This window comes from Brachyistius frenatus, unplaced genomic scaffold, assembly GCF_029030835.1.
Source record: "Brachyistius frenatus isolate BFR_SWC_R1_liver_20210118 unplaced genomic scaffold, ASM2903083v1 Contig_41, whole genome shotgun sequence".
NCBI classification, from domain to species: Eukaryota; Metazoa; Chordata; class Actinopteri; family Embiotocidae; genus Brachyistius; species Brachyistius frenatus.
In genome coordinates this window covers 6,477-294,834 of record NW_027210640.1, presented here as the reverse complement: position 1 = coordinate 294,834, position 288,358 = coordinate 6,477, and the positions used below count along the sequence as shown (strand labels likewise).

The 288,358-nt window shown below is 40.9% G+C and overlaps 14 protein-coding genes and 1 long non-coding RNA gene across 23 annotated transcripts in view; 10 read left to right on the top strand and 5 right to left on the bottom strand.

Moving 5' to 3' along the window:
* The window catches only part of nmur1a (neuromedin U receptor 1a), a 12,089-nt gene extending 105 nt beyond the window's left edge, over window positions 1-11,984 (top strand). Inside the window, exons 2-3 of the mRNA XM_069702199.1 lie at window positions 8,757-9,699; window positions 11,560-11,984. Coding sequence (XP_069558300.1) covers window positions 8,781-9,699; window positions 11,560-11,930 — 1,290 coding nt within the window. The 5' untranslated portion in view covers window positions 8,757-8,780 and the 3' untranslated portion in view covers window positions 11,931-11,984. The remainder of the gene's footprint in view (window positions 1-8,756; window positions 9,700-11,559) is intronic.
* Window positions 11,985-27,735: 15,751 nt separating this feature from the next.
* dynlt2b (dynein light chain Tctex-type 2B) lies at window positions 27,736-31,141 on the bottom strand. Its single transcript, XM_069702198.1, has 5 exons — window positions 31,012-31,141; window positions 30,616-30,749; window positions 30,034-30,103; window positions 29,518-29,581; window positions 27,736-29,436 (listed from the first exon to the last, which is right to left on the bottom strand). Exons 1-5 carry the CDS (start codon window positions 31,056-31,058, stop codon window positions 29,389-29,391), a joined length of 363 nt encoding a protein of 120 aa, XP_069558299.1. The 5' UTR covers window positions 31,059-31,141; the 3' UTR covers window positions 27,736-29,388.
* Window positions 31,142-33,997: 2,856 nt separating this feature from the next.
* Window positions 33,998-35,225, top strand: LOC138623021 (receptor-transporting protein 3-like). Its single transcript, XM_069702244.1, has 2 exons — window positions 33,998-34,233; window positions 34,856-35,225. Exons 1-2 carry the CDS (start codon window positions 34,085-34,087, stop codon window positions 35,184-35,186), a joined length of 480 nt encoding a protein of 159 aa, XP_069558345.1. The 5' UTR covers window positions 33,998-34,084; the 3' UTR covers window positions 35,187-35,225.
* A 641-nt stretch (window positions 35,226-35,866) lies between these two features.
* On the top strand, window positions 35,867-37,837 carry LOC138623022 (receptor-transporting protein 3-like). Its single transcript, XM_069702246.1, has 2 exons — window positions 35,867-36,129; window positions 37,289-37,837. Exons 1-2 carry the CDS (start codon window positions 35,987-35,989, stop codon window positions 37,620-37,622), a joined length of 477 nt encoding a protein of 158 aa, XP_069558347.1. The 5' UTR covers window positions 35,867-35,986; the 3' UTR covers window positions 37,623-37,837.
* A 1,887-nt stretch (window positions 37,838-39,724) lies between these two features.
* LOC138623002 (5-hydroxytryptamine receptor 3A-like) lies at window positions 39,725-45,814 on the top strand. Its single transcript, XM_069702217.1, has 10 exons — window positions 39,725-39,751; window positions 39,867-39,921; window positions 40,218-40,381; window positions 40,677-40,721; window positions 40,836-40,942; window positions 42,547-42,716; window positions 43,131-43,291; window positions 43,444-43,654; window positions 44,388-44,580; window positions 45,538-45,814. The coding sequence occupies exons 1-10, from the start codon at window positions 39,725-39,727 to the stop codon at window positions 45,812-45,814; spliced, it is 1,410 nt and encodes a 469-aa protein (XP_069558318.1).
* Window positions 45,815-49,319: 3,505 nt separating this feature from the next.
* LOC138623001 (5-hydroxytryptamine receptor 3E-like) lies at window positions 49,320-53,723 on the top strand. Its single transcript, XM_069702215.1, has 7 exons — window positions 49,320-49,346; window positions 49,964-50,070; window positions 51,211-51,380; window positions 51,534-51,697; window positions 52,267-52,477; window positions 53,097-53,255; window positions 53,392-53,723. Exons 1-7 carry the CDS (start codon window positions 49,320-49,322, stop codon window positions 53,721-53,723), a joined length of 1,170 nt encoding a protein of 389 aa, XP_069558316.1.
* Window positions 53,724-59,429: 5,706 nt separating this feature from the next.
* On the top strand, window positions 59,430-70,452 carry LOC138623000 (uncharacterized). The gene is made up of 17 exons (XM_069702214.1): window positions 59,430-59,531; window positions 59,627-59,671; window positions 59,825-59,934; window positions 60,708-60,877; window positions 61,134-61,294; window positions 62,052-62,262; window positions 62,970-63,260; window positions 64,253-64,460; window positions 64,579-64,583; window positions 66,106-66,266; window positions 66,353-66,397; window positions 66,796-66,902; window positions 67,380-67,549; window positions 67,660-67,820; window positions 67,953-68,163; window positions 68,964-69,173; window positions 69,934-70,452. The coding sequence occupies exons 1-17, from the start codon at window positions 59,430-59,432 to the stop codon at window positions 70,239-70,241; spliced, it is 2,676 nt and encodes an 891-aa protein (XP_069558315.1). The 3' UTR covers window positions 70,242-70,452.
* A 1,509-nt stretch (window positions 70,453-71,961) lies between these two features.
* Window positions 71,962-95,526, bottom strand: rubcn (rubicon autophagy regulator). Of its 4 annotated transcripts, none has more exons than XM_069702240.1 (22): window positions 95,348-95,526; window positions 92,762-92,915; window positions 92,063-92,146; window positions 90,938-91,097; window positions 90,714-90,820; window positions 90,172-90,397; window positions 88,558-88,998; window positions 87,878-87,925; window positions 87,055-87,150; window positions 85,881-85,996; window positions 85,532-85,730; window positions 85,203-85,310; window positions 84,373-84,447; window positions 81,563-81,623; window positions 81,095-81,227; window positions 80,764-80,909; window positions 80,104-80,168; window positions 79,544-79,782; window positions 78,677-78,738; window positions 78,426-78,579; window positions 78,201-78,294; window positions 71,962-75,107 (listed from the first exon to the last, which is right to left on the bottom strand). In XM_069702240.1, the coding sequence occupies exons 1-22, from the start codon at window positions 95,383-95,385 to the stop codon at window positions 74,971-74,973; spliced, it is 2,943 nt and encodes a 980-aa protein (XP_069558341.1). In that variant the 5' UTR covers window positions 95,386-95,526; the 3' UTR covers window positions 71,962-74,970. The 4 variants fall into 4 exon arrangements, with proteins under 4 accessions (XP_069558341.1, XP_069558344.1, XP_069558343.1 ...); XM_069702243.1 differs by lacking the exon at window positions 95,348-95,526 and adding an exon at window positions 93,060-93,247; XM_069702242.1 differs by lacking the exon at window positions 84,373-84,447.
* A 4,046-nt stretch (window positions 95,527-99,572) lies between these two features.
* tsc22d2 (TSC22 domain family 2) lies at window positions 99,573-133,383 on the bottom strand. The gene is given in 5 exon segments (XM_069702239.1): window positions 99,573-102,160; window positions 103,062-103,113; window positions 115,418-115,489; window positions 130,952-131,831; window positions 131,834-133,383. Coding segments are annotated over 5 exon segments (2,112 nt in total). The 5' UTR covers window positions 132,597-133,383; the 3' UTR covers window positions 99,573-101,815.
* A 17,372-nt stretch (window positions 133,384-150,755) lies between these two features.
* Window positions 150,756-158,042, top strand: pfn2b (profilin 2b). Of its 2 annotated transcripts, none has more exons than XM_069702238.1 (3): window positions 150,756-151,126; window positions 154,133-154,328; window positions 157,571-158,042. In XM_069702238.1, the coding sequence occupies exons 1-3, from the start codon at window positions 150,998-151,000 to the stop codon at window positions 157,666-157,668; spliced, it is 423 nt and encodes a 140-aa protein (XP_069558339.1). In that variant the 5' UTR covers window positions 150,756-150,997; the 3' UTR covers window positions 157,669-158,042. The 2 variants fall into 2 exon arrangements, with proteins under 2 accessions (XP_069558339.1, XP_069558338.1); XM_069702237.1 differs by lacking the exon at window positions 157,571-158,042 and adding an exon at window positions 157,054-157,208 and having other exon boundaries at window positions 150,760-151,126.
* Window positions 158,043-160,755: 2,713 nt separating this feature from the next.
* LOC138623017 (uncharacterized) lies at window positions 160,756-161,704 on the bottom strand. Its single transcript, XR_011311057.1, has 2 exons — window positions 161,539-161,704; window positions 160,756-161,500 (listed from the first exon to the last, which is right to left on the bottom strand). It is a non-coding gene; the product is annotated as an uncharacterized lncRNA (long non-coding RNA).
* Window positions 161,705-161,735: 31 nt separating this feature from the next.
* rnf13 (ring finger protein 13) lies at window positions 161,736-203,738 on the bottom strand. Its single transcript, XM_069702235.1, has 10 exons — window positions 203,514-203,738; window positions 199,467-199,741; window positions 199,100-199,180; window positions 187,026-187,148; window positions 171,220-171,307; window positions 170,488-170,578; window positions 168,969-169,074; window positions 168,567-168,660; window positions 162,380-162,460; window positions 161,736-162,165 (listed from the first exon to the last, which is right to left on the bottom strand). The coding sequence occupies exons 2-10, from the start codon at window positions 199,578-199,580 to the stop codon at window positions 161,795-161,797; spliced, it is 1,149 nt and encodes a 382-aa protein (XP_069558336.1). The 5' UTR covers window positions 199,581-199,741; window positions 203,514-203,738; the 3' UTR covers window positions 161,736-161,794.
* Window positions 203,739-206,016: 2,278 nt separating this feature from the next.
* On the top strand, window positions 206,017-210,803 carry LOC138623105 (protein ANKUB1-like). The gene is made up of 6 exons (XM_069702405.1): window positions 206,017-206,106; window positions 206,715-206,858; window positions 208,682-208,898; window positions 209,242-209,356; window positions 209,480-210,079; window positions 210,722-210,803. The coding sequence occupies exons 1-6, from the start codon at window positions 206,017-206,019 to the stop codon at window positions 210,801-210,803; spliced, it is 1,248 nt and encodes a 415-aa protein (XP_069558506.1).
* Window positions 210,804-211,729: 926 nt separating this feature from the next.
* ppp1r2 (protein phosphatase 1, regulatory (inhibitor) subunit 2) lies at window positions 211,730-230,655 on the top strand. Of its 2 annotated transcripts, none has more exons than XM_069702230.1 (6): window positions 211,730-212,079; window positions 221,539-221,646; window positions 222,801-222,884; window positions 225,192-225,295; window positions 226,515-226,649; window positions 227,538-230,655. In XM_069702230.1, exons 1-6 carry the CDS (start codon window positions 211,949-211,951, stop codon window positions 227,543-227,545), a joined length of 570 nt encoding a protein of 189 aa, XP_069558331.1. In that variant the 5' UTR covers window positions 211,730-211,948; the 3' UTR covers window positions 227,546-230,655. The 2 variants fall into 2 exon arrangements, with proteins under 2 accessions (XP_069558331.1, XP_069558330.1); XM_069702229.1 differs by having other exon boundaries at window positions 226,515-226,736.
* Window positions 230,656-233,624: 2,969 nt separating this feature from the next.
* Window positions 233,625-284,249, top strand: acap2a (ArfGAP with coiled-coil, ankyrin repeat and PH domains 2a). Of its 4 annotated transcripts, XM_069702231.1 has the most exons (26): window positions 233,625-234,246; window positions 245,846-245,903; window positions 249,975-250,094; window positions 251,288-251,341; window positions 253,552-253,610; window positions 255,462-255,645; window positions 259,246-259,290; window positions 259,372-259,467; window positions 263,723-263,797; window positions 265,302-265,313; window positions 267,731-267,793; window positions 270,969-271,081; window positions 271,698-271,749; window positions 272,380-272,480; window positions 272,787-272,892; window positions 273,307-273,515; window positions 274,476-274,545; window positions 274,767-274,861; window positions 275,119-275,321; window positions 276,070-276,171; window positions 276,800-276,892; window positions 277,435-277,667; window positions 278,047-278,156; window positions 278,281-278,391; window positions 278,779-278,840; window positions 282,648-284,249. In XM_069702231.1, the coding sequence occupies exons 1-26, from the start codon at window positions 234,194-234,196 to the stop codon at window positions 282,749-282,751; spliced, it is 2,583 nt and encodes an 860-aa protein (XP_069558332.1). In that variant the 5' UTR covers window positions 233,625-234,193; the 3' UTR covers window positions 282,752-284,249. The 4 variants fall into 4 exon arrangements, with proteins under 4 accessions (XP_069558332.1, XP_069558335.1, XP_069558333.1 ...); XM_069702234.1 differs by lacking the exon at window positions 276,070-276,171; XM_069702232.1 differs by lacking the exon at window positions 267,731-267,793 and having other exon boundaries at window positions 233,626-234,246.
* Window positions 284,250-288,358: the final 4,109 nt, after the last annotated feature.

Sequence of the window (288,358 nt, the reverse complement as noted above, 5' to 3'; positions counted from 1 at the left end):
GATATAAATTAAAGAAATCCCTCATCATTGAGTGCCTCAGAAATATAGAGGATCCTGGCGGGTGTCATCACGCAATCAACCTATTTTTGCAATTAACCTTTCAAACTCTTTCTTTTGCTGCAGTTGCTTTTTCAACAGTTTCCCCTTTTAAAATGACCAATATCACATTCAATATCTGCATGTTATCATATTATAAATTGAAAATTCAGCATTAATGTACAGTATGATTTTAAAAACATTCTACTACAACACCTAATAGTTACACAACTGAATACATTTTTCCTATAAGGAACACTGTACATAATTAGACATTTCTATTGCCTAAATATTTTTGCATGACATAGGCTACAACAGTGAGGCTCTAATTAAATTTGTGTTTCATCTTCCACCTTCATTCATCTCTGTTAAAGCCGATGGCAAACTGAGCATAAGTGGATTGCAAGGGAAAGTGTCACTGAAGGAAAACCACTGAAACTTAATTAAGGAATCTAAGAAAAGGAAAAAAATGTTTTTCAAAATCCAACAATTATGTTATAACTTCTTTTGTAACAGTAAGCACAAAAATTGAATTATGTAAATTGGTTATAAATGGTGTTTTGCTGTACATCATTTATCCTGGCTTCTCTTGTTCCTTTGTTTCTAACTTAAAAATACCAAATATAAATTTACAGCATGAATTTGAAAAAAAAAAAAAAAGCCTGATAGTGACCAGAAAACCTTTTCACTTCCTCTGTTTGTGAGAAAGGAAGAATAAATATAAAATAAAGTCATGAAAGGTGCAACATTTTCACACATAAAAACATGCACTTAATTCATGCACTTTCTATGAATTCAACCCCATTTTTAGCCCACAAAGAGGTGACATTTTTGACCCTCATCGGAGGCAGTGTTAACTTAGCTTTGCCAAAGCACAATGTCATTTTGGTCTGTTGAATTTGCTCAAGGCAGATGCACATGATTTGGACTTGTGATTTAGATTATTTATGACATACGAGAGAAAAGAGAAATGTATAGAGACCTGTGTACTCTGGAGACAAAAACTGTGTCACCTGTTACAGCCTGGGTAAGATGATGAATGTTTTCTTTGATTCTGATGTAAGAGGTGTTAACAGTTGCAAACTGGATTTGTATTTTTGTGTTGGAGGGAAAGCTGCCACATTGATTTCATCATTCACTGGCGATCAATGAGGAGATCAATGAAATATAACCTACAGAACCAACTTGATGGAGAAATTTCCATCAGTGGCCTACCAGTGGACAAATGATAGTTTAATAGACTTTCCAAGAAAGCAACAGCCTTTTTATTACTTTCAGGACAATGTGTGTCTTGACTTTGTTTCACTTATTTAAGGTGAAAACAAGTCATGATTCACAGGTGGGCATTGCAATTATTTAACTTCAGAAAAATATAAAACTTCAGGCATATGTAATCATCACTTAGCGTCTGCTGTATAGAAAACAAATCAATGTGTGAACATTAAAACAAAAATCAATAGTTGATTAAACTGTCATAAATCCACACAGAATTAGACTGCTTTTCTCAGAGCAGTGTGTGAACTAGAACATTAGAGATAGATAACTTGCAGACTGATGAAGATAGACCCAAGCTTGCCTCTGAGCTTTCAATCTGCAGAAGCTAATATAATACAACACTTAACCCTCGTGTTGTCCTTGGGTCAAAATGACCCGCAGCTGTGTTCAACCAAGTTCTATTTTATTTCTATATTTTTATATTTTTTTGGGATCATTTGGTCATCATTCTTAAAGAAACCCTCACAGCCTCCTTGTCACCAATGATCCCAAAAAATATGAAAATAAAATAGAACTTGGTTGAACACAGCTGCGGGGCATTTTGACCCAAGGACAACACGAGGGTTAAGCATTCTTCTGCGAGCCTCCTGTGTGTACTATTGTAAGGTATAATTGGCTTAATGGACATCAGGGGCTGTGGTACTCCTGACATAAGTAGTATATGGCACAGAAGTGGCTGCACTCTACAGTCACATGGGAACGGTTTATAATACACAAATCATTGTAATGCAGAACACTGACAAAAAGCATGTCACCACCATTTCACGCGCTTGAGGGCTTTAGTCGATGGGCACAAAACTCATCCTGGTAAAACACATAATACAGTAACTGCACAGGAGATAGAGAAAAGATAGAGAAAAACCTCTTTTGATGGAAAATTCATTATTGTTTTCCTGCATGTCAGCACCAGTTGTTTTCATTATCCAGCGCTCGTAGAAAAATAAATAATACATTTAACTCTGACTCAGAAGCGTGCATTCAGCTGATTGACCGCTTCTTTTTTCAACTATATCAACTCAAGTGTGAATGAAGGCAAAGACTTGGGGATACTTTTTCCTTTTTTTTAAATGAAATCTAACAGCATCCCTTTTTAAATCCTTCCCAGAGGGTTTCCTGTAAAGGATAATCAAATTCCCTTTATTTAATGAAAGTAGTCACAAGCTAATTGAATATCAAAAATCATTTTCAAGGAAACAGCTCATTTAAATAGGGAATTATCAACATAGTGCATCATTTCTTTTACTTTCATCTTGTCCAGGTTCTTTTAAAGTCCTTCAACTAGGAATGTATTTATTACCAAATTACTTTCCTTTGACTGGAACAAATCTCCCATAGATTTCATGGTATGCATCTATAAAAGGAGTCACTGGTTTATAATGTGTGTTCCTTTGAAGAGCAGGTACAGTACTTCTCAAGGAGATACTGACAGTTTGTCTCTGCACGTAAGATGAGCAAGCAGTGGTTCAAGGTTAGGGAAAGGTTGCCGGATTGTTGTCCCCAGACATGCAGGATAAATCTGGTCCAGTCAGTGAAAATGCTCAGCACTCCCTCATTAACACTGTTGAGGCACCTTAAGGTAGGTAGGTAGGTAGGTAGGTATATACTTTATTAATCCCCGAGGGGAAATTTTTTCGCCACAGCAGCATACATACAGGAGCAATAATAGAAACAATAGAATAAAATAATAATAGAATAGAATAATATAATAGAAAAGCAATAAAATAAAAAATATAAATATAAAATATAAAATGCACAGTACATACAGTATATATACAGTACATTAAATATCTATATATATTATATACAACAAACCAATAAACACAGTCAACATATATATATATATATATATATATATATACGGTACAGTATATATCTATATATATAATATACATACAATATACAAGCAACCAAGAAACACAGTCAACAGTGTTTTTGTACTGTGATGGATTTTGCCAGAGGTGAGTTATTGTAAAGTCTTATGGCAGTGGGCAGGAATGATCTCCTGTATCTGTCCTTGTGACAGCGGAGCTGGAGGAATCTGTTAGAGAAAGTGCTCCGCTGTCCCTGCAGCAGGTGGTTGAGAGGGTGGACAGGATTATCCAAGATGGACAATAGTTTGATCAGCGTCCTCCTCTCCACCACCTTTTCCAGACTATCAAGTTTGTAGCCGATGATGGAGCCGGCCTTCTTAACCAGTTTGTTGAGTTTGTTGGTGTCACCGGCTCCAATGCTGCTCCCCCAGCAGACCCCAGCGAAGTACAAAGCACTGGCCACAACAGACTGGTAGAACATCTCCAGCATCATGCTGCACACATTGAAGGATCAAAGTTTCCTCAGAAAAAAGAGTCGACTCATCACCTTCTTGTAGACAGCATTGATGTTGGTCTTCTTAAGAGGAACAGTTAAGACATTTTGGGAAATATGTCCATTCACTTTCTCACTGAAGACTTACATTTAAAGCAGTAAAAACAGTGGGCCTCATTCACTAATATGTGCGTAGAAATGTTCTTATTTTGCGCACAAAATGAGTGCGCACGCAAAATCCCTGTGGGATTCATGACACGTGCGTACCGGCCAATTTGGTTCTCACCACCTTGCTTATTTTAGTGAGTCAGAATCATTCTAAATTGACAGGCGCCTGTCCGTGCACTGTGATTAGCATACTGACACACCCCCGTTTCTCAGAAGGACATTTGTTTGTCTGCAGCTGCATCACGACGAAAGCAGTGAAGCGAAGAGAAGTTGACAGAGATGGCACCAAAAATGAAAAAGAACAAATTCAACAACAGCGGGAATTAAAACAATAGTCTCTGAGTTGGAAGACAGAAAAGGAACACTTTTCAAAATTGTTTCCTTACAAGTAATTATGGTTAAAAAAAAGAAAAGAAAAAAAAAAAAAAAAGAAGCGTAGGCTGCTGTTACTGAGGCTGCCGTGTCCCCTGAAGTGCGCACTGTGGCACAGGTTAATCCTCAGAACCTGGTGAACGCAATAGCGCAGCGAGTATTCATCAGAGATGTAGCGGATATATCCGGAAACTGCACAACTTTAACTTTCACAAAATGTTAGTGTTAGTAACGAAGCGTTACAGAAATAATCGAAGTTGAAGTTGTGTCGACGTTACACCCTGCATGAAGCGCTACATCCATCTCACTACTCTTAACTGAATAATTCCCAAAGTCCCAATCCTTCACAACGTGCTCTATATCCAAATAAACAGCAGAACTTATCCTTTCTGATAATACCCGGCGAAGTGATATATTCTTTAAACTGAAGAAATAGTTTGTATGTATGCTTCAAATAAGAAGACAAAACTATGAAACAACAATTATAAAATACAATATAAAATCAATTATAGAACGGGCAAAAAACCCACAGATAAATATTTGGAAGCAATCTTCTGTAATAAAATAAACTGAAGAATTATATTTCTACAGAATCTGCTAGCAGGATGACCTCAGAGGGACACGCTGGTCTCTACAGCCTCTCCTGCTGATGCCCTCTGAATCTGAAGTCCTGATGCTGAAGTGCCTTAAGAGCTGCTAGTTGTGTGCTGTTTATCAAGCAGCACTGACCCTGCAACAATTTTGAAATACAAGAGAATGAATTAGCATTTACATGCAGAGTTAATTATGCTTTTAAGACACTTAAGCTTGAAGGAAAAACTGGGCCTTAAGAAAGACGGCTTTCAGTTTAAATAAAAACAAAAACAAATTGTAGTATAAATACTTCAAATAATTAGTATTTTTCGAACCTCGTATGGTTAGCAAAACTTTATGTTTAAATTTACATTCATACAGTAAATTAAAACAAAGACAACTCAAGTTCAGTGTGTCGGATTCAGGAGGATACATTTTCAGGACTGCAATATAACCATATTCTTATCAGTGTAAAATCACCAAAATACAAAAGAATTACTGTATTTTTAACACAAAACAATTACTGTATTTTTGTTACCTAAGAATGAGACCCTTATATCTACATAGGGAGCAGTTCCTCTTCCACAGAGCCCACCATGTAACTCCGGCAAGTTTCTACAAACCGAACACTGACTATGGGCCTATCACGCTTTTGGCGTATTAATATTGAGTTTTACGTTAAAGTTGTAAAAAAAAATGAGGAGAAGCATGTAGATTCTCCTTCACTCTTAGAAAGGTGAGGGTGATGTGAGGTGTGTTCAGCTGATCGCAATCTACAGACATCAACGCTAAATGCCATCAAATCCTACACACTGCTTCTTTAACTCAAACATTACAATCTATGATAGATCAATTTAAAATGTATACAAACGATACATTTTTATGAATTTTTGAATTGTTGTCTATGTAACTACGCAATGGCCGTAATGCCATTTTCTGTAGTTTTAATGTAGGGCCTATATTTAATTTTCCTGTTCCTGTTGCTAAGGCTTGCTGGCTTAAGAGGTTCCCTACCATTAGTGTTATGCATACATAGGCTATCGGGTTTAAACAATTTCATTCTTAAAAAGTATTAAGAAATACACATTTTAAACATAAGCATTGCACAAGTATCATCCCAGTTTCTTCTCTTCTATGGCCTCGACTTCTTTCGCCTATTTGGAGTCATTCTTTCATTTTATTGCCATGATCCCTTGTGATGATGGTGGAGGGCATCACAATTCATTTTATAATTAGCAATAATGTATATATTGCCTGTCATGGTCTAATGGTGCCTATTGTAATTGTGTTTCATCTTAAATTCAAATAAGTCATCATTATGATTACTATGATTATCTTGCTGAAATGAAGCAAAACACAGTACAGGGGCAAACAAAAGCAGACTGTGGTTGTATTGGACAATTTCCAGGTTTGTCTTTTGTGTTAGTTTTATTTTTCCGACTTTTTACCGTTACCTTTAGGTGATTGATTGTTATGCACCACTACACCAAGACAAATTCCTTGTATGTGAAACCTTACTTGGAAATATACCCTACTCTGGTTCTGAAATGTGTGTAACTGTATGTGCTTAGTAACAAGAGACACACTTTGCCGAATGTGACACAAGGTAAATAATAATGTTACATCCAGCCACTTAAGTTTAGAGACAGTGATGCCAGTACATCGCGTTCAGTGGATCAAATAGATCACGCCATTGAGAAACAAACTGAGAACAGGAACAGCTATGTTCATTATGTACCATTATGTGCCACTCACACGGGGAAAGGAGCCGACACTACTTTCACTGCCATTTCCACGCTGTAGCCATTCATCTTCAAAAGGCAGAGGTAATGGAAATAATAAGAATACGGCAGAGGACCTTTTATCGCAGTCTTTATGACTGCTTTTATTCCTAAGCCTCCCCCTGCAGATTGACCTTATTTATCTTGCCACTCATAACACAGTACAAAGAAATGCTAAATAGATTAATTGATAGTGATAGCTGATAAATGATAGCTTGTGATATTCGATATTTTCTGAATATTCACAATTACCAAAACTAAAGATAAGTTAACACCACAAGTGTTGCTTACGGTGACTTGATTTCTCTGTTTAGTAGATCTCCATAGTCATCCAAAATGAATGTTAAGTCCAAAATACAACCCTTCCACCTTCTCTGGGCCAAAGCTCATTTTAAGATGGACTGAGGCAAATTAGAAAACTGTCCCTGTGGTCTGACAAATCAAAATTTTATTTGATCTTTCTCGAAATCATTGATGTTTCCTCCAGGCTAAAGAGGTGAGGGACCATCCAGCTAGTTGTGAGCACTCAGTTCTAAAGCTAGCATATATGAGGGTGCATTAGTGCACATGGTATGGTTAGGTTACAAATTCAGGTTCAGTCACAGTCTCAGGTCCCCTTCTGGCCCCCCTCTGTAGCTGCTCACTAAGCAGATTAGTGTGTCCGACTGTATTTTACAAAGCAGTGGCCGGGATCAACAAAACAATCTCTCTGGGGTTGTTTCTCGGGAAATTGGTTTACTGAAAAACAATTTGCATTTTTCAGTTCAGTGAAGCACCAACAGAAAGCTTTTACAGATTTTGTGCTCCTCAGCAATTGCAGGAAACAGATGGCCAATCCGTTTTCTGCTTGCTGTCAGAAGTGAACTCAAAGCCCCTTAGGAATAAGCACCAGTAAGAGCTCATCTCATTAACAGTTTTAGTAATTGGTAACATAATGGAGAAAGATGAATGTAGAAATGTAAAACAACTTCCTTCTTTTACTGATGACACATGCAAATGTATTGTTAAACTATAATTATAGATACATTTTTTTTTGTTATTAAACAGTTTTTATTTTTGTAGAGATATCACAGCAATTACTGAGATGAGTAATGAGTCATCCATTACTAATTAGTTAATAATTAGTGTTCCTGTTTGTGCACCACTAGGTGATCATACATCATACTGAGCTGTTACTAAATAGTCCCTTATTACTTCATGGTTTACGGTGAGCAGCTTCCGAGGTTTGTCACTGGGAAATTCACAATTAGATGACAAACCAGTACCAATGTAACTGAGCTGAAATATTTGACCATGAAACTGTGTGGAAAGGCAATAGCACCAAACGCAATCTGCTTCCAGAAAGCATATTTGAATATTATCAAATATCTTGCAAATGAACAGTCAAATATAAACTGGGAATTGTTTTGAAATTAAAAAAAATATATTGATTCAATTAAAGGGCAGTAAACTAATATTCGTTCATTGAACAGCCAGAGTAAGAAAACATTGTTACAGTAGTTCAACTAGGCCTAATGCGCGAAAACAACCAACTTACACCAAATTATTTATTAACGGCCAAAACACTGGTGACATCTAATGGATCCAGGCAGAAACAGTAGCGGTAACTTGGCATAGGATTCAAAATAGAAGCAGGCTAAATGCAAACATGGTTAGAATACACCTAGAGCATGCATACAAGTGAACAACAGAGATGGGTCATACCTGTGACATCACCTCGCTTCTTTAAAGATGGATGTTCTCTAATGATGAAAAGTTAAATATTGTCTAGCTTTTTAGTAAATTGAAGTTAATATCAAGTTTGATTGCAGAGCCATATCTTGCCCTGGGTAAAAATCAAACGAACCACAGTCATATTGTTCAGTATTTAATGCCTCGCAGCACAGGCTATGGGTAGACACTACAATTTACAGATATTTCCTAAACGCCTCATATGCAGTCTATTGGTAGACGGCGGCGAAGCGGCTGCACACAAAATGAGTTACTGCATCGTAAGCAACTCAGACAGGTTTGTGGCCAAAGTCTGTTTGAAAAGAGTGAAATAAGGCATTCTAATGTAACACTTACATTAACGCTGTATTATGAACTAACCATTACTTAATGATTCACTGATATGGTATCTCCATGTTTGTTCATTCCACATTAATTCTACTCACCACTCAAACCACTAAAAATGTTGTGTACTGATTTGTAAAGTGCTGTCAATAGCTTTTGTTGCTGATAACTGTATTCTCTGATATTTTCCAGAGCGAACCTGACTACTTCAGCAGGATGTCAGCTTACAACTGCTCTTTTGATATAATGGCCCAAAAAGGAGAGGGGTTTTGTCCTCCAGGAGAGAAGTGTGTCAATTTGACCTCTGGCATTAACAGCAGCCACACTGAGCTGGATGATGCGTGTCTGACTGAGGAAGGGTACCTAGAAAAATATCTGGGTCCTCGTCGATCACCCGTGTTCCTCCCGGTCTGCCTCATCTATCTGGTCATCTTCTTGATTGGTGTTGTGGGCAATGTGTTGACGTGCACTGTCATTACACGTAACAAAGTCATGTGGACGCCAACGAACTACTACTTGTTCAGCTTGGCAGTGTCAGACCTGTTGGTGCTGCTGCTCGGCATGCCATTAGAGTTGTACGAGCTGTGGCAAAATTACCCCTTTCTGCTGGGAAAGGGAGGCTGCTACTTTAAAACCTTCTTATTCGAGACGGTCTGCTTGGCATCCATACTCAACGTGACCGCTCTGAGCGTGGAGCGTTACATCGCTGTGGTGCACCCATTGCGAGCAAAGTATGTCGTGACACGTACCCATGCCAAGAGGGTGATCCTCACGGTGTGGGGTGTGTCGGTGTTGTGTGCCGTGCCCAACACAAGTCTGCATGGGATCATCACCCTTCAGAGTCGCTCCACCGGCCCCGCTGGGAGCAGAAATGCGGCGATTCCCGACTCAGCCATTTGTACGCTGGTGAAGCCGCGCTGGATGTACAATCTGACCATCCAAGTGACCACCTTGCTATTTTTCATTCTGCCCATGCTTACAATCACCGTTCTCTACATGCTCATCGGGCTGCAGCTGAAGCGTGAGAAGATGCGCCAGACGCTGGAGGCGAAGTCTGGTTTTGGACAGGACAGCTTCTGTAACATCCGTACACAGCAGCAGAAGGCACGTCGCCGGCAGGTCACAAAAATGTTGTGTAAGTATAATGAGCTGTTGAAACCATAACTTTTAATCTTTCCAACTGTCTTAACAATTATTCTTACCCAGGCCTGTGAGCCTAACTCAGCTGTAAACAAACCTGTTCACTTGACTTTTAGAACACAATGAATACTTGATTTTTAAGGCCAGAGTTTCTAAAGATCAGATGAAGAAGATGGTGAGAAAGGCAAGATGACCTACAATTCAACTAAACGCGTCCTGTGTAGACGGCATCTGGCAACCTCTGGGCGGAAAAAATGAAGCCCACATTAGACAACATAGAAACATTAGATAACATTCTCGGAAAAGCTGATTGCTGTTCAGCAAAAGTATCTAGACGTTAACAGCGGTGTCTGCTCACAGTGATTAACTACAGACTAACAAACAAAAGGCTTGCTTCAACTCATCAGAGTTTCAATAAGTTATAACTCTACAGAAACTGCCTGCCTCACTCCCCTGAGAAGTCATGTAAAATGTACTGTATCTAATTGCTATGTCATTGAAAGTACAATCCGTTTGGTATTACGTTCCTTAAACATGTTTTGCTCATGGTGTTCAATAAATATTGATGATATGATAATTAAAGGTGACACCAGCTGTGCAGATGATATGAGACAGTATCCTCTGTCAGAAAACAGACATGATTCAGATGTAACAGAGTTTGTGACAGTCTATCATGTCAGATTAGTGACACAGACCACATGCGCTTCAGTATAACTGAGTTGAAGATGAAAGCAAACGTAGAGGTGATTAGCCTTCATGATGCACAAGCATGAACTGGTTCAGCCTATGTTCTATATCTTATCTTTATATAATGCTGTGGAATAGATTCATATATTCTCTAATGAATGGCTGCACAGGCGTGGATATTGAGATTCTGTTGAATTGGTACCCTAAACATAAAACAAAATATATTAAAAAATAATAATAAATAATCTTGCTACACCTACATTACTCAAATGACACTTTGTATAAGTTATTAAATGAAGAATACTGTTTCAGCAAAGTGTTCAGTTGCATATTTTCAGTTTCATCAACCCTCTTTCTCAGACATCAACAATGAGACCTCCGGGGTTTTCTTTATCCTTATTTCAGGTAATATTTTGTCAAGAAATTCCCCGTTTCACAATCAGGTTTTCTCTCTTTTAAAAGGTCAGAACATTCATAGAGGATTTTCATCAGGGTGGTTAAATGGCTGCAGATCTAAAGGTCAGAGAAGCAACGAGAAAGTAGGCACTTAATGCTCCAACAGCCAGAACTAGTCACTGATGACCAGCTGGGAGTTTGTGTCAGCTCCTGTAAGAAAATCTGTAAAGCTGCATGAAATTGAGGAACATTGCTCGCCATGCTTGCTCAACCAAACGATGTTCTGGACAAATAAAGGTAAATACAAGAAATTAGATTTGTGAAATAAAAATCCATCAGAGAACTCCATGAGACAGAATAATGTCTCCCTTAAGCAGAATGCACTATTAACTTTCAGAACGCAAAAGGGAGGTTTAAATGTGGTCTGGCATTTAAAAACAAATCTCCTCCTACCATCTCTGTGGAAACATCACAAACCGTAAGCAGGGCGGCTTATTTGATGTTTTCAAATCGTGACTGCCGTTTCATTCAACCGTCAAACTCTCTAAAACCAGTGGGGAAAAATAAAAATGTTAAAGAATCACTTTTTTTTTTTTTACAGTAATGTACAAGACTTAAAGTCTGAGAGTCCAGGACAAATGTTGCATCATTGGCATACAGCCTGCAGAGGGACAATCAGAGAGCATGTTAGCAACATTAATATATTAATGTCCTATTTAGATCCTCTTTACATTTCTCTCATCATGTCTGTTTTTCTCTTGCTGTTTCTCAGTTGTTTTAGTGGTGGTTTTTGGGATCTGCTGGGCCCCGTTTCACATCGACCGCCTCATGTGGAGTTTCATCAGTCACTGGACTGACAACCACCTGGAAATCTTCGAGTATGTGCATATCATCTCTGGAGTGTTTTTCTACCTCAGCTCAGCAGTCAACCCAATCTTGTACAACCTCATGTCCACACGCTTTAGAGAAATGTTCAAGGAGGTGATGTGCCATCGGCCGCATCACATCACTCCAAGAAAACACTCGCTCAGTGTCACCCGGGTGACGCTTCGCAGCACGCTGAGTGATGCACCACTCAGCAATGAGGCCAAGGCAGAGGATGGAGAACGGAGAATGACAGATGAGACCATGTTTTCATGTTAAAAAAAAAAAAACAAGATGTAAAAGGTTTGTCAAGGGGAACATATTGTTGGCAGGATGGCAGTGTTAAAAAAAAAATAGCTCATTCTGAGCTAGCGCATCCATCAACATCCAGTTTGCACAGGTGTATCAGCAAATTATCTAAAATAGGCTGAGTAGAAGGGTTGCAGAAAAAAGGTACACTACTCTGCTGAAGGCGTCAGAGAGTGCTACTTTTTTCCTTTTGAAATCTTAACCCATTACTCAGCAAATCACACTCTTAAGATGAATTCTAAACACACCTGGGAGGGCTTCTATCCACCCATCAAGCCATATGATGCCATCCATGAATGTACACTGGAATGTCCACCTCAGTTTCCCCAGTGTGAATGACATCCAATGTGTGACGTACTACTGAAAACATGTTTTTTGTTTTTTTTGTAAATACTTTATCCCATCTAGGAAAAGACTGTATGTTTAAATAATGCAGGAAACCAAACAAATCCCGCCATTCACAAGTAGAGACAAAGTAGGTGGACTAATGAGGACAAACGTTGGGCCAAGCCAGAAGGAAGTGGACAACATAGTTTTTTTTATGTTGAGTAAAAATATGTGGAACACTCTGACAGGGTCTTAACAAAAGACTTTGTAATATTAATAAAAGATTGTTTTTTTTTATAAAAGTGACTGGCGAAGCCGTGCAAATGCATATTTAGAATTATTAAATGAGTAAAAAAAAAAAAATCTATTTACAATGACTTCTAAAACGGCTTATATGTGTGTTTTCAGGGCAGTCTGCAAGACCAACACATCCTCAGACCTAATTGACAGAATTGCCGACACGTTTACATTCCCTGGATGTCAAATACTAGCATTTTGTCAAAGCACACTGGCGTTTCACAGATGAACACATAGTGGCATTTGGCAAGGAGTCACAGTTTTGTACCAAAACTACTTTGTTAGGTTCAGGAAAAAATTGTAGTTAGGGGCGGAACTATGTTTCCTACGCAAGTAACGTTATATACGTCATACAAGTACATAATTTCTGTAAAACATGTTACTTAAGTTCACTTATATATGTTACTTAAAAAATATTCACATTGACCTTAGCTTTTACACGGTCATGAACAGCGGTCTCCCAGGCTAAAGTCCTGCATTTCAGTCATCCAACGCGGTTTCCTCCACAAGCGGATCTTCTCACTTTATTCGATCTCATCTGACTTCCTTTTTCAGCCCGCCAATAAACGTCACCAAGTGTGTATCTCTGAGACACCAGCAGCTTTTAGAAAATGGCAGTATTGTCAACATCTCTGGGAAAGACATGGATGGGTTTGTCAATGATCGGTGTTATTACGGTCACAATAAATATCAATAAGGGTCATATAAAGCTATTTGCACAGACCACCTACAGAGTACAGCCATGTTTCAGGGCAGGATGGTAGTGGATATAAGATGATGGAAAAATATGTTCTTTTAATCAAGATCCTTCATGTACATTTTTATTTTTATTTTTTATCTTCATGTAACAAAAATGGATATGTGTACTGTTTGCATTGATGTTTGTGTGTTAAAGGAATTTCTGTTCGGTGGCACAATGCTTTTTACTGTTCAACACTTTAGAAGTGTCCTGTACTTGGTGCTGGTATTCAAATCTATGAGTATGTGATAAGTTTAAATCAATAGCTTTTGAGTGTATTTTTGTTGTTGTTGTTGTTGTTGTTTTTTTGGTTGAACCATCTGTGTTGAGTAAAAAACAAATATGCTGTTGTTTTTCTGGCTGGTTTGTTGTTGTTTTTTCAAAAAGGAAAAATAAGGAAATGTTGCTTCCCAATTCCACTTTCATAAGGCACAAAACGCATCTAACAGGTAAGGAGGCAAAAACAAACCGTAGCAACTCAAAAAACATTTCATGTCAAACATTCTTTACACTCTAACAAGGCCAGAGGTCGAGTAGGCTACTGAAGCCCAATTTCCACCAATGGGATGAAAAAAAGATCCTGAAACTGGTCAGGAGAAGAAACTGACAATACTTTGATAATGATTTTAATATTTTTGAGAAAGTTTCTCATTATAATGATTTACGGGATGTATTTCTTTTTTTTCCCATCAATTCCATCGCAGAGAGCTCACAAACATGCCATTGAGTTGTTTATCAAAGAGGAACTGATGTGTCGCTTTAATCAGTTCATTAGATACTTCCTGCGGATTAGAAAGAAATTCATAATTATAATCCCAAATTATGTGCTACAAGGAATTTAGAAGTGCTGGGATTGTCAAATCTAGAGTTGTATGGAAAGTCATTGAAAATGACATAATTGACTGAAAACTGGAAGAATCATCTCACATGGATGCGAACAGAAAACAAAGTCACAGCCCCCTTGGGGTCACTAGAGGTATTGTCCCTGAAAAATTAACTATACTAATGTATCATTGTTAACAACTCAATTTTGCAGCAGTCGAGAGAGACATGGGTAAAAGCCCCAAAGTTGTTAAATCTCTCTCAATATGAGCAAAGATATCTGTTAATTTGGAGAAACGTATAAATTCGAACAGGGCAAAAAAGTATTATAGGAATCACAGTGATCTGTAAAATAATCAAATTCAATCCTTTCAAGAGCTTAAAGATGATTTTGGATTCAGAACAATGACTTTTGGAGGTATCTAGAGTACAACTAAGGAGTTGCCATAAAGAGTCTGGTTGTTCATATTAAGTCATAAGGAGAACATATTATTATCCCATTGCTTAGGAACACAGTCAGTATCTTTTAAAGTGATGGCTAGCACTTAGAAGAAAAATCTGGGATGGAGATATGAGATCAAAAATAGAAGCAGATTAATCACAAACTATGGTGGCAGACAGCGGGTGGTGAGAAACAGCGGGCAAATTTACACACCACAAAATCATCCATAGGTATTATTATATACCAGTTAAACTTAAAATTTAAAAAAATTGACATGTGAATGAGAATTACTTTCATTCGTGTGATGTGGTAATGTTCTGTTGTTTTTCTTGTTTGGGAACAAGTAATTAAAGTTATCTGAGAGGTGGCACGCTGTTGTCAGAATCTTCTCAGCTGTGCTCATTAGCAGGCCGGTCTCTCCTGCCACCGGCTGTATTCTAACAGAACTTCGAGAGTTGCACTGGCAGGATCTGTTCCTTCTTCACGGAGTGTTTTCTGCCACTGAAAAAGCCAGACCAGAGTTTGTAGAATGGTTAAAATTGATAAATGACACGGCCTCTTTTCAATCCCAAGGAGTTTTATGAAGTTTGGTCAAATATTTTGATGTATATAAAACGAAGGAACCTAACCTATTTATTTATTTATTTATTTGAAATGTGCAATGCCAATTATTGATACAGCGTGCCGCCTTATATTATTTTTGTTAATATTTCACTCGTCTCCAGTTGACAGTTTTTTTTCTTTCTGTTCTAGTGCCAAGATGTCCTTTCTTTTCTCCTGTTTGATGTTTTACCTATTTCTAATCAATTTACTGTAAGTGGTTTTGTAAATATATTTGAATTTAACGTTAATTAATAAACTTTAATTAAATAAAAAGAGAAATGAATTGGTGATGATGGATGGTACAAGCAACATATAGATAATTTTGCTGTTTTTATTGCAAAGTGTCTGACCCCCTGGTGTGGCACAAAGTAATGGAAATAAATGAAACCACAAGTCCAATCAGACACATAAACACAGTCATTTTCATGGCTATCCTGAACCAATGGCAACACTAAAAACATGAATACTGTATACCACAAAACATGCTTGTTTTGTAGCCTGTCAGATATCTTGCTCTGAACCAATTAGTTGAAGAGTAGGACAGACCATCGTAAAGACCTCTCAAATCATGTTGTTAGTCACACTGGATTTTAAGTGACATTTTCAAACCTCCACAAAAACTAGGCTGGCATTTCCCCCCAAGCGTTTGTCAAACCATCCAATGTAATTGGATGACATGACAACACAATTGGAAGCACCCTCCATATATGGCTGTACCGAAGCCATTTGTTCTCAGGGTCAACAGCACACTGAAGCTATTTCTCAGGTGTGACATACATTCATGCGCTGCTGCTTTAAAGCTGGAATGGGTCGTTGAGAGATTTAAAATTCATCAAATGTCTCAGAGCTGAGAGCCTCAGAAGACCTAGAGGTAGTTGCACTGCTGTTCATCAAGTATCTGGCCTTCAGGTAGAATATAACGGATGTATATTTCTTCTTCTCTCATGCTCTGCAAAGCCACAGGCATTACGACCATCATCATGACCATTATGTACTATTGATCACGAGATGCTTCAGTGCTTTATCATTCAGTTTTAGATATGATTCAGCTTCCAATTGTCACTTACGTCAATCATACAGTGAAGCGGGCTTTGTTGCAGATACAGTTTCGTGATAAAACTTCCTGTGACATATCTGAAGGGCTCAATCTCATTGCATCAACTGAAGGCTGGGCTGTAAGGCGATTAAATGTCAATGATGAAATGGACGACAAGATCTTTACCTTATAATCAATCACACCAATTGCTTTTTGAAAAAAGAAACTGCATTGGAAATTCCTTGAATAAGTGAGCCGAGTGCCACAGCCCCACGAAGTTTCATGAAACTTGGGCTGGTAGGTTTTTTTTTAATCCTGCTGACAAACCTTCTGAAAAGCTACTTATCAGGCTTAGGCTAAGTATGTAAGCACAAAATATCAAAACACAGAAGCAAAATGTTATAACTTTTATTCTGCTCATCTCAAGACTTCATGAATCCACTTTAACAGAGAGATCAGAACAAAAAGAGGGTTTGAGGGAAGACATGACGCCACAATTATACTTCTACAAAGGTACACATGAATATCTCTGTGAACTTCAACAAATAAAGCAAGGTGATTGATTTGATTCAACTGCTGTCAGGAGGCGGGTTCGAAATAAAAAATAAAAATAAATAAACACATACATGTATAGAAGGAACAGCTGTGAACTTAGCCCTGTGTGAGTTTGTCGATGTCCTGCCTGATAAAGCATAAGCTTTAGCCAGACGTTATACACAAGTGTATTTGAATCTTTTGTGAGTGGAGAATTAATTAATGAGTTCATTTCTGTACAATTTAGGCTCTCCTTTATATAGTGTGATGCTCCTTGAACTTCTCATACGGCTGAATATATTTTGTAAAGGGCATGCGGCCCTCAGAAAACAGTCTAAGTATTCATCCTTTTGCTGTTCAGTTTATGAACATGTTTCACATCTCAATAGAGAGTCCATAAATACCAATAATTAATGTCATTACTTTAAAACGTTATCAAATTAACATATTAAACTAAAGCGTTTCAGCCTTATTAGGGAAATGTATAAGTGAATTATACCATCAGTTTGAACAGTAATTACAGAATGAGCAATACCACTAATAAACTTGTAAATCTGATAAATCTGATGACCTCACATTCGAGCTGTACACTGCAGATTTATCTGCCTTTAGTGTAAGCTCATGAGACAAACCACATCCTTACTTACACTTATTGCAGTGTTTTCGTCTTGTAAATATTTAATTTAGGATAGTATTACACAAAAGAAACGGTATTAGATGCAAGACATTTGCATGGCACAAATATCCATCTTGGAGGTACCGTGCATTATCTTCTTGCCCCCGGTCAGATGAATAATGAGGGCACTTCACTGGATGCTGCAGCTTGTTGTGATTGCTTCAAAAGCTTGTTGAGGCTTCACATTAAACCTTTTAAGCAAAATGTAACTTATACCTTCCTCTCAATAAAAGTTTTGTATCTTGATTAGAAACGATTGGGGAGCGGTCGACATGAATCAGCCACTTAGAAGATACATGTTGGAGATCAAGGGAGATACTCCACTCCATACTCTCCTTGCAGAGTTCACTCGACATGACTGTTATCTGACTAAAGCGCTCAGCTTCACCACAGCTCATGTATCTTTCTTTAATATTTAGACTGAACTCTGAACTGGTTGAGGCAGCTGTGTCCTCAGAGTAAAAAAAAAAAACACTTATTCGTCAGTAAATTACTTTTTTGAACAAATGCAATCTTCACAGTTCAAGCATCAATGTTGTGACACTGTCTATTTCACGATATTTTATAACCTTACGATCTAAACATTTTACCCAACACAAAAATGTATCTAACTCTCTGAGACCTCTCCAGTCATGACTGACAAGCAAAGTGCAAGACGAAAATGAACACAACTATATCATTTTTCGAGTGTGTTGAGCAATGAATACACTGTCATAAATTAAAATTATGTTTACATTTTTGTGGCAGTACAGCCATAAATAACTGAGGTTGTGCTAAAAAATCATATCAGTTACTTGGCTGTATGTTACAATACTGAATTTATAACAAGTTTTTTTTAACAAAAATAAGATCTGAAGCACCTGTATAACAATAGGCGAGACTCAGAGGAGTGATGTATTGATATATTTAGCAAACGTCCGATCATTTAGAGGAATAGTTTGACATTTTAGGAGATACGGTTACTTGTTTTTTGTCAGAAAGGGTTTGGGTAACCAAAGAGACTGACACCATTTCCTATCTGACCAACAGGTATAAGGCTACAGACAGCAGCTTAGCTTAGCATGATAACGAGAGACAATTCATCCACCCACCATTCCCTCTAATGCTGACAAATTAACATGTTTAATATATATTTATATTCTTAAATATGGAAGGAAGAAATAAGTTTTTTGTTTTTTTTACATTATTAGTACATGGTGTATGTATAAACACATAAAAATACTCTCTGAAATGCCTATAAACTCTCAGACTAGTTGCTGAAATAGATTTGGAAGAAATATTGGGTACTGCTGGAATCTCCTCTTGTAAATAACAGTCAGTAATCATAGCCATCATTCTCCAGAGGGGGAGGTGAAGATAATAAAAAAAAAACAAGAGCTCAGACATACAACCTGCGCTTGGACCCATCTGGGAGAGCGCAAACAAAAGCTTAAACCTTAGGTGAAATTATTTTATAAAATGGGAGGAACATTAACCTCAAACTTCTGAAACATTTCCACATCTCCAGTGGGTCCGATCCTGTCACTTTATAGACAGCAATCAGGAACAAAAGACAGCAATAACAGAAAGGCAGACTGAGGTGCTTCAATTGTATGTCTGGCACATGGCGTGATAAAACAGCAGATCTTTTTAAGATTTTCCTTTCCTACTTTCAACATTTCACCATAAAAAAATACAAACGTAATCCACTAACACAGTCTGGTATTCCTGTCAAACTGTCCACTTTAAAGCCACTAAAACCTGGCCCAGTGTTACCAGACTTTTGTTCACAGTTGTCTTCGCTATACAATCTGGATTAACAAGTATTTAGCCACTGAAGGACAGACTAACAAACAACCAGAGGACGGGGCTCAGTGTGATTTTGTTTTGCTAAATGAAGGTGCTGGTACAGCAGTAAATGAGTTTAAGCGGATATGTTGGTCAATGTCGACTAGTTAAAAGCTGCGCCAATAGTTTGCAAATCAACTCGAGGTCTACGCGATGACTGGATTCTCGATGGAGAATGTATGCAATAAACTGAAACCTACCCGACTCAGAGTCTCAAACAAATGTTGCATTTACAAATTATCAACTAAAATAATCGGAATTATAATCACAACAGCTGTACTTATGATGAAGTAAAAGTAAAATAATATATCTTGATGGCACCAGCTTAACAACAAAAGCTTTCAACAAACATATTGCTTCCACTTTGCTGTCTTCAAGTAAGTAGTCTATTTTTGAGGGGATAAAATGTTAAGAGTGCTTTTAGATGGACAGACATTTTGGCTGCAAATAGTTATTTCCATTATCGTTTAGTCTGACGAGTATTTTCTCGATCAATTGATTAGCTGTTTGGCTAAAATGGGCTAAAGGAAACAGAAAATATCCACATTTAAGAAGTTGGAATTAAGAGTTTTAGCATTTCATCCAAAATAAAAAGAAGACACAAAATGATTATCAAAATAGTTGGCCATTCATTTTCTGTGAATCAACTGGTTAATTAATCAAGCCTTCAGCTCTATCAGAAATTTAAATACAAAATAGAGATGGGCAAAATGAGATAATGATAACACTGAAACAAAAATGTTGGCAGACTGACAAAAATATGAGGCTATGGCACAACTAGAGCATGATACTGTGGACATTACAGGTGAGAGTCTTGTGATATGGGAGCTCGAGCATCCAGGCACTAGTGCAATAATAAGCTTTCTTACCAGCTTCACACCAACAAACAAACAGAGACAATTGTGTGTGTGTGTTGGAAAACATGGCCAGTCGTCTGGCTACCAAGTATTCTGCTCCTATTCCACTTTTTAAATATATTCACTCAAACAATGTGTTTGGTACCATTTTGGTACCTATGATTATTAAGTGTCAGTGCAAAAAAAATCTATCTGTAAATGTATTGTTCATCTTGATTACTGTTTTCTTGTAGAAGTCTTTAAAACCCTGCAGAGCTTATTGATTCATTCATTGTTTCTTGTCTCCCAGTACCGACGGTCAATAGATGAGGTTGCTATAGAAACTGGACAATGTCTGAATTAACTCAAAGGGGAAGGCAAAACACACACTGTCCCCTGCATCCTTCACAGGTCCATCAATTACAACAGGGTGTAAATATGTTCCTTGCGATAATGCCTCCTCTGTACACTGTATTCTCAGTGAATGTTACAGTAATCAGCATCTCATCTTTCAATTCAAAGTCCATGAGTGGCATCCCAGACAGAAAATAAATAGGGAATAGCAAAAGATTAATGGTTTGCAATCTCCAAAAAGTAATAGCTTGAGTGGCAATTTATTTAATGCATTTTCTAAACTTAATTTTAACCTGTCAAAGTCCCATTCAAATGTGCCTAAGCTACCTTTTGTTTGGAGAGTTGTTTTAATAAAAGCTAATGTGCATTGGGAGATGCATTTAAATCAATGAAAAGTACACACTTTTTTATTCAACTTAGACTTGCATTGTATTGACCAATTGGGACTGCCAAAAGGCTTAATTCTACAAGTGGAGGAGAGCTTCAATAACAGCTCAGAGGTGGGATTTGACATTTATCAGAAAGCATAAATTGTGCTTTCTCATATTGTATTCATTCCTCATATGGTGACATATTAATCAACTAACATGCATTTACTGAAGCCTCCTGCGTACTCCCTCACAAATGTTTTCATGTCTACTACTACTGAGAACTAAATCTTCTAGAAAATAGAAAAGAATAATATGGAGTAAAAAGATGCAGGAAGGTTTCCTTAAAACTGGATATTACCATAACTATCTCATTCTGAACTAAATCAGCACAGCCTCCCTGCATACTAATGATCCCACCCAGTGTTTGCCATCATTGACAAAATCAACTCTTAATATATTCAGGCACATTTTTTCTTCTTTGTAGAAGCAGGCAATAATTCTCTCTTAAATTCATACACATGAAGCCAAAGTGCTTAACCTGAATCATCTCATTAATGCACGGTGTGCTTTAGATGACAAGAACATTTTAAAAGATTGCGTGTACAGGATGCAGAATGCACCTCAAACAGAGTCGTTGATAATCCTTACATGCTTTTTCTTGAGATGATATGTCACGATCACAATATCAATATCTCTGAGTACAGGTAGATTACAAAGCAGATTTATCAAATTATTAGAGATATGTTGAGCAATGCAGCAGCAACAGCAGTTTCCTAACATGAGAAAACTAGATTTACCATCTAGGGGTCGTATTCCTCCACTCACCACTAAATTTGTTGCTTACCTGCATTTCTTTCTAAACTCATATCAATGTTACTGCAAAGATGCTATAGATTCTGAAACGTGAATGCATCGCACACCACCTCGATCCTGAAAGCACATAAGAGCTATACAATTTTCTCGATGGTCACGCAGGGGTAATGTCGCAAATTCAAAATCTGTCATAAATATGACATATGGTCTGGACTGTCACCTGTGAGGAGACATAAAAATCTCAGCAATGTGTTTAAAAAAAAATAGCTAAAATGGTGAATAAGAACAATAAAAAGGGACAAATATGGAAACCACCTTAGTCCCATTGGCAGAAGCAAAACAAAGTTTGACTGATTTATCAGCTGTCAGTCAAAAGTGAGGCATGTCACAGGTGTTAAGAACGTGACAGAAGAAGATTGGAGAAATGGGCAGGCGTGTTGATGACTGATGTATTTTTGCCAAGCTGAATCTCAAATTATCTGTGAACACTGTTCCTGAAGGCCCCAGAAATTACTGCTGGAAGTGGAACTAAAGCAGCTGTGTGCACCAAAGGAATCACACATCAGCAATCAGTGTCATATGGTCCTGACATTGCAAAAAACAAAACAAAACAAAAAAAGGACAAAAATACTTGTCCATTAAGGACTTGTGGTCTCTACACATTGCCAGTGGCAAAACAGTACATGTATATAAAGACTGCAAAAGCTCTGATTTGGTTTGTATTTTCAGTTTGTTGGGATTGTTGAAAGTGAAAACAATAAAACCCAAAGAAAAACTATTTCCATTGCGAACCTTATCAACTTAATTTATTATTTAAGACTAGGTGAAAGAAAGTAAACACATTTACTTCAGCCATGGGGGATTGCACACAATCTTTTCCAATTCAGCAGTGTGACAAACCTTTTCGTGGTCACTCTTTATCAAAAAGTGAATAACAGGATGTAAACACAATCACTCTGTGGAAGTGAATTCAAGCAGCATACAGCCTGATGATGTATATACCATGTTGAAGTGGTGCTGTCAAAGGGTGAAATGTGACACTGAGGTACAAATGAATTCCTGCCAGAAGCACCTTTGAGTGAACTGTCACACACCGTGATGCTTTCAGCAATTAATGAGTGCTAATAGTAAGAATATATTTTATCCATTCACACACACACAAGAAAAGGAAAAAGGTCAGCAAGCTTGAAAATTATGAAAATGATCTTGAATTGCTGAAGAAGAAGAGTGCTTAATAAGAACAAAGACTAAAAGAAGAAAACACAAATTGGAAGCAATTCTTGTTTTTTATATTAATCATGCTAACTACAACTTCTTAATTGCGAGCCTGGAAATGATGCCAAACACTGCATTGACTGCAATTTTAGCAATCTGGTAATTATAACTGATTTATAAATACAGCTATTGAGAGGGAGTTTGAAAATCTTTGCATGAGCATAGAATAGAGTCAACCATATTGCTATACTAATTACATGCTGCCAATTTAAACAACAGTATACTTTTGACAAGATATGACAGAGTATAAAACAAAGTCTCAAGTCTCAGCATCAGTATTGATGGACATGGCTGCCTCCTTTTTCAACATCCTGTTTTCTCTCCCACAACGTTTACAGTTTCAGTTTCATTTACTGACTAAAATCCTCTTAGTGCACAATCATCAAAAATCAACACCATTCAACTGTTCAACTGCCCATTTACTCACACATTAGGCTTTAAGTGTTTTCAGCTAAAGCAGTTTGGGATTACATTCTGAAAGGCAGGTTTTTAAGCCGTAAAAAGCAATCAAGGCTCAAGAGACGGAGTTTACTCTGAAAAATCAATTGACCTACTTAATCACCACACAGTCTTATGGGAGTAAGGCAACGCACAACCTTGGACTGAAGGTTGGAAGGTTTAAACACGTACCAAACCATGTACTTTACAATTTGAAAGCAACTGGCAAACAAACATATTCATGCTGTTTTACATCTATGTTTAATTAGTGATAGAGAATTTCAAGTCAAAGATGGCAGAACTTTCCGGGCTTGGTGTTACCAGACTCAAATTCACTGCATGAATATATGGGCCTGTCTTAATGGATATGGACCTCGGGTTAATTTCAAAACTACTGGAGCAGCCTTCAACCAATCAGCATTCAATACCATGTGCAGGGAAACTCTACCACCACTCCTGCAACTACATCTAGAAAAAAAACCTTCTCACCTCACCATCATTGCACTTAGACACTAGTTGCTGATTGTTCGGCCTTTCAGAGTGGCTGAGTGAACATTAAGGTTTCCAGACTATAATCACAGCAAAGAAAACTGAAGTGATAGTGTGGTGGTGGCAGGCTAATATTTTCCATCAAAAGGGCACATTTCCATTGAGTATATTATTTCCCTCATCTATGCCTGTTCACTATTTGGTTTTCTTAAAAGGAGCTTGATTGTGGTGGTGGGATGAAAGAAGCAGCAGAAAGGTTAGTAATGAGCAAGTTCAAGCACAGTTCAACTGCAATTTAAAGATGTCAGTGATTTTCAATTGAACCTCCAGCCTGTTCAAACTCAGTCAGAGGCACAGGTGAAGAAGAGGCTTCGTCACCCATTTTATGATGTCCACTACTTTGTGTTTGACATAAATCTTTGAAACAAGAAATAACAAGGCACTGTTATTTCTTTAAAGATTAGACTGCCAATATTTTATATCTCCGTTGTCAACAAATCCCATGAAAAGAAAAAAAAAAAAAAAAGTCAAATGAGACAACAGAACGCGAGTCTATCTATTCCGGCTTTATATTTCCCCATCCTGTGCCTCTTCACCGAAAGCACATTCGTTGCCACTGGAGATGTAAATCTTTAACAATCTTTTGACATGAAATATTTATGTTCAGCTCTGGATTTAATAAGCTACTGAGCGATGTATGTGAAACAATCAAAATACTAGAATACAGTGCCCATGTTCATCATAATAAACACAAGTCAGCCAAACTAACAGTGTAACTTCTAATGCATGTCATGACATTTTTGGCAATGGAAATCAATGGCACAAAGAAATAACCTCTATCCGATTTTGGCTTTATACAAAATACCAGTTCATGGGATAAATTCATGGTTGGCTTTGGACTTTTAATAGGATTGTCACAGCTCCGAAAACAGATCCAAATACACAACTCAGAGACAGCTAGGTAAAAGTCTGCACGGGGATTTGAAAACAAAAAATATGGAAAATCACCAGCCGTATCCTTTAAATGTAATTTTCCCCAAAAGCAGTGGAGCCTGAAATTTAAGTTAAAGGTAAATGTGCTGAGTGGAAAGTTTCTGGTTCAAATGCTATAAATTGACAGTTTGAATTTGAAGAATTATACGGCTCATCCGAGGTTGTCAGTAACGCCCTGCTGTGATATGTTATTGGAGCTGGTCTGAATATTGTGAAAAATAAAGGATTTCTGTAAAAGTAATAACTAAAGTAAAGTCAAGCTAATTAAATCCATCACAGTGTCCTACAGGTGTATCTATAGTGTCAAACACCATAATACTGATTCCACAACAACCGACAGCAGGGAGGGGAGAGCAGAGGATAATAAGTCACCACGATCACTGGCCCCAGAGAGGCAAACACTCAACAGTCAGCATCTGTCATTGTGTATTCACATGGAAAAACAACATCAAATCTTGCTGCTTAAATTATAAAGAGCTGCTGTGTAATAGACAGCACAAGCAGATTCTCAAAGAAGTCAGGCAGTGAAAATATTTTCATTTTTAAGTAATTTTTTTACAGACAGCTAAAAGAGAAGCAGCTTGCAAAAATATGTTCTGACAAAGCACACAGTATTCTGAATGTATCAAACTCTTTTCACATTATTATAATCAACACCATTTCTGCTTTATAGAAAACCTGAATCCCTTCAGAATCTCATCAGGCTCTGCATGATGTTTTAATATCGCAGTGAAGAGGGCACTGGTCACTACAGTCTACATAAAGCCTACAGAATATGATTTCAAATGAAGGAAAAAGGGAATGCCTGCCATTCACTATTTGATATTAAAATCTATTTTGCTTCATCAGCCGGAAGAAGATTAGCGTGAATGAGACAAGTCAAAACAGAAGCAGCTTCAAGGAGAGAAAAAGATTTAAGCAAACGTTACATTTAATTCTTCGGATGAACATTAGATTGACACCCAATAACAGGTGAAGCGCGTTCCTGTCCTTCTTACTCACAAACGTTGATTTATGTTAAGAAACCACAAAAGAAACAAACACTGAATGATAAAGTAAACAGCATTTTCCAAATATTACATCAGCATCCAGGTAACACAGTAGTTTGCGCAACATTAAGAGCAGCAATGAAGATGTTGAGAAGCCTTTAACAGGGAGGTTAGTCGAACATTTTTGTCTCACTGCTGTATTTCATCCTATTTGGAAAAACCTGCACCTTAAAACCCACAAAAGGAACTATTTTTCAAAGTGGTTAACCTTCAAAAATACTCAAAGTTGAAAATGAAAAAGACTCAAATGAAAGAAAAGACACTGAAGAGAGATTTAATGAAAAAATGTGTTTTAAAGTTTCAGTTTGAGACATGGGAGAATAGAACAAAAGCCTCTGCTGTTATTATAAGTATATATATAAGTAAATAAAATATATATAATACATATAAAATATAAATATATATATCAGTAAAGCAGTTCTTCTTTAAAGTAGCAAAAGTGGAAACCATTACATTTCATATTAACTGAGAATAAGGAGTATATTTCGTGACTGATTTGTGAAATTACTTAGGATGTGGTTTAGAAAAATAAAAACACCACTGGTTATTTTTTACAAATTGCTGCAAAGGTAAAAGTTAATATAATATTTGAGACAAAATTTCTTATTCATATCAATCACAGCATTTTTATCCTATTATACTTCTCATAATTCAGCTGTGCAAACAGAAATAGAGCAGCAAAACCTACTTATATGTATATTATACGTATATGTAATATGAGTCATTTCACTAATTGAATCACCTAAACTTTGTCACTTCACCTGCTCACTTCTGTCTCATCAGTCTTTACATGCAATATCAAAGGCATCTAGGTTTCCAGGGGGGGAGGGGGGGGGTCCAGTTTTCTGATATAAATGTAACAGTCCCATGTGTAATTACAAAAACATCAGAATATCTGAAAATGGCCTCCCGTCTAATTAAAGATAGACGTCTCACTTTTCTAAACAAATTAGGGAAGAAAAGTTGGCCACTCCTCACTGATGGACTCTTTGTTATGATAATAATTGGCAAAGGTTGCAAATACTGTAGTTAAAAGGAAAGTTTGTTGAGTAAACATAATATCTACAGTCAGTCTTTGAAGAACAAAAGTATGCAGCCGCTTTGACAGTGTGACGTAGGCACTTTTTAATGAGGCAAACATGCCACAAAACAACTCTTAATAGCTGAAGATTCTCTAACTCCCAACACCGCTAACACACTGTTAAAAGGTCTTGAAGCCGCAGACGCTATCAAACCTAAAAGCTGCATATTGGGTTGGAATTCAACTTAAATTAAAAATGTTGCGGAACAGTTACAACAACTTTCTTTCCATCGCAGTCTGACAGGGACATGTGGGAACCATGAATCAGCCCTTAAGAAATGGAAATGGTGCTTTGTGATGACTCACAGTGTGAAGGGCTGTGTTAGCTGTTCAACCTGCAGTGCTGCAAAGGTCCTGTGAAGTGCGACGCCTCTTCGCTAAATCTATAATCTCATTAATAAATACATACAAAATCTGAATGATAAATTGATTGTTATCATATAAAACAAGTGTATAATAGTATTCATTCAGTATCAGTGGCACAAAATGTCCAATTAATGTAAATTCTTGAGAGAAAGTAACTTGAATCCAATTGAGGGTCAGAGTGAATTGTCTCTGGCTGCACTCAGACATTTGTCATTTTAGTCTTTACAAACAGTTTGAAATGTAATTTTCCTATCGTGTCTAATCCTTATGATCACCGTTTATCTTCTGCTTGCTCTTAAGCTTGCACTGTGACATCAGACAACATGTTATAGTCTCACTGTCTAATTGAAGCCACTTCCGCTTGTGGATGCTACACAGCAGTCAATAAGTAGAATTCCATACATCCGTTTTTATGCACATTTTCAATTTAATCAATTCAGAAAAATGTCCAAATGAAAAGTTTTGCTTACACTTGACTGAGAGGGGAAAAGGTGCATTGATAAAAAAAAATTAAAAAAAAATAGATTCATTGTGATAGAAAAAGAATATGGAAAATAAATGATGACAGATTGCGCATGAAGTATTTGAATTAAACTTCCTCCGAAGTTTCCACTCCACTAAAGAGACCAAAGATTGCCACAGACGATAACTTCACAATATGTGTGGAGCAATAAGGGGACGGTAACATTCCTCCAATTAATACAGTCAATAACAAATGCCACATTTCAATAATACTTCTAAATGTTTTTCCTTCATTTAAGAATTGTTTAGTGAGCTTTAATTAAACCAGCTCATCACACTTTGTTCTTCTGCGATGGCATCCAAACGAAGAATTTCCCTTTCACTTTATCTGAATGTGCCAAACTGCAAATATTCAGAGACGGTAACAGTGGATCGTTAGTGTTTGGTTGATGTGGATTATTTGTTTGTATATTTATTTTAGTTATTAATTATTTATTTGTATGTTATTATTTATCTATATTTTGTGTGTTTATTTCCTTTGCTGTGAGCCCTGCAACCTTTCGAGCTACTATCAGCTCGCCAGAATGCGTTACGGTCTGTGTTAGCCGTGGGCATGACCGTCAGGCAACAGGGAATTGTGTTAGCGGAGGCAGAAGTTGTGCTTACTTCAGCTAATCAGCGACCAACACAGTTTCCTAACCAGTCTGACTGGGAGCCAGGAGATAATAGATTGCACACCGAAAAGAGACACTGAATGGAGAACAATTTGTTGATAGGGGAGCTGGTTGAGCAGTCAGGGAGAGGAACAAAAGGAAGCCTCTAAAATAGTTATACTTGTCCTATAACTATAACTTATAGTTAGACCTTTAACTATGCATACAAAATACCTTAAACTAGAATTCATGGTTCTGCATTATCATCTATAATGCTTTAGGCATATTAGCAGACCGTGATGTACTTAAACATTCAATCTCAATCACTACAGGTGGCATCTCACGTGGAGAAATGGAAAAACAAATTCAGTATAGCTAGAAATGTAGTAGACAGTGTTACATTTGACTTTTTACTTTTGTAAAAAGGGTCAGTTGTAGCATGTTTAACATTGTTAAATTATTTGTTATACTTTAGTTTAAATAAACTAGCGGTACCATGTTAGAATGGCTTGTATTCCTAATGCCAGTGTTCAAATATACTTTACCATAAACCTGTACAATACCTCTTCCGTTTACTCCAGCGCTGTTTATTTTCTGCAAAAACGCAGCTGCACCATATTAGTTCAAGATCTTTTCAGTAATTGTTTGATTTATTTATAAAAGGTCTATAAATGCTATTGTTCATAACAGTGTATAAGAGGCCTCACTCTTTAAATTTCCTCGAACCAAGAAAAGAAATGCCAGTAGATCCTTTTAAGTTTAAGACTCCAGAGTAGAAGACTTCCTCTTCACTGGAAGATCTGTGCTGATCTCAAGATGCAGCAGTTGCATACATTGTAACTTCAGAGCACCGTAGAGCTGAAATGCCGACAGTGAGCAGTCTCATCAATGTTCACCTCACATCTCTTCATCTGAGAGAATTGTCCGTCATCCGTCCCCTTGTCCTCAGTAGTAATAGCTTCCGAAAACTGCCACCACACAGAACAAGCTGTCCTATGAAGGAAACATAAAAATGGTCTTTGAGAAGTCTGGCACATCCTCATAACATCTGACAGAACACAACACAACACTTACATTCATGTAAACATCTTCTGCGTAGTTGTCGGTGTCAGCGTCCCACGAACACCTGGAAGAAATCCTGGAAAAACAAAACCAGACAGTCAATAGAGTCAAAGATTAAGAAGTCATTTTCAAAAATGTCTGAACTAAAAGGAAACGTAATCAAAAGGAAGATCCCTTTAATTAAACCATGTATTTTGTTGACAACAAAGACTGGTATTTTTTTTTTTTTTATTTCTTGTTCAATTCCACTCACTGTATTTACATGACGTGGGCAGAATATTCAAAACATCTTTCAATATAAAACATCTCATAAAAGGGTCATGGTAAACAAAATCTGGACAAATTGAAATTCTGAGATAAATTGTAATACTGCTGTTAGACAGTGCTCATTTGACACTTGGAGCATCCATGAAGTGCACTATGTAAACACATCCTGTAATTTCCTTCAATTTTGCATATTTCACTGAAGGCCAAGCGGCAGTTTTCGCAGCTCTTTTTGTGTTTACCAGTGCAAAAATGAAAACTTACTTTACTCCTTGTCCACGCTGTTCCCCAATAACCACCTGCACGATAAGCTTATATTTGTCAAGTCCTGTATCTGTCCCCAAAGACAAAGAAGTTTTATTTGTGTGCATGAGTAACTGCGCTTCAATTAGACAAAAGCAAAACAGGAGTGGGCAATAATATATTTATACGCAACCGTCATATACTCTACAGTGAGCCAATAATGTGCCTTTTATGACTGAATTCAAAGGGATATTTTACTGACGACTGTAGTTGCAGAGACACAAATGAACATGTGCTGTCACAGCTATTTTCTGCTGGCAGCAATTTTAATCAGTCCGCATTCTATCAAAAATTGAGCCTCTGATTCTTTACTAAGCCACACCGATCGAAAGCACAAGTGGCAGAACATCTTTTACATTTACAGGCCGAGTGTGCAGTCCTCAGGTCATCTGCACAACACTTGTTCACCTTCCTAACGGTGATTGTAATAGATGTCCAGCGCCTCAATTTAAATAATAATAATAATAATAATAATAATAATAATAATAGACAAATCTGTCGTTCTCAGTTGTAGAAAAATAAGAGGGAGAATGCATCACTCACTCTTCACTTTGTCCTTAACGCAGTCTGCCAGTGAACAGGTGAGTTGTGAGACATTGTCTGGGTCAAACTGGACCCCTGACAGTCGCTCCCTCACAATCTCACGAACACACTCCTTCACAATGGCCGGCTTAAACCTGGGACATTTAGAAATAAGGAACAAGAGAATCAGTGGCCAGACATCACCAGCCTCTCAGATGGGTGGACACATCAATCGTAGAAATCTCTCAAAGAATATTTTATATTTATATATAATATACAAACCTTAACTTTAAGGTTTAGTTACACTGGAGAACACAAACTTAGCGGCTCGCTGAAAAGCTACCGTTAGCAACGAACTTGCTGGCTAAAGTCCAAGCTAAACCTGCTACGAATAACATTTAACCACTTTGAACTCACTTGTGCTGATGATTAGGTCTTATGAGATATGTATCGGTCTGCTCCATGGCGTCGGAGTAATCTAGCTACAAAAATCAAGAGCACCTAAAGAAGGCAGACTGTTGTCAGCAAGTAAATCTTTGAAGCGATATTTCCGTTACCATAGCGACGTCTTTTTACCGGTTTCCTGTTTCAAAATAAGAGCACGGCTCAAGGACGCCGTAGTTCCAACTAAAATATCCAGTGGTGGAAGTTAGTATTTAGATCATCCTTTTATATACAGATAGTGATGTAAAAGTACCAATACAGCGATGGAAAAAAGTATTCCATTACAAGAAGAGCCGGTTTGAACTGTTATATAGAGGATCAGCAGATAAGTCTGATAGATTTTTTTTTTTTTTCTGAAGGAAGAAGAAAAAAAAAGTCCTAAAACAAATCTGATTTTTTTTTTTTTTTTTTTTTTTTTTTAAATGTTTGACTTTTGGTGGAATATTGGATCATTTAGACATTTATTGAATAGGTAGATTGGGTAAAGTCAGTATTTGTTGGAGTTGTTAACAACACACCTGTGAAATATAACCCCGACTCAACACTGATTATAAGAAGTCAGAATCCTGAAACATTGGAAAGCACTGAGTAAATCGTCAACAATATGTTGTGTTTTAAAAGCTTGTTATATCGTCAATGGTGTCAAATCATCATCTGAAAAGTCACTAAAGTTGTTAAATTAAGTAGAGTATCCAAAGTACAATGTGTGCCTCTGAAATGTAGCACAGTGGAAGTATAAAGTAGTATTGAATAGAAATACTCAAGTAAGGTGAGCACTTTAAAATTGTTCTACAATAGCTGAGTAAATGTACTTAAATACTTTCCACCACTGCAAATATCATTTCTTTAGCCCACAGAGATGTCTAAACCACTTCCACCACAGAAATATGTTCAGTCTCCTCCTACACCATATGAATTTCTCTTCTTAACACTACATGATGAATCAAAAGGCATTTGTCTCATGTTTATTCATGCCCTTAGACCTTTCATATCTTCTAAAATGTCCCTTTTACTGCTACCACCTTTTTCACTTCACTAAATGGTAACTGCAGGCTTCGTATTCAGAAAAGTGGCAGTGCATCCATTTTAGTTAGGTCATTGTCATTCCTCTGCTTTCAAGGCTTCTTTAACTGCAGCCAAATCAGAGCATGTCTCATTTGACTTCACTTACCTGATAAAAGGAGCATAAAACTGTAATAATAGGACAGAATTAAGGTTGCTCTTTAGGTTTAAAGATCCACCACCGCTGATAGCAGTAGATACAGTGTACTGGCACATTTCTACAAAAGGTAGACTTTGGTTTAAATTACAACTCCAAGAAAACAAAGCAAGATATCACAGAAATAATTCTGCATTGTAACTATAAAGCATTTTTAATATTCAATACAATATTTGATCACACATTGAACACAGGCTTTCACTTCGCTGCAAAATCCAAATTCTGCAGTGGCAAAGTGTTGCGTTGAATCAGCCAAAACTCACATTTAACAATGCTGTGTACAATCTAACTTCATGAAAATTTATTAGAATAGCTTGTTCGGAATTTGAGATCAATTGGGCCTGTCAATAAGCCAGAGGGGTAAACACTGTGTGCTCATTTTAATTGCACATCATCTACAAGACCGCAGGGCACTGGCAGGGAAAGGCATTTAAAGGTCTGCAAATACAGAGACTGACAGTGGAAATAGGAAGGATTCATTCTACTCACTATCCTCAGGCCATTGATGAGGTACAAATTACAAATTGCAGTAATTGAGTTACTCTCTCACCCAATTTTAAACCTGCAAACGAGGTTAAATGAGCCATTAGAAGATATTGGTTGATTACAACAAAATGAACAAGTGTCCGTATGCACAGTTCTCCTGGAAGAGATTCAAGGTTTATGGGTTTACTGTTTAATGTTAAGGATCATTTACCCTTTTAAATAACTAACTTTAATGTCAGTCATATTAATAAACTATGTTGGCATCATTTAAGAATTATTATTGCACTAGTCAACTCAATAAAGATGTTTTCATCTCCAGTTTCCAAAAACAAATTTTTAGATAAGAGAGAGGACCTAAATACACAACAGGAGGCAGATGTTTAGGCAAACTGCTATCTTTACTCACGCAGGTCTGCAGGTTTCAGGTAAACAATAACTCAGGTTGCAGGCAAAAAGTTAAAGCTCCGAATTCAGGCAAAAGTACTACATGAGGAGCAGTAGTAATGGTCCCTTGGTAGAACAATCTGGAGAGACAGACCTAAATACATAGAGTGCTGATTGGCTAATGAGACATGGGTGAGCGCACACAAAAAAAAAAAAAAAAAAAAAAAAAACAGACCCAAGAAATGAGTGATTTTCAAACTGTTCTGGGGTTAAATTCTGGCAGGGTGATTCAAGGGCAGTCAGATAGTCAGATACTTGTCAAGCATCTGCCCTGGCTGTATGCTTTGATGGTGTCAAGCTGAAAGGTGAACCATTGCCCTATTTTAAGGTTTCTTTAGGAGGCTCTCTGTAATTAGCTGCATTCATCCTTCCCCCAGTTCTGACTATTCTCTCTGCTGAGATTTACCCCATAGCATGATGCTGCCACCACAGTACTTCACTGAGGGAATGGTATTAGACAGGTTAGAGTAGTGCCTGGTGTTCACCAGACATAGTGCTTGGAGCTCTGCCCAAGGAGTTCTGTCTTTTGTCAGACATCATCAGAGCATCAATTTTGTTCATTTACAATTAAAAGTATAACAATAAAATGCTGACAAATGAATGGGGCCTAAATACTGTATCCACTGTAGATAAAGGAGACGCATGTAGAGCAGCATAACACCAGCAGGTGTCAGTAATGCAGGCAATTTGGAAACGTTTCAGTTTCCTTTCTTTTGGTATAAAACTGTACTTGAAACTCAAAGAAAACTGGTTAACACTTATAAGTTTCATTTTCCTCAAACTCTCTACTGGCTTAATCATTGCCTTCATCGTGTGATTGTCAGAGGTTGTTTGTACACAGCACAGATCAGCTGTCTCAGTTTTGTTTCAGCCAACAGAATCACCACCACTGAAAAGATGGAACTAGCAGTGTTGACAAGCATCTTTCAAGACAAAGCACAAGATCTTGAACAAGGAGACACATGGCGACTGGAGTTTGATGGAAATATTGTTCCCAATTATCCAAACCCAGGCTGGGTGGAGTACATCAGGAACACAAGTGCATGGTGAGTGTGGACTACTGTTGATTTCAGCAGCTGATGTATACCATGTGGTACATATTCAGTTAATATGAGTTATAGCTGCATTGTGTCAATGTGCATGTACTTGCAGCTACTGCTTTTCTTCACAGTCACATTATGGTGACTGGCCTCAGATTTGGTCAAAAAAAACCTCCAGGTAATCAACAATAAAACAAAATTTGGAAAGGGTTATAGGTGAGAGTCATGGTTGCGGTTGAGGATATAAATGCTTGTTAAAGATTATTTAATTTCATGTCCAAGATGACAAAAACTGGGTTATTTTATTTTGAGTTTATAAACAGTTTGAATTAGATCCTGTAAAAGAAGCTACTGTATGTTGGAAATCAAAAACAAGTGAAAGCCCCGTAACTGTTGCTCCATACTGGACTTAAGTATATCTCATATGTCATATCTCATACGTTGTAAATCCTCATATCTCAGTGGCGTTTTGAAAGAGATGAAACTAAACATCTGAAACCTGAGTTTCCAGGCCAATTCAGACTAACATATCCTTTTTAAAGTGTTTAAAGTCACATTGAAGTCACCGCCTGCTTATGAACAGCTAGATTCTTTGCTGTACTATACCTCCATGTTATCTGTTTTCAAGGTTTGATTGCAGCATGTGTCCAAGAGAATGGCCTTCCAACCGGGTGATGGTGGTCTTCCACATGCGTCTGGTAGACGGACAGGGCACCGTCAAGGTGATGGTCCTCCGTCAGAACTGCAAGAACTGTGTCGACGCTCCGATGGAGGACCCCACCATCACACCCGAAAACATCGCCATCCTCATGGAGAATCTGGTGAAGAAGATAAGAATCAAGTGCTACCATGAAAACCTTGGCGAGCAGTACAGGCCTCCCAGGGACTTTGAGGTCAAAAGTCCCCACGAGCCTGAACACTGTGAGGGCTGTATGAAAGGGATCTGTACAAGAAACTGAGTTTGTGTTGCTCTGAACTCAGCCTTTTATCATATCTATAGATATGTGTAATTGAATACAATGTTTTATGCCTAAGATCATTCTAGCAAAGTAGCAGCTCATCAAAATCTTCTCTCCCATCATTGTATTTCATTGCATTAATTCCTCTGTTGTATTAATATGATAATGAGGTGCATGTTTTCACATTCATGCTTGCTGGCAGGCAGTTAGTTTTCCCTAACATTAATTTGTGTTCTCAAAGCATTAAAACAAGCTTTCTCAAAACAGATATGTTTATCAAAAATGTATAAATCTTGCTCAAGCAATAAACTCTCTTTGTGATTTCTGATTTGTAGCATCTATATTTACTGTACACAATTACACTACATTTCAATTTAATTGTTCTACTTTCATGTTTAAATGAAATGCAAATTGAGAAGATGAAGTTCTGCAGGAGTCATAATAAACAGATCAATTTTGTTCATTTACAATTAAAAGTATAACAATAAAATGCTGACAAATGAATGGGGCCTAAATACTCTATCCACTGTAGATAAAGGAGACGTATGTAGAGCAGCATAACACCAGCAGGTGTCAGTAATGCAGGCAATTTGGAAACGTTTCAGTTTCGTTTCTTTTGGTATAAAACTGTACTTGAAACTCAAAGAAAACTGGTTAACACTCATAAGTTTCATTTTCCTCAAACTCTCTACTGGCTTAATCATTGCCTTCATCGTGTGATTGTCAGAGGTTGTTTGTACACAACACAGATCAGCTGTCTCAGTTTTGTTTCAGCCACCAGAATCACCAGCACTGAAAGGATGGAACTAGCAGAATGGACACACATCTTTAATAAAAAAGCAAATAATCTTAAACACTCCTGGAATTTGAAGTTTGATGAAAATATTGTGCCTGATAAACCAAATCCGGGATGGAAGCAGTACATCAGGAACACAAGTGCACGGTAAGTGTGGACTACTGCATTGTGTCTACTAAAATGTATGTGCATGGACAGTAAGTTATGCAACAAATCTCTTCACATAGGCCCATTATAGTGACTGACCTCAGATTTGGGGACTAAACCTTTCCCACTCTAGATAATCCATAAAATGTTTATGTCAAGACTTTTTTCTTCTTCTTTTTGTTAAAATAGGATTAGAGGTGGCAGCCATGGCTGGTGTTGAGGATTTGAATGTTAGTTAATGATTTAACTTCACTTCCAGAATGGCAATAAACTGGACTATTTTAGAGTTTGAAAACAGTTTGAGCTAGATCCTGTAAAAGCAGTTACTGCATGTTGGAAATGAATAAAGAAAAAAACCCGAAAGTGAAAGCCCCAACTCATGAACATGCTCATTTATCAATAACATTTCGATCTGCATGAGTAGGTTCATCCTTCAGGGGTGGGGGCCAAGGAGACACACACATTTTCATTTACAATCAGCATGGCTCGGCTACCTCTCCTCTTCTTAAAACATCAAAACAAACTCCGTGCTAGCTATCCGGAACAACTGGATAAATTGGAGCTGACAGGGTGTGGGCAAAATGTTAATTAGTTTTGCACACAGTTCTACATGTAAGGGAATGCACTTTGTTTTTGTGCTTACAGTTCACCTATGTGTTGAATTAATATGATTAAAAAGCATTTAAAGCCTCCTTTTTTTTTTTTTTTCTTTTTTTTTTTTTACAGCAGTCTCAGTTATAGACTGTCTACTTCACTTTAAGGAGTCTTTTGTTAAGCCCATGGTTTTCTTAAGTTCAAAACATAAACTAAAAAAAGATTAAAAGTAAAACAGTTCTGCATGTGCAGAATGCTTATAATCATGGTAAGTGATTACATATTACTCTTTATCAAGTAGTTGTTAAAAAAATGTTTTTTCCTTGACTGGCAATTTCTGCTAATATTGCAACAAAAAAAAACAATGAAATCTCTGCGAATCATATCTCCATTTTTCAGAAAATCCACCACAAAATCAGGCATTTTTGATTGCAACATGTCAAAACAAAAACCCTTAGACTTATAAGGCTAACATAAATTGAAAGTCATGAAGTTTTAGATGACATGTATTCTCTCTAGGATCTTTGCCGCAATTCATACTTCCATGCCCTCTGTCATTTTTAAGGTTTGACTGCAGCATGTGTTCAAGAGAATGGCCTTCCAACTGGGTGAAGGTGGTCTTCCACATGCGCCTGGTACACCGGCAAGGGGGCACCGTCAAGGTGAGGGCCCTCCGTCAGAACTGCAAGAACTGTGACGACGCTCCGATGGAGGACCCCACCATCACACCCGAGAACATCAGCATCCTCATGGAGAATCTAGTGGAGAAGATAAGAATCAAGTGCTATAATCAAAACCTCGGCAAGAAGAGCAGGCCTTTCAGAAGCTTTGATGTCAACAGTCCCCACGAGCCTGATCACTGTGAGGCCTGTATGAAAGGGATCTGTACAAGAAACTGAGTTTGTGTTGCTCTGAACTCAGCCTTTTATCATATCTGTTGTATTAATATGATAATGAGGTGCATGTTTTCACATTCATGCTTGCTGGCAGGCAGTTAGTTTTCCCTAACATTAATTTGTGTTCTCAAAGCATTAAAACAAGCTTTCTCAAAACAGGTGTATTTGACAAATGTATCAATCTTGCTCAAGCAATAAACTTTCTTTGTGATTTCTGATTTGTAGCATCTATATTTACTGTACACAATTACACTACATTTCAATTTAATTGTTCTTTCATGTTTGAATTCAATGCAAATTGAGAAGATGAAGTTCTGCAGGAGTCATAATAGACAGATCAATTTTGTTCATTTACAATTAAAAGTATAACAATAAAATGCTGACAAATGAATGGGGCCTAAATACTGTATCCACTGTAGATAAAGGAGACGCATGTAGAGCAGCATAACACCAGCAGGTGTCAGTAATGCAGGCAATTTGGAAACGTTTCAGTTTCCTTTCTTTTGGTATAAAACTGTACTTGAAACTCAAAGAAAACTGGTTAACACTTATAAGTTTCATTTTCCTCAAACTCTCTACTGGCTTAATCATTGCCTTCATCGTGTGATTGTCAGAGGTTGTTTGTACACAGCACAGATCAGCTGTCTCAGTTTTGTTTCAGCCAACAGAATCACCAGCACTGAAAGGATGGAACTAGCAGAATGGACACACATCTTTCATAATAAAGCAAATAATCTTAAACACTCCTCCCATCATTATATTTCATTGTATTAATATAATAATCAGGTGCATGTTTTCACATTCATGCTTGCTGGCAGTCAGTTTTCCCTAACATTAATTTGTGTGCTCAAAGCATTAACACAAGCTTTCTTTAAAACATAAATGTACATAAGAAATTAATAAATGTTGCTTAAAAAATAAACTGTCTTGGTGATTTCTAATATGTAGCGTCTATATTTCCTGTACACAATTTAATTACATTTAAGTTCAATTGCTCTACTTTAATGTGTAAATTTAATGCTCATTGAGAAGATGAAGTTCTGCAGGAGTCATGATAAAGAGATCTGTAAATAAAAAAAAAAATCAAGAATACTTAAATATGAAAATTTGGACATGTGCAAGTGAGAACTTAAAAAGAAGGATATCATACATAGAGTTTTTTTTCGTTCAAATTATAGTATAGTCCATGGCAAATGAGAAGTGACGTACTATAGTTTTGACAACAGTAATTATGAGAAGTAATACAAGAACTGCATTCTTCAGTTGATCTTCAGTGGCAGCCGGGTGGAACAGACAGAAAAGGATAACCACTGTTGAGGTTCTTCTATTTCACAAACAAAACCACCACTGCCATAAACAGTATAGCATAGTAACAGCCTGTAAGTTTCAACAAATTCAAGTGTCCTTACTTATAACTACCATTCAAAAATATAGAGACCTAAATTTACTATTTTGATACATTTATCGTCAACAGAAAGTCCTTAAGAGCAGCACATTGAGACAACTTGTTCGAATGTAACAAATCATAAAGAAAGGTTGATAAATTGTGATTTATTTTAATAAACATGTTATAGAAGATGAAAAATAGATGGCTGGCAGGACACCTGTTTCTCACATGCTATCCACAGTTTATTTGCCTTTGACCAACATGTGTGACACTGACGCCGCTGTGGTCGGACTTCACCGTCTGCAAGTCACACACCGCGGTACATCACATTAACTGTGGGTCATGTTTGCTTTGAATGAAAACACCTACAGGGAAAGCAGCTGCCCTGCCTTGAGTTTTCTCTTTCCCACATCATTTGCCGAGGGTTTGTCCACATCACGCTTTGGTTACAGCGACATTATGTATATCTTGGCCTCGAAGGCTGACTTTAGTCTTGCAAGAGCTGGTTTGCCAGGTAAGTAGCAGGCATGGTTTCACCATCTAGTAATGGTTGCTATTTTTGATGTCTGTCCTGTTCATATTTGACAACTAAAAGTTTCCAATAAAGCAGTATTTAAAAAATAAAAAAAAAGGTGATTATTCTGTTGTCCTGCAGACACGAGACACTGAAGAAACACTTTCCATTTGACAGCAATACAAAGATTTCCCTCTCAACGCCATGGCGTCCAAGGATACTCCACTGAAGGTAAAGTAGTCCTGAGGTTGAGCACAGTCAAACAGGTAAGTCCTGTATGTTACATTAAATACTTCTTAATTATCTATCCATCAATTGTAATGGTTTTACTTTATTTTAATTTTAGTGGCTCCTTCCATCAGTCAAGCCCACCCTGGTTATGTTCATTATCTGCATGCCAGGTAAGCTTTTTATAAGTATCTGAGTTACTGCTTCACTAAGAGGTGAACACCAGTCACATAGTGTACATTATATACTGAATTATGTGGAATATTGTTGGAAAAGTACTGGAGGATTTTAATTTCTGTGTATTGCACATTAAATTGGAATAAAGTTAATTAAAATCAAACTGATTCCTGTAAACTAAGAACAATCCATGGAAAGAATTTTTTTAATTCACTTTGCTGGATTTGTTTTTTATTTGCATCATAAGCTGAAGCGTGTTAACACAATGGTTCATAATTAATACTCTCATCAGCTCTGTGCAGTACCAGCAACCTGACCTGTTCTGAGCCAAACCAACCCGCGCTACTGCATGCTCTGACTCCAGTGTTTAACCTGAGCGCCATACGGCCTGTCCAGAACATAACAACCTGCACCAAAATCAGCATGTTCTTCACCTTGTACGGGATACTTGGAGTGGTATGTTCAGCTGTCAGTACATACAATTGAGGAGCACACTATAGTCTCTAAAACTCTTCAGATGAAGGCAAATCTATATTGTTATATGTTTTTAATTTAACATAATATTTTCCCATTGATAAACTAAAGATGCAGCAGAAAGCAAAAACTTCTATTAGCCCGCAACTGTATTTAATCAAATAATTTTAACTATTTCTTCATGTTGCTGAGCTCCACTTCCTTTGTTGCTCCCGCACAACCAAACAGAAAACACTCATTGTTTTCATGTCTTAAAATTGCTCTTCTTGTCTTCCAGGATGAAAAGTCTCAACTCCTCATGACTTATATTTGGCTACACTATGTAAGTAGGGCGATCACCCAGTTAAAAGAATGATTGTGAGATTATGTTTTGTGAATGTAATTACTATTTGTGGCAAAGCTTCTCTGTTCACTGACACATATTATGTTGTTTTAGTGGTGGGAAAACGAGTTTGCCAGATGGGATCCAGCCCAGTGTGGATCCAGCAAGATTTCTCTTCCCAGAAGCAAAATGTGGCTTCCGGATATCGTAATCAATGAATTGTGAGTTGCCTCTTACCAGGCCATTTATATATCTCAAACCATGCACTGTACTTAATGACAAACACTCACTTAGAGAAACTGTTACAAAACATATTTGTTAGAGGATAAAGCTGGCAATAGTCTATATTTTCCTTATTGCCAACAAATCACAGGAACAGAAAAAAAACAGCAATGTGTTAGTTTGTCTCTCAGTACTTTCAGACTTCACTCTCCTGTTACATTCAACACCAAGAACATTCATTCCTCTTGAGGGTGTAAATCTGTAAACAAATTTGTATTTCATTTATTTATTATGCCCATATTTCATTTAAAAAAAAACTGGGCACTGTAGTAACATTCAAACAGGAATAAATATTGCATTTTTACAGACAGATGTAGCTGCTGATCAATATAACATAAATAGTGCCCCGATTTAAGAATAATGTTCCTCAATGTAAAATTTAAAAGAATTTCAGGATTTTATCATTTATGGTACAAAATATCATTAAACAATTCAGAGAATCAGAAGGAATCTTTGAATGTAAGGGACAAGACCCGAAAACATGATTCTTTAGTGGAAATCACTGTTTTGGGCTCAGGAACACTTCCGAAAACCATTACTTGTGAGCACAGTTTGTCGCTGCATCCACAAATGCTGGTTAGAATTCGACCATGCAAAGAAAAAAGCATATATTAACATTCTTTTAGCCCCAACTCATTTAATATGGACTGAGGTGAGGTGGAAAACTGCCCTTTTGTCTGACAAATCAAAATTTTAAATTCTTATTGGAAGTCATGGATGTTGCATTATCTGGGTTAATGAGGAGACAGACAACCCAGTTTGCTATCACAAAAGCCAACATCTGTGATGGTATTGGGATGCATATAGCATGGGTAGCTTACACATTTTTGAAGGTAGCATTAATGTTGAAAGATATATACAGGTTTTGGAGCAACATATGGTGCCATCCAGACAACATCTTTTTCAGGGAAAGCCTTGCTTATTTTAGCGAAACAATGCCAAACCACATTCATTTACAACAGCATGGCTCCATAGTATTAGAGTCTGGGTACTAAACTGTCCTGCCAAAATGAGTATATATTTTTCATAAAACAATTAAATTTCCCCGTTTCACAATTTGATATGTTGTTTTTGGTCTACATTCAGTTGAATACTGGTTTAAATTATTTGCAAATCATCACAATCTGCTCTTATTTAGATTTTACACAACATTCCAACTTTTTTGGAAACGGGGTTGTAGATGACATCGTGTCCATGTCAGATGCTAAAAGTACAGGCATGTGGTTTCGGCAACAAAACTACTTGATTAGGTTGACGAAAAGATCATGGTTTGGGTTAAAATAAATCATTTTACGTAAGTGACATTACACATGTCATTTAATGTAACTTACTTTTGTTACTTTTGCTTTCTCACAGAATTAAACACCAGACAGTCTGTGTTTGACCTCTGACATGACCTCCTTCTTTGACCCCGATCCTGTATTTTGCATGCCTAGCGAAGCAAAACGTGACATTGACACGGTATCTTCTAGTGGACTGATGGGTGCATTAAATGTTTAGGTGTGATACCGGGCTGACCTTTCTGCTTGTTCTATTCTTGCAGTATGGATGAAAACTCAGCCCCACCTGTCCCGTATGTGTACCTGCACAGTGATGGTTTGATACATGATGCTCATCCTGTCAGAATTGTCAGCTCATGTAACCTCGATATCTACACCTTCCCCTTCGACATACAAAACTGCAGTTTGACTTTCAACTCCTACATCCACTACAGTAAGACACGTCACCAAATGTTTAATTTCCTTTCTCAGAAAACACAGTGGGAATTAGCAAGCTTTGTAGGCAATTAGGAACAATGACCTGACCTTGTATTATTTTCTGTTTTGGAACACCGACATGTACTACACTTCTCTTATGCAGGGGCCGCTCATGACATATAGTCTTTTTTGTTTTCTTTTAAATAACCATGCATTGATTCAGAGGTCTTTAGCATTTGAATTGATCCATAAACTGCAACAACAAATTTGTGCAATGCGTTATAGCTTAGACTTACAAAAACCTGCTCCATTATGAGGCAATTCAACTGCTTGTTGTACTCCTGTACCGTGTAGTGTTCTTCTGCTCCTATCATGTAGTTTTGTTTTTGTTTCTTTTTGCATCTTCTATTAATAATAACTCTCTCCCTAGTACGGGACATAAAGATTATCCTTGGGATATCTGCAGAAGTAATCACAGGCAGGTCCAAGGATGTGATGACCACGATGGGAGAATGGGAGCTGCTGGATATCACCTCCCCCAATAAAACATACACTGAAGATGGTTATTATGTAGACACACTTGTATTCCATGTAAGTTTGGTATTAGATGAAAAGCGAACAAATATATGCAGTGTGCTTTTTAATTTATCACTTTGTCTAGAAAGTCAGTAGCTGAGTAAAAGTTAATGGAGTCACGACAGCAATATTCCTTACCAAGTTTATTCTTCTTCTTTTTTCCACAGATCAGAGTGAAGCGTCGGGCCACTCTGTATGTTGTCAATCTCCTGCTCCCCAGCTGCTTCCTCATCACGGTGGACCTCTTCAGCTTCCTGCTGCCTCCACAGAGTGTGGACCGATCCTCTTTCAAGATGACCCTCATCTTGGGCTACACCGTCTTCCTGCTCATCATGAACGACCTGCTGCCGATCACTGGAAACACCATACCTCTCATCAGTCAGTATCAGACTTAAAAAATATTGTCATTAAAGATTTATTGAAGCCTGTTCAGAGTACCACTGTTCTTTACTTTTAAATTTGATTGTGAGCTTCTGTAAGCAACTGTCAGCTATGATCCAAAAGCACATACAATTTGTAAATACAGTACTTCTATTAGGTCTGAAAGATGACTAAAACTTCTCCTTTGGCACCATCGTAGACAAATCAATTAAAGTAAAAATCACAACAATTTTCATTTAAATGAACGTCTGTTTAGTCACTATCTACTGAGTCAGTGACCAACAAAAGAAAGCCCTTTTATTTACAGTATTACAAACTGAACGATCTGGGTTTCTGTGGTGACACTGCCAGAAAAATCATGAGCAGCGTACATTTAGTAACGCGTTTCCACATAAATTGGGAATGTAAGCGTAAACTGTCGTCCTTAATTAATATCACACGTTGAGGTTTGTTTTAGCCTGCAAAGATGTCATATTTGGTGCTCACCAGTGCCATCACAATTAAGACAGTACAATTTTTTATTGAGAAATTCTAAAGATGCCTAAAATCGACATTTTCCCATCCTAATCCATTAACAGTTGTCATGTGAAGAACACATATCGATTTACATCAAATCAACATATGTAATTCCAGGAGGGCCTCAAAGAAGTTAGTATCTAAAATCTAGATTTTCACCGCAGTAAATCCGTTTCTGACAAGAAAAATCCTACTTTGTCTCTCCCTGTGCCAGATGTGTTCTTCTCCCTCTGCCTGGCTCTGATGGTGGCCAGTCTACTGGAGACAGTCCTCATCACCAACCTGCTGTGTGGGTCTGCCGACTTCTCTCCTGTCCCTCACTGGATCCGGGTCTTCGTTCTGCAAATTCTGGGCTTCCTTGTCTGTATGCCACAAAAGACTAAGGAACCAAGAGATTCAGGTATGGAGTTTGTCAGTACCATGTGGATAATTGAAAAAAAAAGAGAAGGAATCACAATTCAAATTAAAACTGCAAGTAGTGGTATGCGGGCCCTCGCAGCTTCACGTCGGGGATCCAGCGGGTCGGGGCCGCCAGCTCCCCGACATGCAGCACGCGAGGGTCAGCATATTCCTGCTTGCAGTTTTATTTTTTTTTCTCAATCTTGTTCCTTATTCTTCTTTTTAAAAAAAAAAAAGACTTTTATTTGGTGGCTTTAACATCTTCAAAAACTCATGAAAGTTGGTGCCTGACGCAAGTTTCATGAGGTTTGGAGCATCGTTTTTTACTTTGAAAATGCCGGTCATGTTTTTTAACAACATGCCATAGCATGACTTTTGGGTCACTTTTTGGCCGCCATGCCACGGGCACACCGATCGACGAAAACAAATTATTTTGATTACTTTTAATTCCAAACATGTTCAGAGTGCACAGACTAAATTTCAAGTCGATCTGACAAAATCTGTAGGAGGAGTTTGTTAAAGTACATCATGTGTGAATCGCCAAAAATGGCGACTAAATTTAAAATGGCAGACTTCCTGTTGAGTTGACATAATGGTGCAATGTAACTTTTTTTGTACGTCTAGGTGTGATACACATGTCCACCGAATTTCGTGCATGCAGGTAAATGGAGCCGCCGGGGCATCTGTTTAGGGAGCGCTAGCGAGCCATTTGGCCACGCCCACTCGCGACTCCACTAAAATAAAAACATTTTCGCTGGGAGAGACGGGTGTACCAACTTCCATGAGTTTTTGAATATGATAAAGTTTCCAACAATGCAGTTGTTTACGGAGAATCATAATAATCGCTTGGATAACAATAGGGCCCATCGGTGCTCGGGCCCTAATTAAATTGAAGTATTTTTCTTGACTGATCTTTTTTGTTTTCATTCAAACCTTTGTCAATTAGAAATCGGCCTGAAGACCAGCACTGTGGCAGCAAAGAGTAAAACTGATGATGGGTCCCCAGAGGTAAAGAGGATGGCCGTGCAGGACAAGGCCCTGCAGGAGCTGAGGAGCCTGTCCAAGGACCTACAGGCCATCCGTGTTCAGGTGGAGCAGCAGGTGAAAGGGAGCAAGAGCTCAGAGGAGTGGAAGCAGGTGGGTTTCATCATAGACCGCCTGCTCTTTGTCCTCTACATCCTCTTCGTATCAGTCAGCTTCATTGCCATCATCATTATCTGGGCGAGCTCATTCGGTCAGTAAAAACATATTGTCTGTTTTAAAGGGTTCCATTCATGTTGCAATAGTGGTTCAAATGTTTGTTGAATTTTTACCAATAAATTGTAATTGTTTTAGGGCATTTTTTAGCAAAACTTTTATGCAATAAGTATGCAGTTTTTGTACTATTGTCCTTAATAGGTAATGGTCATATTATCATAGTGGTCTTTAAAATAGTTATATTAATTAATTATAAGTAGTTTAAAGGCTTTTGTGTAACTGTACAATTTTAAAATGGAGGAAACCATTGTATACAAAATAAAATTACTTGGAAAATTTCATTCAGTTTTCGATTGACATTCATTTCAAACATAATAATCATGTTCCAAATATTTGTTCTTTTTATTAATTTATTTCAATGTAATTTTTAAATTGTGACATCAAAAGAAGTTTATATTCTGCAGAAAATGCTGAAATGCTAAATGAAGCTAAGCTAACATATTCAGAAAATGTTTTACAGTTATCAATGGGTCCTCAAAACAGAGTTTAACATGGATTAGCACCCATCATTTCCATCTATATATGCTATGATTACATTGAAAAAAATAAAATAAGTAAATATAAATGTTGAGGCAATATTCTGTGATGACACATGGGCCAATGTCTTTAATGGTTACCAAGTTAAATATGAAATGTTATTTTTTTTATCTTGAGAATGTAATCATTATTCCAGTATAGCAATAATCCCAATTTCTCTCTACAACAGTAGCTAAAAACCAAACATTTGTGTAGTCACACACAGGGTTAGGGTAAAGGAAAACAATTTTAGAAAACCGTACACTAAATGGTCAAACGTAAAAGGTGCAATTTTTCAAATTCAACCCCATCTAGTAATACCACTTTGTACATACGATAGTGAGCACAGTAGGGTCCAGGCAGTCTGCCTTTGGTTCAGGGTTAGAGGGTGGATCAAAACTTCCGGTACGACATGGACAGAGCAAGGAGAAGCTATAACCTTCGTGAGTAAGTATTCCAAGTTTCGTCGCTTGATCAACATCAGCTCCTGACTGAGACTCGTCCTTGTGACCGCTGGTCTGGCGCATCTACGATTTCTCCATGAACCTAAAACTTGAGCAGAGAGCGCACATCAAAGTTGGTGTCAAATTTGTGGAGAACAGAAAGAAGTAGCAGGGAGCCAAATCCGGTGAGTATGGGTGGTGAGTAGCAACATTTGCCCATTTTTTTAACGAAGTGTGAGCTGGCGCATTGCCGTGTAGGAGATTCCAATTGCCACTGTGACACAGTTCAGATTATTTGCATGGAATGTTTCCCCTCAGACGCCCCAAAACGTCTCAGTAGAACTCGGTGTTGACAGTCTGACCCTGGGGTACGAATTCACTGTGCACAATCCCGCCATTGTCAAAGAGAACCCGCCTGGTTGCTCCTAAATCTGATGCGCCTTTTTCAGAACGTTCTGTGACGTTCTGAGCCTCGGTATTGCGCATGTCACTCGAAACAAATCTCAAGGCTCATTGCGTCATTGCCACATGCTTTCTGAAACATTTCAAAAGGTCTCTGTTGACGATTTCCAGAATTTGACACAAAATTTGATGTGCGCTCCCTGCTCATAATCAATCGCAGACGCACTCTAGCCACTGCTCACAAAACCATGCTAATTTTAATCAAGCGATGAAACTTGAAAACTTCCTGCCAAAGGTTTTAGCTTCCCTCTGCTCCATGCACGTGGCAACGCTGCAAACCGTTCACGCGCAACTGTCCCTACATAGCCACCATTAGCATTAGCAGCATTTTACTCACCAATCAAAGAAGAAAAGTTGCAAGTTTGGCATCAAACTTCATTCTTTACTCACCAAGAGTTGTTTCCAGTCTGTTGAACGTAAGGCAAAAGTTAACTTTTGGTTTTCTTCTGTTTTGCAAAGAGTTTCAACGATTGTTGTGATTACTGTTCCATTCATCATAATTAGGTTAGTAAGTGCCCCCTTTCTTTTTCCGCTAATGTTGGACTGAGGAAAGATCTGGATGCTACAGTGACTCACTATCCCATCTTGTAGTATAAAGTGGTATTACAAGACAGGATGTGCCCGGTGAAGCTGGTTGGCATGTTAACTTCAGTCGACATTTGCACAAAACAATTCATAAATGACTTTGACATGACGTGAACACTAATTCTTCACAGTGGATAATTTTCGATTTTATTTTAATGTTTTGAGCCAAATATCTTGCACATTGCACCTTTAAGATACTACCACATTTCAATTCTGCCATGAGCATGAGGTCAGGTAGTGATGTTGCGTGATGAGGCCAAGGTCAGCTTTGCGATTCGTCCAAAACGTTTTTGATGGAGTTGAGGTCAGCACTCAACACATCTATCTCATGAAATTCTATACCATTAGGATGTCCCTTAATTGATACTAAGAGGCCTCGCACATCACACATTCTTCGAGCTATCTAAACTGTATAAAATATGCGTGCCCAATCTCCTGTTTCAAATGTATCTTTCATTTTGAAGATTGACCATAGGGTGCTTTGTTTGAATGTTATCCCATATTTAACTCAGGATGTAGGAGAGTGTATTCAGTAAGTTTATCATATGTTTCCTGCTTCAATGGATCATATTTAAGGGCTGTTTTTATATTTGCCATATAACAAAACTAGCATCGACAAAAATTGCTTTAAGTCATTTTAATAATGTAAAGAAGCCTGAAACATTGACTGTTCTTTTTAGATCTTAAAGTTTTTTGTTTTTTTTTTTTTGTAATTTCTGTATATAATGGTTTCCCCTATTGTTGGAACTTTGTGGGATTCAGGGAATTTTAAAATAACTCACCTGTAGATGTAGCCTTGTTTGAATGTTATTTAAAACAAATTACAATTTATATTTAGATGATACCACCTAAAATCTGTGCAGAGCTTTACAGGAGAGGTTTCAGCACATGTACACTGTAAAAACTAACAACCACTCTTGACCCAATGTTAATGTTTTTAGTGCTGTCCGCCGAAAGTCAAGTCTTCTAAGGTTCTATTCATCTTCATCTCTGTGCTCATGCATGGTAAGTGGAGCTCCTTTAATATAGTAATACATAGATTTACAGTCATCTCCTGCTTGTTCATGATTTTCATGCAATCATTTTCTTACAGTTTGGATTCAATTTATAGCCTAGCAAATAGCATAGCAAAGATACAAATGAGGTATTATAAAGGTTCCTGAGGTCATGTGATGCTGTTTCAGATGCATGCTTTCAGCAGGTTCCTTAAGTTTTATTCATTAAGTTTCATTTTGGTTTTGACATTCATATAGTTGGGAAACAATTTTGATTTGCCACTGGCTGGTGCAGCCGCTGTGACGTCCATTTTACAAATCAAGATGACACATCTCTCTCTCTCCTCTGCAGCTCCATGCAGCTCCACACAGTTGCGCTGCCCTCAGCCTGATACACTGTCACTGTTAGCAGCTCTTGAACCTGTCTTCAAACTGAGTCCCATTCGACCTGTCATGAATTTATCAACCGTGACCAACATCACTCTCGACATGACCATGGTTGGCATTTTGGGGGTGGTAAGAAAAACTACATTAACCTAAAACTAAAAGGCCGTGTCTAATACAAAAGAGTGAAACCTATATAATCAGTGATTATTAGCTCATTTTTTTTATATTTGACCACTTCATGTTATTCCGCTGCTGCGTACAACTGTAATTGATACAGAAGCATTTTCTATAAAAATAAATATCTGTTAAGGAGGAACGCATACAGCCCAATGTTGGTTCTTTTTCAGGATGAGAAGGCCCAAGTCCTGACAACGTATATCTGGCAATATTTAGTAAGTACAAGTTCACACTTTGCCAGCAATGATAAAAATCATTCATATCTATCCAGCCTTGAAAGTCATAAGAAGAAGTTGTCAGTTTAAAACCTAGTATAAGCTGGTGGATAGATCCTACCGTAAATACCGCCACCAAGTCAATAGATACTATGTGATGTAATCCACCACAAACTAATGAGATAGTGTAATCCATTATGGACTTCTTTAAAAAGAAGTTAGGCAGAGCTGCTGTTGTTCAGTTTCTGATGTTTCTACTCAAATGGAAACATCTGACATCTCAAAATGTAAGCAGCCATTTTTACACCCTATCTAAGTGCCGTCCATGTTGTATCTGTATGATTGATGTTGCAGATTTGGCAGAATGAATTTGTTTCTTGGGACCCAGAAGAGTGTGGTTCCTATTGGATTACTTTGCCAAGAAAACGGCTCTGGGTACCAGATATCGTCATCAATGAATTGTAAGTCCCTTTGTTTCTGAGGCGCAGTACAGCTTTCACTGTGGTTTCGCATGATGTACAGCAGTGATCTGATACTGACCTGATAGAAGTACTGAAAATAACTTCAACAGAGAATAAGAGACGAGAGATTGAGAATAAGGAGACACAACATAAGAGTACACTAACAAGATAACAGAGACACATCCCTCATCCAAAATGCTTCTTCAGTTCTGACTGACTGGATAGAAGTCCCAGGCTTTTAACCTTTTGAGAAGTTGTTCACATATTTAGAGTAATTTAGGCCACATCTGGAACCCACCTGCCCATCCTGTGACTCATTAGGGTCAACAGTAGTCGTGGTGTAAATGGGGTCTGGGTCTCTGATCCAAGGCCCAATCCCAATATCTGCCCTCACGGACTCACAGACTTCGAAGTGCGTTCCCAGTAAGTCCGCCAGGGTTTAAGGCTGTCCCACAGTCAAATCTTTAAGTCCGCGAGGGCTCTCTGGGAGACATTTTGAGCCCTTTAAAGCACCTTTAACTCCGCACTTCTGCAGACTGTGCCTAAGGGAATTACCCAGAGTTCACAGCATTATTGGTGACGTATTAGAAGTGGAACAACTCTTAAGGTGTTAACCACCCCACATGAGGTAAAAGTCTCCCTCCCGCCAGTCAGAACTGAAGAAGCCTTGCATTTGGAAGGTGAAGTGTACTTTAGAAACTGAAGTCCAGCTACACTTAGGCTGAACATGACCTGGATGACTGAGACTCTTCACAGACGTATCACATGAACAGTCTGACCATTTTATGCACTTCTATTTCGCTAACAATAAGAAATAAGAAAAGTTTATATAAACTTATATATCTGCCATATTTTACATTTGGTGCCACTTTGGTGCACTGCCTGAAGTCTACGACCCACAAACATCAGCTGATACTTGGTTATGGACATGGTGACTGTCTGACAGGCTACAGTCATTTCAACCCTTTGTGCATACATTTTTCATCCACAACCCTGCACAGTGCTAACTTTGCTTAAGAACATTTTGACCAGTTTTTTTATTGAGCATATTTTTTTTATATAAATATCTTGATTTTCACATAAACTCAGCATATAATCAATTATATTTACCGGATTTTTATGTCGTTTGTTATCCTGCAGCATGGGAAAAAACACCGCTCCATTTGTTCCATATACCTACCTGAGTTACGATGGCACTGTGTTGGATGAGAAGCCTATCAGAGTGGTCAGCTCCTGCAGGCTCGACATCTTCACGTTTCCATTTGACATTCAGAACTGCACTTTCAGCTTCAACTCCTACTTATACCTAGGTGAGAAAAAAACATGTCTATGAGAATCTTTGATACGAATCTATCCTGTGAATTGAGCTGTAATGTTTTTTTAATGTAATCTAACTATATTATTGAAATATGATTAATATGAATAGTTGTAACTGAGAAAAATGTTGACTATTTTGCTTTCAGGTACTGATGTGAACCTTGAAATCACTTGGACTGGAGAGGACATGTTTCAAATCTCGCAGCACACAATAACAACGATGGGTGAATGGGAATTAGTTGGAATCACAGCACAGAAATTCGAACGAAAAACTTACGCAAATGAAGATTATGACGAGATTCGCTTCTATGTAAGAAATTGCAGTCGACTGTAAACATTTAAAGTTTAACATTGTATTACTATTATTTTATTTATATAACAGGAAAAATGAGAGGAAGATACAGAGGGAGGTAATGTCTTTTGGAAAGTGATCCAAATAAACAAAAGTTTAGTCTACATTACCAAATATTTTACTGCATAGTGAGTGTATGTGACAGGGAAGTATTCAGCAGGTGAGTAAGGAGACAAACTACAGCAAGGTCATAAGAACAAAGCACACAAACTTTGCTGACTGTATTTAAGACAACATTCAACTTCTCCTCTTCTGTACATATACAGAATAAATATTTTATTCTGTATATGTACAGTATAAATTCAGGTTTATATTCAGTTTTATAGTTAAATATTGACAGTCTTTCTATCAGACAGTGTAAAATGGAGACAAATGTTGGGACAATATGTGTTGCCACTAAGCTGCATCTATAAATCTAACTGAGTGATTTTACTTCAGAAAAAGTGTTGACGTTTTTTGTATATTCAGATCACCAGAGAGATACGCGAGACTTACCAGCTGCTGTGTACCTGTCAACTCTACTACAGATTGCTTTGAGGCGTCGGGCCACACTGTACGTGGTGAACCTCTTGGTTCCTACTTGCTTCCTCATCACGGTCGACCTCTTCAGCTTCATGCTGCCTCCCAGGAGCGTTGACCGGTCCTTGTTCAAGATGACCCTTGTCCTGGGCTACACCGTCTTCCTGCTCAGCATGAATGACCTGCTGCCGATCACAGGAAACACCATACCTCTCATCAGTTAGTTGACAACACCTTCGTTGATATTTATTTGATGTTGCCAGGAGGCAGTCTAATTGTTGCCCCCATGACAGTTGCATTGCTTGTTCTGCCCCAGCTGTAGGTAAAACTAACGTAAATCCTATTTCAGTTCTGGACCAAATTAAACTGCAAACGTTAACCAAGACCATAAAGAAATGTTTTCTTCACATGCAAAATTCATATTGTAAATAACAAATACATTAAAAAATTTAAAAAAAACTGAAAAAATCTAGACACAGTTTGCAGGTGAACATAGTGCAAGTAGTAGTAGCTGAAGAGTCAGACATTACTGGACATCAAAATAGAGCTAAAAGACAAGTGAATATTGGTCTTACATTCATAATCAATACATAAGTGCAGATTTAAATGGTGGCTAATCTTCTTGATATGTAAAATATCAGCTGTTTCCTGGCCGCTTCAGCTTATCAACTTTCAAATGGGATAACAAGCTTTCAGTGTTGTTGTCTGCAGCTTGTCTATACTGCCCCCAAGTGGCCACAAAACGTAAACTTTTGTTTCTTGGATTCTTCTTTCTGGATTTAACGCTAATTTATCTCTGAAGCATGTCTGTAAAAAAAAGCTCCTATTATTATCTTAGATGTGTTCCTGTCTCTCTGCCTGGCTCTGATGGTGGCCAGTCTCCTGGAGTCCATTCTCATTACCAACCTGCTGTGTGGCTCCGCTCACTATTCTCCAGTTCCTCACTGGCTTCGAGTGCTTGTCCTTCATATCCTAGGTCCACTGGTGCGGCTTCCTCCAAAGCCCAGAGATGGAGAAGACACAGTGATCCAAAATCCTGCCACACAAGGTGGGAAACTAGATGAAGGGTGTGATTTTACACAAGCAAAACTATACATGCAGTCAAGTGCATAACATGCTGCGGATATTTTTGGACCAGTCAGAAAAATCCTCCCTTGTCTCCTCTGCAGTAGAAATTGAAGTTTACTCTATAATGGAAGATGACAGCAAGACTCCAGAGCAGACGGTGCTGCTCAATGACGACATGACCCTGCAGGAGCTGAGGAGCATGGGAAGGGACCTCCAAGCCATCCGGCTTCAAGTGGAGCAGCAGCTGAGCAGAAATCAGAACACAGAAGAGTGGATCCAGGTGGGGTTCATCATAGACCGCCTGCTGTTCATCCTCTACATCCTCTTCATATCGCTCAGCTTCATTTGCATCATCATCATGTGGGTGAACTGGTACCAAACGCACTTTAACTTTTGAGTTAATTTCTTTTCGTGTTGTATTTGAAATAATATATTACATTTCACCTCTCTACTGAAATGCTCTCTTTTCACTGTTGTTTCAGCAGTTTCATGTGTTATATATTCTCTTTTTTCTCAAATTATTTTGGTTTTAGTTATATTTAGGACACTTCAAACAAATATTCCTGCTCTTGCATTGTCATTAAAGCAATACATATTGACATGCTTCAATAAACAGTTGGACAGCTGAAGTTTTATAACCGGTCAACACCTTTCATGTCTCATGTATAATTTTCAGCTATGATGATGTTGAAATCAAGCTTGCAAAGCGTCTTAACTGAAAACCCTTTCAGTAATGACTGTAGATTAATGAGTGTCTTAATAGAGGTTAAAACGCAACTTTAGAAGTTCTGTAACTTGCACTTTTATTTTATCTTTTTGATGCAAAAATGAGACAAAATATTTCATTTAGAAAAGTGAATAATAAGACTACTCGTTTTGATTAATTTGCACAAAGTGTCTGCAAGTTTCTACCTCTCCCTCTTCTTGCCAGATATATTAAGGTCTTTCACACTTTCTTTAGGGTAATGTTTTAAGTTCCATATGTAATCTTATTTTAGTTTCTGGTACTGATGTTGTTTTCCTCAAGCCTGTACTCATAATTCAGAAATTACATCAAATGTGAAGAGCAGCAAGCTGAAGCTGCAGTTCACTGCACACTCCGACATTAAAAGTTGAAGAACTGCTGATTTGATTACACAAATATAGACTGGAGATAATTTTATGCATCACATCTATGTTTTCAACCATCATACAATAAAAGGTTTTCAACACATATTGTTCTGCTTTGTTTTGGCCCTTTTCTATTCGTACAGAAGTGCTCACTTAAGCTTGTTGCACGTTGAGGGGTGTGTTTGAAACGTTTGTTCAGGACACACAAACTGCCTGAATAAACAGACTTTAGGTTTAAAACTGCAACCGTATCCACATTTTCAATGACATGTAAACAAAACAGCATACTTTCTTCTTTGGCTACTTTTAGTTAAATTTAGCAAAATTAACAGTTCAACGAGGGCACACATGAAAATAAATTAGGAAGGAAAAGGTGCGAGTTAAGGCTGAATTTGGCCAATCACAACAGAGAGACACCATTTGCTTGACGGTTGACATTTTTGGTTTGAAATCGAGAGGACATGTCATTGAAATGGTTTTGGTGATCCAGACAATATGTTAGAGGTAAAGACAGCTGGGCTCATCTTCATCTGTTCTACACTGCTTCACGGTAAGAAAGAAAACATTTTGACGATCTACAAAATTCAGCAAAATGAAAAAGGAAGGAGGTTTAGCTAAAGCTAAAGCTGTTTGAAACCAACTGATGTGGTGATGCTCCGTGGCACAGAGAAAAGTGACGCTGAACTTAAAGCAAAAAAACTAAAACAGGGAAACTATGACATGACAGTTTTATATTACGATGGTGAGATGCGTTTGATTCGAAATGTTGCATGTATGACTGAATATAAGTTTTGCAACAGAATATTCATGATGGATACTGTTATAGGATGTTAATGAACTTCAAGCTTTAAACTTATCAAACAGACTGAAAACCTGTGGGGTAACAGAAGGAATAAATAGCCTCCAGAAAACATATTATGACACCAGTAACTGCAACATGTGTTAAGACTAAGTGCTTACAGCACTCAGTGCTAACAGCTCTGTAATGCAGTATATAGGTGTGGCAGTGCTTTGAGCTAAATACTGTCAGCATGGTAACTTACTCACATATGACAGTAATGTTGTACAATATTAGTTTAGTACGTTAGCATAAAAATATTCACCAGCATGGACAAACACAAAGTACAGTGGAAGATAAAATTTTTTTAAAAAAACTGACCTGATGATAGAGCTTGATGAAAAGTTTAGGGATCACAAATCTGTTAGACTTCATGCTGGCAGTCCGTCACTCATGGCTAAAGGAATAGAGAAAAATAATTTAACACTAGCTCGAGAATTTTGACATAATGACGTGCTTTTGTGTCACAAAATAAAAACACAAAAAATGTGTAAAACAAAGAAGTGTCACAAAGATCAAACTTCATTTTCAAAGTATAACCAAAGGCCCCTCGATCAGTGAATTTACACGTGCCATCAATCAGTGGTCACAAAGAAGGATGTCGAAGTGTGGGTGGAAGTGTTGAAAATGGCTGTACCTTTGAGCTGATGTGAGGCACTTTGATGAAGGGTTCAGGAAGTGCTTTCTTATTCTGTGCAGCTTAAAAAATATTTACAAAATGTCACAAAAAAAAAAAAAAAAAAAAAAGAGAAAGCTGTTTACTTGGGTAATCTCATCGATGTAAATTTCTGCTCAGGCTTTGTTGCAGCATTGAACTGCACCAGTCCAACTTCTGAATCCTTGTTTGATGCACTTGAGGAGGAATTATTTCCTAAAAAACTTCTGCGACCTCTAAGAAGCTTTTCAGACTCGCTGAACATTTCCATCGGTATCAATGTTGTGGGAATTTTAGGAGTGGTGAGTCCAACAGCTACACAAACATTTATTCCCATGTTACTTTTGTTTTTACTGTACATGGATTGTGTCCATCATCCAACATCATATATCTGTGTCATCCATAGAATGAAAAAGCCCAAACCCTGACAACATTCATATGGCAAGTTCTGGTAAGTTTTGGTGGTCAAAGCTCAAGGTTACTGAGTTTACATCTATTTTCCACTGTGAACACAATATTTCTAAGTAAATCTCTTCTAATGTGGTTCAAACAATCCTTGGACACAAGGATAAACTGATCTGATTTTTGGGGTCAAAGGTCAAAGATCAAGGTCACATGGAGTTCAATATCTATATGGGTTTGGACAGACATGTATGTAAACTAATAACTTGAGTGGTTAGCAAAGGCATACAACCACTAGGGGGTAATTATATTAAATTGTTTTATCTTAGAACCTCAAATTTGCTTTCATCATAATTGCAATGGGTTTGTACTTGTTCACGAGACTGAAAATTTTCCGTCAAATTTTAGAAGTAATTATGCCTTTTCAAAACCTGACTCGGTATTTAATTAAATGTTTTTAAATTTGATTCCAGCTAATGACATAAGGACGATTAAAGGTCCCACCGCTGCCAGGATCTTTGGACTGAAAAAAGCATAAGGGCCATTACCACTACAAGCTTTGTCTAGAACTTTAAACCACAGGGTTCGGTGCTTGGTCCCCTTCTATTCAGCCCCTGCTTTTTCCCCTTTGTTAACATCATACATCATTATGGCCTCCACTTCCACCTCTATGCCAATGACGTCCAGATGGACATCTCCACTTAGTCCATTGCCATTGCAAATCACTCCAATCTGACCTCACTCACATTGAATCATGAATGCAATTCAAAGTCCTCAAGATAAACTGTGATAAGTCAGACATGATCATCACCAGTCCCACATCCCTCTCTAAAACCACTCACAATTTCTGCCTCACCAGCAATAATCAACTTTTTTTTTTTTTTTAAAGTGTCAGAGTATCACTGTATTTTTAATTTTTGATAAACCCAGAAATGAACACCAGCATCATCTCATCAAGAGCTCTTCAGAGTCTCTCCGTTGATGCACCTCCAGAGAAACCCCCTCCAGATGCAGCCCTGGATGAACTGAAGAGGCTGAGCAGAGAGCTCACAGCCATCCGCATATACATGGACAAACACATCCAGGTATCCAAAACCTCGCAGGGATGGCAAATGATCGGGGTGGTCATGGACCGTCTGTTGTTTGGTCTGTGTACTGTCTTCATTTCTCTCAGCTTCCTAGCCATCGCATGTGTCTGGCCCTGGAATGATTCATACAATATTTGACTTGGAGGGGGATTTAAATTACACAATGATATTGTTCACCAGCAAAAGTTTGATTTGTTTGCATCGTAGAAACCTAAAATTAATCATAACGTGTTATAGTATTTTATATGACTCAAGTTATGACACATGTGGTGCTTGAGAAAAAAAATAACAAATGGAGGACGTCCAGCTGCATTTAGCTTGTGTTTTTGTGAGATGTTTTTCTGTGTAAGAAATCTTTTCAAATCAGGTATGTTGTGACACCGACGCTCCATACAGAAATCTGCTCTCACGATGAATTATACACAACAGAATTGAGGGCTGACTTTTTAACCTATCTATTTTGATTCATTTGACTGATTCAGTGACAGATAATCGAGATGCCTAAAAGACGTCATAGTGTACTCGAGGGTGCTTTTGGGGCATCACTGAGTCACAGGTTTTTAAAACAGCGTAAGTACATTGTTCAACAGCCACTCCAGAGCACTTGAGAACGGAAAAGACTGGAACTCCCTTTGCTGGAGGTGTTGAAAAATACAATGGGTGAATGGTTACCGGAGGTGTGAAAGAACAAGTTCTGTGCTCCCCTGTGTGTTGTTGACGTGTCTGCACATCTTATGTGTTTTGCATTTCAACTCATTTATATCTATTCACAAGAAATGGATAGTCTGCCTGCGCAATTATTTGCATGGTTAAAATCTTTTGCCAGAAAAAATATATCCAAGATTATATTTATTGGGGGAACTGAATGTCTCTTTATCTTTTTGTAATTGGTTCAGTTGTGTGTTTGCTTGTACTGAATAGTCTGTCTGACAGTTCACGAACCGGACAATCTAACACCAGGGTTCAAAAAGTTGGTTCTCACAAGGCTTAGTTTTACGTTTTCACTCTGTTTGGTTGGGCTTATGTTATAGTTTGAGGTTCAGCATGTAGCGGTTGTGGTGGGAGTACATCTCCAGAGAACTAATGTTCATCATTACAATATGCCTCTAAATACAATGTGTGTGTGTGTGTGTGTGTGTGTGTGTGTGTGTGTGTGTGTGTGTGTGTGTGTGTGTGTGTGTGTGTGTGTGTGTGTGTGTGTGTGTGTGTGTGTGTGTGTGTGTGTGTGTGTGTGTGTGTGTGTGTGTGTGTGTGTGTGTGTGTGTGTGTGTGTGTGTGTGCGCGCACTGCCAGGAGGAGCTATTCTTTGTGCATTATTAGATCTGTTTTGGTGGTGAAGATTTAGTCCATCACAAACAGCCGGCATGAGTCTGTCTCAGCAGAGTATCAGCTTCATTGCAGCCTTATTCTTGATGTCAGGTAATGATAACCTGCTTTTATTCACTACTTTATTACTTTTTTTAGTTTATTTTTTAATACAACTGAAAAGGTTCCTTAATAATAAGGAATACTGCTTTAATTCCAGAAATAATCATTGTAATAGATTATCCCGTCTGTTTCAGGTTTAAATCTTTCTTGTTTTATAACGATATCATGACATCTTTTCTGTTTTGCGAATTCAACATTGTCTGTTGTATTCAAAATAAAGGCGTCTTTCAGCTAATTCAAGGAGCAAGTAATGTTTGACGAACATGTTAAAGTATTCAGTGGATGTCTTTGTGTATTGTCTATTTTAAAACAGAATTAGTCAAAATCAACATCAGCACTACTTAATGAGTCTGACTGTTTGGGCTCCAGTTTAATGATACTATGATTATTTAAAGCTCATCTTCTGTTCCATATAACTATGGCTGATTTTTATCTGATATTTAAATAACTTTATGGTTGATAAACATTTCTGTTCAATCATTTGCTGAAGGGTTTTAATATGCTTTCTTTCTCTGCTTAGTGACTTTATGTTACAGTAAACTGTCTTGTGAAGAAGGCTCCAGGGGCCCGACCCATGAGTCCATGCAGGCTGTGTTTGACCTAAAACCCTTCAGGCCAGCTGTGAACCTCAGCAACCCCACCATCACCAACATCTCCTTCACCCTGTACGCCGTCCTCGGGGTGGTGAGTTTCTATATTGCATTTAAGCTTCACGTTAACCAATTTTGAGTGGTAGGAATCATCGTCTAACTAGGTTTGTCTGTTTTTTTGTATTTCAGAATGAGAAAACACAGATACTGACTACTTTCTTGTGGCTGAGACAGGTACGTATAAAAAATACATGCAAAAGTGATGTAATCTGATCAAATTTATGCAACCACGGCAAAAATAAATACAGACTTTATGAACTGACAGCCAATCAGATTTTTTTTTTTTTTAAGTTTAACAATGCATTATTTCTGATTAACTCTCTGCAGCACTGGCAGCACGAGTTCCTGGTCTGGGACCCTGACGAGTGTGATGGTGTCACTCGGATTTCTCTTCCTGTTAAGAAGCTCTGGTCTCCAGACATCATTGTTTATGAATTGTAAGTTAAGACTCGTCATGGATGAAAATCTTGTACAATCTTGTGAAAGTGCAATGTGTGTGTCCAAGCTTTGCACCAACTCGGCACAATCAACCTTATAGGCATTAAGTGGCTCATCTGAATAGTGGCCAGCATTGAGGAGTGATAAATTATTAGGTTGCAAACAAGTGGTGCTGACACAGATCTGGACCAGAGGAGGTCACACCTAAGAGCTGCTAACAAGCCAGGGACCAGCCAAAGACCCTTGGTGCAGATACAACCTGGCACACTTTCAAGATACCAAAATGGCGACTTCATTATTGCTCCCTGAGGTGCTGACACACACATAAGCCCCAGAGAGGCGACACTGGAAGAGGCATCGCTCATCCTAAGTCAACGGGGCAGTATGTCCCTGAATGCAGAAAGGTCTGCTGGTGGCCTAAATGATGCACAGAGTTGCCACGGGCTGTGGTCCTCTGGACATTATGTCAACTCTTGTGTTGAAGACATGAGACGTGGCAGGCTGTCAGGGAGGGAAGTCATTGTTCAAGATCTGGGATCTACATATCCCAGAAGTTGATTTAGAGGGTAGAGAGGTCCAGGATTAGCCTTACACTCTCCCAGTTTCCTCAGAACCAGAAATGTCTATGAATCCAACATGCAACAAGGGAGAAGAGGAAAAACTGATGAAGTATAAAAGTGATTTTACCCTCAATAATTGAAATACCACCTCTATGTTCTGTCACTGTCTTCCTCTTCATTTTTCCTCATTCCTCCACCTCCAACCCTCCCAGCGTGGACGATGACGTTTCCCAAACGTGTCCCTACGTCTACGTTAACCACACAGGTCACATCCGCTGGGACAGGATGCTGCGGCTCGTCTCATCCTGCAACCTGGAGATCTTCAGTTTCCCTTTTGACGTGCAGAACTGCACGTTTACATTTGGCTCTTACATGCACACCAGTAAGAAAGGGCTTTTTAATTTACACAACCGCAATGACATGAACTCATCGATTAGCTTCGACAAACACAATCCAAAGCAGAGTCAACAGAGGCTATGCAAAGGGAATACAAACGAATATGAAAGGAAGCAGAGAGAAAATAAGTTTGTACTAAATAAGACTCATTCAGCATTTAACGAACTTACTTATTTAGGTTGGTTAGACTGTGTTGTAGATCTGTCTGGTCAGCCTTCTGTCATTGTTTTTCTCTCTCACAGTACGGGATGTAAGAGTCAGTCCAGCCCTGACCTTTCAGGAGATGTCTGGAAACTCAAAGCGTTACCTGGAAGCCAGCGGAGAGTGGGAGCTGGTGGACATAATAGGAGAGACCTCCATCCTTCAGTTTGGGATTGACGAGTGGGACATCATCACCTTCTGGGTGAGAGAGAGAGAGAGATGCGTTCATTGAGTTTAATACGTATGCATCTGCAAATATAAAGGCATTAAATAAAACATCTGGATAGCAGACATTGTACAGCAGCAATAAACGCTTCTGTTAGAGTTATAGTTTGAAATGTATTCTCTTACGTGTCTGTATCTGTAAATATGTAGCCGAGATTGCTGAGCCAAAGTGATTCTTTCTGCAAAGGGAAGCTCATTTCCTGCTGGCTGTAGCCTTTAACATATAGACATGAGATTGGTGTTAATATTGTCATCTATCTCTGAAAAATAGCAGAAAAATGTATTTCTCATAATGTCAAGTTATTCCTTTAAAATGGCTTTGATCAATACATTTACAATAACAACATATCACATGATAAAGTGGAAATAAGGCAACAATAAATGGGTGGCTCATAGTAATGAACCTTCAGAGAATTATCACCTCATCTTCATGGAGCTTTATATGTTTAAGCTGATTGTTTTCTCTCTTACTGCTTCTATGGCACCTTTTTCAGCTGCAACAGGCAAAACAAACACAGCACTAAAACCTCACAGTACTCTACCATCTCAGCACCAAGCAGCACACAGTTAGAGACTCCATCACAGCGCAGAGTGTAGCAGGTAACAAGTCAGGTATTTATCTCAGGAGTTGTTAGAGACCAGAAACAGAGCAAAAAGAATGTGCATACTTATTCTGAACACAAGATTATGCGTCCATAAAAATGCATTAAAACAGTTTTTTTCTTGCTCACCAGGTGGTTATAAAGCGGCGTCCAGTGCTGTACGTGGTCAACCTGCTGATCCCCAGCTCCTTCCTCATGCTCATTGACATCCTGTCCTTCTACCTGCCGCCTCACAGCGTCGACCGCGCCTCCTTCAAAATGACCCTCATCCTGGGTTACACCGTCTTCCTGCTCATCATGAACGACCTGCTGCCCAGCACAGCAAACGGCACTCCCATCATAGGTCAGTCTGCACACAAACATTGACTGGTGCAAAATACAGTTTTTATTATACAAATAGGTAATATAACCGTTAGAAACAGATAGTAACTGCTCCAAAAAGTCCAGTCCTGAAGGTGAGTTTTTAAAAGGTGAGTTCTGTTTCTCAGGGTGTCACATATTGCAGTTTTTACAAATTCACTGACTCCTCAGTTTTACAGAGAACCGCAGAAGATGGCCTTTGGGATTAGTGCCGCCACCACCACCAGACTCAAAGAAACTAGTCAGGTGGAGGAGTGTAAAGAGAGCCCACATAGAGAGGAGGGTGGGGATGGTTGGCTGGATGAAAACATGGGACTTTAACCCAGGAGACAAATTAGTCCACAAGAAAGAGTCAAAATGGATTTATTTTAAGTTGGTAAGTAAACCAACCAAACATATATAAATCAGTAATATATGTAAAATAACTTAAAAATACTTTTTTTTTTAAACCCCAGATCTTTTCCTAAACTTAACCGCCCGGTTTGAATCCTGAACTGAAAGCACCTTGTGTGTATCACTGTGACACCAGCGGGCTCTGAAAAAACATGCCACCAGAGGAGAAAAAAGTTCAAATCATGAGTACCTTGCGAAAGTAATGGCGAGGTCATCTGACCAACAACTCTGTGAACCTCTTAAAAGTTTTACCTCTGACCTCTTTAAATGTACATGTGCTTTCTTTTGTCAATCCAGGTATCTATTTCTCGGTGTGCCTGGCCCTCATGGTCATCAGTCTACTGGAGACAGTCATCATCACCAATGTCCTCCACCACAGCTCCATGAAGTATCAGGAGGTTCCAAACTGGGTTCGAGTGGTCGTTCTCAAACATATCGCCACGCTCATCTGCTACCGCTGGCCGGAGGATGTTCGGCCTCCTTCTGTGCCGCAGCAGGACAAACCTGAAAGCTCAAATGGCAGTTCAGGCCCCTCGACCATCCAACCAGCCGGTGAAGCACCTGATCAGCAGCCAACCACCAACACAGGTGATCAAACTGACCCTGTGTGTGACAAACACTATTCTGTCATCAGTTTTTACATCAACAGCTGCAGCTGCTCAATGAACTTATATTAAAATTAAATTGAAGTCATTTATTGAAATAAAATAATGAGATATTAATCTATTCAAAATAATTGGTGGAATCTTTTGCCTTCTTAATGTACATGAGACCATTAGTTGTGTTGATATACAGTAAAAAAAAAAAGCCCTATCTGCCTACTATTATAATCTATATCTATCTATATAAACTATTATCATGGCAAGAACTGCTCAACTACGTGAAGAGAAATGACAGACAATCTGTGATTTTAAGACATTAAGATCAGTCGGTCCAGAAAATGTCAAGAAAAATACTGAAAAACCCGAGAATGATGTTGGTGTGTCCAGCCAGTAATTAACTGTATAAATCAGGATTTGGCTTCATAAATGTAATTTACGGCAACAGCCTTACACCAACTGTTGGTCCTTCCAAAATTCAGCACATTTCAGATTATTTCTTTACTTAAAATGTAGGGATTATTAGAAATTCGGAGAAATAGCTAGAAGTAACTGCTCAATCAAAAACAATCTACAATCACTGCAGCATTGCAAGCTTTAATATAGCTTCCAAAAATCATAGTTTTAGGAGGTCAAACAACATGAAAGTGAAATGTAGGTTGTTTATTTGTTAATAACGTATGACAAAATACCTGATAATGCAAAGCTAAATGACAGTATGTGGTCATTTCATCAATTATTTTTGTAATCTGAGGTATACTGAATTTTTCTTTTTTTTTTTTTAAACGCAATTGAATCAAACGTGTCAACCATATTACTTTTTTAATCTTTAAACAAGTCATATAGGCTCTTGTTAACTTTGTCCGAAGGTTCACTAAACTACACAACTGCTACTCCATATTTAGTCAGAACTAATCTCCACGTAAGAAATAGTTTGTACAGTAAAACCTGTTTTAATTGATTGTAACATTTTGCTGCCAGGTGTAGCTGCTCTGCCTGAACTGCAGCAGATCTGTCAATACCTGGGCGACCTCCGCGCTCACCTCATCTCCCTGCAGAAGGAAAGCGAGCTTCAGGACCAGTGGTGCCATGTAGGATATGTTCTCGACTTCCTGCTTTTCCGCATCTATCTGCTGCTCATCACCTTCTACGCCCTGGTCATCATCTCCATGTGGTGCCTCTGGATCAGGCAGTCCTAGCTGGACATGGTTCGGGTGTGAAGCAGGCCTGGGAACAAGGATGTCTAAATGACAAAATTAAAAAGCAGTTACTGTTAAATCATTGCCGTTTCTTTACCATGTTCTCAGACCCCGTATGTTCCAACTTGGGCTAAATTCTTCTTAAAATCTTTTGTAATAAATAAAGAAACTAATTTAACAACACGTCAGGCTTTTTGTGCATGATGGGAGACTTTTACTTAATTGGCATCGGTTCATTCTGCTTCTTGTAATGCAACAATAAATAACTTGAATGAAGTCGGGCTAAGTGTGTGCTGCCCTGTTTGCTTTGGTTTCATCTGTCAATACAAATCCACCTCAAGATGATTTAAAAACCTGTTGTGAATCATTATGTAAATACAATAATCAGATGTGTGGATCTCTGCGAGCAAATAGGAACTCCCCAGAAGCTGTAGACATGCTGCAGTGCATCATATTGCGAGTTAACATCAGCCTCCGGAAGACATATTTCACTTTGTGACAGTTTCGCGTGGATTCAGCAGAACATTTCCATCCGAAGGGGGAAAATTGCTGACTTTTTTACTTTGTAATTCGAGGCACTTGTCATGATACTAATTACGTATTAACTGAGGCTGAAAATGTCAGATATAAAGCCTGCTGAGCTCATCCTCGTCTGTTCCCTGCTGCTTCCCGGTAAGATGAGAGGATTTTTTTGTTTTTTTGTTTTTACTATCAACAAAACTAGATCAAAAGTTACTTTAGTGACTTCTGATGTGCTGCAGTTGTAAAGTTTTTCAAATAGAAATCAATGATTGGGTTTTATTTATAATTAACTTATGGTTTGTCTTACCGAATGACAAACTAAAGTGAAATACAGGAATTGCATTTTCTTGCTTTATATAAAACATAAAACATTTTTGTAGCTATTTAATACAACAAATATTTTAATGTATGCTAACAGCTCCCTTTAATTACGCACTGGATGTTGGACTAAATATGTTCTATAACAGGTAAACGGTACAATTATAAAAATTGTTTTATAGTTTCAATGAGATTCCTTGTTTTCTATTAATTCCTTATTTCCTGATTTTATTTTACCCCCCCCAAAAAAATCTAGTTTAAAAACATTTTAAGTTACCTTAGTACAAGGCACCCTATTTAAAGTAATGCTTATATTTAGTTTATTGGGTATTATGGGGTGTTGTTATTGATAGTAGAGCATTGAGAGAAGACATGAAATGAGGAAGAGAGGGAGATGCAACAAAGCATCCCAGCCCAACTCCAACCTGAACCATGGGTACATCTTTTCTCCTACAGGTCACGGGTCACTTTAATAATGACTGTATTGATAAAAACCTTTGGATTTACTGACAGAACATTAAAGTGCATCTCAACATCCTTTGTGACGGCTTTTATTTTTTTCAATATAGTCAGTCATTACGGGAACACATGATAATGAACTTCTGATTTTGAGATTTGAAATCATCACATCCATTCTCAGCTTCCCTGTGCCCTCACATCGTGCACAGCTGACAAACAAAGACCTACAAGGCTTTTGTGTGCACACCAAATAAAAGGACTAAACCGGAATGCTTTGCTGGGCATACAGTGAGACAAACTGGGAATTTCGTTTTCCGTTTCTCTTTGTGAACTCAGGTTTCGTGACAGCTTGGAACTGCACCAGCCCAACTCTTGCCTCCCTGTTTGAGCAACTTGAAAAGAATGTATTCCCTAATAAACTGGTCCCTCCCGTGAAAAGCTTTGCGACTCCAATGAAAATAAACATCAGCATCACCCTGGTGGGAATTTTAGGAGTGGTGAGTCTACACAGTCTTTACATTTTCACGCACATTTGAATTTTTCCTGTGAATTAATATTAATTCTAAATACGTCTCATCTGTAGGATGACAAATCCCAAACCCTGACTACAGTCTTGTGGCAAGTCCTGGTACGTTTTTAGAGCACGTAGAAAAACACTAGTGGAGTCATAAATAAGTGTTTTACTGATTAAAGCCAAAATGATTAGATTGTAACATATTACATCAATTGTTTGTAGGATGATAATCGAATCCACTTGTCTTATTTAACAACACCGGTTATTATGTTTATAATAAAATAATAATTGATGCATAATGTACTGATTGTTATTCATGAACTTGTGTCTAAAAAAAAAAAAGGTTGAAATGCATGGTGCAAATATGTTTTTAATGTTTATCATTATCAGGTTATTATTAACCAAAATGAACATTTGAAATTAAATGTTATGTTTGTCACTGTTACAGCAGTAACACAGTTATAACTGTTGACATGTCGTGCATCACACTGGTTTTTCTCTGTTCGCTGTAGCAGTGGCAAATAGAGGGACTGAGCTGGGATGAGAAGGAATGTGGAACTAAAAGAGTCTCCGTCCTTCGGGAAAACCTCTGGATCCCAGACGTCCACATCGCAGAGTTGTAGGTTTGAAGCATTTTTTTTTAATGCTTTTGTGAGCTTTTTGAAATTATCGTCGAAATTAGAGAAATAAGCTTTTAAACCGTAGTGAGAGACCTCTACATATAAATGCACGACCGCAACACAACGCCTTGCCAGACAACTCTCTTACATCTATCTGCATTTCAAGGTTTACAGCGTTTTTAAACCTGATGTCTGGTGAGACATTCCCGTGCTAGTCAGCTGGGAGAAGGAGAAGGCAAAAGTTCCCCACTGCAGGTTTAAAGTAAAAATCCTAAAACGCCAGCGCTTTAAAAATCAATCAAAGATCCCTTAACCCTGAGAGAACAGATATCTATGCAAGACGGTGTTATGATTTTTTTTTTTTTTTTTTTTTTGCCACTTAAAACATTTTCTACCAAAATACAAAATTGATTTCATTTGTAAATTCAGCGATTAAAAACTGAAATGTTTTGTTATTCTGTTCTGTTCTTTTTCAGCATGGACGAGGTGAAATCTCCTGAAACTCCCTACGTCTACTTGGACAACACAGGATATGTGTATGATGATAAGCCCATCAGAGTGGTCAGTTCCTGCAAATTAGTGATCTACACTTTCCCCTTTGATATCCAGAACTGCTCGCTGACCTTTGGATCATATCTACACTTTGGTAAGTCTGCCTCAAAATTAAACACATATTTGTATTCTCATCATTTGACACTTTGATACTTTTTAGCGCATCTCATAACTCACAAACAAAACTATTAAATGTTGTCAAAGCTACGGACATAAGGATGATTCAAAGTGAGACAGCTGAGTATATCCTTGCGGAGTCCAGAGATGTGTTGCAGACCAGTGGGGAGTGGGAGCTCGCAGAAATCAATGTCGTTAATTCCAATCTGGAATTAACAGATGGGAGTTACTCCGAGATCAAATACTTTGTAAGTGCTTTTTATTGTATTGTCATCTAATCAATTCTTTTGAATTATATGAATTAATCATGGCTATAGTGTCTATGTTATATTTCCACAATCAACTGGCTCAAGGCTCCGTACCTGTCTCTCTTTCCAAAGATCGTTCTGAAACGCAGACCGACCACCTACGTGGTGAACCTCCTGCTCCCCAGCTGCTTCCTCGTCACGGTGGACCTCTTCAGCTTCCTGCTGCCTCCACAGAGTGTGGACCGATCCTCTTTCAAGATGACCCTCATCCTGGGCTACACCGTCTTCCTGCTCATCATGAACGACCTGCTGCCGGTCACCGGGGAGACGACGCCTCTCATCAGTGAGTGACACCTGTGTAAAGGAAACAAACATGTCAGGAAGGGTGGCAGGCGTTAACTGTTTATTATCGGACTATTTCTTTAGTAAAATGTGTGAAAACTGCTGCCAGAGTAACTGGGACGTTGATTCCAGAAAGAAGTGCTACTGTTGTGAAATCACATTTCATTTTGCTGCAAGCAGCACAAATTGAATTTCATTCCCCCTTCTTTGTATTGTGGTGGCAGAATAAATCAGGGACCACTTTCTGCTGAAGAAAGAGTCACCGTTTTCAAAGGGAAGTCTACGGTTTGTGGTGGATAGAGACAAGTTTCTCATTGGAAAGTAGTTCCAGTGACTCCGCTGTTTCTGAAACGAGATTGCGTTGTTCTGTTAACTATACAGCACTGATGTCCAACATTTGAGAGACAGATGTGTCAAATAAGAGCGAGGTTTTCAAATTATCAGATAAAAACTTTTTTTTTTTTAAATAAACAGTCTTTTAAAACTAGATCTTCCACAGCAGCTCTATAATTTAAAGTCAGTAAAGAGTCGCCCCTGGACTCTACCCTCTATAATAACGCTCCAGTGAGTGTTTACTTTGGTTATGATCTGGTTCGAGTGTCAAAGATACTCCTCCAAGCAGATGATCGGAAACCTGGTCACTGTCAGATTCCTGTGAACAAGGAAATGAATAGCAGGTTTCTCCAGTTGTCAAACAAACATCATTTTATGAACAAGATCACCACCAATACAAGACTGAAAATTACAATAGTGGCATTGATATTGAACATTGAAGTACTGAACCTCAGTTGTTTCCTGCAGATGTTTTCTTCTCCGTCAGTCTCGCCCTGATGGTGATCAGCCTGTTGGAGACGGTGTTCATCACAAACATCCAGTTCCGCTCCGGCCAATACACCGCCGTGCCTCACTGGCTCAGCGTCCTCGTGTTACGTTATCTAGCTGTTGTTGTTTGTTTCCCTCCAAAAGAAAAGAGCAACCGAATCACACTCTCCCTCAACCCATCCGCTAAAGGTTAACTGTTTCTGGTATTATTATAACATTTACAGCGCAAGACTAACCTGAACCAAGTTTAGAAATTGAATAAAGACATTTAATGGACAAAATGTTGAGTTTCAGTAAAATAATATTGTGTCGTTTCCTGTCAATTTTAAACAAACTCTGAAGTTTTTACGAAATACTGCAAGAGTGTTTGTTACTGCTTAATTTTTTTACCTCCTTTTAAATCAGTTACTGGGACAGGTTGCTTGCCTGTGTATCTACACCTGCTGTATGTCAGCCTGCAGGGTACTACCACTGATTCAATGTTTCTCTTTCATAATGGCCATCGGTGTGGAGAATTTTAGGTCTGACAAGTGATGAGTTGTCAGCATACAGGTGATTTTTGTTTACCCTCGTTCAAGGCGAGACGCAGGTGCTCTCACGCCGAGACGGGCGAGCGATACAGAGAGAGGGGGGGGAGGAGAGAGCAGCGGAAAAACCCCTCCGGTAACGGTTAAAGTGTCAACATGAGAGTGCTCATGCGATCACAGATCATTTCCCTGTATATTTCTGCTGGGAACCGGCTCGGCACGCTTTAAAATAGGCGTCGGTTCCATTTGATAAATGACGCACCGCACGTGCGGGGCAGTGTCCAACGCAGCTGCTCTAATCTGTTAACGTGGACGTCCATAATTAAAACACGCCACGCAGCAACGGGCAACGCACACTGCAGGCAGGCAAGTGTGTCCCAGGCCTTAGAAATCCTGACAAGCTGTTATTTTGTTTTTCTCAGAGGCAGAAATGAATGTCTGTGCCACAAACATCTCAGGGGGTCTTCACCACAGCATCTCTGATAACACACTTCCGGTAAAACCCCCTGCGGAGCCGGCCCTGGACGAACTGAGGAAGCTGAGCAGGGATCTCGCAGCCATCCGAGCCGAGATGGACAAATACTTCCAGGGGTCCAAAACCTCGGATGAATGGCTAATGATCGGGATAGTGGTCGACCGTCTGCTGTTCGGCTTGTACATCGTCTTCATCGTTGTCAGCTTCATCACCATCATTAGTATCTGGATCTTTAATGACCAATATGGAGCATGATTTGGGGTTGGAGGGTTAAAAACATGACTGGAATCATACCGTGTCGTTTGTCATATCACACACACACAATATGCTGATGTTTACCATGTTCACATGTTCAGTGGCACGTTAGCTATTAACATTTGCTAATTAGTAATAGATTGTATATAAAATGGATGTAGCCTACGGGCCAAATGTGAAGTGCTTTAAAGTGCAACACAACTAAGGGCCACAAGGGGCTGGTGGCAGAAACCTCTGGTTCCATAAGAGTCCCATTGAAAAAGCATAAACTTGTATAACTAAATACAAAGTCAAAACATTTTTCATGATCAGTGTTCTCGTGGTGCTTCTGAAAATAATTCCATAATACATTAGATTAGGCCTCAAAGAGAGGTACGTTTGGGGGTGTGGCTGGTTTGATTGACATGCCTGGGGAGCAGTCAGGTTTCTGGAAAAGGTGGAGGGGAATAGTGTCCTCATTTTCAGTCAGATTTCTCCTTCGCTCCTCCCCAGCTCATCCAAATATGGTCACTTCTGAGACCAAAAAAAACAAGATGCTCACACCAAAATGCCAGATTTGAGGCTTTAAAACAGCAGTTCACAAACCATTGGGTGACATCACACGGTGGATTGCCACAAAGTACAGCTGAGCCTGATGGGAATGTCTGTGGTACCCGGTTGTACCACCAGGTGGAGCCTCTCACTATTTAGTGGGATGGAGTTACAGGTGTGTTTGCTGAGCACCTGTACAGATACATAAACTATCAAATAAGCCCATACCCCTAGTCCAAGAAGAAAGAAAAATGTTTTATACTTACATCCAATATGGTTACAGGTCATTTACCGTTTAAGAGTGCTGCTTTTTTGATAGATGAAAAATGGGTTTGAGTTTGTTGTATGTATATGTTAAATATGTCCAACGCATCTGATGTAGTTGGAAGTTAATGCACAGTATGTGTAGTTTATGTAAAGCATATTCTGGTTTTGTGATTAAAATTACAGTGTTTAAAAACCTGATCCATTAGATTATATTACAAAAAAAACATCCAATACATTTGATTAAATGTTACTTATTGAGCCACTATTGATTGTTAATGTACCCGATTGTCCAAGTCCCTGATACAGTATATAAACTGTAATATGTCTTCACTACACTGATATAATTTTAGGTGAATTATAATTATATTAGGTTAAAATTCTACTGAATGGCACATTAGAGCCACTAGATGGCGCGAGTCGAGAGAAGCTGAGGAAATTCAGGTGTGTAGGCTATTGACATAGACGGCAGCTAAAATTATCCTTTCGGAAATACTTCACAACTGTCCACAAAACTGGGTAATACAAGTAAATTCACATTGTGTGGATGATTGACAGTAATGTGATGTCTCACTGAATCCTGACAGTTAGACAATTAAGGTATTTCTTGTAAAAGATGTTTTTATGGTTTACTATTGTTCAAAAACAAGAACATTTCACAAACCAGAGCAGCATAACCAAATCATCAAAAGCTGGCATTTTAAAATGAACGAAAAAAACAAAAACAAAGCATTTCCCCGCCAGATAAATCTTTCTGTATTTCACAGAATGGAGTTTTTAAATCTGGTGTCTGGTGAGACATTCCCGAGCTGGCACCGGCATGTAAACGTGTGTTTAACGTTAGATAGCAATTGATGGCGAGCGCAAACGCAGATATTCTTGATTGGTTCGAAAAGGTTTCGTACTGCAGGTTTAACAATGACACTTGTTAACAGTCAAGCCAGTCATTTATTGTCAACATAATTACAGAACCAAAGCAAATGAACACATAAAATAATCATAATAACAATAATTAACCATTTTAATAATAGACACTTTCATCTGTAGTGCACTTTAAACCTCCTGCTCCTCCGTGTTAAAGGCAGTCCAAAGACAATCAATCAGCTGAGTTAAGGAGGTTTTCAGCCGTTTAGGAGCCTCAAAATGAAGAGTTCAGCGTTTCTTTTAAAAGCAGCCCCCTCAAAACTCAAGACATGGTCACAGCGTCTCTTTAATGCCTGAGGGACACTTGTGAGGACATAAATACTTCATCTCATGAGGGTTTGAACACACAAAGTAAAGTCTGTTTGTCGTTTATAGATGGGATTTACCTAATCTATTAAAAGGTTAGTGCACATAAAATTGGATTTGGGGTTCAAATCGAGGGCAAAAAAAAAAATTGAACTTGCATTCAGGTACATATTTGTTTTCCTAAAACTTTATTCTTTAATCATGACAATACTTTGGTGGTTAATCCAGCTCACAAAAGAAACACTAATTAGACACTTCAATGAAGCCCTAAAATCTTCCATAAAAAACATTGAAAAACTGCATGAGTTACAGACAGGCTGCAACTGGTAAGAAAATGTCTAAAGGGTATACTAGACCGTGGATACTAAACGTTGGAGTGTTATGAGTTAAATATGAGAGGGTCATCAATTGATTGAAAGTGCAAGCAAAGGAAAAAAGCATTTGTTTTGTAAAATGTCCTATATTGTCCGACGCTCCCATAATATTTGGATTATTTTTCTTTCTGATATTGGGGACTTTTACCTCTTCGGCCTTCGGAAAGTCCTCCAAATAAAAATGTTAAAAAATGAGACGAAAAGTTACCGTTTGCTTCAGCAACTCAAAATTTGCCCACGGTAAGGCCTCAACCTGTGAGCATTGGTTATGAGTAGATATTCTTTCATTTTTAAGAAAACGGCTGGGAAATATGCTTAATTGAGCTTTTGCAGGAAGTTAGAAAGTAAGATTAATACCACTCTCTTGTATGTAGCTAGTAGCAGCCTGTTAGCTTAGCTTAACCAGAGACCCAAAGGACATTCAAAAAGGTTAGTGGTCCCATTCACAAAACACCCCGGCAGATAGGCCCATTTAACAGCAAATAGTTGTTATTACACTTTCTTTTTTACAACTCTTTTGACCTTTTAACAGCGCCACTCTCAGAGTTTCCGGTCTTTAAGCTTACTAAATAGGCTGCTTGCTCAGGCTAAATATGTAGCACAAAGGCAAGACTGTGATATAAATATTTAAAAGAATATTCAGACATTTTCTAAACTGTCAAGGAGGCCACAAACCTGGGAACCACTGCACTGCCCTGACTGAAGGAAAAAAAACAACAACAACAACTAAAATATGAAGAATTAAGGCAAACAATTCTGCTGCACATTAAAAGCACAACGATGTCACACCGTGGAACTCGTATTTTGAACTGAAAACCCTGCACAAAGCCCAGCTGACTGACAGGAACTGCATTAAAGAAACACTAACATTTCAAGATGAAACTTCATGTTCTTACGACAAACAGCAGAAAAAGAGAGCGACGTCTCAACTCACCCCCTCCAACAAAAACACACAGGATCAGTGCAATTAACCCAACGCTCTCCGTCACTCCAAAACCTACAACGTTAGAAAACAGGCGGATAAGGCTGGTGCAAACCATCTGTACACAGCAGGTAGATATGTGCGCGCGCACACACACACACACACACGCAGAAATATGCAGCGTTTTTGCAGTTTCATTTAAAATATTTCCAACATTGACACCGAAACCATCTGAAGTCCAGTCCATCTATAAATTGAGCTTTCCAATGCGACTCCACAATCTCTGCCAGTTAATTGGTCCCGGAGGCACATAAACGTGGCTAAAAAAAAAACTAAAAAAAACAACAAGCTTAAAAAGGTGACAGTAAGGAGACAACAAAGCACGAGTTAAATATCTTCAGAATTTTCAAATTCAAACTGTATCTGCGCTGACCATCAGTCAAATCATAAAAGAGCTCAAATGTTAAACTTCCAATTTGATTCTTCTTTAAAAATAACAAATGATCCTGACATTTTAGGTCACACAAAAAAAAAAAAAAAAGAAGAACAACTTTAGCTGAGCCTCTTTTTTTTGTGTCAAAAGGTATGTTTTAGTACAGATACCATCATACAGGAAGCGGTGTCAAGTTGAGACAATCTTTGGCTCTTTTCACACATGAAACTGCAACACGGGTCACGTCAAATATCTGTAAGGCAGCAGGTTTTATCATTCACACTTTCTCATACAAAAGGAATTAGATTAGTTGAGGAATGATTCAGCACTGCTGAAAAAAGGTGGGAAAAAAAAAAAGGGAAAATGTGACAAAAGGAAAAGTGTTCTCACTTCTCTCCCAAGCCGCCACAATAATTCAGTTTAAAACTTGGTTTTGGAGCAACAGGAATTACTGCCAGCAGTGACTTCGTTTTGAGGCGACCGAAAGGAGACGCTGTCAGAAATTATGTTTTTTGTACAAGGAAATTGAATCAAATTAAAATAAAACTAAGAAAATTCTGATGATGAGCCAAAATTATATTTTTGAGAAAATGTGAGAATATTCTTTGAGTAACGATCAAACTAGAAAAGTGCCACATGGAGAGGGTGAGTTTTTTGTCTTTTGTTTTTCCCATGAACGTCACTTCATTCTTTTATAATAATCACTCGGTCTACTTTTTCAAGCAGGATACATAGTAAAGTGCATGTCTGCAAGGGGGCTTAGAGAAAATATTTATCTGGAAATCAGCAGCCATGTTCCTGCTAACAAATGATGCCCTGATAAAATCAAACCTGCACAGCTGTTTGCAGCGGCTGCTGTCAGCCAGGTCTGAGAGGGCTGGAACGGACAGAGAGATGCTCAGTGACTACAATCATGGTCGCGTTGTGCTCTTCTTCTTCTTCTTCCTCCTCCCCGAGGTTCTTGTGGTGCCAGGACTACCTCCCGCCTCCCTCGTCTTCTTGTTCCTCCATGTTTTTGCGCGCCATCCTCTCTCTGCGCTCCGCCAGCCGCTGACATCGAGGGCAGCCTTTACCTGTTTGGAAGCAGCTGCGGTGGTAACACGCATGGCACTCTGAAACAGGAAAAACATCACAGAAACAAGAGTCAGGGATTCAGCAGTGCAACACAGTCACAGCACAGAAGGGGAGAACGGGAGCCGTCCTGCGTCCACAGCCAAACCACACAACAAAGCAGCGTTCTCAAACGTCAACCAGTTCAACCAGTTTTCTGACAATGAGATGCACAAACAGAGCAACCAATCAGACCTGAGGGAGGATAGGTGAGGGAGAGTGATATAAAACGCGCAGCAGTTTGAGACAGCGAGGCAGTGAGCAGGAGGAGCAGGTATGAGACAACTCGTGTCTTGGGAAACACACACACCTCAACCTAAACCTGTTCAGACACATCTCGCTCTTCACAAACAGACCAGCAAAGAGTTTCTCGACTGTTCAACCACTCTACCAAGGTGCTCCAAGGACAAGTAAATAAACGTTTTCAAATAAAAGTAGTGATGGATTCATGAAATGACAAACAACTCAAATTCAAAAAATAGTGTTTATTTCATGTTCACATGAAGATGGAGCTTAAATAGCAGACAGACAAAGAAAGCAGCTCATAAGGATAAATTACACATTCATTCTAAAAAAAACATGTGGGCACCTCCAAAATAAAAACAAAATGACTTCAAAATGAACAGATGAGGCGGCACAACAACAGGTGCAAGGTTTCCCCTAAACTGAATCTACACGACTGATTTCAGAGACAAAGAACTAGAGGGCGATGAAATCACATCAGACAGAGGAAACCTCCACTGGCTCAGGAGACACGTGTATCACAGCCCACTGTTAACTAAAGGCCAAACTGAAATACGGGACCAAAGCATACTGAAATGTCAACATTTATGAGTGATGCATTACTTAAGTAGCATCTTCCATCCCTTCCCCAAAAAAGAAGTTATCTTTTAGCAGCAATCTCTCTCTCTCGGGGAAAGTGGCCAAGAGAGAAGCAGCGCAAAGCTCAGAGTCAAAGACAGGAAAGTACGAAACCGAACCAACACCTCCAGAGACTAAACCAAAAGACATCCACCACCAAATAGCAGCCAGAATATCTACCCTCCACCAGCTGAGCCAAAACATTACCAACACCACTGCAGCACCAGCAACTCCACAACACAAGAGAGCAGGAGAGGAGGAGTGTGAAAGCGTGTCGAACCACAAGAAGGTTGAAGGAGCGAGAGGTATGAACATGTAGAAGAGTTCAGTTAATACACGTGGAAAAATTAAAACACCTGAAAAAGGGATAGGTTTGACATTTTCAGAGCCAGTTAGGAAACACTGATTCACCTGCAGAGAGTTAGAGTACATGAGGAGACGGATCGCTCTTAAACAACCCTCATTACGCCACAGATTAGAGTTGTAATAATATATCTTCAGTTTAAACACACGGGATGTAACCCATCAAGTTGGGAGCTTTAGACCAGCTGCTAAACTGCTTTTATCACAGGCTCGCCGTTCGCTCTTGTTTCCGGTCTCTATGCTAAGCTAACGTACCGCAGGCTGTGGCTTTACGTTTAACGGGCAAATGTAAGAGAAGAAATGATCTTCTCGTCTAACTCTCGGTAATAAAGTGAATACGAGTTTTTCCCCAAAATGTCAAACTATTCCTTCACTTGACTTGGTTACTATAATGCTTGTGTCGTAGTTCTATTAGTTGTACTAGTGATTATCTCATTACAAACAGTCAGGATTGTCAGTGTGGTTAAAATTGTGCAGCACTACAAGGAGAGATTGGAGAACCCCAAACGACAAACACTGTTAAAAATAAAATGAGAAAATACAAAATACAACCACTATAAAACTAAAATGAATACAGACTTTTGCTTGATTGGGTTATTTAAGGACAATTAATCCGGAAGTCTTCAGTTTACTGTAATCAATCATCCATTTTTGATATCTGGAAATAAACACAATAATCTTTTCATGTTTTGAACTTACTGTCCTGTAACTTGGCTGGTTAAAGTTGTACTTGGGTAACTTCAGTTTTCTAGACATTTGTGATCCCAGGAAACAGCAGTTCTCACTCTCGTATACGTTTTAGCTTTATGATGCTCTTCCTCCTCTCCTCACTCACTCACTCACTCACTCACTCAAATCATCCGTGTCATCTTTCGCCCCCCTTCCTCTTAACTTCCTGCCTCTGGTTTCCCTCCTGGCTTTGCGAGTTTTACGGCCTCTCCAGTCAGTCTGGGATTTAACTGCTGGTGGTTCTTCCTCCTTAGTATTCACCTCTCTTTTCCCATCATCCTCTCCCTCGATTCTCCCTCGGGAGAAGACAGCGGTCAGCTGACGAGGTTTTAGCAGCTTCATCACTGTATATTTCTCAGTTTTTACTGCCTCTGGTTCGGGCCTTGTCTGTGCTTCCACTTCCTCCACTGTATCCTCTCCTCTCTCTGATAATCTGTTTATAAACTCTTCGTTTCCATCTTCCTCTTTCACTTCTGGTTTCCTTTCATCCTCTATCTCTCGTTTTGAGAAACTCTTGACTCGACTGACTAAACCCGATACCGTCCAACGTGCTTTTCCCTCTTGTCCCACTTCATCTAAACTTTCAATGCTGCTGCATGTTTCATTGTCACCGTCTCTTCGGTCTCCTCTTGGCATGCTTTTCTTTATTCTGTCTATTTGTAGGACCTTTAATAAATTGACTTTTTCCCTTCTTGAATGCCCATCTCTTTCCTTGCTCGTTTCTCTCTCTTTGCTAGACGCCCCCTTACGTTGATCATCTCCTCTCTCCTCTCCTTCTTTGTTTGACTCCATCTCTTCCTCCTTCTCCCACACTGCCTCTCCTGTACTCTCCTGCTTCTCCTCATTAACCTTACTCCTGGAAAATACTTTGAGCAGTTTTCCAGGCGCAAAAGCTTGAAATATTCCCCCTCTTTCTTCTGCAGTGTCCCTCGACTCCTCTCGCTCTCCACTCTTCGCCTCCGGATCTACTTCTAGCTTTAAATCCTCCTCCCCTCCCTCCCCCTCTCTCCTGTCTTGGTGGAGGGCCCTTGCCAGCCTACGAGGTTTGGAGATCAACCAGTCTCTCCAGGAAAGTGGAGCGGCTGGGCGGGAGAAGGGGGCTCTGGAGCCGCCCAGGCCTGCCACCAGCAGAGAGGGCTCACCTTCACAGCGCTGGCACTTGTTCAGCTGGAAGGGGAAGATGATGTCTTTGTCGTTGCCGCAGAACTCGCACACAAAGCCCTTCGCCTGGCACAGCTGGGGACGGTCAGAGAAAAGGTGACAGGAAAATGAGACGTTGGACTGCCGCCGATAGTCAGCGATACATAAACAAGATAAACGCTCTTTATTAGAGGAAAAGGCACCAAAAACCTGATGGGTTATCTTACCACACAGCCGGCTACATGCATGGTACCAAGCTTAAGCAGCTCTTTCATCCGGGGAGCCAGTTCCCCGTTGCGCACAGCGGTGAGGTCGTTGAGGGAGAAGAGGTGAAGGTCCTCAGTCAGGTGACCCGGCAGGCTGTCGAACTGGTCCAGCACCCTGAGGGACACGCACACACAGAAACACACTCGTATCATTTTGCCCCCAAAGTTTCTGAAATAATTGTAAAACAAAAAAAAATGCATAGACATCTTACTCTTTCGCAAAGCGACAGGTCTTGAAGAGATTTTTCATGTGAAACAGCTGCACCCTCAAAACCTAAACAACAAATTGGAAAACACCGGTTACATCAGCAGACAACAACTACAGCTGCCATACAGCGTAATCCATAAAAATTAAAAAAAAAGGAGAATTAAGCCAGTTTCTCCACATCCACCTGAGATGTTAAAGCGTTTAATATTCAGTGTTCCTGCCAGTTGACTGAGGTGGAAAACAGTTAATTTCACATATTTCTAGCTGCCAGAATAACAAGCAGCCTCAACCCACCTTTAAGAAAAATGCTGTAACATACTGTACAATATTGCCCATTGGGAAATTAGATGCTCTCAATCAAAAAATATTAAATTAGTGCACAACAAAAGAAATTACAATCTTTTAGAAAATGGACTTCACATTTGTGGAAGTTTACAAAACCACAATTGCAGAGAAAGCAGTTTTTGTTAGGCTGCTGTGGAATTTTTTCAATATCTTCAAATAAAAAAAAAAAACGACCATACCACAGGACAGATACTGTATGCTTCAGGCCAGTGAACAGCAACACTGAAGAATTTAGTGGCATTTTTAGCATCATCTTAATGGTGGCTGTCAGAGGCATGAATGCCTCTTTTCATTCTGGTTTCTCATCCAGATAACGACAGGTCACCAGTCTGGTATTTAACAGTTAGCGATACTTTACGCTCAGTGAACCCTTGTTGGGTTTTGGTGCACTGCGGCTGTATCAGCTAATTGTTGTAAAGATCAACCACTGTGGAACTGGTAATTACAATAGATGCTTATAAACAAACATGCTGACAACAGCCACAATTTAAAAGAGTCTTCATCCCGCTGCTGCCTCTGAACGCACCCTAACAGACTCCAGCACTTTGACCTTCTTGTACAGGCCACTGTTGATGTCGTTGGGGTTGAACAGCGGATCTCCGGCGATCTTGCTCAGCAGGTCCCGGGCAAAGTTGCTGACGTAGTACTTGCTGAAATCCCACTTCCTCAGCACTCGACCAGGAACCACCGCTTGGGCGTTCTCATGGCAGCACTGACAGAAGTAACGGCCGAGGTATTCACAGTAACGCAGTCGCTTAATGTAGTCTGAGGTGGGGACAGAGGTAAGAAATGGTAAGAATCTGTGTCTGAGCACAACATGGAAACATTTCTTTTGTAAATCATTTATATATATACACAAAAGAAACAAAACTTGGAGGGCAGCTGCTTAAGTTGGAATAAGTCTATATTTGAGCAGAAGTGTTAGAGCTTCTGATTGTGAAATTAAATCAAAAACAAGAAGTGAAACTCTAAATGTAAACGGATTTTCAGAGTTTAGACAGAAACAAAACAAAAAAAGTCGTTAAAAAAAAGCTGTTTCCACCATTTGCAGTAGTGCAGAAGTGTTTTTGTGTTTGCTGGTCATACCCGGGTCGATGCGGGTGCCACAGCCGGCGCAGCGGTAGTTCTGCTTAGCAACAACTATCTTCCTCCTGAAATGGAAAAGAAACTTGTGAGTAACAGACATTTGGTGGCACAAAGAAGGAGGACAGTGGTCTGAAGATTATTAAGGTAAATGCACTTTACAGATGACCAACAGGATCAAATTCCTCAGTATGTATGGAAAAAAAAAAAAAAAAAATCTCTGTTGATAAAACTAGAAATGAAGACAAAAAACAGTTGAGCTCCTTACTTAGAAAACCAAACATATTTCAGAACTCAAATCATCAAACAGTCGCTTGTTGGTCCTTCACTTTGCATGTTGCTGATCAGTGCATATTAGAAGCAATTAGAAGCAAATTAGAAGCTCCACAGTCTTTTTGTGACCAACACAGTGATAACGAGATCAGTTCAGAAACAGAAATGTGCCATTAATCATTTAAAAGTCCTGCAGGCTCGTCCCCAAATTCTGCTGTAATTTTCAGCTTCTTAGTAATAAATACATTCATTATTTAAGCACCGCTCCATTTGTGCTTGTAATGACAAAGATGAAGCAGCAAGTGAATGGCAGATTAAAACGGGAAGACATGAACAACACAAGAGAGGGAGAAAGGCAGTGAGGGCAGGTAAAAGCTGGTGTGGACTCACTTGGGGGCGGGGTGAATGTTAAAGATAATCTGCGGTCGAGGCGGTGCCCACTCCAGGTTGCCTCGGACCCGAATCCTCAGCTTGTAGATGTCGGCGTGTTCGCCATCATCAGGAGAGATCGGCAGAGAGTCAGGAATTGGCAGCAACTGGGAGAGAGTGAGATCAAAGTTCAGTTCTGGTGTTTCACTGTGTGTAAACTACCGGGACCACATTTAGAAAAAGTACTGCACGAGTGTTTTTTTGTTTTTTTTTAAATAAATGAATTACTGCCTGTCGAGTGTCATGCTTAGAGAAGTGCTATTCTGCTCTGTACTACAGCAAGATGTCGCACCTTCTGTGGAGCGTCGTGTTCTGGGACCAGCCAGTCGAGCTCGGAGGCTGCAGGAAGCTGCATACCCTCAAACTGCCTGAGCAGGCCCATGGCTACTGACTCAGCCGAGTTGGACTGCAGGAAGGAGGGAGAGCTGAAACGCGCACAGAAAGACAGCAGGTTTTAAAAATGTGAGAACAGGTTTTGACAAAGGTTTTTCTGTTTCCACTACCAACTAAAACCCCCGACGTGGTTTACACTTCTGCTCAAATTAGAAATGAGTAAACTTTTCAGAAGAAAGTCCCTGCTGACATCCCCTGGGCTTTTTTTTTTTTTAATCCAATGTGTGCTTTTTCTGTGAGGAATAGAAACTTTAAGTAATACAAGTGAGCGTAAAAGTACGAGATGCATGTATTTTGGCACTCAGTTATAAGGATTACAAGAAATGACAGCAAAAAAATCTGAAGGGAAAGGGCAATGGTTACTTACATGGACTCTGAGCTGAGAAAGGACCTGCCGCTGGAGCTTACACTGCGCTTTATGTCTGCATCTAGAAGATACAGCAACAGTAAAATAAAAGACACTTTGACCACTGAGGGGAAGAAGCTGAAACATGGTGAAGAAACCCTTTTTATCCACAAGCTATAGATATTAAACTATTCACACTACTTGTATAATAACACCCAAATGTATGATTTTTAGAATTGGATGTAAATGTAAAGATGATGGATAAATTTGCCCAGAAAGGCCTTATAGAACAGAACAGAGTGCTCGCTACAGAAAAGGAGCGCTCAAAGCTGTGAGAGGAGGTCATTTGAAATAGATGTGTTCGGGAGTCAAAAGTAAGACAACTCGAGGAAAACTATTTCTTCTTAAAACACTTAAAGGAGCAGTGTGAAGGATTTTAGAAGCATGTAGTGGTCAGGTGGCAGACTGTAACGATGAAGGGAAGCATCTACGGTGGCCACAAAACTTGCGAAAAACATGCGAGTTCAGTTTGTCTGTTCCGGGCTACTGTAGAAACACAGCGGCTCCGTGGAACAGGATCTGCTCCTGATGCAGAAATGAAGGGTTCATTCTGAGGTAACAAAACACAATGATTCTTAGTTTCAGGTCATGTTACACTAAAGAAAACGTAATTTTAGATGTTTTATTCCATTTCTGCCGAAAGGTACTCTTAAATCCTGCACACTGAACCTTTAAGTCAAATTAAAAAATCTCATCTCTGATGAAATTCAAGCATGTGTTATATATAATTCAGCAGCTGGCATGCAATGACAGATTCAGTAGGATCCCCACCACATTTATTTTCTAAAAGTTCACAAACAACATGCAGGCGAAGACATAAGCAGCACAGGTTTGGCAGAACAGGAAGACCACCTGGAGAGATTTTTGTATTTTTTTTGTTTCACTTTATTAATCCCCGAGGGGAAATTTCTTATCACAGGATCAACATTCCTGTTTGTTGACATGAAGTTCAGATTAGTTTGAGAACTATTCAGGTTTACAGTCAACAAGAGGAAGCAGAAACAGGAATCAAGAATAGTTTCTACTGGAATTATTCAGCAAAAAAACATTAAGCTTTAGAGGTACAAACAATACTCAGGTTGGCCTGAATGGTGTCTGAAGATTTTTATACTGATGGTTTGGGCTGATTGTCAACTGCAAAGTGATTATAATGGGGGATGATTTCAAACACACAGCTCAAAGCACGTGTGAGTAGAGGCCTTTGCCTAAAGATTTCTGGTTCATTTTGTGTCCAGAAGAGTGAAGTGCAATCGCAGCACAATTAGAGAGTTGATGGGATTTGGAGGAATATTTAATTGATTACTCTTTTTCCCTGTCTGTCTTTAAGCACCTTATTATAAACCAAATGCATTGAGAAAATAAGACACAATCACATGCGAATAGAATCCATTTAGGAGAAATTGCACCCTGACCTGTAACACATGAAGAATACTAACTAAATTAAATAGAGACATTTTTTGACATTGGTATCAAGAAAATGACACTACTACTTGATCAAATCCAGAAACCTTTTGGTGAGGGAGCAACAAAGATGGAAGGATGTGTACAGTACGTGACAACAATCACTCCTCATTGTCGCTGGACACGTGTTTGAGACAATGAATAATGACATGGACGGATGAATGGACGGATGGATGGACGGATGGATGGATTTTTGAGTGATAAACCATGAAGTCAGAGTCATCACAGGTTGCTATTTGTTAACTCCCTCGTCTAATCCCATGAACCATCTTAAACTAAACAGGTACAGGCACATCTGTCCTCCTGCACCACCAAAACCCCAGAGCACTGAGCAACAAGCACCAACACAAACAGCCAAGCGCATAGTTCAACAGAGTTGATTGAGAAGGCTGCTGGCTCATCTCCAGACTGAGACACTGTAGCAAGATTTAGTTGTATGATACTGGAGAGCCTTACCCGGAAAATACACTAAAGGCACCGAAGTACAGCAGCTGTGTTTACCCTTTCGACAGCTGAACATAATTAGTTCAAAGGGAAAATCAATTCTTATTGACAGCTGATTGCCGGTCTGGACTGAAATTGTTGTAAATTTAAGCAGTTTGTCTCAGAATGGTGTTTATCTCCAATTTTCAGAAGTTTGGATTTTGGACAAAACTGAAATTGTTCATGTTTTTTTATCTAGTATTCTGCTGTTTGTACAAATTAATGTTTGTATGTATCCTGTTATTGTAATCATATCTGCCCCCTCCCCAATCAGGTTGATTATTTTTGTGCAAAATAATCTATTGTGAATCTTCAACATAATCCTACCAGGCCAGCAAGCACTGCAACTAATTCCAGATCAGTGAACCAAATGAGATATGTGATGTTAATGTTGAATGGCTCTGCTGTACAGTTTGCATTGTATCTTCAAATGTTTTCTGCGGGCCGCTGCTGCGAGACCTCGTACAACTACGAACACGAGTGTGAATTCGAAAGTGAAAGCTAACAGAGCAAGAATTCTAAAATAGAGAGTGTATGCATCTCATCACAAGGTGACCCTGTTGAAATGTACATTATTAGTACATTTTGGGGTTGACTTGTAACTGTAATGAGAGCTGCACATAATGATAGATTTGGACTAAAATCAATCATTATGACTAAGCTAAGAGAGGAAAGTAAATTATAAACAGGTAATGTTAAGAGGATTAAAAAGGTACGATTCTTCAGTTTGGAGCGGAGCCACCAGTTTCCTCTCAGAGGAGCGCGGCCAAGGCAAATAGTCGGCGTGCAGCTGTGGAGCCTCGCCCACCATGACAGCCTGCAGATACCTGAGAAGAGGGAGGCGAGTGACAGCGAGAGGCCGTTCTGAGACACCGCCAGCAGGGACTGACCCTCGCAGCCATCTGAGAGACAGAAACTAACACTCAGCACAACCGTCACCACATGCACAAACATTTTACCACCCCACAGAGCTGCACACATACATATAGAGTGCAACCCATATATAAAGTATATATATGAAAACCTCAACCCATGGTAACGGCATCAAAGCTATCCATGTTCAGATACGGTATGTTAAAGGAATGCATCCTGTAGTATGATTTTCTAGACCAACCACATCCTCTAAAATGAGTACAGCCGTATAAATCCTTCATGTGCTCACTCACATGACTGTAATATATTTCTAGATACCAACATTTTAAATCCACACACACACACACAGAGAAGACCTTTCTGTAACCTCTGTACTCCTTCATGTTTATGGTCCATGGTAAAACCCGAAATGCTTGGTGAGCAGGCAGTGTGGTGATGAGGTTATGAATTATGACAGGAACAGAAAACAACTCAATCACGTGAAAAAATTATGAAGTCTGCAAAGGATTTTTCTGAAGATGTCAATACTTTGGTCAGAGGTTTGTGAAGCAGGAAGGTAAGGCTGTTAACTGCATCACATCACTGTGTATACGTGACATGCCGTATCTTCATATTCCTGTATTAAAGAGGTTTGATTACATTGATTATAATGTTCAGATCCTAATCATCGAGACAAAACCTGATTTTTGGAGTTCGTTTTTTTGTGAAACTCTAAAACAACCCTCACAATACACTGAATTCAGTTAGTGTTTTTCCGTGATGTTTCCTCATTCCCTCTCTCTACCTCGTAGTTCGCACTCCTCCACCTCCTCATCTGAGCCGGAGTCAGACAGGCCCTGGTAGGAGTCCTGAGAGCTCCTCCTGGAGCCTCCGCTGTCAGTCGAGTGGAAAACTGCACAGAGAAAAGGAGATGAGAGAAATTAAGCATAAGACAGAAATCAAATGTCAAATCAGAGCATGTCTTCGATGGATAACAACATAGACCGTGTTTGTATTGCATTTACGTTCCTCTGTATGTGAAAGGATCTCTCATCATGTGAAAGAAAAATAGTGTATCTGTACAGATGATTAGGTCATTTATCGAACTGCAGTCCTCTTCTAATGCTGGCCTACTTTGTTGGGCGGTTGTGCAGGGTGGCAGACGGCTGCGTCGGATCTGCTGCCTTCGCAGGCGGATCTTCTGCTTGAGCTGCTGAATCTCACAGTCGCTATCTCCTTCCTCCTCGCCCTCTTCCTCCCGACGCCGCAGGTTGTACTTCATCAGCTCGATGGCTGCAATAAGGGACTCTGAGATGCTGAAGTGAGCGTTCTCCTGCAGAGCAGAGATAAAATTAGAAATCAGACAGGAGAGGATACTCATTATCATTCATTTTGACCATAAGTTCAAGTTCACCTGTTCTTTTTACATTATGTTCTGATTGAATTAAATCAAATTTAGATTTATATTGGATGAAGATCCGACCTTTTCAAGATCAGCACAGCTGCCAAAGTCCTGCTCTGACAGGTAGCTGATGAGGCTCTGCCCCTCCGACGGCTTCCTGAACATCCCATCTGCCACATTTTCGTGCTGGGATCCATCTGAAGGAACCAAAAAAAGACAACTAAAAACCAATACATTAAAACAGATTAATGATATTTTTGCACACAAGTGTTTTGCTATTGGAACTTTAATGACATCTTTTTCAGCTTACTAGACAATGTTTTTTTTTTGTTTCAAAAACCAACAGCATGGTTGCATCTTATATAAAATTTGAAAATGACCTCTGTAATTACTATACTATATAACTGGGTCATTTCTACTAATGAATAAATGTGGAGGCACCCTTTAACTGCTATAGTAAGCCAAGGTGGAAATACTTTTATATACTCTTAGGAAATATAATCAGTAAGAGTGCATCATAATTTATCAGCTGATTATATCTTAAGAGTGCAGAATGAAAAAGAAGAATATCAGCTGAAGCCTAATCAAAAATTTAGCAGTGTAAAAAATTAGTATAAACTTGTTTGAATTGGAAATACTCAAGTACATAAACCTTTAGATTACAGTAGAGTGGGCACATTAAGTAAAGCACTTGAGTAAGTTTAACGTAACATTTTACATTACAGTATCGCCACCCACCACGACACAATCTCCGCACTGAGACAAACTCAATTTCACTTTAAATACTGTGGTGAATCAATAAGAACATGTTATCCTCAATGAAACATTTACAGCTATTCCACAACCTCCCTGCTGAGAATGCAGAGTGTCTTGTTTACAAGTCAGCTGACATGGTTGCAACATGAACTTTCAGGAAGTGAACACTCATCTTTCTTCAAGGAACTTCCTACTTTCTTTCCGCCCACATTTAATTGTTATGAACTGCCTCTAGCACAGATATTCCTTCAAACAATCTCTGGATGAGCACATAAAACCTGTAACTACAAAAAACATTTAACTTTTTTCTTTTATTACTATAACTATGTTTTCATTTTTCAAGTTCTTTAAATAATAAGAAAGAATTTAATCTTTGTTTTAAAAACATTTTCAAAAACAACTTAACTGAAACTTTTCTTTTACCAATTCCAACAGAAGCTAAAACATAATTGTCAAAGAAAATCATTAAGTTCCGCAAACAGAATAACAGAAAACTCACGAGACTCCATGTAAAGAGAACTGGAGGTGCTGGCGTCACTGCGCTGGGGTGAGAACGGGCTGTAGTCCTCCATGCAGCAGTTGTCACCTGCCGATTCTGAGAGAGAAAACAGTCCATGTTAACAGCCTTTAATCAATAAAAACCCACAGTCACTGAACTCAACACTGATGGGAACATGCATCAAGGCCGGGGAAGGAACCAGTTAAATGGGTTGATTTTATTGTTGTCTTTGTGTCAAACAATCAATAAAATCTATGGAGATGGTTAATTTTATTGCATGCAGAAACAAATCTGTACCGGTAAACAAGTGACCCAATTCTGACTTTTAGTTAAAAAAAAAAAAAAAAAAAAAAAAGGTATAAACTTACACTGAATTATTTCATTTCTTTGTAACTATGTACTGCAGATGTGATAAATACAAGAAAACTGCTCGCTTTATTTCTGACATTTTACTTGTGGATTTTTACATATTGTATTAGGATAAATTATTAATGTCAATCAGGATGTCGATCGGGATATCAACGCTTGAACACTCCATAATTCTTTCAATGAAACAATGGATCTGTCATGAAAAATGTGTGCATGAACAAAGAAAACAACAACAATGACAGTGATCATTCATGGCTTTGTCAAATCAGTTTGACCTGAATAAAATAAACAACTAAAACAAAACAGTTCAAAAGTCCAAAAGCACAAATGATGAGCTGAACGCAAGACTGAAAATGAGGAGGATGGAGAGAGTTTATCACCATGCAGAGAAAAATAAAAGAAAGGAGGGTGAGCGGGATCAAGTGATGGAGTACAGTGAGACTGCACTGCCAACCTGCTACTGGATCCTCTATTATTATGGTGATTTTTCTGTGGCCCCCTCCTTCGCACAATCAGTAAAGGAAAGAGAAGAGAGAGAGATAGAGCAGAGAGAGAAGGTTAATTCAAGCCAAGGGGAGGAAACAGTCTGAGCACAAAGAGTCCGTGTTAATTCAGCAAGCAGTAAAACCTTCAGACAGGAAGTGTGCACCTATTAAGAAAGTCACAGCTAAACCACGTTACGGAGTTTCAAAAGAAGCACAGACTATGCAGCTAACGCCAGCTAAATCTCACCTTCAAATGTTATGAAAACATCATGTGAAGGTTCACTTTAGTCTTGAAAGTGACATTAACGCTAAATGAGTAAACTCTCAATTTCAGATGATTACTCCAAGTTTTACTAACCATGTTTTAATCTATGAACATGCAGCACAACGCAACTGAGGAGGAAGATAACGACCTACTAACTGAAGCTGAATGGCACCATTTGAATTCATGTAAATGGTCTGTGTGTACATATATATACATATGTATACGTTTATCACATGCTAACAATAAGGCCTAGATGTTTCCAGACTGAAGACGTTGCAACATTCAATCATAAGAAAATAGTCTCATTCATTTAAACTGAGAAAGATGTCGTAAAAAGGCATTTATGAAAAAAAAAAAGATCACAGATCACCCCGACTTACTCACCATTCCTGAGTTTTTGATTGAGCCCCGTGTCAGAAAATGAGCGGGTGTGTCCTCGGGACCCCCTGCCCGGCCCCTTCTGGCCCTCTGAAAAAGAAGAGCGCCTCGGTGGGGCCGGGGCCAGAACCAAGGAACTCCGCTGGTACAGTTGGTACGGCTGGTCCTTGGTCTCAACCTGCTCACTGCTGTGGGTGGAGCTTCGGGAGTCACGGCGACTGCGTTGCCCCAGGTTACCGATAGCCAGGTACTCCGGACCATCGTCAGAGTCCCCGTCACCAGAGTCCCCGGCCTCAGGCTGAAGGGGAGAGGGCGAGGGGGACTCGGTTAGGGAGATGGAAGGGACCGACCCTGGGCCAGGAGGGGACGTCACGCCTTGCTCGCTCTCCCCTGGTCTGGACACGCACACCCAGGGAGCTCCCGGGCTGCTGGCTGGAGAGGTAGTGTCTGGAAGATAACAAGCAGAAGACATGGGGAGGGGTTGAGACACGTGCTTTTACAAAACATTTTCCAAAATAGGAAAAAGTTAAGGTAATGGGTCTGCCTCTCTGTCACTTGCTCATGTTTTGCCGATGTAGAAAGGACCAGGGTTGGCTTACATTATGTCTGTACGACTATCCGTCTTTGATTTTTCGGTCAACCGTTTACTCACAAGATCTATTGCACGCTTTTCCTTCTCTGAACCGAGTGTCTAAGGATGGAGGTAGTCATATGCTGCACAGACTATAACTCCACTGACACAAATTCAGGCATGTATAAATAGAGATAATTTGACCTTTTTGTTGTCTTTAATGCAAAAAAAACCTGACAAAAATATAAAAGAAAAATATGCACAGGATATTTAGTCCAGATAAAATGTTAATCCATTTTAGTGAGCACCCTAAATTCAGGATATTGAATTTTGTAGCCTGTATCAACACATTCTTCAACAACTGACCTTGTCCACAAACAATCAGGCCTCTGTATGGGTGAGTCAGTCGGTCTATTCACATACAAACTGTAGTGTATTCATAGCAACATACCCCAACCCTCCCCAACGCCACGCTTGTATGTAGTGATTACAAAATAGTGACCAAATTCTCTTCGTTCGCAACACTCACTGTGCATCCTCAAAATCCTGAACCACAGCAGACACAAACACACGAGATCAGGTCCAAGACTAAACTACAGTATTTCCTGATTCTGTTGCCAAAAATCAACCACCCAAATGTTGGTAAATATTGTAAAACAAAGCTGCAGATTTGAACAATCATGACCCTAAGCGTCCGTAAAATGGACCCAACAATAATCTGACCTTCCTGTTGGGATAATTGAAAAAAAAAAAAAAAAAATATTATATATATACTAATTTTTCACCTCAGTGACATTACAAGTAGCACTTCTTCTCAAGTCCTACCCTTATTTTCAAAAGATATTCATCACTAAAAGTAACATAACACAAATAAAGGACATATAACCTTGAGTTATTATTACAGCACATTTAGTTCTCAAACGAGCCTTATAAGAGCTGTCAAAGTGACAAGTACGCCACATTAAGCATCCGGCAAACCCAGGAGGAACTACACATTAATAACATTACATGAACAAATCACAAATATTCGTCATTCTGCCTTCGCTCACTCGTGCTGATGCCGTTTTGGGATGCAGCTCCGGTTGTGCTCGCAGACTTGTGGCTGGTGGCGACTGCTTCTCGTAGAGAACAGTTGGAGGTGGTGAGTCTGCGGTTTAGAGGTTCTCCTCTGAGAGCCGTGTCAGCGCTCCTCCAGGCCCCGCCGGCTCCGGGCAACAAACACAGGCTCTGGCTCTTCAACAGACCCAGACATGGTGGGCCCTTCAGAGGCGACAGCTGGAGGGCGAAAAGGGAGAGATTAAAAATGTAAAGCATGTTCCCGTTCTCCTCCTCACAATTTACCCTCACTTTAAAGTCAGTTTTAAGTGGCGCCCTAAAAAGAGAAACACAGCGGATGGGAAAAAATATTACCAATCAAATACTGACAATGGAAAAAAAAAAAAAAAAAATATTACTAAACAAATCTGACAATATTACAGCATGATGACGTAAATTAACCTCCAGTAAACCGTAATTATTACATCCACACAGGTCACCTTTTCAACAATACACAGGTTCTGTGATGTATACGTGAAGGATTCAGAAAACCCACCCCTACAGTGTCGACTTGGGCCAGCAGTTTGGGGTTATTCTGCTCCACAGCTTCCAAACACTGGAACATGGCGGTCACATGAGGCTCGCTCAGCAGAAAGGCATCATCTGAAAGGAAGAGACGGGGAGCGACGGGGAGAAGGGAAAGTGAAAGACGAGAAACCGTCATACACCGACAGGACAGGAACACAACACGGGTGCTTTTGTCTTAAACTAGACACTTACCGCTGTAGTATTTGCGTGTGTGTCCCAGATGCCTGAGCAGAGGTCGGAGCTGAGCGGACAGCATGTGAGCCTGTAAGCTGTGAAGCAGCCAACGCTCGGCCTTGTAGCTTTCACCAGCACTCTGCGTCCCGCTGCTCAGGACCGGCTCCAGGTGACTGAACTGAGGATGGACAGAGAGAGAGAGAGAGAGAGAGAGATTAGTGAGAAACACGTGTATATTGTGATCAAAGAGGTTAATGGGATGGGATGACGTGGAGACATTTATAAAATAATACTTGGCACCCGTGTATCAATATTAATACGCTGTATCGATGTAAGCGAGACAAACATACCAGCACCAAACTAGATGACGTCAACAAACAAATTATCACATGACGGTTACGTCAAGTCTCAGCGAGCTCTAAGCCCTGCTGGTCAGAGACAGAGGACACAATGATGATAATTAGATTCTGACTGCAGGTCTCTCTGCTGTTGCATAATCCTGTTAACACTTGATAGACAGGACTGACTGTTCTGTACAACCCATTGTAGCTTGTGATTATGATTTACAGAACAGAAAAATTCCAGCCCCCTTTTCAGGTTCCACATTTACAGTAAACCTCCATTAATTCAACAATTGTTTTAAGCATTGAAACAAACCAAATATGATGATTGATATTTCGGAGATCATATTTATCCACTGTGACAAATGTCAAAAAAAGAAAAAAAAAGATTAATCACAGTCTGCATTGGAAGTTTTCAAGTGATTTTTTTTTCCCCCTTTATGGGACACTAGAGTTTGAAAACAATACAATACTCCCATAAGATTAGCAATAAAGCACTAATTGCAGATTATTGCTTAACACTGACAATTGTTTCCTCTGTTGGTGGAAACCTGCTTAAGCTTATGGGGGATGAGGTATACCATATTTTCACGTCAATACATCACAAAACTTTCATGAGAAAACATGAAAACTATACCGCAAAGGAGGCTCACAATCTGAAGGATCAAGTCGACCCTGAACTGTATGTGAAATGTACCGCTACTAGTTAAAAATCTTATGTCACATTAAAAATGTTAAATTAAGCTTTGTCTACTTATAAATATTCACATGCCACTCTGAACGTGGCTGACCCTGACCATACCTGTTCAACATGCGAGGCAAGGTGGGGACTGATGTAGCGAACACACCAAGCAAACGGCCAGTAGTCTCTCTGCTTGTAGTACACCTGCAACACAAAACCAGCCGCTTGCATGACCCATTTACAAAGAACATCAGCTTCAATACACACAATAAGCCATCGGGGAGAAGCGGCGCTCCTCATATTTCAGTATTTTTGGAGGTCAACATGCAATTCCCGTTTGACAAAGTTGTCAAAAATAAATAAATAAATAAACTTTACATGCTGCCAGAGTCAATTGTTTAAGCATTTAAGAATGATGTCAGATTTACTTTTAATTCAACAAAATGGATCTGCTCTTCACAGCAAGCAGAGTATAATGTCAGAGGTATAGTGCAGGTAGTCAGGTGATCAGACGTGCCTGCTGTCTGTGGGGCAGGTGTCTCAGCCCTGTGGTGCTGTACTGAGTGAGTTACGGGACACAACTAAAAATCAAGGAGTCCCTTGTGTTCAAACATACAACGTAGTAAGAAACACAACATTGTTCTTATTGACCAAGAATAAAGATTTGGAGGTCAAAGGTCAACACATGCCAGAGCTGAATGGAGCCTGTGCTGAAAGTGATCAGTGGCGCTGTAGCAATAACAGATTGGACAAAAGCTAATAAAAAATGTTTAAATAAACTATTTTTAATAGAGGGAGACTGAAACGGTATTTCCTGACCTGCTCATTCCTCAGTCCATGCCTCAGGATGTTGTTCATGTCCTTGTGTAGCCTCTGTAAGCCGCCATACCGTGACCACACGTTGGGGTTGTTGGTGGATACGAGGCCCTCCACTGTGGTCTTCAGGCTGGATAGCAGCTTCCAGTGCTCCCTCCTGGAGGAAAAACAGGGAAGCAGCAGGAAGGAGAATGAAGGGAGGACGTTTAACAACGAGGAAGGGGTTGCTTAAATCATTACTCATGTTGAACCAAAACATTTTTCCCAGAATTGAAAATAGGCTCTTCAGCAGTTCACTTACCGATAACCTCAGTGACTAACTGGGAGTGCTTTTGAATGTGCTAGAAAGTTGTATCCTCACAACCTAACATGAACGGATGCACTGTCCCACTCTCTCCCTCTAAACATCATGTTCATAAGATTCAAGGTCTTGAGAGCCGGTCAGCAAACCAAGAGTCACGCTTTTTTGACCCCTTAATGACCTTTACAGTCATTGATATGAACATTGGATGGATATAAACTCCCCCCCCCCCAAACCTACAACTCATGCCACAGAGCCAAACCTTATCTTTAGGATACAGCTATGGACAGCTGGTGCCCAAGAAGTGTTGAAACGCAATAATATTATCAGGTCACTTTCCCTCACAGACATGAAGGGCTGACTCACAAACCAGAACTTCCTCTTTTTCCTGTCAACTCAGCAGTCAAACTGAAAGCTATTTAAAACTGAACACATTAGTGTAACATCAGGACAAACAAATGCGCTGTCAACACCCGAGAGTGCATTGTTTCAGCATTGAACAACTTAATTGTACATCTTTTTCTTTAGCATGTGGTGTGTGCTTAAATGAATTATAAAACACAAATTTGCCTCAATTTAAATTGAATCAAACTGGAGAAATTATTATGCGATTCATTTGTAAGCACAACATTTTTGAAGGATCCAAAATGAATCCAGGACGCACACAGGACCACCGAACACTCACCGATGAAACCCGAGATTAAAAAAAAAAAACACAAAAAAAACACAGATATTCTCATACTGATACAACTCCAAATAGCAATTTCTATATTTTCTTTTAAAATCACATCTTAGACCGAGTAAGTGGGTGAACAGAGTGGCTGCTTGAGAGGTAAATGAAACCTAGAAGCAGCACATGTATGAACACGGGTCTGTTCTCGGTAGGAAGCAGCTGAACTGAGCAGCAGCAGCAGCATCACGAGTTGGGTCACAGAGATAACAAATCAAATCACATCATGTAACACGGACAAAGAGAGAACATTCTCCACATACAGCAGACCATTGATGCACTGATTGATGCATTGGTGTGTGTGTGTGTGTGTGTGTGTGTGTGTGTGTGTGTGTGTGTGTGTTGGACATCTTTGAGTGCATTTCCTCAGGACTCTGGAGAGGTTGTTGAGGTTAATGAGTAACTTCTCAGTGCTCCGTTTCAACAGGGTGTGTCCAAGTGTGTGTGGGGGTGTCTGTCCCTCTGGCAAAGCCCTCAGGACAGATTTGTTTGTACTGTCTGACCTTTAAAAGTAGCAATCCTCGCAGTTTGAAACTCAATTTATTAGTCCTACAATGACAACAAGGCTGTCTGGAGAAGCTGTCTGGCTCTGGATAGGGCAGTGGCTTTATTGGATGAAGATAGTTGTACCCAGCTGCTTGCACTCACTTAATCTACACCTTAATTACTTAGATCTTTTCTTTTTTTTTTGCGTCAACAAATGCAAATATTGTGATAATTTGTCTGGACGAGACGCCTACTGCTGAACAGTATAAGTGAGTCCGCTGCAGACTATGAAATAAACAAATTAGCGTCCTTTGTTACAGAATAATAGAAAACCAGTGGACTTGTGCAGAATTTATTCCCCCCCCCCAAAAAAAAAAAAAGTCCTTCAGCAATTGTGTTGTAAAAGAATATTATTTAGATCATGTACATGTCTTTAAACCCTGTTAGAGATCATTTCCATTTATAGTGTATATATACACACACACACACACACACAGACAGATAGTGTGTGTGTGTGTGTGTGTGTGTGTGTGTGTGTGTGTGTGTGTGTATCCGGCACCACCAGAGACAGCGAGCACCAACACGTCGCACCACCATCTAACTACCAATAGCCACTAGCACTATTAATGCTGGCAGGTGAATACCAATCGGTATCTATCAAAGCTGCGGGTGGTTTAAACGCTGCCAGCTTTCATCGCACAGTCACGAACCCATCCGTCGACCTTTGACGGAAAACACGCCTCGCAGCTAACGCTGTTAGCTCCCGACTGTCAAACCTGACCGCGTCAGATTAGCCTAGCCTAGCTTCCCAGCTAGCACTCCGGCGTTAGCGAACTACCGATCTTCTTTTTTTGTTTGTTTGTTTGTTTGTTTGTTTGTTTGTTTTTACCCCCGGCTTAATTTAAATACGTTTCCTACGACATGACTAGTTGTCTTTCTGTAACTAACGAGTGAATTCCCACTGCTAGAGGTTTCTGGTCATGTTGTTTATATAACCGCGGTGATCTTAACCCCACCACCACCACCACCACCACCTAGCCGGTAGTTAGCCCAGCCCAGACTAGTCACCTACCTGCGCTCCTCCGCCTCTCCCTCCGCCGTGATCTCCATGTCCTGCGGCCGGACTCGAGCGCCGTACAAGGCGGCCAGCTTTCCCCTGTAACTCCCGCCTTTGATATGTACAGCAGAGTTGTGCAGCAACTGCAGGGTTGCTTGAAAGAGTCACCCGGACGTCCAGTCTTCCGCCATCTCCGCCGCGTCTGTCCGGGCTGGTACATGACAGGGTAGTGAGCGTCGGTCGGTGCTGCCACCTGCTGGTAGACGTCAGTACTGAAGCGGTGACTGCTGCCCCCTGGTTGAACTCTTGTCGCCCATCCATTTATACTCAAATTGATTATATTAATTCACAATAACCCAAACCTGCATTTACCAAACGTGAACATAATCTAGGTTCAAACCGTTTTCATGTCATCACTCAATCAATAATTCGGTGTATTTTTGGAGAGTCCGCTAAAATCCAACATGATGTTTAATTTTACATTTAAATACAAAGATATTGTAAATGTACTGGAAAATCAAATAAGAGCTGGGTAAAATGAGCGACCTGACGGGAATTGCTTGTTTTTATCTAGCGTGCTGCTAAATCAAGAAATTCAGACTAAAATCCAACATTGCGCACAATGGTTTAAAACGTTGCTGTAATGCTCTGATATACCCATAAATATTAAAAGGCACAGATACCACAGGATAAACAGAGTGGCAAAGTTCCCTGTTTAGCACAAGTATAAATATTGAACGTATCAGGTGACAGTAAACCACAACAGTCATCCAAGTATGTAAAAAGGCCCCAGGACATGAACACAAGGTCCTGTCCTCCTCCATTTTTTGTTTTAATTCTGTCCCGGAGAAAGAAATCTGAAGACATTATTACTTTCTGAAATCTAAAATGTAAGAATGTAAAACTTGCAATCAGAATAAGTTCCTCTTTGGTTGTTGTGTTTATTGCTGGTGAATTTAATACTTTAACATGCACATAGTATGTCAGCTGCATCTTAGAGGCTACTTTCATATCATGCCCACATGATGGCACCACAGGCTTGAACTGTGTGTTAATACCATGTGAACAAGATACTCTGGATCTGTTCAATCACTTGATGGCAGTGGTGAGTCTGGAAAGTGCAGTATTACTCTGTAACTCTGTAAACTCATCCCCAATAATTGTTAGGCGTGGTGAGGATGACTGAATGGTGAGTAATTGTCCTATGCCACACATACACACACACACACACACGTAGGCAGTTTATGCAAAGCACAAATTCCTCCTGCGACTGACTAAGGCTTCCTTCCTGTGTGCTTTTTGTATGACGTCAGTGACATGAAATATTTTTCAGTACTACACATTGCTGAGTAGGAAATCTGCTGAAATTTCCTGTCTCTCTGGAAATATGTAAAATTTCTGCAATGTTGCACTTTTAAGTCCTGCAGCCAAAATTTGACATCAGGATCATAAATGGACTTTACTTTCACAAGTTTTAAAAGTAAAAGCTTTGAATATGAAGAATGTTATTTTATATCATAATTATTGAATTTACTTTATCATGTCAATAATATTTAACCCAGCGTCTTCCCAAAGTCAGCTGCGATAAACTCCAGCCCCTCATGACTCTGTTCAGGATAAAGCAGGAATAGATGATGGACATTTTCCAGTACCTGATTTTTTTTTATTTATTTTTTTTTTAAATCATGTTTTTTCTCATTAATTCAATAAAATGCTATTTTATTCACAAATCACAGCATAAGTCATATCACGGCAGAACAACATTACAGAAAGAAACACAAAAATTCAAGAAATTCATTAGCTGGGAGGAAAAACTCTGTTTTAACATGAAGAAACCTCCAACAGAAGCAAACTCAGAGGTGGGCGAGCATGAAGGGAGAGCAGAAAGAGAAAACACCAGCATAGAGCGATCAGTTCAGACACCTTCGAAAAAAAGAGATTTTATGAAAAAGTAAAATATTATAATAATAACAATAATAATAAAGGTAAAAAAAAATATTTTCCTCTGATATAATAGATGTATTAAGATGCTCAGAGTAAAAATTCTGAGGTACTAGTACCATAGAATTGTATTGATTGCTTTCAAGCTCTGTATAATAGACACAATATGAAGAGGACTAATATGTCCTGCTGCTGACACATATTGAAATGTGTGTCAGGAGTCAGAACATGTCAGAACAAGTTGTCAATTAAATTATAGGAAGGGCGAGTGTTGATCTAAGATTTAATCTGTCATTCATGCTTTCAATGAACTGCTTTTGCCGACAGTGACGTTGAAAGCACTCCCCAGTCTCATCACAACTGAGTCGCTGTGACTCACTGCTGTGTCGTGCTACTGCATGAACACGCAGGATGTTTGGAAAGTAAGGGAAGAGGAAGGTTACACAAGGCCTGGTTGGTCCAGTTTTTTAGTTTACAATAACGTGCCAGTTAGTGTGTCATGTTGCCATTGTAGTTTCCTCCTTTATGTTGTACCTCGGTCAGAAAATGGAAGATGCTTTGTGTCTCATTCAGCCTTTATGTAGCCCAAAGATGGATAAACCTTCAGTCCTGCTCATAAACATACTGATAATTATTTGCATAGAGAATCTCTGTTGAAGCTGAACTGAAGCCAACATCCTGTCATTTCTGAGGAGTCACCAGATTACATATTGTATTTTGACTTTGTTGAAAAGCAGGTTTGTAATTTGATAATGAGCATGTGTCAGTCTTTGCCAAAGACAGTATCTATCTTTTATACTTTTATTATGTCGTTTTCTTTGATCATTTTTACTTTTTCTTTTTTTACTTTTAATGTCTTTAAGTCTGTTGAAAATTTAATAAAATAACTTAACAGTGTATAATTATTATTATTATTATAATCTGGAAAGAAAAAATGAACAGAAACACAACAGTGAAGGACAAAAAGGACACAGTATCAGAGATTTGGGCAGCCGGCACCAGGAGAGGTGTTTCATAAGCGAGGCTCAGAAAAAAAAAAAGTTATTAGGTTAGGTTAGGTAGTTACTTTATTAATCCCCAAGGGGAAATTTTTTTTCGCTACAGCACCATACAGGAAGCAATAAGATAATAAATAATAAAAATTATGAAAAGCTGTTCCATAAAACCAACAGAGAGCTGAAGTGAGTCAAGCCTCATTATAAACTGTGAGTTCATGACATTAAAACACACACCTCTAACATAGGTCTCATCAATTTACAAAATAAAAATAAAAACTTTGGGAGCTGGAGTCCAAAACTCTACTGACTAAAACTGGGAAATGAGTTTTGTCATTATTCAGCTGAGATAACGAAGCAGTTAATCCCAGCAGCTGTCAGTGTCTGTCAGTGTGAGGGCTGATGGAGCTCCACTTACATGAAAATGCCATTTCTGACCGAGTGTCAGGTGTGGATTGATGTCTGGAAGGACAGGTAGCTGATGAGTGAGGAAGAATGACATCATCTGGGATTTCACACGTACCTCTGTGTGTGGGTGTCTTCTTTCCTTCCTCCCTCAGAAAAAAACGGACTGTTTTGCCTCATTGAGGTCGACACAGGAAACACTTGGAAAAAATGAATTCCACCAAATGAACAATGATCTTATAATACAGCAATTTTGTATCAATTAGTTCTAAGGGATCTGGAGAGGACGACTTGAGTTGCTCAACTGTATATAGATGATAAGGGCTGGGATATTATGAGGTCAGAGTTCACCGGATGCCTAATTAGTGGCAAAATAAAGTCTGTGATTTCATAAAACAGAAAATAAAACATTATAGACGTGTTTTATATTTTGTTCAGTTTCATATTGAACATTTTAAGTATAATGATTTAAAGCTTTCTATTAAAGATGTGATAATGTAACTGATGTTATGACCCAAAAACTGTGGAAAAATGTGTATAATTATTTATTTATTGCGGTTTTATGAAAATATACCAGTCAACATACACTTTGTAAACCAAAGGAATTGAGGTCACTATATTCTATTTTGTTGAGATGTTCTTCAAGAATTTAAATATGTTTTAGTTTGCCTCAGTTTTCCCACCACTACCTCAGTCTCTAGTGGATAACTTCTAACTTCATGTTTGTTAACGTGCAGGACTTTTACTTATTGTCATGTTTGTATGTCCAGTAGCAGATATTGAATAATAAATAAAAGAAGAGCACGACTGATATATTGATTAACTGGTTGTGTCAGCCAATATCAATGTCACAAACAGGAAGTGCAAGGTAGAATAAAAAAAAACACATGACAACAATCTCATAATAAAACAGTAATTTATTTTGGACTGAAAACTAAAATCGTCTGAATAGCACATTACAAGGGCATCGTTAAGATATTTTCTCCAAGGCTCAGTGATCACTTTCATACAGTACATTTGGCATGTACACGGCATCTCCTTCAAATGAAAGAAAAACAGGAAAAAAAAAAAAAAAAAGAGAATAAAGAAAGACAGAAGCCCATTCGCGAGAAAAAAATAAAATAAATCAAAAAGTCTAAAAAAGGTGACTGATTGTACAATTACCAAGCGATTTGGTTTGGTTCTAAGCCACAGAGAAAGAAACCGGATCGCCCGACGACAGCAGGCGACGGCACAGGAGGCACAAAGACGTGACGCAGACGGGACATCCCATAATATGCTCATACACAATCCAACCGGGTTCCAGCTCTTCAGTACGAAATGTTTAATACTTTTCCATTGTCTTGTTTTGTTGCAGATATTGCGGTCTAGTTGTTTTTCTTTGTGAGCAAAGTGTTGCTACGTTACATTTGAAAACTAGATGCTGCGTTCATCAAACCGTGCAGAGTAACAACCTCCTCTTCTCTGCATCTGAAATTTAACGTGAAAACAAGAAAGATGGCTCCTTTTCTGACTGATGTTTTGTGCACGAGGCCCTTCCGTCCATCCCACAAAAAACGCCTTTCCATTCTTTCTTGTTTTTTTTGTTTGTTGTTGTTTTGTTTTTTTAATCCTCACCATCGACTACTTCCTCCACCCTCCCTGCTCATTGTTCCCTTTCACGTTCAGAAATCCTCTCAATCATTCACAGACTTGACAGAAACAAATAAAAAGAGTGTTGGATAAAAACATGAGGTAAGAAAGTGGTTTGATTATAGATCATGCAGAACATGCAAAACAAAATATAGGGAAGGAGAAAATAGAAAAAAAAAAATATGTGTGCATTTTAAAAATGGAAAAAAAAAAAAAAAAAAAAAAAAAAACTTACACAGCTTTGCGTCTTTGGTTATAAAGTAGGTCGAACAATTTTCACAGCTTTTCATTCCCCCCAAACCAAACCCTACCCGCCTCCCTCCCACAATTCATTTCTGCTTTTACGTTTTTGTCTAGAAAAAGTAAATGAAGTTTTCTTTCTCCAAACATCCCATCACATATTTCATATCTTAACAACAGGTGTTCTCCCTGTACAGACCCTCCACGCTCTTAATACTTTACACTTTACAAAATATACATTCAACCTGGATTTCACCTAATGTAAGCTCGGCTTTAGTGTTAGCACTATTTCATGAGAAGAAAACATTTCTATTCTGAAACTTATTGCCTACTTATTGAGATCTACTTGTTGCAAGAAACGACCAAATTTAATACCTGACAGATTCTAAAATACCAAAAGACCAAAGAGAAAGGTTTCTTTTTTGTTTTTAATAAGTATCTCTGTGACATTGTTCATTTACATTATGAAAATAGCAGCCCTGAAATAAATAAATGCAAATACTAAAACTGAACTAATGAAAATTCATTATGTTTCATGTCAAAGTATGGTGGCTCTGAGAAAACAACACAAGCTTTTGATGCAGCATATAACAAGCCGAGGCTCGCGTCTCGCTCCGCTCGAGCCGAGGTGCCCGCTGGCGTCCTCCTCCGCTCGGGGAGCACGAATCCTCGATGCCCCTACCCCCTTCTGCACTGTGGTCTCCTGCAGCGACGTGGGCTGTGGACGCTGGGAGGACAGTCTGTCCCTGCCAGATGGTTTATAGGACAGCGCACTGGTCCCTCACAGGGTTACACCTCTGTCCTCCACCACTTGTTGTTGCCCCCCTGCCCTCCCCACCCCTTAAAAAAAAAAATATTTTTTTTAAAAAACCGAGCTCTCTGTGCCCGTGGACCCCCGTCTCTTGCACCAGAACAACATGCAGGTTTTGTTTGGTGCGCAGCGGCTCCCCTGCTTCTCCTCCTCCTCCTTCAGCTCTCTCTCTCTCTCTCTCGCAACCAAACACAAGGCCAGAATAAGACTTTGCAAAGGGTGGTAACTGTCTTAATAACGCGAAGGCCCGGTGACGGCAGCGTGCGCACACTGAAACATGACTCTCGGTGGTAAACAAAGATGTTTGCTGTTGTCGATTTGTCTTCGAATGGAGCAGATTGAGCCTTTTGCTTTATGGGGTTATGGGGACGGTAGTAGTTGTTGTCTTTACGAACAGGATCTTCCTGTTCCTGTCTGTGGGAGGTGTGTGTTTGACTGCGTGTGCTAGGGGACGGGGGCTCACGCCGAGGTGATGTTGGGCTGATGGGGGACGCTCTGACTCCCCTCGTGGTGAGCCAGAGTCGGGGCGTTGTTGGGGACGAGCGGGTTGTGGTGGTGCTGCTGCTGCTGCTGGTGGTGGTGCTGCTGCTGCTGCTGCTGCTGCAGCATCGGCGGCGGCGACGGGCTGCTGCCCTGGGTCAGCTGAGTGGACAGCTGGCCGAGCTGATCCGAGTTGGCCAGCGACTTCAGCACTGCGTTCTCGCGCTCCAACATCGAGTTTCTCTCGTACAGCTCCTTGATCTGCTCCTTCAGCACCTCCACCTCCTCCCGAACGGCATACATCAGGTGGCTCTTCACCAAGTCCTGAGAGAGGAGACAAGAGAGGGGAAACTCAAATTAGCACAAAATAACACTGGAGTTAAAAAAAAAAAATTTAAAAAAAAGTTTTGAGATTCCGTCATCAAACAAAGCAAAGGTTTGTCTACGCAGTGCTTAGAGGCAATGTGTGATCTTTTTTTGGCAACATGCTTAGTGCCGTTGCCGTGGGGATGCTGCCAATGCATTTCCAAGAAATCCCTTGTCAATCAAATGACATGAACAACACCGTGAGAGTGAATATTTGGCTTTGTTTTCTGGCCTTTTTTTTTTTTTCTCCCTCCGGCTGAAGGCTGATCAGATGTGCCAGTGTGGAAGTCTTTTTTTTTATATATATTGATGGAAAGAAAATAAGATTGTTTCATCTTATTTTCATGCGGCTCCGGAAAGTTTCTATGTATTCATCTTATTTTCATGTGGCTCCGGAAAGTCTCTCATCTTATTTGCAAGTGGCTCTGTAAAGTTTCTTTTGTTTTACTCTCCGCATCTAATTGACGACTCCCTTGTGTCCTTATCTTGTGACCTGCAACCAACTCAATATTACCATACGAAAGCAGATACAAAGGAAATGGGGGTGACCGTCAATTGTTTGTCACACTGTATAAAAGCTGCTCTACGGAGGAGTGACGTTGAGCAATGCTGGACGTCCTTCTTGCAAGAATAAATGTCTGATATGTTTGATTTTGAATCTAGCCTCTGAGTAATTTTTTATTATTATATAAATGATAATGAAAAGATCCTCTGGCTGAGTTTTATGTTCATCCACTCTTTGATGGTTGTGTCACTTAGTGTCAAGCGTGGAAAAGTCATTATGAATCAAGTCATTGTATGAACTAGTGGAGAATCTCTTTTGCCCGATCACAACTTTGAACATCTGTGGAGAACTCACCATTGCCTGCTCAATCTTGTTGTCGATGGCAACGACGCTAGCACCAGATACACTGTGGAGAAACAAAGAGAGAGCAAGAGTTACCGCGAGATCTCACGTATGTCACAAATGCTTCGGACGGATTCCAGCGTTTTCTATTACGTTCAGCTGCCAAGTCTGGTCGGTAAAGTGCTGAATATGAGGCGAGAGATTTAACTTGGATTTCAGAGGTAAAACTAAATTAAACCTCGTGGAAGATCAGGAGTCAGATCTACTCCCAGAGAAGGAGATGAACAAATTGGAGATTGAATCTTTTTCCAAAACACACAGACCAAAAATATAAACCCGCATCGTATTTTTAGTGTATTTTATGAAACACGTTCCACCCCTGCAGAGGCGCCGCTGGCTGAAGCTACAGTAAGAGAGACTGGCTGATACAACCATGAAGCTGCTTTCAGCTACTTCAGACGATACACAGCCATTACTGGAGACTTCAGTGAGTGAGGAGGTGAGAGGTGAAGTTAGTTGAACACATCAAGCTCCGCTTTGTGATCGGTCAATAGCTCGTTACTTGAACAAAGGTCTTTAAAATGACCTCAGATGACCTCCACAGAGTGGAAAATAGATCCATTTCAGTCCCACTTTACACCCAAATTTACTGTACAAACATTCCTGCAACAAACCACATCTTCTAATTTTGGCTTTCATATACTGATCTATCTTTGGTCTTCGTCACTGGCTAAAAAAGAGTAAGATTTCTCTACAAAAACTGCTTACATGATTTTAATTGTGTGGGAAATGTAGGGTCATATTTATACTGCGATAACAGTGATGACGGGGATGTACATAGGAGAAGCAACAAATGAGAATCCGGACTTTAGCTAAACAGTTAAAAAGGTGTCCTGCATTAGCCAGATCATAACTCAATGCATATAAACACGTCATTAAAGGCATAATCATCAAGAACTCGCTATACTGATTAAAACACACAAAGAAAGAAAGCAGCTCATCAGCAGTAACTGAAATCTTTTTGTGGAAAGTCAGGAGCAGGAAGCTGGATAGCAAAACTAAATGAATAAAACCTCTCTCTTTGTAAAGGAAAACAAAACAAAACACGTTTATCGCATTTTTATATTATGTAAAGATCTTCTATGTGCATCTCACTTTGTTTAAAGGGAGGCTGTGGCTCAGACGGTAGTGTGTTGCACACTAATTGTAAAGTTGGTGGTTGGATCCCAAGCTCCTCCTTTACACATTCCTAAGGGTCCTTGAGCAAGACACTGAACCCTAAGTTGCTCCCGATGGTGTACCATCAGTGTGTGAATGTGCTCCTGACGGCAGCACCCTGCGTGGTGATCTGTCTCATTAGCGTGTGAATGGGGGGGAAACTATGTTAAAGCGCTTTGAGACTGAAAGGTGATAAAGTGCTACAGACCATTTACCAAATCTTGTTTTCCACCCCTCCTCCTTCCATATCAAAGGAAGCAAAGAAAACGTGACTTTAAACGCGAGACGATCAACTTACTTGACCGCGCTACAGATCCTCACACAACAGAAACCACGCCACCTTTCTCCCGTTATCCTTTCACGGATTAAAAACACACACGGGAGCCTTTATTCTTCCCTAAATGTCTCCGCACAAACGCTCTCTTGCGCAATCACCGCTCCGGAGGTGGATGCAAAACAAGCACCGACCGACGCATGCTTGCGCCGCTAGAAGGGGCTCTGACCACAGACTATATATATATATATATATGTACATACACACACACGCATTAGTATTCTGGAGAAAGAGGGAACAAAATGTGCCACAGCCTCGAAGAAATCCCTAAAGTGTTTCTGATTTATAATGTGAAGTCAGATGAGAAAACTGGAGGCGAGAGATGAAAACAGAGTCTTAACTACTTCCAAATGGAGAACAAGTTTGGGGTTGTTTTTTTCTGGATGGATCCGCCACTTAATGAAGACACAGACGTTTATAAAAGGGAAATCATTTTTCGCTGGCAAGTCTGACGGAGCTTGAGCTAACGTCGGTAAAAAGAATAAAATGTTTGTTTTTAAACCGATACAAAGTTACTGTCGATTAATCGATTGCATGATCCGTCAAACTGTGACCGACATCATGATATGAAGCTCCTGAACTCTATCTATTTACATGCTGCCGCGCACGTACCCGAGGGGGGGGTGGGAGTGGGTGTTTGGGGAGGGGGGGGGTTGGAGGCACGTACTACATTACATTACATTACATTACATTTAGCGGACGCTTTTATCCAAAGCGACTTACAATAACTGCATTTCAACCACGAGGGTACAAAACCCAGAGCAACAGGAATCAACTACAAACACACACCAAACAGATGCCACGTTTTGAGTGCTGTGAGAAAGAAAGAAAAAAAAAGACAACCTGCAGAAAGAAAAGACAACCAGCTGTGGGACAAACACTTCACGCACAAAGCAAATGGCCCCGCGGATCAGATGGAAGTTCCAGCCATGTGCAAAAGGCATCAGACGCGCAGTATTACACACACACACACACACACACACACACACACACACACACACACACACACACACACACACACACGGTTCACTGTCTCACAGGGAAAAGTACCTTTTTGTTTTGTTTTAGTTCCATATAATAAAGCACAGAAGCTGCAAAACCTAAAACCGCGACCCCGATGGTCTCACACACACACACACACACACAAAAACAACCGTATATTAAAGCGCATTACCTCGCGCATCTCGCCCTGAAGGCCACCAAACGTCCTGAACAGGTGGGTGAAGTTCCCGGCGAGCAGGGCAGACTGTAGTTCATTTTGCAGCGCATGTTTCCTCCAAAGGTTTTCCTTTTTTTTTTACTACACGTGTCCTCTGAGTGAAAAGACACGAACCGACTCCTGTTTGAGTAGCTGAGTGTTTCTTAAAACCCTACTTGATCACATGGAGAAAACAAGGAGGCGGAGCTTAGCTCCCCTTCCCTTCCCTGGTCCTCCTCCTCCTCCTCCCGAAGCCTCTTGCACAAGTTACATTATTCGCTTGCCACCGTCTGCCAAAAAGATATGCACTGACACTCCAGAGACATATTTCAATGTTAATTAAAGACGAGGCAGCGCTTGGCATGTTGGCAGAGAGGTTTGGTTGGCTCTGTCCTTTTAGTAGGAAATGTTCTGGAACCAAATAAGCTATTCTGAACTTTGCCTCAAAAACCAGAAGACTTCTAGTCTTGTTCCTTGTCTTTGACCCTTTCGGTGTGTTTTTATGTCTCGAGTTTTGAGGAAAAGCACCTTCAGGGAGTTGGATTGTCAAATGTGTGAGATTAAAATGATAATTTAGCGCCCGGACTGGGGCTGGCAGTGAGTTGCATTCCTCAACAGGCATCTCGCTGGCATGCGAAATCTTAATGTTGACAAACAATGCCAGCAGAAGACATTCCTCCCTTTGAACTGAGCATTTCCACATCTGGGACAGTGAAGGAGAAGTATGTCCACGAGCTGTGGCTGGAATGTGATTTTAATCGAAAAAGAAAAGAAAAAGACACACAAAAAAAGACAAGACATGCAGGTTGAATTAAATGATCTTGTCAAGTGACAGGGAGATCTGACCGGGAGGAGGTCAAGCAAAACAAAGCAAAGTGTACCTCTTATTGAAAGAGGAAGACATGTGATGGTTTATATAAGGACCACTCGCTGTGATAACCTCAACATGGGCCTTCCCTGCAGACTGAAGCAGCGTACACATGCACCCCCCATCCCCCCCCCCTTCCCGGACACCTCCGGCCCCGAGGCCAGCGCGTCCAAACCCAGACATCTGTGTCACAGCCACCATCCCGCTGGGACGACACACAGCTCCACACTGAGGGACAGTCCTGTAACCGCAAGGTTGCCTGTCTCCTGTTTGGACGCGGAGCTCGCACACCTGCAACCTCTTTCCTCTCGTCACCGTGCCAACTTTGAGACACCCGCTGGACCAAAGTCCTTCTCGCCTTCATCTCAGACTTCATCACATTATGTTTTATGGCGGCAGAAAACCAAATGTGTTCTCCATTAGGGCACCGGCACACGTCCCTGTCCCAAAGCATACAAACAGTCACTGCAGGGGGGGACAGCTGAATAAATGAGAGCTGAGCCTTACAGTGAAACCCCCCTCCCCCCTTAAAGAGTGCCTTACAAAACAATAGCTGGAGGGTTGGTGGGGGCTGCAACAACAGATGAGTGGGCTCGCTGACAGCTCACTGTTGTCCTCTTTCTGATGCAAACACCACCATCAGCCCGGATCATGAGGCAGGTTTTTTTTTTTTTTAAAAGGTGGAGTTCAGCTGCTCCACCAGAAGGGGTCAGCAGAGGCTCCAGATAGCTGTGGCACAGACCTTCAGTGAAAAGCAGCTTCAGGCAAGCGCTGTTCAGTCATGACTTCACTTAAGGAGCTCAATGAATTCATTGTTAAGGCAGAAATCAAATAGAAGCTTATATTTGATGAAATATTCTTTGACATATGAATTGCGGTGCATGTTTAACTTTGTGTGCTGCTCGTAAGCTTTGTACCCCGTTTCTGTTCACTTGTTCCTGTACTAACTTTACATGCCGTCTTTCATGGCTAATTTCACATCTGGCCAGGAGACAAAAGTTGAAAAAAATGATTGCTTTGGCAAAAACTGGGACATTTACAGGCATGCTGTGTATGCCAAAATGCCATTCGCAGTTTCTGTGAGAACATTATGATGTCTTTGATTTGTTTGTTTTATCCAACCAACCGTGCAAAACCAAAAGACAATCAATTGCCATCAGCTGAAATTTCTCTGAGTTGAAAAGTTGGAACCATGAGAATGTTTTGCTTAAAAAAAAAAAAAAAAAAAAAACCTTAGTTACCAATTAACATTCTGCTGATCAACTCCTCGATCGATTGATGGTTGCAGCTCTTCAATGAGCCTTGAAATGTGAGATGCGAAAGTGGATTTTCTATTGGTATTTTTGCAAGAGGCCGTCCTGTGTGTTCCTCAGGTTTACAGATGCGGTTCGAGCAATCATTTCAAATCCAGTTTTCAACTGACACATGCTGTATAAACAAAAGATTTAACATTTATAAAAACCCACCTGGGCTTCAGCCAGTGGAATGATTGGTGAGATTAACTTTACAAACAGCTCTCAGTTAAGTGCCAGTATTTTGTTAGTAGTGACGTGTTCTGTTGTATTTTGAAGGTACGTCCTTTTGGTTAAATAAAATAATGAAAGCACTACCAGGACTGCAACTAAATCTTTATTTAGATAATAATATCAGTTCTTTTCAGTTAATAGATTTTTTTTCTAAATGCTGCAGTGACACAAAATGAACAAGACCCATTATAAGTTTCCAACTTACCCCTACGTGATTTATTCACATTGCTAGTCGGAAAACTTAAAAGGTTTGTAGCCATCAAACATTTGGCATTTTTACATAAAAAGTGAGTGAAGCTGAAGCCAAAACAGTTACAGGTTAATTATCTACCAATTACCTAATCAATTAATTAACAAACATTTCTTAAAACCAAGACTGAAAAATGTCAACAATGCAGAGATGTCCTTAAAACCCTTTGAAATTTGAACAACTACATATTTACTGACAACTGGGTGAAGTGAGGAGGACGGTGTGACATGAGGCATTAAGACATAAGCCTATTCACCTAATACCATAAGCATTTTGTTATTCAAAATAAATTTAGAACTGAAGACGATTCAAGGTAAACATGTTAAGTCCCTCCACTGCTTGCTGAGACGATACCTGACACGTATACCAGGTGTAAAGAAAAGGATCATTTACATTCCAAGATGTGGGAAATTAGGACCCTGCATACCACCAACACGACTCTCAAGAGCCGACAAATGATCTGAAACTCAAGTGTTACATGAGCCAAGTTACACAATCCACGAGGACTGCTTGGTATTTCCTAATGCACACTTGAAATCCCCCAGAACTTAATTTTCATACTGAACTATATTAGTCACAAGAGAAATGATTTTTGACTGAGCTCTTCGAAAACAGTCAAACAATGGTGACAATTATAGGATGCTGGAAGTATGCGCGTCTGCGAACATGGTGGAATTTTGGTCTACATAAGGGGTGGTCCATACGGACACAATGGAGGCTGAACAAAATAATACAGGTCTCTGAGAAGTTTTATTTTTCCAGCACTAAATCAAAGTCATGAGTGGGTGCGTCTGCTGCCACCAAGCTTCCTCATAAACAGGCCAGAGGAACCGTCTCACTCGCACCCTTGCACCCTCGCCTGTTGCATAACCGCCAGACTGGTGCATAAGCAACTCCTCGTCCAGAATGTGTCCGTCCGCGGCCTGCTGGAAGCCGAGCAGCCCGTCTTCCCCAAAAACATGGACAGCTCTAGTAGACATCTTGGTGGACAAACCGGATGACAGGGAGCATGAGAAGTGCTCGAGTCCCTCTGGGGCTTAATGCAAGCAAGGATAAGATCTGAATTCTTGAGACAGCGGATGGACTTTATCCATCAGTTAATTTAAGCAGATTAATAAAGCCTCCATATTTCAGCTTGTCTAGTGGCTAAAATAACTGCCAGTGGGGGTGTTTGTTAGCGGTAGCCGAGTGACTTCTGCAGCTCCTGTTACGTACCCATCAAAATCCATATGCAGACACAGTGGGGGATCCAAAGCAGAGGCCCGGCAGCCTTAAATAATCACTGCCAAAATGGCGTTCAACTAAAACCAGATCTTCAGCATGCACCGTGTGCCTCGATATCAAATTTCACCACTTTTTCTCTGCCCGAGTGATTTGGGCCTGCGCAACTTGTTTGGCTCCGATCCGGATTAAGACCTCACTGGAATGTGTTAAAAGTAATAGTGTTACTCTCAAGGCTTGAATGGGAAAATTCTGGCACCTCAGCGTTAACGAGCCTCTGGATTCAGCAGAGCATTTATCACAGGATCAAGGATTTAGCCTTATTTGGGCTTCCTCTCTGAAGTAGAGGGTTTGGGTCAGACCAATGTCACTGGGCACGACACTGTAAAAACAAAGAGCCCAATACACGTCTGGGCCGCTGTTCATCACCGTGGCTTCGAGCTGGGGCTTCAGACTTGATTTCACATCGCACAGTGGAGCTTTAACGCTATCGTGAAGATTAGATAACCGATTTGTGGACACAAGTGTCAAAACTGAGGTTGGGGCGGCAACAATTAGCCGACCCGACAGAAATGCAACTCATTTGCCAGAGTTGTTCAATCGCATCCAACATCATGGTCATAAATAGTGGAGAAAATATTTTGAGGTGTTTGAATGTTGGTTTGACAAAACAAGACGTGCAGTCACATTGTTGGTCTGCGCTAAATTATACCAGGCATTTTCAGCATTTACTGACATTTTATAGACGTAATCATGAACCCATTAATCAAGAACATTTCCCAGAGATCAACTGATGACACAATCACGAGTTGCAGCCCCAGTTGAGTAAGTGGTAAATACAAAATTCACTGTCCTCCTTCATCAGCTACTGTTGACATGTGTGACCCTCTGTATGTTAATAGCGAACAGTTGACGCCTGTGATTAAATTAGGTATCTCCTAGGTGTGAATGTCTTTAACTGACTGAGTCTGAGGCAGGACGATGTTGAAGAGGCCCTTGTGTGCTCTGCAAACTTCTACTCGGTAAACACAAGTCAAATGTCAGCACAGTTTCCAAAGATATAGTTGACAGAATGAAAAGGCTGCCGCCGTACAATGCTATCATTGAGTCATGAGGTCTTTTATGTAAATGGTGAAAGTCTTTGATGGTTATGATCGGCATTCACCCGTTCCTCCCTGCAACTGAAAAGACTTGTTCAGTTGGGAGATCAGAGCTCGGCACAATGTCAAGTCACGCTACGTCTATTAAGGCTCCGCGGTCGGTGATTCCGCTCGAGGGGGGCTTCCTATACAACTGCTGAGTAATACTTAGTGAACAGAGGGACCCTGCGACTGACAGGGTCCTCTGAGGATATGTGCCCTGCCCGAGGCCGGTTAGCAATTACACATTTTGTACGTGTTCTTCATTTGCATCGAGGGAAGGTGACTCCAACTGAGCCTACGCCGAGGATAGTGTAGTATTTGATCAAATCTGAGTGTTCACAAATGTGCACTAAACCAATCATAGTTCTGAAAGACGCAGAAAAGGGGCAGACCATTGATGAAGAAGGCACTTCTCTCCTTCCTGCAGCTTTCCCACGTTTAACTTTCCTCCTCCTGCTTCCTGAGCCCAATAACGAATGTCTGTTTCTTAGTCGTAAGCAGCGGCCACATACCTGGTCTGGATCAAATAACTCTCTGTGGCGAAAGCCTGGGGTCACTGATCAGGTGTGCTCACACCAAATATAAATCCATCTTTTCTTTATTGTTGATAAAAGTTGATAAAGTTGATCATTGTGGAGAGAGACGGCAGTAAAAGGGCTACCGCTGCTGCTTGTTTACCGGGGGACCGATCAAAGCCTCACAATAAATCCATTCAGCCGACCCGCGGGTCGCTTTCCTGGAATGCTTACAAATGCAGAGCGTAATTTATAATCTAGTTAGGTTAAAAACTAAACTCATATTTGCTGTGGAAAGTGTAGCTGTTAACAAGAGGAGGTTTAAGCAGAGCTGTATGGGATCAAATGAGGGTCAGTCATGTTTTTGGAGTTTGTATAATAATGTTCAGAAATAGTTTTTAAAAACCGCAGCTTTACTATTTATTGACCTTTGAAAATCTCAGATGGGGAAATCCAAGATAGAAAATAGTCTGACAAGTCTGAGCAGAAATAATGTCAGCTCAAAAAAAAAATATTCATATTAATTGGTTACTTTAGAAAATAAATAACAAGTTAATTGTTTGGGCCGTAAAATATCAAATATCCAGTTTACTTTCACACAAAGAGAACAAGAAAAAAAATTGACATATTTCAGGAGCTGGAAGCAGGTAACGCAGCAAGGCTATAAAAAAATAAAACAGCCTGGTTTTAAAATTCCTTCTGGACATTATTACACAAGCCCTGAATTGTTCTGGCCTTTATTTCAGCCCGAAGAGGCTGCAGCAGAGGTGACAATGTTAAACAGGCAAGCAACTCTAGATGTCCACAGTGTTGAAGAAACTTGCACAAAATGTGATTGAAGGATGAGGCGGCACGTTTCCCAACTGAGGATTTCCATTTTTCCCAAAGCAATCATTTTGAGGAATGCTCCTTTATGCCCTTTCACTTCAGACAAGTCCGACCTTGCAGGAGAGCTGCCTCAGGACAAAGGGAGGTGGAATGAGGCGCCTCCCTGAGGTTTACCTGCGGTTAGTTGAAACATTTTGGATAAAGCCGCACGGTTACTCACGGAGCCCGGAGGCGAACATGAGCTGGACGAGGAACATACAGAAGGAGCGGAGTCTTCTGCCAGCTGTGACGACACACACTTGCTCAACTGCTACTGTTGCTTTACATCTCATCTGAAGTATATGGTCGCACAGACGGACTCGTCGTCACTGCAGTGCATCTCTCACACACACACACACACACACACACACACACACACACACACACACACACACACACACACACACACACACACACACACACACACACACACACACACACACACACACACCGGATTGACCAACGTCACTTCTGTTTTACTGCACTTATTGCCGACTTTAAAGCCGACAGCGGTCCATATGCACCAATTATGATCATCTGTCATTTACCGTGCCGTGATCTATGCTATCTACATCAAATGATGCACATGACTCCTCTTTTTTTTTTTTTTTTTTTATCACAACTACGACAAATAATTGGAAACAAAAACATAAACTGTGCTGCTGACTGACAATGAAACAAATAAACAAACGAATATCATTCCACCCTCTCGGATAGAAATCATTTGAAGCTCTGCCATTTCAAAATTTGATGATGGGATTCATTTAGATCAGAGGGCACTTCTGTCACAGGGACTCCTCTGGCTAAATTCAGCTTATTAAGTGATGAAATCGAATTAAAATCAAGCCAAATTTTCTTGCAAATGTCCTCAGACTACCTTACGGATCTCTTTGTCCTTTGTCCCAAACGAGGAATTGTTTTTTGGCTCATTCCAGTTCATGACATGACAAGCCAACAACACCTTAAATGCATCTGAAGTTTGTTTGCCGGTTCATGCTGGCTATCCATCAGATAGCACATGGGAACATAATTAAAATGTGACGAAGGCAAACCACAAACACGTTAACTTCAAAGTAAAAAAAAAAAAAAAAAGGCATTCATTTTCCTATAGTATTTAAATACACAACGGGTACCTGCATGCTTTGCCCTGATTAATGATTCAATGACAAGTCAGCCTTACAGCTGAGTTTTTATTAGCATTTGATAAATCAAAACATTAAATGAAGCGTTTCCTTTATTCCCTACGCAGCATCTGCTACATCATGAGCAAACACCTGAAAGCTAATATTCAAAAGAAAAGGTCCAGATATTAGCGCTCTCTATTTGATAAGACAAAGTAAAGTGCAGAGAGAAGAGCGAGGGATTTTAAGAATGGGATAAATGAAGAAATAACCAAATCAATTATTCAAAGACGAAGATGACGGCGGGTCATATAACTGCATGCGTAACCAAATTTAAAACGTTTCTAGCAACTTGGCGGCACATTTTTGACCACTAATTTATTTTACGTGGAGATTTTCTGCAAAATTCTAATCTTTGTCAGGCTTTTAAAAATTTAAGTTGTTTTTCTTACGTAGCTTTAAAATTTTGAAGCAGCGTGTGAACAGCATCACTAATGATCCTCGTGCGCTCGATACGTTTTCATTAGAGCAATTTTCCGTTCTATTTTATAGAACTACATGCAGCTGCAACAAGCAATTTTTTTTCATTAATTACTGATCAAACCATTAATGTCTTGATCAACTGTTTCAGCCATAAAAGGTGAAAAGTAAATAATATAAACGTTCACCCTAACATCCTGCGGCACAGCGAAGGCTTTGAATGTCGTGTTTAGTCTGAGAAGTCTGTAGGACACAATGGAACAAGTGAACTTTATGCTTTTTGCCTTCAAAAAAGGATTTCAGTTTTCCGTTAGATCATTTTCACACTAACCGGCACAACTTTGGCGAGCAGCGCATGACGACATGGGAAACACTTGGCTTTGAATTGACATGTCAGGATAATTTGATTTAGCTCACAGCGCTGAGCACACGAGCAGCCGTGACAGGTTAGTAACGAGCGCAGCTCGATGGTCCGACGGCAGTTTCTCTAGATTTAAGGGTGATTTTTGTTTTTCATAACGCACTCTCCGGAGTCAGTGGATTTATGTTGTTAAATCACCAGCGTCTTAGCTGCGCTTGCATATGACACACTTCAGAATGAATATATGTGATGTTTACGCTGACAGAACGCTGATCATGTTATCCAAGTGTGATCTTCTATTTGCAGGACTAAAACCCTATTGTACGTCGCCACGCACGCACGCACCCCCCCCCCCCCACACACACACACACACACACACTGTACGGTCAAAAGAAACCCGAGCACCGGATCCTCGTGACGGGCAGAATGTAGATACTCAAGGTATCACAGAGCCGTGAAACGCTGCCACATCCAGAGGGTCACAAAACGCACCTTGCTGCCTCTTGTAGAGCATGCAGAAAGCACGCATGCTCTACACACTCGCGCCTGCTGACATGTCCAGCCTGACGCCACGTTAAAATGAGCAGGTAGTCCCAAAATGACATCTTTCTTTTTTTAAAACGTAAGAAAACGTTTGTCAATTTATGCAAGTATTTAAATGCAACGAGGAAGGTGCGGATCGAATTTTTTTTGCCGTCATGTTCACAGGATCCTTTTTCAGAATATATTCATTTTCCTGCATTTTGTCCTCACAGCAAAAATGTGTATGGCACAGTATTAAAAACATAACGAGACATTTATTCTTTGTTTTAAACCTGCTTGCTCTTTAAATATATTGAAATATCTATTCTTCCAGATCGACATCTAAGTGGCTCTTTAACCAAAAGCCCCCTGAAAATCCTAAACAAGACAGCCGATGGAAGAAAACAAACAATAATGTGCTTCTTTTTTTTTTTAATATGTTAAAATGCACAATGGCGCAAAAAACACTGTTAAGTTAGAACCCCAAAGACATCCAAGTTTAACCTGCAAACAATGTCATTTATCCAACAAATGCAAACTTCTGTGTTGATTCTCCTCGAATGGTTATCTCATCTATTGTGTCAGAAAAAAAAAAAGACACTTCAGGACTCCATAAACGTCTACATGACTCGTGAGGATGGACATGTTCTTGCAAGGTGCACGGGGTTGAAGGGGTGCAGGGTCTGGTTTAGCCAGCCAGTCCAGTCCAGGCCACACACACACGTAAACACACCCGAGCTCATACCTATCGTTGGCTGGCTTTGACCCTCGTAATCTGCTAGGCCGGAAAGCCTGGTAGAAAGCAGTGGACGGGTTCCTGCATTTTAATGGGGGAGGAAACAGAGACAGGAGAAACATGAGTAAAGCAAGAGGAACACACCCACTGGGAGGGAGAATGTGAATGAGAGAGTCGACGAAGACCCCGAACCACACCGAGAGGTCAGAGGAAGTGGGGTTGCGACCCACGCTGCCCACCTCATTTCAGCAATGACGTGATGTGGAAAGACCAAGTGCATCATGGGTGCATAAACTACCAACTGCTTCCGCTGAGGTTTTTTTTTTCTACAATGCGACAACAACATGCGCAGTTTATCCACAGTTTAGAGAACTATTAGTGTCAGAGTCTTCTAGTATATTAAAATAAAGATGTTTTAGGGGATTTGAACTTCTCACAGTACGGACTAAGGTCTGAACTGTCACGCTGTCTACATTTGATGCAATTAGTTTTGGACGTGTACACCTGTGTGGACTTCACAGGGTTTGATTTGCAGACAGGCGAGTGTCTGACGTCAGCGTGCTGTCAATTCGGCCACCAGCCTTTTTAGTTTAAATTAAAGAAACGAACAAATTCATTTTGGTTCCACTATGTAATCACCATTATTATTATGGCATTTCTACCAACACTTATTTTCCTCTTAGAAAATTAAGTTCTCGGTTTTTGCTTTTTTTTTTTTGTGCGATTTTTTTTTTTCCAAGTTCGCTCTTGATTTCTCTCGACTTTACCATGAAACACTTTGACTCCTCGCCCCGCCTACTACCGCGGCTCAATTTTTTTGTTTGTTCTTCTTCTACTGTTCAATGGGTGACGATAACCTGAAAGTTTGAACCATCCCGAAAAGTGTTTTCAAACCGAAACAGTGATTCAGTTTGATCCGGAATAGGCCGCCTCTCTGGAACGGGGTTCAAGGCACCTTTCACACCTGCTGTTTCGGTTCGGATCGAACCGAAAGGTCTGAAGGTCGGGATTTATCAAGGTAAGTGTGAGGGCACCCGGAGCATGAGAAGTGACACATAATGTTGGTTTTGCACTGCTCTGCACTCTTTTGTCAGTCGAGTCCTAAACATCAGTTTCAGTCGAGACGTCTCCTCCTTGCTTATCATGTACTGATGTTTAATAAGCACAGTGTAAAGTTTCGGGACTCTACACAATTTACTGACGCATTTTCTAATCTGCTTTTGTGTGATGTTTGTTCATCTCTGATAAATAATGTTAAAGGTCACCGAAAATCAGGGATGAGTAGGACGCGCGAGACAAAGACGTTGCAGTAAATTTGTCGGCTCCCGTCATCTATTAGCATTTGTGATTTTACCGCTGATCTTTAACTGCTTGGCGGGACGGATTGGAAGGATACAAAGTGAGCTACAGAGAGGGCTGCTTTTCCTGACACGGTGGCTGAGGGAGGATAAAATTACAAGCCACATTTAATATTCATCAGCATTGAGGTACCTGCTGGCAAATGGTGTTAATAATACACCAAGTTTATAATATAGCCTGACTGCAAATCTCAGCCCCAAGATGACAAAATGGGAAAACAATCCAAAATACTTAGAATATGTTTACAGTCTGGTATAATTTTAAAAGAAAATATTCATGTGGTATTGGATTGTAGACTTTTTCCTCCTCTGAGGTTTACATCCAACACTTACAATTGAATAGTATTGGGTTTTTTTTATCTCGTTTCATTAATTACCCTTATATTGTGTCTGTCTTTTAGAAGAGAGCAGATTAAATTAAACTCAAAGCATTTCATTACTCTCCACACAAAGCATGAAAAAAAACAAAAAAAACTTATGAAAACAAATTTAAGATTGAAGTTTGTTGAAGTGGACAGCGACAAATGTGACGTCTACATTAATAAACTGCTTTATGCTTCAACAGTTGCACTGCAAACTTTATGAGAAAAGAAAAAACAACAACAACAACAACAACCAAACAATCTTCAGCGGCGCGAATACTCAAAAACAACCACTAACGTGGACAGCCAGGGGGACAGTGGTACCTTTACATGCTAGTGTCGGGTTCAAGTTCACGTCAGTCACTCTGCTGCCTCAACGTAAAACGTTCTACTAGAGCCTCGTCCTACAATCAGAGCAAGGGTGGTCTGCAAACCAGTAAGCTGGACGGTTTCACAACATGCAGCGCCCAGAACGACCGACGCACAAAAGCGGGAGAGGAATTCAATTCCAATACTAGACTAGTCGTATCGGTGACCGTCAAGCCTGATTCCCCGGCAAGTTTCCGTATCCGAGCCCATGACGGGTTTATCTCCGCCACACCCAGCGAACAGCAGCTCGGGACCTTCGAGCTTCCTGAAGCGGGGGTGAGCTATTTCGACCAGGCAAGTTTAAAGATCTCGCAAACAACACACTTCGAGACGGCATCTGTGGCCTCGTTGCTCTCTGCGAGAGCCAAAATACCTGGTTTTATTGGGACCGGGAGGATTTTGTACGCAAGAGGAGTTCATTAGGCAGGAGGGAAGACAATCTGAGGGGAAGCGGAGTGAAGAGGAGTGATTTTAAATCAGGAAGACGTTCACTGTCTGCGTGTGAGGGGCTCTTTACTCGTTGACTTTCCGGGGGGGGGGGGGGGGGCGCCCTATACTCGATACGCTATCATGTACTAAAATTAAAAGTATTTATGAAAACGAGACTTCAAGTGTAGGAAGATTCACGCATGCAAGGTATGAGTGAATCCATCTTGCAGTTGCTTCAAGAGGTTTCAGTATTTTTCCCAAGCAAAACATGGGAAACGTTTACGCTGCTAGTATCTTTCCGGGCGTGAAGAACTCATGTTTATTTTTGTCATATATAACAGTAAACTGCACATTGTTGAGGGTTGGATTGTTGTTGGGACAAAACACGATATCTGATGTCACTTTCAGCGCCGACAGCATTTTCCACCATTTTATGACATTTCTTTGAGTCAAAATTTGTCAAAATCCAGCAAATAACGACATGTAAATAATCTAAAGTTGCATCCGTACTCAAACACCAATCCGATCCTTGACTACAATCATTTTAAATTGGTATTCAGTCATGTTGCAACCACAGCTAATTGGGTCAGTCTCAGGAGCTGAAACCAGCATCGCTGCGGGGAGCAAAGTGACGATATGCAAATTAGCTCCTTAATGTGTGAAAGGCATGCGTGCACGTTTTAACATCTTGCCTGTTGGCCTGCAGCGACATGGGTTTGAAAACGTGATGGGAAGTCTTGTGCGCTCCTCAGGCTTCAATTCTGAAAGCATTTTTCTGACAATTTCGACTGATGTGCAGAGGACTACACATGGCCTCATGACGAGTTTCTGTCAATCAGCTAAAGTTTATGTTTCTACTTCCTTATTAGTGAAGCTTCGTAGTGCCTCCAGCTCTGGGTATTGCCTGCTCATTGTTTGCGTGACACCAGTTAAGAGCATTCAAATCCACGAGATGTCAGGAGGAGTCATTTTTCATTCCTTCTGTCAAAGTGTAAAAAGGTTGCCTGGCTGTAATTATCAGACTAAATATGCAAAACCTACCAACCGTTCACCTGTTTAAAAAATGTTTTGTACCGAAATTGATTTGGTTACTAATAAAGTTTAGAGGTCAGAACTGAATGCAGGATAATAATAATAATAATAATAATCAATAAATTGTCAGTCTTTGACTTTAAATAAATACAGTGGATTTAATGAGCAAGTTGGATCATACAGTCTGCTAAAGGCATCCACTGATATTTTCTTTTTTGGTTAAAAAGTATTAATGCCAAAATAAAAAAACAAAAACATTTTAATCGAGCAACTGTCAAATGTATTCGTCATGAAGTGGTGTTGAAAACATTTCCAAATTTCATTTAGATAGAATCATTTGACAAAAGTGCTTTAAAACTACAACTATCATGTATTGACTGAGAATCGGTTTGAATTCATAAAAATATTATTTGAATTGTCACAACGTATTCAGGATTTGTGTGGTTCAGTCCACTTTCATGACATTTTTAATACATTCTGGGAGTATGTTGTTTTTTTTTGCTATGAAAGACATGACAAGTTTGTACAACAGGAAATAATTTAGCACCAAAAACAATGTGCATCCACCCTGCAAAAACATGCCAAAACTGGGTTTCTCATGTTGGGAGAGTTGCCTGAAGCAAAGTCACACCATACTGTCAGATGTGAGGGACGGTTCCTGGTCTTGTGATGTGGGTTTAACAAGGTATTTAGCAGCCAAAGCTTCTGTCAATAAAGAACCTTTTATCACATGTAAAAGTTCCTCTTCACTCATCTGCATTATTCTTGAAGAAGAAAAAAGGTTATTCAAATATCATGGATTGCATGTGCTCAAACCACAATGACAACAATAATGGTTCAATGAGGTTCCAACTCACGGCCGCTGTGATACACGAACCTATAAAAACAAATATACCCATAAAAATCCTGATGTTCTGACTGGTTAGCAATAATATACACAAGATGAAAACAGTGTCTCGAGAGGGATTTTTGCCTGTAAACCCCATTTAGTCTTTAAGCTCCCAGAGAAAAAGGATGGTGCATGAACTGACAGGCTTGAATGTAGACATGCTGCCAAGGATCACTTGCGGAAAGCTTTCAGTGGATAATTATTTAAAGTTTTCTACCTTTAAAATAACTTCAGAGTCTTAAGGACAAGCCGCATGACAAAAAAAGACCAAACAATATTGGAGCGCAGCTTGTTTTCCTGAAGTTGTTTTTCCTGCCACGGACTTTTTGATGTTGATCCCTGGGCATGTGACTATACATCCTTATCTACATGTCATGGATTCAAAACTCTCTCCCTATTCGTATCACAGACGTTAAATTTGGCTGCGGCCCGTGGCGAGGGGGGGGCTGAATAAACTGGACGGGGGGGTGGGGAGGGATGAGATGTAACCGAGCAGTTGGAGTTCTTCTCATAATGCAGTGATTAGGAGTTGCTGTGGGAGAGAGAGAGAGAGGAAGAGGCTCAATGGCAACCAGGGGACGTGACCCTCTGCATGGGGGCCAAGCCTGCAGCCATACCCGACTCAGGCAAAGTCCCAGCTGCGCAGCTAACCACAACTGACAGCACAACCCCGCCCACCCTCCTATGGGAAGCTACAGAGTGCGGGAAATAAAATTGGGGTTTGCAGGGGTATCTGTGACTCAACTTACAAAATCTCAATAAATAAGGTCGCAGCTCAGGCTTTAGCATTGTTAAAGGCAGGCTGGAACAGCTCAGCAAAGACGGGCAAACATGTAAAGTCAGTGAAAGATTAGTGAAAATATGTCACACTGATATGAGCATTCTCGTAAGCAGAGGGTGTTCATTTCTGCCTGGGTTACACATAATTGTTACCGTGAGTACAGATGACTCAGTATAACTCACAATGTGGGGTGGCTCCTTCAGCTGGGCGGCAACCGATAGCATCAGCCTGAAGCTACAAAGCCACCCTATCTGCTCAATTTCACTTCGCGGGGCTCAAGTTCACCGACTTCCCCGGTTAAATAAAGTGTAGAATTGGTTCCTGAAGCGTGATGCTGGCCCACTGAACTCTGCCATACAAGCCGTCCGGGCTGTTTCTGTCTCAGCTTGTCAGCTGCTTTGTAACAACACTCGCCTGTCACTTTCCAGTGACTTTGCCTGGGGTTAAGCAGGCAGGCAATTGAGGAGCACGTATCTGACAAAGTTCAAAGGACGTATTCAGCAGGAGAGGAGAGCAAGCATGACAAACTTGAGATGGTTCACGACACAGCTGCCTCTGAAAAAAAGGGTCGCTGTATTTTTGTGACTACTGCTCGTCATAAAGTCTAGTCGCCCAATCTGAACAAGTACTATAGAGTTATGGGTTCAGTGACCCTGAGAACAGGCGGTCTTTTCTGCAGATCTTTGGATATTTATCCAAAAATAAAACATTACCATACACTCCTTCACCTTACCACACACAGTGCCATACTTTTACTGCTACTGCAAACGGTTCAGTCTCGTGCTTTCATCCAACATCTTTGATCCAAGGGCTTCCCAGCTGCTGTATAGCTGGTTGCCTGAGCATTCATATCCGCATGCAGACAAAGCACTAGCAGATTCCTGTGACAAATCACAGTCAACTCCTTTTACATACCTTACACTGGGTGTAGGCATTGCCGTTAGTGCCCTAAGGTCAACTTTTCTTTTCTTATTAATTTAATCTGTAATGATGTCTGAATCAATTAAGAAATTCAGTATGCCCTAAAAACAAAAATTGTTGTAAAACAAAAATGACTGCACTGAGACATAAAGCTTTTTGGTCACCACTGACACTGGGCAAAACTAATTAAAACCTAATTTCTGCTGATTGATGAGGACCATATCTAGTAAATGTCTAATTTTGCGCAAGAGCGATACTTCAGTGTCTCTGGCGGCCGCTCACACCCATCAAATAAACATTTCAGTGACGAGTTCGGTGATAAAATGCCAATGCGCTGGCCCTTCCCCGATCTCAGCTGCTGTTGGCCGGCTGAGGTACACTCACTGACAGCACAGGAAGTAGTAGCCGAATATTTTCCATTGTTTGGTATGAAGTTTTTTTGGCTGACCTCGCTCTGAGCTGCGGTTTAGAGTGGCAAAGCGACAGAGTGGTGCAAAGAGGCAGGATAAGGGGAAAAAAACAAGCGGGGAAAGTGAAAAAGAAGATGGTTGTTAGACCTCAAGTACATAAGCAGCGTCTGTAGGTGAGAAACCAAGAATATGGATGAATCAGAGAAAAATCAGGGTACCTTTAAGTGCAGTACTCTGGTCAGGATGTGTTTTCAGCTGTGTTCATGTTTCACAGCTCGATGATAGTTAAGATTGCGGCTGGAATATTTGAACATGTTAAACATAGAGGCTGACTCAGACAAAAGGTACAGACGCATGACAGTGTGAAAGTTCAGTACGAACCGGTCAGCCCACCTCGCCAATGTGCTGACCAAGAGGTCAACTTGTCTCATGTTGGTTAAAAGCTTCTCAGATTCTGCAACACTAAAAAGAGACAAAGAGTTTTAAAGCTATCAGTTAAAAAGTTAATAAATGATGAGTGACTCGTGGATATTGTAACAGCTAGTTTTGAAAGGTTTCAGCATTTGTCCTGAAGAAGTCAGGACTGAGTCACAGCAGCATGATGCAATAAGTTCAACATGGAGTTATGAAAGGGTCTACCATGTCATAAGGTGGCCCACTCACGGAAACATGATTACAGGAGGTTATCTGTTGGTAGGTGGGACATAACTAATATCATCTGGATGGTCTCGTTGATTAAAAGAAGACGAGTTTTGGCACCTTTGACAAATTAAAGCTGATGTAGCGATAAACTGAGGTGCCATCTGGTCCACACCGCTGTTTCAAACACGCGATTAAACTGATATCGGTCTACCCAGTCACAATGACTCACGTCCGTTTCCTTGCAAAACCCTGCTCATTGTAAGACATCGGAGGTGTGGTGGCGGGGGGTTAGGGGGGTTGGTTCACTGCTGACGAGAGGAGACACTCAAGATGAGCTTCACATGAGAAGAAAAAGAGGAAGAAGACAACAGAGGAAGCGTTTGACAGAATATGAAAGCGGGCATCAAAGCAAAGAAGGAAACTTGAGGTTCTTTCAAAACCTGCACAGCAGACGACAGAAGAAAAAAGAACTCGCTTTAGCTGCATGTACGTTGGATTCATCCTGTCGAGCAGCTGTGACCCGAGTTGGCCTTTACAGCAGGTTGTGCTTGTCGTGGTCACATCACTCATAAATGAGTCAATCATAGTCATAATTGAGAAGTCTTAACATCTTGCTATGTTAAAACTGGGCATTAATGAGCGTCATCCTGAAACTCATTACACGTATACTCGCATAACTACACACACACACACACACACACACACACACACACACACACACACACACACACACACACACACACACACACACACACACACACACACACACACACACACACACACACACACGATCAGAGTGTATGTGAAGACTGAGAGACACCAGTGAGCCAGCTCAGTCGGTGAAACCCATTGAAAGCAGGCAAGAGCACAGAGGCAGGATGGATGACTCAAATGCAGCTGCCTGCCATGCTTTCCACACATCCTCATTACTCACGAGGCAGACATCTTTGGCTCTGAGGGGGCCCTATAGGCACTGAAACCTCCTTGTTCAAACTTCACTTCTCACTCAGGGAGGCCAAATGACTTGACACACAGCTCCACACTTTCTACAGCGACCGGTGAGCTTGTTTAGAGCCGAGGACATTTATATCCCTCAGACTTCCAGCCGACTCTCCTCCGTTCCGAAATAATAAGCTCTGATCTGTGGTCAGATTTAAAAGCCTTCCTCTACAAAAAGGCATTGTCCGAGAACTGCTGAATCACCTCAGCACAGCATTAACCCCAAATGATTTGAATTTTCTTTCTTCTTCCCCTTCACTTGCTCAGAGATATATTTTTCGCCTATTACCAGAAAGTATCCATCCCTATTGGTAGCATTGTTACCACAACAAAGCATAAATACAACAAGAAAGAGAAACGCAGATGTGTGTCCAGGTCTGCGGATGGGTTGTCCAGAAATCTGAAACTAGCGCAGAAACAGTCCATGAATAGACTTTGAAAAAAGTTTTCTCTTTTTCACTTCCTTAATTCTGTATCAGAAAATCTGACTTTACGGTAAACCAACACAGCAGCAACAAAATCGGAAATGGTGACCTTTGAGGAAGCAACATCGAAGTTGTCAAAAAGCATTTTGCTTTAAACACACACAAGTGTTATCTTGTCCAAATGTAAAATGTGGCCTAACCAGTGTGAAAGTTTAAATTCACTTCCCAAAGCCGAGAGCACGGACAGTCACAACCGTAAAACATTCAAAACTACCTCCAGGCTTTGAACAGATAGACCTCCAGTGTGACCATGCTGCAGTTTTAGGTCAGCAATAATATCTACGATCAAAATAATTTGAAACATGATGTTGTTGTAGTGTGAAAACAACGTGCAGCTGTGGGGGGAAAACATGGCCCTAAAATAATATCTGAGGGTGTTTCTGCAATAACAATATTCTTAATATGACAGAATACTGAAGAATATTTTCGCATTATTTGCAGGAAAATACAATTGAAAGAAAATAAGTGTTCTAGTTATATCAGTATATGTCAGCAAAAAAGCATAACCAACTTGCATCCCTATTTTTTTCAAACTAACAATTATTATCGTCGTTTAATTTGCCAAGTATTTTTCTAATTAATAAATTATCAACCGTTTTGTCAATAAAAATACTGAAAATTGTGAAAAAAAAACTACCAAATTTTGGAGCTAATTGTTGCAATTCAACACTTTATAAATCTGACCCCTGATCAGTTATCCTTCCCGTTTGAAAACATGGCAAAATTAGAGCTTCTGAACGCACCGATGGAACTAGTGTGTAGAATGAAGGCATGATAACTTTATATATTTGAGATTGATCAAATGCTGATCAGAGATCAATTAATCACAGGTAAACTGTTAACATCCCATACCAAAGTTACCATACATCCCCTCCAACATCACACAGTCCTGAGCTCAGTGTAGCCCCCACCCTCTTCCCCATGTAGCAAGTACAGAGGGGTAATAAGGACCTGTCCACAGTCTGTCCCTCTGCTCAGAGGCCGTGCTTTGAAATGAGTCGGGGGCATACTCAGCACACGCTAACCACTCGAAAGACGGGTCGGACCTGTTCTGTATTGAGACCATTTTGGAAAAGACAACAAACACCCAACAGTTTGCACACCTTGTCCTCATTCCTGGAACGACCTGCAACATACTCTGCGGCTGATTCAATTGCCTCGGTTCCAGCACAAACTGAGTTAGCCATCGTGGGCCGCCAGGAGCGTGGTTGTTTACTTGCTTTGGCAGAGCCACTCTAATTGGAAGTGATCCCCTGACCGCATCTTGCTGAGATAACAGGGTGGGTCCTGCTATGCTAACTTATCCAACCACTTTGCCTCACACAAATGGCCTCTTTGGATCTCCATGAAAAAGGGAAAGCTATAACAAATCCGTAATGTTTTAAAATCAAACACGCTTCACCGTACCATCACAAAAAGGGGAGAGTGTTTATGCTGCTAGAGGTAGTGCTGTCTTTGGCTAAATCAAGAAAAGAACTAGAAGTAATGAGCACTGTGAGGGTTGTTCCAGGAAACATTATTAAAAGCCAAATCTGGTGGGTAGTAAAGAAAGAAATACTGGTGATTGCTCAACACCTAAACCTCCAATGCGATCTTAGAACAAAGGCAAATCCAAGTATGAACTGAGGCTTCTAATAAAAGAACTGCTCCCTTAATTATATAAACCAGAGGGGACAATGGCATGAAGGGGAAACGGAAAGGACAGTGTGTGAAGACTAACAGCTCAGTTAGAAGAGACAGAGCAGCCACATTAGAGGTAGACTGACAGGACGGGAGGCCCAGTGATCCAGCCCAAAAAACAGAGCCTGGTGCAGACCCGTCTGCGGGACAGCCGGGACGTCCCACAATCACAGCCATTCAGGACTCCTGGAATACGTCTCCTGGAAGTTCAGGCGGGTCGGCTATGTGTGGAAAGTAGCTGCTGCCTTGTTTCCAGGCGCTGCTGTAATCAAACTACAACCAACCAACACAAACAGAGACACATACGCCCTATTCCTAACCAGCCTCTCCATCAACCTCCCCCGTCTTCCTTTGTTAAAACTGTCAAGAAGTAAAATGAAGGGAGGCGCTACATTCACACATTGAACACGTTCACGTTAAGACTACAAGTAATCGGTGGAGACAAGATTTCTAAAAGTACACAAAAAATACCTTTGTGACAACATAGCTGAGAACCTTTAAGGTCTAACTATCGAGATAAGCTGCTAAGCTTCAAGTCAATCCAGTGTTATTTCAGCTGTTTTCAAGACTGCCTTCAACATTAAAAGGTTGACATTTTTCACACGATGATCACCAACTAAATTACTCTCCACCAGCTGGATAGCACTGCTTCCCCGACTGTTACAGGCAGCACCTCAACTGGACTTGGACGACTCACAATTTCCACCAAGTAGAACTCGCACTCACTTCGCTGCTGACCTTTCACAAAGCTTTCAACCAGATCGCAAGTTTATGACATTCAATGTGTGCGAGGAGAAATTCATCTCGTGTGTATTTGAGTTTCCACAAATGCGCGGTGACATCACGCGTCGGCTATCAGACAAGTCTGAGGGAGGTCAGTACATTTGGCTGCTGCTTCCTTTTTGTTGGTTTAAGTTCACAGACTTGCTTGCTGATAAGAGCGGCAGTCATTTAATTAGACGCAAACAAGCTAAAGTTTGTAAAACCGTGCTTCTGATTATATGGTGGCCGAGTCAAATCCCCATAATGACCTGGCACAATAATCTTTACTCAAGGTCTTCGCAGTCTTCAAACAGAGCATACCGTGTATCTCTCAAGTATGAATGTGTATACAGTCAATGCACAAAGGTGAGGCAGGGTAGTCTTTGCAAAACCCTGCAGGTGCAAACATAAAATCTCTTACTTGCTCATCCCTCACCAACCATATTCGTATGCTACAATATTACAGCCCATGTTAAAAAGTCACAGCAACTGTAATTTGGCTTTCGTCAAAGCCGTTTTGGCAGCTTCACCAAAGGTAAACCCACATTTCTACCTGGAAAAAGAAGTCAAACTTTTTCCAGGAAGACCGGGCCACTGAAATGGCCTCAAGAAAAATAACAACAAGCGGTGTCAAGGTGTTATACAGAGAGCGGAGGAGGCTGGAGGGTGAAGGGGGTGCAGGACAAACCGGCCTGAGACGCCTCAAAGGAAGGAGAGGGTGTGTAGTTAGAAGTGCATGTAAAAGATTTTCACCACGAGACAAATAAATCCGGGAAAGGTTAAGTAATTATAAACTGTGCTAAAAATCAAAAGAGCAGTATGACTCGACATACAGAGAGCAATACAGACCAGATCCCTCTGATATAGCATTAATAAATCATAAATCACTTATCTTAGACCAGTGAGAAAATATTCATTCACATTCACATATCAAGCACAATGGTCAGTTTGATTTATGGTCAGTTACTGTGTTACTTTCCGATATAATGAAATAATGTAAAAAAAAATTTAAAAAAAAAAATCTAAGAATTAGCTACATGCTGCATTTCATCCTACTGTACAATTAACACAATACTGTGTAATCAATTATGGATGCATAATTAACATTTCTAAGTGAGACAATACACTGTTCAAAACAGAACAATGAAAGTTGTAACAGGTTCCTCAGCTAGACGAAGCTCGTTCACAGAACAATGCATCACTGTCAAGAGGAGAAAGTCTGAAAATCTATGTCCAGTCATTTTGGGGTGTGTTCCATCAAATAGTCTTTTTTTTTTTTTTTTTTTTGTCCTCACTGAGATTTACAAGAAAAGTTATGAGTTAACAAGGCATTTTAATTATGACTTATGATTGCTGAAATTACGCCCATGACGGTCAACTTGCCTTTGGCCCCGCAACCACACTCACAAAGTTTTGAGGTTTACCAAAGTTCAACGTGTGTGTGTGTGTGTGTGTGTGTGTGTGTGTGTGTGTGTGTGTGTGTGTGTGTGTGTGTGTGTGTGTGTGTGTGTGTGTGTGTGTGTGTGTGTGTGTGTGTGTGTGTGTGTGTGTGTGTGTGTGTGTGTGTGTGTGTGTGCCTATAGGGAGCAGGCAGAATCCATATGAACTTTTTCATAGAAAGCAAAAAAAAACAAAAACACAGCTGCTAGATAGATTTGTAGCAGTGACAGAGTGACAAAACTGTGCACCTCCTGTGATCTACCATTGCAAATATGGAAATAATTTGCTGAAAGATATGTTACTGTGATGTACAGTGTAGCAAGTGTGCAGCATGTTGGACGCTGGAAAAAAATATCTTCAGGGCAAAGGATAACACGCGATATGAAACCCTCTATCGTGGACTTTTTACTATATTTCAAATAACTGTCAAAAATGTGAAAACTGGACAAATGGTCAAATACTTGTATGTATGCTTGTTGTAGGCCACAGTCTCGGGCTGGGTTCATAGTTCAGGCCTTGGAGGAAAAAGGGTTTCTCAACATATTCATAAGCGGCAGAAATTATCATCCCACGTAGCAGAGTCGAACAAGTGAAGTGAACTTGCACCGAGTCAGATGCAAGTTTTTGAATCTTTAAACTTTTGTCCAAATAGTTTAAGAGATGAGGAACTGCTAAAATGCTCATCTAGATAAGACTTCAGTTAATGCATATCTTATAAAAACAGTTAGATAATCCAGTTGTTAAATGGTTATTGTATTAAATCTCATCAATCAGGAAAATAAAATAAATTATAATGGTGATCCAGAGGATTAGACGATGCGGCCGCCTCTATTATTGTGTTGAATATGTTACATTAACTCCAATAACACTGGGCATCAAAATCAGTTTTTTGTACCACAAACTAAAACAGGTAGATCGTTTACACCGAGTTTGAATCTGGTTTTAGACACTTTCTGTCAGGCGGTGGTTTTCAAGTGACAGATTGTTTATTATTTATTGATATATAAGGCTGTTGTTACACCTAAAATATGTAGAGAAAAGTGAATCATGTTCATTAATTTGAACATCTCTCTACAGTGTGCAGCAATAGTCTGATTGACTCAAAGGAGCATAAACCTCTCACAGGCGAGCAACAGGTCAACAGTCAGTGAAGTCTCAACATGGACATCCCTCACCAAGCCTGGAGTCTGAGAGCCAGAGCAGAAGGCAGCCGTCATCCTGCTGATTCAGTCTGGCCATGTCATCACTGCCACAGACAGAGTGGCTTACGTGCCTGCTATCATTGCTACAGGTGTGTGTGTGTGTGTGTGTGTGTGTGTGTGTGTGTGTGTGTGTGTGTGTGTGTGTGTGTGTGTGTGTGTGTGTGTGTGTGTGTGTGTGTGTGTGTGTGTGTGTGTGTGTGAGATGCAGGTGTGCGCACGTGCTCCCATCCGTCTGTCCACTCCACCTCCCTGACACGTCCTGTCCTGTCCTGTCCTGCTGCCAGCATCACCATAGCTACACAGACAGCCTCTGATGACACTCTTTTTTCTCTCTCTCTCACACACACACACACACACGCACTCTCTCTCTCTCTCTCACACACACACACACACACACACACACACACAGAGAGAGAGAGAGAGAGAGAGAGAGAGAGAGAGAGAGAGAGAGAGAGAGAGAGAGAGAGAGAGAGAGCGAGGAATGACAAGAAAACAGGTACTGGCTGTTCCTTGTGAAATCAGGGACAACACACACTGTTTCTGCCCTCCACACATTATCAACCCATGATTGATGCTGTCGAGATAAAGTCTCTTGGTAAACAATAATTTGCTTCACAAGTATCTGGACAGACGGCGATACGAGTGAGGACTGAACCTCCTATTACACACACAACTCCTCCTCTGGCTGTATCATTCATAATAAGCACAATAGCACAGAAAACAGCACACTGATAAACACTGAGGCCTACATAAATACAGGACAGACCATGCACACGTGTGTGTGTGTGTGTGTGTGTGTGTGTGTGTGTGTGTGTGTGTGTGTGTGTGTGTGTGTGTGTGTGTGTGTGTGTGTGTGTGGACGCCAGCTCTCATCTCAGTTATTCTTGGCTCAAACATCCCCTCTCCAGCAGCACTGCTGGCTTAAATGGCAAAGAGTGGCAACATTTCAGCTCAAGCTCAGAGAGGGTCATTCGGCAGACCCTAAAATAGAGTGTGTATGTTCGAAGAGTACTGTAGACAAGAGAAGAGTCTGTATTTACAAGGTTTAAAGTTGGGAGGCTGGGAAACCTGCCAGGGCAAGTATGCTAACCGTCTTTTCTCGACAGACAGGAGAATTAAAAAAACAGCCGCTTACGTTTGGGGAGTTATTCCCTTCTCCAGCTACAAAACATGGTCAGTGCGTGTGTTGTAATCTATCCAAAGGCTTGTTAACACCTCTGAGCCCAAATACCCTCTATATCTGTATAGAAGCTTCTGGGAGGGGGCTGCAGGAGTCTGAGGAGACAAGTTACCATCCAGATTTTTGTGGGCTGCCTATTAAAAGACAAAGGCAGAAAATTCCTGGTGTCTCTGGTAGTTCTTGTTTGCACTCTTCCCCTCTAATTCCACCTCCATCCTGATTTACAGCTTTACACTTGAAAGATCTAAGAAAAAAATTGTGTCTTGTGTTTATCTTCTTTTACTACAACTAAATACAGAGTTATTGCGTGCTTTATTTGAGCATGAATGAAGGTGGAGTCGTTCTCCACAGTGTTGAGTACGACCACACTGCTGTAGTATGAAACAAGAATGTTTAGTATGAGGGAAAACTTCCAGATACACACTCACTACCTCTAACAGTCTAACAGTACCCCTTAGCCTTTTTTTTTGTAACCCTCATAGGCCCAGGCAAACAGACAACCCTACTAGAATATTGCATTACTATTTGCCCAAAGCTGAACAAAACAAACTGTAAACAATAATCATTTCTCAAAAGGTGATGTTTGCATTAGACCCTCTTACCTGTCCTCATCCACATCCATGGTAATATGGATGCCAAACAGGCTGTTGACAGCACGGTTGGGCAGGTTGATGCCCTCGCTGATGAAAGGCTTTACACCATCTTTCCAGGGAACCACACCGGTACTGTGCTGAGGTAGGGCATCAGTCTTCTGCCTACTATCTTCTGCCTGGTTACTGAAGCCAGAAGGGAAGCCTGTTGTGGCTCCTCCGTGAGCTCCCTGGGGTTGGACAAGTCCTCCTGTGCCAGGCGCCTGACTTGGCACGCCCGGAGGTGTGGTGGTCGTACTGGGCACTTTGGCAGGCACTTTCTGGCCACCACTGTGGGATGTGGTGGTGGTGATGGAAGGTGCAGGGGCAATACCTAACCCTCCTGAAGGCGTAGTCTGGCTGGCAGGCTGCTGCAGTCCACTTCCTTGAAGGATGAGGGCCATGGCTGGTGCATTCCCCACTTGTAGCAGGAGGCCCTGGGCAGAGGCTGCCTCTCCACCCAGCCCCTGTGATCCTGGACCAGCAGGGGTGATTAGAGGTGAGGGACCCTGGCTGGCTGGTGGCCCCACAGGGAGGGATGTCATGGGTAGGTTCTGAGTGCTTGAGCCAAAGGGGTGCTGATGATAGTCTGGGTGGCCAGCGGGATGAGTAGAATAGGCAAACTGCTGGGCCTGCATGGCAGGAGGTATAATGGGCAACTTTTGCTGCATGGCACCTTGGTGCACACCATTGAGGCTGTTGGAGAGGAAGGTTTGAGGAGCAACGGGCTGCACATTGCCCTGAGCCTGCTGTGGTTGTTGCGATGCTGAATTTGTGTACCCTGTGGGCTGGAAGGCACTTGCTCCGCTCCCTATCTGAGGGGCCAAGCTGTAGCCTTGCTGCAGAGACTCTGAGGGGGGTGGGGGTGGTGGTGTTGGTGGTGGTGGTGGTGGGCGGAGGCTGCGGCGTGCGAGAGAGAGACAGAGTAGCCACTATCAGCAGCGTGGTCCGATGCCTGTGCAGAAAAAGCACTGCTAGTGAGGACAGAATTACTGGTGGCCCCTAATCCACTGTCCCTGTCTATACTGTGATCAAGGGTTACACTTGGCTTTATGCTATCCACAGTCCGATTGACATTTGAATCCGAATCTCTCTCATAGAACTCAGTGCAAGTCCACCTTCCCCGTCTGAAGGGCTCTCCAGTACCATGGTCAAGTTTAATGACCCTGAAACGGGAACTACAGCTGGTGTTCACGGGAGCCGTGTGAGCCACGCTGGCGGAGACGGAGGCAGCAGGGACCGAGCCGGTGGCTGGGCTTGGAGCAGCGGGTTGAGCTGGAGCTGGCGCGGGCACACTTCCTCCTACGTTAAGAGGGGTGCCACGACCAGAGGCTATACTTTTATAAGAGAGCCCCCCGTTGACGGGGCCCGTGTGGGCCAGCTGGCTCTCCTGAGGCTCTCCCACGTTGTTTAAGGTTTCCTCGGATGAACTCCTGTCACACACTCCCAGCTCGGCCCGCGAAACGTCAAAGATCTCCGACGACACGTCCTCGGTCCGGGACTCGTCCGGGTCGTCCAGGCTCTCGGTGTCGTCGGGGATGCTGCTGGCCGCCACCTGAGCCTGCGTTACACTCGTGATCTGGAAACAACTTTTCTTCTTCGCTGGCATTTTCGACATGTTGACTATCTTGCGTCAAGTCCGTAAAGCTCCCAGAAAAAAAACAAAAAAAACCAAGCGCCGCACTAATGTCTTGCGAAGTAAGTCACAGTTGAGGGATATTACACAGACACGTACCGTCACAGTACATTTCCATACCGCTCCGCTTGTTTCTCTCTAGTCCGAGAAAAGTGTCACAACCGAGGCCAGACCCCTGCGAAACTCCCGAGGACCCCTTTTCTCTTCGCCGCGTCCCGTCTCAGCAGCCGGGGCGAAAGCTGCGCTGCTCCTCCGGCCTCTCCCTCTCTCCTTAACACCCGGTCGGCCTTCCTTGTGTCCCGGCAGCGGAGTTGCAAACAGGCCCTTTGTCAAAGTTGTTGTTGAGCAGCTGCCACCGGTACTTTAGTCTGAGGTCTCCCAGCTCTTCTTCTCTCTCAGCTGCGTCTGGATTTCTCACCACTTAGCCGCCAAGTTAGCTGACGTTAGCTCGTTTCTCTCTCTGCCCCCTCTTCTCCTCCTCCTCCTCCTCCTCCTCCTCCCCTACCTCGGGACCAGCATGTGCGACATCGCGATGTAAACAAATTCATCGGCTCCTCCAAAAAAAAAAAAAACGGTATGTAATCCAGCAGTACGCGGAGAATAAAAAAAAAAAAAAAACGTCTCAAAAAGTCGGTGAAGTTTGCCTCTCGCCGTGTGGACGGCTCACTTTTAGCAGCTAGCTGGCAAGACAACCACTTTACCACAGCGGCGGTAAGCTAACGGGCAGCTAACTGCTGCCTGCCGCTCTCCTGACCAACCACTCGACAAGATGGCAAGAGCGAAGTGCATCCTGGGTAAAGGAGGTCAAACTCGTTTTCTGTTAGCTCAAAAAATATTATTTTTTATTTTTATTTTTTTATAAATTAGCGGAGCCACACATTTTCATATTACGTGCCGAATGGGAAGTTAATCCGACAAAAAAAACAAAAAAAAAACATTTTAAAACAGCAATATTAATTTCACACGCCTTAAAAGAGATTTCTGTCGTCATCGTCACTTCCGGTAAAGTCACGCCGGTCGATGCAGAAAGACCCCACACATGTTTTACGTTTTAATTACTGCATATACGACATTTAGAATGATATACATCACCTTTTTAGAATTGTTTTTCCCAAAAGGAGCAACCCTCAACTTTTGGATGCACTTTTAAAATAATCTTTTTTGCAAAACGCAGTTCTATCCAGGATTAAAGTATGACACATTACATTTATTTCAACTAAGTCATGATAGGCGTTGTTTTTGGATGAATCATACAATATTTCTTGGAATAGACGGACAGACAGACAGACAGACAGACAGACAGACAGACAGACAGACAGACAGACAGACAGACAGATAGATAGATAGATAGATAGATAGATAGATAGATAGATAGATAGATAGATAGATAGATAGATAGACAGACAGACAGACATAGATAGATTAAACTGTCAGTATTTCAAACATTGACATCATAACAGAAAAAAATGGTTCAAAGCTGTCTTGTCATCTGCCAAACCAGCTATGATGTGGAAATTACAACCGTATTTGGCTGGTGGCCAGTTTTCATATCCATATGTCTACATGTCATGTTCAAGAAGCAAGACATGCTTCATACACATGCCTCATGGCTATGGTGACCTCAAAAGGGGAGATCACAAAATAAAACACATTCAATTGTGTAGAGAATTCATACCGTTGTCTATGTTGTTGTATTTGGGCGATCGCGTTTCATAATTGGACTGTATTTTATTTTTGGTTGAGACTCCTCAGAGGCCAGTGTACACACCACAAAGTCAGTTTCTGAGAAACAAAGTTGGGCCTTGAGAAACAGCTGTGAGCTCCAGTTTCCTCCTACAAACCATTTGACTGAAGCTCTACGATTACTGCACCTTCGGTTACTTCTTCTGTAAAATATTTGAAATAAAGGTGAAGGAGGAGGGTGGAGCAGGGTTATGACACACCTCATATTGGGAACTTATTGCCCTTCTAACATGTACTGCCCATGTGATTTCACACTTCACACCTTAAGTCATGTGACCTCAGCAGCTCTAATGTAACTTTAAGGAATGAATGACACAGGTTTAAATTATATTGACTCCCCCATAATCAGTTACACTGACAAAACTTTTTTGATAAATGACATATTTACAAATAAGTTACCTCAGTACTCTTAGACACCGAACTTACCTGATTTAATGTTGTATTTACACTTCATTAATGGCCTCTTTTCCTGGTAGTGACACAAATCCAATGAACTTATGACAAGGAGTTATTGCATCAATAAAGGCAATCAAAGGCTCCTGCTCAACTGCAAGACAGTTTGTCACAAGATCAACACGTGATACAAAGAGAAAGAAATCAGTCATGATGTTGTCTTATGCTTCATGACATCAGTTGTGTAAAGAATTAGTCCTTTTATAAAGACATCCGCTAGAAAGGTTACACTTTCTGAATTGTTCATCTCAAAAACGTATAGCGGATTTCACAATTAAAATTTGGTAGTTAGTAACACCACATGTCCAAAAAAAAGAAAAAAAATATGTGGAACATCCTGGTGGCTTTGAGTAAAATCCCCAGTTACAGAGAATTTCCGCAGAGGGCCTTTGTTGTGTCTCTCTCGTTTCATTTCCTGTCAGCTCTCATCTGACCTCAAAATAAAATATTCTCACAATTTAGTCTTGCTTTTTAATAAGTATTGCTGCTTGCACTTATGCAGACCCACATCCAGATGCAGCCAAAGATTGCAATCATTAGAATAATTAACTTTAAGGGATGTACAGCCTTGAAGGAGGTTTGCTATAATTGATCAATTATGATACTGGAAATAGAGATGATAGAATTTGGCTTCAGAGGGAGACAACATAAGTTTGGAGTGTTACTATTACATTCAGAACTCAGCAGTGAAAGAAATATCCAGGTTCCCCTCAAATACAGGTAACAATACCACATTAGAAAAACTTCATTAAGCAAAAGACCCACACAAAATCATACTTAAATAAAAGTGGAGACACATTATCATATAATTATACTTAAACCAAAAGTAATATAAATCATTGCAGCTCCAACTGGCTGCTGTCAGTGTTTTATTGTAGTGTAAATACTCAAGTTAAGTACAAATGTCTCAAAGTTTACTTCAGTACTTTAATAAATTGATTGAGTTACTTTCCACCACTGTTAAGAACCAACTCTGAGATCCTTTGTTCAAAGCTGAAGACTTCCATCTGAAAGAACTTTAGATTGAAAAGCTGATCATGTATGGTTCACTGAGGGCTTCACAGTCACAGTTTTCAGCACTGTGTGGCCAAGTTTTGAAGGCATCAGAGGGACACTTTGTCAGCCTGTGACCTCTCCACCTCAGGTCACCTTCCCTCTCTGCTTTATATTTATCGCAGCTTTATTGTTGTTAAAAACAGCAAAACAGTGTGAGAAAGGGCAAGGCAAATACTCCTGGTATTTTCATATAGTTTATAACTTTGGTGACTGACATTGAGTTTGAAAATAACATTGTTATATTATTCCCCTGTCGCAACTGACTACTGCTTGAATTACACAGTTACATAAGCAACTCACAAGGTCTGTCTGACAAAAACTATTTCATGCACTCCTTAGATAAGACAAGGAGATGGAAAACAGCTCAAAACACAAGTTGGCACACAGTAATATACACAATCATAAAGTGTAGAAAGACTCTTCCAATGTTACAGGATAATGATTTAATTTACGTAAACATCATGCAAGTGGATGTAAGATTACACATATTGAAAAGTATTTAAAAATGTCTTTTTTGAGGCGTTTTATTTAATGATTGAAAAATGTATTTGTCAGTTTGAGGATGAATCATTAAAACTAAGTTACTGTAATAAGAGTACATGTGATTTGAATTAGATTTGCACACATCTCAGACAACAGTGGGCCTTGTTTCAGGATTATATATGTTTTTATTAGCCAAAAATTGCCTTTTACTCCTCTCTAAATGGGCCTAGAAACAACTCCCTGTAAAAACAATGTTGCGACATCAGCTCCAACAAGCCCTCTATACTTAGACGCCTTCCTTTACTAGCGGGCTGTGCGTGGGCTTTCCCTACCTCAGCCAAAGTGTTTGTGTAGCTGGTTGTGTTTATTTACTCTGGTCTGAGGGCGAAGACTACCAGGCTGTGCTGCGGCGCGTCACAGTCCGACATGCTGGGTCCACTTTCAGTGTACCACCACAGTAACAAGACCGGCCTTGTGTCGCCTGTATTTTGGGGGCCGGGGTCCTGGCCAGTGGTCACTTTCAGCAGCTCAACCTGGGAGACCTCTGGCCTTTAGCAAAGCATTGTGGGGTGTGAGATTGCACGATCAACAAACAGACTGACCAAACATCACTCAGCATTTGCTAAAAAAAGGGCTTCCCCAGAGACCAGGGTACAAGGGGTTGGTTCAGTTCAACTTGACCAGGATGAAACTGGAATAATGAAACATGCATGTGAACCTGGTGCATGGTTTCAAGTTTATTCGTCTCCATTTCCACAACACACTTTGGATTGTTAGTCTCGACCTGAACCATTTATTGCGCCTTGTCTGACTGCTAATAAAAGTAAGTGTTTAAATAAAGTTTAACTGCCATCACGAGTCTGCTTTTCGAGGTGCAGCTTCGTCTGGCTTCGTGCACATGAGCTGCCTGTGATTTCCAAATATGCACAATTTCACAGAACCGGCTCAGAGTTAAAGGCGGGTGTATTTTTGGAGACCTTCAGCCTTTTGGGGGATTCATACTTCAGTTATTACACAATATCCTGACATTATATAATTCTATATGAGTTAATCTAGAAAATGTACAGAGTGTCGGCCTGAGTGGACGATGCATTGGGAGCTTCTACTACACAGACAGAGACGTATTTTGATGCTCAGTAATTTCTTCACACACCCTCAGTCCATATGATATCATAGTTACATAACATGTGTCTGTTCGCTGACAGAGACTCACAGGAGAATTTGAGACCTCCAAAGTAACCATTCTTTCCCTTTGAGGCTTTTGGCACAACAGCCAAGACTAACAGTTGTGAATACTCTGACTAATACAACATCAAAAGACGAGTAAGCCAACGTGGCGTCACGTGAATAATTTTTCTGATACACCTGCTTGCGTAACATCTATTCCTACTATGTCCCTTCGTAAGAAAAGACAGGTGCAGTACAGTATTGCATGACATTGTTGACATTAGCAGGGATTTTGACAATAATTCTCTTTTTGAGCTCTGACATTTCCAAAAGAACTGCATGTATTGTGTTTAATTTTGCCAGTTTAGGATTTAAGTTGATACAAAGACGACCTGCTGAATGTACTGATATGTTCAATGGGCACATAATTACAGAGATTTCATGGCTCAATGAACACAAGACAGTCCTGGACAGCTACTCTGGATTGCGACACATTTAGAGTTTGATGCTCTTCCTCAGACAGAAGGCCTTATTAGTCCGATGAGTGCACATGCACTGCAATGACATGCACAATGCAGTTCATCAAAATATAATCAGAGGTGTCAGGACGACTGGGTTTGATCTCACATCTTCATCGTTGGTGAAAGAAAAAAGAAAAACAGTTACTAAATAAAGTGATTGTTCAGTTGCCAGAAAATGTATCTGCTGGAAACACTTGCTTAGGCTTGAATCTTCTGGTTTTGCTGATCTTCTGTTTTATAATAGAAAACAAAACAAAAAAATCATCTAGCAAAATAAGCAACTCAAATATTCAACAGGCCCTTTTGGAAGTTTTAAATTTAATAAATTTCTTGACACTTTTGATGCAGAAACTTATTGGCAGTACATTCAAGAATGAAAATAATGGTCACATTTGGACTGACTCTCTTGTTGCACAGCATCTCACCTTGACATCTTCAGAAATACCAACAAAATCATCATCTAGAAAAGATGCACACCAATTACATAATAAAACCATGGTTCATAGACCATAGATCCTTCATTCTTTAAAAAGATCTACTTATTTGATGTTTTAGACGATTGTGGTGGAGAGTGCTGTGAGTGCCTCACCTTTGAAAGTTCCACAGTCTCATCTGAAGACAAAGGGGATTGGGCTTTAGTGCTTTAATTGCATAGATTGACACATTTATATGTAATTGCTGCAGTGTTTATAGAGTGTTCCTTCTCTAATTTCTCTCTGGCATTGTTTTTTTATCCAGACATGTCAGGCATTTCATTACACCGTCATATCTGGGGCATAATGAGCGCAATATAAGGATTAAATTCCCTAATTACCAAAATCAGAAGCTACCAATAACAACAAGTCCAAAGTTCAGGGCCTTGGACTCTTAAAGCCCTTAATACACAAAGAATAAAGCCTGTAACCATGAAAACTGAAGAAAATAGATGCAGGGAAGGTAAAACAACATTCCTGGAGAGGACAGATTTTCAGTTGTAATCCTGAGTGAGAAGGAGTCATTGCTTCATTGTGTAAAACTGCAGCAACGGCAAAGGAAAACAACAAAAATCTCCCTTATTCAACCACTAGGCCGAAAGGATTACCTCTCAAGTGGGTGCGAAAGAGAGAAGCGCAGTGATTCATCTGTCTGGCTACGTGTTACTGAGCATGGAAACAATAGAGTATCCTCACACGCCCACATATTACAGAATGTGTATATTTTCACGGAGATGTGAAAAGTTCAGAGTCAGAGCAAAACGATAACAAAGCAAACCTAAAGTCCACTCGAACTGTTTCCTCTGTATTTCAAACATTTTATCAGAGCTGCTACATGATGTAATGCAGGAGGGCGTACTGCCTGTGCAAAGCAGGTATAAACAGGCATTTGTGAGGGAACTTTGGAGTGATTAAATCCCACTCTGCCTCCTTACTCATGGTCAGATGTTTATCTTGATCATTCAGCAGAATCATTTTACTCAACTTGTTTTGCCAGAAAAGTCCAGTTCCAAGAAAGAGATTCACGTCAAGAAAATAGAGTCTTTATTCCTAAACAAACTTCCCTCATGGGAACATTTTACCTGAGTGTTTGAGTGCTGCAGTGAAGGCTGCTGTCTCTATATGCAAATTCACAAACACATCTCAACATGGATTTACTGTAAACAGGAAATATATTTGTGTCTTCATGCATGAATGTGTGTTTGTGATCACCAGTATTTCATGTTTTCATCATTTATGTCTCTTGTGTTATACAGAGAGGTTTGAGCAGCTAAGGTCAAACCAGTTTTAGAGGTCAAAAGGTAAAACTTAATAACGGGACTGACAGTGGAAACATGACCTAATCTTTATTCCCTGACCGCAGCAATCACATTCATCTAATTCATTCATGCATTCACCCAATGTGCTTAGTTCAGGGTTGCTGCTACAGATGGCAGCAGGTCATTGATTAGCATGACATGAGATGTAGCTGATCTTTAATTGATCTTATTGATCTTATCTTCAGAAGAAGCACAACTGATCAATTAAACATCAATAGGCACGAATTTATGTACTTCCTGTTATGTAAAATAAATTTAATTTATTAGTCGTATTAATTTAAGCTTTCATCTCACAGTAATCCACCTCTGTCTGCAGACTCCAGCAACATAAAACCAGCACTGTGATAAAGCTGCAATCATTCATTCAAAAGTTCTTTAGAAGAGTCCCTTTTGTTTAGTCTGAGGTCATCAAATTCAAGGATAATATATATAATAATATACCTGTATTGTTTATTCATCTATCATGACTGCAGCCATAGAATCAGTGTTTGTGAAGAAAAAAAAAAAAAGAGGGAGAGCAAAGTGCTATTCTGCACATGTGAGTGCCTAACCTTGACATGTGGGATGTCACCACCCACTATGACTAAGTTTTCCCTGAAGTAAAAATTATTTTGTCTCTTCAAGCTTGATTCTAATGTGAGATATATGTTGAAGATGTTATCTGCTGCTGTGCCGCAGTCAAATGAGCTTCAACAGGAAAGGAAAGGAAATGATAAAGCTGAGAGCAAATACTTGAAACTATCATTAGTTTGATTTGTGTTGTGCATTTAATTTAATCTAAATTTAGTACAATAGAAATATAAATGTATAAAATCACAGCAGTGAAGCTTGAAGAACTGTGAACGATGATACAATGTTGTTAATAGTTACTGATAATTCTTTCCTTGGCCATATATAATACCAGTTGCTGATAATCTGATAGACTCACCTAAAACCATAAATGATACGCTGGCAGAAAAAACAGAAGTTTGTATGTACACCTTCAGTGTATTATCTTTCCTACTCCTCTTCCTTCCAGCAGCTTGTACAAATATAACTCCATCCTATGACCTCTGACCTGAAAGGGTATAATATCCCCAAGTGTTTATACTAGCAGGTGTGCTTCCATCTTTTAATCTTCTCATTGTATTCCAAATCCACAGCGATTTATTTTCTTAATTGCCAGGCTTCAGGGGGATTATGGTGTCTTGTGGGAGTCTCTGAGGCCAGCAGGGCCATCGGGAGGTTTAGTGTTGGGTGAGAAGTGGGTGTTCGAGTCAAAATGTCCCACCGTCACTGGACATTAACAAACCAGACAAGTACAATATGTTCAGTGTACAGCTGACTGTGATGAAGACTGTGGAGTTGGTGTTGCTTTGAGATGTGAATGAACCACATGAAGCATTTTGATGCAGACGTCACATGATCACTTCTGAAAGTCTTGAGTTGTTTACGCACTTAATCTTTCTGCCTGCTGGAAACAATTCTTCAAAAACAGCAGAGAGATGCTGGTTGGAAGTAGCACAATGATGTATGCTGAGCTGTCGGCCACTTAAAAGAGATTTGAACTATTTTCTTTAAGTAAATGTTTAAATTTTGTCATCTTAGTGAACAGCTTTATTTTAGATAATGATAATAAAATGACAAACAGAATGAAAAATGCTCAAAACGTTAACAACATTTTCAAAATCAGCTGAGAGAAAACTGTGATGACATTTTTATGGCGGTTTTCATTTGTAAATAAGAACTCATGAACAAAATGATCACATGATCCTGAGAAAAAAAAGCCTCTCCTAACTTGTTTGTGCAGCTTGGAGGAATTTTTGTACACTGTCAGTTTACAAAGAATAACATTGTCTAATCTCTTTTGGCTGCACTGAAAACCGAGGAATTATTTTATAGAGAATACTGTGTACCAGTATCAGATTTAGGGCAGGTACATTTCTTGAAAGGTCTGGAAATTTCTCACAGATGATTTATGCAGTTGAGTTAGAAAAGTTGCCAGAATATTGCAGTTCATTTTTATTTCAGAGCTAAATCTTTTGGAGAAAACTTACCATTGCTTGTAAAGCTCAAGTTAACGCACGTCTTTCTGAATGAACAGGTAACTGACAGGTAAATGAGAGCGGAGTGGCAGCACTTGTTTCATCGACCATGATGGAAAATAGCAGCTACTTTGGGACTTTTGGGAGTTTTTAAGGAACTTCATCAACAACTTTTACCACCTTACCTGTCACGGGCGTCAGGTCCTTTGATATAATATGACAGAAACGATCTGGCTTTGAGTCTTTTCCTTTCCTGCCTGAGGATTTCTTGTGCTGACCTGCCAAGTTTTTCTAACCAGCAGCTCTAGAGTACCATCTGTGTCCCACTGCGCCCCCTGAGTCCACTCAAAGCGTCTGTGCAGGAGTCAACACTGTAGGAAACCAACACAGCCACAAGGTGTCATCACTAAGCAGTGAAAGAACTCTGCAGATGATAAACATACTTTGGCCTATTTATTTATATATCTCTGTCTATGGATCCCTCTTTTTTAATATACTGTATACATAAGTCATCAATTTGGTAAGAATATTAGTGGATTGGGGATTGTGATAAAAAAAATTTTTTTAAAAAATCATATAATTGAAAACGTAATAATTAATGTAAAAAATATTGTAGGATACAGTATATCATAATATGTAGAACCATAGAAGAAGAGAAATAGACATTAGTTGCTCTGTTATGTTGAATCATATTACTTTGTTCATGTCTGCATCATTATGATATCAAAAAATAATGATTAAAACACACAGCAGAATAAAATCAAATTTTACCTGTGTCAAACTAACTTACACACACACACACACACACACACACACACACACACACACACACACACACACACACACACACACACACACACACACACACACACACACACATAGTGCTGTATAGTATACTGCATTGGTACCTTTCATCCATTATTCATTTGACTTGGAAATGACAGCCAGTCTTTTAGGCAGTCTCATGATGGTTGTGACGCATGTGCATGCAGGTGTGTAGATGTGGGCGTTGGTTGACCAAGCAAGGTCTGTTTCCATGTTTAACTGTGGCTGCTTCATATGTGACCTGTAAACAAGGATCCATATCAGTAGGTGTGGTGGTCAAAGGACTCACCAGGCATTGCTCAGTCACTTAAAGACTTTGTACAGGCACAAAAAACGTTTTGCATGTGTAAATTATATGTGAGCACAAAATTCGTTTGCACATACACAATATATGTTTACAGCTGCATAACAGTTTCACACATTCACAGATTTCAGTCTGTGAGAAAAGTTTTCTTTTACAAGCTTACGCATTCAGATATAAGCATGCAATTTGTTTTTTACGTGCACCCAAAACATGAAATACAAGTGCAGACTGTGAAATTATTTGTGAACATCATTTCACAAGCACAAAATCTTTATGACCCTCATTTGATCCCATACACTCCCTCTGAAGGGAGTCCACCACTGCAGATGGAAAAACAACCACAGCATCAGACGAGTAGCTCGCGAGGTCCCGAGCTGTCACAACCGCTCACCTTAAGAGTCATACACACCAGACTGAAAGCATTTGTACATGTATGTTTATCATGGTAATTAAATGAGCAGTAAAATGAACAACACAACCGCGCGGCAGTTTTAGTTTCCAGGATTTTCCCCACAATTTAACGTGTTTTCTTTTCCGTGTTCCGGAGAAGTCACTTGAGGGCTGCTCTAAAGTCCACTGACTAAAATCAAAAGGTCACAGTTTAACCTGCGCTTGATTAGTTCAACAGTTAATGCTTGCGCAACACAGTATATGGTGGATGCTTCTTTTCCAAGCTCGAGACCATGACAGTGAATTCTGTGATGTTAAAAGTTATAGAATAGTAAAAACTGTCATCACCAAATTCAATGTGTTCAAGGCACTGTGGCTGGAAAAGCACCTGTGCTGTTTGGCTATTTTTCAACACTAGAAACTTTGAATTACACAGATGTAAAACAGCAAGTGTGGCAGTCCTCTTTCGTAAGAAGCCCAACTTAAACTCAGCATGTTTTGAATTAGAAGGTGTCAAACATTGTCCTATTTACCCACAAACCAAAATATACAGCTTTGGAAACATTTGAAAGATGCAACCAAGCAATAAGTGCACATCTATTGGCCTAAAATGTCCATTTGACTTTCTTTCTCCGCTTAGAGAGGTGCTGGTGTGCAGTCCATTGCAGCAGGATGTGATGGTGGTAAAATATTCATTGTTTTTTTCTATTTTTCCATCAAAAAGTCATTATATGTCACATTTAATACAAGTAAAGACCTATTTGTGCTTCACACCGGACAAACACAGCACAACCGAGATCCAGCCTGCCATTTATGCATGACAGCTTTTAATCTTTGCTTTTGTTGAGCAGCAGGTACAGTAAATCTTTCCTGGAGGGTGTGATGCAGTTTACACTTTCAAGCTGTTTTAAATAAGTATTCGAGGAAGCACGCAATTCACATTAAAAAATTGAGAGAACAGCACCACCTACGGACACTCAAAAATCCTCCGAACAACAAAAGAAAAACAAAGGAAAGAAAGCAGCACAAAGTTTGGTGAACTGACAGCTGATGTGCAGTGCAGGAACACCAAAGCAGTGTGCCCTTTACCACAAGAGAGGGAGACAAAACCAGAAGAATTTAGACCTCACTGATGACCACATGCATGCCATTATAGAAACCAAGGTTACACTTTAAATTGCAGTCATACTTCTGGAAAAGCAGTGCCAAATGTAGTTATTTCCTACTACCGCCATTCTTATTTATGGACTGGAAAAAAAAAAAAATCTAAATTTATTGTGATTTGGAGAATCTACAGTGGTTCATCAATTCACACTTTTCCACCTTTATTTACTCCTTGCAGCTCAGACATAAGACTGACAGTTTTTTATTTTTTTATGATGAAACATGTTTCATTATAATTCTGAAATGACTCAAATTAAAAAACCCAACACAAAATTAAAATCCTGATAAGAAGTTAAGAGGGACTCAGGGAAACAGGGAAACTGATCAGAGAGCATGAAAATATCCTTCCAGAATTAGACTCACTTCATCCTTCTCTATGAATCATGACTATTCATCGTAGAACAGTGGGGCTTTATATCCAGTCTGTACATTATCATGTCACTCTACCAGTGAACGGAGGACTGGATGTACAGAAACCTGCCCTGCGGAGCAACAACAGTGTCCTTCCTGACCAGTTAAAACTCAAAAACTGTTTCTGTTCATTTTGATAGTAAAGTATAGAATTATACAACTTCCACAAGTGATTCAGACAATTACACGGTCTAGATACAGATAGAATCAGATGAAGTACTTGTCCATGTTTTTTTTTTTTTTACTGTAAGTGACCTTTAAGAAAAACAAAATGTGGGTGTTGGATGAGCCACATTCCTCCAGCATTTTTATGGAGAGAGCGAGAAAAGGGAGGTTTACAAACCAAAGGAGGAGCAGGCAGGGTTTCATACCAGGCAGCTGAGACACATAGGAAGTCATTTCACTGCTTACTGCTGGATGCATATGTAGGATTTTGATTGATTCATTTCTCATATTTCTTATTGCCTCTGATTATAAAATAATAAATAATATTGACAAAAATTCAAGATTGTCATTATGGCAGTCAACAAGTTAGACAACAATTATAATAATCTCTACTTCATATGCATGGTATATTTGTACTTTAACTTTTTCTTCTTCTGTCCACTGCAGCCTCCTGGCCACATCATCACTATTCAAACCTAATCCACTGCCCTTAAAGTGGGTTTATGTAGGCTCACCCTTTACTTGTGTGTATGTGGAGACCATGTGTGCATTTGCATGGCCACACTTTACGAGTCTGTTCACATGAGAAAATGTGCGTGCTTTTCTGAGTTTATTTGCATGTGTGTGTGTGACGTCCATACAGTGCAGTCACAATGATGTGGTGTTGTCGATCCATTCCAAGCATGTGTGTGTGTGTGTGTGTGTGTGTGTGTGTGTGTGTGTGTGTGTGTGTGTGTGTGTGTGTGTGTGTGTGTGTGTGTGTGTGTGTGTGTGTGTGTGTGTGTGTGTGTGTGTGTGTGTGCGCGCAGGCCTCTGTGAGAGCTGCCTCATTGTATGTCTCTCTCCGGGGTCAACGGTTAATAAAGCCATGCGAGCTGATTGGCACATGTTTTATCCCAAGTTGCTGTGAACAAGAGATATGTTTTCAACTGATAATGGCATTTTTCCAGCTCTGCCCTGACAATCTGTCACAACCACTCTTGAGGGGACACTCGTCACTCATGTCTTACATCTGCCTCTGACAACTCATCTGTCAAAGCTTATGCTTTACTCCTTCTCTCAAATGGTGAGGGTGTGTGAATGTGTTGCCCCGCTAGCCTTGGCTATTATTGATTTTCTTTGTCTGTGACAGCCCAGGACCTGGTGAGCAGAGAGGAGACATTTTCTAGAAAAGCGCAGTGCTTGTGCTCCATCTTCTCTACCTGCTGCTGCTCAATATTTAATGCCCCGCACACGAGCTGCTCCAGGAACGAATGACAATGAAAAGCTCCATTTCTTTTATATCATGGTCATTATGTTGAAATTTGTTTCATAAGACCACCAGTCACACCGCTGATGCTGCTGTAAGGCACAGTATATTGAATTCCTCTATATTGGCTTTAACGCCATATCACAGCAGCGGCACTCACCCTGTTTAGTTAGAGTCAGTTAAACATGCACAAATGAAAATTCTGAAAATAAAAAAACAAATGGCACAATGGTATGGTATGAGTACAAAATCCAAGGTTCAGGTAAAAGTTGTGCCGTGGAGTGAAAAAATTACAAGTCTTATTAAAAATACATCAACGCATGTCAACCTTTGTGAGTCCTCATCTGTGCGAGACAAAAATGGGTCTTTTCTTCTGTCACTAAGACAAAGAATGAACTCAGGTCATGAATAAATAATTTTGTCAAATTGTGGTGAAAAAATGTCCTGAATTGTTTTCAGCTCAGGCTGCACAAGACAAAGCAAAGCCGCCTCACAGACAGTAAGGACAGCAGGCTAATAACTTCAAACTGATCAGCTAAGAACAAAACGTTATGTCACTCATTGGAATGTAAATATATTGGTTAACACTGTTCAGTGTGTTGAGTTTTATGTCACCATCAGACAGAGGATGAGGTTTGGGCCTTGAGGAAATATGAGACTGTAATGCATTTTTTGAAATAACAAGAAAGTTGCATCAAACTGATAGTTTGGGTCAGAAAATGTGGAATTCGTAAAACCTAGTTTTACTAATAGTGCATTTGAAAATATTTTAAAGGACAGTTCTGGTGATATTCTGTATTTTATTGTCAGCAAATTCCAATGTAATTTTCTTGTGCACCCAAAGCTTGAAAAACCACAGAATTGAGCCAGGAGGTGACATATTCCTTCACTGCAGCAGAGCACAGTTGGTTAATTTTATTTTGGAGTCAGTACTATATACTTTAATATACAAATGAATGTGTACTAATCAACACAATTTTTTGATATATAAATATATATAATTCAGCCCTTTTTAAAAGTAAAAGTACATATTTGTGACCTGTTTTTTTCTTAAATGTAAGTCTTTAGAGAAGCGGATGGGTTTCAGAGGCACAAGCAGGCTAAGGGAAAGTAGTGACAGACGGACTAACCTTTGCTGATTTTGGTTTGTTTTATTTTATTCAAAAGATTGTTCCCAGTATGAAAACTACATCTCTGCAACCTTATCTTTTACCAACAGCATACATATACAAATGTGAAATAAAATGCTTCTGTTTTTGGAACTCAGGAATGACATTTTGTCTCTGTGGTTTTAAACATGTGTGTCATAAACTTAAAGTTTCTAACTTTTCTGAAAATTGTGAAAAGTCTTTTGTTTCAAATCAGCTTTTTTTCTTTTTCTTTTTTTTTTTTTTTTACAAATGAAAGAGCATGAAAAGGAAAAAAGTATCTGATGACCGTTCCTCATTCTGCATGTGGAACTTGTGACAGGTGGTCACAAGTGTGCACTACCTTGTGTTATGGGGTCACGGGCCTTTAAGGCTTCCAAACAATACCAGCTGTCAACAGCTTCTGTGTCAAAAATAATTATAGAGCTGTGGTCAAAAACTATTGCTTCCTTGCAGTCTGAACATTTTCCACATCATTAGAAATATGTGAATACAGAGGCAGGAAAGACGGACAAAGAAACAAGGACAATGTATCTCAGTAACGTGCACTGTAAGTTGTACATTAGCGGCACACACATGGTTTATGTGTCATCCTGATGAACAGGATGCCACAGAGCCAGGTGTTAAAGTCAAGAGTGTGCACTATACTGACCTGAACACACTGAAAACTTGAAAGTTTGTTTTTCCAATGCTCTCAGTCAAGATGGGTCCATTTTCAGCAGTGAAGTAGCTTCGACCTGCTTACTCTCCCCTAAACTATACAAACATTGATCACTAAACACTGAGTCCTCCCCTGGCTTAAAAAAGAAGTAGTGCATGTATCTACAAAAAAAAAAAAAAAAAAAAAGGGAGAATGCTGAGGTAGCCCGTGTTATCCAGCTGTTAGGATGACAATACACTCTGCCAGGGGCCTTGTGCAAAACCCAGTCTTTTTTAAGCAAACAAGTTAGCTCTTTTCTGCATCGCCATGAGTCATGTGCAGGCTGAGTGGTTTGGCGGTGACTATTTTGACAAAGCAGAAGTGCAAAACAGAGGTGGCCATGGAAACTGTTGGCATCCAATACGAGGACAGGCAATGGGTGTGGCTTTCTGATTGACAGAGATTTCTGTCCCGCTCACTTCCTTCAGCCTGGTCAATTAATAACTTTGTCAGCGAGAGGTAGAGTTCTGTGGACGTTTCTAGATAAAGATAAAACTGTCACATGCTGCACAGCTTGAAAAACAACCAGATAAAGGAAGATTTTGTACAGCACTATGGCACATGACAAGACAAACACAAGCCCTGCAAGTTGAAACAGCTCAGTAGGGATCATCCATTTCACTTATTTTAACATAACTGAGTGTAAATGATTGTCCCCTTGTTTGTATATTAGATTTGTGATTCTACCCAAACTCTTCAGATTAATTTAGGTTCATGTTTCCGTCCCACTGGAAGGTTTTGATTTTTAACATGTGCCCTTTCATTGGGATCCAGGTTGATTTGATGATAGTCACTCATTAATGTTCTCCAGTCACTCCTGAACTGCAGTTGATTTGCCATTAAACAAGGTGCCAGACTTGTATTTGGTTTTGTGGAGCACAGGTGTACCTCGGGTCAAAACAGGGTGCTTAGTGCTGAAAAACAGACAAAAACTTTAAAAAAAAGAGACACGAACTTCTGTTAATTTTATACTCAGTACACAGATATGAGAGGAGAACAGGCAGAAAAAACAGACAGATCACATGAGTCATGTTACCACCTTATTAATGGTTGCCATGGAACAAAAACACAAACACAAATACATAGTGCACCAGAGACGGGTGTGGTTTGATACTGTCCCATAAACTTCACAGGTTGGATTCACTAGCTGACATCATCAACAGGTACGTGTCTTGTTGAGGTACCCTCGAGCGCATTACTGTACTTCCGGAGGTTGAATCCTCTCATCACTGACTGTTGTGATCATCATTGTTAAAGCTGACGGCAATGTTAATACTGCAATCTTAACTCGTAAATCACTGGGCTGTTGAGACTCTTGTTCAACCCACTCTTACTGCAAGTAGACCACGCACTTTGTGATGATATAAAGTCAACATGGTAATGCTTGTTTTAGTCATTTATTTTTAATATCATTTAATAGATAAAGGTTTCATTGTTTTATGTTTTTATCATGTGTTTCATGTCTCAGTGTAGTTGCTGTATGTGACGTTGTTCTTTTTTTATATAAACTCACCAAGAAAATGATAACAAAGCATTGTTTTGAATTAGGCTAGCCAATACAAGTCTCACACTTCCACATATATTTTCAGAAAAGCATAATTTCCCCCTCTAAGAGGCCCTGTCCTCATATATGCAAACCCAACAATTATTCACAAACATATACATATATAACTTGTCATCGAGTATATGTGGAGTTTATATTACACTAAAGTATCCCAAGTTGAAATGGTGTGAGTCACAGAAATATATATACAAAATAAAGTGCAAAACACCCCTGCTGTGTATTCAGGGGGACATTATGGAGTATTAACTATGCTTCAAATATAAACATCCACACAAATATGGAAAAACAGATTTGAAGTCAAACACAATACTATAGCCTGCTGTAGATGGCTGCCTCAGATAGTCATACACATTAATAATGTTCTTTAATGATTATAAGATACTGGTCTCAGCTCTGTCATGCCCAACGTGTAAACTTACTCTACAGCAGGATCTCTCCCATCATCCAAAGATATTTCGTACTGGGGATCCAAAATTACCTCTCAGTGCTTTAATCTGTGATACCTTGTGATCCAGTGATTGTGTCCATAAAGAATGTGATTGATATGGAGAACTATATAAAACTGCATTATGATATGAAGATGTTGTTACAGGCCAATGATTTAGTGTTTAACTAAAGAAGTGGCAGCTGTGACTTAAGTGATCAAAAAAAAAGTTTCATTAATGATCTTAAAATTCTATTCAAAACTATTTGACATTACTTTATAATAAAAATAAATTGCACCAGTTTGCCTTTGCAATTAAATCTGAAATCCGCATGAACATGAAACAATAACTCTACAAATTCAAAGCTACGCAAATGCACTTTTTGGCTGCTTTAAGACCCGCAAAATTCGCAGAAAATATCAAGACTAGACACCATCCTAGGCGGTCTGGGGAAAACAAAATAGTCCGTCTTGGTTATTGCCGTTGTGATCAACCTTGATATTCCTCCGCCGCGGAGTATATTATGCAATGTGGCGGCGAGACGAACAACGACCCAGGCGGAGTGATTTAGTGAAGACTACACCCAAGCGCCTGTCCGATCGCAGCGGCTTCTCTTTGTTGCCGAGACCAGAAGAAAGCTGGGACGTGACGGAGCCGGGGGGGTTTTGCTTGCTGGAGGCCCGTTAAACCACCGATAAATACAGCTTCCTCGCAGCTTCTTCGTCGTTTTGACAAGACGATTGTGACCCAACTTGACCCAGCGTACTTTTTTTCCAGTTTAGAAACTAATTACACAAACATGTCCTGGCAAAGCTACGTGGACAACCTGATGGCTGATGGCAGCTGCCAGGACGCGGCCATTGTTGGGTACGCGGACGCCAAATACGTCTGGGCATCGGTTAACAACGGTACCTTTGTCAATATAACGGTTAGTAATCTCCACATTGCCTTCGTCTGCGGTTATCCGGAGGGAGGGAGATATTTATTTATTTTTTGCATGCCCGCGTTTGCCTCCATACGAGTCGGGCCTTGTTGAATGGGGATAAGCGAGCGGTGTGGTACACATGGTATCCGGTCAGCGCACCGCAAGATGGACCGGCTCGGAGTGCGTTGTTGCTTTTCAGCCCGTCGTCAAAGATATTTATCGCTTTTCTTCTTCTTCTTCTTCTTTTTTTTTAAATCGATCCCACTCGGCAAACTCTGCTTTCAATTGATTGTCTTTTTTTTTTTTTTTTTTTTTTAAAGAATCGACCGACACGACAGTCGGAGTTCACCCGAGCTAAGAGCCGAGCGGTGCCGCGAACTCGAGCTAAAGGAGGGGTGGGGGTGGGGGTGGGGGGGGCGGCTAACTTAGCAAGCCAGCTAGCGGGGGCGCATCGAGCCGCGTTTTGTCAGCGATAACCGGACAGTTGAGGTGAGAAAAGTCGGATAAGGCGCGACGGACTTCCAGACTTTACTCTAAACGCGGCGGTGGTTCAATTTTTTTTTTTTTTTTTTTTATATATATCAACAAAGCGCGTCTAGACCGAAGGAATGTTAACGTTGATTAGCGGTTAGCTCGGATCGGGCCGGTCACCCCCCTCCCCCCCCCACCTCCCCTTCCTCTCCCCCCACCTCCATCGGAAATTCATTGCGAGCTTCACGCTAAAAGCGCAGAGTTAGCGCTGCTTGTACGCGCTGGTCTCCATCGTCCTTTTTCTCCCCCTCCTCCACCTCCTCCTCTTCCTCCTCCTTTACTCCGCTTCTGTGAATCACGCTGCCGCTGCCGCCCCAAGATGGCGGACACACTCCCAGTTTCTTATTCATTTTCGTTCATGGAAGCTGAACGAAGGCGTCGGTGAACGCGTGTAGCGGCGGAGGGGCCCCGCGTTGCACATTGTGCGCGTAAAAACAAAGAAAAGACGAGATATAAAGAAAAGCTTCGTGGCTCTTAATCGATTGCTGCGCTTATGTACATCTAACTTGCTAAATATAAGTCGCCTATGGCGTTTTCCGCGAGCCTCCATTTTGTCTGTTAAATTAATTATCGGGTAATAATTTAAATATTTGCGTGAAAGTGGGGCCCGGCGTGAGTCATGATGTGAATGAGGGGGGGGAAATAAATCAAAGTTGGGTTTGATGAGCGTTAAGGACGTGATAATAAGCACCGGGGAGAGACACGGTGAGCTGAGGGTTACTTTGGGAGTGTCCACGGGGCTGAGGGTGGGTAACGTTGTCCTTTTCTCTTTGAAGACGGACCGTGTAATAATAAATGGACATTTATTTATTTATTTTAAAGCGTTGTTTTTCATGGAAGAAGTCTGCTCACCGGCAGCCGGTCCGGTTTTTGGTTTAAACCCGGTGTTTGTTGTTTGTTTGTTTTAGATTTGGTGAACGACATTCAAGTTGAGACGTGAAACTGAAGGGCGACTTTTCACGTGTGTGTGTGTGTGTGTGTGGGGATAAAAAAAAAAATGGAGGAAGAGGAGGGGAAGGAAAAAAAGAAGAAAAAAAAAGGACTCTCGGTGTAATTAATTAGCTGACCTGGGCATGCTGCTAGCCGCCGTGCTAACGTTATCCGAACCAGCAGAAATCCTTTTGAGTTTCCTGTTTTTCGCCCTAAAGGGTTTGTGTGTGTGTGTGTGTGTGTGTGTGTGTGTGTGTGTGTGTGTGTGCGCGCGCGCGCGCCTGCCTGCCTGCCATGACTGTGCAGTTCTGGAGTTGAGGGCGCCGCCTTTTGTTCTGCAGATTGGGTCCAAGTAAACCGGTTTCGATAAACACCGTTGTTTATTGATGGCGTTAAAAGTGTGCATTTAAAAAAAAATATATATATTTTTTTTTTTTTTGTGGTACGTGCTCAAGAGTACACTGCAGCAATAGAGGTGAACTAATCAGCAGTATTCACACATTGGATGAGATTTCTCAACACCGCGTTGTTGGCCTCTGAGATTTCAGGACTTGCCACCGGAGGTATAATGGAGGCAGCTGCGTCTTAAAACGAGTCCGGTGTGCACTTTGATCTGTCCAGGCCTCCGTAGTCTTTATCTGTACCCGAGCACAGCCGTCTGTAATGAGCTGAACGTTTAAAAAACAACAACAACAAAAGCAACCGATTATTTAACGTTTGCCACGTTGGGTCAGATTCCCAGTCTTTATGATTTGGCTTTGCAAGACTTTACTAATTTCTAAGGTTTCAAATTGTACGCCTTAACTTGAAGGGACAACTTAAACTAAGCAAATGAGAAAAGCACATTTGTAGTATTGTCAGAGCTCTCGCAGCCATATTTCTTAACAGTCGGCATACTTGTACTTGGCATCCGGCCACCTGCAGATCCTGTTGAGGTCGTCTTCCGAGGTAGATTTCGTTTATAAAAGGAATGAAGCTCGGAGGTGTTTTGCATGCTTTGGTTTTGTCAAACCAAATTGGTTCGGGAGAAGGCATTTTGTCTTAAGGTTTTTAATTGGAGCTCAGAGTTGGTTATATGGCTGCCTACATTTTTGAACGTCTCCTCTAGCTGCTGTACGACTAAGTGTCGTAAACTGGTGCCACATTGATTTTTACTCTGAGATAGAAATTCTGCCGAGGTGTATAGATCAAGGAAAATCCTAAAACACTATGAAATGAGATTTTTTTTTTTTTTTAAAAAAAGGGAGAGAGAGACTGCAGTCATGAGTAAAAAAAAAAAATCTGTAAACTAAGAAAATCTGCACCTTGAAGCCATCCACAGCTAAACCCACATGGCTCATGTCCTCAATTTAAAAAGTCTTGAGCGTTAAAAAACAACAACCTCGCGTCTTAACTTTTGCTCTGCATAACCATGTAATGTATCTTGAAGCCACACTGGTGGGCTGCTGGCAACTTTTTGTTTTTTAAAGTCTCTCTACCCGAATGTTTTGCTATTCCACACAGATGAGTAGACGTCACTGACTTGTCGCTTTTGTGCTTTCCTCCCAGCTCGATGAAATCAACGTGTTGGTAGGAGTGGACCGTCGGGAGGCGTTCTTCACCAGTGGACTGACCTTAGGCAAGAAGAAGTGCTCCGTAATCAGAGACAGCCTCCTGCTTGAAGGCGACTGGACAATGGACATCCGGACAAAGAGTCAAGGAGGAGAGCCAACATACAACATTTCTGTAGGCAAAGCAGGCACAGGTGAGCATAACATTCACTGTGGTTGTTCTCGACAGCGTGTATATTTTAGTGGCGACACAGTAGCCTGCTTTGAGATATATATATATATATATGTGTGTGTATGTATGTGTGTATATATATATATATATATAATGTATATAGTACCTCTAGTTGAGCTATTTTAGTGACTTTTGTGTTGTGCGTGCATGCGAGATGGATGTTGAATGCACCTTTCCTCAATATATATATATATATATAATGACAGACGGGTATAAAATGTCAGTGTCGGCCGATTATGATAGTGAGCAAGTTTATATCGGGTATAAGGGCAGAAATAAACATTCAAGTTGTTTTGGCGCCATCTCGTACCGAGAGGTTTATGAGACCAGGGTAGACGGGATTTTACCTTAACTTTTGGCACGGGTCAGTCATAGTTGCCGTTTTAATTTCTGTGATATTTATATTTTGTATGCAAGGAAGACTTAACATCTGCTGATGAACAAATTCTAGCGTAAAAGGTACGAGTCGTGTCGGCTCCCTCCCTTTTTAGCACAATGAATCTGTTGTACCGGGAGATTTTTGGCTTTAGTTTACCGTCGGTTAATTCTGATCTTTCATTTTTAACATGTCCCTTTTCCTAATTATTCAGATTTTCACACGACTGCCGCTTATTACAAGATTCACGATTTTAAAATTCACGCATGCATTGGATTATCCTCTTGTGTAAATGGTATTGCGTAATCATAGTAGATGAAAGTTCGATCTATATTAGGGTGCAGCTCAGTCTTAAACTTCAGCATCACTGTTAGTCAGTTAAATTGAAGATGTATCTGTTGGCTTTCATTTGCTGCAGGCTCTTAAACTCCCACCAACAAAGCTGGCACTGGATTTTGTGCATAGTTGAAATGTTTTAAAGGCCACAAGCACCCTTGGATCACTTGCCGAAAAGCATCTTTTTAAACAAAGTGTGTGTGTGTGTGTGTGTGTGTGTAGACGATGTATTAAAATTGAAAGTAATATGCATTCCACGTACTTAAAATTTGATGCGCGAGTGCTGAAGTCTTCCAAAAAATTGAAGTCACGGCAGCCTATAAATGTTCAAAATAGTGTTTCCAAAAGGCCAGAAGCCGGACAATGATATGACTGCAAAATGGTTACCAGCCCCGCACACCCATCTTGAAGATCTCCTTTGGCATCAGATCAGATACCATATTAGAAATTGAAGTTCTGTCCCTCGGTGGGACGGGCCTGAGAGTTGTGCCAGTTTAATGTTGCCTGTATGGGCCCCGATGCCCCGTCCTCTCCTCCTCCTCCTCCTCCTCCTCCTCCTCCCCCCGCTCCGCCCAGCGAGCTACTAAAGCGCACAGGTGAGAACGTATCTGGGCGAACCGATTCCTGTCTCAACACAACCGGGGGGGGCCTCCCGACTCTCGGGCCGGGCTCTTCTAAACTTCCTGAACTGCATGCATCTCTTCTCCTTCCCGGTTAACACCCCCCCCCCCTCCCCCGCCTTCAAACTGCGACTCACATGCTTCCACTCTGTCCCGGTAACCAACGTATTCAGGGTTTTTACATGTATTGAGGAGAGGTACTCCCGAGCATGCTGCTTTGCACGTGCGCTGCGTTAGTGCTGGTTGTCAGTCAGAAGCTTCATTTTCTTTATTTTATTTTTTTCTGCTGGCGCGGCGCACGTCGACAGATTAAACGAAGACCCGGCTCCTCGGCTAAGCGTGCAGCGGGAATACAAATGAACCGCGCACGTACGCTTAGTTGCTCCACACCGGCAGTCACCCAGACCGAACCGACTTGACCTCCCATTTGAGGTGTAAATTGCGACTAAAGCATATCGACGTGGTATTTTGGGCCAAAAGCACATTATGAGGTGGTAACGTTTCTGGTCGCCGCCGGTGCTTTCAGAAAAGTGTCACGAAGATCAAGATCAGTAGTCTGGTTTTGAGCCACACAACAACAACAAAAAAACTTTTTTTTTTTTTTTTTTTTCCTTAAAGACATTAAATCTATTTTCTGGCGCAAAGTGTCTCATTTGATAAAGGAATAAAACTTTCGTACAGCTTGTCTGATGGCCTTTCGTCCAAATTTAAACGCTTTATGGCAAGGTTTTAGAGTAATGGGGGGGGTTGCATTATTTAAATAATTTTTTATTTTTTTAATTAGCTGTTTAAACACGGCGTCTTTAAAGACCTGTATGTGGACGAGCTGCGCCTTTTTTTTTTTTTTAATTGATTTTTGTTGTTGTTGTTGCTTTAGCTCAGCTTGGAGCAGCTCGTCTCCTATCGGCGACCGCGACGCTAAACGTCGCGTTCGGCGCTTCGGAGACGTCGACCCCCCACCCCCCCCCAAACGGCAGCTCCGTGCCGCTCCTTCCGGTTTTTTGTTGTTGTTTTTTTTTCGGTCGCCGCGAGTGGTTGAGCAGACTTGACGAAGCAGCTTTGCATGTATCCTTTACATCCGTTCTCCTGTTGCACTCTACTCTTTTTGCCTTCCTAATTGTAACGTGCCATGTCTCGTTTCACCGCCAGCCGCAGCACTGATAAGGAAGTGAATGTTTAAACCCTCGGGCACCGCTCCGCTCTCCGTGCAGTCGTCCTCCTGGCGTAGCCGTCCCGTCTCGTCCTGCTGCTGCTGCTGCTGCTGCTTTCGGCTCCGTCTCGTCTCACCTTTTTTTTTGTGTGATCGCCGCACCTTCTCTAAATGTCCCTTCTCTCTCTGTCTCTTTTTCTTTCAGTCTTGGTCTTGGTAATGGGCAAAGAAGGGGTCCATGGAGGCGGATTGAATAAGAAGGCATACTCGATGGCAAAATACTTGAGGGATTCAGGGTTTTAGTTTTAGTTTTGACGTAGCTTATGTGGTGTAGTTGAGGTGGGGGGGGGGGGGAGGATGGGGGAGAACCCCCGACCCCCCCCCCCCCACCCCAAAAAAAAAAAAAAAAAAAAAACCAAAAAAAAACACATAAAACTCGGAAGAAAAAAAAAAAAAACATACAAAAAAAAAAAAAGATGTTACTGTCAAGCCCATGTTTCCCTTCCCCTTCCCTCACCCCCCTCCCCTCCAAACAGCCCCATTTAAACAGGATCCCAGGAGCGTATCTAACACGGCACAGGGTTCAGACTCTGCTCCCAACAATGTAGCCCCCCCCGTATTTAGCAGAGGTGGCAATAAGTGTGTTCTTTTCCAGCCCTGCTGTCATCATGCCTGTTCATTTATTGTATTTTTTGTTTGTTTTTTCCTTTTGTGTACTCCAGTATTGGTTATAGTCATGGGGAAGGAAGGTGTCCATGGAGGGCAGCTCAACAAGAAAGCATTTCATTTGGCCGAATACCTGAGGAAGTCCCAATACTAAAGCAGCCTGTACCCAGCTATCTAGCAGCGCACCCTTACCACCCTGTTGCTTTTCACACTACAAGTCCTAGTTGGTAGTTCAATTTTTTTTTCTTTCTTTCTTTCTTTCTTTCTTTCTTTCTTTCTTTCTTTCTTTCTTTCTTTCTTTCTTTCTTTCTCTGCCTTCTCCCCCCTCCCCCTCCATTTGTTATCCCTCTTTTCGTTGTCATACTCCCCTAACCCGTCGTCCCTCGACACACTCGCGCTATGTACTCTTAAACCCCCCCACCCATCCCCCTTTTTAAGCACTCGAAGTTGATCCAGAGCAAAGATGAGCATGTTGCTAACAGGATGTCACGACAAATCTGTACTTGACGAAGACCAGCAAAAGAAAAATGAAAAACATAAAAAATAAATCCCCAAAAAACGATTCTGGCAGAACACTCGGACAATGAAAGCTGTAGCGTCAATTTGAAGTCGATATTCTATTTCTTTTGTTCGTCACGGTGGCCGTCACTTAATCCCTCCCAAACCTGACCGTGACACCCCCCCCCCCCCCCCCACCCCACCCCGAGCAGCCGACGCCTGTAGAGCCCTTCAGCTGTAACGGAGCTCGTCACGTCTTCCTCTTTTTAAATTTTGTTTTAATTTTTTTATTATTATTTCCTCCGTGTCCCGGAGGGGGGACCGTGTGCGTTTCTCGGCCTGCCGTCGTTTCCCTCCCACTGTCACCACTACACCCCCCACCCACCCACACACACGCCAAATTGTTCAGTTCCTCCCCGTTTCCCCCATCCCGTTTGCTTAATTAGGCGACACTACAAACCTCACAGGAGACCCTTCATCACCCTACTCACCCTCCAGATTCACCGCTCTGTCCTGAATACACTTTGTAAAGGAGGTGGGGGGAGGGGGGGGGGCGGTGTGGATCGGATCGGATCGGCTCCGCTATCATGACCTGGCTTCCCAAGCGTTGCCGTCGTCCAGGTTCTGGTAGCCTCTCCTCCCGGCATCACAACCTCCCCGACTACACGACAACAACAACCCCTGGACATTCCACAGTAACAATGGCTCAGGCACTTAATACTGTTTTGTTTGCCAGCTCCTGTAATATATATATATTATTTTATTTTTTTTTTGAAAGGCTGCCATTTTTTTTTTGGACAGTAGCTATCCCAGCATATACCCACCTGGAGTGTGTTCCAGTTTGAATTTTTTTTTTTTTTTTTTTTTTTTTTAATAGGACCAAGTGAAGTTGAAGCTCGGGTGTTTATACAATTGCTCCAAGTCATGTGAACAATGACTGCTAACTTCTTTTTCTGATAAAGGAAACACTAACAAGTCAGTCATACTATGGTTACAAATATAAAGCTACAGGAGAGGTAAGGGTGGGGGGAGTATCTGAAGGAAGAGGGGGGGGGGGGGGAATGCTCGTCAGGTTTTTTTTTTTTTTTTTTGGTTTGTTGTTTTTCCTTCTTTACTATTTAGAAGAACAAACGACTGCATTTGTACAAACCCATGCTGTGTTGACAACTACAAAACTGTGGAATAAATTGCCTTTTACTCTTTAGTCAACCGAGCTCTGGGGTATCACACGGTCTGTCCACGCTCAGTACTGCTTACTGTAACGTCCAACCGAAACGAACCAAACATTTAAAAGTAGAAATGACACTCGATGGGAGATGGGATTAGTTGGAATGAAGACGCTCATGGTTTTCTTGTCGAAACTTGACTGCAGAACCTGTGTATCCTGTGCCATAACGTAGAGAGATCTGTTGCTGTTGTAAAACTGATTTTACCCACTGTCCACTAAGAAGTCATTTCATTGGCACTTTTCTCTTTCTCTTGTTGGGTTTTTATTTTTTTTTTTTTTTTTTTGCTTCTGCTCCACTGTTTAGGCTTTGTGGGATATGTGTACTCCATATAAAAAAAAAAAAAAAAACTTTAAAAAAAAACGACAAAAAAAAAAAAATCTGTTTCAAGTCCCGTTTGCTGATTTGTTCATTTCTTTTCCTCACCACTTTTATTTTTTCTTACATCTGGGATACAGTCTCTTTAATGCATCTGATTTCATATGCATAAAACCAAGAAATGCCATAAATTGATTTATCACCTTGTTTACAGACAGATCAAATAAATTTATTCCAACCAGATAAGTGTCTACTGTGCTATTGTTTTTGATAATGTTTTATATATATATATATATATATATATCTCTTTTTTTTTTTGCCAACTGCTGGTTGAGAAGCTCGATGTCACTCTTGCTCGTTAATTAAACCTAAATTAAGAACATGGCACAAAATGGCTAACCCCGGCTCTCCGTAAAAGGCAAATCAGAAGGTCTCCCGATGTTGTGGGTTTAAATCTTCAAATTTAAAGAGGATTTCTCCCGGCGGGAGTCGCGGGACGGTTTTCCAGCCCCCTCGGTAATCAAGACTGTTGGTAACGTAGACCGGTCGGGAGCTTCATCCGCACAGCTTTCCCACAGCCTGCTTTTTTTTTTTTTTTTTTTTAAAGAGTTTAGTGATGGATTTTATTTACAGCAGGGACCATGTACAAAATGCATAAATCTAAAAGAAGGAAAAAAAAAACAACTGCTTTGTACCAGATTTGGCTCATTTCCATTCCGGGTCGGTTTTCGTCGCCGTCCCGGAGCTTCCGCTCACCGGCATCATGATCATCAGCAGGCGGGAGTTTGGATAGCTCTAGAAAGGTTTTAGTTTATTTGTGGCCTCCGGACGCATCGAGGCGGATTTACTATCGCAAAACATAGGCTGCAGATGGGAGTTTTAAACCGCCGGTTTAACCTCAAGTTGGATCAGAAAAAAATAAAATCTGAATTTGAAGACCGTGCGACGGGACGCGAAGCTCCAGGAACGGCTTACCGGATGGACCGAGATGATGGGACTCGACTATTCGGGATGTTTTTTGTTGTTTTTATTTTACAGACCTGAAATTAAAAGGAGGGTGGAAGCGGTTGGAGTGAATCACTTTTGACGGTGAAACGTTTCCTCGACTCGTTTTATTGAGGTGAATTGGTATTCGAGTACAGACATACATGAGCAGGAAAACACTTGAGATGAAACCAAAAAAAAAAAAATACACAGACTTGAGAAGGCAACAGGATTTATCAACAACAACAACAACAAAAATCAAAGCCACGTTATGAAAAACAATAACAAAAAAACGTCTGCGTGTTTACTATAAACGGTGTCGTGAGATGAAACGAGATCGGGTCGGTCAGATGTGCGTTAGAAGAACCCATCGAGCGGTAACTTGCGAGTTGTTAAATGGACGTGACGGTCCCGCAAGCGGCCGAAAGAAGTTTCACCCCGAGCCGGGTTTGGCTGCGTTTTGTCGCCGTAAACCGATTTAAAAAAAAAAAAAAAACCCAAAAAACAAAACTCGTGGCACAAAACGCGGCGAGCGCCTCCGCGCTCCTTCCGACGTCGGGCGAGAAAGAAATTGGCAAAAACCGCAGCGCCGCGTCTTTCAACGTTTCCGTACTAGTTAGTGTAATTAACAAAACAAAACAAACAAAAAAGGATGCTGCATAGCTGTCACGTGAATGTAGCATAAACATGTATGTACAGTAATGTACACGTAGGATAGGAGATAATCAAAGGTTAAAATGCAACTTATTGTGATCTATACTTCATATATATATATACAGTGCTTTGTGTCGAGCGTGTGTGTGTGTGTGTGTGTGTGTGTGTGTGTGTGTGTGTGGGACCGCTGGACCTTTCCACTGTGTGTGTGTGTGTGTGTGTGTCATCTTTTCATGCCTTAAGAGAGCACAGTACAGCAGTCTCACTGTACATCATCAGTCCTGTTGAATCTGCGCCCTCCACCCCCTCCCCCCCTCCTCCTCCTCCTCCTCCACCCCCTCCACCTCCCCCACCCCCAAGAGAAAACACACAGGCCGTCACACGCTTCGTCCAGCACGGCGTTTGGAAACAAAACAATTTGAACGAGTACGGAGGGTGAAGTGATGACGCACTGAGAGCTGCGACAGGAGAACTGAGATGATGAATCTGTCCCCCGCTGCCCCCCCCGCCCCCCGCCCCAACGGAAGTCTCTGCAGCGGGGGTGGGGTGGGTGGAGGCCGGGCTTCGTTAAGAGACCAGTGAGGCCGGCCGACGTGTCCCTCAGGCCCGGGGCAGGTCCTGCTCGAGGCCTTCGGAGCACGGCTGCTGCATCTGCACCACCACGGTCTCCACGGTGACCTCCTCGTCGCTGTCGCTGCTGTCCAGCTCGTCGTCCTCGTACTCGGAGGAGTCCTGGTCCTGCTCGGAGCGCGACGCCCCCGACATGGTGCCGAAGGAGTGGGCGCTGGTGGAGGCCAGGGAGCGCAGCAGCGGGGTGCTCTCCGACACCTCCTCGTTCTCCTCGGGCCCGCTGTCGCCCTCCTCCGAGTCGGAGTCGGAGTCGCCCTGCGACGGGACCACCTTCTGCTTGCACACCGGACACGTCTTCTTGGTTTTGGTCAGCCAGGGGTCCACGCACTTACTGTGGTAGGCTGAGGACAACAAGAACACCCTCTTTTTAATGGCCTCGCATCCCCCCCCCCTCCCACGCCCACCCCCCACCAGATGTGGATAATACTGGATATTTGTCGTCTGCTAAAACAAACAAATAACACAAGCAAAAAAAAAAAAAGGGATTCTTTTGGGCGTGATCTTTAAGCAGCGTCCCGAGGACGAGGTGTGGTGCGCGGGAGCGTTCGGACTCACCATGAGAACACGGCAGCACCCGGAGTTTGTCCCCCTCTTCGTATTCGTCCAGGCAGATGGCGCAAACGTCGTAGTTGTCCCCTGAATCCGACAACACAGGACAAAATTCATCTTCAGACCGGGTTTTGTTTTTATTTTTTTATTTTTTTTTAATCTTTCACCGAACACATTTGGGAGAAGCATTTCGCACCGAGCACCCGCGAATCTCCCCGCCGGCCGATCCGGGAGGATTTAACGTCCATGGAAGACGCCGCGCCCGAGGGGGGTGGGGGAGGGGGATGGGGGTGGGGTTTGAAAATAAAATTTAAAACGAAACAAAACAAACAAAACAACAACAAAAAAAACGGCTTGCGCGGAAAGCGAAGCAGAGCGAGGAGCGCGCTACGGACGGTGGAGGGGTGAGGCGGTCCGCTCGGACCCGCGTGGTCGGAACAAATCATTTGCGAGGCAGAGCGGCTCTTCCCACCCTTCACCGACCCCGACGCGTCGCACCGACCGACCGACCGCTCTGGCTCCTTGGTGTTGTCCTGAGTGCGCAGGGAACGAACCGGTTTTTTGTTTTGTTTTCCTGTTGTCCTGAAGGTCACTGAGGTCGTCGTATCTGCCCCCCCCCCCCACACACACACACACACACCCCGAGTTCCTTCAATTCTGGGTCACTTGTCCACATGCGTTCCCTCCCCCGTTCCCCCCCCCCCCCGAACTGCTCCTACCCTGCCTGCCTTGCGGGGAGGGAGGTGCTCGAAAGCTGAGGAATTTCTCAAAAGCCCTCCCTTTCGCATTCCTCAGCGTTCTTCTCCCTTTTCCTTCCCTTCCTGCCCGGGCTTGCGGAGGGGCGGGGGCGAGGGTGGGGGCGAGCGGGGGGGGGGGGGGCTGCGGGCCGGTGTGTTTATGTAAGCTCTAAATGAGCATGGTTTCTCCCTCTCCCTCTCTCCCCCCCTCCTCCCTTCTGTGTCGGTGCCAGGGCTGCATGTGACCGTATAAGGATGGGAAGTCACATCCACCACCACCACCACCACCCCCTCCCTCTCCCCCCGCCCCCTTTCTTTTCGTCAGCAACTTCAACTCCAGGCAACATCGTCAACTCTGCTCCCCTCTTTACACTTTCCGCTTTTTCGGAACATCATCCCCATCATCTTTTACCCGACGCTCTCTTCCTCCCTTTGTCCGGGGGGGGGGGGGGGGGGGGGGGGGGGGGGGGGTCGCACACTCAGGAAATGCTGACCTGTCGGGCAATAACAGGGGAGCTATTCTGAGAAAATATTTCAGCAGCTCTCTGAACTCCGAGGACTGATGTGTGTGTGTGTGGGGGGGGGGGGGGGGGGGACGAGGAGGAGGAAATGAACAGGGCCGTGTATTTGCTCAAACAAGACACCGTCGTCGCTACACCTCCGACGGGCCGTTTGCGCCACCGCGGGGTTTTCAAACCTGACAACTGGACTGGAGAGCCTGGAGATGCCTGTGAAGCGGGTGGAGGGGTGGAGGTGGGGGTGGGGGTGGGTGGCAGGGAGAAGGCTACAGCGCAGAGCGCTCCTGCGGCAGAACATAATTCACAGTCGGGTCCAGTCGCCCGCCGTCCCAGAACAAATTACCCGCACGGGCGCTTGATCAAAGACACGCGGCTGTGGACGCCACCCGCCCGCTCACTTCTGCAGCCTCCCAGCCGGGCAGCGCCACGGCGACGTCACGTCACTCCGCGCGAGAATCCGAGCACGTCGACCGGCACGGTTAAAAGCCGAGCCTTCGCCGCGATAGACGGGTCGCCCTTCGTCGGGGGGCCGCAACGCGCCGCCCGCCTCGGCTGGGGTTTTCGCTGGAGGCAGCTTCGAAGTCGGGCAGAAACGTTTATTTTTCAAGGCCGCCCCAAAAAACATCCAGTTTGGTGTTTGGCCGGTTTTCAGATGCTGGGAATCCCTTACATTTACGTTTCGGGGCCAGTAGCACATACTAAAAAAAAAAAAAAAAAAGGCTTCGGGAGCCAGTGCGGTTCTCCGTTCTTTTTTTTTCATTAATCAGCTCGCCTGCCAGCATTCCCGGCTCTCGGAGGAACCGCGCTGTCCCACTGAACTTCTGATGAGCGCAGAATGTGTGTAGCGGAGCTCGGGCGAGGGGGGGCGGAAGAGAGGATGACCGAAAAACTGGATGAGGGGGGGGGGAGGGAGAAGAAGAAGAAGAAGAAGAAGAAAAAAAGAAAGCGTCCGCACAATTCGTCATTCGCTTGAACCAACCAGACGAGGGCAACTGGCAACGAGGCCAGCGAACTGAGAGGCAGAGAGAGGTCCTCTGTACTGACATGGACATGCTTCACACACTGAGACACTGCAGCTGCCCTGTTCAGAGTGTGTGTGTGTGTGTGTGTGTGTGTGTGTGTGTGTGTGTGTGTGTGTGTGTGTGTGCGTGCGCTTTGCTCTCTCCCTTCGGGTTTAGAGGCAGAAAGGTCCACGGAGGGGTGGAGTGACTCATGGCAGGCGGGGAGGAAACAAGCCCGGAGAGGTCAGAGGTCAGATGAAGAGTCCAGGCTCTCCCAAGTCTAAACCGAGGAGTCAAAAACAACCCCCCCCCCCCCCACCCACCCCCCCTCCGTTCCCTCAGCCGGTTTTGCCTTTCGCGGTTTCTGACTCCCGACGTCCGTCAGACGTCGAGGCTTTACGGCCAGAGCGGAGGTGACAATAAAAAAAATTAAAAAAAAGTAAAAAAAAAAAAACAACCCCCGAAGCACAAGTCAACCTAACGGCGGAGCGGCGCCGGCGTTACACAATCCCGTACACCCGCGCGGATCTCACGCCGACTCAAACACGGTCAGCGGGCGAAAAACTATGAAAGCAAACACTGAAATGCTGGTAAATTAAATAGTCGCTCAACAACGGCAGCGGAGAGAAAAATGCGACGAGGAAATGAAAAAAAAACAAAAAGAACAGCAAAAAAAACGGCTCGATAGAACCAACGCCGAGGTGATGGACAAACGTCTGACTTTGGCCAACGTAAGCTCGTCTGCCAGAGAAGGTAGGCGGTGGGCGGACGCTCTCGTCAGCAGAAAATTCAGACACGGCGACGGATTTGGGTTTATCGACCGCCGCCATCTTTTGGCGATTGACGAAGCCGGAAAACTCAAATTGGGACAAACGGGGGCGACTCCTTGGTGGAGCTGAGGCGAGACGAGGCGAGCGAGCGTTCGCCAACGCAGCGGAAACACAATACTCGTAAAAACCTTTAATGTCTTTTAAAAAAGAACCGGGTCAAGTACCAAATTAAAAAAAAAAAAAAAAAAAAAGGGGGCCATTGGGACCATAAAGTCACTGATGACATGTGGACCGTGTATCGTAGAGAGAACGTGAGAAGTGCTTTCAGTCCCCAGTGGTCAAGTGTGGGAACTGCAGTTCCAAAACACACACCCCCCCCCTCCTTCTCCACCGGAGTCCAAGCTCAGCATTATCTTCTGCGACCGAGGCCAAGGGCACCGTTAGGCATCTTTCCCACTCCGTGCTGCAGGCGTCCCCGTCGATGCGCTGATGTACCCCCGAGTTCAGGCACGGAGCCCAAAAAAAAAAAAAAAAAAAAAAAAGTGCCGGGCGGGAACGGGAGCAGCGGCGAGTCGTGAGCGGCGCCGGTGAATCGTGCGGCACCGAGATGTCCCAAAAGCAACGCTACGGCTAAAAATGTCTCGTGTGTCACAACGGGGAGATTAAGAAGAAGAAGAAGAAGAAAAAAACACACACACACACACACACACACACACACACACACACACACACACACACACACAAAACCGTCTGCTGTGAACGATGAACGCTGGCTGGTTGATGAGCTCGTTGTTGTTTGTGTGTATACGGAGCCGCCAGCTCTCATTCAGCATGGCGCTCCTCACGATAAACACATTTAAAAAAAAAAAAAAACCATATGAAAACTGTTTTGTGATATTTTTTTATTCCACCTGCTGTGACCGGCACCTGCGCGACCCCGCGAGCGCAGCTGCTCGACGGCAGACAGCCGGGTCGGTGACGCAAACTCGGGTGTGTGATGCGAAGAGTGGCCGACGTAAGCTCTCTCTCTCTCCTTTCTGACTCCACACTTCCTGTTGTTGTTTTGTTGTTGTTGTTGTTGTTTTTTTTCTATTTTCAAAAGAATCGAAATAACTCGGTTTAAATTGGGTGCACTTTACCTTTAAGCGACTGAAGACGCACAGGTATCATAAAGCAAGCAGCGCTAGTGTTTTTTTTGTTGTTTTTTTTAAGTTCAGAGAAGCTAAATCCCATTATTAGAGCTCTCACTCTTACCCGAGGTAAACGCCACCGCCCGACATCACACCTCACCAGACGACGGAGGAGGCGGTGCCCCACTGTTTCCGGTGCTCAAACCAGGGCGCTTGGTCCCTTTCCAAGCTCGCATTGCTCCAAACCGCAGGGCTTAAAAGGTGATTAGGTGGAGATTTGGTGTCCCCTTCCTGTGTCGCCAAACGCTCCCGATTCAGCTGACGGCAGCGCAGACGCCGCCCCGCGGGGCCGTTTCCCGGACATCCGAACTCTCTTGTCGTGGCCGGGGCCGGGCCGGGCCGTCGCGGTGCCCGGTTGGGAAACCCCCCCCCCCCCCACCCGAGTCAGGGCGGGCGCCGCTCGCGGGCGCTGCCGTGAGAGCGCTCAAAAAAACCACAGAGCCCGACGGGGACCCTTCCAGCTACGCGAGCGGCGCGCGCGAGCTTTTTTAGCCGGTGCCGCTGCACGTGCGTCCGTTTTCCCTGCCAGGAGGGGAGGAGCGGCTCGGCTCGTATTGGCAATTAGCGGTTTTGCCTAGGGGGAGGGGGGGGTACTTATTATGCGCCACCCATTTTCAACAAAGCTCCCTGGTGTTTTCCCTGCACAGCTGAGTCAGTCAGGGGCTCTCCAGTCTGCAGAAAGCAGCTGCAGCAGGAAACCCGGCCGCCACGGGAAAGAAAAAAACCCACAAAAAAAAAAAAAAAACCACCGACACACAGTCAAACTCATCCGAGCGTGGCGCAGAGACGATTTGCATTTCAAAACAACGCTATTGCTAGTCTGACCCTTTGCACGCACACAAAGGGAAAGTCAGAGTTGGACTTTTTTTTTTTTTTTTTTATCTGGAAGGGCTCAAGAAGTTTCTAGTCAACCGCTACAGCCGAGATCTCTTTTTTTTTTTTTTTTTTACTGTATCCCACTTCTTCTCTTCAGTCTTTACAAACACGCGCTGCATCTGCCCCAACAGGTTTTGAGGTAAAAACACAAAGTACGTGCAAGTTTTGACTCAGTCAGGCCTCTCGGCAGATTCCAAAACCATCTGTCATGTGTCCAGTCTTAACAGAGAGGCGCTGTAATCTGCCACGGTGGGCTTTATAGGGAAGGAAAAAAAAAAAAAAAATCAAGTCCATATTAATCCGATTTGTTCCAAGGTGCAAAGCTCCGGGGGAGGAATGAAGTGTCGTTAATGCGTTGATGACATCTCTTTCCCGGGCTGAATCATGTGAGGAAAAGCAGCGGGGAAGTGGAGGAAGTGCCATCGCCACGGAGACTCGGGGTCAAAGGCTTGAGTTTGAAGTTTTGATCACTTGTTTCAGGGTAAAGTAGAGGGCTCGCGCACAGTGTTCGATTTTTATTGCGTTTATTGAGATCTGACTCGATCTGACTGGGAACCTGAGGACATTACGCCCCGCCTGCCGATAGCGGAAACCCGACTGGACCACAGGGTTGTCAATCAAACCGACACACCCGTGTCAGTTTAGAGGCCTAATATCTAATTAATGGTGGAATTATTTTCCGATGGACCACCAGATAACTAATCAGAAGGAGGGACTTTGGCGAATGACATCATAATGACCAGTGGGGGGGGGGGAATAAAATCTATTGACTTCGTATTTCATGAGATGTTGAATGGCAGTCGATGGAGCCGGAGCCTGTTCGGAGCCCACCCCTGGAGGCCCTCGGAGGTATTGCGGTTTAAGGCCCTTCGGCATCAGCATCGTTTTTCAAACCCGGAAGCAACCTTCCCTTTTACGCACAGTCCACACCGGACTCACCGACTGAAACAGATCGGTGTCACGGACAGAGAGGTAAATGTAACTCTCTGACCCTTGGCATTACTTCAGTCCCCATACTGGACGGTACAGATGACGCTTTCGCTTGACTAGAAATAGCTCTACAGACGCTGCACACCGAGATGTTTGGGACTGCTTCCCTACCTTTCTTGTACTTGTGAATGGGAAGTTTCTTCAGCTGATCTTTGCGCAGGCGGCTCCTCCGAGCCCTGTGCCGATCCTGGACAAACTTGCTGATCTAGTCGCAGCGGAAAAAAAAAAGAAGAGAATAATGTCAACATTGTTGGACTGGGAACTTAAAACACACGCACACTTTTCTTGTTCTTGTTCAGAGTCCAAAAATATTTAACTGGGATTTTTATCTCCACAACTGAGTACAAGTTAAACATTTTAAGCTTCAGCATGCTGCTGTTTTTTTTTTCACTTTCAGTTGCAGACAGATATTTTACTTCTTATTCATCAAATTAACAAAAGTACATTTTTATCTCTTGATTAATGAAAGACTTTAACCGTGAGTTCAAATGAAGGTGTCTGAAATGTGCCTACCATGAAAACAACAATGAGGATGAGGCAGATCCCCACGATGATGAGGAAGGGGATCAGGTAGTATTCCAGCGGCAGGCTGAAGTCCGGCATGAGGACCGCATGTCCGCTAGAAAAACAAGCAGAGCATTGTCAGGTGCTGGAAACATAAACATGGACATTTTTGTACGGACAGATAATATGTGAGTGACAGTGACCTTACACAGCAGCAGCACTTTGTTCCAGGTCATTGTTGCCGCCACATTAAGGATACTCCCCCTTTAGTGATGTACAGTTTCAAAAAGGTGCGCAAAAAGGCTCCTCTATTAACGTAATGACATTTAACAGCTCTTGAAGAGCCTCCTCCACAGCATACGATCTGCGCCCTGACACAGTAGTCCACACTGATAAAACTCTGCAGTCAAATGCCAAACTCGAACTAAAAAGTTGAACTTTCATGAACAGAAAAAAAAAAAGTGCATCTTTGTGCTGACCATACAACATCCCGCCACGTTATTTTACTGCCAGCAACTTGTGAACGTGTTCAAAGGCATTTTCAGTACAAAACTTAACAGGTTTTTTTTTAACTGCTTAACCAATAAACTAATCAAAATATTTCTTCTTAAATAGGAAAAAAAAAAAGAAGTTATTTCTAGTCTAAGGCTGCTGTCGACAAAAGCTTCTCCTCCACTGGGTGGAGCAGAGCAGTGATGGGGGCAGCATGCTTCTTATTGTTGGCTGTGAAGGGCTCCTACTCCCACATTGTAATAGATCAATGGTAGTTTTTACAAACTTTACATCTGGCTTTTCTGCCGTCTACTCACTTGATCTTCGAAGTCGTTTTGTAACCAAAGCTGTTAAATATTTTTATTTTCCTGATTTGCTTGCCTTCAATAGCTGCTGCAGGAAAAATATCATTTTGACTGCAGTAATTGTTGACGAGCAGGAAGGAGATAAAACCACTGAGGAAACAAATTCAGTAAAACTATAGAAAAAATACTTTGTGGAAAATATTACATTCTGATAAAGGGAAACAAAAATTTCGGCTCAAAATCTCTGGACCTCCATGTCTGGAATTGACTTTTCATAGTTCCCAGATATTCAAAAAAATGCCATTACCAGTGGGAACACTGACTCTCAGTGACATGTTTGGTATTCCACTGTGTGCAAACACACACACACACACACACACACACACACACACACACACACACACACACACGTTTGTGTCCTCCGAGCCCACATGGAGACATTTCATTACCAAACTATCCCGTCTGCAGCAGTAACAACTCATCACAGGACAAATCTTTTCTTCCATATATCACACTGCAGGCTGCAGACATTATGGTACAGTAATAAGAAATTAAACTCAGAGCTGGAAAGCAGAGAATGGACAGTTGTGAGTGCAGCAGCTGAATAGAAGCAGGCAGCTCTTCAAGTTGAAAGAAAGAATTGTTAGGAGTGCGCTGAGAGAGGAGCCGAGCAGGAAACGGTTTCTATTTATACTGAGAGGCAGAAAAATGAGATTTGAGTTTAGACTTACCCCTTGTCATACATGTAGTCATCTTTCAGAGAGTTGGCAGTCTCCTCGCTCACAAACACCGAGGGAATAATGATCTGCTTCATCACATCCACTGAAAAGACAAAAAACAAATAACAGATTATTATTATAACAGAACTTTTATTAAATGAATGTTCCTGTTCTGAGAAAAACATAAATAAGCAAACAAGAAGAAACTGTTTCTTAAAGGTCACATGGTTTCACAAACAACTTTAACTCGAGGCCCACTTGTTCTCATGGTTTCAACCACCAATTTTTATTAACTGATAGCCTTTAGTCATCGAAATTGAATATAATCATTACTCGTAGCCCTGATCCGTGGTGTATAAAATCAGCTTGTTAGATTTACTCCTCTTAAAAACATTAACCAACATAAGAGACCTTCTGGTTAATTCATGAATCTGCTGTATGAGAGAGGAGTCGACAAAATCTAACAAGCAAAACACTGTCACATCACAAAACGGCTACAGCAGGGACAATAAGGGTTTATAGACAGGGAGTGCTACAGTGCTGCAGAGCATCACATCCCTCCTCTCAAGAACAGCTTGAGACTTTAAATGTGCTTCTGACTGTAATTCTGTCCAACTTTTCCTCAGGCTCAGCGATGAAGAGAAAAACAACCCCCCCCCCATCAACAAAGACGGACAGGCAAGAGGCTAAATGTTTATTATGTATTGGTGTACGGGGGGGGGGGATGAGGAGTGGTAAACTTACCATCGTTGGATCCCATGCTGATCAAGTCATCGGAGTCCACATTGTGAACAATGGCGGCCTTGTACCCGGCTTTCTGGGCATTGAGGACCTGAAAGGAGACAAAATATGATTGTCAAACGGAGGAAGATGCCTGGTGATCTTCAGAAGGCTAAAATCAGCTCCTACTGTGAGATTAAGGAAGGCATGTGTGATAACGGGGGTCTTGTGTCAGATTATGCGATCAAATCCAATTTCCACTATCTGACAGAGCAGCATCACATTAACTGTGACATAGAAATAGAATCCCAGTCGTGGTCAGGAGGGAACGCTTTCTTTGAATCCACTTAAAGGCTTTTAGCTCACAAATACACAAGTCGTCCCTGTGCAAACTCAAAGATGTAATCTATTTGCTAGCATTAGCCTTACAAAGGCACCACTTCCAGGTTGAGGATGGTGCCGACCACTGATATGAACTAATTTATGATCTGGCCCTGAAAACTGATCTCCCATCAAGATCAGAAATATTTCAGAATTTAGTTTGTCGGCATCTTAATTACAGTAGCAGTCAGCAGACAAGCACACACAAGGAACCACTGAGGCCACACAGCACAGTTCAACAACATGTTGAAACATGGTGTGTTTCCAAGAATGTTTGTCCAAAGTGTTTGCATCAGCTCGCTCCTGCACCATAAACAGCGACTGCTCACTTACGCTGACTGTCCATTCAGGTGAAAAGTGTCATCATGTGTCTGGTCTGTGTGAGCTTGCCCGTGTTGAAGCTGTTGCATAAACAGGCCACCATGTCCACACACGCCCACCTCTTCTGATGCATGAAAACATGAAAAACCCGTTTACACAGTGTGTGTGTGTGTGTGTGTGTGTGTGTGTGTGTGTGTGTGTGTGTGTGTGTGTGTGTGTGTGTGTGTGTGTGTGTGTGTGTGTGTGTGTGTGTGTGTGTGTGTGTGTGTGTTCAGCAGTTATCCTCTGAAATTTAGATTTTCTTATATATTTAATATATTCAAATCCCTAAAAATGCTCGGGCTGGGGTTGAAGTCAGGGTGGAGTCTGAATGATTGGGGACAAACACGGTCAAAGATTAGAGTCTAACACGCACTACAAAAAGTCTGTATTATTTAGGTCGACTGTAAAAACTGTCAGGCGGCAACCCAGAAACATAAACTGTTACATAACAACAACAACAAAAAAAACTATTTTGCATGAGAGTTGTGTTAAATAAATGCAGTAATAAATAAATGGGATTGTGACTAAATAAATGCAGTGTGATAACAATCTGAAATGAACTGTTCAGCTGTGTGGTTGCTTTGACAACTTTATCTTTTTCTTTTATTCCATCAGTGAAATCAGGAGCGCAAACCAACAAAAATACAAGTCTGATAAAAGTGAAAACCTTTCACATAGCAGTTTTGAATTTGAAGGTCGACCGCAGTCAGCTGGATCTAACTGCTTTTTTCATTTTATACTTGTAGAACTGGCTGGAAACATTTAAAAAGTTCAATAGTTAATAGTAAAATAGGGAACTTTCCAGCAGCAAAAGGCCATGTGTGCTGTGTCATGGTCGTGGAGGGAAACTGATGTAATGAGGACCTTCCATCGGTGAGGCTGTTTTTTGTGGCCGACATGGTATAGAGGCTGCTGGTATCCTGTGTAGCCTTTGTTGTGGCTGATGTGGTGGAGGAAATAGGATGTGACAATATAATCCTGGAATGAATCATTATGTGTTCTTACACAGACGGAGATAAACTGACAGTAAACATTTCCTCTGTAACTGAAAGGAAAAACATTTTAAGGTCAAATCCTGTGGGGTGAGAATAAAGGCAATGATCCTCCAGTCTTCCTCTGTGTTCATTAGTGGTACAGCAACCTATGTACCATTACTGCCGAATTTAAATCACAATTAACCCCTCTCCAATAGAATATGTGGATTTACTTTCTTACAGCAGCCAGAAAACAAAGTTTCTTAACACAATGCAGCCGAGGTTAACAAAACTAAAGGATAAATCGAACCCAAAACACTTGAGGACTGTAAAAGAAACAGCTTGAGTGTGAGTAATCTACCTCATGTATATTCTGCTGCTGTGAGTCCCAAATGTAGACACATGAAAAAAGCACTACTGGAAAACCCAGATTAATAATGTTTAACAAACCAAGACCATCCACGTTTTTTTCTTTTCTTCAAACCCTGCGACATAAAGCCACTGAGGAAACGCTGCTGTTAATTATTAGTCAGAGCATGTGCCACCTTCCCGTGGAAAATTAACACCCAAACCCAGACAGAGAAAGTGAGAACGATGTGAGGACAGACAAGACAAATATGGTTGGTGTCACTGTAAAATATAAGAACACCTGCTGTTAAATAAAAGAAGAGGGTCGCTCCCATCAACCTGAGCAATCAGTGGTGTGTGTGTGTGTGTGTGTGTGTGGGCCGTGCAGCTTGACCAACCCTCCTTATACTAGTGTTGTATTCTGCTGTGACGCAAGGAAATCCATTTAGACCTGTGTTTGTCTGTCTGTCTGTGTGTGTGTGTGTGTGTGTGTGTGTGTGTGTGTGTGTGTGTGTGTGTGTGTGTGTGTGTGTGTGTGTGTGTGTGTGTGTGTGTGTGTGTGTGTGTGTGTGTGTGTACACGGATGCTAACAGTGAACAGCTCTGTCTTTTGTCTGTCCCTTGTCATTGTAATTTTATGCACAGGCATACGTGAAGCTGCGTGTATGGCAGACGCAGCATTGTGATCCCATGTGTTTGCCTGTGAGGGTGTATTGTGTGGAGGTATGAATGGCTACTGTGTGCATCCACAGGAAGGCTTTCTGGATAAGTGACACACAAAATACTGTGTCTGGATGTGTGTGTGTGTGTGTGTGTGTGTGTGTGTGTGTGTGTGTGTGTGTGTGTGTGTGTGTGTGTGTGTGTGTGTGTGTGTGTGTGTGTGTGTGTGTGTGTGTGTGTGTGTGTGTGTGTGTCTGTGTCTGGATGTGTGTGTGTTTTAAGGAGAGAGTCAGACAGGTGGAGTGTGATTTCTGATTCATATTACAAGGCTGTGATTATAAGACATCTTAGATGGACATGTGTCTCTATTTTGGACATTTTGTAGACTGAATTACAAGAAAGTGCTACTGAAGATAATATGGGTGTGCAACATGACCTTCATTTCATGATCAGTTAATGCTTGTAAAACTTTAACCTGCTTGCTCTCTCCTGACTGAGTGTCCAGCACGTTTTTTGTGACATGGCGATTGACTTAATTTCCAAAAAACAAATATATAGTGAGGAATCAATCAATAACTGTCACCTAAACTTCACCAGACAGAACCTGTCATGCAGATGATACTAGTCTTAAGGTGGTTAAGACTGAAAAGGGAAAAAAAATAAAAATCTGGGGTTGTGGTGTTAGAAAGACGTGAGCTTTCTGAACTCCAGCCTCATTTCTGCTGGAGGCGACATTATCCGTCAGTCAGAAGCATAACACCACCAAAACACTGACCAAACTGTCTGCAGCCAAGTTGCATTGTGGGTAATGCAGGTGTCAGGTTTTGACAAAGCTGGTGAATGTATGAAATAAAAATAGGATCTTATCTCTGGTTCTGCTGCATCACTATTGATCCTTATTTCAACGGTTCATTGAGAGAACAGGACAGGGTTTCACACACAGTAGATGTGTTATGGTTATGTATTGTAAAGAGAAAAGTTGTTGGAAATCAAGTCATGCGAATAGAAACCTACTGTAATGGCTGCCATTAGACAAAAACACTGCAAAAAGGTACTGTTAAATGTGTCCTGAGAAAAATAATCGTTCGGATGGTCATGGTTCCTAAAACACTCACACATAGTAAAACACTGCTGGCACTGAGCATGTGTGAGCTCACTAAAGGAATTACAGTTTGGTTCATCGGCTTTTCAGGCGGATTTTGCAGTAAAAGTAAAAGTAAGGATCCATTTAGGCTGTGGGCTGTCTGGATGCCAGCCTCTGTCTGTCTGGGATCTGCAGAGGGATTCAACCTATGCTACTGGCTCTCTGCCATGTTTGCATGGGCAGAGATAAGAACATTCAACTCATTCCTGAGATGAAAGGGGGTTAAAAAAGAAAAAAAGAAAAAGGAAGATGGGGAGAAAATGAGACATGAAACCTTGAGGAATAAAAGAATCAATAATGCAAAAAGCCTGGAAACACAAAATGCACTTGGGCACCCTCACAAAAGATGCGTGGTAATGGGAGGATCTCTGTTGCTCTTCTACCATCTGCTGAGCTATAACAGTGTCTTCCAAGTCAACTCAACATACTTCATGAAACCTGCTCAAACCTGTTCACTGGATTGCAAGGAATGTTGTGGGGGGGAAAAAAATGCTAAAGCACCAAACAATGCAATCAATTTTCACATTTCGGTTGTCATGTCACAGCATGACTTGGGTCGTTCATTTTATCTCTGTGATCCAAACTTTTTGGTACCATTGAGCTTTGGATTCAAAACAAAGTGGAGGCATAATAAGAGTCGCATGTTTGTTTTCTCTTTATGGCACCCTGTGAAGTATTAAGTACATTTAAACTTGGCCTGCAGCACAGAGTTTGTCCATGTAGTTAATCAGATACGGATTTTTAAAAAGGAACATTTGACTTAATTGGTTGTTGTTTATGAAACCCAAAAGGTTCAAATGCAATGGGAGATATAAGCCCCCATTGCAGGCATACATCTGCATCAAAATGATTAAGACATTGATGTATCTAAGACATTTATTAGGACAATGACAAAGCAATTCATAAGGTGGCATTTGCTACCTAATCATAGATTTTATGGTGTTTGTGTGGTGGCCACTTAGCGCACTTATCTCATAATTACATCAGTACCACTTTTGTTATTCAAGAAATATCTGCTGCTCTTGCTTCAGCTTTATTTTTCATATTTATTTGTTGGTGTCAGAGGCTTTTAAATAGCGACCTTCGGGAGTATGATGAAAAACTGTAAGTGCTGACCGTATAAAAGGAACAAGAGGAAATTGACTGGAAAATGACTTGCCAAGTCGCTACTTGTGTCCAACCAACGTTCCACAACTTTACAACTTTAACATAATCAATTTAGAATAATCGTAAAGAGACATGAGCAGCTAATCCTCACATTTAAAAGACTTGAACCAGCAAATACTGGGTGTTTTTTCTTGATAAAATGATCAAAATTGGTCACAATTGATAAATTTAGTCATATGCCTGAACAATCCTCTGAGTCAGACACACGTAACCAAAGCTGCTGAAGCTTCTCCAAATGTGTCCTTTTGTTCTAACACACCTGCAGAGTGTCTGCATTATATCCTCTGGAGCATTTAGAGGTTTGCTGTGTCCTTCAACAAGAAGGCTGCAGCTGGCTGGAGGCCGACAGCAGTTGACTGTGCTTTTGTATCGAGCTGCTTCCTGTCAATGTGTGGGACTGTGTGAATGAGAGGGATGGTGTCACAGAGTAAAAAAAAACACACACACAAAAAAAACATGTTTTCAGCCAACTGTAAAATGGGAAAAAAAGCATTTCAAAGTAGTTTCCTACTACAGATCAATGCATTTTGGATTCTTGTGGACGTAGGAGTGTGTGCACACATTTGTGTGTGTGTGTGTGTGTGTGTGTGTGTGTGTGTGTGTGTGTGTGTGTGTGTGTGTGTGTGTGTGTGTGTGTGTGTGTGTGTGTGTGTGTGTGTGTGTGTGTGTGTGAGAGAGAGAGAGAGCCAATTGGTTTCATTTGCCTGAAGTTGTGTAAACTGTGCCAACAGGAGTTGGCCAGACAGCAGAACAACACATCTCTGATTTGGATCTGTAGCTGTCTTCTTGCTCTATAAAGCAGTTTATTTTGAATGTATCCTGACCAAAGCATATTACAGTTATACACAGATGAGGTAAATTATATCATATTGTAACTATCATGTGTTAAATTTGCTGAGTTACCAAACAAGAGTTACTATGTAAAGGGCTTTGAAAATGTGCTCTTACACTCAGGTTATATCTCCCCTTTTTCTTCTGATACTAGGATCTGTAACACTGTAGTGTGGAAAAAGACTGCTGATAGCATCACTAACTACTGCTGCATCACCCCTGAGTGTGTGCGTGTCAATAATCACTGCATCTTCACTCCTGTGTGTGTATCTGCTGCCAACACATTCTCCTAATGCAGCACAGCAGCTAAAGGAACACAGACTTATCTTCCCCATCTCTCCTCTTTTTCATTTTCTTACACCACCTTCACTCATCCCTCTTTCTTCTTGTCTAACCCACCATCCTCTTTTCATCTTCACCCATTTTCTAATCCAGTTTACTTCCACACTCCAGTCCCATGAGGCTTGGGCAGTGGAAAATGAACAGTCGCTGGTCCGCATTTGCATAAAGCCCAGTTGACCTCAGCTTTGTGTAAATGAGTTTGAGCAGCACAGCACACCTTGCTTACACATCTCAGATCAGTTTTAGTGTTAGAGATCACATACAAACCACTAGTCAGTTAAGGCCATGTCTATTTGTCACTAATGGTTTAAATGTTTTAAGAATTGTTTGTGAACATGTCCCCCAAGTTTTTATAATGTGAAGCTCCAAAAACTCAGACCAGGTCCTGAACTGGACTGCAGCTCTCAATCAGCTCCCAACATCCTCCTTCTCCACCCTTCTATGTTATGCCTGTCTCCTTTTCTCACTCCTCATATGCTCCTGTTTCACCCTCTAGTTCCTCTCTTCTCTCCCTCCCCTTCTATCTGCCTCTCCAGCAGCTTTCTCCTCCCACCCGTTGTCCTCCTCTTGCCACTCTTCCCTCTTTTCCTCTCCTCCTGTTCCCCTCCCTCCCTAACTTCCCTTCTTCCTCTTCCCTTTTAGATTCTCTAAATTTAACCTCCTCCTTCTCTCTCCTCTGCCCTCAATACCCCTTGTTATATCACTCTGACTGCCAACTTCTTCAGAAATTGGCCCAGCCCCTTCTCCAATAGTTCCACCCTCCCGCCTTTATCGCCTCCCTGCCCTCTTTCTCATTCACTTCCTCTCTCCTCCTCCATCCCACCCTCCCTCTCCTCTCTCCTCAGTGCTTCAGAGGAATGCTGTACTAAGCTTAGCTGGGTTTTAGTTTCAAGGTTCAGACGGTTGATTAGATAAAGAGTTCAATAAAACTGAAAACTGCAGGGAAGGGCCACGGACACTGATAACACATCACAGCTGCAATTCATGCAATATACCTCTGTGTGTGAATAAGACTATCTGAACTATAAGTGCTATAAAGATAACTAGAATACACTTTAATTATATTTCCTTCCCTGAGTTTGTTCTTCTTCTTTCACCACTTTGACTTATGTTGACTTATGTTATGTTGATTTTAATATCTATCCACAGTCTTGTTGGTTCTGTTTTGGTAGTTATATAGACATAGTGAATGTATCAAGAGTTCCACTGACGACTGCAAATGTGGTAAAAGTGGGACTATGTCAATCTTTGCAGTGCAGGCAACCAAATCAGCAGTCAGTATGATGGAGTTTGTGTGTTTTGTCTTCACATGTGTTGCAATTAAAAGAACTTGTGACTACAGTGTGTTATAGTGCCTGCACACAGAAGGTGTAAGTGTCTATTTGTGCGTGTGTCCTGTAGGCCAAAGGCAGCATGCTGAGTTAGGGCACACACACACCAGCTAGTCATACATCCAGTCAACCATAGTCATACCGTGTCATAAGACTGAATGAGCGTGTACAGGAAGCTCGATCATTTTTGGAATAAAGACTGAAGCCTGTGTGTCTGTGTGTGTGTGTGTGTGTGTGTGTGTGTGTGTGTGTGTGTGTGTGTGTGTGTGTGTGTGTGTGTGTGTGTGTGTGTGTGTGTGTGTGTGTGTGCGCGCGCGCGCGCGCGTGTAGCTCGAGGGCTGTGAGGTCACTGCAGAATAAACAGTCAGCGCGATGAAAACCATTTACTGTAAGGTTGAGGTAGGAAGCAAGGTTCAGTGGGAAATTACCAACCGCCAGAACAAATGCTGACCAACTTTGGCTGCAGCTGGTAAAAACACTTGCTGACTTTTCTGACTGCATAGATGATACTGTTTTAGACCAGTTATACAAATAAAATTTTTTTTTAAAAATGTGGCTTTGCCTTGTGACCATTTCCCACTCATTCATATCTATTCAGGCACGCCTGATGCATTGTTGATAAACTGGGGAGGAAGACGCCCGGCAGGGCCAAACCTCACAGTAATGTGAGCGACTTTAACCCTCATCGTTTTGACGTTGGATTTCTGCAGCAACATTTCAACTGGACAGATCAACTGTCAATCGAAGGCACTTTGTAATCTGTCATGGACACAGATTACATCACCACCAGCACCAGATTTTGCTCTCAAAAGCCTACTTTCACTCTGTGTAAGCTTTCATTTGTGCACAACAGAAAATGACTGAGATAAATCTATTAAAAAAATGTTGTAATTACAGGAATATAAATTGAAAAGTGTTAGAAACTCTGCTTAAAAACACTACGACTAACATCCAGCTAGTTACCATAGCTCCACTCTCTGGGCTCACAGGAAGTGTGAGTGTCCAGTGTAAAGTGTCCAGGCCTCATCTCACCAGGCGATTATTAGAGGAGGCCTTTAATGCCAATTTCCATCACTTTGTAAGTACATCGTATTATGACGTTGCTGTTGACGCACAAAAAAACCAAAGTAACAATGTGAGCCTTTATGGTAGAAGCAATTTAATGTTCTTGCCTTTTCTAATCCAGCATATGGTGCACATTTTATCAATAAATACCAATATCTACCAACTGAACCTTTAATGAGAAACAATTGCAATACAGTTAGTAGAACCATTCACAGAATTACATGAACTCAAATGCAATGTATTTTTTTTCTTCAGCGATGCTCCTGTAATAATATTGTTTCAGAATAAATTTGATTATTTGACCACAGTAGGTTAGAGCTGACCAAAACAGGATGCCTGAGGCTGAAACCCACGATATTGTTTGAATCATCATATCACATGAGCAAATAACTGATAAGGATCCCTTCAATTTGTTTTTTTAACGAACAGTGTGCACCGAGGGAATATTTTACAGCTGAATAACAACACAGTCTTTTTCTCTGTTTGACACATTAATGACATTTCTGAAAGATTCCAAAGTGTGCACTCTTGTATGCATCTTGCTATATCGGCCTCACCTATTTACCCATCAAACTTGACAAGAGTGAACTCTTCCGGTAAATGTTTTTGCATGAGAGAACTGTTCAGCGTGCAACATCTAATCTGTGTCCCATCACCTCCAGTTTGCAGCTTCCTGAAAAGACAAAAAGCTTTTCCACCAGACTGAAGGGTTAGTCTGAGCTGCTCTATGCAAGGCAAGTTTCAGACTGAATCCCAGCATGACCTACAGTAGGTCTGAGATTGGGAATTTTCCACGAGACAAAAGGGCTTTCATCTCTACCATCATCACCACCGGGTGCTTTTACACAGTTGTTATGCAAACATGACCCAAACAGAGATAAGAGATAAAATATTAATGAATGAGCCAGTGCATATCTACAGTTTAATCAGTGGAACTGTTGTAAAGAAAGAACAAGAAGAGGGAAAGAACAAGTAAAAGAAAAACAAGGACAGATAGAGGGCAGCAGAGAGGGAACGAGTTAAAGACTTCAAATAAAGAGTAAGAGAAGAGAAGAACGTGGTTACACATGTACATATGAGTACATGTTACGTAACCAGGACATTATGTCTCAGTGTATATAGACCTGCTGTCTGTGCCTCTGTGTGTGTGTGTATGTGAGTTATTAGAGGGCAGCAGGGGAATGGACATACGGTCTGCAAATATTTGGCAAAGAAGGAAAAAGAGGCACAAGGGGGTGTTCATGGGAGGGAGAGGGAAGGAAAAGGGTATAAAGTTTCCTGCCCCCTCCCCCCTTCTCTCCATCCCCCCTACTCCCCCTCCTTCAAGAAAGGTCAGAAAGGTCAACATCGGGCCCTCCCCCACCACCTCAAAGGATCCCAGAGTACAGGAAGTACAAACCCTCACTCTCTGGAGATTTATTTTCAAAAAAAGAGCAGGCTTAGAGGAATGCTTTCCTCTAGCTCTCACACACACACACACACACACACACACACACACACACACACACACACACACACACACACACACACACACACACACACACACACACACACACACACACACACACACAAAGAAGAGGCCTATTTAAACATCCCTTCACTTGATCCCCTTCACCACTCCCCATCTCAAACACTCTCTCGACATTCAACCTTCTCTCTGTCATGTCTTACACACACACACACACACACACACACACACACACACACACACACACACACACACACACACACACACACACACACACACACACACACACACACACTCTAGTGTGCATTCTCCCTCTTACACACACACACACACACACACACACACACACACACACACACACACACACACACACACACACACACACACACACACACACACACACACACACACACACACACACACACACACTACTGGGGGAGGTGCTAACACTTGACTGAGGGTTAAGTGGGTGAGTGTCTTTTTTATTGCCCATTACGGCCATGGATCCATTAGAAGTGTATGCTGTTGCTCACTGGATGCTCACGACTAAAGGTAATAGCTGCTGTCAGCTGTAGAAGGACAGAAAGAGAAGGAGGGCGTTAGGACGAAACACTGAGCATGTTGGGGGTGACACCCCTACACTACACACACACACACACACACACACACACACACACACACACACACACACACACATAGACAGACACACACAGACAGTCAAGATGGAATCTATTATTCCTTTGTTTCCCTGCAGCTTCTGGAGGGAACTGAGCCTGGCTAAGCGGGAGGGAGGGGGAAGTGTTTGTGTGCGAATGTGTGCAAGGGAGAGAGGGAGGGATGCAAGGTAGACAGCTGCATGCGACATTGACAATGTGCTTGTGTGTGCGATGGGCAGGGAGAGAGAAAGAGAGGCAACATCCTGGATAAGAAGAGCAAGAAAAACAACTGGGACAGTGATGGAGAGACAAAGACTGCCAAGGGGAGAGAGGTGTGTGTGTGTGTGTGTGTGTGTGTGTGTGTGTGTGTGTGTGTGTGTGTGTGTGTGTGTGTGTGTGTGTGTGTGTGTGTGTGTGTGTGTGTGTGTGTGTGTGTGTGTGTGTGTGTGTGTGTGTGTGTGTGTGTGTGTGTGTGTGTGTGTGTGTGTGTGTGTGTGTGTGTGTGTGTGTGTGTGTGTGTGTGTGTGTGTGTGTGTGTGTTTTTAGATATGAGCAATTATTGAGGCAGAGGCTGGAGGTCAGGCCTCAGGGATAGACTGAGAAAGAGAGAGTCAGGTAAGATGGAGGGAAAAGAGATTGAATGGGAGATAAAGAAACAAAGAAGCACACAGAAAGATGGAGAGTCACCCTCCATCAGGGTAAGGTCTCCAGATTTCTGTCATATTCTGGTAATCATTTTTAAAACTGAGCCATATTTACTAGTTGTAGCCATCATCATTACAATTGCTGATGAGAAGCTGAAATATACTGTAAGCTGTAGGAGGGCTACATGTGACAGGTTGAGTCCGTGTCCTGCTGCCAGTTTATCTGAATGGCTACTGCAACAACACAAAACAAAAATTCCCCTGCAGGGCAAAAAGGAATTTTCCATAGATGACAACAATAAAGAAACATCTGTAGATCTGCTAAAAGGCTGCTGCTCACAGCAAGTGGGCTACCTATAGTTTCACGGTTCCTAATCAGATATATTTATGGGATTTTGTCCTTATTTTGACAACAACACTGATAGGAAATGCAGCAAGACAGAGAGATGGAACAAAAGTCTCTGGTCAGATTGAAACGCCGGTCATGTGCTTATAAATATCGCAATATTTTTGACCAAAGACCTCCATAACGATATTGTAACTATAATGCAGATACGACTATTGGTGCTTTCAAATAATGTTAACACCAAGAGATTTTTTATAAATATTGTAGATAGGTCAGTAAAGCAAATAATAGAGCAATCTGGTAAGTTCAGAAAATGACATCACTTTACTGTGATGCGGCCTTTAAAACCAGGAAAAAACAGCAATTATGCCACATCGCAACATTTCGATATCCAAAATCTAAGACTGTGACTATTCTCATATAATGAATCGCAATATGATGAAATATTGATATTCTGCCCAAACCAAGGTTGCTGTGGTTATATCACATGCACCAGCATATTGAGTTACATGACATCAGCAATAGTTCACCAATAGTTTTCAAGTCAATCCTGGTCCAATTCAACTGAGACAAGAATGATGTGTTAACTTCAGTGCACACACACTGAGAATGGACTTTACAGTGACGTAAGAGACGTGCAGTGTCCTGTAGGTGAATTTTAGAAATAAAATATATTTGCATGTTTACATATTTCTTTTTATTTGGAAAACCAAATCAGACACAAATTCTAAAACCATGTGTGGAGGGGCTTCGTAAGCTCGATCTGCTGCTGCTGCTGGAAGAAAAGTGGTTGCCTAACAACAACTGACTTGCAATCACCCATCTCATAAGAGCAGATGGTACGAAGAGCGATACAAAAATGATCAGACCATATTTACTTATGACAGCACATCCAAAATATGTCAAATAAACACAGAGACAGAGAATAAGAAGAAGTTGGAGGATGAACACAATTGTCCTCTTTACGACAGGAACAAACATGGCTTAAGGGAAACATTCATTTCACTTAGATTAGAAGCATCTGGGACTCATTGAGCAGCTCCAAAATAAAGACAAATGCCCATACTGATGTGTCAGTCAAACCAGCTGCCAAAAAAGTTGATTTTCACCATGTGATGATGACAAAAAGAAAACCAACTTTACATGTTCCGCATATTTACTTGACAGCCAACTAATCAACTAATCAATTTGTCAAAGTCAAACCGTCGCTGGTGAAGTGAGAAATACACTCTAATGTTAAATACACAACTGGAAGAACAAGTCCTGCAAGGTTGCACTCAAAACAAAAACACAGGCCAGCAACAAGAACACCAGTGTAAAATTGAACAAGTCTAAACTGCCTCTTTGAGGGTTTCAGGGGGTTAAATGGCAAATATGACCCAGATCACAGTGTGCCTGATGCATGTATTGCATGTGTCTGTCTGAAATGCAGCTATGTGGAGGTGGAGTCTGTTTTTTCTGGTTAAACTCCAGCCCAGGGAACACCTCACTGCCCTGTCTGTCCACATGTTTCTGAGTGATGCAGTAAGACCTTATATGGTCATATGGCTGCTCCACAGTTACAATAGAGAATGAAAAAAATGAGCAACAGAGGGAGAGACTGACTGAGAGAGAGAGAGAGAGAGAGAGAGAGAGAGAGAGAGAGAGAGAGAGAGAGAGAGAGAGCAGGACAGAAAACAAAACAGATTGAAAAAGCAGTGAAAACAGGAAATGTGAGAGTGAATAAAAATGGGAGCAAACCAGAGAGTAAAAAGAGAGAGGCAGGGGGAGGGAAATGGTAAGATTAAGAAAGAAAGAGTGAGGAGAGGTGGAAAGATGCAGAGAGAGAGATTTCAAGAGGCCACATGCTTTCCTCTCCTTCACCACATTACTCATCCAGGCTCTTGCTCTCTTAATCCTGCCTCTTTCTTCTCCCCCATCTACCTCACTCCCTCTTTCTCCTTCCTACTCTTTCCCCTGTGGTACTCTCAAGCCATGAGCAACAGGAGGTAAAGGGTGTATAGGATTTAGAATTAATGACCAACTGAATGGTGTTTCCTACAAATGGACATTTTGTGTTTCCTTTAGAGCAAAAGTGGTCAAAAAAACAAACAAAGAAAAACTGAAAGAACTCGACCTTCGACACAAATCAGTGTGAGTCAGCAGAGGCTGCTGTATTAAAAATTTTAAAAAATACACCAAAAACTAAAATTCACTTGCTGCCAACTTTATTGCCAAATTTATCAACTGCTCAAATCCTAATTTGGGGGAACAGAGTGGAACCTTACTGTGCTCATTACTGTCAAATCTGGAAAAGATTCAGGATGTCTGCTGGTCACAAAAAAGGTCTGCACAGTAAATTTTGTAACAGATAATGTATAGACAAGCTCTCAGAAGTCCCTAATAGGAAAAGCTCATGTTTAAGCTTCGTAGTTTGTTGCCATCTTAAAAGCAACAATCTCTAACTTTTGCAGAATGCTTGTAACAGCGGCCTCTGTGGCCACAAGTGGTAACTACAAAATTGTGCTGCATTAAATTCTCCTTCACAACTGCACGTACAGGAGGGGATGAACCAAGTAGCAACAACTCTTAAAAGGACTTATACCATCTGGGTTTACTGTACTTCCAGTAAGAAAGAAATAAATAAGACCTTGAAACAAGTCTGTAGGAGTGACAGCGAAGGCCAAGACGTGCCCCTCCCATGCTGGGTTTAAATTCTCCATCAGCCACAGTGTCCACAGGCTGCTGAGGAGGGGGAACTATGTGGAGCGTGTCAGTGCCGAAGCTCCGGTGTATGACGCCGCATTGCTGGAGTATCACACCGTGACCACTTGCTGCTGGCCGCTCATGAACACAAGCTGCTCAACAAGTCGCAGCTAGTAAATAGTGCACGTTTCACTGACTCAGCAAAGTTACGTAGTGCGAGAACAAGCATTAGGTGTGGTCATGAAAGACCATACCTAATCTCCCTATTAGAAGTCACTGTACTGTCAAAATGACTTTGAATATGTTGTTTTGTAGTAAAAAAAAAAGAAAGAAAAAAAGTTAAATACTGCTGCTTTAAAATCAATTTTATGAGACAAAATTTACAAAGGCAGTTAAACTGCTGTATGCAAATTACCAAATGATGTCACATGCTTTCTTTATTGACTTTTAACCAGTTCAACCAAGCTCACATCCTGGGTACATTTATTGTGACTTTGCATAGGTTGGCTATAGTACATTTTTACCTGAGATTAAAAGCTTTGACTTTGACTTTTTATTTGCATTGAAAATTGACAAGCAAGTTTTATAGATACAAATTTGAAACCCCTCCAGTTCTCCTTCATCAATCTCTGGCAAACATCTACCTCTTTCTCACTGGTGTTGAACGTGGATACACACACACACACACACACACACACACACACACACACACACACACACACACACACACACACACACACACACACACACACACACGCTTCACTAGATGTAGAGAGGGATGTAGATCTGCTTTCTCCCTCTTTCACCTTCTTCATTGACTTATTAGGGCAAGCAGAGTTTTTCATTTTCATAAGTCCAACGTCATGAACAAAATAAAAGAGAGGCAGTAGAATGGGAAATGTGCTCATGCAGGAAATGTGTTTAGGGAAATGGCTACTTCCTGTTTTCCTGCCCCAACAAGCTGATCTAAGAGCTTCAGTAAAAAAGAAACACCACCTGCTGACATTAATGCACTGTGACGTAATACACAGTGCGTCGTACCTCACACACCGTTATAGTGCTGGCTGCTTGCCCTCATGAATTGACAGCTGCTGAAACAAATTGTGTTGGTGATTACCTCCAGGTGTTGCCGGGTATTAAATCTGCATTCAGTTTCCAATAAACTGCGCTCAACAAGAACTGGAAGCGTGTTGTTTATTCATAGTACAAACGATGCTGCACGGACAGTTGTTTTGGTCAGTCAGTTAAAACTGGATATGTTTAGGTGGTCACATTTATATAGAGAAATGAAACAGGGATGTTTACATTAAATGTAGAGAGTAAATGTATGGAGTCGATTAAGGGTGTGGTCTGATTTAGAAATCAGGAGGACCTCCATCTCTTGACAAGAACTACATGCGCCAAACAACCAGTGTAAACACGGTACCTTGATGTCAAAGTTGCAGTCAAAGCGCTTGATGAGGACGATGAAGGCGCCCGTCAGGTTGTCCCTCGGAGGGGGTTCGATGGGCTGGCATGCATTTTCTGGCCGAGCACCAATCAGGAAGCCCTGTGGGGATGACATCGACGGACACGGTGAGAGAGAGACATGACATATATCCAAAATGAAAACTTCATTCCTTGAGGAGTTAAACGAGTTATTTTTCAAACACAGATGTCCATTATTCATTATAAACTTTTCTATAAGAATCGGCCTTTCGTTGTCAAACAAACTTCCCTTTAACATGAAGGATCATCTGTATTCCAGGAAACTCATGAATGAAACTGTTGTGTTTGTCAGACCAAATAAACAAACATCCAATCATAACTATTAAATTGCTGATAAAACAATCATTCTATCTCACATTGTTTAGTTTCGCTTTTTGTCCCATCAGACCATCTGTGCTCCAATGCTTATAAATAAGAAGCTACACCGAAACAGTTCGAGGTTTTGCTTAAGGGCCCTTAGCTACTATTGTCATCGTTAATCGGTTTTATATTGTTATACGGCAGGCAAATCGCTTACCAAAAGTCATTTTTAAACTCAAAATACATCACCGTGTCATAAATAACAGTGGCATGTAGCTACAGGACAAGTAATGAGCACTCATGAAGATGATCTTTCTGTAAGCAAATCCTTTCAAAGATATGATAATGCTGGTTTCCCAAAGTCTAATCAGCAACATCTTTGTTTAACCTTCCAGCTCTCAGATTAGCAGCATCACAACCACAGATGAAAAACAAAAAAACTAGGAAACAGTTGCAACAAACTTAAATTAACATGGTAATGCAGGCATAATGAACACAAGACTTTTCCCTTGACTGTATAATGTTACTGACATATACAGTATAATTGTATGTGTATTATAGTCAACTACATTTCAGCGATGCTGTTTGCCTTGAAAAACTCTGCCTCTTGTATTTCCCATCCTCCTTTCTCTCTCTCTCTCTGCTGCTTCCTGTCTCCGTCCCATTTCCAACAACAGCTTTGAAGGGACTGATGAGAAGGAGATAGAGAGAAGAGAGAGGAAGGCTGACGGTGACAAAGGGAAAAAGAGCAAAGGCATAGACAGCAAAAGATACAAATATGAAGGATATGAAGAAATATGATGAGAAATGGATACTAGAAAAAAAAACTGAATGGAGGAAGACAAAAATCGAAAAAAGACAAAGAGAGACAAGCAAAGAACCAGAGCAGGAATTATGAAAGGAAAACAATCAAGATAAGAGGAGGGTGTGACCTGATGGTATAAGACATTTCAAAACCTCTGCCACTCTTATGCAAGTGTAACTAACACCACTGTGTCAGAGCCAGGGCGGTAGACAGGAAGTGTGGACTGCTGTGGGACTCTGGGACTCAGGGACTCTTTCATCTCTCTCTGTCTCTCTCTCTCTCTCTCTCTCTCTCTCAGAAAGCCACTGCTAAAAAAAAAACCTAAAAAAAACCTCAGCCTAATATATCAAGGAGAGTCAGCACTTTCTCTCACACACACACATAAGGTCAGTGTCAGCCAGCAGCAAAGTGATTTCCTGCGATTATATCTTACCTGCTTGCCACACTGAAGTGACTCCGAAACAGCAGCTGAGCTACATATGGAAATGAGCACTGTGACAAAATCACATTTACTAACAAATTTGTCGCACTGAACTGCAGCAGGGTGACAAAACTGCTGACTAAATGCACTGTCTGGCAGTTTGACATGAATGCGACTCATATGCAAGGGCAGATTCAGGGACGAGGGAAATCTTTGGAATTTCACATCACACACGGGGAACGTGAGGAATCCCCCGCTTGCCCTCGACACCATCACCTCTGGGTGCCTCCGGTGCAGCCCAGCCTTGCTGCTAAATGACATCACTGTGCCACTGCCTCACATTCCTCCGCCTGACTTTTTAAACCAGTGACAAGAGCGCCCTCTGTTGGGTAAAAAAAAAAAAAAAAAAAATAACCTTCTAGCACTGCAGGATGCAGAGACAAGAGCAGGCTGAGGAACAGGAAATAACTGGGGAAGGAGGAGGGATCGGAAAACAGACTGAGAGGAAACAAAAATTCTGTCAGTCCGAGGATTTCGCATTTAAAACCACAAGACCCGACTGATATCACCTTAAATCTGAGATGTTAGATTCCAACCAAAAATCGGAGTCTTTTTGTGGAACAATATGATTTTTTTAGTCACCCTGTAATGCACATTCACTGGGGTTTTGAGACCACAAAGAAAAAAATGCCCTTGTGAGTGCTGCGAGTACAACACGTTCAGAGAAAAGCCTAAATTGGCTTGTACCGTCCTGGGTATGAGGTATATGAGGACAAAGAACAAATTATTATGTTCAATACATCAATACATTAATCTCCCTAAGAATGGCTAAATTGTTGGAAAATAATGTCCAATTATTGCATTGAGGCCAAGGCGTAAAACTTCAGGGAAACACCCAGTGAAAACAAATGATTCATAGCATGAGACGTCGGAGGGTATCTCAGTTCACACATTCAGTCGCATCCATCTGCACAATTAAACAGTGGTGAGTGTCAGAGAGACTGCGGCACTGTCAAATATGACATTTAGTAGCTCAAATTCATCAAAAGAGCCTGACAATATGATCCTGATGGTGAAAACCCAAGGCCAGAGGTGGAAGGACAGTAAATTGACTCAATCAGCTATTAACAAAGTATTTGTCTTACTATATTACAAAATAAATGTTTTGCTTGAGTTCACATTTTGAGACAAAGTTCAAGTCTGAAATAATTACTCCAGTTTTGAGGTATGATCACCAACCTTTAGTCTTGACAGCTTAAAATCGAGACACATTTTCTCAAATTTGAGACTAAAGTTGGCTGGCTTTTGTTGCCTGTTAGCCTGAGTGGGTTGTAACCGAGCAGCCCGGTGAATTAGCTATCAGCTCAAAGCTTACAGAAAAACACACGGTAATCCATAAATCCAAAGAAAAGCCACATTAAAACACCCCTATCTGCTTCTTTTATGTCTTATGGTGCTGCCAAGTGTATCACTTAAAATGTAAATGTAGCCTGTTTCTGGAGCCGGTTTCTTCAAAATTAAAGTAAAATTAACATTTAAGAGAATCAGTGTTAAATATGATTTAAAAAAAAAAAAAAAAAAAAAAGCAAGTCAAGCAGCAAATATGCTTTCATTTCTGTTAGTTCTACTCACTGGACATCAACCAACAACAGAGCATGCTGAAATAGTGCTGAGAAACTTTGGGATTTCCTGCTGTTGCACAATTTAAGAGGAACTAAAAGGTTTCTCTGATGAACTTTTGCAAATTATTGCACAGTGATTACACTTAATCCTGTCAGTGAAAATCTCGCTCATATGGCTTGTTTGCAGCTTGGCTCTAGGTTGAGATAAGAGAGAAACAAAGGAATTAATAACTTATTCTGTCTTGACTGGGGTTTGCTGTAAACAGATTAAAGCAGCTGTGTGACTCGCACTCAGATTCCGTGATGTTCAGATTCCCCACTTGAACCTGCCGAAGCAACTTCAAAACCCCCGAACTCGTGTATGACCACAACAGGAAACAGGTGAAGCTAACGAAATCACTTTCAAACATGCAAATAGATGCTACATGTTATCTCTATACCTTGCACTTTTTACCATTACGTTACTATTTACTGCAGTGAGTAGCGGTGGTGTGGCTCTGACACTTGACCATCTTACTGAGGCTTATCCCGTATGCAGACTGGACAGGAATGCCAGTGAAATGGGGTGGCTGCAGCGTAAAGGAAAAAAAAAAAAAAAAACTTTGTTTTTCTGGGTCACATTCAGGGAACTGTTCTGTCTCCCTTCCTGTTCACCTTATACACCACTGACTTCCAGTACAACTCAGAGTCCTGCCATCTGCAGAAGTTCTCTGATGACTCTGCAGTGGTAGGATGTATAAGGGACGGACGGGAGGATGAGTACAGGGCAGTAGTGGAGGACTTTGTGGAGTGGGCGGGAAGAAATCACCTGCTCCTGAACGTGGCCAAGACCAGAGAGATGGTGGTTGACTTCAGGAGGAAGGCGACGGCTCCACAACCGCTGAGAGTTCTGGGAGAGGAGGTGGACATGGTTGAGGAGTACAAGTACCTGGATGTGTCCATCGACAACAGACTGAAATGGAAGACCAACATCAATGCTGTCTACAAGAAGGTGATGAGTCGACTCTTTTTTCTGAGGAAACTTCGATCCTTCAATGTGTGCAGCATGATGCTGGAGATGTTCTACCAGTCTGTTGTGGCCAGTGCTTTGTACTTCGCTGGGGTCTGCTGGGGGAGCAGCATTGGAGCCGGTGACACCAACAAACTCAACAAGCTGGTTAAGAAGGCCGGCTCTATCATCGGCTACAAACTAGATAGTCTGGAAAAGGTGGTGGAGAGGAGGACGCTGATCAAACTATTGTCCATCTTGGATAATCCTGTCCACCCTCTCAACCACCTGCTGCAGGGACAGCGGAGCACTTTCTCTAACAGATTCCTCCAGCTCCGCTGTCACAAGGACAGATACAGGAGATCATTCCTGCCCACTGCCATAAGACTTTACAATAACTCACCTCTGGCAAAATCCATCACAGTACAAAAACACTGTTGACTGTGTTTCTTGGTTGCTTGTATATTATATGTATATTATATATATAGATATATACTGTACCGTATGTATATATATATATATATATATATATATGTTGACTGTGTTTATTGGTTTGTTGTATATAATATATATAGATATTTAATGTACTGTATATATACTGTATGTACACACACACACACACACACACACACACACACACACACACACACACACACACACACACACACACACACACACACACACACACACACACACACACTGTGCATTTTATATTTTATATTTATATTTTTTATTTTATTGCTTTTCTATTATATTATTCTATTCTATTATTATTTTATTCTATTGTTTCTATTATTGCTCCTGTATGTATGCTGTTGTGGCGAAAAAATTTCCCCTCGGGGATTAATAAAGTATATACCTACCTACCCTACCTACATTCAGCTGAGAAAATGTGGGAAAGGGAACGATAAACCTGACAAGCCCCGCAACAGAACTAGAGAGAGAATAAAGCCGCCAATAACACTGTTTTATCAATGCAAAGGGCCACCTTACAGTTTCCAGGAACTACCTCTTAATCCGTGCTATCAAAGTAAAAGTGCTCATAGTTGTGTATATATATATATTATATCCTAGTGACCCTAAAGTGGGGGTGAAAAATTGGCAGTCAGAGATGAGCGAGATGTGATATTGTTTAAATACAATGATGATATTACACATTTCCTCTCCAGAAAGACAGTCATAGTGTTGTTCACACAAAAAGTGCCACCGACAGTTAAGAAAGTACAGACCAAGCAAGAGAAGTACAATTCCTGGCTCCTCTCTCATCTCCACATAGCCGGCCAATCTCAGCACAAACTCGATGTGAATGTTGGATTGTAGGTTGTGGAAAGTTACAGTCAGACAGGCCTCCCTCAGTCGATGTCAGGATGGTGTGGGGGAAGCTCGTTCTGAAGCTATTCAGAAAACCCTTCCTCCTTACAAGCAGTTCGAAAGCATTATCAAGGCTGCTTCAATCATCGCAGCACTGACAGGACTTCCAACGCTCTGCTGTAGAACAGCTATGATTATCTCATTATCGTACATTTACCATAACCAGGCACAAGATAAATGACTCATGCAGTGCTTCATCTCCGTGACGAACCCTCGATGAAACTGAGAAAATCCTTCACACGTTCCTGTCAGTGTGAACGTTTCACTTTTTTCCTTTTGATACAACAGACGCACATTTAAGCAAACAATTGGCTTGATCATTTTCTGAAGCCAACAAGTTTAACAAAGTTTTTGCAGTCTTGGCCTAGAGCGAAAGAAAAGTGGCAATGCTCCGTCTGTTGGAAAGCAAGAGCCTCGCTGTATAGTCTAACAGATGCACTCCAACTGTCCCAAGTCCAAAATATTTTAATTTAATTTAATGTACTGACAGACAACCCTTTTTACATGTATACATCACATTACAATGATGTAAAACTTCTTTTGTTAATCGTTTAAATGTTTTAGAAATGATATTTGCCAGCGCTTTACCACTTGCGGTGACGTCACTTCATGTCGTACACGGCACAACGCTAACGTTAGCTCGACACAATCGGATTCAGACACGGTGACTTTAGCAAGTGGAATTTCTAAATGGCAGCAAGGTCCAAAAAAAACCTTGAGAGGAAAGTGACGAGTCAGCAGTTCAACTGCACAGTGGCCCCACTTCTCGCAAATGTTTGCTTTGATTTTGAAACAGTAGCCTTATTTGTTATAATTTAAAGCTTTCGGGGGCTGTTGTATCGTTAAATATGTGAGAAATTGGTACTTGGGAAAATTGTCACCACTTATAAAGCACTTTTAGAGTTCTCAAGGTGTTTTACAGTTTGCCTCCCATTCTCACACACACACACACACACACACACACACACACACACACACACACACACACACACACACACACACACACACACACACACACACACACACACACACACACACACACACTAAGGTCACACACTGTCATCGGGTTCAGTGTCTTGCCCAAGGACACTTCAGCATGTGGACGGGAGAGCTGAGGGATCAATCCGCCAACCTTATGATTAGTGGGAAACCCGCCCCACCAGCTGAGTCACAGCTGCCAGGAGTTGTAAATGGTCTGAGAGGTTTCGGAAACTGGTCTAAAGCAAAATAGAGGTGGTTCTGAAAGTGTAGGTCAGACCTTCCAAGCTTTTTAAGTTATATTTGAATTCGTTTGGGCGTGGAGGGCCATTCTCATCGTGCGATGACATGGTCTGTCTGGCCTGGGTCCATTTGCTGATGGAGCTCCATGAATGAGAAAAGAACACCTATGAGACAACCTTTCCCTGAAATGAATTAAATTTGTCAATTTTGTGACAATTTAATTGGCTCAAAATTAGTGAATGTAATTGGTCTGAACGTCATAGCGACCACTGTCACCTCTACATGTATGGCAAAACGCAATTCAGTAGCGAACTCAACATAAAGTCTACCTCCTCATTTCAGTCATTGGGAATGAGAGCTTTTATTAAATGTGGCTGCCAGGGTCATGACATAAAAATGTTAATCCATCCAAGATCTGCACATGATTATCGTGTGCAGCGGATGTTGGATCCTCAGACAGCTCTCACTGAGCAATAAGCAGGGTACACTCAGAGTACACCAAAGTCTATTAAACATCAGAAAAGTGTCCATCACAATATCTCTCGTGAGAGAGGACAATGAGAGTCCAAAACAATGTCTAAAAATGTTTAGTTTTTCACCCAACAGTCCGAAAACCCAAAATATGCTGTAATTTCCGACCAATAATAGCAGCAAATTCTCACATTTAAGCACAAGCAAATTTCTAGGTCATTTATTCTTACATAAATTACTATTACAAAAACAATAGACAATTAATTTAGTCTCTTAACAGACTCATCATTGCAGCTCTATGGTATGCAGCCTCCTCGTGTGTAGCATCGCATTGGGTCAAGACAAGATGTCACATGGGAAGTGTTTCCTTACTTTACAGATAAACAAAACCTACAAAGCTCTTCAGTTAAATGCTTTTATCTGGAGCACAATTAGAAGAAATAACTGTGGATGTGTCTGTGCAAAGTTTATCATTTGTAATCATTCTGCTCCCTCTACACAAGTAACAAAGGAAGTTAGTCAGAATTATTTAGAAGATGTAAAAAAACAAGGTTGTAGAAGCTTTAACTTTATATTTTGTCACTTGTGGAAAGGCATAAACACAGAAATTAGGCTTAAAAAAAGATATATATATATTTACACAGTTTTATTTAGACATATTTTACAGGGTAAGATTGTGGGTCCTCTTCAACTGTTGCTGCACTATCCAAACCGCAAAACTTTCCAAAGGCAACTCGTGTGTCTCCTCTCAGACTGAGTCCACAGATCACACTATAATTGTGGAAATGAAAGTGGGTGCACTCAGGGGAGTGGCATGCCAAGAACTTTACTGTGAAAAGGGAACAGAGTTATATCAAGTTGGGTATTGATTTTTGGTCAGAGTCTAACGTAAAAAAAAGGCCAGCATAAGATGTCAAAGTGCTAAATCTTTACATGTGTCTGCAACAATATTTTAATTTTTTTTTATATATATATGTATATATATATATATATATATTTACCATTTAGAAAGTGTAAAACAGTACAGCACATAGTTTTTCCTCTGATGTTTCTCTTCTTCTTAAACTATATACTTTTGTGACACTGCATTTTATGAGAAAAACTAACTTTTTCTCCAAAAACATGTTTGGTAGTTGCAGTTATTTCACACAGGCATTTGGCACCTAAAGCATACATACAAAAATAAAATAATTTAAATTGTTATAAACATGGAAAATGTATGTGTCAAATAAAAATAACACTATTCTAAATATTTATTTTTGTGAATGCAACATATTCGGATTCATTTTAGTTTACATTTCCAGTTAAATAAGTTTGACATTGCCTAATTCATCTACAAACAATACTTATTCTCAGCATCCATCTTATTCAATCTGATATTAACCAGAACACATCAAATAAAACCTGTTCTGTGTCTTCCAGTCTACGACACATGGTGTAACTTTTATACGGACAAGATCTGTAATGCTGCATATTAACGCCACCTTGATCTCCAACATCAAACCAGTGAAATGAGCACGTGTGAGAAATAACTGTTGCGTACTGGGTGGATACTGTACAGGCATGCAGTGGTCTCGCTTTGAGACTCTGAAGCAACTGTAAACAGCCCATGTTGAGCAAATGGAAACAGGGAAGGCTCTGTTTGTAGCCTCCTTCCCTGAGGGGGAATCCTCCAGAGACCAACAGCCTTGTGCTGCCTTGTGATACCAGAGGTTTTTCTAGGCTTTCTACAGCTGCAGCTCTGCTACAGTTTAACTTACGATGTGAAGAAACGTTAACAAATTCTCAATAGACATTGCAAGTGAATAGTCTACACATTAACAAACAACTTCACAGCTACTTAATAAATCTCTTTTGGTTGAAAAACCTTTGGGTTATTTATATAACCTCGGTTCTCTGGATAGTGTGAATAAGTGGCTCACTTTAGGGAATGCCAAGGAATGCTATGAAAGAGAAGAGTTTTTGTAAGGCGTGCCCCCTTCCTTACTGTAAATGCATTTATGAAACAATGGCACAAATATTATGTATCGACACGGTGTGATAAATGAGGTCAGTCATGTTTACCACTGAATTTATTACAACAATTTACAGGGTCAGTTTTACTATAAACACCAGGTGTACTGCCGGAGTATTAAAAAGGAAGCATGTGGAACGAAATACAAAAATTATATAACCGTTGTTCTACAGTCATAACATTAGACAAGGGGGCGAATCTAGGTTTGATTCAAAGGCAATGGGACATCTTTTAGTTTCTTGAAGACATTTCAAGTCTCATTCAAAAGGCTACATCCCGGCCATGGATTGTTTAGGACACAATAGTGTTAGCACTGTGACGTTAACGATCCACAGGATGGCCAGGTGGGTCCCACATGTGACCTACATGACTTTGAAGGTGTTAACGGCTCAAGTTAAAACCTGGAACTCCCCTCCAGTCTACCAGAACTAAAGAAGCCTTTTGATTGACAGGTGAAACGTCTTCAGGTACCTAAAAGAAGTCCAGTTGCCTTAAGATAAAAACCAAGCTTGATCACGACCTCGATGACTGACGGATTATAGTGACTGTAATTTCACAACCAAACAACTATTTGGTGTGTAAACTAAGGAAATGAGAAATGATCTTCTATTGCAGCCTTAATCTGCGATAATGTATCTGATAATGTGGCCATATTTTACAGTAAAATGCAACTTAATACAGCTGCTGCATGAGACAGCTCGCAGCTAAACTCACCCAGACAGATACAGATGTAGATTTAGGCAGTGACTATAAGGGTAACTTTGAGAGGCCTTCAGTGACTAAAGCATTCGGCCTCTTTGCCTCAGTTGGACAGGAGGAGGGAGAGCAGTGGTAACAAAATAAATAATAATTATATCAACGATAAGATCAAGAGATCGGATGTGAAGACTAATAATCTTGCACACATATACAGAGCAACATGACTGTGTCATACTCCCTACTGTTTAGCTGGAATCAGGTGACACATTACCCACAAACCTGCCTGTGCAGTGACCTACAGGCACAAACATGTGTACATATATTTGTATATTTGTATCAGTGAGTATGTGACAGAGTTGATTTATTTTCCACAGTAGTTAAAAGGAGCATACCAACCTTTCTGGCATCAACAAACACAACCCATATTTATATTTTTAAATGAAAGAGTTGGACATTTTTTTCTCATCAGTGGTGAACATGAACCTCTTTTACTGCCAACTGTGTACGAGTGTGGTCTCAGTGTCTTAGCAAGGTAATCCAAGAGTGTTTTTTTTTTTTTATGTCAGGAATAACATGGTTACCTCCACAATGACTGGTCAGCAGAAAGATTACTTTAATTATTACTTAACACGCCTACAAACACGTAGGTCATTTCAACAACAAATTCCACCTCCAAAGAAAAAACAATTCAAATATAAGCAACAAAAAACATGTCGGAGTCACAAAACACTACTGCAAAAATAAGAACAGACCAACTGTAAAAATGGTACTGTTAAAATCATCCATTCAGTTTGTAGGTGGATTTCTGAGATTGTAAATCCCAAACTTATCCCGATACCAAGAACAGGGAAGTCCATCAATGAATGTTTGTTCTCTGAACAATGTCTGCACTTTGGATGTTTTATGTCTCTATAAATCTCCTGTGATCAGTGATCCTGTCTTTTATTAAGAGCTCAGTTTCAGCAATATATCTCTTATTGTACAAACAGCTGATCATGTATATATCATATATTTTGTTTTACAAGTAATGAAGCTGTTTATACACTTGGTGTGCCACCTGCCACTGGATGAATGGGAAACAGGAAAACTTGTGTTCCCCTTTAGAGCATTCACACTTCATGGGGTGAGATACTGCGGCTTTAAATCCTAAAATATGACAGTGTCACAACGCATGTGATGTTGCCAAAATTATGCTGCGAGACAGTCAGAATGGTGTAGCGATGCTAAACATGGCAGCCTCACATTCAGATATTATCAATGGCCAAATATAAAGTACTTAACTTGCACACAAACACTAACACAAAACAAGACACAAAGCTATCAGCTAGCTCCTGTGAGCAAGAAAATCTTTGTACATCAACAATAACAACAACAAGCGAGCTCTTCACTGTGGGAAACACCACAATGAGCAGCTTAGATAGCAGACATGAATCATCCCTTGTGTCCGTGAGCTTTGTGGATGAACCGGGTTACCCGGTGCAGGCTGGCATACAGAAACCTCACAACAGCACACGCTGCTACGACCCACAACACAGAGCAGCAACGTTTCAGAGCAGTTTCACAACGCATGTTTTAAAGTGACGGAGCTTCATTGAGGTCCAACTGAAGAGTAATGTGGATACTTTTTGCAGTGGATTGGCAGTGTGTGATTTTTTTCAGTGTTACTACACATATATGCACTTATGCAAATTATTAGTTTGACTTAATACTTTTACTTTGAAGCTCCATCATCCTCTCAGGCTTTGCCATTTGTCACTTTTATGTTTCTAGCTGATAATACTTTGAAATTGGCCCCGATAGCCACTGTTTTCACGAAATTTACTAACGCTTTAAAAGCATCCTAAAAGTTTAAAAAAGTTTCAAATATAATTCTTGTTCATAAACCGATATGCATTTCTGATTAAGCTCTGATTAGAAAGGTAAAAAAAGATGTTGTTTTGTTCAGTTTCTAGTACATTCAGCAATATAACACCCACTTGCTCTGTTTTGTATGTATTTATGGTTAATCTTTAATTTTCAGTGGATCTGTATCATGAAAATGTGCCAGTAAACAACCAACCCAGAACTCATAAAAGCAACCCATGACCGTCTTGCACTCACCTTCAGTCCATCGCTGGGCAGCCGGTAGCCGAACCGTGCGGGCAGGTCGTCAAAGTTCTCAGTCTTGTTGTCAAATGAGTACTGAAAAATGGGAAAATTAAATTACCTGTGGTTCACTGATGCAGAAACAAGACAAACTGGAGTTTCTACATGTGACTGTTGACCTTTGACAAAAACTCCAAAACACAACATACAGGCCTGAGATACCTTTTAACATTCCTACCATTTCTAACCCGTTTCCAAAAAAAGTACCACGGACATCCCATAGAAGGGTTTTCTCAGTGGGGGTGTGACTGTGGCACTGTCATATTAAAGTGGTATGTTTCTACGCATAGTTCTGCGTGTATTTGTGAGAAGAATCACTCACAGCAGCGATGTCCGCCTCCACAGGCAGCAGGTTGAGGAAGGCGAAGAGCTGAACGGTGAAGATGGTGTAAATCTGTGTGGCCGACAACATCAGCATTCCCAGGGACAGCAGCATCCTGGCATCACGTTACGACCCCCAGCTGCTATGCCACTCACTCATAAACATACAAAAGCATAAACACACACACTTACACACACACACACTCACTCACACACGCACCCACACACACACAGGCCTGCGGTGGAGCCCCTATAGAAGGACTTTTGTGGTCACACCTGGAAAGAAAACGGAGTTTATGTATATAAAGCCTTTACGCCATTTTTCCCAAAGGCTAAACAACTAAATACTGTTTTATGTAAGAAGTGATATATAAGAAGAGGTATGAGCTCATTGTTCAGTAAATGCTGAATCGTAATTTTAACCTCTTGCGAGAGCAGGCTGGCGCACACATGGTGTCTTTTTTAGAGACATTGTCATTGCTCGCTTCTTCCACAGTGGGACATGAGGTCCAGAGGAGTTACAACACGGCAACCTTAAAGTTTTAATGCTGATTGGGCGTCTGTCATTGTTGCCATTTTAAAAGAAAAAAAAGGTTCCTCAAGCAAAACACAGCATTCAGCACAGTTTCTCTGACTGCTTATTACTATTGTTTTAGACGTTTGACTCTTGCTGATTCCTGGTGCAGTATAATGTCCAAGCCTCGGTCTCGCCCAGCCCTGCATCTAGCCTTACCCTTATCTCACATCCCTTGTGAGGAGTGCGAAGGTGTAATTTTGTACGATTTCAGTTTTCAGAAAACATTTGGTGAACGCAGGCATCCATCATTTCGATACTAAATTCAATCTTCTGCAAAGACTGTCAAAGCGGAGCTGATTGGCTAATGTGAAAGCAGCACACACTTAAATGTTTGTCACTTTTGCCACCTCCCTACTGTTTATTTTCATTCTTCTTATTTGAATACATTACAGACAACCTAGGTAGGTAGTCACTCTGTATTCAGGGCATTTCTCTCTCCTGGATGCTGCTTTTCACTAGTCGTACTTTTTCATTTAAAGGAAATACCCGTCCATATAAAATTATACTTTTTAGAGAAAGCACAAAGCACAAAGAATAGAGATAAGTAAGTACATTTTTATTAGATTACCGTTGTGCCTCAGTGTCAGGACTAGCTTGCTGCTCTGTTCCTGTGAGACTTTATGTTCTTAGCTGCCGAGTTGCTTCACAAAGACATAAAGTGAGCTGCACACCAAACATCACAGCATGAGGGGCTCACAGAGCTCACAGAGTGAAAGGCCTTATGTGATCTGATCAGGAGAAACCAACAGCTACAGGTTTGCTGGGTTGCAGTCAGAGCGGGGAGGTAGTATTTAAGGAGTGCATGGATAGTTATGTGCATTTGACAGAAACTGAAGAATGTTTTCTAATTTGATGAACATATCACGGGTGTGTGAGGAAGTAGGCGGTTTATCTGGGTATTAGACCACTGCTGAAGTAAACTTCTTTTTTTTTTATTATGTCGTCTGCTCACTATCAACAGATTGTTTCATTGTTACTCTGGTTGATAGCATTATTTTCCAGTGCAATGGAAAAGTGTCTAGTTTACTTAAGAGTTACTTATAGTACTGTAGCAGTGATGCTTGTATCATAGTAGCGTGTGCTCTCAATACTCACCCTAAACATCTGCAACATGTTAGATTACTTTTGGAAAATTATTTCCAGACAAACTTGATTGTTTCTTAAGCAGCGCATCCAAGTAACCTATAAGACTCTCACTGTTACATTGTTGCCTCAAACTAAACAAGTTTCAGTAAATATCTTTTAAAAATACAAAAGTAACCTCAATATGTAATTGTTCATTGTCACATAAAAATAAAAAATAAAAAATCAGCTTTACAGCCAAAATAAATACTAAAAAAATGCATTCACATAATAGTTACTAATCAAATCAACATGTCCAAAATGGATAATTCTACAGATATATCTTTAAACGGCAGATAAAACAAGAAAATCTAGCTCCATTCGTGGAATCACACCTGCTTTATACCTCCAATCTGTACAATTCACTTTGAAAGCACTCTGGTTCAATGCTAAGCCCTAATCACATCTGTGTAAAACAGGACAGAAGCTTCATTACGTAACTTTCCCTCCCTAATGTCCTGATAATGCTGAGGCTGCTGCTGTTGGTCTGACAGACTGAGAAGCTCCGGTACAGCTGCTGCTTTCAGAGGGCGTAGACCGATTTCCTCAGTCAGATCTGAACATAGACGTACATCACAGATATGTGCTACTTTCTGGAATTTCTCTTCAGCGCTTCATAGTTCTTTAAGTAACTGGTGGCAGCCATCAAACTATAATTTTAGGTTTTCGGAAAAAAATATATCGTCTTGTGTTCACAGTGAGGTCAAACTTTAATCAACTTATTCCATTCATTCTCCTGTACAAAGACGCCAAGTCTCAGCAAAATTAATATTATAATATCTAACCGTATCCCAATCAAATTAACCAGGGAAATGATTTGAGTCTTGTTTATTCAATGATCAATAAAAGACAACACAGAATATTTGCGATGGGTGATATGGATTAAATATTTAAAGTACATATTATTTTAGATAGTCATGATTATTGCAATTTTCTGACAAATGAATTAAGTAAGATGTCTGTTTTGAGGGAGAATTAAATATCTGTCAAATCAAGGAACTTCACACTAGTTGATGCAGCTTGAAAGCAATCTTGCTCAGCGGTTTAAAATATGACCACGAGAGCTACCGCAGCATTAACAGTCTCCGACGACTGACGAATTTCTGTTATGTGCAGTTCTTATCGACACATTGGCCACCTTTAAAGTGTATTTTCAAAAACTGTCAAGAGTCAGAGCGTTTCAAAAAAAGAGTTGAGAGGATTATAAATGTTACACGTATTGTTTCAAATGACCCGCAGGGTGTTTATTCTCAATGAAAACAGTAGTTCACAATTATGAATTACGTGAAAATTCTACTATGCACGATTACCATTGGTATTGGGCAATAAAGGCCGATAAAAATCACACCTTAATGATGCCATGTATCAGGCGTGAGGGTGTGTACGCATGATGTCATCACAACTCTTACACCGAGCATGGAAGAGAGGGGGGCAACAATATTTCTGAAGTATGGAGTTGTTGTTTTTTTTTTTTTTTAAGTATCCGAAACAGATATAAAAGTTGCTATTTGCAAGAGCGAGATCCAAGCCTGAAGAGGCAGGAGGAAATGTGCTTGACAGAAAATGTAACTATGAGTAATTATTGCTCATTTTACATCAGTTGAAGCAGTTTTCTTATTCTGCACGGTGACTGTGCACATTTTAAAAAGTACTGGCTGCATCTGCCAGTGGACCATCACGATAAGAGCAGGCATAATAATATGTTAATTCCACCGCAGACGAGATTTGATGTTCTCTCCAATTAAGTTTAAAAAAAAAGGGCCTATAGCCTAAAGAAATGGAAAATATCAGCATTTCGGATATCTGTACAAAAACCTAATATCCTATGTCCCTAAAATTCTTTAAATCCTTAAAACATCAGAAGCACTAAACATGGCAGAAGATGGATTTTCTTCTTCTTCTTTTTTTTTTCCCAGAATAACAGCAAAGATAAAAGAGGGAAGCGAAAGCAACATCGTTCATAACAGCAGTGAGCAGATGATGACTAAACATCAAATGACAGTAATCAGGTTGTGTTAAGTCTTCACATGAAGTAACAGAGAGATGTAGACAACAAAACACAGACAACATCACGATCAGTCGATCGGAAAACTGCCTTCAGACTAAACCTCAACATAACGGCTTACAACACCTCAACAGTTTCACCAATAACGACGGCACAAGATCATCGTCAGGTGCTTTGAAGCGGATACGTGATTTTGAGGATGCAGCTGTGCACGTAAATAAAAGAGTGAGGACGCCCTGAAGGTGTGCAGCTAGCTACGGAAAAAAAAAAAAAACCACACACACACACAGCGAGTTAGCTTGAGGCTAGCATGGGTAGCTAGCTTGCGCCACCTCCGTGTTTACCTTAATTTCTGCTCGCAGGCTTTTCTTGTCCATAAATGTCGCTGCTGCCGGTGACATTACTCTCCTTTCCCGTGCGTCGTGCGAAGGAACGTGTACGACAGCGAAGGTTTTGGATGCGCCTCATCCCGGGTGAAAGGTGGGTCAGACAATATGGTCTAAAACGTTACAGTTTAATCCGCTAGCTTCTTGTTTCATGTCAGAGCGCACACTTCCGCCATACGCGCCGCTCCGCCTTCGGATTCTGATTGGACAAGAGGTTTGTCAGTCATTCTGTTCCGGAAATGACTCTGGACGTAAACAGAGCCCACGTGATGAGCCCAAACCATTTATACTGCCTTTTACAGTCACATGAACTGAGCCTCCCACACCGCATTTACTGCTTTATGACTGCTGCATTGGAGCAATGGGAGATTAACTGGTAGCAGAATTGAACACTTAAAAAAACGAAATATTTTAAATGGAAAAAAGTATTTGCTCTTTCTTTTTACTGCGAAAGTTGTCAACCTCCCCCTCAAAAAAAAAAAAATCTGTGGACACTCACTTTTAAACCTCTAGCACCCTCTATAGTAAATGGGGTGCATCTTCTCAGTTTTTGCTTGCTTTTTTTTTTTTTAAATGCCATTGACCAGAAGTGAAAAATAACTGAATGTATTTACTGGAGTTCTTGTGTAACTACTGCAATTATGGGATGCTGCCATAGGTTGTACATGCAACAACACACGAGTAAATAGAAGCTACTTTATAAAGTGAAGCTTTATAAATATTATGCATTGCTATGAATTCATGAAGATTAAAGTGACGTTTCTTTATTAGTACATTTAATTTCAAATTTCCTAAATGATTATTTTTTACTATATTGCTTCCTTTACTGCTTACGAGCACGACTTTATCACTGCCAAGATCCACACATTCGATAACTATCTATATTGTTCAGGGATCCATTTATTCATCTATGAAATAGGAAAATGACAGTGCTCCTTCTTCCTCCACCAACACTGAAAGTCCTCCACAGGTCACCAGTCAATCACAGGGACAACACAGAAAGACAGACAACCATCCATTGCTAACAGTCACATCAACAACCAATTGAGAATCACCAATAAACCTAAGACGCATGTGTCTTTTGTCTTTTTTTTTTAAGAAGCCGGTGCACCCAAAGAAAAGCCCACACAGCTACGGGGAAAACATGCAAACTCAGGTTCAAGCTCAGAACATTCTTGCTGTGAGGCAACAGCGCTAATGCTGAAAGAAAGAAATTTATACCCCAAAAATCAAACCATGGATTTAAAAAAAAATATGGATATATTTTACAAACCAAACTGTTAAAAGGGTACAATAGCAAAATAAATGTAATAAAAAATTTGGGAAATTAGACTTGGAATTAAAAGTTTATTGTGGTAAAAAAAAGGAGCATGTGTGATCTGCTACGAAAGCAGTGACCTTTATATCTCTATGGTACGCTTAACTTTTTCATCTTCGTGTGGATACAAAACTTATCAATATTTCTATACTTAGATATTTTGTATGTTCATAAAAAAAGAAAAGAAATCCTAAGTTAGAGGTTTGGAATGTTGAAAAACATGCGTCACTCTTTCCTTCAAGCCAACACTGAACACAAAAACCCCAGGAACTGCTTCAGACTTTAAAAGGTCAAATGCAGATTAGCTGTCTCTTGTTAAAACCTTAAAGAAGTACTATAAAACTCTTAAAAAACATTTCAAATTACTCTAACCTTTAAACCTGTGTGAAACCAGTGGGTAGTCCTTTTGTTTCTCAGTAAAAGGCAGGGTTAAGAGTTGACGTAAGCACATTAGGGTTGGGGTCGGATTTCCAACTGGACTCTCTTAAAACTGTTTGTAGTACTTTTTCTCTTGTGATAGTCCTCTCTGAAAATACAGTATGCTTGTGTACTGCAGTGGACAAGAACACAATAGAACAGAAACAGGAGACATTAACAAATAATAAAGCCAAATTTACTTCATACAGTAGCTGAATCAAGAACCAGAAGCACAAGTCAGTCTATGCACATTGTACTTGAACTGTAATACTGCGTAATGTTTTCCTCAGATGATAAATCTGAGGAACTAAATTTGAACTTTGTGACTGACAGTCATGTGATGAAGTCTTATTGTTGCTGCAAAAACAGTCAGGTGTACAGTTGACGTGAGACTCGTATTTAAGTTTCTATTTAACTGTTTTTATGCTTTTTTTGTGGAGAGACAAAAACGTCTCACCTACTAAAGAAACCATTTCAAAACTCAAGCAAAAATGTTAAACCGAGCTTAATCAACTTCCCTACTAATGTGGTAAACAAGAAATCTAAGTTTTGGAGGGAAATTTGGGTTTAAAAACATCGTCTTTTTGTTGAGCAGCACAGTGTGCCTTCTCAAACCCTCCCCTTCCTGCTGCGACTCTGCCTCTAGCAAACTAACCACACACACTGCTTTGTCCCAACAGAGCACAACTGATGAGCACAAATGCACAGAGGACAAATGCCCCAACAATGAGGGTCTTCATCTCTTACGAGGACTTCTGTGAGCCTTTTGACATCCCTCCAGATCAGACTGTAGGGGCCTTAAAGAAGATGGTGAAGGTAATACAAGTATCAGTTGTGGCCCAGGGCCTCTATAGTTAATTAAGTAATTCCTTGTCCAGATTTGACTGCTTTTTTTAAATAAATATTTTATGCCTTTATTTAAATGATAGTGAAGATAGAAAGGGAATGTGGGGAAAGAGAGTGGGGATAGGCATGCAGATAAGGTTCGACCAGCCAGGTATCCAACTGAAGATTTGCTGCTCAGGGCATTTGCACCCATGTAGGATGCAGACGCACCTCTCAGCTAGTGGACTGTTTGTTTTACCTGCTGTTTGATCATCTGCCTGATGATTTGCATGTATTATTTCAGGGACAAATGACTGATGTATTTATGATAACTTTGGCATAATGTTGCTATAATGGTGAAATATACAGTGCAAAACATTTTGCATAAGTAATTGGGTGTGAATGTTCTGAATATAACACCTGCACAAACTGTTTAAAAAAGAACAGCTAAATTTCTCAGTCACTGGAGAATATTTGTATTCAATGCACACGGTAAAGCAAATGCAGCTACAGACACTGAACATTAACTAACTAAATAAGAGCTTTGTTTCTTGAACCTGTCATGCCTCCATAAATGTCAACTCTGTTCTTTTCTGCAGGATAACTTTCTTGTGCAACTCTCTGATGACCAGCAGGTCAGGCAGTACCTTGAGCTGAGCTATAGTGGTGCATCACTGCAGGACAGCTGGGGTCTGAGTGACATCGGCATTACAAGCAGCAGTGTCATTGGATGCCTGAAAAAGGTATTAAAAGCTTAAAAGGGTTTCATGATTTGCAGTAAATAAAATCAGCGTACTGATCAACCAATGATGCACATTGAGAGAGAATCTGCATCTTTCCTTTAACCCTACACTGCTCCTTTTCTTTACATTTTTATATGCTTTACTTAAAAAAAAATGATTGCAGTGCAGTCCTCCCAACATTGCATCTGCACATAAACAAGACAAAAAGCAGATATTCATCCTGAAGATTTTTGTATATGGAATTGTAGGAGACCTTATTCCTAGTGTTACCACAATGTTCAAATCAGTTCAAATATTGTACGATAATGTCACCTCTGACTTTTCAACTGATATTCTCACCTCTTCTTTTCTTCTTTTTCCAAAGAAAGTTATTGATTTATATCAAGTGTCAGGACGATCAGGGGTTACACAAACCGTATTACTTTGACTCCTGGAACATACAGCATTTAGAGTCTTATTATACACAACTCAGATGGGTTTATATTTGCTGTCACAGAAGCCTTATGCTGAGCCTTTATGTTGCGGGACCCCTCACTCACCATCACTGACAATCCACTTCAAAAACACAATGCTCATAATCCTTTTACTTTAGCGCTGCTAAAATTAGTATCGCACTGCATACATATTCAGCACTTGGGATTATTTCTCATCAAAGACACCCATCTTACACTGAGAGAATTTAATGTCACACCGCCGCACTAATATGGAACAAGGTGCTCCCATGCGAGAGGCAGCTCAGAGAGAAAGAAGTTTATGGCTGTCTGAAATCTTTAGTTTGTCCTCATTATTAGATACTGGGACACATTACAAGCTCTTCACCAGGCAACATTGTGTAAAGGATGACAGAAGTGAGAGAGTAAGTCTCTCTTTCTGTGTGTTACCTTTTTTTTTTTTTAGCTTTTGTCATCCTTTAACATCATCTTATAAGAATTCTTGTTTTTATTGGCTGTACAGTATAGTCTAATTTTATCATTCTATATTTACTGTCTTGGTCTGGGTCACTTTGCTGTAACGTTTTGCATCTTTTCAAAGATACGTTTTTTTCCCTGATTTTGTCAGTTCTCCCCTCCTCCTAGGTGTATGTATTAAGTTGAAAATCCGTAGCATGCAAGATGGTAAGATATGTTGTTAATAGATCAATGTACATATCCATGAATGCTTGCAGAATCCTTATTTTTGCAAAAAGCCTTCCAGGTTCCAGGGTTTTCCTCTGTAACGTTATCTAGGCAGGTCACTACATACAGCACAATATAGTGTGTTTATTAAAGCAGGAGAAGCCTTCATTTTATGTGATTGTATAAAATGTCAACCACAGAGTGGCAGCAAACTCCAGTCTCATTACATGACACCTCTCATGGCAAGATACCATTTAGCATTTCTTTCATTTAGACGTTTTTTAGACACATACTTCTCATGAAATAAGGTTTTAAAACTTTGTCATTTTAACTATAGATTGTATACAGTCTGTTCTTTAATCCCTCGTGTTTGCTTGTAAAGTACTAATTGTAAAACTTTTACTGACTTATAAGTTATGGTTGTATGGGGATCATGGAATACATTTAACTATGTGGATAAAAACGGATAAAATACAATTCAATGTACTTAAAAGACTATAAAAATGTAAATTTGATCAATGTGGTTCTTTCATATATTGTAGATTTGAAAGTTTCTGCTGATGGTGGAAAGTTTGAGATTCAGTTTGATGCCCTTTACTTGAGAGTTGTATTTTATTAAGTATAGACACAAGATCTGATCCTGTGACAGCTGTTGCACTTTTGTCTCACTAACTACAAGGACCTTGTGCCATTTTGTTTACTTTTCAGAGTGAACAAAGGCCCGTGATGCGTGTGTTCAATTCTGTGACAGGAGAAACTTTACCAATCAGCGGAAATGAATCTCTCCTTCAAACATCTGTGGCCAAACTGAAAACATTGGTGTCCATGCAAAGTGGCATTCCAGTCAGCACGTTTCGGCTCAGCACACCTGCCAGTGTGCAACTCTATGACTGCAACTGGCTGCAAGACTATGACATCGAAGTGGGTATGATTGGCTTTTTTTTTTTGCACTGCGATCTGTGATCTATGTGTTTGGTTTTAGCTAATCGTCTAAAACTTTGTGAAAAATGTTATAATATTTGTTAATATGTCTTGGTTTCTGAAGCAGTACGTTACTTTCTATGTATAATGCTTTACATTGTGTTGTACTGAATACCTGCCCCCTCCTCTGGTACCTGTTCAAATAGCTTGTACTGCATAAACAATTTAAGCACCATATCAAAATAAATGCCTTGTACAATGAGAGTTTTAGATCAATGTCCTCTTTAATGACATGCATAATAAAATGTGAGGTTGAAATAGAAAAAAATATATATATTTAACCGTAGGCACTATTCTCCGTTTGGACGCATGGGACGGGTGGGTGGAGTTCCTTCAGGGTTGCCTTTGTGGCCACAGATTGACTGTCCAGAGACATCTATCAGAGGAGAAGCCAGTAATGAGGTCAGACATTTCTATGAATAAATGTTTGATACTACCTTTTCGGTTTGCAGCATATCAATAATATCTCACAAAAATGTGTTTTCAACATAGATCAAGTCACACTTTCCTTTTCTGCATTTCCAGGTTTCAGCTGCGGGTGGCACTGTACATCGCGGCCAGCATGGGTCAACTGGACCTGGCAGGATGGCTGCTGGAACAGGGGGTGCACCCTGGGGAACCAGTGGGGGTTCATCCGTACCGCCAGTGGTGCCAACAAACTGCCCACCAAGACACAGGAAAGTGTCCCATCCACATAGCTGCACAGAACAGTCAGCTCCTCATCCTCAAACTCTTCATCACCAAGAACCTTTGGAGCTTGGCTTGTCGGGACCCTGGAGGCCGTGACCCTTTGAGTATTGCCATTCAGTATGGTCACACGGATTGTGTGCGTTACTTAGCCAACAAGCTGTGCTCAGTTGTGTCTCTGCGAAGTATGTTCCTGCCCGTGCGCATCTACCTCCAGATAAAACGCTGGGCACGTTTGGGGCAAGAGAGAGTGGCCTCCAATCGAGGCCAGTTCTCCAATGTTGCCTTCACAGCCAGGCTGGGAAATATATTGCTGGTCGATGGCTTCAACCAGCCAATGATGTCTTCCAAATCCCGGAAAACTGAGACCACATCAAGAAGAAGTATCAAGGCCAAGGCTTTGCAACCTTTACCACCCATCAGCAACTCACCTTTAAGGTCACATCTCCTATTCAAAAGAGCAACCCTCTGTCAACCATCTGTGAAAGACATGCAAAAAAAGCAAAGGCAATGTATGAAGAGCAGAGAGGATGGCCTATTGGATCAAATGAAAGGAGACAACAACCTTTGCAAGGGAAAGTTTATACTCCCACTAATCAAGAGAGACAACATTCGTAGGCCTGTGTTTGAAGCGTCACCGAAATCCTTCCGTATTGTCAATGCACCTCTGAAGTCCTCTCACCACTGTGACCAGACACTGAGAGAAAATGCGGCATACTGCTTGACTATAGCCAGGTGTCTGTACTTTGCTCTCTATATGTTCGCATTCACTTAAACCACAACCTGTTTGTTCTCATGAATGACTCCTTATTCAAGTGAACAATCACTGCAATCAGTGAGGCAAAATATGTTTTTCCTGAGACTAATCTTTGTTGCCTTACTGCAATTTCCATTTTGTGGTGGTATTTGGTGGAAAATATGAATGGAAATTAAGTAACATGTAACATAAAAGAGAAACTATTTGTTTACTGTAATTACATATTAAAATATTATTATTATTTTTTTAATTATGGACGGCAAATTTATGCTACACATGGCAGCTTGATTATTAATAACTTGTTTTCTTTTTTTTTGATATAGCACCTTCACAGAGAAACCTTGGTTAAAGCAGCTGAACATAGCACGGACTCTCGTCAGGAAGTACGTCCACTCTGAGGCCTAATACTGATCAACATCTGGGTCAGGATCCTGCTACAGACGAGTCCAATCCACATCTGTCACAAATCAGCTGAGATGCATATGGATCTCCCATCAACTACTTGAAACAACACAGAATCCTTCAGAGTGACGACTGGAGAGCATATCTCAGACTTGTGCTGTGTTCCAGATGTTGTATTTGTGCACTGACACTCACAATTTTGAGTGCATAAGTGCGTTCACACTGTCAAGTACAGAAACATGCAGTGCAAGACAAGTACCTGGATGATGCACTTAAAACACCCCAAAAAAGAAGTGTGAAATGCTGGACTCTTTCCACCCTGATTGGTCGCCATCTTGGATCCAGAGAGAAAGGGGCGGGGTCACCGGTGTGAATAATTTTCAAATTAAGGCGCTGAGGAAGCTGCAGCTGTTCCTGAACACCGCACAAAAGTTGTGTTTTTTTCACTACTTCTGCTGGGAAAAAAAGAATCAGTGTGTTTATTAAATGTGTTAAACAGAGGAAACAAAAACACTTTAATTTCTGAGTAAAATAATTAAAGCTGAAGATATTTCGGAGGGTGATGTGCGACTCTGTCAAAATTCCTGCTCTTCACAAATAAGAGTCCTAATATTGAAGAGGTTATTTGTTAGGGTACTAAGTATGTCATTTGGAAGACAGCACCACAATGTATTATCTGAAAATTAAACCTGTGTTTGTGAAAGATGCACTGCTTTCTTCCCAGTGAACGAGATCAATGAAATGTCAAATGGAAACATAAAAAAAAACAAAAAAAAAAATTTCAATAAGAAAATTCTAGCTGCATGTCTGTAATTTGCCGTTCACTGGAAGGCAGCACTGGACGGAATGAAATCGCGTTTCGAAAATCTCGCGATGTTTGGAGCAGAGCCGACCCGCTAGTAGTGCTGTTGCCCGGTTGCCCCACCAGTCAGTGAAGAACCAGGGAGTAGACATGATAACACACCAGCGCACGCTGGATCTGTGGTTTTCTCCCGTGTAAGATGGACGGGCACTGAGTTATGACGGAGCGCTTTGGTCGTAACAGAACCGGTCTTAGTTAACTGAATCGCAGAAATCACCGAATCAGAACACCGGCTGAGGAGAAACATAGCAGAAAGCCAGCCGGGTCTCGCAGTCAGCGTGTGGGAATGGCAGCCCCCCGGCCGATAAAAGGCATTCTGAAGAACAGGAACAGCGGTACAAACGTCCGATCGCTGTCGGACGAGGCACCAGAAGAGAACACGGAACAAGCCCTGGGACTCTCGGAGGATGACCAGCAGTAAGTTGTTGGTTTTTTTCCCGCTCGGCTGCGACGAGCTCGGTTAACCGGGTAACGTTAGCTAACGACAGCTAAACACTTGTTAGCCTCTCAAACGTTAACTCCGCTGTCACCTCTTCGGCTGGTCGTGTTGATCTGTGTGTGTGTGTGTGGTGCCTGCAACCGAACTTTCTGGTGGTGTTTTTTTTGTTGTTGTTTCCCCCTCCTGAGACTATCGGATGGCGTCTCCTCCCTGATAACATCTTGATGTTATGCGTAACCGAGAGCCAACGTTTGGGAGTCGTTTGTCGCGTTAGCTCGGTTGTTAGCCGGAGTCACGACAGGTGACGTGACTCTAACGGTCATCAACTAATTGTTATAAAGTTCAGAGGTGTCAACAATTAAATAGTCTGAGTTAGTTAAAAAAAAAAAAAAAAGAAGAAGAAGATGGGGAAATAATGATCGTGATAGTGACAACTCTCTGACAACTATTACCATAAAAGGACAAATTGCGTTAACATCAATTTTAAAGTGAAGTGGCGCCTTCAGGCACCTGCTGTCATACTGTTTTTAAACACCTGATATATATATATATATATATTTTTTTTTAAAGCCCCAGTCAAGTTGTTATAGATTCAATATAAAGCTATAGGACTATAACTATTATTCCCTAAAACCTGCACGGCTTCACAGGTCAAACTCTCGTCTGTTCAACAACACGTGTGTAAGAGTGTAAAAGGATCTCACTCTTCTACACAAGACACAAAGGATAGTAACTTTTAAACGTGACTACATGAATCACGAATCATTAAAGCACACTTTCTGTCACATAATGATATTTCGATGAACGTAAATTAATTAACCAAACCATCTCTACCAGATATTATATTTTAGATTAATTTGAACAGATTACGTCATAGAGAGGGAGATGTGTTTTTTTTTTTTTTTGGCTGTTCGTGACATCAAATCCAACATTGCCACACTCTTAATATTTAAGATATTTCATTTAGTAAATATTCTGATGATTATTTTGGATGTCACACCAAATGATGGGGAATTGCAACATTTCAAATCAAGTAGTCCAAATATTTTGATATAAAACAGCAAAACTGAAAAAGACATACAGATTCTGGTGAACATATGACCCATAAGATACAAAAAAACAAACAAATAACAACATACATTTCATCAATTCAGTTTAATATTCCCTGAGTTCCTCGCAGTATAACCCAACAGCACCACAGATTAGAGTCTCCAAAATAGCACAAATCCACACCTCTCTCAATCAGAATGAATAACTCCTGAACATATTGCTCCTCATGAAGGAAGTATTTAATGCACCTGTGTTGTATTATACTTAATGCTTCACCTGTCAATGGTTGTAATGTTATGACTGATCCGTGTATTAGCATGTTATTTGCACTTCTACCCTTCTGCACGTTTAAAAAAATAGGTAGACATTCTCGGCATACAGTGAATGTACATTTTTGCAATGGTATAGTGCTTTATCTGCCTCAGGTTACACGAGAGTGATCATTATCTAAGCCATTTAAAATTGAACTAAAACCCTAAAACAGACATTAGGCTTCACTGAGTGTATTGCTGAAGCTCAATGGTAAAATGGGTGTTGCTCAGAGCCTCCAACAGGCATTTGGAGTCACTATGATTGAAATCAGTCTTCCAGTGATTAGATTGTTCTTCCATTTATCTCCGTCAAGAAACACTTGATGTTACATCTGACACTGACAGCTGTGCCACAGGCCCGCACTGGCATCGAAACGCCAGTCTTTGTCAAAATGACTGCTGTTCATTCATGATTATCATGAGAAGTTCTGTACCCTGAATGCATCTTGTCTGCCCTTTAGCAAAGCCACCGATTGGATATATGTCAATGGACATTTCGTATTGTTTGGCTTAACTTGTATCCTGATGTTGGCCCCGGTTTCCGCTCATGTAACCACTCTCAGTAGAGGATCGAGCATGTTCGAAGGCAAATAAATTGTAGTGGTCAACAGTCCCACAGTTCAGAGATGTGACGAGGGTTCACAATCATATGCTGATTGTGAAAACTGGCTCTGGGGCTGCTAAATCAGCTGTTGTGTTGTTTAATACATTCATGGCTTTAGGGTGTGGTTGACGAGAGTTGGAGGCTGACTCCTCTTGCCTTCTCATGTGCATCGATATCACTGGCACTGACACTTTCACTGTGGCAGCGAGACGTGACGCCCAAGATCACCAGCCCTTGTTTAGTCACTTCTGTCCTAGGCTCTTGCAAAAGCCAGCTCGCAGCCTCCCCCCGCCCCCCTCCCCCCGTTTGCCCCCAGGAAACAGCGGACAGGCAGAGTTCCCTGTGTGATGCTGTTGAATTAGTTTGTGTTACTGCCAACATAGTCAGATTTGAACAAAAGGGACATTAGAACTGAATAAGGGGACTGCTTAAGTCATCTGTTCAGGGAGAAAAGTACATTACCTTTTAATATAAATGATTTCAGTTGACTTTGCTGTTTGGAATATCTCTCTTTATGACTTTCAAGTTAAGGTTGTGGAAAGGAGATTTGCAGAGATTTCCATGCCATGATTGGGAAGAAACCGCAAAAGCTGATAAAACCTGGTGAAACCTGATAAAACACAAACTGCAATTCTTTAAGTTGCATTTATAGCTGTGGTACTGTACACTCAAAAAAATATTGCGTTAGGTGGATTTTGTACCAATATGAACTGAGATATGTGAGTAACTGCGGGAAATACCCGAAACAACAAAAGGGTGCAGGTCTGCACAGGAAGTTGTTGAAGGTTAATGCATAGGTGGATTCACATTGGCCTCCAGCAAGTGTACATCGCTGCACAGCACATCTGCCAATCTGCTTTAGAAACAGTCACGGGAATCTACATAAAACAAAGAAAGCTTTCTCTGGACCATTTTTACAACAAATGGCTGAAAATACGTTCATGTGGTTAAGCCTAAAAAATACATATACAAACATATGAGAGCTTTTAAAGCTCTACATGAACTGAATTCTGTCTGTTTTACAGTCATGGATATGAATTAATACCACCCACCTGCCAAATGCTGCTAAATCTTTGGTGCTAGCTGAAGAATCTGTTGGGTTGGTAAATCAAACCAGATTGGAATGCCTTAAAAAAAAAACTTATCTAATTAAAATTGGAAATATTTTGAATAATTATGTAAATATGATCATTTGGATCACAATGCATGTTACTGCACATGGTGTACTCTGTCAGTATCAAAATGTATCAACTTATGATTATACTGTCCATATGTCAGAAGGGCCATTCAGTGGTTGGTTAATGTTGAGCGTGTGATTTATTATTCCATGGATTTATGATCCCATGTCCCTGTTAATTCCACGCCAGCAGGTCCACATATTAGGAGCGGTCTGCTCTGAGCTTGCAGCAGGAGAAATTAGGCCATCGAAGGATGGCAGTTATTAGTGAATTCCTTTCCCAATAGTGAATCAAGCTTTTTCTGTGTTGTTACAAAAATAGTCTCTCTTTGAGTGACATGCAACCAGAGGAAAAATAGGTTTGTGGAAGGATCGTGTGCAGCGGAGCAGCAAATCCGGCTGACTGTACTGTACCATGCTGCCACTGTCAGTTTCAAGAAAACACACAAACCCTTAATATACATACATCAGCGGTTCTCAACCAGCCGCATGCAAGCTACCAGGTAACATTGCATAACGTTGTGGTGTCATTACATCAACAAGTTGGGATATTGCCATTATCACAATATGAACCTTAATTATTATATTAAAATCTTATTAGATAATAATAATAATAACTTTATTTATATAGCACCTTTAAAAACGGAGTTTACAAAGTGCTCTACAGAGAAGCAAAGCATAGTCATACGTAACGTCAATACCGGTAAACATTTAAGAAAACAGGAGGCAAAAAAGACCATACCATAAAGGTAATGAATACAAGAAAACCAAACAAATAACCAAAACGAGCAAATGGAATAGAAAACAAACAAATAAATAAATGAATAAAATAAACAAACAAAAACAGGGGAACAAAAGAACTGCATAAAAGGACATCACTTAAAAGCAATTCTATAAAAATGGGTTTTAAGAAGTGATTTAAAAGAAGTCAATGATTCTGCAAGCCTTATCTCCTCAGGTAGGTCGTTCCAAAGTCAAGGGGCAAAAGCACGGTCACCCTTTGATTTAAGTCTTGACTTTGGAACGGCCAGAAGGGCCCCACCGGAGGATCTAAGGCTGCGAGTTGGCTCATATGGGGCTAACATTTCAATAATGTAGCTCAGGGCCAGACCGAGGCGGGCCTTAAAAGTAATCAACAAAATCTTAAAATCAATTCTGAAACCAACCGGGAGCCGGTGGAGAGAGGCCAGAACTGGAGTAATGTGATGTCGTCTGTTAAGACCAGTAAGAAGCCAAGCTGCTGCATTCTGGACTAGTTGGAGGCGGGAGATAGATTTTTGGTTTATGCCAGAAAGGAGGGAGTTGCAGTAGTCGAGTCAAGAGAAAATGAGTGCATGAATTACTTTTTCCAGGTCAGAGTGTGACAGTATGGTTTGATTCTGGAGATGGTTCTTAATTGAAGGCAGCAGGACTAGACCATTTTTTTGATCTGTGTTTCAAAGCTTAACTGAGAGTCAAACATTACTCCCAAGTTTCTGGCAACAGGTTTTAAATAAGCAGACAGGGAACCAAGTTGACTCTTAATGAGACTGGTGTTATTGTTTGGGGAATTGAACAATATGACTTCTGATTTTGAGTTGTTGAGCTGAAGAAAGTTTTGAGCCATCCAACAGTTAATGTCAGAGAGACAATCTAAGACAGCAGCCAGGCTCTTTGGGTCACCAGATATTAGCGTAAACAATACAATATGGCACACATCTATTACATACAGAGCACACATGCTCTCAAACACTTACTCCTGCCATAAAGCCATCTGATAACATAATCTTTGAAGGATGCAGCTAATAAACAAAATTCCTCACAAAATAATCCAAGTGTATTTACAGTATGTCATAGGTTATCAGTGGATAACTACATCTTGGGCAAAGTCTCTGTGATAAAGTCTTAAAAACAAACTGTTGATTCCGTTGTCAGTGAACAGTTCCTTACTTTGCAATTTGAAGTGGATTGTTCAGGACCCTCAAAATTCACTGTGTGAATATGCTGAAGATGTATCGTAGAAGGAATGTGCCTTGTTTTGATTATTTAGACATTCTGCATGTTAAGAAATTTGCCCCATTGAATCTTTTCTTTTATTCACAATAGAACAAAAAGCTTCATTTCTGCCATTGTTTAAGGCAGCAGTGCTCGCCCCAAGTGTGACAACAGTCCAAACATGTTTTCCTCCTTCTGCTTTAGTTGTATGGAACATATCACACTGCTTTCCCAGCTTTTCTCCAGTACCCAGAGGATATCCTGAACTAGCTCTACAAATACCTTCCGCCCAGCATTCGGTGAGCTGACCACCTGTCTGTGTTTAAACAATTCAACTTCCAACCGCAGATTACCTATAGGAACCTCAATGCCCAATGTGTAACACTCATTACAGTATTATAATCTCTTATCACCACTTAGATGAAACAACCATGATGTGAAAACAGACCACTGAAAACACAAAGTAATCGTGTGCAATTGGCAATGAGACATCTACAAATAATATAAAAAGAAAAGGTGACATTGGAAGATTATACATGTACCATGTTTGTTTTCGCTTGCAGGTCCAATTCATTTCCTCCGGCACTGAAGAGTCATGTAAGGCTTTGACACTGTTTTGACCCAGTTGAGACCATCACTTTTTGTTACCCCTTCAGACCCACTATTATTTAGTTAACAGTGATGTATGAGCCTCACACCCGGTCATATATAATTCATGGAGGCTTCCATGAAACTCTAACCCTCCTCCAGTATCCTGCGAGCGTCGCCCTAACTGTGCGATGGACAGTTTGACAGGCAGTGAATCTCGGACTTTCTGTAATGTGGATAGAAAAATAGCACTTAGACCGCTCAGACATTTTACCCTCCCATGTGCAGGCCAGATGAGGTCAACTGTGGGCACCGAAATGAACACCGTTTCTGCACTAATAAGAAACTGATGAGGCCAGAATCAACAGGTGTCTAAACGCCTCTTGTAGATAAAAAGCACCAGTTTTTTTTTTTTTTTTCTTCTTCTTCTTTATTATCTTTCGTATTCTGGGCACAGAGGTGGGTATTGAATTAATTTAGCTAAAAATTACCAAGTGAAACATTTGACCTTTGTATCAGCTGTTTTTTTGGGGTCTTTTAGCTAAGTTGGGTATAAAATTCATTTCAGCTCAGACTAATTTGACATCCTTGTAGTATACATCCTCTGCATATTTTGTAGAAGACCTCATCTTTTCTACATCTTGACTTCATCATGCTCACTGATGTATTCCCTCCTTGTTGCTCGTCTTCTCTGATGCACTCTCTGATTTCCCTCTGCAGTCTGGACAGATGACAGGAGCTTAAGGAATAGTTTTAGTCCTAATTCTGGCTGGCTATCTCTCAAACTGTGTTTAATCGTTTAGTGTGCTGTTTGAAGGAAAGACATGGATTCATGCACTTGTGGTGAGTTTAGTTAACGTACTGTCTCTGAGCTCTTCGAAAAAATAGTCCGATTGTTGGGCCATTACGTCTATAAATGTAAGCAAAAGTGTAAAACACTTTAGTTCACTTGGTCTGGATTAAGGGAAAAGGGCATAGTGGCATTTTACATGCAGCAGGCAAGCCTACATGTTCCCATGGTTACCAAATGATTTCCATAAACATATACATAGCTTGTGCAGCTCCATTACAAGATTGGATTTATTAGTGGTTTAGCTTGTCAGACTCTGAGAAAATGACATATGTGCCATCACAAAATCCTGCGGTTGGTCTGTTTTTGTTTACGCCACAAACAATCAGCACCGGGCGTCACTGAGAAGCAGGTAGAAACTTGTTTCAAGTGGTCTCAGTCCCGTGTTTCACAGGTTTAACAACACCAGCCCAAACACACCACGACAGCCGGGCAAAGGCACCAGCGCTCGCAGGTGTCGAAGTACCACTAAAGGATGAGGTTGATTTATAGAGAAAAGAATTGGATGTCATGAAATGAGACTGAACCGGAGTTAAGCAGGGAGGATCACAGGTAAAATTGATGAGCTTTTCCCCGGTGGTTGGAACTAATTTCCTTTCCTGCTCCTTTTGGTTTGATCCAGTACGTGGAAGCAGTATATTCTGTACAGTTTGACGGGGCCCGTCCTCCGTTGTAAAACAACAGTGTCCTGCCGTTCCTGTTGGCGGGTTCGGTCTGTAGTAGAGGGCACAGGGCCGGACCTTCCCTCACTGCCCTCTGACTATGCTACCTGATAGCACAGCTCAGCTCTCAGTGATGACTCACTCTATTTAATGAGTTTTCCTGAAGCATTATGTCGCCAGCTGTTGACCACCCTGGAGAGGTAGTCATCATCACATAAGAGATGAAGCTCTATATTTAGTGTGTACTACAACTTGGTGCTGTCCTCTGTGCTTTTTCCTCTTGCAGAGGCAGGTGCATCATTATTGTGTGACAGTTGTGATGACTGAGTGAACTTGAGTGGATTTAAGGGTGACAGCGGTTCGTTGGGAATAGTAAAGGCTTGTTTGCTTCTTGTTTGTGTTGTGTAACTACTACCCTGCTGCTTGTGTAACTAATACTAACTGAACATCGTTTTTTGGGCCCTTTTCCTGAGGACGTTTATGGAGTTGTCTTTATTTCTAATATCTGAGCTTGCTTAAATAATATTGATGACGCTGTCCTCGTCAGTCGTGATGTCTGATTTCACTCTTATGGCAAAGCTCTCACCTCACGTTAAGGATTTTTCCTGTTTTGTCAAGTAGAAAGAAAACTATTAAAGACATTCATGAAGAAAAAACAACATAGTTTCAGGATTTTGATATTTCCCCCCCAAAAAATCTGAATGATTGTCCATCACTGTTCATATTAGATATAGAGGTTTGCTGTACTTGGACAGCTGGGGTTTTTAGTTTGTCTTGTGTTCCACTAACACAAGCCCATCCAACAAGGTAGCTAATTTTATAAAATGAGTGTGCATGTTCAGTATGTTGGTCAAGGGCATTTTATCAGGATGGACAACCTATCTGTTTGCCGGCCTGTTTACAGAATAGTTTCTCGACGCACCGAGCCACATTGTCGCTCTACAGCTCGTTTCCTTATTTGCAGTACAAACAGATTCTCTGTTTTGGTGTGTCAGCGTGAACTAATGATACCTTTATGATAAGGTAATACACCTGTTCTCTCATTAGATACAAAAACATCATTTTACAAATGAAACATGAACTGAACAACTGTGTAGACAGTGTATGGATGTCAGTGTTTCCCTCTCATTTGAATGATGTGTGTATCTGTAAAGTCTAAACGGCTGAGGTCTGTTGTTGAGAGAGAGCTCTGCCGGCTTGCAGCAGCAGCAGCAGCAGCGGCAGGAGGTGGATTTAGCATCGCTCTTCTCCCACCCCCTTCCTGTCCCCCGTGATCCTCGACCTTTTATTCATGAACAAGGTCAGAGATGATGTGCAGTACCTTGGCAGAAGAGGCTTAGGAAGGCGGGGTGATTTAACATACGACATATACATGTAACTCCTGGGAGCACTGCGATTTATTGCTTTAAGTTTTGGCTTGGATTGATAAAAGTGGGAAACAAAGGCAAATGCTGTCCTAATGAAACTCAACTTTAAATAAACTTTCAATGCATAACAAAAAATGTATTTGCAATGGAATGACACATTTTTTCTGTCTTGAAACAAATGGTTCCAGTTTCTCTCCCCCGAACTGTAACGGCAGGTGTTCTCTTTATCCTCTTGAGCAAAATCACACATTCATTTTCTTTGTTCATTTCCTCTAAGGATTTGAAAGGGTTGTCAGGATTAGTGTAATTTTGAATAAAAACCTGTAGCGGAGCGTGTTGAGGTGAAAACCTTTTCCCCCAGATGAGAACGGAACAATTCGGGGGGGATTACAAACAGATATGTTAAAGGGAAATTGTACCAAAAAAAAAAAAAAAACAGCTCTTGAACAAGCAGTTGCATCAGAGGAGACCGTTTGACTTTTGAACGTATTCACTCACTGGTGATCAGCCTCAACGCTCTCTCAAAGCCTCACTTCCACCCGTGGGTTGGGTTACCTTGACTAAAAAAAAAAAAAAAAGCAAATCCCGTGTCGCTTCCTCAGAGTCGTCTAAAGCCAAATTGGTGCGAGTGACATTTCTGGGCTTTTGTCCGTGTGTTCCCAAAATAATGCAGTGTGAGTGAAAAGTGGGGCACGTTCAGTCCTAGATTAAATCTGGTCGCTCTTCTCCCCGGAGGAATCTCCAGGCTCTGATGGTGGATTGGCGGCTGATGCGCCGTGGTCCTCACTGAGTGACTGTCCATTTTACCCTTATCTGCTTCTCACCGTTTTGTTTTTTCTTTGATCTCTTCACAGGAAGAAATCACAGAAATGGGATGAGATGAACATCCTGGCCACCTACCATCCAGCCGACAAAGACTACGGCCTGATGAAGATAGATGAACCCAGCACACCTTACAATAGGTAAAAGCTTCAGACTAAATATCCCTGATATTTTTTCATACTAATAAAAAAACGGTAGCCCTCGACACGTTGGTTTAACCTTCGGTTCTTTTTAGATAAATATGTACTGTTCAGGAATTAACTCATGTTTGTAATATTTAAATAATTTAGAATGCTATACTTCAAATTATAAGCCATCAAAGACATCCATCGTCTACATTAAGAGTACACGTGTAACACTACAGAGAAAGTAACCCAGAATCACAATCTGCTTTTAATGCCAAGTAATTTAAAAGTTTATGAAAGAGTCAGGGTCCAAAAAAACATACAAAACGTCATATAAAATTAAAAAAAGTAAATTAAACGTATATTAGTGTCCTACTAAGAGACAGCTGTACCAATGTCTCCACAGCTGGGATTGGTGCCATGTATTACTGAACCACATGTTCGATAAGACCAAGATCATTTCCTTTTCAGAGCTGATAAATACATATTTACATTGGTTTTCTTAGCATTTTTAAGCAGTTTGTAAAATATTGACTCCTGCAGCCACAAATATTTCACTTGAACTGCACCATCAAGGCCACTTGAAGTCTACTTATTAGATTACTTTTATTGTAGTTTGACCATGAATACGCGAATATGTTGAGTAAAGTTTCACATCCTGGGAATTTGTCTTTGGTTTAGTGGTGAAGAGAAAACAACAAGTGACAAGCAAGAGAAATACAACTACCACTTAATACAAGTGGTATAATATATAAATAAAGTTTACAAAACAAGAATGGGTACAGCAGTATGTTATGTGCTTGTGAGTGTCTATGAGTAGGACAGACTGTCATACTGTGAATCCCAGCGGAGCTACTGCTTTGCTCAGTCACAGCAGTGATTCTGAAGAGTCCGTTCACCTTGAAAATATGTCAACGGAGATTGATTATTTAATGTTCACCTCTAGAGCTTGGCTGCTCTGTGTGTCGGTGTCTCAGCAGGTTTGTAATCCACCTCGGGTCCTCTTTCCTGTCCTTTGCCTCTCTGCTCTCATTCCTTTGGATTACCTCCAGCAGCTCGTCTCTATGGCGATCTGCTTCTGTTCGTGTCTGTGCTTCCTCTCCTCCCCAGTCTTCTCTCCCTTCCCTCACTTCTTGCCTAAGTTTATTCATCAAAGTCGTGTCTTTCAGGATGATGGGAGATGAGGATGATGACGGGCCGCTGAGTGACTCGGAGGGCCAAAGTGGACTCGCAGCTGATGACCTGGCATCAAAGTAAGAATCAAACGTGAATGCTGGGAGACGAGTACAAACCAAGTACATGGATGTAGAGAGGGGAAGTAAGCAGTGAAAGGATAGAAAACGTGGTTTGCCAGTGTAACAGCGCCAGGAGCTTTTTGTTTTGATTTCCTGTAGCTGGTGCAGTGTCTTTGAATTTTAGTGAAGTGGAATTGTGACCCGGAAAGGAGAGTAATAATTTGTGCTCTCAGATGTAGTCTGGATAAGCCACACCTGAAGGCACATGTAATGATCAAATCACAATAACTGATATACAGATTTATTTAGCCTGCAGCCTCTGACGTCCTTTAGACACTTAGTGGCCACTTTACTGCAGTATTACACAGAGAAGCATTCTGGATAACACAGAAGGGCACAGTGCCAAGCAACACTATTGTTGGAGCAATGCTCCTCTGCCCGAAAACATTTGACTCAGTTTTGTACTTATTTTTGATTACCTTTTATATTTTCCACTGATATAAGTGTGAACCCTTCTGATGTTATTGTCTTATGCTGTGTGTTTGAAGTTGAACATCATCGTATGGTGTTTCTTGGTTTTCTTTGAAATGCTTCCCTCATTTTTCTTCTCGGTCACACTGAGCTGCTGATCAATAAACAATGGGTGTGCGGGTGTTTGCGATCAGCCCTGAATTCCAAGGAAAAAAATGTTATGAATAACTCAGAAAAGCACTGGCTAATGGTGCTTACAGACATGTTGCTGTAATAATTTTTTTCGTGGTACTAACTGTGTTTTGAATGCTCGAAAATATATATGTATATCTTCTTCTTTTTTTTTTGTGATGTTCGAAAATGAACAAAGCTGGATAAAGTTCAAAGATGTGTTTGTTTGTCAGCTCTTGAGAGAACAAAGCAACAAAGGCACAAAAGAGGAAAAAATAGAAGCACAAAAAAATTTCAGTGACTGTAGAACAATTCCAAAATAAAAGGTTTACTGCCGAGACGTTATCACCAATACGAAGCTATTTTAGTTGTAAGGAAGCGTTCTGTTTTTGCTGGGAGGCTGAACTGGTCTCTACTTTACAAAGAAATCTGTGTTATGACCGATTTTTGTCTTTGTGCCGCAGACTAAAACAGCACAAGCTTCTTTTTGAAGCTGCCATGACGCATCTTTGAAACCTGAAAATGTGAAATGAGTTTGGCTGCAGAAAGTTAACATGTACTCTGTCGGAGTTTTTAAAAGGTTGTCATGGATACACAGGACAATAAGAAAGTATATTGTAGAACAGTGATTTCACCAAACCAATTAATCATTTAATAACTCCAAGACAATAAATAAGAAGCAAATGAGGGGGAGGGGTTGAATAAAGTCTTTTTTTTTTTTTTTTTTTTTTAAATCTTTGGCAACTTCAGTGTGTAAAGTCTCTCTGTGTTAAGAGATGTTTGTCTGCCACAGAGAGCTGTCATCTGGATGGTGAGGGCAGCTGAGAAGTGGATTCGCTGTGGGCCATCGTGCTCACATAAGTGCATTGATGCAGGGTTAGAATGAGCCGGTTTGAGTGTGTGCACTACAGAGAGGGTAGCGATTAGCTCCAGGCTTGCAAGTCAATTAGACGCCTTTTGTTTGCTTCAACAATGAGTGCCTTCCATTGTTTTACACTCCACCCTCCAGAAAGTCGAGCAGCTGCTCTCTTCCCTCTTCTTTCTGTCCTCGTCTTCTTTTATCTCTCTAACATCCATTCTAACGCTTTCCTCTGATCTAACGGTGCTTTTCTTAAAAGGAGCTCTGTTGTCTCTTCTACCTTCCCTCCTGCTTCTGTCTCACACCCTCTTTTGGTGCACTTTGAAGGTCTTGGGAACGTGACGGTCTTCTCTGTGGCTGAATCAGGCCAGTTAGTTGCAGAGCGATAGTACAGTAAATGGGAGCTTCCCCAGGGCAGTTTCACATATTCACTACCATCCACTCAGCCGTAAACCGTTATTCCTTTTGTCCATTTCTGTACAAGCTGTGCGTGAGTGGGAGATTTGGGGATAGTAAGTTGTGTTATTTTGGGCTCATGCCTGAGTGGTCACACGCGCTCACATCGCTACTCTCCTCACTCGGCCTACTCTCTCCTCCACCTCGCCTCGTACCTCTCCATCTGTCTCTGTAATGAGAAGTCTTTTTCAATCTCGCCACAGTAAGTTTGGGAGGCTGTATTGGTGAGCTCCTGTTTCTATTTGCCGCTCAGCTCAGTTAATGCGGTGAAACCACAACAGACGGAAAATGAAATGGCCACAGAAACACTTTGAAGAGGCAATTAATTTGAATTTCTCATAACACATTTTCTTTCTCTTTTTGTAAAGGCTGGTGGCAGCCGAGGGCACAGAGCCTCGCTTCATGAAAGAAGAAGAAGAAGAGGAGGAGAGCAGCGAGGAGGAGGAAGAGCATCTGACTCAAGAAGAACAAGGTAAACTTTTGCTGCCTTAATTGGTCACTTTCACACCAACTAGTGCCTTCGCATTATTAAGTGACCGTGGAATATTATTATGACCGTATGAGGGTATTTTATGTTGTTACAAAATGAAGCAGCAGAGCCACAACAGCCGAGCGAGAGCGATGTGTATCAGTATCCATACTAATGGCTTTTGTTGCTCATTTTAGTGAATATACCCGACAGTTCACCAGTTTATTTATACCTTCCACTGTAATACAAAGTGTCCTCCGCTGCTGTGAGGGTGAGTGAGTGCACAGAGACACTCTGCAGTGGACTGTTCATAGAAAGGGATCCGTCTGGGAAAGTGTTGTGTGGCTCTTGACCTTTTTCTGACTTCCCTTAAGACACACACACACACACACACACACACACACACACACACACACACACACACACACACACACACACACACACACACACACACACACACACACACACACACACACAAGCACTCACTCTATGTCTGCATGCTTTTGACCATTCTCTGACCTTCCCCTTCTTTGTGCATTCTCAGATGAATGACTCAAATACAAAGTCAACAGTGGAGCTGCATAACACACACACACACACACACACACACACACACACACACACACACACACACACACACACACACACACACACACACGCGTGCGCGCATTGACACAGATGGCGTACTTGCAACAGAATAAATTTTGGCTGCTGGTCTCTTGCTTCATATTTATATCTATATCTGGACTCTGCAGGTAAAAAGCAAGAGAACAGTCTGGAAACCTGATCGATATCATCCAACCGCAGAGCTGCAGCTTCAGCAGTTTTTCACCCCCAGTTGTAGACCTGCCAACTTGTGCCACCTATTGGAAAAAGATGTAGAAATGTTTGAGAGGAATATTTTTGAAATTTTCAATCATAAATCTTTTATCTTTGTCCTGGTATCCCGTTCTATTCTTTTATTTTTGTTACGGTTATAATAGAAGTATTTCACCATGAATTGAATTATATTATATATTACATGCAGTATGTACAGTGCGTGTGCGCGTGCGTGCATGTATGTGTGGCGGCAACATTTCGCTTTATCGTGATGGCAAAGTTAATTCACTATTTTTATCAGTGAGGTTTGCAATTTGCCAGTTTTAATTACCAACCATCAATTCTGCGTGTACCCGTCGCTTCTGGCCAATTAAAGTAATTTCAAATGTCTCTTCCCTTGCAGCCAAAAAGAAACATTTTCAGATGATGAGGAAGATGCACTACAACGAGGGCATGAACATCAAGCTGGCCCGCCAGCTCATTGCCAGCGAGCTAGAGGATGAAGAAGATGAGGACGAAGAGATGAGGGACGACACAGGTGAGCCGAGGGAGGGCGCGGAGGAAGCGGGGGACGCGAAGGACACAGAGGACACGGAGGAGATCAGTGTTGATCCGCCACAGGAAGGTGAGCAGAGGGACACTGTGTTCCTGTGCACATGTGGGTAACGTATTTGGACAAGTTCTGGGTGAACAAGTTCTTCAGTGTGAAAAGAGGCATAGCGATTTAGTGAAACTGCACAATGTCAGTGAAATGGAAAGAAATAATGGTTTTACTCATCAGCTGTGTGAAGCTTGTTTGTGCCGCCCCGTGGTTCATATCCACACACAGCTGCGTATCAGAACGAGCTCCCAGTTTGAAGTGAAGCCCAGTGTGTACATGAGCACAGTGCGTTATAATAGGAGACTTTATTTATCCCGCACGGATTTTTAGTTCTGTAACCTGCTCTGATGCCAATGCAGCAAACCTGCCTCACACATGTTCACTTATATCTCATAACAAGAAGCTGTAGGCCGACATCTGAGAGTCAAATAACCGTTAGATACTGCTGTAAAATGGGTCCTGTCAAATTTAATATAAGCAGTTTTCAGGTTTGGGAAGTAATGTATCATTGAATTAGCACAAGCAGACATTTAGGCCTGTTTTAAGAATGAAAGACTTGAGTAAATCAAAAGCAAGCACTTTAATGCAGCAGCTTAATTGCACCGTAGATCATCGACTTGATATTTTGTTTGGCTGATCAAAGGGCTAACAAATCGGAGCAATATTTCCACCACTGTCTAATCTCGTGTGTGTGTGTGTGTGTGTGTGTGTGTGTGTGTGTGTGTGTGTGTGTGTGTGTGTGTGTGTGTGTGTGTGTGTGTGTGTGTGTGTGTGTGTGTGTGTGTGTGTGTGTGTGTTTTGGTCTCCTCCCAACTGATTCTCTAGACTCGTAGACGAGGCTCGTCTCACGCCCTCAGCCCTGTGTGTCAGCTCAACATCCAGACAGACAGTGCCACTGCGCTCCGTGTTTTAACGCTGAGCCATCCAGCAAACACCGCTTCACCACACACATAGCAACTCTCAACAGCCAACAAACTCCCGGTCACCTGTCTTCTCTTCGCTACTGTTCTTTGAACTGTGCATTTTAACCCCGAACACTGGTTTTTAACTCCAAGAATCAGAACAACGCACAAGTGAGGACTGTTGCTTCTCCCGCTTCCCTCGCCAAGAATTTCCTCCTCCCACCTTTTCTGGACTGGCGGTGCACTGAAGAATATGTGATTCTGAACCTGAAAGGAGGATCAAGGCCTTCTTTTAAAAAAGGAAAAAAATTAAAAAACTGTAGGATAACCAGGACTGCCTCAGTACGGCCACAGAGCCAGCACGTCAGCCCTGGAGGAAGCCAGGGGAAACCCCACAGACTCACTGAAGGCATGTCTCAGGCATGACCACGGCACTTAACTGGGTGCTCCTCAGATGGCTTTTATTTTTTATTTTGCTTTGTCACCAACCTCTGTTGCATTTTCTCCCCACCTTCAGTTGGGTTTGTTTTTATTCCCATTCACAGCTTCAGAACGAGTGGCATGGCCTACATGGTGATGCCGTTCCACTCAAAACAACTTCAGATTGACATGATGCTCTTACAATAATGGAGGAACTGTAAACATGTGTGTGGCCCACACAGTCTAATTTGTATTGAAAAATGTGATGCCTTACAACCAACTTTATTTCCCACTAATTTGCATGTGTATGCTGCATTGCAGTGGTTCTCAAACTGAGGGGGGGGGGGGCACAGATACAACAGTAGGATTCATTTGGAGACCTAAAGCTGCTTGAATAGGATTCACGTGTCGACATAAACAAATGAAAGTTAGAATTGTGCTAACAGGGCTTCATGCTAACCCTGAATATTTTATTTTATTTCAATAAAATTAAACTTGTCTTGTAGAAGCACAACAATAGTCGACTTATTAGTTGATTGCGGGGAAATTATTCACCACCTCTTTTGATGATCGATTAATCATCTTGAGTCCTTTTTTGAATGAAAAAAAATCTATAATTCTGATTCCAGCTTCTTTAATGTAAATATTTTCAGGGTTCCTTTAGTCCTCCATGATAATAAACTTAGTATCTTTTGGTTGTGGACTGTTGGTCGAGACAAAACAAGACATTTTAGCCTGCACATTTCAGCTTTTTCACCAATTTTGGAACATTTTAAAGACTTAAAAGCTAATCAAGAAAATAATCAACATATTAATTGATAATTAAAACAAGTCTTTGCTTGCTTTATTAATATTTTCCCCAGCGTTGTTAATGATTGGCTCTTTAAGGGGTGATGGAAAAAGTCTGAGGACCACTGTCTGTAGTGTCTCACCATTATGCTTATCGTAAATGGCATCAATTATATTATATTGGCCCACTTGGATTTTGCCCGAGAACTCCTCATTTACTTTCTCTCTATGAGAAACCAAACCTCTTTTCAGTTTTACAAACATGTATACCTCACAGAACCAGACTCAAGGCCTTTTCAAAATTTAATCCCCTGATGAATTGGAGATGTTGGTTGTCTATAAAGACGTAAAAAACTTCAAAATGTCTTTTTTTTTCTCTCCAGCACAACATGGTTTTGTGAAATAAAAACAAGCCGGTTAACCTTTTATAAATGTTGAGAGCAAATGTGTTTTTCCTGGCCAGAAGAGTCAGGTTGTTGTATCGGCACTTAAGGTCTCGTGTTCTTTTAAGGTAGGACCGTATTGAAGTGCTCCTACTGAAATGGAGTGTGTGCTACTGATAAACAGGACAGGAAGAAAAAAAAAAGGTCCCCTCTGTGACAGCAGGCTCTCTTACGTAGATCTGACGAAGAGGAAACCAGCGCTCACTGTGCTCCTGCTTCGATAACTTGTCTGTTAGAATACGTTATTTGGAGGACGGTACAGTCAGTCTGTCTGAACTTCTCAACTGGTTCCGTCACACTTTGTTTCATGTAATGGACGATGCAGCTCGGGAATGTGTTGGACAGAGATGCTACTGATGCTACTGACTTTAGTTAAAGAATATGTTGGAGGTGGATTTAAACCATTAAAGATTTTTGGAGGTATTTTATAGATTATTTGTAATGTTTGGGGTTCCTACAGGTGTCAGGAGAAAGTTTGCTGCCTAGTCTTAAAAAATTGGTAAGTCTGCCGAAAGCAGAGGAAAAGAAGATGCTGGTGTTGCCTGAGTTTCTGGACATTCATCCTTGGCGACACACTGACTTCACTTGGCAGAGTCCAGTAAACAAGAGGAAAAGTGTGACATGGAAAGCATGCAGGAACCTCAAGTGTGTCTTGTGTTGTTAAATCTTCAGTTTCCTCTGACCCTTTAATTCCTCACTGTGATTGGAAGTGTTAAGCTTTTGGAAATACAAAAGAACATCGTCTTGACAGCGTGACTTCTGCCAATGTCCCTTTGCAGTTTTTTTTCTTTCTTTTCATCGTTTCATCGTTTCCACCAACCAAGTGTAGAGGGTAAACGAAACATCCACGCAGTTAACTAACACACGATTGTTCTCGAGAAGCAGGAATGTGCGCGCAAGTCCAGACACTGACGATACTGCTGTCTCGTGTTTTGATCACTGACTTTGTAAGCGGAGAGAAAGGTGGACTGCAGAGAAGCTAAGATGATTTGGTTTTGTCCTCGCTTAAGACGAAAGGACAAGATGGTTGAAAACATGACTGACGTGATCACCTCCGTAGGTGGTTATTACCTGTCAAACGTGCCTCTTATGTATTTATGTACATGTGTGTAAAATGATCAGGCTATGCTCCATGTTATGGTTTTATTGCCTCCATGTTTTGCACCACCTCTGCCCTGTTTGGTTTGTTTTCTAAGGATGATAGACTGTTAAGCAGCCCCATGACTCTGCACTGTGTGCGTCTCAACACAGCATGGATGTTAAATCCATGCGGTTTTTTTTTTGTGTGTTTTTTTTTTGCATTTCCAGTTTGCATGTTGTTAATCATTGGATTGTGTGTACTCCTTTTTGTTTCGTCTCCAATCATTAAACACATCTTGTTAGAAACTAGTGCTGTGTGCAGCCTGTGTTTATTTTGGAGCTGAATGATGCAGAAAATCTGCACTAAACGCGCGAGTATCTCGGACACTGATTGAAGCCTCAAATTACACGGCTTTTCTTCTCACTCACAATACCAACTTTTTACTCCATTTTTCTGACTTTGATTAAGTTGTTTTTCACCACATTTTTCTTGTCTGTGATGTAAACGATGTGCTCAGTGTCTCCGGTCTGTGATGATCAGATGCCAAACAGCTCACAAAACTGCATCTTTATAATATATAAATCAAGTTCATAAACAGACATCCAATTTATTTACTCCAATATAAGTTGTAAAAGAGTAATATCCGCCAGTACAAGTCTTTGTTTAGTTTAGCTTCAATTTATTATCGTGTTCAGAAATTAAACTGCAGAGATTTGAAACTTGTTAGAGTCAAGTAATCCATCAAAAATACAAAAATAAACTCTACTTTGTTACTCTGCTGAAAGTCACCAGTGGTGGAAAGAGGCATGTTGCTGGTGAAGAGCTTTTGTCTTCTGATGTTATATAAACATTATTGTGTAGTCAGGTCACATTTCTGAGTTGTTAGCTGATTTTTCTCACATGGTTTCATTTCAATAAATGTTGAAATGATCCAATATCCAAAATTAGAGAAGAAACTGAAAACAGGTTTGTGGATCAGAACTTTTTTTTCTTCTTTCCTTTTGCGGTAATTATTTGATGACACATTTATCTTCTGTCCCTTTGTATAAAACTGGATATAAAGTAGTTCAAACTAGCTCCAGCTGCAGCAGCTACAACAGTAACATGTGCTTTCATACTGATGCTTCACTATTAATAATCTAATGATGTCATATATAATTATATATCAGACAGAAGGACCAAACCAGGACTTTTACTTTAATACTTTAACTAAATGTTGCTATAATTTTACTTCAGTTGAATTTTTCAGGCAGGACTTGCACTTGTAATGCAGTACTTTTACTTTGCTGTATTGGTACTTTTACTCAAGTAAAGGGTCTGAATACTGAATACTGAAGACTGAAGACAGCTGCTGCTTATCAATACCAGTCTGGATGCATTTCAGACTTTTGCACTGTACTACTGCACACCAAAGGTAGTTCCGTCATCAATAAAGTCGGATAATCTTCCCAGAGATCTACAGTGTCAAACATGCATGGTTGATTTTCATTTTATAGAGGAGTAAGCTGAGGCTGCGAGTTCTCTGAACGTAACAAGAACATAGGCTTTAAGAATCTATTTCAATAATAGTATAGCAACACTGATATTCTTCAAAGTGCCAATAGTTTGTCTTAAAATGTAGTTACTGTCACACTGAGTAAAAATAGGGGGAAAATAGCAGCTGATAAGAACATTTTGGGAAAATGTTGATTTCTTATTGGATAAAATTTCTGCTTTCCTAGCTCTATATTTGATTCAATCTCTCCTGCGCCACCAGATGGCGCTGTCAAACAACACTTCTTTCATTCCCGTAGGATTTCTAGTAATTCTAATAGGATGAAGCAGGAGACTGTTCTTACAAGGATTATCGTGTATTTCTAGTCTCTAGTTTGTGTTTGCAGCTAAAAAAAAAAAAAAAAGAAGGTGGATGGATCTGTTTAATTTTTAAATAAATGTTGAATGTTTAGTATGTTTGTCCTTTTCACGGTTTAATCCAGATGGAATAAATTGGAAGAGAGTTTGTTTATTGAAAGTATAAAACAGTGAATGAGGAAACTCCTGTCAATTGACAGGAAGATCGTGTATAAAAAGACAGAGAGATCACTCTTGTCTATTTTTTTGTTTCTCTCTGAGCAGGGCATAGATTACTGCGGCCACAAAGCACAGAAAAACAGATAATAATTTCTTAGAAATAATAATTATGTTTTGATATATATATAATTTTGTTGGGCTAAAAGCAGTTCATTTCAAATTCAGCCTGTCATTGTTGGGCCTCTTCGAAATAGCAAAGCAGCACTAATAGAGTAAATGTTTTTGTACACTTCTTCAGCTATTATTTATTTGCAAGCTGTTAAAGTGTCATCATAGACATTTGAGCACCAGCTGTATAGGGCGTTAATGAATAATCTCAACCAAAGCTCCTCCCACAGGGACATTCATCATTGCGTAAGAGTTTAAAATAGGAATTAAAGCTTCAGGAAGAGACAGCTTGTAGGGTTGTTTCGTTAAACCATATGGCCAAAGTCAACAGTGAACTTTGATGCTTAAATTGAAGCAGTGGTGGAAGAAGTATTCAGGTCCTTTATTTAAGTACGTAAAAGTTATATCACAGAGAAAATACGAAAGTGAACGTCTTGCATCCAAAACCTAAGTGTTATTGAAAAATTGTACTTGAAGGATCAAAAGTAAAAGTACACACAGTGCAGTAACTTTTGGATTAATATTACTGTTGAATTAATGTTCATTTTAGTGCTGTCAGTTGGTTTAATGTCCAGTTATGCATTATATTATATAAGATTATCCTATGTTTGTATTGTTTCTGTTCTGTAAGAACCTCGTATTTCTAAAGAATCAACAAATTCAGGCAAACAATTGCATTTTCCAGCGAATCCAAGTTGGTTTTGAAATAATTTATTTAGATCAAAAGCATGAAAGAACATTTAATCATTCAGTTTATCTAAACAAAATCTAATTTCAAAATCACCAAATTTGGAGATATGTGATTTCACTGGACAGAAAGGGAATCTATTCTGAAAAACAATATATATATATATAGCTGTCAGACAAATAGTGGAGTGAAGAGGACAATATTTACCTCTTTCATAAAGTCAAGCGTATAATACAAAATTGAATAAAATGAAAATACTCAGGTAAAGTACAAATACCTCGAATTTATAGTACAGTACTCGAGTGAATGTAGGCTACTTAATTGGTGTTTTTAGATTGTCGTCTCAGCCCCGTTGCGTTTCAGTGCTTCTGTAAATGAGGCGGGGCACATGCGGGAAGAGGAGGCCGGAGGAGGCTGGAGGAGGCTGGTGATCCTCCTCTTCCCGGCGTAGACGATCTTTGTGTGGCCGTAGTATCTCTCGCGTTGGAGAAAAGCTGCTCTCCGGCTGGCGGCTCTATGACCGAGCAGCTACCGGACGACACTTTCTGTTTCCCCCGCTGACCGCCGCGTCTCAAACACTCTCGCTTTTGGCGTATATATATATATATATATTTTTTTATTTTTTTTTTTTTTGGGGGGGCAGCCATACACTCAACATTTACCGTTGTTTATGGTTGAATTCCCGCGACTTTTTTTTTTTTTTTTCCATTTTAATTTTTTTTTTTTTTTGAATCGTAGCTGCTGGCCTCCGAGGCTAGCAGGCTGGCTAAGCAGAGCGGTGACACGAAGACGAAGAAGGGGGGAGAGACAGAGACAGAGAGGGGGGGGGGGACAGCTGGTCGGACAGCGGAGCAGCAGCGTTAGCAAAACGAGCTAATTAGCCGGACAGACTCAAGCCTGGATTAAAGTCACGGAGAGCGAAAGGTCTGCGGGGTTGTTGTTGTTGTTGTTGTTGTTTTTATTAACTCACTGCGGCAAAAATGAAGATAACTGTGGATTTCGAGGAATGTTTGAAGGACTCCCCCCGGTTCAGGTGAGTTGATGGCAACCATGCTTGCTTGTTTTGTTGCCTGCTACTTTTCTATTTTTGTCTGTAAGAAAGCTGGGGCCAGCCCCGGAGAGGTGGGGGTGGTGGTGGTGGTTGGAGCTGGTGGAGCTGGGACACCGGACAAACTCGTTGAGTGTGGAGGACACAAATATGGAGGGTGGTGGGAGGAAAAAAAAAAAAAAAAAAGCTGCTCCGGTGACCGTTTTCTAGTATAAATGAATTATGTGAAGATGGGGGAATAATATTGAAAAAGAAAATGCAGGGAATTACAGTCTGTGCCAGTAAACCTTCACTGGAGTGACACCGCATGGTGTAGTGTGGTACCGTATCTTTATATAGAGACATATTTTCTTTTGTGTGCAGTTCATCAGCCTTTACTACAGTGGTCTTAATTAGCTAGATGTATTTACTATTGTCAAAGTGTAATGGCAGAACAGGACACAAGAGTCGCAGCCAATGATGACCTTTTTTTCATTATTATTATCCATTAAGTTGTCTGTTATTTTCTTGCGTTCAAATTTCAAGAAAATAGGGGGGGGGGGGGTATGCCCATCACAATTTTTTTTGCAAAGCCCCAGATTGATATGAAAATAGTTTGCAGGGTCCAAACAACAATTCACTGAATATGGCTGAAGACAAACAAGTTTTTTGTTTTTTTTTTTTTAAAGTGTAAATTATTCACACTTATCCAATGAATTTTGTTGCATTTTTTTTTTCTCTCCGAAAAATGAGTGGATTATCGTGATCTACTGATAGTTTCAGTCTTACAGGGCCCACGGTATTTCTTAGAACCGGTCACGGTGGGCAGAACATCCTGTAAGCATCATCCATTTTCATCGGTTCATTCATTGACTAGTGAGTGTTGGTGAAGGGAGGGTCCATTCTTGAGCCTTAATGAGCTTTCCAGTACCGGTCAGGTGGCCTGTGTTCATGTGACTTATCCCCCCCACCTCAGCACGGTCATTCCTGACCTCATCGCTCTCGACTTCTTCTTCTTTTTCCTCTTTCACTTCGTCAGACCTCAGAGTTGTGTAAAGTGGGGCTTTTGCTCTCAGCTCCCTGTCGCTCTGCGTTTTCCAGTGTTTTTGAGAAAGCATCTCCGTCCTTCCTGCCTCAGCCCCCGCTCCGTCTCTCTCTCTCTCTCTCTCTCCCACCACAACGAGGAACAGATGTTAGAAAGTTGTTTGCAGAAGAATAGAGCTGTTCCTTTTTAATCTGAGCATTTCCTTCGGGGGATCATATTCAGAGGGGGCAGAACAAAGAGAAACACCCCCGGTCAGCTGTGTTACTTCAGACCGGCTGCTTCAACACACCGTAACCAGGGTGGCTGTTATAATACTACCATAAATTGGGAACATTTGGCCAAGTCGTCTCTCTCTGGTCCATCATTTACGAGTATTTCTTTTCAGCGCGGCAGACGGTTGGCACGTTAGGTGCCGTGACAGCGTGTTTCTTAGTCTGTGAAGCTTCTTCTTTCTCATCCTCCTCTGCATCGTTGCCACCATCATGCGTACTCTCATTTTTGGTGGTCTGCAGATAAATAGAGCGGCGAGTCACTGCGGACAGTTTTCAAACTAAGGTTGAAGCCGTTTCAGCCAGACAGCGGGCCGAGGCTTTGGCGAACTTGCATTGTTTGCTTGAAACCTTTTAACCAGTGACGTTCAGTCCATATATGATGCACCAGTATGGATTTACCGACAGAACTTCAAATGATTCTTTCTTTGCAGTTCTTTTGTACACACGACTTCCCTGATTATTGATAAATAACTACAAAGCGTGTCATCATTGGCCGGCTCTAAAGTGTTCATAGAATTCAGGAAACACCAATATGAACTTTCTGGCCTCCTGAGGGCGTTTTCACACCTGAAAGTCAGACCCAGGCTTCATGTGGTTTACGTGACCTGTGTTTTACATTGCAAGCTTGCGAGTGCACTTAAGAGTAATCAAATGTTTTCTGCATCATTATGATATTATTGAGCAACAGCCTGTTATTTACAGCATGTATATCAGCTTAAACGGTCGGACCAAACTTTACCGCCACAGCACTTTGAAACTCTTCATCTTTCCTAGCAAATAAAAATATATGCATCAAAATCGCTTCATCACACACTGAGGTTTCCAATAAAGCTTCCTTTTGGAGGTAATAATAGTTCATGTGTTCTCGTTGTGTACGGTCCATATATCCAACAATATTGTATGTATTGAGTTGGACTTAAGAGAAACTTGATATTTGATTCAGACTTGGCAAATTCAGGAGAAGAGCGTGATATTAGTGCTGAAAACAAAACAGTTGGGTATAAACCTGAACCTGCCCTTTTTATGGACGGATATGTGGAACCACAGCACTGGTTCATGCTATTTTATTCAATTTTTGTTGTTGTTGTTGATATTTTTGGGACATTCTATGCCTTCATTTGAAGATGGAAGTGTAGACAGTCAGGAAATATTGTAGAAAGAGAGCAGAGATGACGCAGCAAATGTCCGGCCGGCTGGGAATCTTACCGGGGGACTCGCCGCTCAGGGCTTCCACGCCCAGTGACATATGACCCGACCACTTGCCGATCAAGTCGTCATTTTTGTCCGAGTTTTGTATCTTTTGTATTTTTAAAGATAACAAACATTTTCACCTTTTGAATATTAGCAATATGAACCCCAGTCTGTGTTGTTGTTTTTTATTTTAATTTTTTTTAATTTTTTTATTATCATGTTAATTTGACCCAGAGCCATTTCCCATGATCCTCTGCAGCCATAAGTCCAGCTAAGCATAAAGCCCATCTCTGTCTATATTTTTAGTGGCCTTTGCTCTTTGGGAGTGTCAACTGTCAACGTTTCCTGACTTCACTCTCCACTGTGGGTTCATCAGTGGTTCGTAGTTATCGGGCTTTGTTGCCGTACAGTTTTCCACTCGGACCACCGCAGTTTTATTCTCATTTCTCCAACCCCCACTCGTTATGTTTGGCCAGAGAAGACGACAGAGCGGGAGAGAAAGAGAAAATGGATAAAAACATGGATTCGACACCAGCGTGGCGCAATGCTCACTTGCTCAACATCTGTTTCCATTTTGGTGTTTGCTTTCAACTTTGTGCCAGAGAATATGGAGCCCCCAAATGTAGAGATGGTTGTTTTTAAGTGGTAATTTGGCACACCCTGAATGTTTTTTTTTTTTTTTTTTTCTTTCTCTCATTCTCATTTTAGTTGGGAAACTGTCTTTAGTCATAAAGTATCCTCTCAGCCTGGAGGAGAGATCCGCTAGTGCAAAAAATTATGTATTTTTGGCAGAAAACCCTCATAGCCTAGTTTTCCATTGGAGAATAGACATTAGATTTGGCCTCCAGAGCTTTTCTGGCTCTTCTTCAAGTATGATAGTTGAAAATTCCCTTCAGAGAGCGGCATTTCCCCCCCCCGAATAGGAACAAATATTTTACATATTTAATATGTCTTTCCATTCTGCGAGTTACCCGGTGGATCCAATATCTGCAATGTAGTTTTCATATTAAATCAGCTGTTTGTAATAGTAGCTTAAGAACCATAATACCGACCGCTGTTTTGGACTAATTTCCACCCAGCATATCAAAAGCGGAAATCTTACAATATCCAGCTGTAAACAGAGCAGAGAAGAAAGCATAACAAGAAGAGATTAGAGCAGGATAGATGTGTTTTCAAACCTAGCAGACACTAATGGCCCAGAAATGAGCTAACTTGTGAAATTAGCAGCAACATTTCTCCCTGCCCTCATATGCTCCCCTTCCTCATTATAACGCGTTCGCACGCTCAGTTTTGCTGATTCTGACCTTGGCCGACTGCCATCACATGAAGTCACCGGTCGAACATCTTATGCTGCAGTTTCCCCTGAGTCACTTACAGCAGCTGTGGAGGCAGCACATCACTGATGGACATCTCGCATGCAGAACCCCGAGCCTGATGATGAGGAGAGCTCGTCCTGCGATACACCCTGATTAGTTTCTCGTGGGAGTCCAGCTGCAGGCTTGTTAGCATGGCAGGCTTGTTGCACTTTGATTCAATTCAGCTACGGTTCATTTCCTCTTAATGGTTATTAATAAAGGTAATTAACAGCTAATGAAATATGTGGACTAACGCCACTGTGTGTGTGTGTGTAGAACCACTGCTGTACAGACCAGTAAATAATATGAATACTAATATACTTTAACTTTCAAGTGGACCACTATTTTATTGGAGTGGTGGCAGCTCAAAAAAAAATAGAATTTATATTTCAACTGAAGCTGCAGAAAAATGAATCGGCTACTTTAATGATCTGGCAATCTGTAATCAAAAACACCAAACATTGTTTTATTCTAGCTTCTGAAAAATAAGGATTTTGGCTGTTTTGCTTGATGACAAATTAATAATCTTCAGGTTGTAAACACGAAATGTGAATACAAATTGGACTTTTTAGCTTTGACCTGACTTTTTCACACAATTTCTGGCCTTTACAAGCCAAATGATAAACCAATACTCTAAATAATGATTCGTTTCAGCTCTGTAGTTTAATGTGTCTCCTCCGGTTTAACATCATTGGTATTAAGTCTTCTCTCCTACAGAGTAAATGTGTCAAAACATGATCAGCCTGTCGGTCCCATTAACTCCTCCTGTATCCACGGTTAGGTTAGGTTAGGTAGTTACTTTATTAATCCCCGAGGGGAAATTTTTTACGGTAGATATTAATAATCTGTGTTTCCTTCCTGTTACTTGTGTCTGACGGGAGGAAGAGCGAGGACGTGCACTAGATGCCGAGTTGGCTTTAGTGTTCAGTCATTACAACACCAGGCAGAATTTCCCAAAGCTCGTAAGCGTTTATCTTTAGGTAATGACTTCATCTTGTTGATGCTGTTGAAGCCGGGGTTTCTAACGGAGGGTTTTCACCGCCGCGGGACCCCCCTCCTCCATGTCACCGCTGCTCCACTCTCTAACAATTACAGGATCTACGTCACAGCACTGAAGCTCACCCCATTCTTCACATTTCCATCCACAGTAATAGATTCAGACCGTTGAACCAACACTGTTATTTAAGTGCAGTAAACTATTTTCATTCCCACTGGTCTGCTTCTGTTGCAGCCTTTCGAATGTACTTTTAAAAGAACAAAGCAAATGCCACATATGGTCCTCTCCCTATATCCATATATATATATATACTATTGGCGGTAGAAGCACCAGAGGGAGGAACGGATGACAAAACACTGCTGCACACTATACAAAATGTATTTAGGAAACATCAAAGGAAAGTTGTAATGCAGAGCTGTTCAGCTGTCTGACATCTAAATTGGATTAGTGACAGTAATTTTGAAGTAAGCCAGCTTTGGGCTAACGGTGGAGTTTGCAGCTGTTTTGTTTGAAAACTATAAACATGATATCAGGCTCCGGGTTAAGTTCTAGTTTTTGGAGCAGGACAAAAACAACTTTTACGACATTAAATCTGCAACCAATGATCATTTTTATAATCCTTTAATCTGCCCAGTTGTTGTCTTGATGAGTCAATGGAATGTTTTTTTTTTTTTTTTATTTGTTAGGAAGTTGTGAAAAATGCCCAGAATTTCCTAAAGTGATGTCTGCTTGTTACTTTCAGTCTTTAACACAAAGATATTCGTTTTACCATGACCTGAAACAAAGAAAGCAGAACAAACCAGATGAGGAGCGTGGCCTTAGTGCTTCGACCATTCAGACAACATTTGGGTCTGATCTCTTAATCCATGAATCACCTTATCGATTCAGCTCTATATTGTAGAAAGGAAACAAATTTCCAATCTGAGAGTTCATCTGCATCAGAAAATATTCTGCACCGAGGATGAAAGGGAAAATATGTGAAGAGCAGATGGTCTTTTGAGTGTCGGCTTCTGTCTTTGAAGTGCTGAGGTCTGTGCCGTGGATCCATAGAAGACTCCATTGTGCCGGCAGCGTGAATGACAAACCTGCTCGCCTACCTCACTTCTGCATGCAGAGTGCACGCAGGCTGCCGGCCGGCCGCCAGCAGCCCCACAGGGCTCCAGAGGCTCCTCTTTGTTTTGGAGTACGGTCACTGAATCACTGCAGAAGAATTAGGTGCCTCCGCGTTTATACACCATATCACTTCACAGTCGAGTCCCTGACGAGTGCTTGTAGGCCGGGCATCGAAATATGAATCCATGGCTACGTCTGCTTCGGATGTTGATGTTGGTCCGTTTTTGGCAGTGTAAGAATATTAGTCAGCAACGGCTGAAATAACAAAAAAAGATTTATGTGGATGTTTACTCAAAGTAACTTCTCCAGCTCGAGCCTCGCTTCACCAGTAATGGAAACTAACGACTATCTATAGCTGATTGGAAGGTCATTCACATATCAACAGGTTTCATAAAGCAGAACATTTTCACTGAGTTAGTTTGTGTAGCTTGTGGCAGACTGATTGCTGGCTCACAGATCTAAAATGTAAATAAGGCAGAGTTTGAGAGATGTGATATCATAAGATATGCGCATTTATTATAATATTCTTAGCTATTATAGTGAAAAGATCAGAACATCGGTCGTACAATCACAGATTTGAGTAGGTGGCTGCTCTTCTTGCCGTCCGGTGTTGTGGTCGTCTGCCTACTTTGTACTGTGGGTCGGTGTCTGTCTGCGTGCTTTTGGCCAACATAAAGAGAAGCAGGACTCAAACATTCCCCCAGTTATGCTGAATTGGCCTCTTTGTCACTCGTGGTTTACAAGGCTCTTTTTTTTTTTTTTTTCTTCTTCTTCTTCTTCTTCTCCTTCATGGGCTGAAGTCTCTTTCATACCGCACGTCTCTCTTTATTTAGCCCCGGCTTCACCCTCACACCCAAAAAACACTCAAATCAGGATGTCTTAGTTCCCTAATTCGTATCGTTTGTGAAAAGGCCAGAAATCATGTGTCTTCCTCTACTTTTCTGCTTGAATATTTTCCTACCAGCCCATTTTTGTCACCGAGGGGAAGTCATCTCTGAGCTGTAAAGGCCAACAAGTGTGGTGCATACGATCCCTGTTGGTGCCGAATGAGCATGTACTGCTGTTGTACAGTTTCTAAGTTAAGTAGGAGGAAAAACATAAATAGGAGAGTGCAATTTTAATGAGTCATGAAATTATTTTGATGTTTAAAAAAAAAAAAAAAAAAAACATGAACAAAATGTAAATATTTGAAAGGTATTTCTTTAGTCCTCTACGACAGTGAGTTGGGTATATTTGAGGGCGGGGCTGCGACTGGAATATTAAGACAGATGAAACAATCAGTCAGAAAAATTACATAAAACACTGATAATAAACATTATTGCAGATTTATCTGACTGATGAAAGTTGCCAGTTGGGAATACATGGAAAAATAATGGCAAATGCATACTTCAGTCTGGACTAATGTTCACTGTATATTTAGCTCTTTGGTTATGTTTCTGTTAGTTAGTATGAACACATGAAAAAGTAAATAATTAATCTTTCATAATCTTTGTCTTAAATTAGATTTAGGGACAAGAAATATTTATTTTTCAGGGAAAGTCCTTTGCTGGTTAATTCTGTCCTAGGCCTAGTGGATAAATGAGTAATATTGTCCTCGAACAACAAAAGGTCTCGAGTGCTCAGAAGGTCAAACACAAAAAAAAAGTTCAAAAAGAAGGGCGGGGGAAGAGTCCAACCGTGGCACTCGACTGGCAAAATAGGAAACGGCTTCATTCAGGTGGTTATTTCACAGTGAAGTTCTATAAACAAGATGCTCGTAGACGTTAAAACCAAACTGAGTTACAACCCACGTTTAGCGGCACAAACAGCCCTCTTCATCCCTCAGGACGATCGCAGGCGAATGAGAACTGCCGACACCTGAACAAGAAGCCGATCGACCGGCAGGTGACTGATACAAAGTCCTTTTGTCCTGCCCGATGGCGCCACATCACTGCCATGTTCCCAAATGCAGATACACGCATGATGCTGCCAAACACTTGAGAGAAAGATGTTGTTTGGTCTGATGGAATTCCTCATAATGAGATTGTCCACTGATTACATGATGTACACGTCAGACTGCTTTTGCCGCCGCTTCTTCTTAGTATATTGGAGCCCGATATCAGATGGTTGGCCAGAATCCTTTTTGCACAGAGAACAGAGCACCTGCATCATCCCAGCTCTCTCCTTATCTCCCTGCTATGTTATGCACAATGTGGGCTGCTGAGAGATTCCAGCGTTTTGACACCATAATGCAATGCAGCGATATCGTTGCATCACTATATTAAGACTGTGGAAGAGGGTAGAAAAACACGAGCCATATTCATTTGTGCATTGTTTGCTTCGAGGTGGAGAAATGTGTGATAGTTAAATCTCCTATTTTCCAAGGTGGCTAGTTGTCTAAGTTTTTAGATAATCTCTTTTACCGACTGGCAGGATTGTGAAAAAAACGCGTTCTCATGGCCATCATCAGATTTCTCATTTCTTCTTCTAAACATCCCTCTCAGAGCTACTTGCTTACACTCCCCATTATCATGTTTTAAGACTTTGGGATAGAGAGCATGTGACTTCCCTTTGTACATGCTTTATTTTGTGGACCTAGCAGTGTAAACATTGGAGATAGCGTGTCCCTGTTTGACCTGCTGACTCATAACAAGCTCAGATATTAGCTGAACTTTTTATTAATTAAGAATGAAGCTAAAAAGTCCGGAGATAGGCGGCATGATATACAGCACATGGAATTAAACTGCGCAGACACGTCTTATGTGACATCTTGGTGGTTATTTGTCTTGCATCTTTGAACAACGAGGCAATACAAAGTGCTTTACACAAAGAAAATAAAATAAAACCAACAACAATATAAAAAGACACAAATAGGTTACTGGAATATTAAACTGAAATAAGATCAGATAAGCTTTATAAATGTGCGTGCGTGCGCCTTTTTTCCCCCTCCTGCTCTCCGGTTCTGCTCATTATCCAGACCTAGACTGGACGCGCTTCAAGGTCAGAGCTGTGAGGCACCAGCTGACATTTTCATTTTGCCGGAGCCCTTCCTTCTCTTATCACCTGTCAGCACTTTTGCAGGTTCACCACACGGACTCACAGTTTCGATAATAGGAGGAAACGGTCCTGTTCTTGTGGTCGTATAGAAAGTCACGGAATGATTGGCCAATGAGCGAGTTAGATCGTTAAGGCAAATGTTTCTCAGTAGGTCAATGTTCCTGTCTTGTTCAGCCGCCCTGCCTTCGATTCAGTCACATTTAACGTTTCATAGGTGAAAGCTGGCCACTTAATGTGTCCTGCTGTTTGCTCCTGAGCAGGGAGGTCAAGTCCCCTCTATCAGGCTTGAACACATCTCTTTAGATGATAAGTAATCAGGGTACTTTTGTTTCATTGACTATGAATTATATTATTGTGTTGTTTTTTGTGTCAGGCTAACATCAATCTAATAATCCAATCCATCTGGGTCTTTTTTTAATTTTTTTATTGTGTAAGGGAAACCTAATCTAGAACATGTCCTTTCTTTCTGGTGATGTTAGTGAATCAGGGATCAAGGTTTGTACTCACTACATCTTCATCAGCCAAATACTTGGTGTTAAAACAAAAAAATATAAGAATAGGTCAACTCCTCTTTAAGTTAGACGCTCGGGCCGGTCAGCAGAACGGTCTGGATTCGGAGATTCCTCAAAGAAAGTACCTTTGGCTGTAAAAATGGACAAAGACAAATGTGACGTGTAACATGTTCGTTAGCTTTTGACCGGAGTTAATGTCTGTGAGAGGCACAATCTTTATTGCTTTTTACCCTGGCTCTGCCCCCCTCGTCTGCTTAAGTCCTCAGTTCATTCCACTTTGTTTGGGTTGCTATCAGAATCTCATAAAAAAAAAATAATAATTAAAAAAAAAAGCCCTGCACTGTTGCCAAGCTGAAAGCCTCTTAGACAAGATTCACGGAATAGTGAAGCACAGATGATATTAAAATGATTAAACTGATGTAAGTTCCTGCTACTCAGGATTAGGTTTGAAAATATTAATCAGAGTATACGAGATGAGTAAAGTTCATTTTGTAAGACGCTGGCCAATATTCAGTATGCGTGATAAATCGGTGGTGTAAATTTTGACAAAAATTTCCGTACATGAATCCTCGAACTGTTGTTGAAGAATCTTGCCAAGCTTAGTCAGCTTTTTGTTTTTCCCTCTCGGCGGCCAGTTGTTGACGGCTGCCAGTGTGGCACCATATGGACGAGCAAACAGCTGCAGGGGGTTTGAAGAATGCCATCCGCTGCTACTGCGGGGTGACACTCTTTATCCCTTTGCTTTAAACTGACACATGGCAATCTCACACTTGCACGTTCTCACTTGGGGAGAAGTTAGCTTCCATTCCAGCATTAAACTAATGTTCTTATCCCCAGTGATTTACACTGAGGGGCATCCAGCTGAAATCGAGATAATGAGTTTTACAAGGCACAATTACCAAAAGGATGCAGCTGCATTCAAATATGTGAACTGTTCGAGCTTCACTATTGTCCGGAAAATAAACGGGCCTTTCTGATTCTTACTACTGCTAAATGGTTATAGATGTGCAAACATACATTATCTGAAGGCCACAACTGAGCTGCTGGACATAACTGTTGAGACACGACTAACAGCAGGAGAAAAATAATGCTCTGTCACAGATTCAGTATTTAAGATATTAACCTATTGTCCTACCTGTCTTTCACTATTCTAATCTCTCGGTGGTTCTTTTTGCACCTTTTTAAATGCATTTTTCTCTTAAAGACTATGATTTGTGGTTACGTTGTGCAACATGAAGTCAGACTTTATGGGATTATTCAAGTGTAAATTCTTGTCCAGTGTCCAGTCCTCACAAGGGGGTTGAACACAAGCTGTCTGGGTGTTTCGGTGATTATGTTCACCTTAGTTCAAATCCCTGTTCCAGCTGCTTTTCTGCTAATATGTAAAATATAGAAATATCTCCAGTAGTTGCGGTGGCACTCGTTTTAGATATTGTATTTAATTCTTTTAAATATACACAAGTCCAGGATTTACTATACAAACATTATTAGAACATTTTTAATCAGCCAATTATCTACCTTTCTTACACTGAAGTAAAGCCACAGTGATGTGTTAAAATCCGTAGATTTACATTAAAAGGAGCAGAGATTAATTTGCGGGGCCTGAGCTGGGATGATGGATTTGAGTTTCTCCTCAACCTGCTGTGGTATTCTGAAGCTCGCAGGCTGCAGATCCTGTGGAGAACCAAGCTGTGCCTCGTCACGTTTTAAAGGGCAGCGTGCCAGACCTGATTTCAGCCCTGCGGCATGACCCAAAATGGCAGCTCTGAGTTTGGCTGCCTCTAATGGTGTGTGTGCGTCTGCATGTGCTGGTGTCAGAACGCTACAAGTATGTCACATCATGCGCTACAGTTGTAGTTTCCGGGGGCTGTAATTGTGGAATATGGGGTATTGAATTGTTCCAAGTAGATTGACGTACCTCGTGTGTTTAAAAATGGATGTGTAGATGTATAAATAAAATGCAAATATTTGACAAAACATTGTAGAGCATCATGTGGTAAATAATAAAGATGTCAGGCTGCCATTGAACTTGATGGCCTTGAGTTGTGCACGATGTTAAACCTTTGTGTTTTCTTTCCTTACAGAGCCACCATAGAGGAAGTGGAGGGGGATGTGTGCGAGTTGGAATCCAAGCTCGACAAAGTGAGTACCACCCATGAAAAACATTTGCTTAATTGTTCATTTGCTCCACTGTGCGAACTGGCAGCTACAAAGGCCATCCTGTAAGTGGAAAGGTGCAGTCTTGTCTCTGGCCTTGTTCTAAGTACATTCTCTTGAAGATTGCTTTTTTGAATGAAACTTAATAAAGACATTGTATCTGAAATATATATATATATGTTGCTATATGTATATATGGTGTTAATGTCTTTCAAAAGTATATGAACTGACACACCCATTAAATTGCACTGTGTGCTGTGATTGCACAATTTAGTTGTATAACTGCCCAAAATGATGACTGTGTTTCAGATGTAGCAGGAGTTTGTGCAGATCTGTTCATTGCTGACACAGAGGGAAGTAAACACCCACTGTCAGCCAAATGATGGCTCACCTGTGTCTGATGAATTTACTGTAGGAGCCTTTTTGCCCAGAAGCCTGTATTTCCTAAATGTGAAAAAAAGATGTGAAAAACTGTGTCTGTTGTGGCCATGAGCACTGAATGGAAAAACAAATGGGTGCCATAATACCCCATATGGTTTGTGTTTTTTGGGCCAAACTATGGTGGAAAAAAGGGATGGAGATTTGGGTTGCGGTTGGTGTTAAATCAGAAACAGATTCTGGTCTTTGTATGAGAGCTAGGTGATCTCACCTAACATAAGTCTTGCAGTCAGTTGTCACATTTACCTCGATAACGATGTATTAAAGGTCTCATACTGTATAAATTCAGATTTTCATTTCTTTTGTTATTTTAAGCAGGTCTAAGTGCTATATTATATTGAGTGTCAAAACGCTCAACCCACTGAGAAACACACACAGCTTGTACTCAGAAACCATGTAGTTTGGACTTCTGTAAGTTTGTGAGGTCACAAAGTCGCGCTCATGTCATATGCCCGCCCTCAGCACGGCACTGTCCAACCTTTGTGTGGAAGAAAAACGCCAAACGGTCATTCTGTTGTGCAGCTATCAAGCTACAAGACCAAAGACAGCCTGTGGTTGGCCTGGAGACGTGTCACTTTGAAAAGAGTGACACACTCCTCAGTCAATCTCTTCAGCCAATCAGAAAAGAGGTTATTGACATCAATGTGCCTTAAGGACACAGACACAAAACCGCCTGCTTAAGAGAGGAGAGGATCATTTTATGTGATTAACACCATAACAATATCTTCTCATGAATACCAAGACTGTAAATAAAACACAGAAAAAGTGTGAAATGTGGGGCGCTCTAAAAGATGACTTTCCAGATTGAGTTGTGCACTTACAGACGCTGAAGATGAGGAACTTTTGTCCTCTCTCTGTCATAGTTTAACATCTGCAGCGTGATTTGCTGACTGTTAAGCACTTGTCCCGAGTGGCTTCTTTTTGTTCTGCTTCACTTCAGTAAGTAACTGCAAACTTTCACATGGGAACCAATGTTTTTAATGGTAATAAATTCTGGCCTTTTGCTCCCTGTGGATGGTTCAGATTACATTCTCACTCCAGATGAACTGCATTTCAGTTTGTTTCATTCTCTCTGTTCAAATGAACCAGTGCAATAAACCAACCTTATTGTGTTCAGAATCCGAATCAGCTTTATTGGCCAGGTATGTTTACACATACAAGGAATTTGACTCTGGTTGTAGCTTCTCTCTCAGGGTGCAAAAAACAAAACAGACAGACATAAATACAACAAATAGACATATATACAGCTAAGAAACAAATATATACACCGAAACAATGGTGCAATTGCACCTCGTGCAGATGGTGCTGATGCGGTTGGGTGTCGTGCAAAACGTCCAGTGATGTTGAAGATGTTGTGTGTTGAGCAGATTGACGGCCTGCGGGTAGAAACTGTTCTTGTGTCTGGTGATCTTGGTGCACATCGCTCTGTAGCGCCTCCCAGAGGGGAGGAGCTGGAACAGAGGGTGACCAGGGTGGGATGGATCTGCAGAGATGCTACCGACCCGTTTCCTGACTCTAGATGTGTGTAAGTTTGGGAGGGGGGGGCTGATTGTCCAGGTGCTGGATGTGATGTTTCCCAGCCTCACCTGCTGCGTCCTCACAGTCAGGAAGTTTGTGATCCACTGACAGGTGGAAGCTGGCACGGTGAGCTGGGTGAGCTTGGCGTGGAGGGTGTCCGGGATGATGGTGTTGTACGCCAAGCTGAAGTCCACAACCTGACAGTATTGGTAATTGGTAGTTAGACCCTGTCCCGATAGCGAACCAGTCCCTCCTCCCAGTTGATCCCTGCAGAGTTTAAAGTATGTTCACAAGTTGAGAGCGAGGCCTCGAGCTTGGAAGAAGCCACTTCATTGTTCCTGGACTTACAGTCTTACAGAGTCCCACCCTCCTCCTCACCCAGCCTAGTTTCCCCTTTTGCTGTGGAGAGGAAGGATCTGCCAGGGAGTGGGTGTGTTCGTGTCTGTCGCTCCGATAGTGTGTGCATGTGTACGTGTTGAACTGGGTGGAGTCGTGCCTACAGAGACCAGAGTTCAACATTTTTGTGCAGCTTTGTACCTGCCTGACCAGGAAACACCAAGCCACATTGAATCAAAAGTAAACAATATTAAATCTGCTCCTATAAAGGCTCACAAGATGGTGCGTAAACAGATTAAAACCATAACAGTGGATATGTGGTGGCTTCAAAGAGCAAGGTGTAGGATTTAGTGGCATCTAGTGGTAAGGTTAAAGATTGCAACCGATTGCCTTCGCTTCACCTTCCCCCTTTGAAGCAAAAAAGAGAATCAACAGCGACTGCGTAAACATATCGTAAACATGAGAAATAACCCTATCTAGATCCGTGTTTGGTTTGTCCCTTCTGGGCTGCTGTAGAAACATGGCAGTGCAACATGGCGGACTCTGTGGAAGAGGACCCGCTCCCTATGTAGATGGGAAGGGCTCATTTTAAGGTAATGAAAACATAATGGGTTTTGGTTTCAGCTGATTTTACACTAATGAAAATACATAATTATGAATATTATATTACATTTCTGTCAATATCTCTCCATAAATACTACACACTGAAGACATGATTTAACTTTCATTTTCTTAAGCAAATCAAATAGAGAAATGAAAAAGCCAAATGTCTACCTGAAAGAGTTCAAAACTACATTTTATAAGAAATAATGTACTCAATAGAGAAGCAAACAAAACAAAAAAACATTAAATGAAATGAAAATAAGTTGTGGTTGTACTAAATAGCAAACTAAATATATTTGTATATAACAGGGGAAGTTATTTTCATTTATTTTCATTTCAGGTCGTATTCAAAATGAATGAATGAAGTTTGAATTCCTGTTTCGTTAATCTAAACCAAACGGTTATAAAATGTCACTGTTTTAAAAACCAAATAAATATAACATGCCAACAACAGATTGTGATAAGAAGAGTGTCACGTGCAAAAAACAAAAGGAAATATTTTATTCAAATGCAAAGGAAATACAGAGCCTGGTGGTGAGAAATGTGTATATATGCACTGTTCACTCTGTTCTGTAAGACCTCATACTGTGTGTAATAGTTCCTTACCTGCCCAAAGACAAACACTTTTTAAAGTTACTATTTTGATTTCTTATCTTTTAAACTGTTTGATTGACTTCTGATCATGTACTAATCAGTGAAGGGAGTCACGCAGAATTTGCACATTTGGTGTGGTTGTTGAACTAGATGCAGATTCAGGCTGTGTCGTCTACTGTGTGGGAGTGGATGGAGAACGCTGAGGATTTGTTTTGCGAGTTTACGTAATCTGGAATTATCTTTTCCCCCAGTGAGTCAGATAAGAAAGAAGTGCCTGTTGTTAATTAGCAAGAATCTGAGTAAGCACGAAGGATCCTGTATTTTAGTGTGATTTCTTTTCTCTTCAGCTCCAGGTTTCACCAAATTTAGGATTCCTGAATCTATTTTTAGCAGCAGACCTCAAACAGTTTTTAATAAGAGCAATGCCCTGAAGAAATGACTGGCACTTTTACTAATTTCTATTCACCCAGGTGTTATTTTCTATTGAAGTATTTCTTTTCTATTAACGCATTTCTTCTTTTCTCTCTTGAAACATTGACGCCTGCCTGGTTCTCTGTCCTTCTCTAGCTGGTGAAGTTGTGTATCGGGATGATTGATGCTGGAAAAGCCTACAACGCAGCCAACAAGCAGTTTGTTAGCGGGATCCGCGAGCTTGCCCAGCAGTCCACCAGAGATGAGGTCATCGAGGTAAACTAAAAATAATCTTGCTTGATCTGAACCGTAGGAAGTCTTTACTCTTACTCGTTACTCTTTTAAATTACTTGGTAAACATTGTACATTTGTAAAATAAAGAAACATAAGAGTTTGAATCTTTACAGTGTAAAATTGTGACTGACTTCTTAGTTGTTCCCTAATCTGAAGAAACCTGTACTTCCTCTCTGTTTGCACACATTGCCTTGTTTTCTGTATTGAGTGTTTTCATGCTTGATGACATTACCAGTTTAAAATAACGAACGTTACTGAAAGCTCATGCTGTCCACTGGGTCTTGCAGGGGTCAGATGTTATGTTTTGTTTTCTCTTCAGAGTTTTGCATGGCGAGGCAATCAGCACTTCCTCTGTGCCTTTGTGTAGTTTGTTCACTGCCTTTCCATTAGGTTTGAACTTCAGCTCCTGCATGTATTTGGGGACTCATTAAACCAAAACAATTCTTTCTCAAAGTGCTATTGGTTCTCCAAATAGATGAGGGTTTGCTTTGATTCATACCTGAGCTGTTTGTATCTGTGGTGTGGCATGCAACAGAAATGTGCATTTCATCTCATTTGTGCAACCATGTTTTAATACAGAGCTGGTTATTATTGTTCACCCTCTGCTATTCTGTGTTTTAAGGTCTTTGCGCACCGGGTGTGACGAATAAATGACATAAAAATGCAAAATAGTTTCTAGCAAGTATTTCGCACTAAAACTATTCATACCGGCAGTGAGGTGAATTTGTGACAGTTTAAAAAAAAAAGTTTCAATTGATTCGCACCAGCTCATTCTTCAGAAAATGTGATGAATTCTAATGAGCAAACATCTTTTTAACATCAGCGCGACTGCTAGTAAAGTATTAATATATACCACTGTAGGACGTGTAAGTCAAGTACAGCATCTGAATAAATATTCTCCACGGTGGAAACTCAGGATGTCACAATACCTGAAATATATAAGGTGATTGGTTGATGCCTTTATTTGTGGTGCAAATAAATGTCGCTTTATATCGCTTCACATAACCAAAACAACACTTGAAACAAATATATTGCCGTGTGAAGGTTTTGCTCGAAAAAACGGTCCCGGTGTGTGAAGGCCTTCGTTCTCATATTCGTACTTTTCACCGTTAAGTGTACATGGACACATTCTCTCGTTGCTCACCTTCACTGCTGTCCTCCTTTTCTCTCCACAGTCAAGTCTCACTAAGTTTGCCGAGAGCCTGCAGGAGATGATCAACTATCACACGGTACGCTGTCACTGCCATGTGAAACCGGATGCACTGTCATTATTTTATTTTTTTTTCCCCCCCCCTGACAGCCGGGTGATGATAAAACCCAGACGGGCTGATGGTCTGCAACAGCTCTTTAACTGTCAGAGTTTATATTTACTGCTGGGAAAAACAGCAACCCACTACGAGACGGAGAGGAAGGGCCACTGGTTTGAGAAAGAGAGAGGCAGAAAATGTGCAAGGAGCACTTTTTCAAAGGCTTAGCCTGGAAATGACCCTTTGTGGTGGAACATGAAAAAAGCGGCTATAATAAGCAGCTTCCAGGTGGGATTTCATATTACTGTAAAAAAAAAAAAAAAAAGTGAAGCAGGATGTTGCTGAAGACGGCGTGACTTTGCAGAAAACACTGCCCTCCATAAAAAGTGGTTAAAAGAAAGCTCTTTGGGTCAGCTGCAAAAACATCCATCTAACCATTTATCATAGCCATGGTTTAATGTCACCAAAAGCTTTGGAATTTCTTGTCACATAAAAAAACAAAACAGCATTACTTCTTCCACCATAAAAAGTCCACGGTATAGAGAGAAGAGTTTCCTGTCTCATAAAATCTGTTCGCTGCGTCTCATGTTGTGGACTGTTGGAATCTAGCTGTTGGAATAAATCATACATTACTGAGGGAGGCATGGTTATAGGTTTTTACGATGTGGTTGTCATCCCTGAGATGGATGAAACACAAGAACATTCACAGCCTCATTCAGAGTAATATTATAGGTATTCTGTTGGCGTATGGTATTCTAATGCACTCCATTTCAAACCACTACATCATGGATGACAAATAAACATGATGCCTTCTTCCATGTTATCGGACTCTTCAAGGAGCTGAGCAGGACAGATTAGACAAAGTCGCTGTATCTCCAGTGTCCGCTTGTTCGACTCCTCAGTCTATAGTCGGCATTAAACTGACATTTGAAAATGGAGTCACAACTTTCCTCTGTCCTCTAATTAGGACTGTCTCGGTCGCAGCGAGGAGGAACAGGATGAGCTGGAGGCTTTTTATTTTTTTTTCCTACACTGAATGTTCTTCTCCTGATCACCCTTGTCAAGTCTTGTCTCTATTAGCTCTCCACAACACATCCAGAGAGGTTTTACAGCCAGCATTAAGGTCCTGTTGTTAGTTTAACTCGACTCACTGTTAGAATAAACAGCGGTAGCCGGATTTACTGGCACTGCAACTTATAAACCACACAATTAATTGATGAAAACAAAAAACAAAAGTCAGGAAATTCATCTGTAATTAAAGTAATAATTAGGTACAGCCAGAATTTTATTCATATTTTTCTCATGAACTAAATGGTTTGAAACTTTATTGTTTATGTAGTTGTTAGGGCAGAAGGCAGCTATACATTTAGCCATAACAGGATGAAAGGGAAAACAACACATGAAATATATTTCAACGTGAAGTTTTGATCAGTTTTGTTCTGGTTTGGTTGAATTAGCTTCTTTAGACAGTCTTCTTTCTGCCTGTATTGTCTCCTAACGAGTATCCCATAAGAGCTGCAGGGTGGGCAGAAGATAATGAGTCTTACTTCCCCAAGTCCTCTCATTAGCTCCATAGACAAGCCCCCTAAAAGCCTCCAGGGGCAACAGCACAGGCCTGCGACTGTTACTCATCAGTTGAGACTGTGGCCACGTCAGCTGACTGTCAGATAGGTTTCTGCCACTCAGCGATCTTTCGGCACATGATCCCTCAAACACAGAGCTCAATCTGTTTGTCACTGGTCGCCTCTCCCGGCAACACTGCTCATATTGTCTTGTCCGACTGCAAAATTGGAATTGAAAGACTATTTAAAGCGTCTTTTTGCCCAGTGGCTCATTCTTGAGGAAGCATGCAGGTTAACGAGGGTATGACTCACAAGCAAGAGTAAGCAAATTGCGTCATTTCTCGTGTTTATGTCTTTATGAGGGGAGTTTACAAAGTCAGCGTGTTTGTGTAAATTTAGCAGCTTAATTGCAGCCTGTGATGTTAACAAAAATCCTCCTAAACAGAGGGACTGAATGCTGACTTGCAAATCATGCTATGGCCTAGAAAAATAATTGTTATTATCATCTTTTTTATGCTTTCTTACAGAAGTTCCTGAACGTGTTTAATGCTTGAATTAACTAGAGAGAAGCCTTTTTTTTTTTTTCCAAGTGTGAAGAAGGAATCACTCACTATTTCTCTTTCTTCACAGATATTATTCGATCAGGCCCAGAGATCAATCAAGATCCAGCTTCAAACATTTATCAAAGAGTGAGTATTGATTGACAAAAGATGAATAAAACTAGTTGTTTCTCTGAGCACCCTCGGCTTTGATGACTTGTATGACATCATATCGAAAGCAGACACACTGAACATATGTGAACATAATATGCCTGCATTTAAGCAATAAATGAGGAATAGAGAAAAATACTGTTTAAATTATAGATGTACATTAGCAGCTGAGGTGATAATGCAAAATTGTGTAGGATCATATTTTTTATTTAAAAAAGAGACCTCCTATCTCAGTGTTTCCAGCCTCCTAATACAGCTCAGAAATTCAGACTGTTTGTATAATTACAGGAAGTAGTGGCAGCTCTGGTTTATTTCATTATAAGGATTAGCAGGTTTTGCCCCAGGCACACCAGGGCTGAACACCCACATTCACAACATCCATACTTCTCAGAGCTGGCTGCGAAATATGCTCCCTCACATGCTCCCTGGCTAAAACCACCAAAGAACGAATGTGGGGCGGACAGTTTGAGGACATGAGTGTCAGGTCAAGTAGTTTCAGCTAAGACCTTTGTTTGTTTTAACATTCTTGGATTTCCAGGAGAGCAGGACTTATGAGCTCACCTTTGACCTTTGTCTGTTCCTGTTGCCTGACCATGCTTATATTCCTTCATATTCACCAATCATTTTATTTCCTTTAACGACTCACCTTTCCCCTTACAAGACTATTAAAAACAAAGGGAAATGTCTTACGTGGCCATGGTACCAGACTTTGTGAAAACCCATGAAAGTTTATCCTCAAATTAAGTAAGAATCACACAGCAGATTTGTATTTGTTTCATTTGCATATGTGAGTTCAAGATTATAGTCTGAAATTGTGACACCAGCACAAATGACTCCTGAGTTCTGGCTCTTATTACCAAAGAGCAGTGTATTAAACATCAAGAGCACAACTCGGGTAATAACGTGAGTAGAAATTGTAGAACTGGTCAAGATTATTATCATCAGCGAAGAGACTTTTATTGAACAAACTAATGTATAAAAAATGAATAAGTATCTTGAGCTTTGTTGATAGCTGATTTTTTTTTTTTATGCTTCTGCACCCGTTACAGCCATTGCAGGAGACAGGATATTTTCTAGTTGCATGTCCATCTGTTACCTTTTCGTGAAAGTGGTACCTCAAGTATATCATGAGGGAATTTCTTCAAATTTTTCACAAACATTCACTGGGCCTCGAGGACGAACTGATTCGATTTTAATTGTCAAAGTTCTCTGTGACCTCACAAAACACTTCTGTGGCCATAAGTCAACATGACAAAGTTTCACACAAATGTCTAACAGGATAAAATGAAGTGCCTACATTTTATATCGTAAAGGTCAAAGATACATTTTTACTGTGACAATGTTCTGCCAAAACACTTTTCTGGCCATTATTCAACACCATAACTCAGGAAAGAGAAGGAGACCGTATTTCACATTAACATTGAATAATGCATTGGTAACACTAATCTTGGGCGTCCACCTTGAAACTAGCTGATTGTATATATCTTCTGTGTTAAAGATGTGTGTGAACCATCCATATTTTAAAATTTGTAGCTTCTTTGTCGCAACATCCGTATTTGAAATATTGTCTAGTGTCAGCTTTATTGGCCAAACATGTGAATACATCTAAGGACTGCTTTAAAGTTTCCACTACTTAGATTATAGTAGTCTGTACAGACATGGATGTAAACTGCAACTTGACTGCTTGGTGGAGGCAAACAACCGCGAGGTGTTAATTCTTTTTAGAAACTTAATTCCTCACTCCCACATAATTAAAAATGCGTATATAATAAAACCTGAAGTTATTGTGTTTCGACTGATAAACCTCTTTTCCTCTCCTTTTCTGCGAAGTGACCTGCGCAAGTTCAAAGAAGCCAAGAAGCAATTTGACAAAGTGAGCGAGGAAAAGGAGGCGGCTTTGATCAAGAACGCTCAGGCTCCCCGCAACAAGCAGCATGAAGTGGAGGAGGCCACCAACATCCTCACCGCCACGCGCAAGTGCTTCCGACACATCGTCCTCGACTATGTCTTACAGGTGCAGTGGACTCGCTGTAGGATGTGATTTATAGTGCTCTATTAAATGACAAGTAATTAACGAAAATCCGCATCACAAGAGAAGTCAGTTTGTCTTGTTTCACAGAATCAATGGCCTAATTAGTCATTTCAAGCAGCAGTAGCAGGTCAGTGTATTGTATACTTAGAGAAATGATCCCTTCTATTACAGAAATATTTAAGTCCAAATCTTGCAGAAACATCAAACAGGATGTCGTGTTCTTGATTGTGATGCAGTTTTCAGGGAGACTATACAAGAATAGATTGCTGACATGCAGTTTATAACACAGAAGCTTAGAAAAAGCGGAGCTGCACACTGTCATGTATGGGATTTCTCCAGCCGTCGTGGATTTAGATGTGGAACTTGTAACGCTGAGTCAGGTTAAAAATGACAAGAACACTGAGAGGAATGAACCACAGCTGTGTTTGATTGTGTTCCACCCGAAGTGAAAGGCTGAGGCTCATTCACCTGCCTCCTTCCAGCGGTTCACATCAGAGTGGATTTAACTCAACAGCACAGCAGCAGTGCCTTCAACAGGACACAGGCTGTCACAGTTGTTTTAGTTTCAGCTGTCACAGGACCAGCAATAAAAGAAGGCAGCAGCCATTTTTGATTTTTGCTTGAAAAATGAACAATGACATCACAGTACAGTGTGGCATAATATGCACTCCCGTAGATGGATTAACAAACCAATAAATTACACTGATTTTACATCAGTTGGTGCAACACATGAATGTTTAAATGGATAAGATGCTGCTGTCTCATGTTTATTAATTTCACATTCAGACTCGCATCAGCCTCTACACTGAAGTAAAATGAATACATAAAATGTAACGGTAATCATGCATTATGCAGTACTCTTGGCGTCATGTTTGATGATGTACTGTGGAAGAAAAAATATTCATATTTTTAGGTGTGTACATATATTAATATATATATATATATCACTGAAAGAATAATCTCAGGTCTAACAGTGCTCAAAGAAAGCTGCTTCATTGTGTGCAACATTACAGGACAAATACATTTGAATTTTAATGTTTCATTAATTGGCTATTAACGGACATTTGCTTGCTAAACAGCTGGGTTTTTTTTAGAGGCGGAATCATCCATTTTGTGCAAACGTTTTCCTCGTTCTTAAGTTTGTTCATGTGTTTATATCCTTTTATTTTTTTTTAAAGCTACAAACATGTCTTATACTCTGATCTTTCTCAGTGAACAGTGCTCATGTATCATTGAATACATCAGCTGTGTCCCTGGTCTCTTCTCAGCCATTGCAGCTCTGATGAATGCTTTGTGGTGTCTGATAAGGCAGCTGCCAGCCCTGTTATTGAAACTGCCTCCTAAAGAACAGACAATGCTGTATGAGTTCGCCCCAAAATTAGATGGTGAATAGAAACCCAAAAGTGGGTTTTAATATAGGTTTGGCACTTCTCCAGTGGCCTACTGCACAATCCCTCCCTCATAAAATGAAGCCTGGCTGTGAGACATTAGAGTTTTTATCTTGCCTCTTAGTATGCTTATAGGAAATCTATGATCTAGCAGCAAGCTCAGCTGATTTAGATGGGTCTCATTGAAAGTTTCACAATTGTATAGTGCTGTCAGCACTTTACAGATGTAGCTAACTTCTGCAGCTTCGCTTACAGGAAACATTTCACAGATTTTGACTTTATTTTTCATTCTTTCTAGTTGTTTTTGAGGCATTTTTGCTTAATTATACAGTGCACAGCTTACAGTGACATGCAAGATGGTAAAGGGAGAGGGAAATATATGAGAGGTTCACAATTTAAGAATACCATACTCTTACCATTCTGTGCCACGTAGAGCTCGATCATAAAATGTTCAACTTCAGGGTTGGCTTGATTTACTATCGATGAAGCGTAGAAGAAAAAAAACACGATGCATCTATGTAGTAAAATGGAAAATATCTGATGCAGTAAAATATGATACAGCCCTCTGACTTCACCCTGGCCGATATGTGATCACCCCTGACATAGAAGCCAATGCCTTAAATTTTAATATACACAACAGAAAAGCAGAAGCACCAGAGGTAAGTGGGAGTCTATAATTGGAGAGTTTTATAGGGTAAAATGTAAGCCTAACTTCTGCTTAAACTGTGTCTGTACAGTCCCCACACATGTGGAATTCCCACAACTTACCAAACAATTACCAACTAATTGCTTGCTTGCTCAAGGCTTTTGTGTTGACACTGTACTCCACACTGCCAGTTAAATAACCCTCATTGAGAGGTGCTGCTCCAGTCAAAACTGCTAATTGAGTGTAATCAAGAAAAGGAGGGGGCTTGTAAAAGATGTGATGCATCAGCGGCTGCGGCTTTGAAATGGAAAAATGCGCTTCCTACCAAGGGTGGGAGTTAACATCTGTGTATATACACCAACTGTGGTTAGTGTTGCTAAAAAAAAATAGCTTGACAACCTGTAGCCATGAAATTATCGCTGGCCACAACAGGGATTTAAACTTCAGTGTATCAAAGTGCCCTGAACCTGCTTAAAAGACCACAAAATAGGACCTACTGAACCCAGGTTAATCCATAACCATGAAGCAGAGTGTTGAAATGAATTCAGATGCTGCCCTGACTTCCTGAGTAGCCAGATGCATCACCACATCCAGACAGCAACTCGGCTGTCACACAACAGCTATTGATTCCTGTCAGTAAAATGAAGCTGGCGAGTATCTGTACCTATAATGCTGCTGTAGCGAAAAAATGTCCCCTTGTGGGATTAATAAAGTATCTATCTATCTATCTATCTATCTATCTATCTATCTATCTATCTATCTATCTATCTATCTATCTATCTATCTATCTATCTATCTATCTATCTATCTATCTATCTATCTATCTATCTATCTATCTATCTGTCTGTCTGTCTGTCTGTCTGTCTGTCTGTCTGTCTGTCTGTCTGTCTGTCACGACTCTGCTGCATTTACCCCAGATAACCTCCAGATGAGCCGCACAGATGTAGCTCATTTGGCCAAGAGGCAGAGTCTGACACACACACACACACACACACACACACACACACACACACACACACACACACACACACACACACACACACACACACACACACACACACACACACACACACACACACACACACACACACACACACATAAATACAAATAAACACACAAAGAGACAGGAGGTTACAGTGCAGCAGGGTAGTTGAGGATTATAGGTGAGACAAGCCTCAACCACACTCAAAGGAGTTAACATGAGGCACGCGGCTCCCCCTGGTGGTCGTACAATGAACCACTGTCTACTAATGTTCAAGCAGATGGTGTGATTTCTTTCTTTTTTTTTTCCAGCTTTAGTATAACTCATTTCACGCTTGTCAGCTTTCCTGGATTTGTCCTTTTACTTAAGGAATTATTTTCTGTTTCATCTCCAGTATCTCATCTCATTTGCCCTTTCTTTTTTTCAAAATATTTTTTGTTGTTTTCTTTTCTTCTCCAAGTTTTCTTTTTTTTCCTCTCAGATTTGACATCGTCCTCATAGATTTTGGTTTCTGTTTTTTGTTGCTACTTGTCTCATATACGTGTTTTTGTTTTTGTTAATTCCAGATAAATGTGCTGCAGTCCAAGAGAAGATCAGAAATCCTGAAATCAGTAAGCACAAGTCTCCTTCACATCACATGACCTATATGTCGTTCCTGTTGGTTGCTCAAACAATCGCCGTCTTCTTTACAGATGCTGTCCTTCATGTACGCCCATCTGACCTTCTTCCACCAAGGTTACGACCTCTTCAGTGAATTGCAACCTCTCATGAAACAACTGGGAGGACAGGTACGGGTTACGTTATACACACACGTGGAGGTGCAGACACAAACACTCACATGGACTTACGGTATCCTTTACAACCATACTGTGTTTGGTTGTAAAGTTTGAACGGTATTAGAAGTGTTGGGTCTGTATGGAAATTTATGCTCTCACAGAACTCTCAGACTCTGGTGCACACAAACAAACACACAAAACTCACAGACAAAAACAAGCAGATAAATTCAAACACGGAAATTAGCAGTCAGGATTTTATGAAAATGTAATGCAGACATCACTTCTGAAACTATTCAGTAAAGTTGTGTTGATGTGAGAATGCTGTGTTATTACATTATCCGGAAATGAAGCACATTACCAGGGTTTTTTTTTATCACGTTTTAACTATTCATACAAACTTTTATTAGTTGTTCAGGTTGTAATAAAGTATGCAACTGCTTTGAGTTGTTCTCAGAAGGTGTTGAACTCACTGTTTTGTTATTGGTAAAACTTTGGCTTTTTGCTCCCTGTTTACCTTCCCTCTTATAATTTTTAATTAAATATTTCTCATGAAAATGAACACTGCATTGGTCACTGGTAAAACTGGCAGTGTTATTAGAAAGTAAAATAAACTCATGAAACATAAACACACAATGCTATTTTCAGAAGAGGAGCGGAACAACTGTTTGCTCAGTTTACTTTACAGTACGCCACCATGAGTAAACACTTTTTATTATGTAAGCAAGAACAGTATTGTTTGATTATCTAAAGACCATTCTTGTTGTGAGTGACTTTCAGGTGACGAGTCTAACATATAACTTCTGGGTCTCTTTAGTTTGTAAACTGGTGTAATTAGCAGTGCTACTGGGCTTGTGCCTGTTGTGGCGAATATCTACAATCAATGATTGAACACCAGTTGTGTTTTGTTCCCCATTGATATCACAGAACAGTGTTGATGATCACTGTTGACCAGCACAAGTGACGCCGCTCCCTTTTCCTTCTGACTAGTGCTCTGTGAGATCTGACAAAATCTTGTATCTCCACTCGACATATGTCTGCTCACTGAGGCTGTGTTGTTAGCTGTGTGTGTCTGGGTGTGTGTGTGTGTGTGTGTGTGTGTGTGTGTACTGCTATCTTTTTGTCAACTGAGTTTTCAGCTGTGTGTGTATCTGTGTGCATCTTCTGATAAACAGAGCCTTCCCTTTGAGCCAGAACGCAGACCGAATGTGACTTTAAGATGATTATCTGTTACAGTCAGCAGGAATGAGGAAGAAAACAGTTCGAGGGCCGGAAAAGGGTTTTCCCACAGTCAGACTCACAGTCAGCTGAGTGGACACAGCAAAGAAACCTAAGAGGGATGCTCAAGGTTGTGGAGTATAAACTGTTGAACAGCTGAATGAAAGGACGATGTTTCTCAGAAGTGCGAGCAACACCAAGGAAGACAGGAAAGTAGCCACTGAGTGAGGAGTTGAGGAGCAGCAGAGCAGTTCTCTAAACTGGATTGGAAAGAAGAGTGTGGTTTCTAACCCTCAAGCTCTGAAGTTGGAAACATCTGATGTTGGTGATATCTAGACATTGACAGCAAGAAAGAAAAAGGGGAAAGCCTGGACCCTCTTTGAAAAGCAGATTTTGGAAAGGGATAAGAGGCAGAATGTAATCTTCTTAAAGGAAAAGTGACAGAGACAGAATGGAAAGGACTGTGAGTCTGTGGCTGCACCACTCAAAATCCTGAAGGAAAGGAAATCAAGGATTGTGTGAGTGGGGGGGGGGACAGTCTGTTTGAGAAACCAGACCCTGAAGAGGGAGGGAAAAAGAGACAGAGGGTTGGTTTCAAACCGATGAACAACTGGAGTATAACTGTGCTGTGGATTACAAGCCTGTCGAACTGAATTTGGAGCAGCACAAAACCAAAAGGAGACGGAGATCAAAGGCCGAGCTGTGGGAAGAAGCAACAAGAGGATCGTGCGTTATATCTTTTTCCCTCTCCATCATGAAGCTGAAGAAGGTGGAGAGGCTCTGCAGGGAGGTGTGGAGGAGCTGTCAACAGGTCTGATAATGTCACTTGATGCCTGTAACCAGTGAGAAAGTGATCAAGGGTGGGAATACATGACAATAACAAAATACTTGTACGTGTTGGTCTTTAACTCTTCTAATTTGGGTTTGGTTGATGATAAATGATAAAAAGTGGGCGGTAGATGAGTAACGTTGGTTTGCCACACTGACCTGGAGTAAAAGCAGTGTACAGTATGGAGCATATGGGTGTTAAATGTTCTTGCATGATAATCTCACTTGTGTGGTTGGTTTTGGTTTAAAACAGAAGACAAGAACATTAAAATTCCCCACAGCCACTAGAAACATACATGATGAAAAAGCATGGTGGTCAGAAGAAAGCAGGAAGATGGGTTAGACTCAGCAGATGCAGAAAAACCAAAGACATTTTCCGGTACTGCTGCTGAATGAGTTACTGAGCTGGTCTGTTGATAGTAGCTCAGGAACTTATACAGAAAGTCATGGTAGGGCAGTTAAACACAGAAATCCAGGATCAAATGACTTGTTACCATCTCATTAAGATTGCTGATGTTCCATCTTGATTGTGTTTGTTTGACATCTTACAGTCATTTTTGTCAAATGTTGTACTTTCTTTTGCCACGGTTGCTCATGGAAACTGTAAGATTACTTCTGGGATAAAAGCTGACTGTACACCGAGCCACAGGATTGAACACGTGAGTTTAGTGAAGATGTTCATTCAAAGGGATGCGTTGTATCTTTTCCATGAATCATAAAGCTTGTCATTGAGCTGCATTTTACGAGTGATATAAGTAGAGCACAGTGACGCTCTGGCTTGTAAGTGACAAACCGAATGAAAGCAGAATGAAATGTTTGAGGTGTTTGTCTCTGTTGACATCATCAGTGGGGGCCACGCAGTATAATTGATGAGGTGTTGAAAAGTAAGGCGAGTCACAGTCACAGAATATGTGGAGACCCACACACACAAACCCACACCTGTCTTTTCAGATACAGATAGAAGGAGACAGACAACACGGACTGGACTAGTTGTGCTGCAACAGGGAAAAAGATTTCCTATCTGATGTTATCAGGCTGCCTTTCTCCCGTCCACCCTTTTCCTCTCTTAACAAAACAAAAGACCGACCCTGTCGAATTCAGTCTGCTCTGAAACTGTCGGATAGCTGCATGTTCATGTGTTTTGTGTGTGTGTGTGTGTGTGTGTGTGTGTGTGTGTGTGTGTGTGTGTGTGTGTGTGTGTTCTCTTTTAAATTAATTATGGGTTTACATGATTTGCAAATCATCTCATTCTGTTTGTATTTACATTTCACACAGCATCCAAACTTTTTTGGAAACGGGGTTGCATTAAGCTAAATTACATTTCCCAATTTGCAACATGAAACACATGAATATAAAGAGGAGAAACGAATGAATGGTGGTTCATCTTTGGATCGGTAGTAAAAAATCTTTGTCTGGCAGATAAATCTTAAAGCCTCCAAAGTGCAGTAGGTCTTTATATGCACTTTGCTGATGAAACTTTGAACACTAGTCACCATGTATTCACATGTATTCTCACCCCCCCCCCCCCGATCCTCCCTCCCCTTGATCAACGACCTATAATCAGATACTTATTTTTTTGTGTGTGTTAACACTTGCTGTTTTATGTCACATTGCTGCAGCAGAATTATCAAGAGGCACAAAGTAGAGTTTCACTGCTGTAAGGCAAACTGGCCCGTTTTCAGCATCATCCTGTGACCTTCAGCACTTCACTGAAATCTTTTTGTTTTTAAATGTGTTGCTTTTTTCTGCGCTCAAAAGATCTTCTGTTTTCCTCTCCACATGCGATGGTTACTCGCGGGGACGAGGAAAATCAATCATCTCTTATCCAATTTCACACATGATGAAGCCTCCGCAGCACAGCCCATTTCGTTTAGAGAAGGCCCGTCTTGTCCCCAGCTCGCCTGTAAAAAAAGTTGTTCATTTTCCTGGAGTCATTTTTACTCTCAAGATTGGAAAGAGAAATAAAGAAGCATCTGCGCACACACACTCAGATATACCTTGGAGTGTAAAAGATAGCCCTTTTATTTTAATAGGCCAGCATTGGAATTTATGACTCATTCACTTCTTATCTGCTTTCTGTGCGACTCTTAAGGTCCGATAAATCTGAAGAATTCAGTATTTTGCCTTAAAGAGCTTTAACATTTGTGTGTGCTGATTTTGAATGAGATGCGTACGACCAGTTGGTTTGGTAAGCTTGACTAATCAGTTGTTCGGTCTCTTGCAGTTGGACCAGCTGGTGGTGGATGCTGCCAAAGAGAAGAGGGACATGGAGCAGAAACACTCCACCATCCAACAAAAGGTGAAAAAACACTCACGGTCTGTTCTCATCGTCCTCCAGTTTCATACAAAAAAAAAAAAAAACGTTCACCGTTTTAGCACTTGCCACATGATGTAACAACAATATGAAAGAAAAACATGAATGATAACTCCTTAAAAAAAAACCTCAGTCAACTTAGGATCAACATAGAAAAGCTACATCAGGTTCTGGTGACTTTATGGCTCTTCGACGCTCCCATCTTTGATCACAAAGCCTTTCTTATTGCACACAGAGCACTGTACTGCCATGCTGCAGGACTTTCTTAGTAGGTACCATGAGCAGGTTCCCTCAGCCCCCTGATCCAGACCTCTCTCTCTCTCTCTCTGTCATCACTGCTCCCCTGCACTGCGCTCTCCACCACGGGGCCCCCCATTCAAAAACACTTTTAAGATTGTGAAACTTTACGAAGTATTCACGTCTGTTATTATTTGGTCATTTAAAATTTGAAGGGAAAAACAATTATTTGTCATTAAAATGAATGAGTATAAATAATTGATTACGCCGCATGCAGGTTTCTAACTACAGTTTATTCTTGGAGTGAATTAAAAAAAAAAAAAGGAGTAAATTCTGCTCCAAGAGAATGTTTACACACTGAAGCATTGGCTTCATCAGTCTACTGTTCATTTGCCATTTGAGTGAATGGAGGTAGTACTCCGCCCTCACGTGTAAGGTGACCCCGAAGGATGATCTCGGCTACACGCCCATGCATTATTGACGGCTGACGGAAACCGATTTCCAAACAAACAAGGTTCGGTTTCAGCGTGCTCCCATCTCCATGCAGCGCTAACAAGTCACACTTTTTCATATTACCTCCCTGTTGTCCGCAAATAAAATGTAAACATTTAATAGGACACTCAAACGAGAGCATGTTTTGTCCTCAAACGGTTATTTTCACGGTTTTTGTCGTTATCTAAAAGCCACATCTGTTAATTTTGACGCCTGATCTCTTTGCAGAATAAAAGCTGAGCAGGATGTGGGTTGTTATGTCACAATATGTGGTGGTGGTAAATTGCCCTTAACTTTAATTGTACATCTCACAGCATCATTAACTCCAGACAACATCTGCCAGTTTCTTACCCACCTGTTGTCTGCCGGGCTTCATTTCGGTCTCCAGCTGTGTGCCAGCAGTACTTCTTTAAAATGTATTTCATTTGACATCCTTCCTCTTGTTCTTTTCGCCCTTTAAAAAACAAAAAACAAAATTTCCTCTGTCTCCTCCCTCTGTATTTGTCTTTCATCCTGTCCTCTCTCTCTCTTTCCTCTTACTCAGTCAGTGATGGTACGTGTGCCAACTTCCGCCTGTCCTTGAGAACCGATCCTCCACCTCCCCTCCCTCAATTTATCTAGATGCTATTTTTATGTGGTCTTGCTCCCACTGCTCTCTCTTAGCTGGCCGTTTGTACACAGACACTAACCAGCTGTCTCCTCTTTTATTCTTTGTCTGCTCTTTTTCTCCCCCTACCTCTTCTCCTTCTACTCACTCCAGGCTGCTGTCCAGGTAAGCTGTGTTTCTCTTCCTTTTTTCCCTCGCTGTCACTCTCGTCTGCATGGTTGGATAAACACTATATAATTATGTGTCCTTGGTCAGACTTCACTTCTGCAGCTCCCATCATTTTTAGAGACCAGTGATCTGAGTCATCCTCAGAATAAACTGCATGATACGATGACATTTACTGTAATAGATTTAAGTTGACGTGAATGCTCCTGTGCATTTTGCAGTTAGTGTATGTAGACATGGAGCTCAGTTGATTAATACAATTAAGACTGCTTTGACACCATAATGCCTCATTCCACAGTGTACTCATGCTTAGTTAGGGTCTGTTATTTACAGATCTTAAGTACTTGCTTATTTAGGGCAAGAACAAAGGTCTTTGTCACACTTATTTTCTATTATCTCGCTGTGGTTTTTACATGAATGAAGTGAAACATGCTGATCGTAGTCTGTATGAGAATGACGATGGTGATGTTACAAGTGCAGCGGAATAGACCTTTAACTACCTTTAACAATGAGAAGTAGGCGATTGTTTGTGTGTGTGTTAGACGATAACTCTTTACAATAATTTTGCTTCGGTGTACCTTTAGAGAAACTCAAGACTACTGTCTACTGACTTGTATCATCAATACTGATTTTGTAGTTTTTGTAAGAAAAGCTGATAAAAGGTACACGTCATTTAATCAAATGTAAGTCTAACATCCTTCCTGGGCCGACTTTAAGTCCAACAATTTACATTTCTGTTGATTGACACATACTCGCTGTTGTAGGGATCAAATTCGCAGCTTTAACCTTAGAAGACAAGTTTTCTCACCACTAAGCTGCACTGCCACCTTTATAAATAATGAAATTCAAGTATAAAATATAAGTAACACAGACTTTTACAGTCTCTCCCACCTCGTCTTGTCTTTTTATTTCAACTGTTTGTTGATCCTAGTCATTTATTCTGGATAACTCCCACACCACCTGTAAAATCCTGCTGGGTGGAGAGTTTTCTTGTGTAGCCGAGTTCTGTGGCAGAAAGTGTGTTTTGAAAACTTGTAAGGAAATCAATGAATCATTTTTTTTTCACAACTGACCCGATTGTAGAGTATTTTGTGTTCTTATTGCCTCTTTATAAAACAGGCGTCTCTGCCTGTTCAGTCTCTGCATCCTGTGCATTTATTTGTGCTTTCTATTATCATTGAATTGATGAAACCTTCATCCTCGTAGGAGTTGAAGGGGATTCTGAGTTTGTGTGTAGTAGGCTTTTCATCTGCCTGTGCAGAAGCACAGTGACCATAGGGTATGACCGAGACACAGCGGCGGAAGGAAAGTTAGAAATGGGTTGCTGACTAAAAGACTTCTGTCTCATCTCAAAAAGCAACAAACCAAGAGTCACTGGGTTTTAAACAGCTACAGATATAACATGGTTTCGTTGTCTTCTGAGTCCCTTAACCCTTTTCCGCCGCAAACTAAAATCACGCCTCTTCCGACTTTACCTTGAATAGGTAGCACTTTAGTAGCGCTCAACATGGCACTTACTGATAGCACTTTGTAGTTTGAGTTTCTTGAAGAAATTTTAATTTCTTGATTCTTGTTGTTCTGGGTCGTGTACCCTCATGGTTGAAATGCACTTATTGTAAGTCGCTTTTGATAATGAAATGTAATGTTATGTAACATTATGCAAATTCAGGTTAAAGGCTCAAATGTGACAGATATTGAGGATGTTTAAAGGTTTGGCTTCTGTAGTAACACGCATAGTGAGGGAGATGAGAGAGTGAGGGGAAATGCTGAGTGCACGTCTGTTAAACTGAAGTCAGTATAAATGTTTGATGCCCAAGCTCCTCTGCATGGTCTACTTGATTATTCTTACCCAGCAGTCACACCAGCCCCCCCCCCCCCCCACACACACACACACACACACACAGTTACACACGGGTGACCTTCTCTTAGAGCATGAGGCCTCAGGAGGAGGAGCAGCAGAGGCTGTGACGAAAGTTTTGATAGACACAGAGACGCAGGAGAGGAGGAGGTGTGAGTTTGTTGAAGAGACAGGCCACGCTGCTTCAAGCGGCTTCAGTCATTGAGATGAGATAGTGACAATTTGTTGGCCTTACGGGGAAACGGGCACAAGCACAGGCACAAGTTGTCTGACACACAAAAATCTGTGAAAAATGAAGATTTTCAGCCGTTTCCACTACGTTTGGTATCTGGTGAGTGCTTTCAATAGGGACTATGTGTTTGTTTGTGCCCGTGCACGCGACGACGTCACTGTGCCCACGGCTACTTAAAGGAATAGTCTGTGTTTTTGTGTGTGTTTATTTTGCTTCTGTGTACGAATTTGTTAATTTTGACATATCCGTGCTAAATTCCTGTGTTAGCGTCAGGAAATGCAAATGTCTTTTCTGTCTGTGTCGTTCTCTTGCTGTGTGACATTTTAGGAGGTGACAGAGTTCGACTTTTTACCAGACCACCGCAACTTTTGTGCTTGGAGGTCGACCTCCGTACGTAGAGTCAATGCATCGATTTCCATCTGACTTCCATTTTGTAACCCTACCTGCCCCAGTCTTTCATCTCCTCTCCTGCACATGCTAAAGGGACTGCATTGCAGTGTTTGTGTCGACATTTGCACTTTTGTCCGTTTCATCACGTCAAAGTGTGACACATGCATTAATGCTGATGTGTCTCGGCAATGCAGCATGTCTAATTTTGACACCTTCTTGTTGTCAGTGTGTGCTTCAGTGAACTCAGGTGGCTGGTTTGATGTCAGAGTGGTTTGTTGCTTTGCAGTCATTTGCCATTAGATAATAAATGCCAATATCTCTGTCAAAACGCTTGTGTCTCTACAATGTTTCAGGAACTCGGAACAACATCATGATAGTTTGACCACTACCCATTTTTGAATCTCTGCCACAGAGTTGAAAATACTCTTCTAAACCCATGTGGTCTCAGACATTGCTCAACTCCTACTTGAAACATGAGAACCAGACGAGTTTTCACACAACAGCAACAGCGTTGCGATATATGTCATTCTTTGGCCTTTAATTCTGGCGTTGTTTGTGGTCATAGAGTCTATGCTTGTGTGAGTGAATGGTCACACACATCAAGTGGTCAGTTTCAGTGTCATGTCTTCTCTGGTTGGTCCAAGCTGAAATTAAGGGCATTTATTCCTCTATGCATCATAGTTTTTTGACTAATTGTTAGAGTCCTGTGGCTTTAGGCTTAGGAAAAGGTGATTTTTTTTTTTTTTTAATGCCTGGACTGGTACTTTCCATTGTCTTCCTATTTAGAAACTTAATACAGACACATTTTGTTCCACTTGTGCTCCCAAAATATCTGGAGTTGTATGTCATGCTGGAAAATTATGTTTGCCTCTAGTGTTCAGGTGTGTGTGTGTGTGTGTGAGTGTGAGTGCGTGTGTGTGTGTGTTTGTGCACATCCGTTTAATACACCATGGTATCATAGGCTTAACTTGTAAAGCTTTTCCTGTGGTTACATTTATAGATTCAGGCAGAGAGGGAGTGTGCAAGCGCAGACAGGCAACGTGCAGTCATGCATATGAAGTAAATTGAGACATTGAAAAATGATGATGAAGCACAGAGCGATTTTACCCCAACATTAAACTCACATACAGTATATAAATCTGTTGAGTTAACTCCAAGTCAATGTTTTCGTCTGCAACATGTATGCATGTTTATGTGGCTGTTAAATTGGATCTGTTTTTCAGAGCACAGGCCAAATGAAAAGTTTACATGTATAGGTTTTTAGCTTTGTCTGGGCTCACTTACAGATAACTAAAAAAAATTTTTTTTTTTTTTTTTTTTACCTTTTTATTTCAATCAAATCCTTTTTGTATGAAAAGGAAAATCACTTCGTAAAAAAGAGGCAGATGGTTCTGCAAGAGCAGAGTGGGAGTGTTGTTGCCTTCACTGAGAAGATGTCTATGTTGAATCCTTGTGTTTAGCATGGTTGCTTTTCAGGAAGTAAACAGGAAATAGTTGTCATTGTCACCACCTGCTGAATCACTGAGGTCATTTCCAGTCAACACAGGATTATGAACGTTGACATATTTGTTCTTACTGAGCCCACTTTAGATTTGTCTGTGGTATATTTTTGTCTGTAAAATATTTAGTTCTCAACCAAAGATTTTGTGAAGGCAGGCTGATTTTAGTGTTTTGTGAAATAAACATTGTTGTTATAAATACAGCTGTTCATAAACTCGTATCAAAAAATAGACAAGAGGATGGTCAGAACATGTGCTGAATGTGCAGAGCAGTTAAGAAATGACCACCGCACCAGCCTGAGGAAGAAAAAGTCTCTGGATGTTTCTAGAAGGACAGCAGAGAGGACGACTCCTCAGCTAGTGACAGTAACTATATCCTAATATATCAATATAATATATATATTGGTTGTGGAGACGGTGACACTTGGTGTAAATTGACTCGACAAGGACACACACACACACACACACACACACACACACACACACACACACACACACACACACACACACGAATGCATGCATACATACGTGTGTCTTTGCGCATCATAGTGTTCAGTGTCACTTGAATCTGAGAAAGCTGGGAGGGTGTTAGGAGAGTGTGGCGGCAGCTCAGGTAGTTAAAGCTAGTCTGACCACAGGGACAGTCCCATGACAACACATGAGATTGAGTTACAGCAGAGCGGCACATAGTGAGAGACAGGATGCATGACCGCTCACTTTGCTGCTTAACTCCATAGAGGACAATAACTAACTCACTAACTAAACAAAAAAACTATGCAATAAGAAGATTTTTAATACTGTTGTATTTTCATAGTTTGGATTTATCCAGTATTTTTAATGTAGCCTCAGATCTTAAAGGCTGAATATGTCATCTTAGGTAGCTTTATTACTTTGTTTCTTGCACACAAATAAGGACATGCTGTTTGAACTTGTTTCTGGCTCAGGACAAACCAGGTGACTCCTGACATACGTTACGCAAACGTACTATTTTGACTTCAGAGGCAGGAGTGAGGGAACTGTAGTAAATCTAACCTTTGTTCTCAAGCAGTACATTTGACTGGCTGTAATAGAGTATTACACAGTAAGGATAAACTCTGGCTGCTGTCTCTGTCTTGTCTGGTTTTTCAATCAGCATTCAGGCCAATGAGAGCAGTGTCTGTGCAGTGCTGCTCTATACAAGGTCATTGAGCTCACCGGTCCATGTGGGAAAAGTGCAGAGTCACTCTTCAGCCCAGAGAAAACCACCAACACCAAAAGGATTTATGAGGATACATTTTGAAAGAATATTTTTACTGCAGGTTATTGTAATATACAGTCTATATTCATCTTAATTTCCCTTTTTTTTTTCTCCCTTTTAAATACTCAATAACTAAAATAGTGCAGAAGAACATACAAATTGGACTATTTGGCAGCTTTCATACAAGGTAGCTAAAACGCAAAACTCAAGCTGGAAAACAGGAGAATAAACCAAGAGAGCAAAACGAGAGAAAAATATTGTACAAAACAAATAAATGCACTAATATATTTTGTACATGAGACAATCATTCATAAGGACTTCTGTTTATTGTTTGTTTTTTGTATGGTTTCATGTTTTTTATTATTCTTTTAACACTGTTATTGTTAGCTTTTTTTCTGTCTATGCTATCTTTACTTCATTTTCTTTCCTTGTTTTTCAGGATTTCTCTAATGACGACACCAAGCTGGAGTACAATGTGGATGCAGAAAACGGTATCGCCATGGAGGGTTATCTGTTTAAGAGGGCCAGCAACGCCTTCAAGACATGGAATAGGTACGGCCGACACAGCTGACCCTAGTTTGTAGCTTAATGAATACTTAATCAACTTGATGGTAAAGAGTAACTTCAGTCAGCTGATTATGGATTTAAGAAGGAAAACACTTTCTTAGGAGACACGAGTGCTTTACATTTTAGTACCCCAGCAAGTAATTTAAGACATGTTTTCAGTAAAGCCACAAGATTACAATCAGGTAAGATTAAGAAGGGAGAGGTCATAATAATTTCACAACACTGTCAGTCAGTTCACCGTGTCGCCTTTGGCTTCAAAAGTTGACTCGTATACCTGAGGTTGTATTTCTACCTCTGGACCCAAAGCTTCAGAAAATACAGATAACTACCTGGCTGCGCTTTTTATTCCTCTGAAAATGTTATTCCCAGGTGATTATTAAGAAAACTCTAAAACAAAAAGCAGTTTTTGTCATGATGCATTTTTTGGTTTGTAAAACAGTCTGTACTTAATGAAGTCTTCTGCAGACTCGACTTCTCCCTCCACTATATGTCCTCATTAGCTCAGCTCTTTGTTTTCATCGCTCAAAGACTGTTATTTTAAGAACATCTCTGGAAATCGCATGTGACTTTGTTTTTTAACAGACTTGTGATTTCCTTTCAGGCGTTGGTTCTCCATCCAAAACAATCAGCTAGTTTACCAGAAGAAATTTAAGGTATGTCAAGTGACTCCCTGCACGCCGACCACAATCAAATATGCATGTGTTTGACTTCCAGCACAAATACCCCTCCATCTATTTTTAACAGGACGCCGCAGCTTCTCTTAAGAGCACAACTCGTAAACAGTCGTTCAGTGTGAAATAAACCACATCTCTGTGTGAAGATGTGAATCTGTGTATTATAAACTGAAATGAAGCCATTAAACGGCTCCTATATTCTGGAAACTTTTTCCTTGACATACATTTTTTGCTAGATGCTCTAAGCAAGTGTAACATGCTAAAACAATGTAAGGAAAACTGTTAGTCGTCAGGAATTATCGATTATTATTCGTGCAATCGGCAACTTTCTGCAGTTATTTCTCATGTCCGCATCGCATGTTTTTCCTTCATGGCGCTGTGCTGTGTACGCCCTGATAGCAGTAATGAACCATTCAGATATAACCCAGTCACCAACGTCGCCACTCACTCCCTGCTAGAATAAAAGGTTTCTATACATTTATATTTTAGTATCGCAGTGATTTGTGTGTGCATTTGTTAACATCGCAAAGAAAGAATTACAATGCATTGTACCATGCTGTACGGATCTCGTTTGTGTGCTTAACTAAAGTCGCCGTGTTGTTTCCTCAGGACAACCCGACAGTGGTGGTAGAGGACCTGAGGCTATGCACAGTCAAACACTGTGAGGATGTGGAGCGTCGTTTCTGTTTTGAAGTGGTGTCACCAACCAAGTAAGTGTGAAACATCACTCTCTATCAGTCTAATGAGCTCTGGAATATGTGGGGAAAAATAGCTGGGAAGGTGGAGCAGCAGTGTTCCCACCTTCCAACACATGCTCAGACACACACTCCTACACACACACACACACACACACACACACACACACACACACACACACACACACACACACACACACACACACACACACACACACACACACACACACACACACACACACACACACACACACACACACACACACACACACACACACAGTCAGCTGACAGCAGCTGTGTGATGCCTCTGTGCCCCCACAGGAGCTGTATGATGCAGGCAGACTCGGAGAAGCTGCGACAGGCTTGGATCAAAGCTGTCCAGAACAGCATCGCCACCGCCTTCCGTGACAAGGGAGATGAAGGCGAGGTAAAAACCAAACACACTGAGACTGAGTGGATGGTTGGTTGCAAGAATAAACACTGCAAAATATATTGTAGTAGATAAATTCAAACAAATACTTAATGTCATTTAACTCTATTCATTTAGCGACTGTTGAAAAGTCGAGAGACAGAAATATGAGGAAAAACAAGAGAACTAATGTGTAAATTTGCAGGTATGCAGTGGTATAAATGAAAATTTTTATTACAGTTATTCATCTATTTCTATGAATATTACAACATCTCGCTTCAGGTGGTTTTCATTTAGTATCCTCTTTTTGCTTCTCCCACATATGACACAAGAGTGCAGTTTCATTTCGTTTCATTTCATCCTGTCCTATTTTTTCACGTCTGGAGTGTTCTTCTTGGTGACTGTGCGTTTTCTTATCCCTCTTCATGTCAGAAGCTGGATAGGAAGTCGTCCACGTCGACAGGGAGTCTGGACTCCGGCGGGGAGCCGAAGGAGAAATCGCTGAAAGGAGAGAGTGCCCTGCAGAAGGTCCTGACCATCCCAGGCAACGCCTGCTGCTGCGACTGTGGCCAGCCAGATCCCCGCTGGGCCAGCATCAATCTGGGCATCACCCTGTGTATACAGTGCTCTGGCATCCACAGGTAAATACTGCAGCTTTTCATAAGCACGTCCTTATAATACGCATTTTATAATGAACAGTTAGACACCTAAAAATGGCAGCAAAAGCCAGCAATAACAAAGATGCAGGAGATAGATACTTGAAATATACAACTAAAAAGAAAAGCCAGATCTAGATAAAGTCAGGACACTCTTAAATAACCAACTTGTACATTTAAATGTTGTGAAAATTTCATTGGTTCATTCCAGAGAAGATAAACTTGGGGAAGCTAATAAAGTAAGGGGACATATTTAGGAAAATATTATTTATTTTTCTACCACTACATGAACACAGTTCAATTGGAGTTCATTTTATCTCTGTGAAAACTAGAAATCATTAAACGTATATTGGCTTGTGTTGTGAATGCCTCGTACAAAATGTTGGTCTTTAGGGATTTAAGAAATGTAAACTCGTTGTTATGTAAACTCACAGTCTGTCTGTTGTGATGACCTTTAATTACTTGCCAGGGTAAAATATTTAATTACTACACAGGCCAGTTTAATTTACATAAACGTGTCCAGGGCTGTTCCCATGCTTTCTGCGTAAAGCAATAATTAACAGGGCTTCAGGCTATGTTCCTCGCTACAAAGGATCGAAAGGCCTCTTTTAAAAGAATTTTAGAAATTATAATTCCTCAAAAACACCGTCTGTGATATCGTCAAGTCTTTCACACCCTCCCATAAATTCTATAATATGTTTTTAAGATAAAGTTCAAACCCTTTAAAAGGTTTTATGCAGCAAAAAGTAATGTGAGGCTATGTTTAAAAAAGATGCAATTAATTATTTGTCAAAATGTCCGATCTAAATCAAATCCTCACCTTTAAAACAGCGTCATTCCTTGTAGATAGTTTTTTTCCCGTACTTGGCAGCCCATGAATCTGCACAGTGAGTAATGTCCCTGTGCTTATTTTTTTTTTTTTTTTTATGATTTCTTCATGTACAGGAGTCTGGGAGTGCATTTCTCTAAGGTTCGGTCCTTGACTTTGGACACATGGGAACCAGAACTACTTAAGGTGAGTGAGCAGAAGCTCGGAGAAGGTATAAAAACAAATGTACATAAACTGCCCAAAACAAACAAAATCAAAGTCTTACTTTCAATTCACGCACACACTATTTTTGGTCTTTTCTCTGCTTTTTGATATGCTTCACCGTGAGATCTTTTAAGCCACGTGTAACTACTGCCTGGTTGATTATCCAGCTACCATAACTCATTTTTTTATTCCACATTTCGCAGTTGATGTGTGAACTGGGGAACAAAGTGATCAACCAGATCTATGAAGCTCGGCGAGAGGAGCTGGGAGCCAGAAAGCCACAGCCGGGAGACCCCAGGTACGAGACTAGTAGAGAGAATATCACTGTTTTTAAACCAAATCATTTACCTTTAAGTCCTGCTGTCCTGAAGAAACAAATGTCTCTGTAGAACAATGACTTTGTCCTCATTGTGGTGAATTAAACACTTAGTCTTCAGCCACTGTATAGCTTCTTCTAAAAGCAGGAGTTTGATGTAGATGAACAGTGGTTTGCCAACATTCGGCTTTCATTTTCATGTCATTCATAAACACAGCATGTTTGTTGTTCGCTGACAGACACGAGGTAGAGGCCTACATCAAAGCCAAATATGTGGATCGTCGGTTTATCCGCCGGCCGTCGGACGAGGAGCTTCGCAGCAAAGTGGTTTCTCTGAGCAAACAGGAGAAGAGGCTGAGCAGCAGCTCTGAGCATCTGCCGCCACGACCGCCTCCACCCACCCCCAAACTTCGACCGGGGTCTAACGTCTCTGGGCAGTCAGGTCAGTACAGAATATACGCAAACCACCTCAATATGACTTGTAGTTTGGGACAAGCTGTGGTACATTTCAATGACTAATAAATTCAAAGTCAGTTGATGTCGGGCATTGTTGGGTCAGTGAATTTTTTTGCTTCCAAAATACATTTATGAAAGAGGAACAGTGGAACTTAAACTTCCCGTCTTAAACTGTATTTAAGGATCTCTGGTTTTTTTTTTTTTTTTTTTTTTTTTTCACAAACTCTTATTTTTTTTCTTCCTACTATTTTTCCCCAAACCAAATACCTTGGTTCTTAAACAAATAAAATAGGATTTCAGAGCTGTTGTTTTTTTTCAGTTTTACCACCAAGAAAATGTTGGTGCTTCTTCAGAAGAAACTGCCACTACATCACGAGTGATTGTATGCTCTGACATGGGATCCCTGCACTACAGTGGAGAAGTGTCCACCCATTGGCATACTGCATGTTCTATGTGAACATCATATGTCTGAGCCCACTTTGCCTCCCATTGCTTTTCGTAGTCTGTCTCTTCCAGTGTCAGCCGAGCCAGTAGCCTAACTATCTGTGCTTTCACCCTGCTCTCCTCTTTCTCTCGTTCTCTCTTTTCTTTTCCTCCCCTGGCTGTTCTGTGCTTCTGGACTAACCTCCGTGCTCTCACTGCCCCCTCCTCCTCCTCCCACCCCAACCCAACCTTGCCATGTAATTTACACCCTTCGCCCTCCAATGTCCAAACTCCCATCGTCCCTCGCGTAGCTGCTGCCGGTGGCACGGAGGCCCGCCGCGACTCTCTCTTCTGTCCTGACGAGCTTGACTCGCTCTTCTCCTACTTTGACAACTCCTCCAAGCTCAGGAGCAGTAAGTACTGTTAGCTCAGTGTTTTGCCTCCTTTCCATCCCCCTCTGTCCGTTTCACTTCACTGCTTTGGGGCTGTGGACTAACAACCCTTCATCAACTCAACTCCACTGTTCCCTCCTCATCCTCAGACCTTCCTAACAAGCCGCCCCGTCATTGTACATCGTACCATGTTTTTTTTTTGTTTTTTTCTTCCTGAGGGGTGGGGAGTGTTTCTCTCACTCATGGTTTCAGTCAGTGTCTGGTATCTACGTCATCATACTTTTGGTTTTTAGGGACCTGGAACTTGAGGTGGTGGTGATGGAGGGGATCTGTCATCCGGTTCTGTTTCTGTTGTCTTCCACCAGCTCCTTGCTTGTAACACGGAGAGTAAAAAAAAATATCAGGACCACCTGCTGATTCTGCTGATCAGATTGAAAGAGCATGTAGCGTTTGTTAAAAGCCAGTAGATGTTCAAAAGTTGATTTAGAAAAGCAAACGCACTGATCAAAAAGCTTTTAAGGGGCTACGTAAAGGAGGCTGTGTGTGATGAAATCAGCATCAAAGTGTTCCTTTTATTTTGTTTTACACTCTGTGAATGACATCTTCATGTTCTTCCACACGTTGTGATTCAGACTCTTTGTTTTTACAGTGAAAAGTGCTGACAGCGGCATTCAGAACAGTGCTGCTGGGAGCAGGGAGATGCTGGCCAAAACCCCCTCCAATAACAGCCTGGCAGACGCAGGTGAGAGAGAGAGAGACACACACACACACACACACACACACACACACACACACACACACACACACACACACACACACACACACACACACACACACACACACACACACACACACACACACACACACACACACACACACACACACACACACACACACACACACACACACACACACACACACACACACACACACACGTACATCTGTCTGTAGGCGTGTCAGCATCCTACACAACCTTCAGAGGGACAAAGTGATGCTGTAGAGGGACATGTATACAAAAGTGTCTCTGGTTGAACCTCAGACCGTCAGCTCACAATAAGTGATGCCCACTATAGTGCCTATGCTAAAGTAATAAGAGAAGAACGTGTCTGGGTCGCTACCGCTGCGATGAGCCTATACACACCCCTATTTTCTCTTTAACTTTTCTGCAAAGCAGCTTTTTATGGGGGGTGTATGCATATGTTGCATAATAATTCCCAGATAACGTAGAGGAACACTTTACACACCTTTTTAAATAGTTAACACTTTTTTCATCCCATTTTTCAGAAGCTGCTGAGCCTCCGCCCATGCCCATGCCTGCCACGCTGCCTCCTCCGTCACCCTGTAAGGAGATGGTCTTCTACGAGCCCAAGGAGTACAGCCCGGGTCTGCAGCTCTACTGGGCGTCATGTGCCCGCAGCCTGCCGGACATGGCAGAGGCGCTGGCCCACGGAGCCGAGGTCAACTGGGTCAACACGGACGAGGAGAAGAGGACGCCGTTGATCATGGCGGTGCAGGGGGTGAGTCTAACAACAGCAGGAAACCCAGTCAGTTCGGCACCATTTAATGTGGATTTCTGATGGACCAAAGTAATATAGTCACGTTCATCATGGACTCTCTCATTTATTCATTTGCAGATGATATTTTAAATTTAGAGTCAATAAGTGCTGCATGTCTTGGGTGTAGGGATACACCAGGATCAATGAGTTACTAGATAATAACACTTGAGTGCGATCAAAGTACACACAGTGTGGAAATAGGTGATGTGAAGACTAGTGTGTGTTTCTTTTGTGAACTTAAAAAAAAAAAAAATCTAAATAACACCGTAGCGTTTAATGTGTTTTTCCACTTGAATAAAAAAAAAAAAAAAACATTTGTCATATTGACGGTTCATTTCAGGGCTCGCTGGTCGCCTGCGAGTTTCTGCTCCAAAACGCAGCGAATGTGAACCAGCAGGACGCTCAGGGCCGAGGACCCCTCCACCACGCCACCATGCTGGGACACACAGGGTTTGTTACTCACAGAATAGTGATCGGCCATTTTAACAAGAGTCAATGGAACACGGATGATGACGGACCTTAAAAAAATAAAATAAAATAAATAACCGAACTTGAAATTTAATTTCTGTTGCAGGCAAGTGTGTTTGTTCTTGAAAAGAGGAGCAAATCAAAATGCTGCCGATATTGATGAGAAAACCCCCCTGACCGTAGCGGTGGAGGCAGCCAATGCAGACATAGTCACGCTGTAAGTGTTGAATTGAAATGCGTCTGTTGCTTTTAATGTTAATAATTTGGTGAATTTTTCTGTGTTGAACTGGAACAACTTCTGCAAAAAGCTGTGAAAATTCAGTGTGATTGTAATTTTTCTATTTCATTTAATCTGTAAGGACTTAAAGGCCTTTGTCAGCTCATGTGACTGCATTAAGCAACTTTATTTAGCTTGGCTATAAACAAAACAGCGAGGGCATTTTTTACTTCTAGATGTTAAACAGAGGCCGGTAACTGTGCTGTTATCTATTAGATCTGAGTAGTTCATTTTTAATTTTAGAACCCTGAAATTGGAGTTATACGTTAAAGAGGCCGTTCATTGACCGACGTGTAACCGTGGCCCGTTTCTTCCTTCCCTCCGCAGGCTGCGACTGGCCAAGATGAACGAGGAGATGCGGGAGGCGGAGGGGCCTTACAGTCAGTCAGGTCAATATAACACCAACAGCCCCACCGAGATGCAGTACAGGAAGTGCATGCAGGAGTTTATTAGCCTGCAGCTGGATGAAACGGAATAACTCCCGCTGGCTTCAGAACACACGGGCAAAAAAAAAGAAATATTACAAAAAAAAAACAGGCCGTGGAGCCGTTATTGCTCAGGTTTCAGAGTTGGAGTCAGTTAACTTAAAACAGCAGATGAAATCCAGCATGACATCCAAAACGTAGACCGGTTTAGTGTCGGCGGTTTCAGCGCAAACTGGGGCAACTGTTTTTTAAGAGGTTAGAGGAATTGGATTGAAGTGTAATGTCTGATGAGTGAACTGAGCCCAACTCCTGCTCCTGTCCTGCTGTAGAAACTCCTGCCAGCTGCTGCAGCGGCTCCACGCCTCGTTGTGTTACGGCATCAGGTGCTAGACTGCGTTGATGTGACGGGGTTAAAGCCATCCGCTCTGAACTTTACTCAAGAGTTTGGTTCCAAAATGGAACATCCTCCTTTTCCACTGAGTGACTGTTACTCGTGTCAAATTACCGATGAGCACAAAAGTGAAGGAAACGGTGTTGCTTTTTACTTGATAGTGTGTGTTTCCTTTAAGTTGAAATGTTTCGAATTTCCTCTTAAAGGTGATTTCTAGCAGCTGATTAGACGCGCGTTTTGTGTGAAATACTTTGTCATTTTTAAATTGGTACTGTGTCTCTGCTAACAGTCACAGTATGTTTGCAAAAAAAAAAAAACGTATCTACCCAGTAACTGCCACCAGTATATCCAGTGACACTCAGACCTCAAAGGGACGGCAGTTTTCTCTACAGTATCTGGCAATAATCGCGACTTTTGAATGACATTTTTATTTTTTATCTTCTGACCAGTGTGGAGAGGCGTGTGTCTATAAACTACTTTCATTTTCAATTGACCTGTCCGAAGTAATTTATGCACATTCCTGTTAATGGTTATGCAACTACTCTACCTTTTCCCCCCGTGACTGTATTTGAAGTCTTAACCACTTTCAAGGCCTGTTTACTTATTTCAAGTGTTCGTTGTCCAAACATGATGCATCCTGCGGTTGTTACATGCCTGATCTGAAAACAAAAAAGTATATTTTAGAACATTTTTTTCTTTATATATATAAAAAGATAACTCTAGGAGCTGTGTTAATAACTGTTCTTACTGTACATGTTGTAAATGATGTGCATACGTGCATTTCTTTTTGAGTGCCACGAGGATTCTGTGTTCACATCCTTGCTTTTCTTTTTTCGATTGTGTGGTATTTACTTCTGCTTATGACAATATCGTGTCTTGGTTATTTAGTCGGTTAAGTGTGCTTGCTCATTGCCCGTAATCACGGGAAATCCTGAATTGTAAGACGAACGGCCTTTTGGTGCCATTGCATTGATCGTCTCGAATGTTAGTGGATTTTTACTCGAGTATAGACAGACCGTTTGAGGTTGGTACATCGTCCAGCAACAAGTGCAATAGTCTAGAAAATGATCTACATGTAACCGTGTATAGCTTTTTATCACCTGCTTGTCCTAGCTTACATTTATCTTAATCATATGGGAGCTTTAAAAAAAAAAAAAAAAGAATTCACAAAGAATGTGGAAAGAGATGATTTTGACTGAATGAGTGAAACGTACCCCAGTTTCATCCCACATCTCCGCTTCATGCCTCCCCAAATCCCTCGGAGGGCACCAAAGCACTTTGATTGAGCGGTCATTGGCAGAGCGGCGCCCCCTGCTGCTGGCAGAACAGTATGTGATGTTTTGAGTGGCTGACGTGTCTGGGGGCTGTGCTCGGTAGTTAGTGTCGGGATTACTGATTGTGTTGTGATAGTTTTTACAGACAAGTGAACTCTCTTCTGTCCGGTTAGAGTAGACGCTGAGGGCTTTTTTTTTTGTTGCTGTTGTTGTTTCTCTTAGATTGTGGAGCAAAGGGATTCGTGCATTTACATGTGCTTGACCACAGGAGGGAGGGCTAAGCTCAAAAATGTCCTCCATTTGGTCCTTAAAGAATGGTGCATCTGACACGGAGGCCTCAATGTGCTGCTGTAGGTAGCTGGACTGTTATTAGCCCGTTTGCTGCTTTTTTGGGCTTTTTTTTTTTTTTTTTTTTTTAATATGTGAGGGAGATGTTGGACCTGAATGACAACGAATGAAGAGAAGTTTTTTTTTTTTTTTTTGTTTTTTTTTTAGCGAGTGAAACGGTTACTAATAGGGACAGATAGAAACTACTGCTGGATGTTGTTGTGTTAAAGGTCAACGACAGAGACAGTTGACAATGATCAGGAGAAGGAGCAGAGTGGAGTCTGAAGTTTGTGCTTCCAGTCGCTGAACGATCCGCCCGTCGTTCAGCTCCGTCCTCTTTGACACCCCTGAGCCTCTTCATCAGCGCCTCCAATCAGCTGATGAACGAAGGGACTGATGAGGGATATTCAGGGATAATGAATGTGAGGGAGCGCTGACCTCATCAAATCCTCCCTCCACTTTTGATCAAAATTACAGCTCCCTTGACTCGAGTGTTTCTGCCTGATTAAGTGTGTAGAAGAAGCGCACGGCGGTGGTTCTCAGTCTGAGGGCTTCTCTGTGATTTTCGTGGGCATTTAAACGTTCATTTTTTAAATCGGGGGCAGGAATAAATATATATTTTTGGAAGTATAATGATTATTCTTTTCATATTTTTCATAAATATCCTTTAATCTTTCATAAATATTTCTTGTAGTCTTCTTCAAATTGACTTAAAAACCTGAAAAGGAGAAATTTACACGTGAAACTCCTGACTAAGAACCACTGACGTGATATAAGAAGAGGCTCTTCGTTGTCTTTAAGACACGGCTGTATTGCTCTCATCCAGTTCTCTTTATGTGAATTCGCTCTCTCAGTTTTGTATTTTGCTTTCCTTTTCCCACTCTCCTCCCCAGAGTTTGTGCCTTTCTTCTGTTCTCCTTTTTCTTTGGGGTGCTGAGGCCAACACAACTGTATTTTTTTGTACATAAACTCCTGCACTTTAAACACAATACAGTTGTTGACAAAAACTAACGTCTGTGGGCTTGTCTCTTTCTTTCTGAGTCGGTCTCCAGTTTTGCTGCCGAGATCCTCGCTGGCTGGTTTCTCAAACATTTGCCTTTTGCCTCTTCTGTTCTCGCCTTTTGTTTCTCACCTCCGCCTTGTTCCGTTTCATATTTCGAGCCACGCCGACACTTAAAAGGTATGGCCAACTTTTTCTTCTCGTTCTTGTTGACACTGTCACTGCATGATGCCTTCCACTCTGTCAAAACACTCCGTGGATGCGTGTTTTATCCTGCGCTACACCTGCATGATGAGGGTGTAAATCATTTTAGTTTTTGATCATTTTTCTGACACTGTTAAGTCTTGACAACTTAAGTAAAAAGTTATTTGGACATATTGTATTGCGTTTAGTTGCAGCAGGGTTGGTGTAGTAAGTGTGTAGCAGGGTCTAGACTTTTGTTCAAATATTATACTTTAAACTGTTACAAAACCGTCTTGTGTAGAAGAGATAAACTTTAAAAGTAAATGTTTTTGCTGTGACAAAGTCACAATAGTAGCAATAGTTGCTGCTATTAGGATGCGTTAAATATTGCAGTCCTGTGATTTTTTTTTTTTTTTTTTTTTTTACATGTCAAATGCTTTAAATTTAGTAAGTTTTAAAAGTCTGAAAAGGTAAAAATATCCATTGATTCATTAAAAAAAAAAAAAAAAAAAAAATTGAATTCTATTTTGAAAATTTGTCTTTTATTTTTGTGCTTTTGTTGTTCCTTATGTCTTTTGTCCTCGTTGTTGTTACAGGAGATGAAACCTACCAGGACATTTTCCAGGACTTCACCCAGATGGCCTCCAACGACCCAGACAAGCTGAACCGCTACCAGCAGTACGACCCGCAGCGACCGTGATGCTGCACACGCGCCGTCCACTCGCGGTCAGACAGAGACGGAAAAAAAAAAGATAACTGCGATGACGTCCACTTTCCCCACAGCATCAATCAGATACGTCTGCTTTAAAGCTCCCTTTCATCAGATTAATTTCAGCTTTTGTTGAAAACTACGAGCACTTCAGTCGAGTGAAGGGGAACTTCTGTGAATAAAAGAAATCCTTTTGATTTTTTTTCCAACTGTGCTCTCAGTAGGATCGAATGCAGTAAGTAAATGGTACTGTGTTAAAGTCAAATGATAAGCGAACTCTGTCTGAATGTTTAATCTTTTCCGGTCACACTTTCTGGCAGTCAAAGACAATTTCCTCTTAAATACGACAAGTGCGCAGCATCAGAGCTGTAAAGAGAGTTAAGTACATGACAGACTGTCAAATACTCCATTTCATTTTTAAAGTGCTTCCCTCTTTTCAGCAGGAGTCTCTTCATGAGCATGAGCGTCTTTTTTGTTGTTGTTGTAAGTTTTGCTTTAGAGAACTCAGCAGGCGTATGCACGGCAACATGCTTTTACCTTTTTGCACAAACGTCTTTGTCTTAAATCGCCACTGATGTTTGTTTACCAGTTATGATGGTAACGGTGTTCAGTGATTATTGAAGCAAACCTGTTCTTAATGCATCTGTAATGTCAAATTAGATGATAGTTGATTTGAAATGATTTTTAAAAGCTTGTTATTTAAAAAAAAAAAAAAAAAAAGTTCTGAATGATTTCCATTTTTTTTTAGTATCTGCGGTTTGTGTTATTGAGGCGATCGCCGCTTCAGCGCCGTGATGTCATAGAATTTAAACAACATCTGGATTGGATTGGAACTGAAGCAGTTGAACACTTTGTCTGCGTTCACTGTTATTAGTAACAAATAGACATGTTTAGGGAAACTTATTAGGATGTTTTTAGGAAAATATTTTGGAAATTACAGACCTGTAAAATGAAGAGTTACAAAAGTTCTTACACAATCTGCAAACTCTCCTGCTATGTTTGGAAACATGAAAGCCATTGTGGATGTTCTGTAAACGTTTATGACCTCGTGTGTTGATCTGAAACATTATTGGTTACAGAGGGATTCTGTATGCCCTTGTTTCGACACCTGTAGATGAGTTCGATCTTCCAGTCTCAAAATGAGTGCAGGTAACGATCGTTTTGTTCTGTAGGATCTGTTATTTTTCCCTGTTGAAACTCTTTCTCTTATGAAACTGTAAAATCTTCACTTTAACATTTACGCTATATCCTAAAATAAGATGTTAATCACAGAGAAAACCTTTGATTGATGCAACATGGGATACAATTCTTGTACATTTTGTACAGATGCTTTTGAATTGTCCAAGTTAGTGGTACTTGAATTATAAAATAAGCTTTTGTATATGCTGTTCTTTGTATCATCTGATCATTTTAGGCCATTTTATATCTCCTGTCTGTACACCAATATACATGTACTGTATAATAAACCCGTAATATGTAAGAACTTCAATACATACGGACCAAAGACTCACTCCTGAATGTAGATTTTTGGCTGTTGTTGTTGTTGTTTGAGTTTGACTACCCACAATGCCTCATTCGGCTTCATTAAAGTCTTTACAGGAACATGTTGGTCAGAACAGGGTTGGTGTGAACCAAGAGGACTTCACTGGTGCCATGTATTTCACAATATGAACAGGTTGGTTTAAAGACCTGTGGAGCTGCAGTGCCCTCTGCCTCGACTCACAGGCTCGGTGCTCGGTACACTGAAGTGACAGTGAATCTTCTGTTTTCTAAACACTGGATATTAGTTGCAGTTTGTCAAGAATATCTTTCTGTCCCTCAAAGAAACAAGAATTGTAACTTGTGCGCGCGTCGCTCAGGCAGATGGTGTTTGTATGTAATTACATACGTGGTTGTATTTGTTTTTAAGAGTCCAGAAATCCTCACGTTTCACTACTACAGAGGTGTTTCGCTCGTCTTTGGGTCCGCAGCTTCAATCATACTTCCTTTTAGACTTGTGTTGTACTGTAGAGAAGCTTTGCCGCTGCTCATAAATGCAACTTGTTCTATATTTAGTGAGAAAGAAAAAAAAGTCATTAATTTTTAGATGTTTAAATTCTGCCGTTGGTGTTATTTTCTCTCTGCAGACTTGATCTGACTAACCAGGGTTGTTTGGTTTTTACAGAAAACAGCAGTGTAATCTCTGTCCAGCAGAGGGAGGGCCGCTGTCGGTCCTTCTTATTCGGAGGATGAATTCTTGACACGTTACAGCCTCGGATCCTGAAAGGCAACGTAACGTCTGACTTTTCTCTGGGTATTTCATGTATTTACTTCATTTGTTTTCACCAGACTAGATAGTTTAAACCTGACCCGAGCCCTCATATGTTTCTGATCTGCAAACATTAGTAACGTGCTTCTATCATGTGTTTTTTTTTAGTATTTTATCGTTCAACTATGCCTTCTTAACTCCAACATTAACCTCAGCTGAAACTCTTTGTTTATCCTTAATCAGAGAATTTTTTTTTTTTGCATGCAGAGAGACTATTGATGCCGTCTCAAGTCCTGAATCCAACCGTGTGCTTAATCTTTATACATGTTCATTAATACATGGCCCACCTTTAGTAATTAAGTCTATGTTTATTTCTGCAGCTGTTCGAATGAGAGGTGTGTGCGTATGTGTGCGTGTGTGTGGTCTGCTGAAAACACGTCTCTTTTTCAACAGTGATAATTCACTACAACTCCATCGACGTGCTTATATGTTCAACTTAATGAAACCTCTGAAACACAAAGTGCTTTCATGTGCAGGTCAGCTGCCGCACTAAAAGCTCTTAATATTACGACGTGCTCCAGATCACTTTGCTCCAGTTGTCCTGTCTCTGTCAAGGCACCAGTTTGAGCTTCCGCTGGCTTGTGTGCAGACACTCTTGCACCCTTTCTCTCTCCCCCTCCCACACACACACACACACACACACACACACACACACACACACACACACACACACACACACACACACACACACACACACACACAAAGGATGAAGGTGAAGCAGGATGACCGGATACGTAGATAAGAACAAGTGGGAAATATGCAGTTCAGCTGCAGGGTGGAACGAGACTGCAGCAGACTTTCTTTATGCATTTTATTCCCATGGTGGCCATTCGGAAAGTTGTATTTAATTCTCATGAAGGAGTAGAAACCTCAGCGACTTCAATGCACGCAAAAGAAACAAAAAAACATCTTCCACATTCCCAGCTGGAAACCATATTGGAAACATTTTGGATTAGTTACTGGATTTTTGAGGCTGATGTCAGGAGTTTAAGAATCTGATCTGATTTAAAAAAAAAAAAAAAAAATTTGTAAAGATCTATTATTCTTTTGAGAATAATTTTTTAACAATGATTTCTTATTACAGTTGACGGATGTTGGTATTTCTGTTCTATACTTTCTTGGGACTGATTAGTTGACACATTCACTAATGTGATCAGTCAATCCATCCACATGAAATATTTTTTTTGAAGATTTTGGGGGAAATATATTCGAGTTATTTTTATTTGAGCAGACAACCATAAAATACCTGACTATACTAATTATTATTGTAACTGCTGATGAAGTCTTGTGCTCATTGTTTGTCTCTGAAATAGCTGTTTTGTGCCATTTTTGGTGGCACATTCTTTAAATTACTTTTTTTTTTTTTTTTTTAGTTAGCAGAAAATCCCCCATTGGCCTGCTCTGTATATACACTGATGATGGACGACAAATCAAAGTAGAAACCTGAATTCTTGACCCCCACATTGAGGGGATCCGGTGGCTCTGATATCTTGTGGCGAAGATTATCTGACATGGTTTGGGTCCATTTGTCCTTTTAGGGTCACTGCAAATCACTACAAAGTTGTTTCGAGTGATTACCTTCATCCGGTGAGGAAATATTTCTATCGCGATTAGGACGAGGGATTAAACGAGGTAAATCACATGTTATGACCTTCACAGTCACAAGAGCTCAACCAAGCTGAACACCTCTGTGTTCGACAGTGCTCTCCAACACCAACAGAAAAAACGCCGATAGAGCAAATATCTTTTGGAAGAACGGAGTTCATTGCCCGAACAATCGATGCCAAGGAGCGTTGGAGCTGTTCTGGCAGTACGTGGCGACTCAACACCTTCCCTTTAACTCATCACCCGTCTCTGTGTATATGATTTATTCCCCCCCGCCCCCTCCACCCATACCTAGTGTGTAGGGAACTAGTAAAAATGTAAATCAACATACGTGTCTATTTAGAAAGGAAAGAAATACAAACAAAGGCTTCTAGATAATCCCATCACTCTAATCTGCTTCGCCCTTTCTTCATCTCAAAGGAGAAGAACCTCAACAAGGTGCTTCTAGATTCAATCTGATCCTCATCAGCGCTGGCTGTTGAGCCACCAAGACATTCTTGAATCCTCTATATCAGCCAGTTTCCATGTGATTTGACTTCAGAGGTCATCGAATGTGTGCCGCCCCGCTCCATCTGCCCGTTGTACCAGGCTCACCAGCTTTGCCCTGTGAATCGGCCACCGAGCCTTTTCCAGGAAGTCTGCGGTCTGTTCGCCTGTGGAGAAATGAAGGGCCGCTGCAGGAGACGTTTCCCCTCCATAAAAACACCATGTGAGCAAATGCTGAGAGGGTCAAGCACCATTAATGCTGCTCAGACGGCCAGCGACCAAAAACTGCCCAAAACTGCAGCGCATATTCGTGTTAACAAGTCACCAAGTCCAGTGATGACTGAAGTCTTGTTTTCTTCAAACAAATGGAAAACGCCAGCGGGATGAAATCATTCCACTTCCTTCCAACACAAAAAGCAAAATGTGAGTGAATCAAGCAACACGTTTAATCTGCTTCACTGTAAGATGAGGACGTGACGGTTTGAGGAAAATGTTATTTATTATCTTTAAACTGTGCGAACTTCAAGTCAGGTCATAACTTCACTTACTCACTGTTATAGTTTTTTTTTTTTTTCCAGGGTTCGTGTCCAGACCTGATGCAGGAGTTTCCTTCATTCTCAGGTGATTCACCAAAATAATCAAGTAAGAGATCGGTTATTAATATGGAATATTTCAAAGGGACGACTTATGAATGCTTTTGATTCAACGGGAGCATAATATTTCTTCAGCAGCTATTGAAAAGAACAGCTTTCACCAGTGAAGGTCATTTCAGCTAACCAGTTTGGCCTCAATTTTTTTGTTTGTTTTGTTTGCAGTGTTGTAGTCTTTAATTTGCAGAATGGCTATTTCAAAATAAAATCCCTCCTATATCACAGTGAATTAAGTTGTGTTTTCCCTCAGACGCCTCGGGAAATCACAGTAGAACTCGGTGTTGACAGTCTGACCCTGTGGGGACAAATTCATGGTGCAGAACCCGCCTTCGTCAAAGAACAGCCACCTGCTTGCACCAGTTCAAATCTAGATTTCCCAAAGACAGAAGAGAAAATGTCAAAGTGTGGCGAGAAAATATGTTCACTTTCTTCTGAGACGGAGCCAATCAGGTCACAGTGTATCAATCGCTTGGGTCAACGTGGCTCCGGGTCGGAGTTGCGTTGGGGTGCTTGGACCCCATTTATAGTCGTTTGCAATTCTTGTCGAAT

What these genes read in the sequence shown, in the direction of transcription:
- LOC138623105 (XM_069702405.1), top strand. Translation starts at nt 206,017, where the DNA reads ATGAGGGTCTTCATCTCTTACGAGGACTTCTGTGAGCCTTTTGACATC. An exon ending in AGACTATGACATCGAAGTGG is followed by an intron (nt 208,899 to 209,241) that starts GTATGATTGGCT and finishes ATTTAACCGTAG; the next exon opens with GCACTATTCTCCGTTTGGAC. An exon ending in GAGGAGAAGCCAGTAATGAG is followed by an intron (nt 209,357 to 209,479) that starts GTCAGACATTTC and finishes CTGCATTTCCAG; the next exon opens with GTTTCAGCTGCGGGTGGCAC.
- LOC138623001 (XM_069702215.1), top strand. Translation starts at nt 49,320, where the DNA reads ATGACCATGGTTGGCATTTTGGGGGTG. An exon ending in TGGTTGGCATTTTGGGGGTG is followed by an intron (nt 49,347 to 49,963) that starts GTAAGAAAAACT and finishes TTGATGTTGCAG; the next exon opens with ATTTGGCAGAATGAATTTGT. An exon ending in TCCACTGGTGCGGCTTCCTC is followed by an intron (nt 53,256 to 53,391) that starts CAAAGCCCAGAG and finishes GGATATTTTTGG; the next exon opens with ACCAGTCAGAAAAATCCTCC.
- LOC138623022 (XM_069702246.1), top strand. Translation starts at nt 35,987, where the DNA reads ATGGAACTAGCAGAATGGACACACATCTTTAATAAAAAAGCAAATAAT. An exon ending in ATCAGGAACACAAGTGCACG is followed by an intron (nt 36,130 to 37,288) that starts GTAAGTGTGGAC and finishes GTCATTTTTAAG; the next exon opens with GTTTGACTGCAGCATGTGTT.
- rubcn (XM_069702240.1), bottom strand. Translation starts at nt 95,385, where the DNA reads ATGGAGATCACGGCGGAGGGAGAGGCGGAGGAGCGCAG. An exon ending in AATAGAGGATCCAGTAGCAG is followed by an intron (nt 87,151 to 87,877) that starts GTTGGCAGTGCA and finishes TTTCTCTCTCAG; the next exon opens with AATCGGCAGGTGACAACTGC. An exon ending in ACTCGCCTCCCTCTTCTCAG is followed by an intron (nt 81,624 to 84,372) that starts GTATCTGCAGGC and finishes TGTATCTTCTAG; the next exon opens with ATGCAGACATAAAGCGCAGT.
- LOC138623000 (XM_069702214.1), top strand. Translation starts at nt 59,430, where the DNA reads ATGCAGGCTGTGTTTGACCTAAAACCCTTCAGGCCAGCTGTGAACCTC. An exon ending in TGGATCATATCTACACTTTG is followed by an intron (nt 67,550 to 67,659) that starts GTAAGTCTGCCT and finishes ATGTTGTCAAAG; the next exon opens with CTACGGACATAAGGATGATT. An exon ending in ACTCCGAGATCAAATACTTT is followed by an intron (nt 67,821 to 67,952) that starts GTAAGTGCTTTT and finishes CTCTTTCCAAAG; the next exon opens with ATCGTTCTGAAACGCAGACC.
- LOC138623021 (XM_069702244.1), top strand. Translation starts at nt 34,085, where the DNA reads ATGGAACTAGCAGTGTTGACAAGCATCTTTCAAGACAAAGCACAAGAT. An exon ending in ATCAGGAACACAAGTGCATG is followed by an intron (nt 34,234 to 34,855) that starts GTGAGTGTGGAC and finishes TCTGTTTTCAAG; the next exon opens with GTTTGATTGCAGCATGTGTC.
- dynlt2b (XM_069702198.1), bottom strand. Translation starts at nt 31,058, where the DNA reads ATGGAGCAGACCGATACATATCTCATAAGACCTAATCATCAGCACAA. An exon ending in CGTTAAGGACAAAGTGAAGA is followed by an intron (nt 30,104 to 30,615) that starts GTGAGTGATGCA and finishes CTTTGGGGACAG; the next exon opens with ATACAGGACTTGACAAATAT. An exon ending in CAGCGTGGACAAGGAGTAAA is followed by an intron (nt 29,582 to 30,033) that starts GTAAGTTTTCAT and finishes TTGTTTTTCCAG; the next exon opens with GATTTCTTCCAGGTGTTCGT.
- rnf13 (XM_069702235.1), bottom strand. Translation starts at nt 199,580, where the DNA reads ATGCTGCTGTCCCTGGGAATGCTGATGTTGTCGGCCACACAGATTTAC. An exon ending in TGCCCAGCGATGGACTGAAG is followed by an intron (nt 187,149 to 199,099) that starts GTGAGTGCAAGA and finishes TCATCCCCACAG; the next exon opens with GGCTTCCTGATTGGTGCTCG. An exon ending in TCCTCATTGTTGTTTTCATG is followed by an intron (nt 168,661 to 168,968) that starts GTAGGCACATTT and finishes CGCTGCGACTAG; the next exon opens with ATCAGCAAGTTTGTCCAGGA.
- pfn2b (XM_069702238.1), top strand. Translation starts at nt 150,998, where the DNA reads ATGTCCTGGCAAAGCTACGTGGACAACCTGATGGCTGATGGCAGCTGC. An exon ending in GTACCTTTGTCAATATAACG is followed by an intron (nt 151,127 to 154,132) that starts GTTAGTAATCTC and finishes CTTTCCTCCCAG; the next exon opens with CTCGATGAAATCAACGTGTT. An exon ending in TGTAGGCAAAGCAGGCACAG is followed by an intron (nt 154,329 to 157,570) that starts GTGAGCATAACA and finishes TGTGTACTCCAG; the next exon opens with TATTGGTTATAGTCATGGGG.
- acap2a (XM_069702231.1), top strand. Translation starts at nt 234,194, where the DNA reads ATGAAGATAACTGTGGATTTCGAGGAATGTTTGAAGGACTCCCCCCGG. An exon ending in CCAGAGATGAGGTCATCGAG is followed by an intron (nt 250,095 to 251,287) that starts GTAAACTAAAAA and finishes TTCTCTCCACAG; the next exon opens with TCAAGTCTCACTAAGTTTGC. An exon ending in GATCAGAAATCCTGAAATCA is followed by an intron (nt 259,291 to 259,371) that starts GTAAGCACAAGT and finishes TCTTCTTTACAG; the next exon opens with ATGCTGTCCTTCATGTACGC.
- ppp1r2 (XM_069702229.1), top strand. Translation starts at nt 211,949, where the DNA reads ATGGCAGCCCCCCGGCCGATAAAAGGCATTCTGAAGAACAGGAACAGC. An exon ending in CTCTCGGAGGATGACCAGCA is followed by an intron (nt 212,080 to 221,538) that starts GTAAGTTGTTGG and finishes ATCTCTTCACAG; the next exon opens with GAAGAAATCACAGAAATGGG. An exon ending in CCCAGCACACCTTACAATAG is followed by an intron (nt 221,647 to 222,800) that starts GTAAAAGCTTCA and finishes CGTGTCTTTCAG; the next exon opens with GATGATGGGAGATGAGGATG.
- LOC138623002 (XM_069702217.1), top strand. Translation starts at nt 39,725, where the DNA reads ATGGCGTCCAAGGATACTCCACTGAAG. An exon ending in TGTACGGGATACTTGGAGTG is followed by an intron (nt 40,382 to 40,676) that starts GTATGTTCAGCT and finishes CTTGTCTTCCAG; the next exon opens with GATGAAAAGTCTCAACTCCT. An exon ending in AAACACCATACCTCTCATCA is followed by an intron (nt 43,655 to 44,387) that starts GTCAGTATCAGA and finishes TCCCTGTGCCAG; the next exon opens with ATGTGTTCTTCTCCCTCTGC.